At 58.3% G+C, this 219928-nt stretch overlaps 19 protein-coding genes and 2 long non-coding RNA genes across 59 annotated transcripts; 11 read left to right on the top strand and 10 right to left on the bottom strand.

Annotated features, from left to right (window-relative positions):
- Positions 1–3565: 3565 nt before the first annotated feature.
- On the top strand, positions 3566–9200 carry CABP2 (calcium binding protein 2). Its single transcript, XM_053202655.1, has 9 exons — positions 3566–3581; positions 3694–3932; positions 4781–4852; positions 5414–5590; positions 6159–6189; positions 7687–7821; positions 8205–8314; positions 8428–8575; positions 9049–9200. Exons 1-9 carry the CDS (start codon positions 3566–3568, stop codon positions 9198–9200), a joined length of 1080 nt encoding a protein of 359 aa, XP_053058630.1.
- Positions 9201–9368: 168 nt separating this feature from the next.
- LOC113595519 (uncharacterized) lies at positions 9369–16778 on the bottom strand. Its single transcript, XR_003416052.2, has 3 exons — positions 16318–16778; positions 14456–14860; positions 9369–9995 (listed from the first exon to the last, which is right to left on the bottom strand). It is a non-coding gene; the product is annotated as an uncharacterized LOC113595519 (long non-coding RNA).
- On the top strand, positions 15602–17796 carry CDK2AP2 (cyclin dependent kinase 2 associated protein 2). Of its 2 annotated transcripts, none has more exons than XM_015067942.3 (4): positions 15602–16289; positions 16587–16687; positions 16775–16907; positions 17272–17796. In XM_015067942.3, exons 1-4 carry the CDS (start codon positions 16208–16210, stop codon positions 17337–17339), a joined length of 384 nt encoding a protein of 127 aa, XP_014923428.1. In that variant the 5' UTR covers positions 15602–16207; the 3' UTR covers positions 17340–17796. The 2 variants fall into 2 exon arrangements, with proteins under 2 accessions (XP_014923428.1, XP_026901588.1); XM_027045787.2 differs by lacking the exon at positions 15602–16289 and adding an exon at positions 16298–16420.
- Positions 17797–18461: 665 nt separating this feature from the next.
- PITPNM1 (phosphatidylinositol transfer protein membrane associated 1) lies at positions 18462–32375 on the top strand. Of its 3 annotated transcripts, none has more exons than XM_053202847.1 (24): positions 18462–18606; positions 20101–20219; positions 21926–22140; positions 22222–22343; positions 22520–22744; positions 24212–24538; positions 24615–24710; positions 24793–24900; positions 25567–25628; positions 25721–25971; positions 26285–26474; positions 26558–26665; positions 26939–27096; positions 27185–27390; positions 27856–28026; positions 28673–28837; positions 29082–29230; positions 29348–29458; positions 29917–30033; positions 30197–30345; positions 30431–30580; positions 30661–30844; positions 31159–31287; positions 31923–32375. In XM_053202847.1, the coding sequence occupies exons 2-24, from the start codon at positions 20142–20144 to the stop codon at positions 32184–32186; spliced, it is 3735 nt and encodes a 1244-aa protein (XP_053058822.1). In that variant the 5' UTR covers positions 18462–18606; positions 20101–20141; the 3' UTR covers positions 32187–32375. The 3 variants fall into 3 exon arrangements, with proteins under 3 accessions (XP_053058822.1, XP_026901585.1, XP_026901583.1); XM_027045784.2 differs by lacking the exon at positions 18462–18606 and adding an exon at positions 18939–19145 and having other exon boundaries at positions 24796–24900; XM_027045782.2 differs by lacking the exon at positions 18462–18606 and adding an exon at positions 18940–19145.
- A 657-nt stretch (positions 32376–33032) lies between these two features.
- On the bottom strand, positions 33033–39904 carry AIP (aryl hydrocarbon receptor interacting protein). 2 transcript variants are annotated; one of them, XM_027045785.2, is made up of 6 exons: positions 39666–39903; positions 35928–36107; positions 34526–34714; positions 33888–34064; positions 33652–33793; positions 33033–33348 (listed from the first exon to the last, which is right to left on the bottom strand). In XM_027045785.2, the coding sequence occupies exons 1-6, from the start codon at positions 39762–39764 to the stop codon at positions 33143–33145; spliced, it is 993 nt and encodes a 330-aa protein (XP_026901586.1). In that variant the 5' UTR covers positions 39765–39903; the 3' UTR covers positions 33033–33142. The 2 variants fall into 2 exon arrangements, with proteins under 2 accessions (XP_026901586.1, XP_026901587.1); XM_027045786.2 differs by having other exon boundaries at positions 33136–33348; positions 33660–33793; positions 39666–39904.
- A 9143-nt stretch (positions 39905–49047) lies between these two features.
- On the top strand, positions 49048–54016 carry TMEM134 (transmembrane protein 134). Of its 7 annotated transcripts, none has more exons than XM_027045081.2 (8): positions 49048–49320; positions 50210–50274; positions 50792–50854; positions 50984–51060; positions 53011–53094; positions 53260–53304; positions 53526–53579; positions 53666–54016. In XM_027045081.2, the coding sequence occupies exons 1-8, from the start codon at positions 49147–49149 to the stop codon at positions 53746–53748; spliced, it is 645 nt and encodes a 214-aa protein (XP_026900882.1). In that variant the 5' UTR covers positions 49048–49146; the 3' UTR covers positions 53749–54016. The 7 variants fall into 7 exon arrangements, 6 of the variants coding, with proteins under 6 accessions (XP_026900882.1, XP_026900885.1, XP_026900887.1 ...); XR_008290236.1 differs by lacking the exon at positions 53666–54016 and adding an exon at positions 51196–52001 and having other exon boundaries at positions 49049–49320; positions 50765–50854; positions 52614–53094; positions 53526–53546; XM_027045079.2 differs by having other exon boundaries at positions 49050–49320; positions 50765–50854.
- A 5887-nt stretch (positions 54017–59903) lies between these two features.
- On the bottom strand, positions 59904–62701 carry CABP4 (calcium binding protein 4). The gene is made up of 5 exons (XM_015067865.3): positions 62041–62701; positions 61639–61669; positions 61412–61555; positions 60483–60592; positions 59904–60125 (listed from the first exon to the last, which is right to left on the bottom strand). Exons 1-5 carry the CDS (start codon positions 62401–62403, stop codon positions 59904–59906), a joined length of 870 nt encoding a protein of 289 aa, XP_014923351.3. The 5' UTR covers positions 62404–62701.
- A 2237-nt stretch (positions 62702–64938) lies between these two features.
- GPR152 (G protein-coupled receptor 152) lies at positions 64939–67489 on the top strand. The gene has a single exon (XM_027045394.2). The coding sequence runs from the start codon at positions 64994–64996 to the stop codon at positions 66599–66601; it is 1608 nt and encodes a 535-aa protein (XP_026901195.1). The 5' UTR covers positions 64939–64993; the 3' UTR covers positions 66602–67489.
- Positions 67490–70658: 3169 nt separating this feature from the next.
- On the top strand, positions 70659–75889 carry CORO1B (coronin 1B). Its single transcript, XM_027045404.2, has 11 exons — positions 70659–70711; positions 71517–71719; positions 71977–72099; positions 72205–72334; positions 72516–72697; positions 72786–72905; positions 73574–73675; positions 73758–73903; positions 74148–74205; positions 74953–75231; positions 75413–75889. The coding sequence occupies exons 2-11, from the start codon at positions 71519–71521 to the stop codon at positions 75536–75538; spliced, it is 1467 nt and encodes a 488-aa protein (XP_026901205.1). The 5' UTR covers positions 70659–70711; positions 71517–71518; the 3' UTR covers positions 75539–75889.
- Positions 75890–76231: 342 nt separating this feature from the next.
- On the top strand, positions 76232–78523 carry PTPRCAP (protein tyrosine phosphatase receptor type C associated protein). Its single transcript, XM_027045406.2, has 2 exons — positions 76232–76373; positions 77661–78523. Exons 1-2 carry the CDS (start codon positions 76371–76373, stop codon positions 78282–78284), a joined length of 627 nt encoding a protein of 208 aa, XP_026901207.1. The 5' UTR covers positions 76232–76370; the 3' UTR covers positions 78285–78523.
- A 109-nt stretch (positions 78524–78632) lies between these two features.
- RPS6KB2 (ribosomal protein S6 kinase B2) lies at positions 78633–84432 on the bottom strand. Its single transcript, XM_027045397.2, has 15 exons — positions 84286–84432; positions 83919–83959; positions 83699–83819; positions 83348–83416; positions 82681–82828; positions 81545–81602; positions 81342–81442; positions 81127–81217; positions 80951–81041; positions 80720–80827; positions 79945–80007; positions 79730–79807; positions 79533–79640; positions 79314–79426; positions 78633–79053 (listed from the first exon to the last, which is right to left on the bottom strand). Exons 1-15 carry the CDS (start codon positions 84355–84357, stop codon positions 78870–78872), a joined length of 1446 nt encoding a protein of 481 aa, XP_026901198.1. The 5' UTR covers positions 84358–84432; the 3' UTR covers positions 78633–78869.
- Positions 84433–85603: 1171 nt separating this feature from the next.
- Positions 85604–94695, bottom strand: CARNS1 (carnosine synthase 1). 5 transcript variants are annotated; one of them, XM_027045392.2, is made up of 11 exons: positions 94614–94695; positions 94516–94564; positions 94139–94165; positions 92579–92852; positions 91734–91823; positions 90996–91483; positions 90589–90763; positions 90414–90499; positions 89483–89714; positions 89107–89387; positions 85604–87778 (listed from the first exon to the last, which is right to left on the bottom strand). In XM_027045392.2, the coding sequence occupies exons 3-11, from the start codon at positions 94139–94141 to the stop codon at positions 86552–86554; spliced, it is 2856 nt and encodes a 951-aa protein (XP_026901193.1). In that variant the 5' UTR covers positions 94142–94165; positions 94516–94564; positions 94614–94695; the 3' UTR covers positions 85604–86551. The 5 variants fall into 5 exon arrangements, with proteins under 5 accessions (XP_026901193.1, XP_053058824.1, XP_053058825.1 ...); XM_053202849.1 differs by lacking the exon at positions 94516–94564 and having other exon boundaries at positions 94565–94664; XM_053202850.1 differs by lacking the exon at positions 94516–94564 and having other exon boundaries at positions 94614–94663.
- An 896-nt stretch (positions 94696–95591) lies between these two features.
- On the bottom strand, positions 95592–108734 carry TBC1D10C (TBC1 domain family member 10C). 7 transcript variants are annotated; one of them, XR_008290238.1, is made up of 11 exons: positions 104967–105271; positions 104122–104221; positions 103816–103923; positions 103621–103727; positions 103306–103420; positions 102620–102685; positions 102308–102497; positions 100403–100557; positions 99738–100101; positions 99244–99342; positions 95592–95619 (listed from the first exon to the last, which is right to left on the bottom strand). XR_008290238.1 is itself a non-coding variant. In XM_053202852.1 (10 exons), exons 1-9 carry the CDS (start codon positions 105209–105211, stop codon positions 99754–99756), a joined length of 1434 nt encoding a protein of 477 aa, XP_053058827.1. In that variant the 5' UTR covers positions 105212–105271; the 3' UTR covers positions 96325–99342; positions 99738–99753. The 7 variants fall into 7 exon arrangements, 6 of the variants coding, with proteins under 6 accessions (XP_053058827.1, XP_053058828.1, XP_053058829.1 ...); XM_053202852.1 differs by lacking the exon at positions 95592–95619 and having other exon boundaries at positions 96325–99342; XM_053202853.1 differs by lacking the exons at positions 95592–95619; positions 99244–99342 and adding an exon at positions 108476–108734 and having other exon boundaries at positions 99754–100101; positions 104967–105145.
- PPP1CA (protein phosphatase 1 catalytic subunit alpha) lies at positions 106432–109702 on the top strand. Its single transcript, XM_027045405.2, has 7 exons — positions 106432–106592; positions 107136–107267; positions 107420–107650; positions 108229–108333; positions 108728–108951; positions 109035–109169; positions 109244–109702. Exons 1-7 carry the CDS (start codon positions 106538–106540, stop codon positions 109352–109354), a joined length of 993 nt encoding a protein of 330 aa, XP_026901206.1. The 5' UTR covers positions 106432–106537; the 3' UTR covers positions 109355–109702.
- On the bottom strand, positions 109476–115385 carry RAD9A (RAD9 checkpoint clamp component A). Of its 5 annotated transcripts, none has more exons than XM_053202856.1 (12): positions 115172–115385; positions 115014–115084; positions 114480–114608; positions 113934–114048; positions 113754–113821; positions 112575–112630; positions 112057–112166; positions 111842–111951; positions 111698–111762; positions 111485–111625; positions 110515–110719; positions 109476–110429 (listed from the first exon to the last, which is right to left on the bottom strand). In XM_053202856.1, exons 1-12 carry the CDS (start codon positions 115203–115205, stop codon positions 110334–110336), a joined length of 1200 nt encoding a protein of 399 aa, XP_053058831.1. In that variant the 5' UTR covers positions 115206–115385; the 3' UTR covers positions 109476–110333. The 5 variants fall into 5 exon arrangements, with proteins under 5 accessions (XP_053058831.1, XP_053058832.1, XP_026901204.1 ...); XM_053202857.1 differs by having other exon boundaries at positions 111485–111607; positions 115172–115383; XM_027045403.2 differs by lacking the exon at positions 112575–112630 and having other exon boundaries at positions 111485–111607; positions 113754–113853; positions 115172–115381.
- An 11149-nt stretch (positions 115386–126534) lies between these two features.
- On the top strand, positions 126535–136455 carry CLCF1 (cardiotrophin like cytokine factor 1). 4 transcript variants are annotated; one of them, XM_027045179.2, is made up of 3 exons: positions 126535–127182; positions 133013–133179; positions 135035–136455. In XM_027045179.2, the coding sequence occupies exons 1-3, from the start codon at positions 127002–127004 to the stop codon at positions 135527–135529; spliced, it is 843 nt and encodes a 280-aa protein (XP_026900980.1). In that variant the 5' UTR covers positions 126535–127001; the 3' UTR covers positions 135530–136455. The 4 variants fall into 4 exon arrangements, with proteins under 4 accessions (XP_026900980.1, XP_026900981.1, XP_026900982.1 ...); XM_027045180.2 differs by lacking the exon at positions 126535–127182 and adding an exon at positions 127294–127880; XM_027045181.2 differs by lacking the exon at positions 126535–127182 and adding an exon at positions 129295–129977.
- Positions 136456–143779: 7324 nt separating this feature from the next.
- POLD4 (DNA polymerase delta 4, accessory subunit) lies at positions 143780–145593 on the top strand. Its single transcript, XM_015067950.3, has 4 exons — positions 143780–144091; positions 144343–144432; positions 144612–144723; positions 145091–145593. Exons 1-4 carry the CDS (start codon positions 143995–143997, stop codon positions 145113–145115), a joined length of 324 nt encoding a protein of 107 aa, XP_014923436.1. The 5' UTR covers positions 143780–143994; the 3' UTR covers positions 145116–145593.
- An 18757-nt stretch (positions 145594–164350) lies between these two features.
- On the top strand, positions 164351–173448 carry LOC113595449 (uncharacterized). 7 transcript variants are annotated; one of them, XR_008290243.1, is made up of 7 exons: positions 164351–164498; positions 165670–165837; positions 166325–168939; positions 169026–172129; positions 172261–172402; positions 172755–172969; positions 173159–173448. It is a non-coding gene; the product is annotated as an uncharacterized LOC113595449 (long non-coding RNA). The 7 variants fall into 7 exon arrangements; XR_008290242.1 differs by having other exon boundaries at positions 166325–168806; positions 168940–172129; XR_008290240.1 differs by having other exon boundaries at positions 164352–164498; positions 166325–166483; positions 168624–172129; positions 173159–173445.
- SSH3 (slingshot protein phosphatase 3) lies at positions 167493–175967 on the bottom strand. Of its 3 annotated transcripts, none has more exons than XM_053202861.1 (14): positions 175572–175952; positions 175010–175047; positions 174196–174427; positions 172893–173011; positions 172741–172812; positions 172323–172388; positions 172019–172207; positions 171842–171935; positions 171325–171453; positions 171201–171247; positions 170317–170463; positions 169912–170112; positions 169548–169821; positions 167493–168482 (listed from the first exon to the last, which is right to left on the bottom strand). In XM_053202861.1, exons 1-14 carry the CDS (start codon positions 175635–175637, stop codon positions 168210–168212), a joined length of 1947 nt encoding a protein of 648 aa, XP_053058836.1. In that variant the 5' UTR covers positions 175638–175952; the 3' UTR covers positions 167493–168209. The 3 variants fall into 3 exon arrangements, with proteins under 3 accessions (XP_053058836.1, XP_053058835.1, XP_053058834.1); XM_053202860.1 differs by having other exon boundaries at positions 175010–175050; positions 175572–175945; XM_053202859.1 differs by having other exon boundaries at positions 169912–170463; positions 175572–175967.
- An 863-nt stretch (positions 175968–176830) lies between these two features.
- Positions 176831–187116, bottom strand: ANKRD13D (ankyrin repeat domain 13D). 3 transcript variants are annotated; one of them, XM_027045316.2, is made up of 15 exons: positions 186835–187114; positions 186276–186411; positions 186037–186161; positions 185240–185285; positions 185013–185156; positions 184571–184760; positions 180274–180340; positions 179794–179875; positions 179515–179576; positions 179281–179411; positions 178171–178328; positions 177960–178082; positions 177715–177878; positions 177544–177635; positions 176831–177207 (listed from the first exon to the last, which is right to left on the bottom strand). In XM_027045316.2, exons 1-15 carry the CDS (start codon positions 186922–186924, stop codon positions 176994–176996), a joined length of 1824 nt encoding a protein of 607 aa, XP_026901117.1. In that variant the 5' UTR covers positions 186925–187114; the 3' UTR covers positions 176831–176993. The 3 variants fall into 3 exon arrangements, with proteins under 3 accessions (XP_026901117.1, XP_053058837.1, XP_053058838.1); XM_053202862.1 differs by lacking the exon at positions 177960–178082 and having other exon boundaries at positions 186835–187116; XM_053202863.1 differs by lacking the exon at positions 186276–186411.
- Positions 187117–189860: 2744 nt separating this feature from the next.
- GRK2 (G protein-coupled receptor kinase 2) lies at positions 189861–209266 on the bottom strand. Of its 2 annotated transcripts, none has more exons than XM_027045311.2 (21): positions 208914–209266; positions 198601–198677; positions 196760–196833; positions 196546–196647; positions 196349–196423; positions 196162–196223; positions 195380–195431; positions 195014–195105; positions 194536–194635; positions 194363–194441; positions 194143–194273; positions 193761–193855; positions 193579–193686; positions 193313–193379; positions 192931–193031; positions 192322–192388; positions 192147–192242; positions 191776–191938; positions 191483–191619; positions 191258–191371; positions 189861–191152 (listed from the first exon to the last, which is right to left on the bottom strand). In XM_027045311.2, exons 1-21 carry the CDS (start codon positions 209024–209026, stop codon positions 190988–190990), a joined length of 2070 nt encoding a protein of 689 aa, XP_026901112.1. In that variant the 5' UTR covers positions 209027–209266; the 3' UTR covers positions 189861–190987. The 2 variants fall into 2 exon arrangements, with proteins under 2 accessions (XP_026901112.1, XP_026901114.1); XM_027045313.2 differs by lacking the exon at positions 208914–209266 and adding an exon at positions 206899–206930.
- Positions 209267–219928: the final 10662 nt, after the last annotated feature.

Below are 219928 nucleotides of genomic sequence, written 5' to 3' on the forward strand. Positions count from 1 at the left end.
TCTCTCTTTCTCGAAAATAAACATTAAAAACAATAAAATAGGGGTGCCTGGGTGGCTCAGGCAGTTAAGCATCCGACTTTGGCTCAGGTCATGATCTCGCGGTCTGTGAGTTCGAGCCCCGCGTTGGGCTCTGTGCTGACAGCTCAGAGCCTGGAGCCTGCTTCAGATTCTGCGTCTCCCCCTCTCTCTGCCCCTCCCCCGTTCATGCTCTGTCTCTGTCTCAAAAATAAGTAAATGTTAACAAAATTTCAAATAAAATAAAATAAAGTGCACATTCTGTGGCTCCAGTATACGCAATGTTGTGCGACCATGATATAATTCCAGACCATTTACATCACCCCAGAAAGAAACCCTTTAGTGTATATCAGTACGTCATTCCTTTCCATGCCGAGTAGTATTCCATTACCTGGATATACACGCTTTGTCTACCCATTTCTACACGGAGGGACGTTTGGGTTGTTTCACTTTTTGGCTTTTATGAAGCATGCTGCCGTGAACATTTATGAGAAAATTTTTGGTGTGAACGTATGCTTTCACTTCCCTGGGGCACGCCCCTAGGAGTGGGCTTGGCAGGTCACATGGTAGCTCATTTTGAGTAACCTCCAAACTCTTTTCCAAAGCAGCTGCACCATTTTATAAGCCCCACAGCAGCATATGCAAAGGCCCCAACTTCTCCACGTCTTCACCAACACTGTTGCTGTCTGTCTTTTCCACTCTTGCTATTCTGGTGAGTGTGAAATGGTACCTCAGCACGGCTGTGGGGGCCAAGCCTGGGTCGACTTGGGGGGAACAGGTGGAGAAGGAGCCATCATCTTCGCCCTCTAAAGAATCACAGCTCAGAATAGAGACAGACACGACACTTCATTCACACACTGATTAGTACGGGTCAGGCCGTGAGTGGGCTAGACATCACGACAAACACCAGGACAGGTAAGATATGGTCTCCACGCTAATGGACTCTCTTTAAGAAGAATCTAAGGACTTCAGCAGCAGCCCACACACCCATCCATCTCTCTGTCTGTCCATCTATCTACCCATCTACCCAATCATCCACCATCCGACAACCAAACATTTGACCAGCAGTCCATCAAAACATCCACCTCTCTATATATCCACCCATCCATCCAACTACCCATATACCCGACCAGTCATCCTCTACCTGTCTATCCATCCATCTATCCATTCACCTAACCATCTATTGGTACAATCATCTATCCATCCACCTATCAACTGTTTAACCACTAGCCTGTTTACCCACCCTTCCATTCAATCAGCTACCTGTCCACCCATCCATCCATCCATCCATCCGTCAACCACTGATCCACCTGGCCATCCTAGACACTGGAGCTGGAGCTCCAGCTTGGCTAAGCTGGGCTGGGCAAGTCAAGGGCATCAAGATGAACACCCTAGCATGCTTGCTGCCCATTGAACACAAGTAAGGAAGGATTTCCAAGCCACGCTTTCTCCACCGGGACACAAAGTCTTTGCTTTGTGATTGAAAACACGTTTAGCCTCTAGACCCTGACCAGTTGGCACCCCTACTACATTGGCTCAAACTTCGGGGCACACATTTCTAACCACTTCCCGCCTTAGATGGTCATGTGAGCACAGGGTCACTCATCATACATGATACCCACCATTTTTTGAGCCCTTCCTAAGTGCCAGGAAACTGGTAGGCCCTTTATTTAATTTTCACAAAGGCACCACGAGGCCCAGGTCAACCCCCATTTTCCAGATAAGGAAACCGAGGTTCAGAGAGGTGAAATACCTTGCCAAGGGTCACACAGTGAGTGCATGGGGAAATCCAGGCCTACAGGCCTTTTCTAAGACCTTGCAGAAGACGCTAGAATTCCTGTATCTGAAGGATGTTCGCAAGATGCCGCCTGGGATGTAGTACTCCCCTGGCCTCCAGGAGGGGAGGCCCCAAGTACAGAGGGCTGGAGGCGGCTGGAGGCTGAACCTTCAAGTGGTCAGCTCGGACCCTCACAAGGAGCCCTTCCCATCCTTGACGACCTGGCTGGTGTCCACTCACCTCTGAACGCTGACCACTCCCCAGGTCCTCAGCTCCGCTCAGGGCTGCGTGGGGGCCGTCTCCTCTGCCTGCTGGCCACCCCTCCCTTCAGGCGGTCACTCCCATCGTCTCTCTGGTCTTGGCTCACACGCCACTTCCTCAGCCCCCCAGTCACAGCAAGGTCCCCATTCTCCTCCCTCTTGACAGCCTCTTCTCCTCCATAGTCATTCTGGGTCTGCTGAATGTGTATCTCCCACCAGCTGGAAGGTTCCAGGAGGCAGGGACTGGTCCCCATCACCCAGGAAGGCATATAGCAGGTGTTCCACAAACACTTGTTGAAGATGCCACCCGTCTGGAATTTTCTCCAGCCTCTTGCCATCATACCTCCTCCAGGGGCACTGACCGCTGCCTCCCCTCTGAGGACCTCCGCCTGGGGGTATGAGCCCTGCCTCCCCGCCTGAGGGCCTCCGCCTAACATACTCCGTTGGATTCCAGCACCCGAAACCCTCAACATTCACAGTTGATCCCCGCCAGGGTCCCAGCACTCACCCAGGGCTGAGCATGGGTTAAACATAGGTGGGCAATGCCTAAAAGGGAGGCCCCGTCCTCCCTTCTCCTCCATGAAGCCTCCCTGATGCCTGGGCCAGTGCTCCCGAGTACTTAGACTGTCTGGGGCCCTTTCCTGAGTCAGAGGTGCCTGAGAGCAGGGCCTTCGGGACAGACATGGTCTGTCTGTGTAGCCCCAGCAGCTGGCCGGAGGCTCGGTCCCAGCCTCAGATGTGTGCAAAAGGAATGCACGAATGGGTGGCCATTCGTGTGGCTGAGGGAGGCCAGAGCCACCGGCTCAGGTGGCAGGTGTCTGGAGGGATCCGTTTCCCTCAGACAAAGGCTGGTGCGGGGGGCAGGTGAATAAATCATGAGGGGCCTGGAGCGGGGCCGGGGCAGGACAACTGACCTCATTCCGGGTGGTGAAGCGCACACAGCTGGGCAGTCAGAGGGCTGGGGACGGAACAGGGGGGCACAAGAGGCCAGTGGGGGCTGCCTGGCCCAGCCCCACATTTCTCCCTGACAAACGAGAGGCCGGAGGTCAGCAGAAGGTAGGTGAGAGGTGCTGGCAGGAGGCGGGGAAGCTCAGAGCTGCTCTGGGGCTCTGGGTAGGGAGAAGGGGGGACGTCTGGGGCCAGGATGGTGGGGGGAGGGGTGCTGTCTTTCCAGAATCCAGGAGTCATCCTGGGGGGGGGGGGGCGGTGCAGGCAGGGAAAATAGGAAGAGCAAAGATGGACAGACAGACAGACAGATGGACCAACGGAGCAGAGGGAGGGAGTGACAGAGATGGGTATGAGAGGTCAGAGAGACCCCCAGAGACAGCAGGGCAAATGTCAGCAGAGTGCAGGGGGGCTGGCAAGGGGCCGTGGGTGAGACAGACCCAGAGAGATGGGCAGAGAGGGGCAGCGAGCAAGACCCAAATGGCGGGGGGGGGCGGGGGGGAGACCATAAGCCAGGAAGGCCAGGTGACCAGGTGACCAGGGCTCTGCAAGGTAGCCCGTGGCCAGCATGGGGCTGGAGACCGGTGGGTTGGGGGAGGCTAGGACTTGGGTGAGCAGCACGGGGAGAGCCCTACCAGTCTGTGGAGAGAGGGACAGGGGAAAGTACCCGGGAGCCTGTGGGGACCGCACCCACAGCTGCCCACTCAGCCACCCTCCCGCAGGAACGGGGCGACCAGAGTGGGAAGAGGAGGCGCCCAGCCCTGGTCTCCATGGCCCTTCCCCAGGGCCAGGCAGATGGCAGTCTCCCCGCGGGGGACCCCAGCCCCTCTGAGGGCACCCCAGGGCCCAGCCGGGCCCCTGCCAGCCCAGCAGCCAACGGGCGGCGGGCACTGCTCAAGGAACTGGAGGCCCGGGTGCAGGCAGCCTACGGGCAGGTAAAGGGGACAGGGGTGTGGGGCACCAGAGGGAGCCACGGGGATCCCCCGCCGCAACCGGGACCCTGTAGGACAGACCCAGGGGAGAGCTCAGGGAGGAGCCCCGGGACGTGCAGGTGGGAGGCAGGCTCAGTCAGCTGCCCAGGACGGAGGCTGGCGTCTCTCCCCACCTCTGCCCTCACCGAAGCCCGCGTCCAGCCCACAGCACCCAGAGCTGTCTCCCTTCCGCTCTTCACCTGAGTACAGGGTCGGGGGGCTGGTCCAGGCAGAGGTGCCGAGGGCGGGCAGGCTGGCCAGGGGCTCTAAGGTGAGAGCAAGGGCCCTGGCCCGGAGGGTCAGGAGCTTTCTGGACCGGGCCAAGACGGCCTCCTCTCAGGACAGACGGTAGGGGCAGGGCCTGCCGAGTTCATACCACCATTCTGAGGGGAGAGGTGCCCCAGCCCGCCCTGGCACCCTGGGCACCTGGTTTCCTCCTCCCGTGTCCGGGCCCTGCTTCTGAAGACATTAAGTCTCTCCTAACTGGGGGAGATTAGGGGTAGGGGTTGGGGGAGAAAGTGCTGGAGAGGAGGTACCCAGAAGACCCTCAGAGTGAGCGCAGGGAGGCTGTGCCTTCCAGGGGGCCTTGGCTCCTGAGTGGCCCCCCTCACCAGCAGGGATGCTCAGAGATAATCCTGGATTAGGACCCAAGCCCCCGGGCCCAGGGCTCCCCGCCTGCCCACCCGCTCCCAATCTTCCCTGCGAAACCCTAGGAAAATCCCCTGCAATGCTCCCAGGCTCTCACTGGGGACAGCTGGGGGCAGACAGGAGCCCACAGCATCCGCTGAGGCTCAGCCCTGGGCCGCCCCCAGGACTCCAGGCCTGGCATGGTTCGGGAGCCCATGGGAAACTGTGCCAAACGGCCTCGACATCGGGGGCCTAAGGTAGGACGGCTAAGGGGGAGAAGCCAAGGCTATGAGGCTGGGCTGGAGCCTGGAAGGGTCAGGTGGGGTGGGCAGACTCCTGTGTGAGGGCCGGGCTGGGGTTAGAGGTAGAGCAGGGCAGGCGGGTGGAGGGGGTGGTTCCCACCACCCTAGACCAATCAAGATTTCCCCGGGGGAAGGCCCCAGACTCCGGCCCCTTGCGGTCCTGGCTCCCATGGACCCCCGGGCCTTCCTGCCAAGCTCATTAGGCCCCCCGGGTGCCCATCCAGCTGCCCTGTGCCGGCCGCTCTTCCTGCTCTCTGCCAGTCAGAGACAGGAGGTACAGAGCTGGAGCTGAAGGTCCCATTCTGCCACCGGCTTTCTGAGCAACCTTGGTCCAGTCCCTTGCCTTTTCGGGGGCCTCGGTTTGCCCAGTTGAACGGTAAGGGGGTGGACCCTTCCGGCCTAGAGTATTGATGGGTGAAGGCCCCCACTCTCCTGTGCCCGGTTCCAAAGATGGGAGAGGCTGGTGAATGAGGGTGGAGGGGCCGCCGCCCCAGCTCATAGCTGGCTCTGCCGCAGGAGCGCTGGCAGTGGCCCAGCTCCCCCCCAGGGCGCTCCCACCACAGCCCCGGCCCCGGCCCCGGCCCCGAGGAGCAGGGGGACCCTGGGCCGGGCATCCAGGGTTACTCGGTGCTCAGCAGCCTGGTGGGGCCCGCCTGCATCTTCCTGCGGCCCAGCATCGCAGCCACCCAGCTCGTATGTATGGCAAGCCCCTGCCTTTGCCTCCTCTCTGCCTCTCCTTGAGTGGGGTCTTTGGAGCAAAGGCACACAGATCCAGGGGGTGGGACAGAGAAGAGTGGAGAAAACATCAAGGGGATCAAACAGCGGGGAGACCCAAGGAGACCCACCAGGAAAGAGAGAGGAGAGGGAACAGAGAACCTAAGAGACAGCCACCCAGGGGGTGGGCAGGGAGGTGGCAGGGCCTCCAAGAGAGAGAACAAGAGAGACACACGGAGGTCCCCAGGGCCACGTCTGAGGCTCTGCCCGACCTCAGATCCACCTCTGGCAAATGGAGCTCTGTGACCTCTGCAAGGGGAGGGGCAGGATGTGGGCAGAGTTCTGGGCAGGGGGCAGGGAAGGGGCGGCCCAAGATGCCCAGGCCAGCGGTGTAGCCACCAGCTCTGAGCAGTGTCAGATGACCCAGGCCCTGCCCGTGCATGTTGGGGGTGCTGACTGGGGAGCCCCAAAGAACAAGAGGAAGGGGTGCAGGTGTCAGGGTGGTCCAGGGGATTCTTAACTTCTCTGTGCGCCACCCCCCCTCCAGGACCGGGAGCTGCGGCCAGAGGAGATCGAAGGTAAAGCGTTTTGGAAAAGACTAGTCTCCAGAGGGGTGGACAAAGGGTGGAGCGCACAGGGTGGGGACACTGGGTGGGGCCTCGGTGGTCTCCACCAGGAAGGAACTAGGGGCAAGAGAAGGGCTGCAGGAGATCACAGAGAGATGGGGACGAGACCAAACGGGGAGGGGTTGACAGAGCCCCCAGCTGTCAGCCCCCAGGTCTCATTCGCCAGGTGGGTCTCACTTCCCTTTTATGTTTGTTCATTGAGCAAACGCCTCCTGGGTGCCTACTGCGTGCTGGCCCTGTGCTGGGCACAGGGAGTGTGGCAAACTAGACAGATACAGCCCATGTCCTCGGGGGGGGGGGGTGGGGGCAGATGTCAATGAGTCAACAAGTACAAACGATGCTAAGCGCTGGCAAAGAAATGAACAGATGGGCTGGAGGGGACTGAATTTAGACAGAAGACTTTCTTGGGCAGGTGACCCGAAGACCAGAAGAGGGAAGAGTGTTCCAGAATGTGAGCTCCATGAGCTCCATGAGGTTAGGGATTGTTTCCTTCCTTCCTCCTTCCTTCCTTCCTTCCTTCCTTCCTTCCTTCCTTCCTCCCTCCCTCCCTCCCTCCCTCCCTCCTTCCTTCCTTCCTCCTTCCTTCCTTCCTTCCTTCCTTCCTTCCTTCCTTCCTCCCTCCCTCCCTCCCTCCCTCCCTCCTTCCTTCCTTCCTCCTTCCTTCCTTCCTTCCTTCCTCCCTCCCTCCCTCCCTCCCTCCCTCCCTCCTTCCTTCCTTCCTCCTTCCTTCCTTCCTTCCTTCCTCTTTCCTTCCTTCCTCCTTCCTTCCTTCCTTCCTTCCTTCCTTCCTTCCTTCCTTCCTCCTTACTTCCTTCCTTCTTCCTTCCTTCCTTCCTTCCTTCCTTCCTTCCTTCCTTCCTTCCTTCCTCCTTCCTTCCTCCTTCCTTCCTTCCTTCCTTCCTTCCTTCCTTCCTTCCTTCCTTCCTCCTTCCTTCCTTCCTTCCTCCTTCCTTCCTTCTTCCTTCCTTCCTTCCTTCCTTCCTTCCTCCTTCCTTCCTTCCTTCCTTCCTTCCTTCCTTCTTCCTTCCTTCCTTCCTTCCTTCCTTCCTTCCTTCCTTCCTTCCTTCCTTCCTTCTTCCTTCCTTCCTTCTTCCTTCCTTCCTTCTTCCTTCCTTCCTTCCTTCTTCCTTCCTTCCTTCCTTCTTCCTTCCTTCCTTCCTCCTTCCTTCTTCCTTCCTTCCTTCCTTCCTTCCTTCCTTCCCTCCTGCCTGCCTGCCTGCCTTATCCCCACTACCTAGAGCAGAGCTTGGCACATAGTAGATGCTCCTTAAATATTTGTTGAAAGAACGAATTAAAGAACTAGCACATGCAAAGGCCCTGAGACAGCAAAGAGAAACTGATGTTTACAAGGAGGAAATGATTCGACCAAAGGACGAAGGAAGGGTGTGCTGGTCCAGGCTGGGGTGCGGGGGGACGAGTGGGAAGGACTGACCCCACCCTGCCCGGCAGAGCTGCAGATCGCCTTCCAGGAGTTTGACCGAGACCGTGACGGCTACATCGGCTACCGGGAGCTGGGCGCCTGCATGCGGACCCTGGGCTACATGCCCACTGAGATGGAACTCATCGAGATTTCACAGCAAATCAGTATGTGCCTCAGACCTGCCCCAAGCCCAGTTCTCCGGGGGCCATGGCCATGGCTTGAGCAGCTGGGCGGCCCAGGGAAGAGAGATGCCTCCACAGGTTGGCCCCCAGAGCCGGGGACCCTGGTCATTCTCAAGGCGCTTGCTCTGCCTCTGAAGAATCTCCCCATCGCCCTACAAGTTGGGGGGGGGGGCAAGGACCGTTATCCCCACTTTTTAGATGAGAAAACTGAGCAGATGATCCAGCCTATGGGGCCCCGCGAGAGGGAAGGACCCATTTAGTGGGGCAGGGGAGAGGGACACGGGCCAGGAGAGGAGGGCAGGGGAGGGCCGGGGCCGGGCAGGGGTCTCTGGTTGCCTGGGGTCCCTGACGGGTACGGCCCCCAGGTGGCGGGAAGGTGGACTTTGAGGACTTCGTTGAGCTGATGGGCCCCAAGCTGCTGGCGGAGACGGCAGACATGATCGGCGTCAGGGAGCTTCGAGATGCCTTTCGGGAGGTGCGGCCCCTGGGGCTGGAGGGAGGGCAGGGGCTTCGGGTCTGCCGTGACGGAGGGCTGAGTGAATGCGCGGTTTGGCCGGGGACTCAACGCCTCGACCCACGCCGCCACAGTTCGACACCAACGGGGATGGCCGCATCAGCTTGGGTGAGCTGCGGGCAGCCCTCAAGGCCCTGCTGGGGGAGCGCCTCAGCCAGCGGGAGGTGGACGAGGTCCTCCACGACATTGACCTCAACGGGGACGGCCTGGTGGACTTTGAAGGTACCGCCCACTGCCCTCCACGCTTAGCGCCAGCATAACCCCCGGAGGTTTTTAAGAGTTCAAGGGAATGACCAAAGGGGCATCGGCGCCGTGCGCTAGGCACTCTGTGCCCTCTCCCCGGAAGCAGGACAAGACAGTCAGCTCTTAGGGAGGCGGGAGTGCTTGGCCAAAGATGCGGATGTGGCCGAGATGGGAAGCCAGGCGGGTTGACCAGAACCTCGTTCTTCCTCTAGGCCGCGTTGCCCCAGGGGGAAAACCAGGGTTAAATAATGACAGGAAGCCAAGGAAAATCAGTATGTAGAAATTCTCCCAGAGTTGTTCCTGAGCTTCCTAGCAGCCAAAGCAAAGAGGAAAACAGGTTCAGTTACGAGGTTTGGGGGGTCTTGTCGTTGCTGCTGTTTCTCTGTTTCGTTTCGTTTTGTTGTGTCCATAAAGCAAAGCCCCTCTTCTTCGCCTGGGGGCCCATTCCCCAGATCCAGAAGACTCCCTTGTGGGCTCTGCCCTGGACCACACCTCCTCCCACCTCAAGGCCAATATATTGGTCTCACCCCTACTGGGGTCCAGACTGCAGACCCGCAACCTTTGCTTTGTCCTGGTAGAGTTTGTGCGAATGATGTCTCGCTGAGTCTGCACCGAAGCTGGAGGCAGGAGATAGGACTTGGGACCACAGCCACTGCCTGCCAGCGTGTGCCCGGAAAGCCTCTGCTCCCAGCTGACCCTCCCCCACCCCCCCAACCGCCTCCCTACCCTGCCTGTGGGCAACACCCTGTCCCGCCCTCACCCTCACCCCCGCTTCCCCACCAAGCCCCACTGCCCGTCCCTGTCTCTCTGAGAGTAAAGTGTCTTGGAGCCTGAGGGGATGGCTTCTGCTTCTCATTTGTTTAACCTGCAGGACCCAGTGTTTGGGCCCCTAAAAGTTATAAGATCCCTCGACCATGAACTCCAGGTGGGCAGGGGCCCTTTCTGGATTCTGGGCCCCTCCCAGAGCCAGTATCAGGAAACGTCCCTAGATGAGTAAATGCCACCTGCTTCTCCCAGAGCTGGGATGTGCACTGGCCCCTCATCCCGCAAAAGGGCTCCCGTCAGGGCCGGGGTTACAACAGAGGGTAGCACAAGGGAGTGAGGGCTTTTCCCAGGCCAACCTCACGTACTCTGGGAGGGAGAAAGAGCTGGAAGGTCAGCTGGGAGGAGTGAGTGACAGACGGGCCCCTTCGGATACACATCAGCTTTGGGGTTCCCGCCTCAAACGCCCGAGCACGGCAGGCGCCAGGTCGGCGTCCGCTCAGAGGCTCTCCTGCCCAAGCCCGCTTCCTCGCCCTCTCTCTCTTGCATTCCTGACTTCACCTCAGCGTCTGCTTCCGGGGGACCCAAACGACACGTCCCCTCGCTCCAGCGCTGCCGTGGTCCTTAGAGCCCCATTCTGCAAACGGAGGAAACCAAGACGCTGAGTCTAAGCAACCTTGCTAGCGGTCACACAGCCCCACCGCCGTCTCTCCCGGCCCAGTCCATGCAGCACGTGCTGCCAGATTATTCTTTCTAAAGTGTTACTTGCGTTTTGCCACACTTCTGTTCAGGAACTGGCCATGACACCCCTTCCCCCGCCCCCGCCCCCATCGCCCCCAGATTAATCCAGCCGCTTCTTCAGGCACCAGAAGGCTCTGGGAGGATGAGGGCTGGCATAGAATCACACACAGTTAGGACGAAGCCGAGGTGGGACTTACAGCCAGGCCCCGGGACTTTAAAATCACAGCCCCAACAAGCCGGTGCCTCGAGTCACCGTGGAGCCGGGCCTTGGCCTCCACTAACTGCAGCAAAGGTTTGCCTCGCAGAGCACTGCCTGACCCACGGCTGTTCCTACCTGCCGGGAGGGAGCCTTGACCCTTTGGTCGAGAAGGGGAGGGAGCTTACAGCGCCCCCACCTGGTCGTCACCATCGCTGCTGCCGACAAGATGGCTTTGGGACGGAGAGGGCAGGGGGCCACCTGCGCCCTGCCCAGCCCAGAGCCTGGACACCGAGGTGCCGGGGCTGGCCGCAGCGGTCTCAGCACCACTCGCCCGGCAGAGCCCAGTTAATCCCTAATTCTCAATTAGGGGATCTCTCCTGCCAGTCTGGCAGGCCTGGGGATGAGAAGGAGCCGCCCCAGCCCCAGAGCTTCCCTCCCCCCCCTCCCTGCCACCACCCTCCACCTGCTGTCACAAATGGCATCGTCCGTCCCCTCTGCAGGGGCTGGGGGTGGTGACGGACGTGGCCCACGGGCTCCCGGCCTGGCAGGCTCTGTGGTTGGGGCGGGGGGAGGGGGAGGGGATGGCGATGGGATGGTGATAATTGGCCGCCGTGTATCTGCTGGCCCCCCAAAGTGCCCACAGCTCCTCCAAATCTCCTATATGCCTTCCTACCCCCAAAAAACTGCTGGCCCAGAAAGTCCCAACAGAGTAACCACTGGAGCAGGGCCCAGGGCCGGGAAGAAACAGTGAGCGGACAGAGACTGTCCTGAGCCAAGAGCCCCTTCTCCACTTAGTGGGGGCACCTGCCCCCCAACCCCGTGGGCTGTGGCCAGCTGGAGCAGGTCGGAGCTACAAGATCTTCTGGGTTTCCAAAAGAAACTGTAAAGTCAGACTTACATTGAGTCCATTTTATTGATTTTTTTCTTTTTTAAGAGAGTGAGTGGGAGAAAGGGGCAAAGGGAGAGGGAGAGAGAATCCCAAGCAGGCTTCACACTCAGCATGGAACCAGACTCAGGGCTCCATCCCACGACCTGGGGATCAGGACCTGAGCCGAAATCAAGAGTCAGACACTCAGCCGACTGAGCCACCCAGGCACCCCAATTAAGTCCACTTTAAATAGTTTGACTGCTGACTATAGAATTCAATGAGGTGTATAAACCTTGCATGTACAGCTCAATGAATTTTTATATGTGTGTGCACTCAGGGAACCATCACCCACATCAAGATATTACATCCACTTATTTAGAACAGTTCTAGGCTTACAGAAGTATCTTGAAGATACCACAGGGAGTTCCTGTATACAATCCACCACAGCCAGCTTGGGCAAGGTTCTCCAGAGAACAGAACCAATAGAAGACGTGTGTGTGTGTGTGTGTGTGTGTGTGTGTGTGTGTGTGTGTGTGTAGCTATTTATTGTAAGGAATTGGCTCAGGTGATTATAGGTGCTGAGCAGTCCCAAGGTTGACAGTCAGCAAGGTGGAGAGCCAGGGGAACTTGTGTTTCAGTTCCAGTCTGAGCCTCAAGGACTGAGGACCAGCAAAGTTTCGAAGACAGATGTCCTGCCTCGACCCTCAAGCAGACCAAGTTCCCTCTTACTCAGCCTTGGTGCTCCATTTGGGTCTTCAACTGATCGGATAAGGCCCACCCACCCATCATGGGAAGGGCCATCTGCTTTACTCAGTCCTCCAATTCAGTGGATGTTAAGTGCATCCAGAAACACCCTCACAGTCACACCAAAAGTCACATTTAGCCAAACATCTGGCTATTGGTGACCCAGGCGCGTTGGCACTTAAAATTAACCATCATGCTCTATTAATATCTTATGTTAGAATGGTCCATTTGCTGCCATTAATAAACACTGACACGTAATTATTAACTAAAGTCCATATTCTATGCAGATTTCATAATTTTCCCCGACTATCCTTTTGCTGTCCAGAATGCCACCCTGGGCACCACATAACATTAGGCATCATGCCTCCTCAAACTCCTCTTGGTTGTGATAGTTTCTCAGGCTTCCCTTGTGTTGTTTCATTTTTCTGATCTTGACAGTTTTAAGGAACACTGGTCAGGTATCTTATAGAAAGTCCCTAAGTTGGGATTTGTCTGATGTTCCCCTCATGATTAGTCCGGGGTTATGGGTTTGTAGGAGGAAGACCACAGAGGTAAAGTGCCCTTCTCATCCCATTATATCAAGGGTACATAGCATCAACATGACTTCACTGTTGATGTTGACCTTGATCACCTGGCTTGAGGTAGTGTTTGTCAGGTTTCTATACTACAAAATTACTTTTTCTTTCTCCCATTACGTACTACACTCTCTGGAAGAAAGTTACTCTGCATAGCCCACACTTAAGGGGTGAGGGGTTACAGTCCACCTCATTAAGGACAGCGTCTCTACATAAATTACTTGGAATTCTTCTATATAGATTTGCCTCTTCTCTCCCTTTATGTATTCAACCATTAGACATAGATGTAGAGATAGATGAGACAGAGATAGAAATAGAGATAGAAATGCATGTCAGTAAGGGCTCATAGATATTTATTTTATACAAGTTATAATCCAATACTTTTAAAAGTTTTGTTGTTCATATTCCTCCAGTTTGGGCCATTGGGAGCCCTTTCAGTTAGCTCCCGTGTCCCTTTGAAATACCCCCATCATGGTGGCATTGAGGGTTTGGGGATTTGGGGGTGTGGTGGGTTTGGGTTTGTTTGTTCGTTCGTTCATTCGTTTTTCAGCATTTTCTTACTTTCTAGCAGTATAAGATGCTCCAGGATCATCTTGTCTGTTTTCTGCCCCAGGCTTAGAATTAGCCATTTTCTCCAGGGAACGCTGGTTCACTTTATTGGAGAATGCTATTAGAAACCAAGATCTGGGGGGCGCCTGGATGGCTCAGTCAGTTAAGCATCCAACTTTAGCTCAGGTCATGATCTAGTGGTTTATGAGTTTGACCCCTGCATCAGGCTCTGTGCTGACAGCTCAGCCTGGAGCCTGCCTCGGATTCTGTGTCTCCCTCTCTCTCTGCCCCTCCACCCCCTCTCTGCTTAAAAATAAATAAACATTAAAAAAAAACTTAAAAAAAAAAAAAGAAACCAAGATCTGGGTGCCATATTGCTTCTAGGCTCTCTCAGTTGATAGAGAAGATATGCATGTACACTAATCTGTGTATATACAATTTTTAAATATTTCTGTATGTAATCTACTGTATCTATATTGAGCTAAACACGAGTTCATATTAATGTCTCCAATTTCCGACCCATTATCACATGGATCACGCTAGCCTCCTCCCCTTGCTTACAAGTAACTTCTCGTCCAAAAAATAAGAAATCATCCATGTTCATTTACTTACTTTTCAATTCCCGTGTATGTGCACAGTGGTTTTAAAATTGTCAACCCACACCCCCACAGGAAACCACTTCAACTAGAGACAGTGCTCGTTCATTGTCACAGATCCACTCATTTCCAGATTAGCACCTTAGTCCTCCGTCCCTTCCGTGAGGCCATCTCGTACATTTGTAAAACAGCTAGACTCTTTTGTCACATTCTTCATTCCATCCTGGGATCCCCTGACCTCCTAAATGATTTTTTAAATTTTGCATAAAGCTTACTCTTTACGACAGATGCTTAATATCTTGTATCCACCATTACGGTATCATATAGAATAGTTTCAATGCCTTAAAAAAAAACCCAAAAATCCCCAGGGTGACTGGGTGGCTCAGTTAGTTGAGCATCCCACTGTTGATCTCAGCTCTGGTCTTGATCCCAGGGCCATGAGTTCAAGCCCAGCATGGGGCTCCAAACTGGGTTTGAAGGCTACTTAAAAAAAAAAAAGTCCAGGGTGCCTGGGTGGCTCAGTGGGCTGGGCGTCCGACTTCGGCCCAGGTCATGATCTCACGGTTCGTGGGTTCGAGCCCTGCATCAGGCTCTGTGCTGACAGCTCAGAGCCTGGAGCCTGCTCTGAATTCTGTGTCTTCCTCTCTCTCTGCCCCTCCCCCGCTTGTGTTCTGTCTCTCAAAAATAAACACTAAAAAATAAATTTTTAATGTGAAAGAACATTACAAAAAAATACATAAACTTTTAAACAATTATTTAAAACATCCCTTGTTCAGCTACTTAATTCTACCCCTCATCACCCCTGGCAACCAGTCATTTGTTTACCTTATGTAGAAGTTTCCTTTTTTCCAGAACGCCCTACAATTGGAATCATACAGTACATGGTTTTTTCAGACTGGCTTCTTTCACTTAGCAATATGCCGCTCCGTGTCTTTTCATGGTGAGATAGATGATTTCCTTTTATTGCTGAATAATAGTTCATTATATGGATACATCACAGTTAATTTGCTCATTTGCCAATTGAATGCCACTTCCTCTGGGAAGACTTCTGTGATGTCACCAAGCAGGCTCCTTCCTCCAAATTCCAATGCATCCTGTACCAGACTTCCCATTGTCGTACTATACTGTGTGCCTTCGCTTCCCTGTCCGTCTCTCCTTGAGACTAAGAGCTCCTTGAGGGCAGAAGCCATGGCCAGTTCATTTCCATATCATCAGTGTCCAGCACAAGGCCTGGGATGAAGGATAGAGTCAGAAAAATGTCTGTTGAATGAATGAATGAATGAATGAATGAATGAACGAACGAATGTCCTGCAGATGAGGAAAATCTACCGACCCGGGACATGAGGGGTACGCGAGGCCAGAAAAGTTTTGAGGAAGAGTAGCGTGGGAGAAAGGGTTAGTGTTTGGAGGAGAGTCTAAGATATAGGGTTATGAGGAATGAGATTTCAGGGGAGGGGTCTGGATAGAGAAATGGATGGAAAAGAGGAGAATGAATATTCATTTGTCCACACGACAGCCCTATAAGATAGTTATTATTAGCGTCCGCCTCTTAAAAGACGGGGAAACCCAAGCCTGCCGAGGTGAGTAACTTGCCCAGGAGGAAATCGCCTGTGGGGGCAGTGTGAGATTCGAACCATCAGCTTATTTAACTCCAGTCGATGCTCTCCTCACCAGTTTGGGACAGGGCCCGACCTGCAGTGAGTAGTCAACGGAGGTGAGCTGTCCCTGCTATTGTCAGTATGAGGCACCGGCTTGGGGTCTGGGGGGCCAGGTTGAGGGGTCTCTGAGGTTGCCCTCGGACCTGAGACCCAGCCTGGACCTGAGCACTAGGCAAATGAGAAGCACAGGCGCGGTGGTAGCGTTGGTGAGGGACCCGTTGCCATAGGAACAAACGGAGGCTTTAGGAGGAGGGCGCATGCGCGGACCGGGGAAAGGGTGTTGAACCGGTGAAAGGTGACGTAAAAGCGCACGGGGTGAGACGCAGGGCTCCGAACGTCAAAGCCCTGCGTCCTCCGGCACCCAGAGCGGTAGAAAGGCGCGTTCGGTGGTGGCGGCTGCAGCAGCAATAACAGCCCCAGCCGGACCGAGACCAGGCGGAGCGCAGCCGACGTGCAAAACAGCGCGAGTGAAGCGTTAGGGCGGCGCCCGCACACGGGAAGACCCCTCCGCGTGAACCGCGGCGGACCGGACCGGGGTCCCGGCTTCCGAGGCCCCGCCTCTCGGGCCTTGGGACTAATCGGATTGAGAGCGCGCCGGCCTGGACCGCGAACTCGCCAATTGCGTAGGGCGTCAGCCACCGCCCAATCCGGAGCAGACAGGTGCGAGCCCCGAAAGGCGGAGGCCAATCAGCAGCGGTTGCGGCCTGTTGGGGCCGGTCTCGGCCAATGAGGAGGCTCGAGTGACATCTTCGCGCACCAATAGGGAGTGAGAGAGCGTTCGTGCCCGCCTACCCTTCCGGCCTGAGCTCTATTTACCAGGGGCGTGCGGCCGGTTTACCAATCAGAGCGCGGCTGAGCGGCCAAGCAGCCAACCCCGGAGGAGCGGCCGGCCGGCGTCCGCCGCACCCAAGAGTTGGGGATGTCCTACAAACCCATCGCCCCCGCCCCCAGCAGTACCCCCGGCTCCAGCACCCCTGGGCCCGGCACCCCGGTCCCTACAGGTGAGGATCCAGCTCTACCCCTGCTCACCTGCCCGGGTGGTGGAGAAGACGGCCTGAGTTCTGCAACACTGGGCCTGCCGCCTACCCTCGCTGAGCCTCAGTTTGCTGGCCTGTGAAGTGGGCGTGGTCACGTAAGGGCTAGTTGGTGGAGTGCAGGGGGAGGGGTTTGTCCCTGAAGTTGAGCTCCTGAAGTGAAGCATCCGTTTGGAGGGAATCGGGCGAATCCGGTCGGGGGCTTGGAAAGCTGGGAGGAGGCGTCCTGGCCCCGCGCTGACCTCTTACTCGCGCATGTTGCAGCCGGAAGTGTCCCATCGCCATCGGGCTCGGTGCCGGGAGCCGCTGCCCCTTTCAGACCCCTGTTTAACGACTTCGGACCGCCCTCCATGGGTTATGTGCAGGTGAGTGGGGCTGAGGGACTGCCTCTGGATGGGGACTGGAGGTCCCCTCGGGGCCTGAGTTCATTGCCCTGTCCTCTTTTGACACAGGCAATGAAGCCACCGGGCGCCCAGGGCTCCCAGAGCACCTACACGGACCTGCTGTCGGTCATAGAGGAGATGGGCAAAGAGATCCGGCCAACCTATGCTGGTAGCAAGAGCGCCATGGAGCGTCTGAAGAGAGGTAAGTGAGGCCTTCACCCGCCCTGGTCAAGAGACTAACACCGGACAGTCCTTCATGAGGAAGGGAAGGACATCTGAAGGCCACCTGAGCCAAGCCTAGACAAGGGCCAGGATCACCATCCAGAGAGGTGTTTTGAATTGAATTGAAATTGAGTCCGTTTTCGGGGAAGGACCAGAGCATTTGTATTTCAACAAGGCAGATTTGAGGGTTAGCCACGTCTCTAATCGTACTAGTCCCCTCGTTAGATTATAGTCCTTGTCCTTTTTACTGAAAGGAAAGGGGGTAGAGAGGGAGGGGTCTTCCTCTGGGGGGGGGGGGGGACTGTGGAGAGTCGCTCTACGTCACTTGCGCATCCCCACCTCAGGCATCATCCATGCCCGGGCCCTAGTCAGAGAGTGCCTGGCAGAGACAGAGCGGAACGCCCGCACGTAACAGGACGCAACTCCGCCTCCGAATCTGGACCTTTCCCGGCCACTGCAGAGCACCTGCTTCTCCCTGGCCTTCACCCCGAGTTGCACTTCCCAGCCTGGGCTTCCTGTCCTGTGTCCCGTGGTGGGTGCCCTCCAGGAACCAGGGGGCGGCTCTCACTCCAGTCGACAGCACTAACTGGGACTCTTTCAAGAGTTAGCAGCGAGGTCACTGTGAGTCCCACCCATGACCTGCCAACAGTGTTGATCCAACTGGAGCGTTCTCCTTTCTGTGGCCCCCACCACTCAGCACTTACCCAGGACTTTTCACCACTTTTCCCAGACTCCTCCCCTAGCAGGGCCTCCGAAGGCCTGTCACCTCCCTGCCTCATCTCCTGGGCCATAGCGACTCTTTTTTCAGTGTCTTTTGCTAAATATGCCCTTTTTGTATAAATAAAAGATAATTTGGAGTTGTTCTCTCATCTCTTAGTCTTTCTGAGTCTGGTACTTCTGCCAAGCCAGGCAGAAATTGGGAAAGAGGAGACTTACAGAGGGGAAAGGGCCGGTGCAGTGGTGGGAGAGAGAGGGCAGCTGAGCCCAGCCTGGCCTTGCCCTTGCTGTCGGTTGATATGGGTTGGGACCTTGCCCTTCTCCTGCCCTCAGCCTTGCCAGTTGTGGAAAGGGTTGAACTTTAGTACCTGGGAGCCCTGCCCTCCTACACATGGTGCCACCAGGGGGCAGCGCAGGGCCTTGGCAGCCTCCGCAGCTGGAGGGCACTGTCGGCAGCCTGGGCCTAGAGGCTTCTTTCTCTGGATTGGCAGTGATGTCTGGCAGGGTGGAAATGTCAGTTCATGTGAGCCAGGCGGTCGCCTGCCCTCATGCCCTAACATCTTAAACTCCGAGTCAGCCATGAGAGGCTCTGAACACATCCTGACTCCTCAGGGGAGAGGGGACACCGCTGCTTCCCTCCCCCCAGCACCTGGGAAGGAGAGCCAAGGGGAGAGGACTGCCTTCCGAAATGGGGGAGACCCAGCCCGGTGCTGCCATCCACTGTCCCAGCACCTTCTAGCCTGCTGGGTGTGGCCCCGTGAGCCCAGCCCTCAGGTGTCTCAGCCTTTGCCCAGGGTCTGGTTGGCCAGACTTGTGGACCCGGAAGGTATCAGTGGGGAAAGCCACGGGGCCCCATTCAGGGGCTAGACCATGGCTTCGGAGTGACTGCAGTCCTATGCCTGAGTGTATAGCTGAATGACCCTAGAGGCCCGGGGCGCTGGAACGCCACCCCCTAGGGACAGGCAAGTCTTAGACCAGCCTCTCCTCAGACTTTGGAGGCCGCGCGGCATCTCCCCTGCCCTGGGTCCCGGGCTCGAGGGCTGGGAAGAATGGGGATGGGTCCAGCCATGTTTCCAAGGCACACAGGAGGGCTGGGCCAGGGTGGAGATAGGAAGTGTTTAGGGGATCCCAGAGAACACGGAGTAAAAGCGCCAGCGTTTGGGGAACTGCCTCTTCCCCTGCCGCCTTGGGGGAAGGAAGCAGGGGCCGCCCTCCTCCACCGCGGGCGGGGCCGCCGGGACCCCGCTGAAGTGGGGAGGGGCAGCAGGGCCCAGGAAAGGGGCGGGGCGGCCGCCGTGACGCGGCGGGCGGCGGGGAGGGCCAGCAGGGGCGCCGGCGGGCGGACCCGGAGGAAGGTCGGGGCCATGGGCCCGCGCTGCGCCTTCAGAGGGTCCGGCCACCGCTGGAACCCGAGGCTGGGGCTGGGGGTGCTCCGGGCTCCGACCCGCGGCCCGTCCGCCCCCGCCCGCACGGGGTGAGGGGCGCCCGCTCTAGACTAGAGGTGAGCCGGGACGTCGGCGGGCGGGCGGGCCAAGAGCGCGGCAGGGGACGGGGACGCCGGGGAGCAGAGGGAAGTGGGGACAATGGGGCCTCTCGCCCGCTCGCTGGGTGCGAGGTGGGGAGGTGGGAGGGGTGCCTGCAGCGGAACCGGGGCGCGGGCGGGCGGAGCGGGTCTCCCAGGGTCGGGGCCCGTGGGATACCCAGCGGAGCGACTCTTGCCTCAGCTCGAAGAGGGGTCAACCCCGGGAAGGATGATGGGGTGGCTGCACAGACGTGTGCCGGGGGTCCAGGAAGGATGCTGAGGCGGGGAAGTCGAGGACTGGGCTGCCGGGCAGAGTGGGGAAGGCAGATCTGGGGGCCGGAGGGGTTAGTTATCTGGTCCTGGAAGGTAGGTTCGGGGGGGTGGGCCGCGGGGGGGTGGGAGGACACTGACAGACGTTACAAGGAGGGGCGCACGGGGCTGCTCTGCGGAGACACCCCGGGGGACAAGGTTCTAAGTGGATGTCTGGGAGTGGGGGGCAAGCGACCCCACCGACTAGGGGAAAGGGATGCAGGGGGCGGGCCCCGAGGGGCCGGTTGTGGAAGGCGGGCCGGGAAGGAGGGCACCGGGGCTCCCGGGGGTGGGTCCCCGAGGGATGCGGTGTCAGGGGGCTTAGGACACTGGCGCGGCCGGCCCGCTAGCCCGGCGGCCCGCGCCCGCCGCTCCGGGGGGCCCGCGTCAGCGCGCGGTTGCCATGGCGACGGGCGGGCGGTGAGGGGGGGGGGACGGGGGCCGCGCGGAAAAGAGGTCAGCGCTCAGCCTCGCTGCGGCTGGCGGCGGCGCCGGGCTCGCCTCTGCCTCCCCCGTGGCGGGCCCAGGCATGGGGTCCCGCGGCCGGAGCCCTCCGGCCCGCGCGCAGGGCTCGGGGCCGCGCGCCGCCGCCCCGCACTGACTGCCGCGCCGTGCCCTGCGCCAGGCGGAGCGGAGGCCGCGCGCGGCCGGCCGAGCACCTTCAGGATGCTCATCAAGGAGTACCACATTCTGCTTCCCATGAGCCTGGATGAGTACCAGGTGGCCCAGCTCTACATGATCCAGGTGAGGGCGGGAGGCAGCAGGAGCCTGGGGGGGGGGGGGCACACTTCGTGATGGGGTAACGGCAGGAGCGCGCAGGCCGCACCTGGGACGAGGGGCCGGGCCGCCTTAACCCCACCCCCCCCACCCCCCAGCCCGGCTCTGGGGCCTGGAAGGACTCAGAGCCTAGGGGAGGACAGAAAAGTCCCCCTTCCAGTGCGGGGAGGGGGGCGGCGGTGGGAAAAGGGACAGAAGGGCCTGGTGGTGCCTCCCCATCCCCCAAGTGCCCGGCCCGGCTGGCTGGTTGCCGCTCAGCCCACTTCTGATCTCCTTTAATCCTCCTTAGAATGTAACCCCTTTCGGGAGGGAAAGGAGCACCTGAGGAGGCAAGAGTGAGAGGCAGGGAGCGAGGAGGGGTGCTGGGTGGTAGAGAAGACTGGAAGCGGGTCCCCAGGGGGTCCTGACAACCCCAGGGGGTCAGGGAAACGGGGTGAGGACCAGACCCCAAAACTGTGACAGAGAGGGGCAGGCAGGGATCCAAGAGGTAGGGGTCTGGACTTGGGCTGTGAGAAGCATGGGGCCGGGCAGGCTTTCAGGGGGAGAAGAGGGTGGGTGCAAGGCCTCAGGGAGGCCCCAGAAATGAGGGTCAGGGTCTGAGGAGACAAGAGGGCCAGGATCCGGCCTCAGGGGGTTGAGTGGGCCAGGTTCAGGCTCCAGAGCTGTAAAAGGGCCGTATCTGAGTGCTCTCAAGCTATAAGGGGTGTGGCAGGGGCCCATATTGGGGTCTCGGGGAGGGAGGGGACTGGGGTCAGGTTCTCGGAGGATCTCCCTGATTCTTCCAGCCCACCCTCCCTGGCCTCCTTGCTGCCCCCAGAGCACATGCCACACACTCCCACCCCAGGAGCCTGCACTGGCATCCCCTTTGCCTTGAATAGCTCCCCCCACCCCACATCTGCACTCCACCGTCTACCCTCCCCCACTTAAGTCATGTTCAGATTGTGGTCATGTTATCTTCTCAGGCTTTCCCTGATCATCCTGCCCTAATTGCCAATATGCCAATATGCCATAATCTCAACCCAATATCCCTTACCTTAGTCTACACTTTCTTCTTCCCATAAGACTTCCCACTTCTTTTTTTTTTAAATATTTTTATTTATTTTTGAGGGAGAGAGAGAGAGAGATAGAGCGCAAGTGGGGGAGGGGCAGAGAGAGAGGGAGACACAGAATCCCAAGCAGGCTCCAGGCTCCGAGCTGTCAGCACTGAGCCCGACGCGGGGCTCAAACTCACAAACCGCAAGATCATGACCTGAGCCCTATTCAGACGCCCAACCGACTGAGCCGCCCAGGCGCCCCAACACTTCCCACTTCTAATATACCCTGTCACTTGGCTTCTGTTATGTCCCCCCCCCCCTCCACTAGAACTTAAGTCCCGCAGGGCAGGCAGGGATCTTTGTTTTATTCATCAACAGGTCCCAATTAATATAATCCCAATATGCCTGGAACAGAGCAGACAATAAATACACGAGTGAGTGCTGGGCTGCGAGCCCTGTGGAGGACGACAGCAGCTGTGGGCCTGATCCCAGGGAGCTGCAGGGGGCCAGGGTCAAGTTGCAGGGAGGTGGGAAGGCTGGGACTAGGGCTCCAGCACTGTGCAGGGGGCCAGGCTCAGCTGGGGACCCCAGGAGCTCAGCTGAGGCTGAGCTGCCCATTCTGTTCTGCCCCGGGTGCAGAAAAAGAGTCGGGAGGAGTCGAGCGGTGAGGGCAGTGGTGTGGAGATCCTGGCCAACCGGCCCTACACGGACGGGCCCGGCGGCAGTGGGCAATACACTCACAAGGTGTACCACGTGGGCTCCCACATCCCAGGCTGGTTCCGGGCGCTGCTGCCCAAGGCCGCCCTGCAGGTGGAAGAGGAATCCTGGAATGCGTATCCCTACACCCGAACTCGGTGAGTGGGTGGGGCAGGCCTGGGGCTATAACAACAGCCCCGGTGGGCACAGTAGTGACCCCACCCCTGCCCTCCACCCAGGTACACCTGCCCCTTTGTGGAGAAATTCTCCATTGAAATAGAGACTTACTACCTGCCTGACGGGGGGCAGCAGCCAAATGTCTTCAACCTGAGTGGAGCAGAGAGGAGACAGCGCATCCTGGGTGAGGCCTGGGGCCAGTGAGGGGACCCTAGAGCCCCTCTCAGGCCACCTGCCACCTCAGTGGGCAGCCTCTGACAAGTCCCAGTCTCTGTCCTGGCCTCGGCTTCCTGGCTGCAGGGAGGAGGTGGCAGGGACGCAGGGGGTCCGTGTGGCTCAGTGCCGCTGGAACCCCCTCAGATACCATCGACATCGTGCGGGACGCCGTGGCCCCAGGAGAATACAAAGCAGAAGAGGACCCCCGGCTGTACCGCTCGGCCAAGACTGGCCGGGGACCGTTGGCCGATGACTGGGCTCGCACAGCGGCCCAGACCGGGCCCCTCATGTGTGCCTATAAGCTGTGCAAGGTCGAGTTCCGCTACTGGGGCATGCAGGCCAAGATCGAGCAGTTCATCCACGATGTCGGTGAGCACCCAGCCACAGGAGGCTCCCTTTACCCAGCATGCACCAGGCCCCCGTGTTTGAGCCAGGGATGCTCCCCGTCTACTGGGGACACAGAAGCATAAAGCCATCGTTTCCACTTGATATGGTGGCACTGAGGCAGAGGGGAACAGCACAGCCTGGCTGGGGGCCGGGGGAGCCTAGCCTTGAGGTGGAGGTAAGAGTCAGGAGGGCAAGAAGCTGGGGACCTGAGCTCTGAGGTCCACGCAGGCTCTGACGTTCAGAGATGCTGCTTCTCATCCATGAGGCTTCCCGGATTCTCCAACGTTCTGCGGGCCCGGGGAGACTTAGAAACTCTCGGAAGGGTCAGCAGCCCTAACCAGCAACACACGAAGAAGTACAGGCTGTGACTCTGACTCATCCTCTTGGGGTCCCTCCCGCTCCCAGCTCCCCTTCTCACCCTCCTAAAGCTAACCCCACAGCCCCTGCAGCTCAGCCCTGCCCCATCCCCCAGGTCTGAGGGTGGGCCGCCTGCAGGTACAAGAACCCCGGATGGGGGCCTCTGGGGGCCTGGGCTCCACGGGACCTCTATTGAGCTACTTTGCGTCTCTGCATCTTTGTTTTCCCTTCTGTGAATGAGCAGGAGGCCCGGCCAGGTATCAAGAGCTAACATCGACTGAGCATTCACAACATGCAAGTTCCTTTGCCGATCACTTCTCATGCAAGATTTCCTCTAACGCCCTGACACCCCTCCAGAGTGGGAGCTACGATTCCCATTTTACAAATGAGGGAACGGAACTCAGAGAATAATCCAGGCTCCTTGTCTTGCATTTGTAAAAATACCAAAAAGCACAAATAAGAAAATGAAATCACCCACAGATACCCGCTAGTAAGATTCCGATATATATTTCCTTCCAGGAGTTTATAATTATAATCCAACCCTTATTAATTTCTCTCGTAGATATTGAAGCTTCTAACTTTATTCCTCCGCTTAAGATGAAAACATCCCAGAATGGGTATCATCTTTCACTACAAACTTCATTAAGTGCCAACGCTTCCATTAACTATTCACACCTTCATTAACTATCAACAATTTCATTAACTGTTAATGCCTTAATTGTTGACTTCTCGGAAGAAGTCAGCAGGAAGCCAGCTGAAAGACAGCGAGAAGTGGCCTTGGTCCCAGCTGCCCAGAGTGTTGGGGTTGGGTTTGTGCTCTGAGTTGGGGTGTCCAGAGGCACGAAAGAGGCAGGGACAGAGGGAGGGAGCCAGGGCAGGAAGGCAAATGCTCCAGTTTCTATTCCCATCTCCTGGGTGGCACCAGCCTCGCCCTACTCCGTGGCTCTGGGTGGGTGGTGTGCCCAGGGGAGCCATCACCCACTGTAGAGGGCTGGGAATGTTGCTGCCCGGGGCGGGGGGGGGGGGGGCAGTGGCAGGGAAACTCGGGCTCGGGGCGCGGGGGGCCATGTTCTGACGCCCGGGCACCTCCAGGTCTGCGTCGAGTGATGCTACGGGCCCACCGCCAGGCCTGGTGCTGGCAGGATGAATGGACAGAGCTGAGCATGGCTGACATCCGGGCGTTGGAGGAAGAGACTGCCCGCATGTTGGCACAGCGCATGGCCAAGTGCAACACGGGCGGTGAGGGGCCCGAAGCCCAGGCCCCTGGGAAGCCTAGTGCTGAGGCCCGGGCTGCGGCCAGCCATGCTGGCACCCCCGACCGGCCCGAGGCACCCTCCGGCCCCGATGCCTCGCCCGATGCCAGTTTTGGGAAGCAGTGGTCCTCATCTTCCCGCTCGTCCTACTCATCCCAGCATGGAGGTGAGGCTGGGGCACGGGGAAGCGAGGGAGCCGCCCTCGGGCCGGACCCCAGGCTGAGACTGAGGTGGCCCTGCAGGGGGCGTGTCTCCCCAGAGCCTGTCCGAATGGCGCATGCAGAACATCGCCCGAGACTCTGAGAACAGCTCCGAGGAGGAGTTCTTTGATGCCCACGGTCAGCACCAGAGCCCTGCTGGGGGCAGGGGTGTCCCTGAGCGGCTCCTACTGCCCCATGACACGGCGCCCTGTCCTTTTAGAAGGCTTCTCGGACAGTGACGAGGTCTTCCCCAAGGAGATGACCAAGTGGAACTCCAGTGACTTCATTGATGCCTTTGCCTCCCCCGTGGAGGCTGAGGGGCCCCCAGGTAAAGACTGCCGGCCACCAGCGCCCTGCATGCAGGGGGCACTCGGCACCGCCCAGCCCTCAGCTTAATGGGGCCCTAAGTTGAGCGCCAATCCAGAGAGAGTGTGCATTGAACACGCAGGTGAACGATGGGCGGGTGAGCAAGGATAGATGGGGGCTTAGAATGGACTCCAAGTTCAGACATAGCACAAAACGTGGAGGAATTAACGTGGAGGCCAGGAAGGCGACACGGGCGAGGTAAGATGTGAGCCGGACTTTGAGGGATTGCACCAGCTCCGTCCCACAGAACTTGCAGCCGTGACGGACATCCGCCAGCCACATGTGGTCTTCCGGCACTTGAACTGTGGCTCGTGAGACTGAGGAGCTGCGATTTGTGTTGTACTTTAATTCCTTCCCATTTAAACAGGCCCCTGTGGCCAGTGGCCACCATATTGGACAGGGCAGGATTAGAAGTTTTCCAGGCAAACGGGCATGTGGGGAGGAGGCGTCCCTCTCAGCAACGGGACGAACACGTGCAAAGGCCCGGCCGCGTGAGATGCCCCGTGAGAGTCTGGTGAGAGAGGTCAGAGGAAGAGGCAGACAGCGAAGTGAGGGTACCCGAAGTGCCGGATGAGGGGACCCCCGCAGGCCCCTCAGTCTCCTTCACTGGCTACCCCCCGTCCTATAGACTCTGGAAGCGAGGCCACCAAAGACATCGGGGATGGGGCCCGAGCGCCCAGGGACTCAGAGGTGAGTACGGCCGGCTTCCCCACGTCTGCAGTTCTGCCCCACACCAGGCAGGCTACTGCTCTGACACCCGGGCACCCCATTGTGCCCCACAGGGCCCAGACGGAGCCGGGGAGCTGGGCGCCGAGGCGTGCGCCGTGCACGCCCTCTTCCTCATCCTGCACAGCGGCAACATCCTGGACTCAGGCCCTGGAGACGCCAACTCCAAGCAGGCGGACGTGCAGACCCTGAGCCTGGCCTTTGAGGCCGTCACCCGAGTCCACTTCCCCGAGGCCCTGGGCCACGTGGCGCTGCGTCTGGTGCCCTGCCCGCCCATCTGCGCGGCCGCCTATGCCCTTGTCTCCAAGTACTGGTCAGGGGCGGAAGGGCGGGGGACACACAGGGTCTCCAAGGTGCAGATAGCCACCGGGGGCTCCCGGGACCAAAGAGGCCCACGAGGGAAGGGGCGGGGGAGGGGCGAGGCGGGGAGGCCAGCCACCCACCCGGCTGCACTTCAGTTTCTAGTCAGTGGCTCCATCCCAAAGGCCCCCTCGGTGCCGATGCTCCCCACAGAGGCGCCGCAGAGCTGGGACTTGCCAGCAGGCCGAGGGGACTCGGAGGGGGCGGTGGAGGGGCCGGAGGCCCTCCCACCCACCCACCCGCCGCCCCTCCTCCTCCAGCCTGAGCCCCTACAGCCACGACGGTGACAGCCTGTCCCGCTCCCAGGACCACATTCCACTGGCTGCCCTGCCACTGCTGGCCACCTCATCCTCCCGATACCAGGGCGCTGTGGCCACCGTCATCGCCCGCACCAACCAGGCCTATGCTGCCTTCCTGCGCTCGTCGGAGGGTGCCGGCTTCTGCGGGCAGGTCAGGGGTCGGGGACGTTCCAGGGAAGCTTGCCGCTGGAGCCCTGCGTCCGTCCTCCTGATGGCGCCGCTCTCCCCAATCAGGTGGTGCTGATTGGAGACGGCGTGGGCGGAATCCTGGGCTTTGACGCACTTTGCCACAGTGCCAGCGCGGGCACCGGGAGCCGGGGCAGCAGCCGCCGAGGGAGCATGGTCAGTGTGGCCGGACCCTGCCAACTCAGGAGGGGGCTGTTTCTCCAGCTCTAGGTCTCTAGGTCCCCCCCACCACCACCACCACCGTCTCCCCGCAGTAGGACTTCTCTTCGGGCAGCTTCCCTGCTGCTTCGCTCTGTCCCCTCTTGGGCTCTGCCCCAGTTCCTTCCTTGAGTCCCTGCCCAACCTCCCAGCCTCTCTCCTCGCTTCCAAATAAGTAGAAATCGAATCGTCTCCAACCCTAAGGATATTTTTGTCCCCTGTTCTGTCTAGAACAATGAGCTGCTCTCCCCGGAGGTCGGCCCAGTGCGGGACCCCCTGGCAGATGGGGTGGATGGGCTGGGACGGGCCAGCCCAGAACCCTCAGCCCTGCCTGCCCAGCGTACCCCCAGCGACATGGCCAGTCCTGAGCCCGAGGGTGCTCAGAACAGGTGACACTCCTGCCCCATCATCCGTGCCCTGGGCTTGTGCTGGGCCATGGAGGCAGCAGCACTGAGCACCCCTCCCCTCCCCCCACAGCCTGCAGGCGGCCCCCTCCGCCACCTCCTCCGGGGAGCCCAGGCGGGCAAGCACAGCCTCCTGCCCCCCTGCTGCCACTTCTGAGGCTCCTGATGGCCCCACCAGCGCCGCCCGCCTTGACTTCAAGGTCTCCGGCTTCTTCCTCTTTGGCTCCCCGCTGGGCCTGGTGCTGGCTTTGCGCAAAACCGTGATGCCCGCCTTGGAGGGTGAGCCCTGAGGGTGGGGGTGGCAGCCACGCCTTTTCCTTCATCTGTCCCTCTGCCGTCTCCTTCGTCCCCCACGAGATGCTGGTGTTGTTGCCATACCTCACTGAACAAATCAAACGGCCTGGCTAGAGAAGGGGAACCCGAGACCCAGAAACTTGCCAAGGCCAAGTTTCCCAAAGCGCACCAGGAGGAACTCAGGCCCACACACGCTGCTCTGCATGAGCCGGGGTCTGACTGGCAGGAGGAAAGGCTTCATCCTGCACCCCGTCGGCAGATGAAGGGTCTGCTCTCTTCTTAGCTGAGTCACCTGTCTCACATTAACAGGACTCTGGTGACCTCTTGGGGAGTACAGGTTGGGAAGGGCCGGTTCAGGGTCACCCAGCATGCCAGGTGCTGCTTCCCACACCCCCTACCTTCCAGCATGCCCAGCTGAATCTCCTCCTTCCTTTATCTTCTGGGTACCAGTGGCCCAGATGCGGCCCGCCTGTGAGCAGATCTATAACCTCTTCCACGCGGCCGACCCCTGCGCCTCCCGCCTCGAGCCCTTGCTGGCCCCCAAGTTCCAAGCTATCGCCCCACTAGCCGTGCCCCGCTACCAGAAGTTCCCCCTGGGAGACGGCTCATCCCTGCTGCTGGGTATGCCCCCAACCAAGATAAAGGGGAGAAGGAGGAGGGCACTAACAGGGAGGGATGGGGATGGGCGCCCCTCCCCCAGGAAGATGTGAGGTGGTTCCCATATCATTGGTAGCCTCTCATGTCGCCACTTCCAGGACCAAGGAGCCCTACCCTGGCCCTTTGTGAGGTCTGGATTCCCCAAGACCCTCTGACATTCTCTGCCAAGGAGTGGGGGGCAGCGGTGATGTCTGGGTTAAAGAGAGGAGCCAGGGTGGCACCGGGGTGCCAGTGTCTCAGAATCGCCGCAATGTGGAGGGGCTGCTGTATCTGTGTGTAGGGGTGTATCCATATACACTTGTGTTCATGGATTGGTATGGGGCATGTACACGTGGGTGTGCCAGTGGGTACCCGTTTGGCCCCATGAGACAAATGGGACTGCACTGGGGTGGTGGTGACAGGCATTCTGGAAGGAACACAGTTGGCTGTCGGGCCCTTTTCACTTCCACCCAAATGTAGGGCACTTCAGCCTCAGCCAAGACCTGACCAGGGAGGGCTGGCAGGGAAGGTGGTGGATGTGTGAGGGCCAAGCTGTCCTGGAACCCTCAGATGGGAAGCCGGGAGGGCGGCCCGGCTCAGACCACGGCTCAGGCTGCCCCACCTTCCCCAGCTGACACTCTGCAGACCCACTCAGGCCTCTTTCTGGAAGAGCTGGAGATGTTGGTGCCCTCCACACCCACCTCTGCCAGCGGTGCCTTCTGGAAGGGCAGTGAGTTAGGCACTGATCCACCGGCCCAGCCAGCTGCCCCCAGCACCACCAGTGAAGTGGTTAAGAGTAAGTCAGCCAGCCCCCCAGCCTGGGGAGGGGACCCTTATTCTACCTCCCAAAGCCCAGCTGAAACACCCTTGCCCCCCCCCCCCAGCATTTGCTCTGGGATGAGGGGGCCCCGGTACCCAACCCTGGGCTTGGCAAAGAGCAGGCTCGGCAGAAAAGAGGGAGGAAAGAGTACCCAGGGGCCAGACACGTGGGCACGAGGTGGGGGGCCACCCCTGACTCCCTGCCCAACGTGGCCGTGCAGTCCTGGAGCGCTGGTGGGGGACGAAGCGGATTGACTACTCGCTGTACTGCCCCGAGGCGCTCACCGCCTTCCCCACCGTCACGCTGCCCCACCTCTTCCACGCCAGCTACTGGGAGTCGGCTGATGTGGTGGCCTTCATCCTGCGCCAGGTGGGCTCGGGGATCGGGCATACAGGGTGGGAGATGAGCACTGGACAAGGATGGGGAGCCGCCGGCCAGAGGAGGGGCAGACCCAGGTCCCCGGGTCACGTGGCCTCGCGTGCACAGGTGATCGAGAAGGAGCAGCCACAGCTGACGGAGTGCGAGGAGCCGTCCATCTACAGCCCGGCCTTCCCCAGAGAGAAGTGGCAGCGCAAACGCACGCAAGTCAAGATCCGGGTACGTGCCCGCCCCCTCGGGTCCTCGGGAGATTCTGGGGAGAGAGGCCCAGCCCTCTCTCCGCAGCATCCCCGCCCCTCACCACCTTCCCGCGACCTGACCTCCCCGGGTGCCGTCCAGCCCGCTGTAGTCCTGGCCCCGCCCCCTCGAGTCTCGGTCCCGCCCCTGGGAACCAGGAACCTCCTCCCCTTCCACCGCTAATTGGGGCCTCGGATCCCAGCTCTCCCCACCCAGCCTCATCCTCTGCATCCCGTCCTGTCACGGCTCCGCTCCCTGGGAGCCGAAGTCCTCACACAGGCACTCGGGACCTCAGGTGGGGGTCGGGAAAGCGCCCACCACCCGGGCCTCGCTCCTCCTGCAGAGGCCCCGCCCCCACCTGGGCTAGGGTCCCCCTCAGCAGCCGCTCCTACATCCACGTCGTCTCCCGGCCGCGGTCTCACGCCGTCTCCTCTCGCCAGAATGTCACTTCCAACCACCGGGCAAGCGACACGGTGGTGTGCGAGGGCCGCCCCCAGGTGCTGAACGGGCGCTTCATGTACGGGCCCTTGGACGTAGTCACGCTCACCGGAGAGAAGGTCAGGACGCGGCGGTCTTGGCCCCGGGTAGACCCGCCCCCATCGAGCCGACCTCGCACCCGCAGGGAACTCTCGGTCCCGTCTACCCCCGACGACAGCCCGCCCAGACCCTCCTCCGCTCAGGCTCCGCCCCACGGGCCCCCTCGCCCGCTCTCCCCACCAGGTGGACGTCTACATCATGACGCAGCCGCTGTCAGGCAAGTGGATCCACTTCGGCACTGAGGTCACCAACAGCTCCGGCCGCCTCACCTTCTCGGTGCCCCTGGAGCGCGCGCTGGGCATCGGCGTCTACCCGGTGCGCATGGTGGTCAGGTGAGCGCCAGGCGGGCGGGGCTTCGGCGGGGCGGGGGCTCCGCCGGCCTCGACCCACGCCGCTCACGCCGTCCGTGGGCTGCAGGGGCGACCACACGTACGCCGAGTGCTGCCTGACCGTGGTGGCCCGTGGCACGGAGGCCGTGGTCTTCAGCATTGACGGCTCCTTCACCGCCAGCGTCTCCATCATGGGCAGCGACCCCAAGGTGCGCGCCGGCGCAGTGGACGTGGTCAGGTAGGAGCGGCGCCACCCGGCTGGTCGCGGTGACCGACCCCACCCTCGGAGATGGAACCGACCGCCGTCCCACCCCACAGGCACTGGCAGGACGCCGGCTACCTGATCGTGTACGTAACGGGCCGGCCCGATATGCAGAAGCACCGCGTGGTGGCCTGGCTGTCGCAGCACAACTTTCCTCACGGCGTCGTCTCCTTCTGCGATGGCCTCACCCACGACCCGCTGCGCCAGAAGGCGATGTTTCTGCAGAGCCTGGTGCAGGAGGTGCGCCTGGGGAGGGCCCGCCCCCGCCCTCGTCCCCGCCTGGGGCTGTAGGACTTGTGCAGGCCCATCTGGTCCCACCCCCACGGGCCCGGGACCCTAACTGGCAAGAGGGGCCCCTTGGGCCCGGCCCCCTAGTGGTCCGAGAGGCCCCTAGTCCTCTGGACTAACTCCGGCTAGTGTCCTGGTGACCTAGGACCCCCGTGGCCCCGCCTCCGTCCCGCTAGACCCTCCCCGAAGCAATCAGACCCTGGATGCCCAGCCGAGCGCCCCAGTCTTGCGGCCCTAGGGTGGCTGACTGGCTTCTCCTGCCACAGGTAGAACTGAACATCGTGGCCGGCTATGGGTCCCCCAAAGATGTGGCCGTATACGCGGCCCTGGGCCTGCCCCCGAGCCAGACCTACATCGTGGGCCGTGCGGTGCGGAAGCTGCAGGCTCAGTGCCAGGTGAGAGCCAAGTGCAGGCTGGGATTGGGGGCTGGCCCGGGAGCCAGAGCCTGGGTGTGAGGCCACGAAGACCACCTCTGTGAAGAAGCACCTGATGGGGGCGGCTCCAAAAAGGCCAGCTGGCCTCAGGGGACTGGGCTCCTCCTAGGACAGGAGTCATGAACAGCTCGAAGCTGCTGGGCAGGGATAGGTAACAGGCGGAAGTGTGCTCAAGACCTTGAATGTTCGTATCCACCCCCGCATGGCCCTGGCCATGGACCTTGAGCTTCCTGAGCCTCAATTTCCTGTCTGTAGAACGGAAGTGATGAAATGGCACCAACTCCCACAGCTTTCACCAACGCTACTTAATGCCTACGGGGGTGGGAACAGAGTAGGTGCTTACTGTCAGCCGCTGTTACTTCCCGCCAAGATCCCAGGAAACTGAAGCCCAGAGAGGGGCAGAGATAGGAGGAAAGCCAGGGTGCTCTGGCTCCCGGTCTGAGGTTCCTATCTGCTGAGAGAAGACACAGGGTCAGGCTGTGCCAGGTCCGTAATGCTGCCAGCACTGCCCACGAGCCTGGGGGACGGGGACAGGTGAGGCTGCGTGTGGGCCTGAGACCAGCAGTGCCCTCAGCCCTACCCGTCTCTGCCCACAGTTCCTGTCAGACGGCTACGTGGCCCACCTGGGCCAACTGGAGGCAGGCTCCCACCCTCACGCCCCCACGGGGCCCTCCAGAGCCGCCCTGGCCAAGAGCAGCTATGCTGGGGCCACCCCCGTGGACTTCCTCCGCAAGCAGAGCCAGCTGCTTCGCTCCAGGGGGCCCAGTCAGGTGGAGCGGGAGAGCCCGGGGACACCGCCCACCACCCTGGCCCGAGGCAAGCCCCGAAGCATCAGCCTCAAGTTGGACAGCGAAGAGTGAGGCCCGGACCGCGGTGGCCCGGAGTTATTTATTCATGCACTCGAGGGGCCCGAATGGCACACGGTGGGGGGGGGCTGGGGGCCCAGACCTCTGGCCCCCCAACCCCACACCCTACATCTTTGTCTGCCCCTCGGTGTTACCTCCCTTTCACGGGGGAGGCACCCAGCCTCGGTGGGGGGCGGGGGGAGGGGGGGGAAGGAGGATGCGGCCCAGAGGCTTTTCCAGTGTGTGTGAATCCATGAAAATAAACCACCTGCATCCCACCTGACTGCCCACCTGTCTGGTACCACAGGGCAACCGAGCCCAGTTTCCAGTTTGATGGGGACACTGAAGGGCAGAGAGGCGGGGATGTGACTAGGGTCACACAGGTTAGAGCCGAGGCCAGGATGGGGGCCTGGGCCTTGGAGGTCTCATGGAGGGCTGTGTCCTCCCTACCTGAGGCCTCCTCCTGAATAGTCCTCCCACCTCATCCAGCCCTCCAGACCTGGGCCGGCCTTTCAGTTCGCGGGGGCCCAGACTCTGCTTCCGACTGAATCCTCTGCCTCCCGAAGCGGGGGCCGTGAGGCCACGGGACCAGAGGCTGAAGGGGAGAGCTGCACTGGGGGACCGTCTCACTCGGAGCCCCCTGGCTGTGCCTTTGTCTCCCCCTGAAGACTGAAGGCTCCCAGGAACCTCAGCTGGCACGTGGCCAGCAAAACACACTTCCTTTGTGACAGAGACCATCCTCCTTATCTCTGTTGGGGACACTGAGGCCCAGAGAGGGAGGACCCCGATCCTTTGCCTCCCAAGACCACCCGAGTACCAGGAAATTCTCTCTCGCAATGGAATCAGCCCGGCAGGACCAGGGAGAGATAAATACGGCCTTTATATACAGAGAAGCATGACGGAGCAGGGGCAGGGGCGCTGGCGGCAGCAGCAGGGGGCAACGCAGGGCAGGCAGGGCCGGCAGAGCCCCATCAGTGGGAGAAGATGCCCCGGAAGCGAGCCTTGTCCTCTTCGTCCTTCTGCCGGATGCGTGCCTCCAGGGCCCGAAGCTCACGGCTCACGATGGGCGCCAGGGCGGGGTCCAGCTCCAGCACCTTGGCAAAGTCAGCCTGGGCCTCCTGGGCATTCCACACGGCCGCGTGCGCCTTGCCCCGCTTGAAGTAGGCCTTGACGTTGTCTGCAGGGGTAGCAGCGGGCAGCAGGCATGCGAAGGCATGAGTCGGGGGGGGGGGGGGGGCCAGCCAGCCGTCCGGCCTGCCTTCTGGCACCACGGGCCCCTCGTGGGGCAGAGCCCTCCCGACCTGAGGATGCCAACCACACCTCTAACCCCATGACACATTCATAGGTCACTGGCACAGCAGGGCCAGTGGAGGCCTGGGTGGAGGACATCTGTGCGGGCTCGCGCAGGGGCTCGGCGGCTGGGAGGGGTGGGGGGGGGCGGTCAGAGACCCAGTTGTGCAGCCCGGTGCCCCGCGCTCACCGTCATACTTGTTGAGGATGGAGGAGCAGTGGTCCAGCACCTCGTAGTACTCCTGGGCCACCAGCTTGCACTGACAGTAGTTGAGCAACAGCGGCGTGATCTGCTGATCCAGCTGGATCCAGTCAGGGGACCCAGGCTGCTCCTGGGGGCAGGGGGGCAGGGAGAGGGCAGGAGACGCTGAGAGCTGGGTCCCTTGGCGCCACCTCGCCCCCTCCACCACAGCCTCTGGGCGGCACCTTCATCTGCAGGTTCTTGAGGCAGGCGATGGCGTCGTAGTACTTGACGGCGGCCTCCCTCACGTGGCCCTCACGGTACAGCCGGTTGCCCTCCTGGTGGATGACCGGCACCGCCTTCGCCTTCTCCTCATCCGTCATCGCCCAGGGGTCCTGCTGGTACGTGCCAGGGCTCTCCACCTGCCAGAGCGCCGGCCAAGTCAGGGGGCGGCCCCAGGGGCACCCCCGCTTCTCCGGCCGCAGACCTGACCTCTGGGCCGGCCGGGCCTCTGGACGCTAAATACCAGAAGCAGAGCCCCTTGCTCATCCGGTGACCATTCAACAAACAAACGCTCTAGGAGCACCTCCTACCTGGCGAGCACTACGAGGTTCCAGGGATAGAACAGTGAACAAGACGGGGACAGTCCCCACCCTCACAGAGACGGGTGGAAGCAGAGGGGCCCCAGGAGGGACACCCACGGGGACTGCCGGGGACCCCGCCAGCTGTTCTCGTACCAACACCCCTGTCCTGTCCCGACACCCGCCCCCAACAGTGCATCCACTGAGCCCAGCAGCCCCAGGCAGGCCGGGAGGGCCAGGTCCCGAGGTGAGGCCAGGCAGGGCCGGTTTGGTGAGGCACCTGGGGCTTGGCGGCCCCTCACCTTAAGCATCTCAATGTCGAAGATGAGAGGCTGGGGGTTCTGCTGCAGGGCGTCCAGATCGGCATGGCCCAGGGAGCTGTGTTCGTGCATCTGGGCGATCCCGCAGCAGTGCCGCTGGCCCTCCAGGGGGTCCTTGCCAGCCGCGATGTTGCGTAAACTCTTGGCCACCAGCGGATACAGGACCACGTGCTGCAAAACGGCGAGCGGGCACCAGGGGTTCTGTCAGCAGGGGCTGCCTGGTCACCGGGCCCAAGAGGCCCAGCCCCTGGCCCCACCGCCACCTTCGAAAGGACACTGAAGCCCAAGGAGGGGCAGCAACCAGTCCGGTTGAAACGCAGGAGGGCCTTTCCCTCAGGAGTCCTCGGGCCTCCCGGCCTTCTATTCTGGCCAGGTCCCCAGCTCTTGCCACACTCTCTGGCCACCAAGCCAAGCCAAGCACCTACTGCTCCTACCCCAACACACACACACACTCTCCCTCTCCCTGTGAACCCGGCTCCCTGCCCTTACAAGTTCAGCGGGATTCATGCCTCTTCCCCCGTCTTCCTAGGGGTGTGGCCCACAAGCTGGACTTGTCACCACTACCAGGGTCCCCTACGTTCTGTTCTCAGTGTCTCTTCCTTCTCTCCCGCCCCACCCCCACCCGCCTCGGGGCCTATCTCAGGGCTGGGCCCACGGTAGCGACTCAAAGCCCTCGGCAGAGACCTCTAGGCATAGAGGACCTGGCCTTTGACTTTCACTGGGAACAGCTGTTGAGATGATGGGACCCAGACTCCCCAGTTCAACCAGCTCCATTCACAGTCCCTACTGTCCGCAGCGGGGGCAGACTGCTACAGTAACATCCAGCCGGCAGACATGTCCTAAGTCTCGGTGCTGAGCATTTTGAGCTGCGGGTAAACACATCCAATCCCTGCTTTGCTGTAGCTCAGACCCAGGTAGAGGACCAGATCCTGGTCATGCAGGGCATAAGGGGTTAGAGGATCCAGGGGAGGGTGTTGAGCCAACCACCGGCAGTCACGGAGGGCTTCCTGGGGGTAGTGAACCCAGGAATTCACTTTGAAGGATGAGGGAGAATCTTGGCTGAGAAGGGGATGGAAAGGAAAGGCAGGGAGGTGAGTGGGAGGGGAAAGCTGACAGGGGTCAGACCCTACAGCTTATATATGTCTAGCCTGGCAATGATTAGGGGCCAGAGAGGACCGAAGAAGGAGTCGTATGGGTCATGTGCAATCCCCTGGCTGCAGTCTGTCTATGAAGAGGAGAAGGCGGAAGAGGCCAGGACCCTAACGTCCTGTTGGTATGGCGCCCTAGAGGGAGTTGGAGGAGGCCCAACCAGGGCAGAGGCCCTGGGATGGGGAATAGGGGATGACTGCACAGACACGACAGGCAGGTGCGGGACATCGGGTACCTTGACATCGCAGCAGAACTGGGCGATCTCCCCTTCACGCATGGTGCACACGATGGTCTCCCACACAGGCAGCTTGAACTTCTTGCCAATGATGAGCTCCATGGGCTTGCCACGCACCCGGCTGTCATCCAGCACAGTGCCCTCCTTGTCGCTGTGCAGAGTCCGGTAGTGGAACGTGGCCTGCGGGCCACACGTGGGATAAGGTGAGGGCACACACTCCCGCCAAGCCCCCAAGGACAAGCCCGGCTCTCAGCCTGCAGACAGCACCAAGGGACAGGGCTCGCCCGAGGGTCACCACCTGACCTTTACCCCACCACCCAGGGGAAGAAACTAAGTCACAGAGAGGGAAGTAAGGAGCCCAAGTCACATGGTTGGGTGGTGGGGGGGACGGGCTGGGATGGGATCTCAAGCACTCTGGCTCCAAATATTGTTTCCACAAATATTTACTGAGCACCTACTTCGTGCCTGAGCTCTGTGCTAGACACAGTAGTAGGTAAAGCAGACAAAAGACCCTGTGCCCATGGAGTTCACGTGGAACTTCTAAAGGAAGGAGATGAGCCTCAGACAAAACAGTGGAGCTAAGGGTTATGGATCAGAAAATAAAATGCAGCAGAATAAGACAGGGCGAATCTATACACAGGACGGCGGGGGGGGCTCTCTGAGGAGGCAACCTAAGCCGAGATCCGAACAGAGTACAGAAGAAAGCACACCAGACAGGTGCTGGGGTACAAAGGGGTGTGAACTTTCTAGGCCAAAAGAGCAGCAGTGGGATTGTGTGGTGTGTTCAAGAAGCATCAAGGCAGGGGCGTCTGGGTGGCTCAGTCGGTTAAGCTTCGACTTCAGTTCAGGTCATGATCTCGCGGCCTGTGTCGGGTTCTGCGCTGACGGCTCCGAGCCTGGAGCCTGCTTCGGATTCTGTGTCTCCCTCTCTCTCTCTTTCAAAAATAAACATTTAAAAAAAGAAGCAGCATCAAGACAAGTGTGGCAGAAGCAGAGTGAACGAGGGGAGGGGTGCACTGTGGGGTCACCGGGGTCTGCAGGGATGAATCCCGCAGCGCCTGGAGGCTGTGGTGAGGACGTTGTGTCTTTACTCTGGGCGGCTCCAAGCAGAGGAGGACAGGATCTAACTTGGGTTCCAGGGCTGCCCAGATAAGAAAAGGAGGCAGAGAGGCGAGGGCTGGTGCAGGAAGGGGAGTTAGGAGACTACCACAGTAGGCCTGGGGGGACAACGGCGGCCTGGACCAAGGTGGTAATGGGAGAGGTGGTGAGAAGCAGTCAGATCCCGGCTGCATTCTGAAGACTTGTGGAACCGAAGAGAACTAAAGGGGCCGCAGAGACTGGGGGGTGTTTTGCCTGAGCAACCAGAAGGTCGGGGGGCCCTTAACTGAGACGGGGAAGGCCTGGGCACAGTGGGTGAAGTCTGAGCTGCTGACCAGACATCCAAGCAGAGATGGTCATTTGGGAGCAGGTTTAAGGAAGAGGTGCAGCCAGAAATACACATGTGGGGGACGCCTGGGTGGCTCAGTCGGTCAAGCATCCTACTGGATTTTGGCTCAGGTTTGTGAGATCGAGCCCTGAGTTGGGCTCCAGGCTCCGGGCTCATGGTGCAGAGCCTGCTTGGGATTCTCTCTCTTCCTCTCTCTCTCTCTGCCCGCCCCCCCCCCCAACACACACACAAGCATGTGCACATGTGTGTGCTCTCTCAAAATAAATAAATTAAAAAGATAGCTTCACATTGAAAGAAAGAAAGAAAGAAAGAAGGAAGGAAGAAAAGAAGGAAAGATAAAGAAAGAAAGAAAGAAAGAAAGAAAGAAAGAAAGAAAGAAAGAAAGAAAAGAAAAGAAAAGAAAAGAAAAGAAAAGAAAAGAAAAGAAAAGAAAAGAAAAGAAAAGAAAAGAAAAGAAATACACATGCGGGAGTAGTCCAGGCAAGGAGAATTTCTTATTTTTACTTTTTTTAATGTTTATTTAGTTTTGAGAGAGCAAGAGAGACAGAGTGCAAATGGGGGAGGAGCAAGAGAGAGAGGGAGACACAGAATCCGAAGCAGGCTCCAGGCTCCAACTGTCAGCACAGAGTCCGATGTGGGGCTCGAACCCATGAACTGTGAGATCATGACCTGAGCCAAAGTTGGATGCTCAATGGACTGAGCCACCCAGGCGCCCCTACTATTATGTTTTAAATGTTTATTTATTTCTGAGACAGACCACGTGCACAAGAGGGGAAGGGGCAGAGAGAGGCAGGGGACAGAAGATCCAAAGCGGGCTCTGCGGCTGACAGCAGAGACCCCAATGTGGGGCTTGAACTCAGAGCCACAAGATCATGACCTGAGCCGAAGTCAGACGCTTAACCAACTGAGCCACCCAGATGCTTGAGAGTTTTCTAGAGATGAGCCTGGGGGAAATCATCTGGGGGTGAGTGCAGAGGGAAGAAATCTGAAGACTGAACCCTTGGCAGGACATAGGTAGAGAAGCCCACGTCAACAACAGTACCTATCCCACATTGTGGGAATGGGAGGAAATAAACTTGTGTAGCATTTAGCACAGTGCACTAGGAGCATTCAATCTAACCTGGGGATTGTTATTTAATATTACCTGTCCCTGTTTTTTGATGCCATTGTTCACTATCTCACTATCTTTACAATGTGTCTCCTCCGGGTGTGTATTCCATCCAGAATCTCCCTTGCCAGGACCTTCTTCAAGGCCATCAACCCCCCAGCCCATGGGAGCATGCATCCACACCCACACCTCTTCTCTCCGCTCAGAAGCGATCCCTCTCAATATAACTGATCACCAGAACCATGCAGCTCCCCTCTGCTTTCAGGGCACTCACACCGAGCCAGGCTAGGATCTTTACCTGCCCAACCTTGGCATAGTTCTACCCCAGGAGCGTGTGTTCATTCACAGCTGCTCTGACTTGTGGTGTCCTCAGTCTAGGCCAGGATCTTTGATCATTCTCTCCCTGTGCATGTTCTGTGTGGCTGCTCTGCTGGGCCCAGGGGCTGCCCCTGGGAAGCTCCTTACTCTACAGACAAGTGGCAACTGGGAAAGGCACTCCAGGAGGAGGGACCTGCATGAGCAGAAGCACGGAAGCCTGGAGGCATAGGTTGTCTGGGGGAGGGGATCAAAGAGGACTGGATGTACCAAGGAGGAGGGTGGTAGGTTCTTTACCTTCCGAGCCCTAGTCCCAGCCCTTGTCCGTCCTGAGCAACATCACTTAGAACTGCCGAAAGGCTCTCGTCTGGCAGACCTGACCTCTGGGCATATTCAATGGGTTTGCGTGCCCTGGGGCCTCACTTTTCCCATCTAAACAATGGGAGCTGGTTTAACTGTTTTCAGTAGGCCCTCCTACCTATAAAAGAACTTCAACCTTGCAACCCGGAGGCCCCGGGCTCCCTTCCCCAGTCCTGGGGCACCTCCAAAGTCCCAGGTTTCCTGCTCCGGGTCTCCTCCAGCTCCGGGTCGGCTTAGACACGGAGGCCAAACCCCTGCAACGTTCTTACGATGACTGACGGCCTCCCCGACCAATGCAGCCACACGGCCAAGCCACGGGGCGAGGCAGACGTATCCAAATTCACCCCGTACTGAAATTCAGACCAACCAGCGTCGAGCTCGGCATGTGAGCAGTAGGGTCACCGGCCACTACTATCTGGGCATGCGCAACCTCTCGCCTAAGGCCTCCTCCCGCCTCGCATGCGCACCGCGCCGCAGAAGGGTTGAGGGGAGGGGGCTAGGCACGAACCTTGGTTCCATCCTGAAAGTCAGGGAGTTCTCCTCGGCCTTCCTGTATCACACGCTTCTGGATCCCGTCCTCCCGGAGTCTTGCGATGAGATCCGCCATCCTTCTTCCCCGCTGCTCTCTTTCGGTAACTTCCGGACCCGTTCGGCAGCTTCCGGACCTGCTTCGGCAACTTCTAGAGCTTCGGCAACTTCCGAGATGGCGCCATTTTGGCTGAGGGCGGACGCCAAAAAGAGACTAAACGTAGAAGCGGACGGTGATTGGTTCTCTGCGCGGCGGCCGAGCGCGCGCGTCACCCAGGGGCGGGGCCTGAAACCCTCTGGGGGAGGGACCGGGTCTGTCAGGGAGGCGGGGCCAGGGTCAGCGGGGCGGGGCGGGGCGGGGCGGGGCGGGGCGTCCCTGGCAGTTGCGTCTTTGTGTGGCTTTGGACCGGCCCTCGCGAGTGGTTGTGTGCCTGGCCCCCCGCCAGCCCGTTTAAAGTTGTAGTAGTTGAACAACATTACAGGGCTCGGAGAATGGGAGGACCCCATCCATAACGCCACTCCCTAAAACTACTATTATTGTGTATTCTTTTCAGGCCTTTTCTTTTTGCATCTCTAGCACAATGGTGACTTTTGCGTCCTGGATTATTCTCTTTAAAAATAGATAAGTGAAAAATAAAAAATAAAACGAGGAGTAAGAGGGAGGGAGGGAGGGCTTCAGTATTCCTGGGAGTACAATAAACTCCCAAGAGACTGTGAGCGCCCCTTGTGGGCTCGGGAGTAGTGTGTCGTCCACTGAATCCACAGTGACAAGCACACAGTAGGTGCGCATTAAATATTAGGAAATACATAACTGAGGGAAGTGAGGTACTTTGTGGGCTAAAACGAGGTTTCCCTCGGCCTCTGGAAACTAGCCGTGAACAATAGCGGTAGGAGTCTTCTCCCAATGTCAAGGTAACCCAGTAAGGGGACTGTCTTGAGGCCTGAGCCGGGCCTTCATCGTATCCTCCTAACTGGGAAGGATTATTGTCCCTCCCTTCTGACCCAGGTGCTAAAGGCTTCAGATATTTACTGTGATTCATTTCCCACAACAAGTCCCCCTAGAGAGTTGGGACCTCAAAGGGGAAAAGGAAATGTGCTTTGTTTGCTTGGTTTTTGCGTTTTACCAACACAGGAAGTTTTATAGGAGAGTTCTGCCAAATTTTGAAGCAACAAGTAGTCTGTATTGTATACACATTGTTACAGAAAATAGAAAAAGTGGAAAAGCTGACCAATATATTTTATGAGGTGAGTTTAACCTTGATTGTTCCTGAACCAGGTAAGTATACCACAAGACAAGGAAAGTATTTTTACTGATAAGCGTAGATGTGGAAAAGACTAATTGAGATATTAGGCTAATTGAATCCACTAGTGTATATCAAAAGGCATCAATATGCTAAGTGAAAGTCATTCTCAAAAAGACAAGTTAGGGGGCGGGGGGGGGGGGCGGGGGCGTCTGCGTGGCTCAGTCGGTTAAGCCTTCGGATTCCTGGTTTCCACTCAGGTCATGATCTCATGGCTCCTGAGTTCAAGCGCCACATCAGGCTCTGTGCTGACAGTGTGGAGCCTGCTTGGGATTCTCGCTCTCTCTCTTTCTGCCCCTTGCCTGCTCCCTCTCTCTCTCAAAATAAATAAACAAACTTAAAAAAAATACAACTACAATATAATTCCATTTATATAAGGTACCTAGAGTAGTGGAATTCATACAAAGTTGAACAGTGGTTGACTGGGGGGAAGGGAAAATGGAGAATTGTTTTATGAATATAGAACTTGTTTCACATTATGCAAAAGTCCTAGAGATTGGTCGTATAACAGTGTGAATATACTTAACACTACTTAACTGTGCATGTAAGAATGTTTCAGGTAGGAGCGCCTGTATGGCTCAGTCTGTTAAGCTCTGGACTCTTGATTTCAGCTCAGTTCGTGATCTCACAAGCCCTGTGATCCAGCCCCAAGTCAGGCTCATCGCTGGGCCTGGAGCCTACTTAAGATTCTTAAGATTCTCATTCTCCCTCTCCCTCCCTGCTCCTCTCCCGCTTGTGCGCGCACTCTGTCTCTAAAACAAAACAAAACAAAAGTTTAAAATAGCAAATTTTATGTTACGGGTATTTCCTCACAATTAAAAATTAATTTTTTTCAGAAAAAAAATTAAAAGCATCAAGATCAAGTGCAGCTCATTCCAGTGACAAAGGAATGGTTTAACATTAGGAGTATCTATCATTGCAATTCATCACATCAGTGACCTGAAGGAGAAAACTCATATGGCTATCTCAAAATATTCAGGAAAGGCATTTGATGAAGTTCTGTGACTATTTATGATAAAAACTTACAGTTAGGGAAAAAGAGGAGCTTTCTCAGAATGATAAAAAGCCATATGTGATTACGTACGATGGAATAAGTATTCACACTTCTTTTTTTGTTTGTTTCAAATTTTTATTTAAATTCTAGTTAACTTACAGTGTAATACTGGTTTCAGGAGTAGAATTTAGGGATTCACACCCAGTGTCCATCATAACAAGTGCCTTCTTTAATAATAAACCAAGAAAAAGAAATTGTGAGAGTAATTCTATCTACATAGAAAATCCAACAGGATCTATGGGCAGACGTTTTTTTACAAATTAGAGAATTCTTCAGTGTTGCAGGGATATAAAATAAAGCTACCAAAAGTTAACAACACTCTTCAAACCAACAATAACTCACTAAAACATGAACATAAGATGCCACTCACGAGAGCAATAAAAGTCAGAAAGCATTTCGGAAATAAAAACACAGCCTTGAACTTTGCGGAGTGAAAAAATTTAAGGACATAAAAGAAGACACGAATAACTGAAGTGACATACTTTTTTAATGATTAGAAGAGCTTAACATTTGAAGCTGTGATTTCTCCTGATATCAATCTAGAAATTTAATTGAAAGCTCAGTGAAAATTAAGATGGTTTCTGAAGAACTTGGAAAACACTTTTACAATATTTCTCCAGAAGAATAAAGGTTCATAAAAAGTTAGGTCAAGTTTGCAAAAGATGACCAAAGGTGGGAGGGCGCGGGGCTTGCCCTGTCCTATTAATCCACACCGTATGGGGCGCCTGGGTGGCTCGGTCAGTTAAGCGTCCCACTCTTGATTTCAGCTCGGGTCACGATCTCGCAGTCATGAGATCGAGCTCCGCATCAGGTTCCGGGCTGAGCATGGGGCCTGCTCGAAATTCTGTATCTCTCCCTCTGCCCCTCTCCCCCACTCATGCTCTCTCTCTCTCTCTCTCTGAAACAAACAAAACCACTGTAAACCATAACAATCAATAGCATGTGATACCGACTGAGAATTAGTCAAGCAGATGAAAGGAAACAAAGGAGAGCTTAAAATACGTATGTATGCTAACAACTGCATACTTGTATGATCAAAGTGGGACCACAGTTCCAAGGGAGAAAGAACTGATTGGTCGGCGATGCTGGGAAAACTGGCTCACTCTACGTTGAAACACATCTGGATCCCTTCTTGCACCACATCCAGAGACAGAATCTGTGGCCTTAAGGATCTTAATATAAATTGTGATACCTACCATTGATCGAGTGCTCATTTGTGCCGTGCCCGTTACTGTGCAGGAAGTCATTTAATGCTAAATGAATGCTATGAAAGAAATACTATTATTACCTCCATCTGACAAATGAGGAAACGAAGGCACAGAGAATTTATGTAACTTGCTCACGGCTGGATGAGGGTGAGGTGAAGGATGTGAGCCGGGCAAAGTCAATTTGTATCTTTATTTAAATTGTTGATATTTTGTTCATCGTGTGTTTTTGCCTTAAATCTGACTTTGAAAAACAATGCATTGAAGTATTATTGACCTTGCTTAGCGGATCTTTTGGTATCCACTTAATTTTTTTACACTAGTCCTGGCCCTCCAAATCCCAACACTGGTAAGAAGCCCAGTATTCCAGTGGTCTGGCTCCAGATTCCGTGAACGATCTTATTGTGACACTTAGTAAAACTATCGGGCCAGGGGCGCCTGGGTGGCTCAGCCGGTTAAGCCTCGATTCTTGATTTTTCCTCAGGTCATGGTCTCGCAGTTCATGAGTTCCGCATGAGTTCATGAGTTCATGAGTCAGCCCCGCATGGAGCTCTGCACTGATAGAGCTGAGCCTTCTTGGGATTCTCTCTCTCTCTCTCTCTCTCTCTCTCTCTCTCTCTTCTCTCTGCTCCTCCCTTCCTCCCTCTCCGTCAAAATAAATAAACTTAAAAAAAAAAACAAAACTATCAGGCCACTAGAATACGACACTGGAGAATATCTTTATAATCTTGGGAGGGGGAAACACTTCAAACAAAACTCAAAGAACACAAACCTGATGGACTTGAATATATAAAACGGAGGATTGTTTCTCTTTCTTTTAATGAAGGTTTGTGTAAAGTAGAAGCAGAAGAAAATGAATATATTGTCCGATTTCTTTTTCAAAAATGAACTGAATATTAAAAAAAATTTTTTTTAATGTTTATTTTTTGAGAGAGAGAGAGAGAGAGCGTGTGCAAGCAGAGGAGGGGCAGAGAGAGGGGGAGACACAGAATCCAAAGCAGGCTCCGGGATCTGAGCTGTCAGCACAGAGCCTGATGCGGGGCTCGAACTCACGGACCGCGAGATCATGACCTGAGCCGAAGTCAGCCGCTTAACCTCCCTCCCCCCTTCCTTCCTTCCTTCTTTTACAAATTCACAAAGCTTTGGAAGGAAACGCAGTAAATTTTTGTTTGCAAATGGCTTGATCTACCTCTTTTCCTGGTGCCTTTGAAGTGGACATTGAACTCTTGTGAGACAATCCTGGGTCCTCTAGGTCCTGGTCCACAAAACCAACCAGGCAGCGGTCAGCAGCTACCTTTACTTGGACCCAGACACCCGACTCCGACGATACTGCCAGCAATCAGACCTATATGGCTTGTGAGCAAAACAGACGAAAAGAGGGAACCAAACAGGACCAGTTATCATTTTCCACGTATGTCCACAGGTTTTTGTGTTTTGAGTTGGCCTGGAGTACGAGTTTAGAGAAAGCTAAGGAATATACCAAGTGCTACCATGAAGAGATCCTGGATCCACAATGGAAGGGGCGTGCCAGCTGCCCCTCTGCTTCAACCTAGAACAAGCCCGGAAAGATGATGAAACTATCGAGAAGGGTGAAGTTATCCCTCAGGAAGCAGACTTCCGGATCAGGTTTGAGACACCGGGAGTAAAGGGACTTCTGGCAGGTGGTCCATAAAAACATATTAGACTAAGGCATGGAAAGAATAAACAAGCACTGTTTTTTTAAAAAGCTCTTCCAGGGGCACCTAGGTGGCTCAGTTGGGCAAGCGTCCGACTTCAGCTCAGGTCATGATCTCGTAATTCGTGGGTTCAAGCCCCGTGTTGGGCTCTGTGCTGACAGCTCAGAGCCTAGAGTCTGCTTTGGATTCTGTCTGTCTGTCTCTGTCTCTCTCTCTGCCCCTCCCCCACTCGTGCTCTGTCTCTGTCTCTCTCTCTCTCTCAAAAAATAAATGGACATTAAATAAAAGCTCTTCTGGGGCGCCTCGGTGGCTCAGTCTGTTGAGCGTCCAACTTTGGCTCAGGTCATGATCTCGTGGTTTGTGAGTTCAAGCCTCGCATCGGGCTCACTGCTATCAGCACAGAGCCTTCTTCAGATCCTCTGTCCCCCTTTCTCTGTCCCTCTCCTTCTTGTGCTCTCTCTCTCTCTCTCTCAAAAATAAACATTAAAAACAAACCAAAAAAAAAGCTCTTCTGGGATGACCTGTTTAAGACAGAAACAAAACACCTCCCAGTTTAACCCGTTTCTGACCGAAAAGTCAAACCAGGGCTGACCCTTGAGAAAAAGTAAGTTCAAACCTCTCACAGGGGCATCTGTCTGGCTCAGTCAGTACAACATGTGACCCCTTGATCTTGGGGTTGTGAGTTCCAGCCTCGTGTTGGGTGTACAAATTACTTAAAAATAAAATCTTTAAAAGGAATTAATGAATTAGTTAAAAAAAATACACAAAACCTCTTGCACCCGTGGGTGGGGGGCAAGAAAACATGATGTCGTTTTTAACGAATGTTAAAGAGGAATAATTTGGGGGCACCTGGGTGGCTCACTCAGTTGAGCATCTGACTCTCGGTTTCAACTCAGGTCATGATCCCACGCTTCGTGAGTTCGAGTCCCACATCGGACTCTAAGCTGACAGCAGGGAGCCTGCTAAGACTTCTCTCTCCCTTTCTCTCTGCCCCTCCCCTGCTTGTGCTGCCTCTGTCTCTCTCAAAATAAGTCAATAAACTTTAAAAAAAAAAAAAAAAGCAGCATACTTTCAAGGCTGAAAGTGTCCTGAAAACTCTTGTTCTTTATTTTGCTGATTAGTGATATGCTGTAGAAAATCATGAGTCATGGGTTTAGTCCCATGTATATCATGGGTCAAACGACTCGTGAACACGCCAAGCAAGGCCACGTTCTCGCAAGTTTACACAGTTTCTGGTCTGGTCCTGCCCTCAATGGAAGCTGGGAACACAGTGAGATATTTAGCACCACTTTCCTATAACCTAGTCCGCATCTCGTGGACCCAATCCATCCTTGGGGGATTTGCCTGTTTGTGCCAGTGTCCGTAGGAGGCAAGGGTTTGCTGTGGTCGCTGCCAGAGTCTTCCCCCTGCGTGTTGCTGCCGGGCCGTTTCCAATGCGACTGGAGACACGGGTTCTGAGCAGCCGTCCTCACTCTGGGTCCGCCAGGAACCTGTCCGTGGGCATCTCTACCCTGGGCCAGTGGTATTTCTCTCTCTCTTTTTTCTTTCTTTCACTTTTCTTTCTTTTCTTCTCATACTTGTAGGAGGGGCTCTGCAACGCAAAAAGCAGAAGTAGAAGGATGAGAAAGCGGGAGACATAGAAGGGTTAGCTGTTCGTGGAAAGTCTTAGGACCTTGTCCTTTGACACCACTGGCTTTAGAGAAGTCCTCAAATAGAAATGTGGAGAGAACTGGAATTCAAGTGGAGGGTGGCAGGGGTGTGGATCCCCAGGCAGCCTCGTTTGAAAAAGGCATAGGTTGCGATGGGCGGGGGTACGGGGCAGCCAAAACAGCCAAGGCAAGCTTGTTTTGCAAGCTGGCAACGCAGTTAGGGCTGAAACCATGCTGGGGAGGCCTGCAGCAGAGGGTCTTTGAACTCAGTATTCCATTTCAGCAGGTTTCTCACCTGAGTCCGGGGGAGGGTTCTTGGGGCGTCCCCTGCAGGTCTTTGAGCGGGAGTGCTGGGGTGTGGGAGAGGAAGTAGCAGGCCCATCCCAGAGCCACTCCAGGGCAGTGCTGGCATCCAGAGCCCCCATCATCCATCGGTGGGGGGGTCCGGCGGGAGCCAAGGCGGCGCTCACGGAGAACGCCCCCGTGGGACGTGGGCCCAAGCCTGCACTCCACCCCAGGACTCTGAGCATTGTTAACGAAGGGAAACTCGGACAAAGTAAGGAGACAAAGAGAAGAGATATGTGCAACACCAAGGCACTGATACTTAGCTGTGTGTAGACATGCAAATCAGTAGAAAGAAGGCTAGAAACCCAATAGAAAAGATAGACAAAGGCTCCCCAAAGAGACAATTCACAGAAGAGGGAACCACCATGCCTGCCAAGTGCGTGGAGAGCTATTCAAATTCCCTAGTCATCAAGAGAACCCAGATGGAAGTTAGGAACCACTTCAGATTCGTCAGATTAGCAAGCATCAGAAAACTGGAAAGGCAAGTGCTAACGGAAAACCAGAACCCTCGCGGTAAGTGTGGAAGTTCCAACAGCCACCCAGGAGAGCATCGTCGGTGCTTTGGGAAGCCGAGGGTGCGTGTACCCTGTGGCCTGGAAGTCCTACTTCGAGGAGAATTCTCCCACAGTCCATAAGGAGACAGTTGAAGACAGGTGTTCGCAGCAGTGACGTATGTGACAGGGGCACTGAGGCCAAGCTAAGGGGTGCATCACTGAAGGGTGTGGGGGATACTAAGAGTACTGGATGCTCAGCGTGGCATATTACATGCAACTAGCAGAAGTAACAAATGAGATGCATGTGGAAAACATTAGAGTTGAGTGTAAAACCGTAAACAGGATGAGTCTTATACACGACAGCATGTTTGTAAATTTCAAGCATCCATATAGGAGCCAAGCCATGTATAGAAGAGAACCAGACAGGATTCAAGGAAGCTGCCTGAGCACACCGAGAGGGGCCTTGTTTACAGTGGTGACGCATCACAAACCGAGGAGGAGGAAAGAGTCAACTCTGCCTATGAGGCCATACAATGAAGTGTGGTGGGTGGGGGACGAGCATCCCTGGAACCAGGGGAGCTTGGGTTCCAACCCCAGTTCTACCACCTGTAAGCACTGGGGATTTGGGCAAAGCATTCATTCATTTCATCCACAAATATTTAACGAGCAGCGACTCAGGGCCAAACACTGTTCTGGGCACCGTGGACACGCTGGTGAATAAAACAGTGTAACATAAGTTACCCTCGGATAAGGGCCGTGTAATGTGATACTGACTTTAGATTGCATCATCACGGATGGCATCTCTGACACCTGACTTTCCAGCAGGGATGCAGATGATGAAAGGACCCAGTTGTGAAAGAGCAAGGTTAAGTGCTTTCCAGGCACAGGGAACAGCATGTGCAAAGGCCCCGAGGTGACAATGAGTTTGGCCTGTGTGGCTGGGTAGGTGAAAGAGGGGCAGAGGGGGCTTGAGGAGATTGAAGATGTAGGCGGGGAACAGATCATTCACAGCTTTGTAGGTCTTCGTCAAAAAGAGCTCAGATATTATTCTAAACACAATGGAAAACCAAGAGACAGTTTCATACAGAGGAGTGACTTAGCAGCATACTTTAAAAACAAAACAAAACAAAACATTTTTTTCCTTAAGAGTAATACACAGAGAAAAAGATGAGATACATTTTAAAAGATCACTTTGGCTGCTGAGTGGAGACTGGATCGGAGGAGTGAAAGCCACATAAGCTTTCTGAGCCTCAGAGTCCACACCTGCTATGGTGAGAATACCCAACCGGTGCAGAGCCGCGGTGAGTCAAGGTGGGAACACAGTCTGGTCCTAGGAGTCTCCTTGGCACTCGAGGCGCAGGCTGGGACGCGCAACGCTCCATCTCGGGCCTGGGGTGCCCCTCCAAGCCCAAGACACAGACCTACGAATTGCAAGCCAGCGAGCGCTGCACCCGCTGTGGCTCGCGTAGGCGGCCGCTGGGAGGCGCCGGAAACTCTGCGCCGTCCCCAAAGGAGGGCCCGCCCACTGGCCCGCTCGGCGCTCGGCAGCTCCGGCCTGCCGAGGGCGAGCAGGGGCGGGGCCGTTACGTGGGGGCGGGGCCTCGGCCGGGGCGCCGGACAGTCGCAGTCTTAAACCTACAGCACGGGGCGGGGCCTGCGTGCGGGGGCGGGGCCGCGGCGCTCGGGGCTGGCGGGCTCGGATGGCGGCGGCGCAAGGCTCCTGAGCGGGCCGGGGCCATGAGCGCCGCCCGGCCCCAGTTCAGCATCGATGACGCCTTCGAGCTGTCCCTGGAGGACGCGGGCCCAGGGCCCGAATTCAGCGGGGTTGCCCGCTTCGGGCCGCTGCACTTCGAGCGCCGAGCCCGGTTCGAGGTGGCCGACGAGGAAAAGCAGTCCCGGCTGCGCTACCAGGTGAACGGCCCGGCCCACCTCAACCCCAGCCCGGGTCCGGGGGGTACCCCAGGCCGAGGCCGGACCCTGGAGAACCCCAACTCAAGGGAAAATCTGTCTAGACGCCCCTGCCTACGTAGCCACTGATTCAAGGCCCTGCCCAGACCCTCCCAATTCTGATTTTGGTCCCCAGCCACCGAACCCGGGAGTTCTTCCCCTAGTCCCAGCTGGAAATCCCACCCGGTGTCCCCACTTATCCTGAGTCGGGACCCAGCGCCCTCTTTCCCCGCTGGGCTAGAGAGCTCTTCTTGTCCCTGAACCAGATCTTGCCCAAACTCCGGAGCAGACCCTCGAGCCTTCCACTCTCCCGCTTCTGTTCTGGAAGTCCCCACCCCATCCTGCCCCCGCCCCCACTCCCCTACCCCAGAGCTGGAGGCCCTCACTCACCTGATGAGTCCTTACCCATGCCTTGACTCCCACTAAACTGGGAATCTCCAATCTCCCTGAGGGACTTCCGCCAAGATCCTTTTATTCGAGCCCTGTATCAGATTCCTGCGCCCCAAACCTGAAAACCAGGACTTTTGCCCTGGGGCACTCCAAATCCGGAGCCTCCATACTGGGCCCCTGAAATACCATTCTGAAAGCTCCACCCTGACTCCCAAGCTTGGGGGCGCTCCTGGCCCTGGGACCATGCTGGGAGCCCTCAACCAGCACCCCCCCCCCCCACCTCCTACCTGGGTTTCAGTTTCTGTGAATCATCAAACCCGTTTTGCGGGGAGGGTGGAGGGCCAGGTGAGCAGCTGTCAAGCGGCCAGGCAAACAGCTGTGTGGGCTTGCTCTCCTCTCCCTGAGAAGGGAGGAGGAAGGGCCTGGGCCCAGTAACCCCTCTGAGCCCTGTGTTCTGGAATAGAACCTGGAGAATGATGAGGATGCAGCCCAAGCCTCTCCGGAGCCGGATGGGGGAGTCAGCATCAGGTCAGGGCCAGGTGGGGACCCGGCCTACGCCTCTAACCCTGCTCCCGGCTCCTTTCCCCAAGGTCCCTGGACAGTTTCCCACCTCACACTACTCAGCTCTGTCACATCTTGTCCTACAAGGATTCCTAGCCTGATCCCCACGCCCCTCATGGGCTCCCCTGTCCTGCAGGGTCACCCTACCCCAGTGCCAGCCTCACCCCCCCACACACCCCCACCAGGCTCTTTCTCCTGCAGAAAACCCCTAGCCTGGTCTAGCCCCTACCTTCCCCCAGGTCATCCGTCCTGCAGAAATCCCTAGCTCGAATCTGCAGGTTTTTTCCATCCTCGGTCCTGCAGAGACCCCAGCCCTTGAATCCTCCTCACTTTGTCCCCTCTCAGTGCCCCCTATCCCGCAGGGACACCCATCCTAATCCCTGTACCAACCCCCACCACATCATTATGACCCCTTCATCACTTGCCCTGCCTCTCACTGGGCCCACCTGGCCAGCAGGGATTCCAGCCGAACGTCCATCCGCAGCTCCCAGTGGTCCTTCAGCACCATCAGCAACAGCACCCAACGATCTTACCATGCCTGCTGCAGGTGAGAGCCTGCCCTGCTTAAGCCACCTGCAGTCTGTGACCCAGAACAGGCAGCCCTGGCTTTCCCCCTCGGTCCTCTGGGTGGGGCTCTTGTCACTTCTCACACTCATCCTGCTGTCCTGCCCCCCAGCTGGACGCAACACCCTTTGATCCAGAAGAACCGCCGGGTAGTGCTGGCCTCCTTCCTACTCCTGCTGCTGGGGCTGGGTGAGTGCCCCTGTGGGTCCCCTGCCTACCCCCGTGAGGGCGCCGTCCTCCCTTCGTGCAGGGTCTGGGTCCTCCTTGGCCCGCGGAGCCTCCCTACATCCAGCTGACTGCCATCACCCCACCCCCATTTTACAGGTGAGGAAACTGAGGCCTTAAGAGGAGCAGGCCCGGTCTCCTGGACACACAGCCAGGAAATCACACATAGTGGAAAAGGGAACCTGGTCCCATGCTCCAAACTTTTTTTTAACTTAGCCATTTAATCCCTCATGGAGCAAAAGAGCCAACAGCCACCATTTATTCTGTGGCTACTTCAAGCCAGCCGCAGGGTAGGCTTATTTCCGGCCTTACGGAGGTCACACAGAAAGTGAGAGGTGGGACCGTGACCCAGAACCAGTACGGAGACAAGTGCTCAGGGATCTGCCCATCCCTGTCGACAGGGATGCGGAGCACCCTGCCGGCCCGACCCACGGAGCACCTGTCGCGTCCCCATCCCTGGAGTCTGAGAGCTGAGGAGGACCCCTCCCTGGCCCTCACCGGGTACACCTATTGCCCAGATGGGGAAAGCGAAGACCAGAGCAGACAGATCTCCCAGCCAGATGTTTTCTGACTCATTCTGCGGGGCTGAGGAATCAGGATCCCCAGCAGGGACCTAGGGTCGGGATCAAGAGGGGCTCGTGAGGACAGCCCAGCTGTGGCAGCTGCTCTCCATCTTCCAGCACGGTCAGAGTCCCCTAGCCAGAAAGCTGAGCAGCGTCCTCGCCTCGGCTCTGAGTGTCTACGTGTCGGGGGAGGGAGCCACCAACTTCTCCAGTCCCCACTGCAAGCTGGGCACTGGTCATACGGGCCACCTGCCTTATCCCATTTCATTCTCTCTCCCAGTACCCACAAGGGCAAGCATTATTACCATCCCAGTCCAGAAATAAGGACAGAGGCTCAGCCAGGTAAAGGGACTTGCTCAGACCTCAGCTGTGAGGTAGATGAGCTGGGATTTAAACCCACATCAGTGACATTACCAGGCCTATAAAGGGCCTTTGTAGGACTTAGAAGACACCTCCTCTGAGTGGGCAGGGCCCCCAGCCCTAAGCCAGGGTGGCAGGTAGTGTTTCAGCCCCCACCATTCCTTTTTTCAGGTGCTCTATACGGGGCACCAGTCACCTAACAGTCCATGGTGGCCCCTCGAGACTTCATGCCATATCGCTCCCTTGCTGGAAAGCCCAGCTCCCCCACCGCCCCCAATCCCATCCTCTAAGCGGGGACCCAGGACTCTGTAGGTCTGAAAAGTTGATCCAGCCATGACTTCCCCAAACCCACTGTTCTCAGCCAAAGTTCACATCCCTCGTTGGGGTCTACAGGCCCTGCCAGACTCCTCAAGCCCGGGCTCTTGCCTCTCCAGTCTTCCACTCTGGAAGCTCCTGGAAGGCCCCAAGTTCCTTCCAGACTCTAGGCCTTTGCCATGCTGCTCCCTCCGCCCGGAGCATTCCAGTTCTTTTCTGCCTGCACCAAGCCCATAGCAAAGCCTCCAGAGTCCAAGCGCCTCCTCCTTCCACATGCAGCTCTCTGCGTCTCAGTTTCATCTTCTGTGAAATGGGGATGATAATACCTGTTTCATTCAGTCACGGTGACAATAAAGCAGGCAGGTAACAAGCTTAGCCCAGTGCCTGGCAGCACCTGGTAAGTAACAACTAAATGTTAGCTGCTATAGCTGTCACCACCCCTGCTCAGCGTCATTGCTACCGCCTCCAGGAAGCCCCTCCCGATCCCCCAGGCTCCCCCTGCCGCCTGCTCTGGCCTGCCACACCCCCTATCACTGGATCGTAGCTTGGAGTTTCTTGTTGGTTTTACCACTAGGGAAGGGCCATGAGGGCAGGGACCTCATTCGCTTTTCCCTGTGGGATTCCCAGTACCAGGCACACAGCAGGTGTTCCATAAATGTTTGTCGATTGACTAAAGGCCACACCACGGAGCAGAGGAAAATCTCACTTCAGACATTTCCCAGGCCCTGCCAGGTGCCCTGCTCTGAAAACACAGAGCTTGGTGAGCTTCCCAGGAAGGGTCCTCTGGCTAGGGAACCTTCAGTTCAGATTGGGGACACTCCTGGGGCCTAAGCCTTGCTGGGGGTGGTGGGTGGAGTTCCCCGCCCTGCCGCCAGCCCCTGCCCCCGCCTCCCCCCCTCACCCTCGCGGATCCATCTGTGCGCAGTGCTGATCCTGATCGCCGTGGGACTGGAGGTGGCCCCCTCGCCAGGTGAGCGCCCCCTCCTACCTCCGCAGGCAGCGGGGTTCCCCACAAGAGAAAAACTCCTCCAGGACCCGCGAGCCCCCAACCCCCTCGGAAGTTTGCTTCCACCCTCACAGCAGGAAAGGACCCCTTTCACCGCAGCGAGACTTGACCAGACAGTGACCCGCCCCCCCCCCTCGGTCCCGCCCCGGTGCCTCCCAGCCTCGACTCGGCCCCTCCTCCTGCAGGTGTCTCCAGCGCCATCTTCTTCGTGCCCGGCTTCCTGCTGTTGGTCCCGGGAGGTGCGGAAGGGCTCCGGGCAGGGGCGGGGCGGGGCTGGGGGCGGGCCGGGGGCGGGTCTCGGCGCTGACCGGCCCCGCCCCCGCAGTCTACCACGTGATCTTCATCTACTGCGCCGTCAAGGGCCACCGGGGCTTCCAGTTCTTCTACTTGCCCTATTTCGAGAAGTGAGCCGCGGGCGGACCGCGGGGATCCAGCCTCGCCTGCGAGCGGCCCCAGGGGGCGCTCCTCGGCCCCGCCCCGCTCTGGTTTCCTCATCTCAAGGGAAGGACTGCAGGACCCTCGAGCCCCCAGCCCCCTCGAAGTTTGCTCAGGAAGTTTGCCCACTACCCAGGCCCGGGAAACTCGTCCCTTGCCTGTTCTGTGCCTTAACTTATTCTCGAGCCTTGGGGCTGCTGCGTTGTTGTTTTGTGCTAATAAAAGAATGTACTTCACTCCAGGAGAGACCTTGATCTCCCTTTCCCGCCAACCCTGCCCAGCCCGTCGGCCTGGCCACAGCCCCTCCCGCAAAACCTGAGGGAAGCGCTGGCTGTAGGCAGCTGAAGGCTCCAGGACCACCCGTCTCCCCCCGTTGTACCCGCGATGGTCCTGATGCTCTAAGACTTGCTCCTCCGTTTTAGGTGCGGAGCTGGGCCAGGGACTCTATCCTGCAAGCCTGGAGCAGCCTCCCGTCACCACCCAGACCTTAGCAGAGCTGGCCCTGCCCATTTCTCTACCTGGAGGCGCAGCAGCCTTGGTGCCTGCCCAGGGGGCCCTGGCCAAGGGCACTGGGATGACGCAGGCCTGGGGCCTGGAGGCTGGTATCCCGGTTGCAACGTGGCTCTGGGGCCCTGGGCTGCCACAGCTCTGAATGTGGGCCACGACAAGGCAGCAGCCCAGCCCTCTCCGCCCATTGCCCTCCTTCCGGGCTCAAGGGTTGGGAGAAGCAGGGGTGAAGACAATGAGAGGCAGGGCGCGTGTGACAGAACCTCTGTGATCGAGGACTCTCCACAGAACAGTGGAAACAAACCAACTCAGAATTTTGGGAAACCAAGGCATCTCAGAATCTCACGAGCCAGGAAACAATCTTTGAGAACCCTGAAATCTGAGATCATAATAGCTACCATTTATCAAACTCTTAGAAGGCAGCAGGTCCTGTGTTGAGCACTTCGCACAGGTTATTTCTGATAATCACCACCTCGGTCCCATTTTACAGATGAGGAAACCAAGATCCAGAGGGACGGATTCGCCCAAAGGCAGGGTTGGGAACATAACCCAAGGCTTCCAAGACACCTGGGGGTGGGAGGGAGAGGTGAGGCCACCCAGCCTGTGTGGTCCCCAGCCGACCACCCCAGGGAGGGAGGGCTGACTGAGGAGATCCTGTTCACACACTTAGAGGTTTATACTCTGTCTTCTGAGTGAAACACGAATGGCGATGAGAAGAGACATGGGCTGTGCCGCAGCAGTCAGGAGAACGTCTTTGGGTTTCTGTGACTTTGCTGAAAGAGTTAACACCCAGACTCCTGTTCCCACTCCTGTTCTCCTGGCCCACCCGGACTTCCCAACCTCAGCCCCCAATCTGGGCACTTTTGGGGGCACCAGTCGGATACAGGAATTTCTAAATCAGTGGTTCTCAAAGTAGCTGTACTAAAGGATCAGTGTTCCTTTCTAATCCATCATGGACCAATACTGTGGTGAGATCAAATAACAATTGGAAAAGTGAGAGAACAATGACGTTCAGAACATAAGCCCACAATTTGTGTTCCCAGATTAACCAGACCTAAAATTACATTTCAGTGAATATAATCAGAACAAACAGGAAAGAAGGAAAGTTATGAAAACTATTCATTGTGAGCAAATAGGTAATTAATACAGAGTTGCTACTGTGCTCATAACTTTTTATCATTTCACAATCTTTTTTTAAGTTTTTTTTTTTTTTTTATTTTTGAGAGAGAGAGAACGAGTGCAAGCAGGGGAGGGGCAGAGAAGGCAGCGGGGGACAGGGGATCCAAAGAGGGCTCTGTGCTGACAGCAGCGAGCCCGATGCGTGGCTCAAACTCATGAACCATGAGATCATGGCCTAAGCCAAAGTTGGATGCTCAACCAACTGAACCACCCAGGTGCCTCTGTCATTCCACAATCTTAACACCAAGTTATTCCAGAAGTAGTGAGTCTCCATATAAGACTACGGCAAGTATAAGCAAGCCATAGCCCACAGGCCCAATACAGTCCCCAAGATAAAAATGGCGTTTATATTTTAGTAACAGTTGGGGGAAAAGTCAAAGAACAGTAAGATTTCGTGAGACAAAGAAGTTTACAAAATTCAAATTGCAGTGTCAATAAACCAAGTTTAATCAGTTAATTACCAAATTTCCACCCCAGCCATCCCTGTTTGTATGCAGACTGGGGCTGCTTGGCAATTTTAACTACAACCGCAGAGCTGAGCAGTTGTGACAGAAACCGTAGGGTCCTCAAAGCCTAAAATCTTTACACTATCTGGCTTTTTACAGAAAAAGTTTGCCAACCCTTAGTCCGTATGAACGTGTCGACAGAACACTGAATCACAACATTTAAGGTTTTCACGAGGGGTGCCTGGGTGGCTCAGTTGGCTGACCCTCCTGCTTTGGCTCAGGTCATGATCTCACAGCTCGTGAGTTCGAGCCCCGCGTCGGGCTCTGTGCTCGCAGCTCAGAGCCTGGAGCCTGCTTCGGATTCTGTGTCTCCCTCTCTCTCCGCCCCATCCCCACTCATGCTCTGTCTCTCTCTGTCTTAAAATTTTTTTAAAAAGAATTTAAAGTGCTTGATTTTTGCTGGTTAATTTTTGAAATCCAAACTGGGTTGACAGTAACACTATCCTCAGGGGATCATGAATAGCTAAACTCTAAATGCAACTTCTTCTTCAGTTGAAAAATACATCGATAGTTGTGTCCAGACGAGGAACGTTGGACTTCTTTAGTGAATTGTGACTCATTTTATCCCTAATGCTTTTTGCCTCCTAGCCCATTTCTGTCTGCTATGCCTGTACTTTTATGAGTTTTCTTTGGTTCATTTTCTCCTAGTAAATCTGTGTTGCAAGCCATCACTTTCAGCCTTTTGATTCTCATTATGCTGCTCGAATGTGCCTTAGATCCTACACTCCGCTGTGGGGAAGAGGCTGCTCTCTGCCCCCCAGTAGAAGAACCTTTGGTTTTTAGCTGGGCACGTGGCCACCCCAAATAAAGACTGCATTTCCCAGCATCCTTTGCAGCCCCCTGTACCAGGTGAGGAGCCCTCCCTAATAGAGTATAAGTGGTTCACGCTCTTTGTCCCTCTTTGTTCCTTGTTCCTGCCTCCATCGTGTCACCTGGAAAACATAGAAACTTGGGCATAGCCCGGCACCAGGTGCAAGGAGCTTGGGTTCCTGAAGACCATACGGCTGGATTTCACCTAAGAAATAAACTTCTCTCCAGTTTTAAGGCATTGCTATTTGGTGTCTCCGTCAGTCACAGGGAACCCAATCGAACATTGAAACTTTCTTCTGGGACTGAGACTCTCTTTTAACCAAAAAGCTTAATCTGCTTAGAATTGTTGTAATTTTGATACGTTTAGGGATTACTCCTATCTTCTGTTTTACTTTGTTTTAATGTTTTCATCAGGTTTTTCTTTACTTCCTCCCCCCCCCGCCCACTGTCTAGTCTTCTGGTTTAATCAAGAATTATTCACTTTCCCTCTTTTCTTCCTCTACGGATTGGACCATTGAAGGGAACATTCTATCTCTATTTCTGTTATATTAATGGCTTCAAAATAAAAGATGAAGATTTGCACTGTTTTGAAGTTTATTGCGGGGGAGGGGCAGAAAGAGGGGGACAGAGGGTCCGAAGCAGGCTCCGCGCCGATAGCGGAGAGCCCGATGTGGGGCCCCACCTCAGGAACCGTGAGATCACGACCTGAGCCAAAGTCAGGCGCTTGACCGACTGAGCCACCCAGGCGCCCTGTATTAATGGCTATTCTTAAATGGTCAACAAAGTCTGAAGCTGACCAATGCATCTAGTCTCCTCTAGGAAAGATGAGAAAAAGATTTTAGCATATCTAAAGTATTCCCTCCCATCTTCTGTTTTATTTTGTCTATTATTTTAGTCCGTCCTTATTTTGGAAATCCCCCAACTTAACTTTTTTTATCGTTACTGCCTCTTTAGCTCCACAAATATGTTTACTGATCTCTTTCCTGACCATACTTTAGTACATACTCGCCTTTCTTCTGGTCTGAATTTCCTTCTTACTGAAGGAAATTCCCTTCAATGAGAGCACATGGGTAGGAAACTCTTACCAGCCTCTGTTTCCTGAAAAAAGTTGATATTTCACCTTCCTTCTTGAATAACGACTGAGTGAGGTAAAGTCTTCTTGGCTGGCAATCGTTTTCCTCTGCATGCTGAACAATTTATTCCACTGTCTTCTGGCATTTATTGTAACCAATGAAAAGTCTTTGTAGAGGGGCTCCTAGGTGGCTCGGTCGGTTACCGACTTCAGCTCAGGTCATGACCTCACCGTTCATGAGTTCAAACCCCGCATCTGGCTCTGTGCTCACAGCTCGGATCCTGGAGCCTGCTTCGGATTCTGTGTCTCCCTCTTTCTCTCTGCCTCTTCCTCATTCGCATTCTCTCTCTCCCTCTCTCTCTCTCTCTCTCTCTCTCTCTCTCAGAAATAAATAATAAAACATTTTTAAAAGAAGAAGAAGCCTTCGTAGGGCCTAATTTCTGCTCCTCGGTAAGTAATCTGACTTTTGTCTCCAGTTGAATTGTGTATAAGGTTTTCTTCTGTGTTCTGAGTTCTGCTGGAATGCATCTAGATATATATTTGTTTCTGTTCATCCTTCTGAGGCTCCACTGTGTTCCTTCCATCTGGGCATTTGTCTTTGTGGAAGTCTTTATGGAAGGGTTTCAGCCGTCACGTCTTTGAGGGTTGCCTCGTGTCCATTCTTTGTATTTTCTCCTGAGACTCCTGATGATTTTTAACTACTCTTTAATATTTGCCACCTGTTTATCCCTCAGGGCTACCTTATAGGTGATTCCTCAGATGTAGCTTCCCGTTCACCAATCTTCTCTCAAATGGTGTCTAATCTGCTGTTTAACCAACCCATTGTTTTTTTTTTTTTTTATTCCAATGGCTATCTCCTTTATTTTCAGAAATTCTTTTATTCTTATTAATCTTCCTATTCTGTTTCATACCATTCTGTTACTACCTATTGGCCTCTCTCCCTTCTTTTATATCATTTCTGTTTGCATTGACTTTGTGGCCTCTTTCGGATTTTTCTGTTACTTACACTTGGGGGTGCTGATTTTCCTGTTTGTTGCATCTGCCTCGTCTCCCTCACGGGGACTTGTTTTCCCATGTGATCTGTAATTCTTTGTCATGAGTTCATCTTCAGAAGTGACAGGGCTGTTGTTTGTTAAGTCCCATGTGCTCTGGGTTGAAGAGTGCTCTTCCGGTAGCTTCTCCCTATTTCTTCAGCTTCCCATACCGTGGAGATAGACCACACTCCTGCCTAATGTGCCAGCCTGAGTCCCAGGTTCCTTAGGGTAGCTTTGTCCACTCAAGGCCCTAGACGTCCGTACCCTTGCTACTTCCTCACGCTGGTAGATAGATGGAGGTATCTTTTGGTCCCCTTTTCAAGAACAGGGTAGCCCTCTGAGACCCGGGAAGGTGCTCAGGCTCCTGTCCTGTTCCCCAGCCTCTTACAGGTCTTCTGTCATCCATGGGTGTCAGAGCCCAGGCTTCCGAACCTCTCTCCACGTCTGAAGCCCCCATGCTGTCCCCTCTCTCCCGCCACCCGGCTCTGAGTTCTTGCTTTGTCTTTAGTACTGGGGTCATCCCTGGCTTTCTTTCAAGTTCAGTTTTTGTCTTTTTAACATTTTTACACGGGGAGTGGGAGGCATCCAGCCACGCTCTCAATTCACCATGTTTCCAGAATCCCGCCAACTCCACGCCCCGCCCCTGTCTTTGATACTGCGGTGCCGGGGAGCTTGCTACCCACCGAGGGTGTGGAGAGATCCAAATCTTGCTCACCCTGGAGAATGATGGACGGCGGAGTGCAGGTTCCCTCCAGGCAGCTCAGGTGGGAGGAAGGTGAGAATGAAGGGGGGTGGGTGACATCGAGCAGGCTCTCCAGCCAGGTGTTGTCAAGGACCGAAGAAGCCTGAGGGCTGCTGGGTGGTCTTCCATTCTGAGGCCTCAGGGGGAGGGCGTACGGCATGAACCCTGCTGGCCTGGGGCCAGCGGGGTAACGCATTCTCCCTTCTAGAACTTCAGTGGGTGAAAAGCATCATCACAAACTCTGGAGGAGAGAAGGGCAGGGCTTGGGCCAGTCCTGGTCAGGGATCCCAGGACGCGCTGGGATCATCCTGGGAGCTGGAGGGGTGGGGGGTCGTCTGGGAAGGAGACTCACCGTCAAAGTCTACGGTGCCATCCCCGTTGAGGTCCACTTCTCGGAGCATCTCGTCCAGCTCAGGACCCACCAGCGGCTCCCCCAGCAGAGCAGGTGCTGCCTGCCGCAGCTCTGCCACTGTAATTCGTCCATCTCTGTCCCTGTCAAACTAGGATCCCAGCAGGGCTCAGTCCCTCCCACCCAAAGCTGGCTCTGCCCAGACCCGTTTCCTCCTTGCCACATCCTGTGCCTGGATGTCCCCACCTTCGCCCACCGAAACCCTCCTCCTCCTCCCAGGCTGAGACAATAGGCCCCTCCTCCAGGAAGTCTCCTTGGGTGGATCCTCCAGCTGAGAACGAGATGGCCCCTCTCCAATCCTCCCTGGCCCAGTCCCACCATCTGCAGGGCTCTGGGCCTCCAGAGGCTGGGCCCCCCCCCCCCCCACCGTCTCTCTGGCCCAGATGGGAGGCCAGTAGGTCTGCCGCCCAGCTGCCCACCCAGCGCCCGACTCGACCACGCTCCACACCTCTCGGAAGGCGATGCGCAGCTCCCGCACCCCCAACATGTGTGCTGTCTCCTCCCTCAGCTTTGGGCCCATCAATTCCACAAACTCCTCGAAGTCCACACGGCCACCCACTGCGGAGGCAGAGTGTCACAATGGAGAAGGCTGGGGCCCCGAGAAAGGACTTCACAGGCGCCCACCTCTCCCCAGCTCTACATCCAGGAAGGAGCACCCAGCATCCATGCCCTCGGGGACGGGGGTAGGAGGTCAGAGCCCCGTTCTCCACAGAGATGACAGGGCCAGGTGCCTGAGTGCTCTCAGTGAAGCACCTGTGTCAAAGGGGAAAGAGGCCAAGGTTTGGAACCAGGCAGCCCTAAAGTTAAACCCTGGCTGTGCTGTCGATGGGGCATGGGTGACCTTGGGTGCCGACGGCCTTGGGCGACTTACTAAACCTCCTTCCTCATCCCGGGGCAAGGGTGAGAGAACCCACTCTTAGGTGCTTCCAGGGGTGTGCAGTTGGTGGCTCTGACATGCTGGGACCCCGTGGGCAGCCATAAATGCCTCTTAAGGAGTATGCCCACGTAGTCCCGCCGTTCTAAGACGCCATCGATTACGAAAAGCACCAGTGGTCAAATAACAGCTTTGGGGAAAAGAAAAGCATTGCGCTAAATGTTCACATCAAGTGTAAGCCACATCCCATTTTGCAAACCACAGAGCACATGCAGGTGTCCTGGAATGAAGGGAATCTGATATTTGACAATTTAGCTAATGATAATCACACAAGCGCACGCCCATCCGACATTTAATCGCCTGGAGCGGCCAGGGTTCTGTCACAGTCGGTCTCACTGAACCTCAGGAGGCTCTTTTCAGGAGCCTCAGGAGGGTCAGAGAGACAGAGAGCCAGATGGCTGCCGCCTCGCCCCGCCCCGGGCCGGTGGGGGTCAGCCACTGACTTCGCATCTTGACGTGCTGGGAGACCTCGATGAGTTCCATCTCAGTGGGCATGTAGCCCAGCGTCCGCATGCAGGTGCCCAGCTCCCGGTAGCCGATGTAGCCGTCACGGTCAGTGTCAAACTCTTCAAAGGCGGCCTGAAGCTCTGCAGGGGAGGGAGGTCAGGCCCGGGCAGCCCGGCTCAGGGACACCTCCCACCCACCACTGCCGCCAGCAAGGGCCACTCACCATCCAGCTCCTCGGGGCCCAGCTCGCGGTCCTGCAGAGGCACAGTCCAGCATGTCCCTGGGGGCCATCCTGCCTCCTCCAGCCCTAGCCCACGATGGCCTGGGTAGGGCCAGTCTCACAAGGGCAGGAGAAGGCAGCTGAAGTCCCACGACCCCCAGAGAAAAGATGACCTCCCCCCCACTTCCGGCTCCTGGGGCCCAGAGCTCTCCCAGAATCCGGGGTTTGAAGACTAGCCCAAACCGGCCAGGCCCAAGACCAACCCTTCCCCAAACCCTGCCTCTACAGCTCAGGCTCCCGGGTCTGGAGCAGAGGCGCTAAGAGGCCTGAGTACTAGGGGCAGGGTGGGCGGAGTCCAAGGGCACAAGTGTGTCCCCCTCCTCCCCAGCCCGGGCCCCACCTGACCTTCCCGAAGATGCGGTTGAGCAGGGGCCCGTATGTCTTCTGGGCAGCATCGGGCTGGGTGCCAGAGCGGTGTCGGTGAGACTGGCGACGACCGGCTGGCCTGGGGGCTGCAGGGCCTGTCCCCTCCTGCCCTTCTCCCTTCCCAGAGAGGCTCTTGCTGCTCCCTGGGGCCTCGGGGCCAGGGATGGGGGTCTGCTCCGCGGAGCCACCAGCACCCTTCCGGGACCCTCGGAGTCCCCTGTCCTTCTTGCTCCACCTCCTGGTCAAGGGCAGGCCCTCAGCTCCGCTCCCGGAAGCCACAGCCTCCACAGGAGGCTTCTGGGGGTCTGGGCCACGCTGCCCCTTCGCCTGTTCTGTGGCCATGTGGAGAGGGGCGACAGAACTCTGAGATGCAGCACCAGGGAGCACCTTTGGTTCTCAGGGACCATAAAGCTGCTTACGCACCCCTACCCTGAGAGCTGATTGCCTGGGATCCAGCCTTGAGGGGGATTAGGGTAAGTGAGGCAGGCAGCTCCGGGCCCTAATCCCGGCCCTCTGCCTGAGGGCACAGACAGATGGGTCAAGAGAACTGCCCTCAGCGACAAGGGTGCCGGGACACGGTGAGCTTCGGACTCCGGCTCCTAAGTGGCCTCAGGAGCTGGGACACCCAACCATTTCACCTCCCCGATCTATAAAATGGGGGCAATATTGCTGGAGTCAAGGACGCAGCCGGGTTGTGTGACACGAGCAGGACTCAGCTAAGCAAGGACGAGGGAAGTCATCTCAGGAGAAAGAGCATGGGAAAGGATATTAGAGTTGCCCCTCACGGGGACGTCGTGGCTGCGGCAGAGGGTCTGCGAAATTGAGGAAGCAAGGCCAGATCACAGAGACTGAGGGACATGGGGGTGATTTCAGAGGAGGTGGCCTCCGGGGGGACCCAGAGCCTGCCCTGAGGCAGAGGGGCCCAGGGCGAGGAGGTTTTAACCACGTGGCTCTGTCAGGGATGGGGTGGCCTGGCTGGTCACTCGGCCCTGCTGAGCCGGGGTTAGGGTTTCCCAGGGAGCAGCCCCATGCCCATGAATGTTTGATGTCTCCTCAGCTTGGGTTTCACGTCGGCCGCCTTAGCGCCGCCAGGCGCCAGGTCCCAGGCCCCGGCGTGGGGCCCGGCAGATGGCTGGACCACTGGGCAGGCAGGCACGCCCCTGCTCCTTCCGGCCAGCGGCCTGCACCTCACAGGTAAGCCAGGCCTCACCTGCTGGGGCTCGGGGGAGCCCAGGGCTCTGATCCAGTAGAGGCTGGAGCTTGCAGAGTGGGGTCTGCCTGAGCACTAGGGGAGAGGAAGCCACGGGGCTGAAGGCCAAGGGGCTGGAGCCATGGGCCACGGGCAGGATCCAGCCTTTCTGGGGCACCTACTTCCTCCCCTGGCTCAGCGCTGCCGTGAGGACGTTCTCCGTGTTCCAAGGGAAACCTCCTGGGCCAGTGAGGGAAGGCGGGCGGAGTGGGGGGGGGGGGGGAGGGGTAGCAGGTCCCTATCATCACACTGCTGAGCCCCCTTCTCCTTCTGATGGTGGCCTCAGGGGCCACCTTCTGCCTGAGCTGTGAGAATGAGGACGGGGCCATAGGTGGGGGTCGAGGATGATGAAGGGGCTCCAGCTGCTTCCAGGACGGCCCTTCTGGCCCCAGGCTGCCGGGCCCTGAGTTGCAGACCTCACCCTGAGTTCATGAGCTGCACTTGCTGTGGGGAAGGGCCTCCTCTGGCCCAGGCTCCTGCCCACCCTTGGCCTCCTACAGGCCCACGGGACTCTGAGCCTCCCCTTCTTGGAATCTTAAACACTTGAACTCCAGGATACCAGAAGGAAAGGGGCTCGCGATGATCCGATGATCCGATGATCCAACCGAGTGGTTTTCAAATTGTCTTCCCTAGAGCATCCCCGGGGCTCCACTGTAATATTTTATTTGAAGATTCACCAGCTTTAAAAATATGTTTGAGGGGCACGTGGGTGGCTCAGTCAGTTAAGTGCCTGAATTCAGTTCAAGTCATGATCTCGCGGTTTGTGAGTTCAAGCCCCGCGTCGGGCTGTCTGCTATGAGCAGAGAGCCTGCTTTGGATCCTCTGCCCCTCCCCTGCTCGCTCTCTCTCTCTCTCTCTCTCTCTCCCTCTCTCTCTCTCAAAAATAAACATTTTTTTTTAAGAGAAAAAACTGGGGCACCTGAGTAGCTCAGTCGGTTAAGCGTCCAACTTCAGCTTGGGTCACGATCTCGTAGCTTATGAGTTCGAGTCCCACGTCGGGCTCTGTGCGGACAGCTCAGAGCCTGGAGTCTGCTTCGGATTCTGTGTCTCCCTCTCTCTCTCTGCCCCTCCTCCACTCACACTCTGTTTCTCTGTGTGTGTGTGTCTCTCAAAAATAAATGAACGTTAAAAAAAAATTTAAGGGGCACCTGGGTGGTTCACTTGGTTAAGTGACCGACTTCGGCTCAGGTCATGATCTCGCGGTTCATGAGTTCTAGCCCCGTGACAGCTCAGAGCTTGGAGCCTGCTTTAGATTCTGTGTCTCCTTCTCTCTCTGTCCCTCCCCCACTCATGCTCTGTCTCTCTCTCCCTCTCTCAAAAATAAATAAACATTAAAAAAATTGTTTTTAAAGGATGTGGATATGACATCTTTATAGAAAAGCATTTAAAAAATTAAAACTAAATAAGGAAAAAAGAAAAAATGTAAAATATATATGTATATACATGTATATATCTGTTTAAAAGCCTCGGTCCAGTCTACTTGGGCACACTGGGATTCCGCGTGGCAGAAGGCTTAGGTCTGAGTCTCAGTCCTGGCGCCTCTCGTCCTGTCTCTGACCTTGGGCAAGTCACTTATCCTCTGAACCTTCCTCTCCTCACCTGTAAAATGGAGTGTCTGAGGACTACGGGAGGTAATCTGTGTAAAGTCCCTGGCAGAGGCTAACTGCCCCGAAGGTGAGGACGATGGCTCAGAGAGGGACAGTGACTTGCCTGGAGGTACACAGCACCCTCTCTCATACTCAGTCCCTCATGATTTCATTGGTTCATCAGGCACCCGCTCCGTGGCCAACAGCACACTGGGGACCTCGGATGGACACTGCTATGGAAGCCAACCTGGGTGCCGCTGGCCACGGGCCCCGCACGGAGCCGGACGATGAAGACGACTACCCCCAGGGTGGCTGGGACACGGTCTTCCTGGTGGCCCTTCTGCTTCTGGGGCTGCCAGCCAATGGGCTCATGGCATGGCTGGCCGGCTCACAGGCCCGGCAGGGAGCGGGCACGCGGCTCGCCCTGCTGCTGCTCAGCCTGGCCCTCTCTGATTTTCTGTTCCTGGCGGCAGCGGCCTTCCAGATCCTGGAGATCCAGCACGGAGGCCACTGGCCGCTGGGGACGGCCGCCTGCCGCTTCTACTACTTCCTGTGGGGTGTGTCCTACTCCTCCGGCCTCTTCCTGCTGGCGGCCCTCAGCGTGGACCGCTGCCTGCTGGCCCTGTGCCCGCACTGGTACCCTGGGCGCCGCCCGGCCCGCCTGCCCCTCTGGGTCTGCGCCGGGGTCTGGGTGCTGGCCACGCTCTTCAGCGTGCCCTGGCTGGTCTTCCCCAAGGCCGCCGTCTGGTGGTACGACCTGGTCATCTGCCTGGACTTCTGGGACGGCGAGGAGCTGCCGCTGAGGATGCTCGAGATCCTGGGGGGGTTCCTGCCTTTCCTCCTGCTTCTCGTCTGCCACGTGCTCACGCAGGCTGCTGCCTCCCGGACCTGCTGCCGCCGCCGGCCAAGGCCCACGGCCTGCCGGGGCTTCGCCCGTGTGGCCAAGGCCATTCTGTCAGCCTACGTGGTCTTGCGGCTGCCCTACCACCTGGCGCAGCTGCTGTACCTGGCCTTCCTGTGGGACGTCTACCCCGGCTACCTGCTCTGGGAAGCGCTGGTCTACTCCGACTACCTGACCCTGCTCAACAGCTGCCTCAGTCCCTTCCTCTGCCTCCTGGCCAGCGCCGACCTCCGGGCCCTGCTGCGCGCCGTCCTCTCCTCCTTCGCGGCAGCTCTCTGTGAAGAACGGCCTGGAAGCTTCACGCCAGCGGAGCCACAGACCCAAGTGGACTCTGGGAGTCAGACTCTTCCCGGGCCAGTGGCTGGGGCCCAGCCCCAGGTGAACCCCGTAGCACAGCCACGGTCGGACGCTGTGTCCCAGCCTCGGGGGAACCCCGCGGCACAGCCACGGTCGGATTCAGTGGCCCAGCCACAGGCAGAGCCCACAGCACAGCCACGGTCGGATTCAGTGGCCCAGCCACAGGCGGATTTTGTGATGCAGCCTCAGCTGAACGCCTCAGTTCGGCCACAGGTGAACCTTGAGTCCCAGCCCCATTTGGACTTTGTGGCCCAGCCACAAGTGAGCCCCGAGACCCCCGGACCTGCCTCCGGCCCAGCTCTCAGCCCCTGTGATGAAGCGTCTTCTGCCCCATCCGCGGATCCCACCCCGGAAGCCCCTGAGAACCCAGCGGTGCCTGCTGACTCTGAGGGAGAAAGTCCCAGCAGCGTCCCCCCAGAGGAAGCCCCTGGAGCAGGCCCCACCTGAGGGTCTGGGAAAGCTCGGGCCCATCAAGGCAGTGGAAGAGCCAGAGCCAGTCAGAGACGAGGGGAGCCATGGAGGAAGTCATCAAAGAAACCCCCCTCAAGTCCCTTGGGGCTGGCAGGAGAACTTGGGGGAAGTGAAAATGAAGCACCAAAAGTCCCAGGCAGTTTGTCGTGATCGTCTCGGCCCTACCCAGGCCCCCCTCAGTTTCTCCATGCTTGCCCCCCCCCCCCCAGTAGCCCAACAGTCACAGCCGACAGGGTGCTGCTGGGCTCTGTCCTCCAGCACCCCTGGACCGCACTGCCCACCTCCCCCCCAAGCCTCAGTCCTGCGGGAGAAAGACAGCAGGGGTGACTTCCCTGAGCTTGTGCCGATCTCCCCGGAATCCTTCCTCCACCCTCTCCTCCCTGTCTCACCCTCTAACTCGGGCGTGAGGAGGATGAAGGAAGAAATCTCTGCAGAAAAGGAGGCATTTAAGAGCCAGAAGGAACCTGGGGTCCTGGGAGCCCACGCAGGCTGGCCGAGCCCTGTCCACCAGCCCCCTGCCCCCCACAGGCAGCGAGCCTGGCGCAGGACCTCCCTCAGCAAGGCAGCGGGAGCGGAGGCGATGAGAGCCACCGAGCCTGGATTCAAATCGGGCTCCGGTGACGGCAGGAGCCTGGCACACAGCAGGGGCTCAGTGAACGAATGTTCTCCATTCGCCGGCATCCAGGGAAGTCCCTGCAGGGGCTGGAGATGGAGGAGAGGAGGCGCCACCTTGGCCTGGGCATCTGGGGTCTTGTGAGCTTTGGGGCAGATCGGCTGTGCCCATGACAGTTCTGGGCCACGGATGCCCAGGGGGCCTGAGAGAGCGTCTGCTCCACTGAAGGGTTCAACTAGTGTCCACCTGTCCCCCCCCCCGCCGTGTTCCAAAATCGTGAGCCTCTTCCCCTTTATCCCCCTCCCCCAGTCGTTTCCCAGTAGCTCAGTGTTGTGACCTGTAGCAGCTGAGAGCCGCCCCAAGGCAGACACTTAGGTGCTATGCTTCCAGGGTGCTTCCATCTTAAAAAGGCAGCAGGCTGTGCGGGCGGCCCGGAGAGGTGCGGGCAGATCTGGGTTCTGGCTGCTGCTTCGCCTCGATTTCCTCCTCTGTACAACGGGGTGGTCATGTTCCCCTTGCAAGGGCTGCTGCTATCATGAACTGAGCCCAGGGATGCCGAATGGTGGCGGGGGCTGTGTTTGTGGCGGGGGCAACGCCAAGGGCACAATGAGGGCGTGTCCTGGTGGTGGAACTGTGGACACCGAGGCCGAACTACGGACGCCGTTCAGCAATTTCTGCACAGGCACACATTTGTTGAATTCGGTACTTCAGCAAATGTTTATCGAGCACTTGCTAGGTGACTCTCCAGCCAGCCTTCCATTCTGGAGACACATGGGTGGGGTTAGGGGCATGGCCGCTGGTGTCCCTCGGCGGTCTTTTGAATCCCAGCTCCACCGCTCACCAGCTGTGTGATCTTCAGGAAGGCTCTTGGCTTCTTTGGGACTCAGTTTCCGCATCTGTAAAATGGGGGTGATAACCATGGTTCCCGGGCCAGGCCTGGGAGCAGGACTGACCCACGGGCCAGAGCCCACGTGGGAGCATCCTGCCCGCTAGGCTTTGTCTGCTCCACCGTACTGCCTCCCCCTCTGCAAGAAATGCTTTCACCCTGGCCCACCCCATTGGGTGCACCCTCCCTGGAGGCAGGGACTGGTCTTGCAGTGTCCCTCCCCTTTCTCCCAGACGGCGGTCCCAAAGCAGATCAGGCACTCAAACCCCAGCGCCAGCCACCTGCCATCAACTCTGGTCCCCACTCCAAACCCAGCATTTCGGAGAGTGGGGCAGCCCCATCTCCAAGGTCCCTGAGGGGGAATCTCACCCATAATGGGTAATCTCGACCCAGGAGAGAGGGCAGTGCCATGAAGGGCTTTGTGGGATAAAGAGGAGTTCTCCTGGTGACCCACAGAGTTTTGTTTTGGAGGAAACATGCACACCCGAGGCCACAGAGGTTGAAAGGAGGGCTCATCCCTGACATTCTTCAGTCCATCTACCTCACCCCTAACACACCCCATGGGGCTGGACTCCTGTTGCCTTCTGGGAGACTCACGCCTTCTCCAGGTGAGAGGTACCCCTCGTGGAGAGACTCATTCTGAGAGCTGTGAATACGAACACCGTCGATCCTACATTCAGGACTGCTGTTCATTCTTTCACTCAACGTACACGAATTGAATGCATGCTGAGCGCTAGGTCTCATTCTAGGTGCTTCGACATGGTGGGGAACAAGACCAAAGACCGGGTACTACCCTCCACTTGCTGACATTCTAGCGGGGCGAGGCAGACAAAAAGCAAATACACAATGGTTACACAAGACGACGTCAGATCGTGATTCAGAAGGATATGGGGGGAACAAGTCAGGGCCAGAGAGTGAGTGACCAGTGAGGGGTTGGTTGGGGAGGGCCCTTTGAGAAGGCAACATTTGGGCAGAGCCCTGGAGGAAGTGAGGGTTGGAGCCTTTTCACAATCTGAGGGAAGCGTTTCCAGATGGAGTGAACAGGATGTACCCAGGCCCCGCAGTGGGAAGGAAGGTGGTTTGTTTCGGGGACAAGAGGATCAGTGTCACTGGGCCACATGCAGGGACAGGGCAGAGGAAGGTAACAAACGGGGGAGGGGTATGCAATGACGGCGCATGTTATTTCAAGTGTGACAAGGAGGAGGGAAGGGAGGGCTTAGGGTAGGGGGTGTCTTATCTGGGCTTTAGACAGACCTCTGGCTGTTGCCTGGAGGGCGCAACGGAGAGAGAGGCTAATGTGACACTCCCTCTTCCAAAGCACCCTCATTCCTGTCCTTTTTTGGAAGGGTCTGCCTGCCCCACGGTTTATGGAACAAAGGGAAAAGCAAGGACTTTGGAGCCAAACAGATGGGAACTAAATCTCGGCGGGGTGACCTGGGGCAGGCACCCCTCTCTCTGAGTTGTTTCCTCATCAGGGGAGGAAAGCAGTGAGTAGGGTACGAGCCCCAGCCTGTGTCAGACACACAGTGGGGCCTCCTGCAGCCCCAGATAAGCCCCCTTCTAGCTTTGCTCTTCCCTCCTCTTCCCACCTACCTCCCCTTTTTCTGGGAAAAAAGAAAAAGGTGACCAAGGGGTGATGATCAGGGTCTCAAGGAAGGACTGAGGGAGGCGGCCGGTGCCCTGGGGACACCAGCCCCAGGCAGAGGGGGCAGATCTGCCTGTCCGACCTACAGAGACACCTAAGTCCCCCCAGGGTGGGACACGGACAGAGCTAGGGTAGATTTAGGGAGGCCAGTCTGGGCCCCGTCACAGGAGCTAGCTAGGAGGGAGACATCTGCAGACAGACCACTAGGCCTCCGTGGGAGATGGTCGGGAAGAGAAAGGAAGGTGTGAGCGATCTGGCAGAGGGCATGTCCCCATTTCTATTTTTAATAAGGAGGCCCGGCAGACCCCGGGGGTGCTCAGGAGAAAGAAGGGGTTGGCTGGGGCCTTCCGCTCACCCCTTAAAACACCGCACCGCTGGTGCATTTACACTGTTCATCAAGAGCGTGTACTTTTGTAACCCTTAAAAAGAGGCACGTGAACATACGGGCTGTCAGACTAGATACTGTATTTTTGGAGTGGGTGGGGGGGGTGGGCTGGGGGACCCGGAAGAATGCACCGGGATGGGGATGGGGACTGGGACGGCGGGCTGCACCCAATGCCCGTACTCCCGAGGGCTCCGCCAGAGGAGAGGATGGCGAAGGGTCAGCGGTCTGCGGGCGGGAAGCGCCTCGCACCTGCAGCCCCTCTGGCCCCACCCCTGCTCCTTTGCCCTAGAGGGGCCCGGGTGCCTGAGGGGCAGGGCTCGCCCAGGCCCCGCCCCTGCGCCCCCGTGGCCCCCGTGCTCCTGGCCTCCTGGGGCGGCTCGCAGTCTCCCGCCCCGCCCCTCCGCGCGTGACCTCGACCCCGCCCCCGCGAGCCCCCGCCCCGCCCCCCCGCCCCCTGCCCCCGGCTCCTCTGTCACTTCCTGATTCCCGCTTCCTGCTTCCCAGAGGCCGGGATCCGGAGCCGCCCGAGGCCGGTGCCGCAGTCCCCGGCGTCCCCGGTGAGCGCGGCGGGCCGGGACTGGGGTCGCGGGCGGGGGACCCGGCTGGGCTGCCGGGGCGGGGCCGCAGGAGGCTGGGGTGGGGGTCGCGAGTCCGAGGAGCCCTTCCCCTCCGCGGCGCCCCACCCTCTGTCCCCACTCCCTGTGGCCACCCAGCCTGTCCCCTCTTGGTTCACCTTGGACCCCGCTCCGAAGGCGCCCTGGGATGCTCTCCGGCCGGGAGCGGCGTCCTGACCACCCCCCTCCCCCCCCCCCCCCGCCCAGTCCTGCCAGGCCCCCTGGGCCGGCCTGGGGCTCCCGGCAGCTCCCTGCACATTCCTGCAGGCACTGCACATTCCCTGGGGCTCGGAACTGGGGCCGAGTGCGGCTCCACAGAGGAGTCCTTTCCTGCCTCTTGTGGCTGTCCAGCCCATCAGCCAACTTCCAAATCCTGGGCAGGAAGGAGCCTGCTTGCAACTGACTAGGACCCTCCGAGGAGCTTGCCCTGCTTTGGCACCTCCCACTTCCCCCACACATACCAGAGTCAGGGAGGGGCCTGGGTAGGGTCTCCGCAAAGCCCCTCCCACTCAGCAGTGTGGGTCTTGGGTCAGTGCATTTACCCCCCTCCCCAGATGTCACCTTAGAGGGGTGGCAGCCAGGGTCTGTCCCTGTGACCCCATTCTGTAACTGGAGTAACTGAAAGCCAAGAGGGTTACAATGACCAGGCCCCTGGTTGCATCCTCCCCACCTCCCTTCATGCAGCCCCTGGGAGGGATGGGGGTTGTTGGGGTGGGTGAGGGCTGATCCAGGCCTCTCCGCCCTGCAGACATGTCCTTCCGCAAAGTGGTCCGGCAGAGCAAATTCCGGCATGTGTTCGGACAGCCGGTCAAGAATGACCAGTGCTACGAAGATATTCGAGTGTCCCGTGTCACCTGGGACAGCACCTTCTGCGCAGTCAACCCCAAGTTCCTGGCGGTGATCGTGGAGGCCAGCGGTGGGGGTGCCTTCCTGGTGCTTCCCCTAAGCAAGGTGGGCCCCATCAGGGCTGGGGGAAGGACTGGAGACTCGGCCACACCTGCCAGGCCTATCTGCTCACTTCACATTCCGTATCTCGCCCATCCCCACACTGTTGGACAGGTGTCATAATCTACATTTATTGCCCAGGTGGTATTAGCACAGATGGAGAAAGTTTTTTATTGCCACCGAGGCAGAGTCAGGGCCAGAGGCAGAGGCAGAGGCAACAAACATTTCCTGCTCACCCTTGACTGCCCCTCTCATGCCCGCAGACGGGCCGCATCGACAAGGCCTACCCGACGGTGTGTGGACACACGGGACCCGTCCTGGACATCGACTGGTGTCCCCACAATGACGAAGTCATCGCCAGCGGCTCAGAGGACTGTACAGTCATGGTGAGCCACGGGGCTGTGGTTGGGCCCGGGTCACAGGTGTGGTTCGAGGCTGCGGGCAGCGGGGCCGAGCAGAGGCCTCCACTGGCATCCCCACCCCTCCCACAGGTGTGGCAGATCCCGGAGAACGGGCTGGCCTCCCCACTGACGGAGCCGGTAGTGGTGCTGGAGGGGCACACCAAGCGAGTGGGCATTGTCACCTGGCACCCGACCGCCCGCAACGTGCTACTCAGTGCAGGTCTGCGCCGCCCACCCCCCCCCCCCCCGCCCCTCTCTACGCACGGTTCCGGAGCCCCAAACCCTCGCCCGGGCCCATGTGACAGGTGGTAAAGCTTGACCGCAGAGGTCAAGAGGCCGGGTCTGGTCCCAGGAGGGTGGTCCAAGCCAGCCTGGTGGGCTGATGGCCCCCTGCCCGGCAGGCTGTGACAACGTGGTGCTCATCTGGAACGTGGGCACGGCGGAGGAACTGTACCGCCTGGACGGCCTGCACCCCGACCTCATCTACAACGTCAGCTGGAACCACAACGGCAGCCTCTTCTGCTCTGCGTGCAAGGACAAGAGCGTGCGCATCATCGACCCCCGCCGGGGCACCCTGGTGGCGGTACGTGGCCCTGGAGGGCTAGGATGGTACTGGACAGGCCCAGGGGCTCTGTCGGGGTGCTGTACTGACCACTGTGTCCCCCGGACAGGAGAGGGAGAGGGCTCACGAGGGGGCCCGTCCCATGCGGGCCATCTTCCTGGCGGATGGCAAGGTGTTCACCACGGGCTTCAGCCGCATGAGCGAGCGGCAGCTGGCACTGTGGGACCCGGTGAGTGGCCGTGGCCAGCCTGAGGGGACAGGCTTGATCGAGACTTGGGCCCCACCCTGGGCAAGGAGGGCAGGAGTCACCCCGGAGAGAGGCCTGTGGTTCCCAGGTTCTCAGCCTAGCACCTGAGGCTCCCGGGACCTGGAACCCTGCCAACCTCTTCTGTCCTTGCCCCTTGCTCTCCAGCCTCCCCGACTGCCTCCAGCTTCCTCCAAGTCTCAGGCCACATTATTCTTGCCAACCGAAAGGCCATTCCCTCCTTTGCTTGCCTGTTCCCATCTGGCTGCCCTTCAGGACTCCGTGCAGAGGCCCCCTCCTCCAGGAGGCCTCCCAGCCCTTCCCCTGAAGTGCTCTGTCCCACAGCCCCGTGCTTCTGTATGTAACCTCCACAAGTCCCTCTGGGACAGAGCTGGTGCTGCCTGGTGCCCCCAGCTGCCACGTGGTAGGGACTTTCTCAGCACTGGCTCAGTGGCCCGCAGTAGGCTAGGAAAGTGAGATCCTGGGAGTGGAGGGGATCCAGGAGGGTGGGAGCGAACCCGTCTGGTGTGGTGGGGGCAGTGCCAGCTGGCATGTGAGGCTGCTTGGGGCCAGTCCTGATGGGGGGCTGGGATGGTGAGGAGAGGCGGGGGAAAGACTCTGGCCTGACTGCCCCCCACCCCATGTGCCAGGAGAACCTCGAGGAGCCCATGGCCCTGCAGGAGCTGGACTCCAGCAATGGGGCCCTGCTGCCCTTCTATGACCCGGACACCAGCGTGGTCTACGTGTGCGGCAAGGTGGGGCTGGGCAGGCCTGAGGGGGGGCAGGGAAGAAGGCTGCCTGCCTGAGCGCTGACCCCTGCCCCCTCCCCCGCCACAGGGTGACTCCAGCATCCGGTACTTTGAGATCACAGATGAGCCCCCCTACATCCACTTCCTGAACACGTTTACCAGCAAAGAGCCCCAGAGGGGCATGGGCAGCATGCCTAAGAGGGGCTTGGAGGTCAGCAAGTGTGAGATCGCCCGGTAAGAAGGGCCTCCCAGGTGGCTGGCTCCAGCGGCAGAGGCCAGGCCATGGCGGCCGTCCAGGGTGAAAGGTCAGATCTTCGGAGGCTGCTCAGAGCAGGAACCAGCCCACAGCAGGGCCAGGGTCAGAGGTCAGAGTGTGGAGGGGCTGGGGCGAGGCCTGGGAGTGGAGAGTGCAGGGAGCCAAGGGAGCCAGTGAGGGGGAGGCTCCACCCATGGCTCCTCCCTCCCCCACCTTTCCCAGGTTCTACAAACTGCACGAACGCAAGTGTGAGCCCATTGTCATGACCGTGCCAAGAAAGGTGAGGCCACCCGGTCCCCCGCCCACCCACTCGGGCAGGCGTGAGGTCTGTGAATGGGACACGGTTGAGTATGGATGTGGTCAGTGGGCTGGTCATAACCAGCCGGATGTTGGGCTTTGCCAGACAAGACAGGCAGGGCTGGGACAGGTTGAGCTGAGGCCCTGCTCCGGAAGAGCCACAGGAGATGGACAGGAGCCGGGCAGCCGTGGAGGGCTCCCTGTAGTAGGCGACACAGGGCCGACAGCATGGCTAGGGTGGGCATAAGCCAGGCAGGGGGAACAGAGGTGAGAATGGAGAGCGGACGGGAGTCTGGCTGTAGGGGAGACTCCCATGAGGAGGGCATCAGTCCCGTGTGGCCTAGCCTCAGATGTCCAGCCAAGAGCCTTGGACGAGCTTCGTCCTCCACTGAGTGAGCCGTTGTGCAAGCCGGGCACGTCCCAGGGAGCAGAGCTGTGAGGGAGGCTGACTTACACGGCTCCCAGGATCCCGTGAAACCACGTAGCTGGCCCCTGCTTAGGAGTGTTGGGAAGGCTTCTGAGGGGGTTGTTGGCGTGTCCCAAAGGGAAGTGAAATGACAGGTTTGTGCTTGAGAGAGGCCGCTGGAGGCCAGGCCATCGGAGGATGGGTTGGCAGGGTACAGGCCTGGAGGCCAAGGCAGTGATGAGAGGGTGGCTGCCCAGGGTCCCGATGAGAGGACCCTGACACTGGGCCCCTGACTGATCCCGACCTCCCCCACCCCCTGCCCAGTCGGACCTCTTCCAGGACGATCTGTACCCTGACACGGCTGGCCCTGAGGCGGCCCTGGAGGCAGAGGAGTGGGTGAGCGGGCAGGATGCCAACCCCATTCTCATCTCCCTGCGGGAGGCCTACGTGCCCAGCAAACAGCGGGACCTGAAGGTCAGCCGGCGCAACGTGTTATCCGATAGCCGGCCTGCCGTGGCCCCCAGCTCGGCCCGCCTAGGAGCCTCCACATCCGCTGTCGCCACTCACACTACCGCCCCCAGCGGCAGCCTCGCCGGAGCCGGGGTACGTGCCTCACAGTCGGGGCGGTGTTGGGAAGCCCCAGGTGTCACCCTGGTCTGCTGTGTGCGCCCGAGCCATTCGCCGCCTGTCTGCCGGGCTCAGGCCCCTGCCTGGTAGATCTGGGGAGGGCTGCAGCTCCACAACACCTGACCGCCTATCCCCCCCACCCCTACTGTCCCTGCAGGAGGCTGGGAAGCTGGAGGAGGTGATGCAGGAGCTCCGGGCACTGAGGGCGCTGGTCAAGGAGCAGGGGGAGCGCATTGGCCGCCTGGAAGAACAGCTTGGCCGAGTAGAGAACGGGGACGCTTAGGACCATAGGCCCAGGGGGTGCCACTCCCCCTCACCTCCTCCTCCACTCCCTTCTCACCCAGCCTCTGTTGGCAAGTCCCGCCGCCAGCTGGCTGCCTCCTGCGCCTGCCCAGGGCCTCTCGGGCAGGTTCGGGGGCAGTCCACACCCTGTCCCATCCTGTGGGCCCAGGCTAGAGCCACCACCTGGCTCTTGTCATTGTTACCGTGGAGGGTTTTTGTACCAAGGCAAGCTTATACTCTGAGGGACCATCTCCCCCCCCCCCACCCCCCCCAGTTCCCTGCTCCTTCCGCAGAGTAAGCGGGAGGCACAGGCTCTATATTTTCATTCCAAATAAAATTCTCTTTCTAAAAGCCAGGTTTGCCATTCTGCAAAGGGTGGGGCTGGGAAAGGAAGTCTGGAAGGCTGGGGACAAATGAGGCCCACGGGGATCCCAGATCTGAGGGAGGTCTGGGGGCCATGAGCATCCCCCACAGCCAGCGCTTCCCTGAATTCTGCCGAGTAGAGAAACTGAGGTCGCAGACCTGTGGACACCCGGGACGGCGTCCTGCTTTGAGCTGGTGCCATTCCTCCTTTTGGAGGCCTGGTCATAGGCCCCAGAGCCCAAGCGTCACCCGGCGAGAGACCTAGGAGGCTCTGGTGTGGGTCAGGGTGGTCCCGAGAGGCCCAAGGCCCCCCACCAGGGGATATGGCAGGGAGTGTTGGGTGGGGTATTGTGGGCAGGAAGCGGAAGCGTCGAGTAACCCCCAGCTGCAGCTGAGCGCGCCAGAGCTCACTTCCACTCAGCACAGTCAGAGCTGGCGGTGGGCGCCTGAGCACTGAGGCCGGCGGACTGATGGTGAGCCCAGGAGCCCACTGGGCCCTGCAGTGGGGGCGACAGGTCGGGGCTGGAATGTCTGGGCCCTGGGAGCTAAGGGAGGATTTCTCCCCCATGCCCCATTGGGGCCCACGGGCAGAAGCAGCCAGTCAAGGGCAGAGGCGGGAGACCCCGGGCGAGCGTGGGGCAGAAGCTGGGCCTTCCTCTCACCTTACCGCCAAGCTGGGCCTCCCTGGGATTCAGAGTGTGCCCCTAGCACCCCACTCCGGGCCTAGACCCCCTTCAAGAACCTTTGCTAGACCCTCTCTCTCACCTGCTCTGCTTGGGACCTGGGACCTGGGACCTGGGACCTGGGCAGAGCCTGCCTGCATCCCTGGAGCCCAGGCAGAGAGAGGGCCTGGGGCGCGCGAAGAGGAGGCTTGCTTGAAACCTCGGCACCCCTCCCCCCTCTGCCACCTCCCCCCTCTGCCTTTTTCCAACCGCAGGCTTCCTCTGTTAGCAGCACCAGCCTCCCCCAGCCCCTGGCCCTGCGAACCTAAGGCCCCCAGGGGACGGGGAGTTGAGCGGAAGTGGTGCAGCTGGGGCAGTCCCACGTGTGGGAGGGAAGAGGGGCTTCAGGGGCCCCCATCCTGAGGCCTGGCCGGGTGGAGGGTAAACAGTTGTCCTGGAGGTGGTCCCTCCGTCCCAGGCCTCAGGAAGAGCCAGCCCCGACAACCAGCCTCACAGGCCACCTCTCTCCAACACCCCACCCCCACCCCACGGGCAATGTGGACACTTTCAACCAGTATTAACTGAGCACCTGCTATGCGTGCTGGGAATTCAGTGCTGGAGCCGTAAGGATCCCTGTCTCCCTGCTGCTTACGCCGCTGGGGCAGAGACGGGGTAAACGGCAAGCACCTGCCGGCTGCGTGAGGAGCACAAGGGAGAGGAAAACAGAGCCAGGCTCGGCCAGGCGCGGGGGGAAGCGGCAGGGCAGTACTCCGGGTCAGATCGGGCCTCACGGAGATGGTCTGAGCCAAGGCGAGCCGGCAGCCGTGTGGCTCTCGGGGATGGGGCATCTGGGCGGAGCGACCAGGCAGCACACGGTCCCCTGGCAGGCGCAGGCTCGTACAGCGCAGGTGGGGTGGCGAGGGCAGGGCATCAGAGGCTCCGTGGCCAGATCTCAAAGGACCGGGGCCCTGCTAAGGACTTGGGTTTTTTTGCTTGACTGTCCCCATTTTGCCCAAGAGGCAATTGAGGACCCAGGCACCAACTCCCCCCCACTCCCCGCCCAGCCCCGGTGACGAGCCCCCGCCTGTCTCCCCGCAGGACCTGCCCTGTGCCCTAGGGCTTGGGACACTGCTGGCCCTGCCGGGGGTCCTGTGCTCGGGCAGCGGCGCCTTGGACGGCGAGGGCCCCAGCTCTGGCACGGTCGTGCTGCTGCTGCTCCTGCTGCTGCTCCTGCTGGCCACTGGCCTGGCGCTGGCCTGGCGCCGCCTCAGCCGCGACTCGGGGGGCTACTACCACCCGGCCCGCCTGGGCGCCGCCCTGTGGGGCCGCACGCGCCGCCTGCTCTGGGCCAGCCCGCCAGGCCGCTGGCTCCGGGCCCGGGTTGAGCTGGGGTCACCCGATGAGGACCCAGAGCAGCAGCAGGACGAGCAGGACGAGGAAGACGACTACCACCTGGTTGGAGGCCTGGGGGAGACACAGTCCCGGGGCGAGGACCAGCCATGCGGAGAGGGGCCCGGCCCACGGCAGGCGGCAGAGCCCGCTGAGGAAGCACGTGACAGTAACGCCGACGGGGGCCTGGGCCTCAGCTCCCAGGGGCCGGCGGGCTCAGGGGGCAGCGCTGAGGCCCTGCTGAGTGACCTTCACGCCTTTGCTGGCAGCGCGGCCTGGGATGACAGCGCTGAAGCGCCCGAGGGCCAGGGCCTCCACGTCACCGCACTGTAGGAGCCCGCATGGTGTCACATCCCCGTCGCCGTGCCTCTGCTTCCCAAAGCCGCCACGGCCGCTTGGACACAGCCTGCCCTGGACCCACTGTCGCCCACATCCCCAGATGGAGAGTCTCAGACTATCACTCCCCCACCCATTCGGTCCCCAGAGCCGTGCATCCCTGTCCCCATCGGGAAGGCCACCCATCCCTATGGGCACTGGGCAGCCACCTTAAATAAAAGCCCTCCAGCCCTGTGGCTCTGTGGTCCTATAGCGACCCTTTCCATCTCTTAGCAGGGGCTCCTCCCGGCGCCACCCCACCCACTCCTGCCCCCAGAAATCCAAGGTCAAGAGCCAGGTCAGTGCCATGATTCAGTATTTTAATTCGCTAAGGGCACAGCTCAACTGCAGGAGGCCAGCTGGGCGGCAAGGCCACTCCACTGACAGCCACAGCCTGTGGCCCTCTGTGGGCACGGTCCAGGGGCACAGCCACCCCCAACAGAGACACACTCTCACACACACTCACTCCTGTACTCTTGGACACACCTCCAGGCCTCTGGAACTGGCCCAGGGTCCCGCTTGCCCTCACAGCCATCCGTCCTCCTAGCGCCCAGGGCGCCCACGGCCCCTCTTAGACTTCTTGGTCCCTGAGGGGGGTCGGATGGGGAGGGGGGCAGAGCTCGAGGGTGGCGGTGGTGGTGGCAGGAGAGGAGGTAGAGGGGACTCCGTGGGCTCCAATGGGCCAGGGCTGGGCCGGAATCCCTCAAAGGGTGAGAATTTCAGGGGGCTGCAGGGAAAACCAAGGCTGAGTCAGCACCTACTGGCACTGGGGTCAGAGGGCCAACTTCCCCACCTGCCTGGGCACACAGACTATGAGGTCAGGTGCCCAGCCAGGCAGCCTGTGCCACGAGGGGTCCCCAGTGGTAGATGACAAAGCAGAGGCTAGCACTGAGATTCAGCCTAGGCAGCCCTGGGGTGGACGGGGCAGAGCCAAAGCTAGAACTGGCCTCCTGCTCCAGCTACACACTCCCTTCTGCCCTGTGGTACCTGACCGGGGTCCGGGGGCTGCTGTTCAGGCGCCTGGGGGAGCGTAGCTTGGGCTGGAAGGAGAAGCCCTCCTTGCTGCTGTCCAGGACGGAGGGTGCCACGTACGTGAAGCCCTGGGAAGGAGGTGCAAGGCAGGGCTGGGCAACGCTCAGCATCCTCCACTCCTTAGCCACAATCCTTCCCGTGTCCCCATAACCCTCGGGCCACAAAGGACCTCACCAGGAAGGCCTGGTTGGCACTCTCACTGAGGGCCGTATCATCTGGACTGTCCACTGGCGTCTGCCGTGTGAAGTGGATGTCAAACTGGCTCACGTCCTCCTCTGACTGCTGTGAGCGACCCGAATGGGGAGAAGGGGTCAGGGAGCGTCCAAGATGGGCCCTCCACCTGCCCCCAGTCCGGTGGGACCTCCACTCACCAGACAGGGCCTGAAAGGGGGGTCTACGCGGCGAGCCAGGAGGTCATCCCAATTAATGTGTCGGAAGAAGGGGTGTCTCTGTGGGTAGAGTGCCCCCAAACACCACCATTTCACCCTCTTCGGCTCCCTCAGTAACTCCCTCTGCCCTAAGGCCCTGCCTGCCCCCTGTCCTTTGGGGGCTCAGCCCCGCCCTCTCCTGATGGTCCCAGACCCACCTGCACATCAGCAGCGTCTCCTGGGCCACCACCCATCCGTTGGCTGGGATTCCGCTTCAGAAACTGCGGGGCGAGGGCAGAGGGTGAGGGTCTGGGGGATAGACACTGACTGTGTGTTCCCCTGTGTTCCTGGGGGCTGGCTGGGGCGGGGAAGGGTGGAGGAGGGAGAAGGCCTCTGGAGTTGGGTCTCCACCTACGGGCCACCCTAGGACTTCCAAACTTGGTCCAATGGGCCCTCTGCCATGAAGCCTTCGTAAAGGCACCTGGTCACCGGGATCACTCCAGGGCACTCCAGCAGGGATCCAGTCTCCAAACCCACCCTTCCCACTTTTATCCCTAATGATTGCCTTCGTGATGGGAGAGCAGCTAGCTCATCATGAACGTTTTCTTTGGCTGATGAGAACTTGGACTACAAATGTGTACAGGGTCAGCAGCTGGTCTACAACAGAGCTAAGGCACAAGCTCGGTGTCTTGGAACCCAAAGCAGGTGCCGCTTCATCCCAAAGGCATACTGCACAAGTGGGGATGTCGCACAGCCCAGAGGACCCCATACGGGGCCTAGAAGACATGGGGGCTGGACCAGGGGCAGGAGGGAGCCCACCCCCCCCCTTTTTTTTTTTAAGTTTATTCATTTATTCTGAGAGAGAGAAAGAGAATCCCAAGCAGGCTCTGCACTGGGGCTCGAACTCATGAACCGTAAGATCATGACCTGAGCTGAAATCAAGAGTCTGGACGCTTAACTGACTGAGCGCCCCCAGGCGTCCCCGGAGCCCACCTTTTTGACGAGGTCCCGGGCATCCGGGGTGAGGTAGGGGGGCAGTGTCAGCTTCCCTTTGATGATCTTGTCCATGGTTTTCTTCCGGTTCTCCGCAGTGAAGGGTGGCTGGAGAAAGCAGACGGTGAGAGGAGACTTGCGGGCTTCACCCCAGGCCCTGCCCCTGGCCGGGATGGGGACCCCCTCCCACCCCTCTCCCCCCTCCCCTCCTCCCAAGGAGGCTGGACTTGCCGATCCAGTGAGCATGTCGTACATCAGGGCCCCCAGGCTCCACCAGTCCACCGCCCGGTTGTGGCCACTGCGCACCAGAATCTCAGGGGCCCTGAGGGGACGGGTGAAACCATCAGCCCGGCCAGGCCTTTCCTGGCATTTCTCCCCACCCCTGGTCCCAGCCAGCTACCACCTACATGTACTCAATGGTGCCACAGAAGGTGTGGGTGACGGCGCCCTCATGGATCGACTCCTTGCAGAGTCCAAAGTCTGTCAGTTTGATGTGGCCTGGGGAAGGTGTTGGAGAGGGTGGTCAGGGCCCTGGCTCACTGCACGGTGCTCCTCGGCCCTCCCGGCAGATTCTGACCCGCCTCGCAGCTGCGGGGGGCAGGGTGCACGCGCGCATGCGCACCCTGGCTGCTGAGCATGATGTTCTCAGGTTTGAGGTCCCGGTAGATGATGCCTTGGGAGTGCAGATGGCCCAGGGCCAGCGTGATCTCTGCCAGGTAGAAACTGCAGAGACAGGACAGGGTGAAGGCAAGGGTAGGGGTGGGGCTTGCTCTGGGGAGAGGGGATCCCTGGAGCCCCTCAGGAGGGGCAAGAAGTAATACCTACCAGGCCGTGTCTTCCAGGAAGATGCCCTCTCGCTCCAGATGCGTGAAGAGCTCACCGCCTGCGACACAAACACGTCAGCAGCTGTGTGCTGGGAGCAAGTGCCTTCGCGCTCTGAATCTTGGTTTCTTCTTGGGGAGAGTGGGACTCATAATTCCGGCCCTACCTGCCTCACAGAGCTGCCGTGGGGATTCAATTCAATTCAGCAAACATCTACCGACGCCTACTCGGTGTCTGGCCCTGTGCTGGGTGAAGCTGGGGACACAGAGATGAAGAGACCCAGCCATTGCCCTCAGGACGCTCAGTCTAATGGGGAGACAGACATGCACACAGGTGCTCTAACATGCCAGACTGAGGCAACAGCTCCAAGAGCTTAACCCAAAAAATCTCACAGAGGCGGCAAAATTACTCCCAATGTGAGGGGACACAGCCCACGGTAGCAATGAGAATTAAGGGGGCGCTGAGACAGACACAGATGCTGGAGCTCACAGGGCCCATCTGGTGCAGATGGGACAGGGGGAGGGGTCAGGCCCCACCGCTTCGTGGCCAGCAGGGGGCACCAGGCCAAGGAGGCCAGGCTTATCTGAGCAGTTACAAGGAGCCATGACTGTGAGTGTTGGGGACAATTCCATGCCGACACGACGAGCACCCTGGGAGTTCGTGGAGGAGACATTAGGAAGAGGGTGAGCTGAAGGCCTCAGGCCCGGTTTGGAAACAACTGTGACTCGTGCCCTCCCCTCAAGAGAGTGGAGATGATGGAGGACACTGCCAAGAATGAACCAGCTGGATCTGGGACCTGATGGGACACAGGGCACCCAGGAGAGAGGAGCAGGACATGAAGGGGTGGTGGATGTGCACAAAACAAGCCCCTGGGTTTCTGTACGAACTCCCACTGTTCCCGTCCACCCCCAATACAGGTGAGGGACACAAGAGGTGCTGGACAGACGTTTGCTGAATGAATGAATGGATGGATGGATGGATGGACGGATGGATGAAGGGATGGATGGACAGACGGATGGATGAGTGTGGGGGCCCCCTAGCCATTCTACACACCACATCTCTCCGGGCTTCCCCAGAGTTCCCAGTGCTTCCTGGCTGGTTCCCTGGCCCTGGTTCCCCCGCTGGGCCCGCGCTCATACCACTGAGGCACTCGAGGATGAGGTAGAGTTTGCCACCAGTCTGGAAGGCATAGGCCAGTTCCACAATGAAGGGGTGCTTCACTGACTCTAGAATGTTCCGTTCAGCCCGCGTGTGTGCTGTGTCCTTGGCGTTGCGCACAATTTTGGCCTGAAGAGGCGGGGATCACAGTCAGAAGGTAGGTGCCTCGGGCTCCTTTAGTCCCTCCAGCCATTATCCTTCCTCCACCCTGTCTCACTCCATTGTATTTTTTCACAATCCCGCTAACGACGGTCATCCTTCTCAAGGACTGATTTATCCTCTAGAGGTATATCTCCACTTTGGCACGGATGGCATTTGGGGCAGGTAATTCTTTGTTGTGGGCGCCGTCTTGTACATCGGAGGATGTTTAACAGCATCCCGGGCCTCTACCTACTGGATGCCAGGAGCACCCTCTCCAGCTGTGACTCAAAAATGTGGAAATTGCCACATGTCCCCTGGGAGGCAAAACAGCCCATAGGCGAGAACTACTATACAATAATATAACCGCAATGGACAATAAACCAGCAAATGCCCAAGACTGGCACCGTTTCCACCATCACGTTCACTAGTGTCTTCCCAAAGCCTGGAAGAGTGCATGGGGAATGGCAGCCACCGAGTAAGGATTTGCTGGCTGAACAAATGACTCACCTTCCTCAGGACTTTCATGGCATATATTTTTCCCAAATTGGTGCCCTGCACCTTTCGCACTTGGAACACCTGTAGGGCAGGGGAGACAGGATTAACCTCCCTCTCCATAGCCTACCTTCACAAAGCTCCACCCTAAAGCTCCGGCCTTGAGAGCGAGAGGCCTAGGCCCACCCAAGGGTGGGGCAGGAAAGAGGTCAGGGCAGACTCTGAGAGGATTTGCCTTTCCCTCCTTTATGTTTTTACCCCAGAGATCTACAGAGGCTCTAGTGATCTACAAGTCTAATTTGTCTTGAGACCCTCTGCTGCTGCAAGACTGAGGCAGGGAGACCAGCAGGGGAGAAGGGCCAGTACCTTGCCATAGCCCCCCTTGCCCAGGACACGCAGCAGCTCAAAGCAGTGGGGCCCGATGCGCTCGGGGCCCAAGTTCACACTGGTCTCCGTTAACTCCACCTCCTCGCAGTGTCCCACAGGCCTATTGACGCAAGAGGTTAATGGGGGCAAGGCTCCAGTTCGCCCCAGCCCATTCCCTCCCTGCACACCGCACCCCCCCCCCAACACAACCCGCACTCACTCCAGGCCAGCCGCCCTCAACTCGCCATGGGGCCACACGTCCTGTGAGAAACCGAGGGGTAAGAGCCAAGGAAGGTACCAGGAGCCCTCCCCCTCAAGCTGGACTACTTGGCCCGGGAGAGGAGGGGGTCAGGAATGGGAGCTAGGGGGCGACGGGCCAGCACTGGGGAGGAGAGGCCGAGGGCAGAAAAGGGAGAACCAGGGGAAGGGCTGGGGACCTGGAAGACAGGTCGGGGTGGGTGAGGATGGGTCAGAACTTAATGGGGACCGGGATCTGAGACACCGGCTGGGGGGAAGCCAGCGCCATTCCACCGTCTAGGGGATGGGATCGGCTCCGGGATCGAGCCGCGCCCAGGAGGACCACTCACCGAGGGGCTGAACTCTGGCTCGCCCTCGCTGCCTTCCTCCGTCTCCAGGTCCAGGTCAAACACGGCCGCCATAGCGGCGCCGGCCCGGCGGGCCCCTCGGCCCTGGCTCGGCCGCGCTCGGACTGACAGTCCGGGGGGCGGAGGGTAGTCTGTACATCATCACTCCGCGACCGAGGCCGCGGCGGCGCGCGCCGATGACGTAGGGAGCTTCCCCCTCCCTCCCCCAGGACCGCTTAGTCAAGGAGGGGAGAAAAGATGGCGCCCAGCGCAAGGCCTCTCGGGAACCGGCTTAACTCTCTTGGGCGGGACTTTCTCAGTCTTGCCAGCACTGTTCTCCCGGGGCGGCACCGGACAAGGGCTACCTGGAAGGCGCTCATCTTGGTTCTGGGGAGAGTTTGAGTGTGCCTGGGACAGAGGCACAGGCAGGTATGGCTGTAAACTTAACTCCCAGCCCCGTTCAAGCCGTGCGCTGGCTGCGTGGCTGGGTGGCTGGGTGCTGGCTGGGTGGCGAAAGGCAGGTCGCGTCTCTCTGTTCGGTCCTGAAAGAGAGGTAGCTGCATCTCAGTCCCCTTAACGTGCCACCTGACTCGAGGACCCTGCAAGTCAAAGCATATACTGCGTGACGACGGCTCCACGCCCAGGTCAGGCTGGGCTTTTTTGCCAGCTTCTTCCCAGAAAGGATTTGGGTCCCATTGATCCACCCGTAAATACGGGCTTGTGTTGAAGTTTGCTCCCATGCCAATTTAAGTACATTTCTTAATTTTGCTACTGGTACAGAATAGGTGCTTAATAAAACTTGGTTAAAAGAATGAATGAATGAATGAATGAATGAATGAATGAATACACCAAACCGGGTCTGTGACTTTCGATTTGGGCATGGATTCTTGTTGGGGTTCTGGGCGGGGGGATGGGGGGGTGGGACGTGAATCTGGGCCACACCAGGTCCTGGATTGCTGGAGGTCTGATTGCTGGAGGCTGTCCGGATGTGCATTCCAGGTGGATGGGGAGGTGAAATGTGAACTCAGATGGACAGAACTCAGGAGTCTCCAGGCTGGAGGAGGTTTTATCTGGTTGGATGTGGCCCTCTGTTGAAATCCCACCCTCCACAGACTCTCAGGTTTGGGTCCCGTTGTGGGTGACCATGGCAGGGCCCCGCTCATGGTCAACCCAGAGGCCCAGCCGGTGTGGTGTTTTATCCTTCGCTCCAGATGCTATAGGTATCCCGTAGCCACCTCTCCCTCCTCCCTTCCCCACCTCCCATCTAGCTGAACCTGAGAGGTGTTGTCCAAGTCACAAGAACCAGATACCAGATACTTCATTAGTCTAGAAGCCTTTATTTGGAGAGGGATGCTTGTGGAGCTGGCCACAGCTCCTGTGCTGTACAGAGGCAGAGTTATTAAAACAGCCTCCCCTGAATTAGGAAGGGAGTGTAGACTCTCCTCTGCCAATGCTAGTTATGCCAGAGGCCAAAGCACCAAAGCTTGGTGGAGAAGGTGCATGCTGCATGGGAGAAGGCGTTCGCTCGTCTTACGGCCACATACGAGTGAGGGCGGGGAGGTGAGTGGGGTTTAGAAGCTGAGTGGGCACATGAGGCTTAGTAGAAGTGGAAACCTGAATTTTGTATCTCGTCCCTTGATCCTCTATCTACTGTGGTATGACCTTGAGGCAATGGTTGTTCCTCCCTGGGCCTGTTTCCTCATCTGTAGAATGGGGCAGTAGTGTCTGCCTGGAGAGGAGATGGTTACTGCTGACCCCAGGCCACCTGTTTCTACCGCTCAGGCCAAATGAGGCAGGCCGGGCACTGCCGAAAGTTGTCAGCAGGCTCTAGAGAGATCCTGGAATTTGCTAAGTGAGGGGTGAGAGGAAGAGGACAGGGTTTAGTCTCAGGTTTTCATAGGATTTGTCCAAGGCCAGGGGCCAGCCAGCGTCTGTCTTCCTGTAGGCTGCAGGAAGACAGGCAGACCTGGAGGGATGACAAGGATGGGCTAAGTTTGGGCCTCTCTCATCTCCCTGGGGCAGGTGTGCGTGCGTGTGTGTGTGTGTGTGCAGCTGCTGTTGCTTCTCCACGGCTAGAGTCTTGGGACAGGATTGGGGCCTTTGGGCTGAACTAACAGCAAAAGGGGCCAGCGGCCCCCCCAAGATACTTTCTTTTGTGGCCCTCAAGCCAGGATGCCTTAATGTCAAATGGCCCTGCCACTCTGGAACAGACCTGAGGCCTCCGAGTGAGCCAGACCAGAATTGGGGCAGGGCTATAGGAAGAGAGGCACTATTTGAAGTGGGACAGGAAGTGGGCAACAGGGTAGTGGGGCCCATCGATGCCCAGACCCTGGCAGAGGCCCAGCAGGCGGAGACGAGCCTCAGCCAGGCTGGGCCCAGCACAAGCCACACTGCAGTAGGGCTCCTCGTATTCACCAGGCACCAGGACCTCCTCCAGCAAATTGAAGCGCAGCAGGCCTTGGTCATGAAGAGCCTGCAGGGTCTCACGGCTGGCGGTGGAACTCAGAGTCTGAAGGTGCTGGGAAGCCAGGCACATGACGCCCACCAGGTGGCCACGGGCACGTGGGTGGCTGGGCAAGGCAGGCCGCAGGCCACAGGCCACCATAGCTGCAGCCAGCAGCAGGTCCACACCATAGAGCTCCAGGATCCAGTCTCTCAGGTAGAAGCCACCCATCCGAGGGTTGATCTCGATGAGTTTCGGCCCGGCCCTGGTGAGCTTGAGCTCCACGTTGAAGACCCCATCCAGCAGCCCGCAGCCCAGGCAACAGCGGAAGGCTGCCTGCACCAGCTGTGCCTCCTGCTCCGGTGCCAGCCCAGTGGGCATGCAGGCCGCCGTCTCAGTGAAGCCAGGCAGCCTCGTGGGGCCATTGTCGGAGACGAAGGCGGCCAACAGTCGCCCACCATAGACCACCAGATCCACATCGTGCTCGGTGCCCTCAATGAACTCCATCAGCAGCATGGCATTCCCCCAGCCCAGCCCGATGCCGGGGTGGTCAGCCTCACCCTGCAGGTCGCGGGTGATCCGGGAAAAGTGTTCGTGGCACTGCGGTGCGTCCTCCACCAGCCGCACACCCACTGCGCCTGCCCCAAACTCCAGCTTCATGACACCCGGCAGGGGCACCTGGTGGACGGCCCTCTCCACATCGGCCTCACTCTCCAGCGGGCAGCAGGGCACGGCATGGAGGGAGGGCGCGGGCCAGGGTGGGCCATGGCAGCGCAACAGGTGCAGCTGGGTGCAGCTCTTCTGCTTGGCCAGGCGCATGGCAGCCGGGGGGCTGCAGGGCAGACCCAGCTCCTGGCAGAGCAAGGCCGTGAGTACTAGGCAGTCGTCCCAGTAGGAGAAGCAGCCATCGAGCTGCAGGCCACGTGCCCGCACCAGTTCCGCCAGCAGCCGCGCATTCTCTTCGTCCCTCCGGTGCTCTGTCACATCAAAGTGGATGAAAGTCTGCACCAGTTGGGATGCAAAGTGGTTGGGATCCGACTCCACTAGGTGCAGCTGCAGAAACCACCAGAGGGCAACACACCCAGGTCAGCCTCTGCCGGACGCTGGGGAGATAGGATGGGGCCACGAACGTGGTTCTGGCCCTCAGAGGCGACGGAATCACTGGTTCTAAGTGCTCAAAAAACCATCTGTTGATGACTGACTAAACGGAAGGTGCAGAGATAACACACTTAACCCAGCCTGAAGGGGAAGGAAGGCATCTCAAAGGAGGCAATACTTCGGTCGGGAGCTGAGTAAGAATCAGCCAGAGGAAAGATGGCAGGAGGGAAAGGGTGTGATCTGAGTGGGCAGGGGCTGGAGCAAAGAGAGAGAGAGAGAGAGAGGGCTGCTGGGCTCATTCTCACTCTGACCAGAGCTTGTAGGGGAACCACCAGGGTTAGGGTTTGGGACAGGTGGTCTGGTGGCTTTGGGCATCATGTTCTTGGCCATTATTCACCCAAAGAGTTCTGACCTTCAGGGGGTGCCCACAAAGGAATCCAGTGGGGCCCTGTGCCCCAAATCTCACTGCCCGCTGGGGGAACACAGACACAAAGCAGCGGGTAACCAGGGCAGAGACAGCTCCTGGAAGAGAGGGGAGGGTGGCTGTCTGCACAATAACACTAGGCGGCGGGAGAAGTGGACATTCCAAGTGGAGAACACCATGTGCAAGGCAGGGAGTGAAAAGACGTGGGAATGGCTGGGGGGAGAATTTCCTAGGGCCCGTTGTACTGCGGAAGAGGGAAGAGGAGGCCACTGTGGTAGATTAGGGCCACAAAGAACCTAGACATTTGGCCTCTGTTTTATCTGTTCAGTGCAGATAAGAATGTCTGCGCCGCCTGCATGGCCCCGGATTCTGTGATGTGAGGCCACTGCTCTGAATCTGATTCGCGATGTGTAAGCTGCTCCCCAGCACTCTCCTCACGCCCTCGGGAATCCAACCTCGAAGGATCTGCCCTTCCTGCAGCATAGGGCCGGGCTCCTCAGCCTGGCATTCGGGGTCCGGGTTCTGATACTAACACTGAATGACCCCCTCCCCCCACCCCCTCCAGCCCTTCAACGCTGGTTTCTTTTTGCCCCGAAGGGCTCTATGCCCTCCCGGGGGACCTCTTACACCCGGCTGGAGCAGAACGTGGCCAGAGGCCAAAAAGTTTAGGCTTCTAATCTTGGGCGGGGCGGTGGGCCCCACCCCTACTCCTGGGCTCTAAAGCCCCCAGCGGACACGCCCGGCTCAGGCTCCGCCCCTAGCGGTGCTGGCCCCGCCCCCAGAGCTCACACCGTCCCCGCGCCCAGGGCACCGCCTCCACCTCCACGGAGGCCCGGGGGTCAGGCCCGGCCCCGCCCACCTTGAGCCCGTAGTCGCGCGCCGCCTCCCACACGAACTTCTTGCTGACGCCGCCCGCGCCGATCAGCAGCAGCTGCTTGCCCTCCATGAGGCAGTGCGCCGAGCGTCGCAGCATGGTCTCCACGAGCGGCGCGGCCGCGGCCTCCCGGGCCGCCGGCTGCGAGCGCTGCGCGGCCCACAGCCCCTCGAGCGCACCGCACGCCTCCAGACACAGGCCGCAGTTCAGCTCCAGGGCTACGGGGGTCAGCGCGCGGTCTGCCACAGTCAGCGCGAAGTCTACGCCTGGGCCGGGGCGGGAGGATGCGCGGGCTCAGCGCCGCCTGCCCTCCGGCCTCGACCCTCGACCCCCGCCCCCGGCCCGGGCCGCCCGCGCTCACCGAGGAAGTCAGTGCGGGCCCGGCGCCCGCCGCGCTGCTCAGCGCTCAGGCCGGCCTCCAGGGCCAGCACGGCGGCCAGCGCGGCCTCGGCCGCTGCCTTGACGCGCCGCCGCACGACCGCCACCTGCGTCGCTTCACCCAGGCCGCACCGGGCCAGTGCCACCTCCAGCGTCTGTGGCAAGGAGCTCCGGTGCCGCAGAGGCCGGTCCTCACGGCCCACACTGCACACCACCTGGGCAGGGTGTGGCTGAGGGTGTCGTCCGAGAGCAGCCCTCCCAGGACTGACACTGCCCCCCCACCCCCGCCCCTGCACTCCTACCCCGGTGCCCGGAGATCCAGGCCAGACCTCTCACTGCGCATTCAAGTAGCCCAGTCCTCCTTTGTGACTTACGCCGCACAAGTCACTTTCCCCTGCCACTGCCCATCTGGTCCTTTACACCCTGAGGGGCGTCTACCCAGGCTTCCGGGCCCAGCTAGGGTCTCTGTTCCCTGAAGGCTCCAAGCCTACTTGCTGCTGCGGGCCCGGGGGCCCGTGCCACCCCGCTTGGCTCAGAGCTATGCTCCCCAGAGGGTCCTCAAGCTGCCCTAAGTTCCCCAGCTTGGAGGCCCCCTCCTAAAGGGCCCTGGACACTGGAGGTTCAGGGACCCTCCGTCAGCCCCTTCTGTGGGCAAGAGCTCCTTGGGAATAGGATTCAGCCCTGGGCCCTGGTGCCTAGTATGGAGTATCCGAGCTCCTGATGGAGGAAGGGTGCAGGAAGGGGAGGGAAAAAGCTTCAGACCCAGGAGTCCTCCAGGACACCATCAAGGTTCCCCCCAAAGATTTTGTCCTCTCTCTACCCAGGGGCCCTCAGCAGCTCATTGGAGCTGGGCTGGGTTGGGCTGGCCTGGGCTGTGGCAGCAGGGTCAGGACCTGAACCTGGGCCACACTCACCTTGCTCAGCAAGGGCCTGTCACCCTGTGTCCGACATACCACAGCACAGATCCGCACAGCCAGCTCAGGGCCAGGTGGGGGACTGCCTGGGGAAAGACATGAAGCCTGAGCCCAGCACAGAGCAACCAGGAGGCTGAGCCGGCACCCACTCCTGGCTGGCCCAGGTGGCTCTCACCTGGGAAGGGCAGCTGGGCAGGTGGGCACACAGCCTCCACCAGGACACTCTCCTCCTCCTCCAGTTTCTCCAGCAATGCCAGCACCATGTCGACCACTGTGCCCAGCTCCTTTTGCGAGTACAGACGCAGTGCCTGCCGCCCCCGCCAGCGCCAGCCACTGAGCTTCACGGCCACCTGCAACAGGGAGGGGAGGGGGGCCTCCTTACCACCCCACGTACGTATGGGGTGGGATGCTCACACGTAGGATCCAATGTGTAAACTGAAGTAAGAAGGCAAGGGGTCGCCACAGAGATAGGCCAGCAGCAGGACCCCAAGTTGGGGACAACTTCCCAGCAGGACTTGGTAACCATCCGTGGGTCCCATCCTGCTGGCATCTGCACAGACCTCGGAGGCAGGAACCTGTTACCTGCAGGGCATCACCCAAGGCCTCGGAGTGCAGAAAGGCCTCTACTTCCTCCTTCACCAGTGTCTCCTGGCCCTCTTTGCCACTCAGCTCCACCAGCCGTAGTCCTGGGCTGGCATCCCCTACCCGCAGCAGTGCTGGTGGCTTGTAGGTGAAAGCCAGGGTAGCTGGCACAGCCACGCCACCCTGCTGAGCCAGCAATCTCCTGGTCAGCAGCCTGTCTTCCAGCAGCCGGGCCAGCTCAGCTGAGGCTCCTGTGGGGCAGGTCAGGTCACGGGCAAGTTCAGCTGCCTCTCGACCCCGGCCAGGTCCCAGCCCCAGGCCCGCCAGGAAGTAGGTGGCTCGGCGTGGGGGGACAAAGTCATCCAGGAATGTCAAGCCCCCCGGGTAGAAGCTCACGGCCTTGGAGACCAGCAGGGCCGACTCGCCCGGCTGCCCAGGTGCTGGCACCTTCGTCAGCCAAGCAGGGGACAGGCAAAGGAGCATGTTTCCTGCGGACAGAAGGAGGACGGCTGCTGGCCAGGGAAGGCTTAATGCCCCCAAGCCCTCCACCTCCAGCCCAGGGACCCTGGGTAGTAGGGGGCAGCTGCTCCCAGAACCCACCCCCACTCAGAGCATGGCAGCTGGCCCAGTGGAATGCAGGCAGTTGCCAGGGTCAGTGGGTATTTTGGGATGTGGCCGGGCCAGGGCAGGGCTGCCCTTTCTACAGGAGGGGGTGGGGGAACTTGGGCACACACTCACCCGGGCTCTGGACCCCTCCTTCCAGCAGCACGGACAGAAAGGTGCTGGGGGATCCCAGAATGCATAAGGTCACCTCCGCACCAGGGCAGCCTCGGGAGGGGAAAGAATGTGGCCAAGCTCAACAGGGGCTCCCCCCGATATCTTTCTGCCTACCCTCCCCTGTTCCATAGCCCTGCCCTCTTCTTAGGCCCCCAAGTCCTTCCCAGAGTGGGATGAGAAGAGTAGAGAGGACAGAGAAGAGACTGGAGAGAGAAGGGGCGCTGCCTGCCCATCCCACCCCATGAGGGTGGCTCCCTTCTCTCTGCAGCTGGCCTGGAAGATACTGGAGGCTGGGTGACCGGAGACCTGGGTTCTAGCCTGAGCTCTGACACTGACTTTCTCTGTGACCCAGGGCCCCCATGTCTCAGTTTCCCAGTGTGTGATCCCCAGGAGAGCCCAGTCTGTGATTTTCATGTCTTCGACCTGTGAACCCCTCTGTCCACAAAACCTTTGTGGCCATCTAGTATATTAAACAGATAAAGCAGGGGAGGAGTCTTGAGTCCCAACTGTTAGCAGCTCCCAAGGCACTTCTATAGAAGGTTTCGCTCCACAGAACATGGATTACAAATCCCATGGCTGGGTCTTCTGGGATACGAGGGAAGTCTGGATCTCTGCTTTACTGGTGCCAGATGCCCTTTGAAACAATACTTGCCTGCCCAAAGTTTACTGGCCTTGCTTCCCTGGCTTCAGATCCAGACAGAGCCTGGGGGAAGGGGCTGACCTTGACAGGGATGGGAAGCAGGCCGGGCTGAGGGTGCCTCCCTCCCCCTCCCAGGGATACACCCCTCCACGGAGCCCTCGGATACCTGTGCGGGGCACCTGGCTGCGGTCCTGGGTCTCCGGCAGGCCAGCTTGCTGAAGACAGCTCTGGAGGAGGCTATAGTGGTAGACGGTCCACGCCCGGGCCTCCGCTTCCTCGAGGGAGCCCTTGCAGTCCAGGCCCACGTCATGGCGCCAGGAGCCAGAGAAGCAGCCTGGGGGTGGCAGGCCAGCGCCTCCTCCCCATGGGCCCTCCTCTTCCTCCAGGTCCTTGGAGGCCAGCGGGCAGTCCCACGCGGGACCCAGTGGATCCAGAGAGAGCTGAGAGGGGCAGAAGTGGTGGGTCTTGGGCAGAGTGGGCAAAGGACACATTAAGTCACCCAAGGGTACAAGCCCGCCACGCTCCTGACCGTGGGTGATGTTTGGGGCAGACACTGTCCTAGGAACCAGGAGAGGATGGAGTCGGATTAGGGGATGAAGGCCTGTCCCCAGGAGCAGGCAGGTGGGAGTGCTTTGTAAACCGTAGGTGCAGTGCCCCGGGGAGGGAGGGGTGGGTAGAAAGCAACGTGCTGCTGGCTGGACCACCGCCCCCCATCCCACGCCAAGGTCTGCCCTAGCTTGGTTCACAGGACCAGAGGTTTTGGTCTGTTTGTTCATCAAGGCAGTCCTGGTGCATAAAACAGTGGCACACCATAGCTCCTCGACAAATGTTGACTGAAGAAGAAATGAACAAACGAGCCGAGCGATCACTCTCGAGCTGCTCATTTCTCTCTGCTTGTCCGTAACCTGCCATCACAGAGTTCTGCTGAGGCCTAAATACGTAGATAGATCTGGTCCACTGCCATCAAAGTAGGTCTTGAGGACCTACTGTGTGCCCAACCCTGTGCTAGGCATTGGCAGGGGGAAAAGCCGGTGCCCTTTTTACAGATGTTCTGAGTCATGGAAATGCTTTCTTTGGGTGAAATTTTACACCCCTGCCCCTCTCTGAGTCTGGCTGACTCCCACAGGAGGCTGCTCAGAGGCTCAGTGTGAACACAGTGGGGGACACAGGCGGGCCTGTCCTCCGGGGGACAGGCTGGGCTACCTTGTGAGGTTCCTTTGGGCTCTGTGGGGGCCTGGCATCTGCCCTGTCCCACCCCAGGATGCCAGTGAGGCTTGGACTACAGTCATGGGGAGACCGCGTGCTGTGGCCCCGGAGGGCAGGTCTGGGCCCGAGACCTGGGCTTGAATCAGAGCTAACCAGTGCCAAATTCGGAGCCTCGTGCCTTCTCTTGGAAGGTGTGCTCCCTGAGAGCCCAGACTGTGTGTTCCCTGATACATCCCCACCCCCAGAATGGTGTGCACAGATGTACGTGCACAATAAATGTTGCAGGATGAATGGGTGCGTGCCAAAGGGGACCAACAGTGCCCATCCCCGGGGCTGATGGGGGAGCGCCTGGCACACAGAGCTGGGAGGCAGCAGGGGTGTGTGCAGCTGGTCGCAGGCCCCAGTTGTCTGCAAGGGGGTGCCCCCAGGGTTAGGCTGTTGGATGCCAAACTCTGCCCTCTGAGCCCTCCCTCTGGCCAGGGGCTTGGGCCTTTGGGGGGAACGACCGGAGGATACTCACCATCTTACAGGTGGGGTGGCTGGCAGACTAATGGCAGAGACAAGGGGAGAGAGACCAAGGCGGGAGTCAGGGCGGCGGGGTCTGTACCCCACTGCCCAACCCCTAAGACGGGAAGAGAGGTGGCCGCCACGGTGCCTCCCCCTCACCCCCGTCCCTGACAACAGGTGTCCAAGGCTGCCCCACCTCCACCCCAAGGAGGCGGTGAGATTTCGGCCTCCGGGACCCCACGGATCCTGCACCCCTGAGCTCACACATCGCGGGCTGAGCCAGGGGGCGCTGGGCCCTTCCAGCGGGCGGCGCGCTGGGTCCCCGAGGCCCCTGCCCCCGCAGCCCCGCTCCCTGGCTCTCCCCGGGGGCGCGGGCAGGAGCCGGGGTACCTGGAGGGCTCCCTGGCTCTCCCCGGGGCGTGGGCAGGAGCCGGGGTACCTGGAGGGCTCCCTGACTCTCCCCGGGGCGCGGGCAGGAGCCGGGGTACCTGGAGGGCGGCGGCGGCGGCGGCGGCGGGGCTTGGCGGGCGGCGCGGCGGCGGTGGCAGCACGGGCGGGAGCGGGTGGCGCCGCTTTATATAGCAGTCCCCGGGAGGGAGTGCCCAGTGCGGGGCGGGGGCGGCGCGGGGCCCCAGCCAGCACCCCACCCCCCCACCGCCCCGCCGGCCCGCCACCCAGCCCGAGACCTGGGCTCCAGGGTGGAGCCGGGGAGAGACGGACAAAGTGGAACAGCCGGCCAGGTGCCAACGGACGGGGATGGTCAGAAGAGAGGGTCACAGACACGAGGCTGTGGGGAAGAGAAGGCACAACCGGGACAGGGGCAGAGAGAGCCCGAGAGAGGGACAGAGGGAGAGAAAGTCCGGGAATGAAGGAGGGATGGAAGAAAGGGGGAGGGAAGCGCGGAGGGAGAGGGAGAAGCCGAGAGGGCAGAGACCGGTGGCCGGGCTGCCCTTGGCCTTTGGGGGTGGGGTGGCCAGGAGAGCAGTCGGGGCACACAGTCTGGAGTCCTGCCCTTGGATAGAGTCCTGGGCTCCCTAGCGCATCCAGCCCACAGCAATGTGTCTTAGCCAGAGCACTCTGGCCTAGGGCAGACTGTCTCAGAAGCCCCTGTTAGGCAGGGGTCCCCGTACATCTGTGGGGTTCCTGCCTCACCTCTCCTGGTCCCCGCCAGAGTAGGCACCAATCAGTAAGAAGACCCCACGAGTGGGGCGGTCCCAGTTTCCTGGGGTACCCTCTGCCCTGCAGGGGGCCAAGAGGGAAGGGGGTGCCCAAGCTGTGGGGTTCCCAGTGGATCTGAGCACGGGAAGGGGGGGATGTATAGGATCTGCTTCGCCCAAGTCTGCTGGACGCCAGCGGTCACACCCGGCCTCCTCAAGACAAACAACATGATGCCCGGCCGCACTCACCCAAGCACCCACAGAAGAACACCTCAAGAACATCTCGAGAAGTCCGTTCTCTTGCTGCGCGGGTAGCCCGAGCTCCACTGTGATCCCACTGGTGGGTGCAGGGGTGGGGCACGGATGTCACCAAGGAGCACGAGCCTTGGCAGTTAACAAGAGTTAAAAACTGAAACTCAACCGAGTAAATTTTAAATATTCTATTGGCTTTATCCAACGATGCATAAATTGGCAACATCCCATCTAGCAGATAGAAAGGAGCTCTGAGAGGCTGTGCAGAGCGGAAGACTTATGGGCAGAGGGGAGCAAGGGCAAAGAAGTTGCACTGGGCAAAAAAAAGTGGGTTCTTGTAAGATCACTTTCCTTTAGGGAACGGCAGAAGTCTATCAAGCACATTGCCCAACTAGTGCTGACGGGTGATTCCCGATCCTGGTTTAAGAATCCATTTCTGAGGGGCGTCCAGGGGGGCTCAGTCGGTTAAGTGTCCGACTTGGGCTCAGGTTATGATCTCGCAGTCCTCGAGGTGGAGCCCCGCACGCATCAGGCTCTCGGCTTTCGGTTGTCAGCGTGGAGCCTGCTTTCGGATCCTCTGTGCCGCCCCCCTCCACCTCTCCCCTGCTTGTGCACATGTTGTCTCTCTCAGAAATAAATACACATTAAAAAAAATTCATTTCTGGGAGAGCTGAGACTGGGTTTGGCAAAGTGGGACTAAGCATAAGCATCTCCATTTTGAGCCTCTGGGGGTTTTTTGTTTTGTTTTTGTCTTTAATTTTTAATGTTTATTTATTTATTTTTTAGAGAGAGACAGAGTGTGAGCAGGGGAGGGGCAGAGACAGAGGGAGACACAGAACCTGAAGCAGGCTCCGGGCTCTGAGCTGTCAGCACAGGGCCCCACGCGGGGCTCGAACTCACAGACCGCGAGATCACGACCTGAGCTGAAGTCGACTGAGCCACCCAGGCGCCCCGAGCCTCCTGTTTTTAACACAAGCCATGCAGCCTCTGCAGACTCAGGTTTTTCATCCTCGAGTGGGGATTATGGTGCAAATGTTAGCCCAGGCTTGGCAGGGCAGGGGGCACCTAGCAGAAGGTAAGCGCTCCCCTGTAGCGTGTCTTGACTTTGTGCTGTGCGGAGGGCTTTGCGTGCTGTATCTCCCTTCACCCTGTGAGGGGGCAGTTACGAGAGTCTCTGCCACTTACAGATGAGGCAAGCGAGGCTCAGAGGGTAAGAGGGCATTTCCTGTGTGAGGACTGCGGGGAGCCCAAGTTTGGCTTCCGGACGGTGTGGGGATGGGGGGACCCCCTGGGTGGGTGGCGGCCCAAGATGGGGGCCATGGCGGGGATCCAACTGCCTTCCACTAGTAAGTTTGTTTGTTTATTTCAAATGTTCGGTTATTTTGAGAGACAGCAGGTAAGTGGGGGAGCAGTCGGGGTGGGGGGACAGAAGATCTGAAGCAGGCTCCTCTCTGACAGCAGCGAGCCCGACGTGGGGGCTCGAACTCACAAATCATGAGATCGTGACCCGAGCTGAAGTCGGCCGCTCAACAGACTGAGCCACCCAGGCGCCCCCGTTTATTTGTTTATTTTTAAGTAATCTCTCCACCCAATGTGGAACTCAAACTCATGACCCCGAGATCAAGAGTCACATGCTCTTCCGACTAAGCCAGCCAGGCGCCCCTGCCCTTCCACTTTTTTGCTTGGCCCCTACTCCTGTCCCTTGGGCCGTCCCAGGCCAATGGACATCACTGGGCGCCATCCCAGCTTCAGTCCCTGCGGGCTGAGTGCTGTCAGAAGTATGGCTTGCCTTCCCTGAGCCCCTTTCCGAGCAGGTTTGTCGGGAGCCGGGGCTGCCAGGTTTACTGAGTGTGGTTGTGCAGGTTGCTCACTGCACAAAGGTACCCAGCTCAGTGGTGACCTTCCCTCTGCCACGTGGAGCTGCAGGTGCCTGGAGGAGACAGATCTTTTCCCAAGTAGCGTGCAGGTGTCCTAGCGGCTAGCATAGTCTTGTGAGGATGTCGTGCGCAGGTAAGGGTTTACACGAGGAGGGAGCTAGTTCTCTTCTGGTTGGACGCCCCCCACACCCCGCCTGGCTCGGGTTCCCCACGTAGATGGTTGATAATGGCACCTGCCATGCTTCCCCGAGTAGAAAACACAGTGACTCAGCCCTAGCTGGAGGAGTCCTGCCGGAGACCATTTGCCCCTAGGGTCTCTAGCCAGTGGGACCCACTGTCACCATGGCCTCCCTCCCAGCCTCACGACAGATTCCCCGGGGCCCAGGGCCGAGATTGCTGCTTTCCTGCTTCCCCACTCTCCCAGCAGAGGAGCTGAGCCCATGGAGGGTAGGGAGTTTATGAGCAGACTCTAGGAGCAGATCCCCCCACTCTATCTGCTACAAAGACTGCATTCTATGCCTTAAGCCTAAGGTGCCTAGAACTCACTGAGCCCTGTACCCTAGTGGCTCTGCCCCTCACTGTGATCTTGGGCTGGGCACTCAGCTTCGCCAGCCTCCACTTGCCCCCTTTTGTAATAAGGCTATCAGTGCTACCTGCGGGGGGGGGGGGGGAGGGGGGCTCTGAGAAAGTATTCTGGGAATTGCAGATGACTAGGTTATTGTTAAGCTACAGACAGGTACTTTAGTGGGGTGGGGAGGAGGAAGGGAAGGCCCTGGAAGCTCTCTTTAACTCACAGGGGCCCAGCCGCTGCCCCACATTCCAAGGGGCTGGGGCAGGGCTAGGGAGTGGGTGGGAGCAGGAGAGAAAACATCCCCAGGAGGACAGAGCTGGGTGGGTGCCCAGCTATAGGGGGGACAGGTTCATGGCTGCCGGTACGGAGGCAGGGATAAACCTTGGGTCTGCCATGGGCAGCGAGGTCTTGGCCAAGTTCCCTCCCTTTCTGAGCCTCGGTTTCCCCCAGGAAACTCCGCAGATCTGGATCCGGACCTCTGTGTTCTCTCTTCCGGGCCATAGGCTCCTTGGGTGCAGGATGGTTGGCCCCAGAGCCAGGGCCTGGCCAGGCACATAAGAAGCGCTATATGAACATATGTAAGAGCAGGTGCGTGCCTACAGCCGGTGGCCCTGTCACCAGAACATTCCAAATCAGGGGTCTGACCAGTGGCCAGGCTGGTGTTCCAGCACAGCCATTGGGAGGAACAGATTGAATACTCCACCATCTAAGTAAGAGTCCAGATGCTTTGTCCCAGTACTCCAGAGTCCCACCATGCCCTGCCACCCTCCACCCTCCACTCTCCACCCTCCACCCTGCAGGGGCGGGCCTCCGGGGAGGCAGGGCACCCGGGAATGGGCACTGTAGGGACACAGCCTGCATCGGAACCGGCCCTGTTGTCCTGGCGATGGCTCGTGTCCCAGGCACCCCAGGCACCCACAGGGGCAATTATCGAATGTGGGAGGGAGTTTCCATGGCAGCAGTCCCAAGAGGGTGCAGTCAAGGCTTTGGAAGGGGGCAAGGGGCCTTTGTCCTGGCACAGTAGGCTTTTGTTCTTGCGCAGCTGTCTCCGAGGACCAGACCAGGACCATGGGTGGGGGGCGGGCTTGGGTTAGAGTACCCCCATCCTTGGGGGTCCTGAACCAGCCTGGTGGGGGGGAGGGGAGGAATAGGGGACAGAGCCCCCTCCTGGGCCCAGCATCCACTGGGGGAACCCTCCTTCCACAGGTGCCAGAGCCTTACCTGCCCCGCCCCCCACCAGAGGCCCGGCAAGGCGGCTTACCATTGGCTCCTGTTGCTGGCAACCACCTTTCATCAGCCAATGGGCAGCCGCAGTGTATCCTGTTCCAACCAAACCGGGGCTGGACTAGGAGAGGCCGGGCTGTGAGGGAGTGAGGGTGGGAGTGGAGGGGCAGCTGGTCTCCAATTGGGGGTGGAGAGCACTCAGTCCAACTCCAGGCAGGTTTCTGCCCAGACTTTATTCTAGGCCTCCCCAGGAGCCCCGCGGGGGCCCCTCGCCCAGCCAGCTGCCCTTAACCCCACAGTCCTTCAGCTTCCATTCTTGCAAGGGCCCAGCACCGGGACAGCTCCGCGGGAGAATGGCAGGTCTGGGCCCCTGAAACCACACCATGTGACCTTCCTTCACCCTTGTGTCCGACACGGTCTGCGGGAAGGGAGCTGATTCGCCAAATCCCGGCGGTAAAGTGCGGTGCCATTTGTGGGGCAGGCATCAGGCAACCGGGCACTTGGGGTTAGGGGACGCCGAGTCCATGGTACCTCAGCAGTGAGACCTTCAGAATCGGGTATCCAGGAAGGAGGTGGAGCTTCGATGAGACCTGGAGGGGCCCTCAACAGGAGGGCCCCGGGACCGAGTCAGGAGCCCGTGGAAAGTCTTGCCTCGGGTCTGGGGCTTGCGCCGTGGTGGCCTGGGCTCCTCCGGGGGCTGCACCACTATTCGGGGCACCTCGGGTCTGGCGCCTCCCCGCGCTCCTGCCAGCTGCTGGGCCTCGAAGATGGCCTGGGCCCCAGGCAGGCGGGCCTGCGGCCTTGGGGGTGGCCCGGACGTTGACTGAGGCAGCTGGGCCAGCTGGGCCCTGATCTCCCGCTGAAGGTCATGCTCAGACAGGGCCACGCTGTGCACCTGTGAGGGGCGGTTGGCGCTGAGTGTGCCCGGACTGGGGGAGGGCAGGAAACCGTCAGGTCCCCACAGGGCGGGCAGGACCCAGCCCCAGGAAGCGGCTGAGGGCTGAGGGACTGACAGCCAGACTCGCTAAGGGAACCATAGAAAGCCGCTTGAAGCCTGGGGTTTTCACATTCTCTGCTGCTCAGAGGACAGGAACTGAGCTCCGGGGTCTCACTCTGACTTCCTGCCGTGAGGCTCAGTTTCCCCAGTTGAGCAGCAGGAGCTGGGCCATTGTGGAAGGCAGGCAGGGGGCACCCACCTGAGACATGAAGACCTCCTCCTGCAGCTGGGTGGGGGGGATGGCTCGTAGGGCACCGAGCGTCTCCAGGAGGCCCGGGCAGGCCAGGCGCTGTTCTGTGGTGCCCAACGCCAGGCGCACCAGCGTCAGCCCCACACGGAACAGCACCTTCACACCTGCAGGCCAGGGGCTCACTCAATGCAGGGCCAGCCCTGCCCCTCCTCAGTCCTGCACCTGAACCTGCTCTTGGCCACACTCCTTCCACCCTCCTGCAGCTCTGCGGCCTTGACTCAGACCAGGAGCAATGAACGACGGTGGGGCTGCAACTGGGGGCACTGATGAGTAAGTCTCTGCAGCCGCAGACACGTGGGAGCAAAGCAGCCCGCCAGGAGCCGGGGGCTGCCCCCGCTTCACCCAAGCCTGTTCTCTGGGCCTCAGCAACTCGTCCTTACAAGGAAGGGCCAAGTGGGTGCCAGTTAAGACCAGTGACCTTCTTGCTCTGGAGAGATTCCAGCCAGAGCTCTTCACCCCTGAGCCAAGAGCACAGTGCACACGGGCACACGCACATGCCTGCACGCTCTCAGGCACACTCCGGTGTGACCTCGGGCTGTTCCCGGGGCCTCAGAATCCCTTCCGGGCAGCCTCGGGGACCAATGAGGCCCGGTGACAGCTCTGACTCATAAAGAGATGAGAGCCACCAGTCATGTCACCATCACGATGAAAGGAGCCCCTCACAGTGCCCGTCCTGTCCTTAGCGGAGAGGGCGGCAGAGGGCTCAGCCAACTGATCCAGCCCTGCCCTGCCGGGCCTCGGAGGTCCGAGGCTGGAGAGGCGGTGATGCGTACATGACAACTTGAACACCTGCGGCCAGAACTCCAAGGGGGCCTGGAGCCGATGGGGCACACAGCAGGTGCTCAATAAATGTACCGATTGACGTCTACCAGCTTTTAGTTGCGACTGCCAGACAACCCGCACAGAACAGGACGCAGGTGGGTTGCCCATGGGGGTCCCGAGGCAGAGCCCCCACGTCCTGAAACGTCCGGCTCAGCTGGGCCCCGACTCCACTCACTCTCGGCCCGACCTCTCTGGCTTCATCTTTCTCCACGCCCGTGCCCGCCAAGTCATCTGTAGCCGCGACCCTGTGGACAGTGTCTCTCCCGGCCTCGCGGCCTCCACACGGGCCCTGCCAGTTTATGCCTCCCCCCATGCAGAGGCCAAAAGCATCTTGAAAACAGCACTCTCCTCCCACTGCGCCCCTAACACTCTGTCACATCCCTTGTTTTATTTTCTTCGTGGCACTTAGGACAACCTATAAATACCTGCTCTCTTTTTTTTTAAGCTCTATGCTCACCGTGGGGCTTGAACTCACGTCCCCAAGATCAAGAGTCGCATGCTCTACGACGGAGCCAGCCAGGCACCTCTATAAATATCTTGTTATATGGTTACTGCTGTCTCCCCCGCCCCCCACCGGAATGTAGGTGTCCTTCATGCTGGTGATCCCAGTGTCTATAGCAGTGCCTGGCACCCAGTGCCTGTGGGCTCCGGGGATGAGCGCTGTTACGCTCCTACTGGCCGCGTCCCTGCCGCTGGCCGTGCCTACCGAGCCCAGTCCCTGAACAGCGCCACTGCTGCGATCGATCTCCCCACCTCTGCCCCCAGCCCGCCTCCAGGCAGAGCCTGCCCTCCCTAAGGGGGTCTCACCACAGGCGCAAAGCTGGGGATGACACTGGTGACGTGCAGGCAGGGGCTGTGCTGCTCCCCCAGCGCCAACCCGACGCCATCACCCTGAACACACTCTGGCACCCCCACCCAGGCCGGGATTGGCAGCGGCAGGTGGGGCCAGGCACGGCTGGTGCGCTCGTCCGTCCCCGTGCGCACCCCAGGCTCCCGGCCCTGGCCACGCCCCGCCTCCAGCTGCCTACTCACCCTCGCTGAGGAAGGCATCCCAGACGCGCAGCACCGTGGGGAAGGGCAGGGAGCGGGCGAAGAGGCACAGGAACCACTCGGGCAGGTACAGCAGAGGCCCGACGCCCACCTGCTGCAGGTGCTTGTGCACGCGCGGGAGCAGCCGCCGGAGCAGGGCCGCGAACACTTCAGCGTCCAGCTGCACAGCCTCCTGCAGCCACGTCCGTCCGTCCGTCAGCACGACTCGCAAACCCCGGGCTGCCCCTCTCAGTCCCTAGGCTCCTGCCTGCCCAGCCCCTCCCCTGTGCCCTCCGACCCCCTCCAGCCTCTCACCATGTGGGGCCCGTAGTAGCCAGGGAGGTAGACCTCACAAATCTGCACCAGGCACCAGAAGGCCTCCTGCGGGAGGGGCACAGGCCGTGAATGCCCGCACCGAGGGGACCACAGAGGGAAGCACAGGGCAGGCAAAAAGAGCACGGGGGAGGGCCTGGGCATCATCTGGGGGTGGCTCTGGAGCCTGGAGCCTAAACGCAGCCTAAACTCAGGCTCTGACCGAAAGACTCCTCACTGCCCAGGTAGAGGCCGATGATGGGTTTAGGAAGGTGGAAGTCACAGGGCTCACAGTATTGATTTTCAGAGTCACAGAGTTGGGGCTCACTGGTCAAGGGTTGGGAGGGTCCCAGAGTTCAAGTCCTGGGTTCTTGGGGGGTCATAAGGGTCAGAAGTCATGGTCACGGGGCTCAAAATCAGGAGTTGTGAAGTCAAGGTGATGACATCCAGGTTCTCAGATCACCGGGACAGGGCTCAGGGGCCAAAGGTCCCAGGTTTCTGGAGTCAAGATCGTTAGCCTTGAAGGTCACGGAGGTTGGTGGTCATGAGGCCCCAGGTCACTAGGACAGGATCTGGGAGTCAAGGATCCCAGGTCCCTGAGTCCAGAGTTCCTGGGGTTGGGGGTCACGGATCACTGGGGTTGGGGTGTCAGGGTCTCGAATCCCTGATGTAGGGTCTAGGGCACTCACCTCTGGGGGCAGGTGCATGAGCAGCACAGCAGCCACAGGGCCCTGGGCCTGACAGTAGCCCTGTTCGGGCCGATGCAGCGTGTAGGCCTTGAGTACCTGCAGGAGCCCCTGCTGCCTGTACCAGAAGACCCCATTAGGGGTCAGTCCTCCAGGCACCCCTTCCCCACCCACTGGCGGCCCCTTCCCAGGCCCCAGCCCCCCTGGGCCTCACTGGGTCCCCTGAGATGGAAGGATATAAAGCTGAGGTGGGGGCCTGGGCCGAAGTGCCCTGGGGATCGTGGGGCCGGAGGTCTCTGGGGGTCCCTGGCCTCCTACCCATGACCCTGAGGTGACACAAACATCTCGTGCAGAGGGAACTGGCGGTGCAGGTCCCTGCTGATGGTCTCCATCCAATGTGGGTCTCCAGGGGCCTTGGCCAGTTCCTGTGGGTGGACAGGAAGGTGGGGGTGAGGGCTCGGAGTGGCGAGGGGCTCTGAGAAGGGCAGGCAGGACCCCTGCCAACTCTATTACCTTATAGGTGTCGGGGCTGTTCTTTTGACACACTTGGGCCCCGCACAACAGAGGCCAGCACCGGGCCCGCAGAGCCGAGGGGATGCCTTTCCGGCACTGCATCTTTACCTGTGGGTGAGGCCAAGGAGTCCCGTTAGAACAGCGAGGCCAGCCTCTCCTGCTTCTGTTGGCAGGTCCCAAGCCCCAGCCTGTCGTGGGGCAAGGGTCACCTTGGGCGGTAGGGGAAAAAGGCAGGAGGTCCCGGGATCCGGAGGGGTAAATTTTGCCAGGGCACGGGCAGAGGCAATGGGACCATCGTCCCCTCACCTTCTTGTATCGCCGAGACATGGTTTTCTCCCAGTGTGAGGTCATCTCTACCCACTTCATCTCTCGCTGGCGGATAAGGTCTGCAGGAGGGTGACCGGGCCTGAGGGCACACGACACAGGTGTCGAGGTGTGGGCCAGCTGTTACCTAGAGCCCACATCTGCCACCCTTCATGCTACCCAGGTAAACTCAGCTCCTGGCCCTGGAGATCTCTGGGGAGCCCTGGGGCGGGAGGGGGGTGACCTGTCACCCAGGAGTTGCCAATCGTTGTCATGGGGACAGGAAAGGATGTGGCTCTGATGTGGGCAGAAGCAGGAGAGGCTGAAGGGGGTGTGTAGGTGTGTGCTGGGGGAGGGGCTGGTTGGCCGTCCCCCAGGGTAGGAACACAGACAACTCCTAAGAGAAGCTAAGTGGACAGAGCCCCGGACTAGAAGCCAGGAGTCCTGAGTTTGAATGTAGTTCTATTTGGTCTCCGCGGTGACCTCGGGCAAGTTCCTATCTGCACTTGTTTTCCTGTGTATTGGGAAAGGGAGAGGGTGAGGGAAGAGGTGTGGGTTCTTTGGTTAGGTTCTGGGATTATTGGGGCAGAGATTAAAAGGGGAAGGATGTTTGGCCTTAAGGATAGGTGCAAAGCATTGGAGGTTCAGGGTAAAAGAGACAGATCAGAGACAGTCTTGTCTCAGCCCTGCTGGCTTTAGGATTCTACCTGGAGTGTGAGAAGGGGTGACACTGGCTGAGCCCCCAGACCCTCCAGGACCCTCGCGGTTGAGCCTCACTCTAAAATTCATCCCTCAGCCCCCATCCTCAGCCCCAGCACCCCGCTGCCCCCCATCTCTCCCCCACTTACCCTGGCTCTGCTGAGCTGCCCCCAATGAAGCCATAGCGGTCAGCCTGGCGATATGGGCCGGGCCCACTCAGCTCGGAGTCAGATCCCAAAGAGCTGGAGTCATCCTGTAGCTCTGAAGTTTGCACCAGGTCCTCCCCTAGGGCCTGGGCCATGGTGCCCCAGACCCCTGCTACAACAGGCTGCAAGATGTGGGGAGAGCCAGGGTGAGAGGCAACTCCTGAGCAGCCTGGGGCCTGGGCTCCCATCCAGCCGGTCCCCAGCCTGAGGACCTGACTGTGGGGTTCAGAGGGAAGAGGCTTCGGGGTATCTCACCAAGCTCCTTCTGTCCCCACTTTTATTGGGGGAGGGGAGGGGAGGGTGGGCCCTGAAGTGGCAGAAAAGCCAGACCTCTGCATAGAGGCCCAGCCCCAGGCCCAGCCCCTGCCCCTGCCCCCCCCCAGCCCAGCTTACCTCCCTGCTGCACCTCACCTCCTCCTCTCACTTCCTCCTCAGTAGCAGACAGCAACCCGCTGGGGGGCCCCTCCCACACTACCCTCCCGAGTGTGGGGGGGGGGGGTCACCCCTTCCTCCCCGAGGCTCTTCCGGTCTGCCCCAGTGCTGTGGGCTCCTCCCACCCTTCCCGTGGGCTCTCCGTGGGCCCCAGTGGGCTGGATGGCGGCAGGCTTAGGTTTCCGCCATGGGTGTGACGGGTCAGGGCCCAGCAGAGGTACAGAGGCCAGGCCACCTCCAGTTTTGAGGTTACCGGCACGTAAAGCAGTTCAGGATTCCAGTGAGAACTATGGTTTATTATAGTTTTGCTCTTTACAAAGTAATGCTTTGGACACGCACATAATGCAGCGTTATTATGCACTCAAGAAGCAATGACGGAACTTATAAAAAAAATATTAACTTAGCGCGCACCACAGTGTGGACCAAAACGCGGTGGGTGTCTGAGTCTGGCCAGCTGCCTGGGGGCCACAAAGACTCAGGAGGTAAAGGTCCTCCATGAATGTGAAGCTGGGGTTTTGGCCCAGCCCCTTGCTATCTCTGAGCCTCAGTTTCTTTTTCTGCACCTTGAGGACTTAATCCGTAGTGTATGGGGAGACAGTTATTAACGTACTCACACCACACTCCCGCCCAGGGTGGGTGGGAAAGACTGGTCAGTCTTTGATAGAGAAAAACAACTTCCACGGTATTTCCGGTCCCATACCCTCGGAACTGGACTCGGTCATTCGTCAGGGGAGGGACCAGACTCGACCCCGCCCCACCAAGCCCCACCCCACTGGCCGGGCTCCGTCCTGGACACACACACCCAAACCCAGCGCAAGCCCCGCCCCGCCCCGCCCCGCCCCGCCCCGCCCCGCCACCTATGCCCCGCCTCCGGACCGCCGCGGCCGCTGCTCCCGGCGTCCGGCGGGGGCGCTAGAGCGCGGGGGCAGCGCGCGCGGGGCGGGGCGGCAGGCCGAGGAGGCGGGGCGGCAGGCCGGGGCGGGCTGGGGCGGGCGGAAGGAGCGCCAGGCCGGAAGGAGGCAGCGGGAGGGCGGGCGGCAGGAGTGGGCCCGGAGCTGCTGGGCCGGAGCGGCGGCGCCGCCATGTCCGACAGCGAGAAGCTCAACCTGGACTCTATCATCGGGCGCCTGCTGGAAGGTTGGCCGGGGCGGGGGAGGTCGGCGCCCGCCGCTCCCGGGCCCCCTGCCTGGCCCGGAAGTGGTGCGCGGGCGGGCCTGCCCCTCCCAGGGCCAGCTTAGACTGGGCGGGGACGGGCCGCGAGGTCCCGCCGCTGCGGCTGCCCCCCAGTCGCAGCGCGCCTGGGGGGGCTCCAGGGACCCCCTGGCTCGAGGGGACAGCCCCCTCTCCTGGGCCCGGGGCGCACGGGTCGACCTGCGCTCTCGGGGCGAGGGAGAAACCTAAGAAACCTAGCTCCACCCCTCCCAGGGGTCCTGCGCCGTAGGGTAGGGTGGGGTGTTGGATGGCAGGCCCCTGGGCACAGCAGACCCCTCTCCTGGAGGGGTCCCGACCTGGGAGGCCCGAGGCGGAGGTCCTGGGAGGCTCAACAGCGACAGCTGCCCCTGGGGCAAGGAGGGGCCCAGAAGGCCCTTGAGCCCCCAGATGTGCCCATAGGGCCACTTGCGTCGTCCACCTTCCTCCTGCCTGAGGGACCAGAGTCTTGATGCCCCATTCCGTCCCCAGTGCAGGGCTCGCGGCCTGGAAAGAATGTACAGCTAACAGAAAACGAGATCCGTGGTCTGTGCCTCAAATCACGGGAGATTTTCCTGAGCCAGCCCATTCTTCTGGAGCTGGAGGCACCCCTCAAGATCTGCGGTGAGCCCCCTGCCCAGGCCCCTTTTGCTTTCTGAAAGTGGAATCTTCCTCCCCTCCAAGTCCTTGGATTGCTCCTCCCTGGAGCCCAGACTTGGTCCTGGGTTCAAGTGTAACCCCTGCACCTAGTGCTGAACAGGTTCTCTGGGTCACAGGTGACATCCATGGCCAGTACTACGACCTTTTGCGGCTATTTGAGTACGGCGGCTTCCCTCCAGAGAGCAACTACCTCTTCCTGGGGGACTACGTGGACCGGGGCAAGCAGTCTTTGGAGACCATCTGCCTGCTGCTGGCCTATAAGATCAAGTACCCAGAGAACTTCTTCCTGCTCCGTGGGAACCACGAGTGTGCCAGCATCAACCGCATCTATGGCTTCTATGATGAGTGTGAGTAGGCAGAGTATCTGGGGTTGCCCAAGTCTGTGAGGGACTCCGCTACTCAGTGGGACCCTCACATTTGGCCTGGCAGTAGAGGTATTAGTGTCTGACAGGTGCCTGCAGAGTATGAGCTCTATGAAGGGTGCACGTCGGTTCATGGCTCTCCACCCTGCCCTCCTGGCACGGGGCCTGGCACTCAGGAGGGGTCTGGTGAATGGCTGTTGACTGAGGACCATATATATTCTCATGTGGGGCCCTGCCTGATGACACTCCCCTCCAGTACATCCATTAAGCACTTAGGATGCCTATTTGGACTGGGTTCTGTCTACCAGAAGCGGAGATAAACCAGACCTAGTCTTGGCCTGGCCCTGCTCACCGGGTGGGGGTGGGTTGTTCCATATTGGAACTCAGGTTCCTGTGGACTCCGCTGCTTTAGAATTCTTCCAGGACGGCTGGTAGCCAGTGGAGTTGGGGAAGGGGGCTTCTCTTGCCTTCCATTCTTCCCCCAGCTGTGTCTGAGTGGCCCACAAGTGTGCCGGGGGGGGGGGGGTGCAGCTGGGCCTCACGAGGCATCTCCCTCCTGGCAGGCAAGAGGCGCTACAACATTAAACTGTGGAAAACCTTCACCGACTGCTTCAACTGCCTGCCCATTGCTGCCATTGTGGACGAGAAAATCTTCTGCTGCCATGGAGGTGAGGGTGTCTCTGAGGCACGTGTGGAAGGAATGTCTGGGAAGGAAGAGCCCCAGGCCACATCCCAGGGGTCTTGGTTTGCATGTCACATCTTCCAGAAAGCCCCCCCGCCCCCCCCGCCCCGGCGTTAGGTCGCACTCACCCCCATTTTGGCCTTGGCATCGTGAATGTACTTTGTCTCCTTTGTTCAGAGAGCTCTTTGGTCCTTGAGGGCAGGAACCTGAAGAGGCAGAAGGCGAGGACTTCTGCCCGCCTGGCCTCCTGGGACTCTGGGAGAGAGCCAGGTGGTGGTGGGTGAGGGGAGACTGACCGGCAAAGGCTTTCTGGAGCAGGAGGGCTTCGAGGCTGGTTTGAGAAAAGTGACCTGTGTCCCCCTTCCCCCCACGCGCCCCAGGCCTGTCCCCGGACCTGCAGTCCATGGAGCAGATTCGGCGTATCATGCGGCCAACAGACGTGCCTGACCAGGGCTTGCTATGTGACCTGCTGTGGTCTGACCCTGACAAGGACGTGCAGGGCTGGGGCGAGAATGACCGTGGTGTCTCCTTTACCTTTGGGGCTGAGGTAGTGGCCAAGTTCCTACACAAACACGACTTGGACCTCATCTGCCGGGCACACCAGGTGGGCTGGCCGCCCTGGGCTGGGGGGGAGCCGGGGCCTGGTAGCTAGCACCTACTGAGCTAACTGCCCCCATCCTCCTCCAGGTGGTGGAAGACGGCTATGAGTTCTTTGCCAAGCGGCAGCTGGTGACACTCTTCTCAGCTCCCAACTACTGTGGCGAGTTTGACAACGCAGGCGCCATGATGAGTGTGGATGAGACGCTCATGTGCTCCTTCCAGGTGGGGATGGGGAAGGAAGGGGCCTGTGACCCCACGGCTTAGCCCGTGAGCCTGACCAGCTTTGTCTCTTTTAGATCCTCAAGCCCGCTGACAAGAACAAGGGGAAATACGGGCAGTTCAGCGGCCTGAACCCTGGAGGCCGGCCCATCACCCCACCCCGTAACTCCGCCAAAGCCAAGAAATAGCCTCCACGTGCCCGCACTCTGCCCCAGATGGTGGATTGTACAGAAATTATGTGGCCGTTGGGGGGTTCGTGCTGGCTCCCCCCAGGCCCACCTGTCACGGGGAGCACGGAGCCTTGGTATATTTTTCTTTTTCTTTTTTTTTAATGAATCGATAGCAGCGTCCAGTCCCCCAGGGCTCCTTCCGCCTGCACCGGCGGTGGTGACAAGCAGGACCCTGGGGCTGAGGCTGCAGCTCAGGGCAAAGCAGGGCCAGATGTGGGTTTCCAGCCTCGCTTGGCCTCAGGGCCAACAGACAGATCCTGGGGCGACCCATCTGGTCTCTTGAATAAAGGTCAAAGCTGGATTCTCGCCACGGCCTCTGTCTCCCTTGTCCCAAATACTGAGCCTGGCAGCCCTTCTGCCCAGAGCCGCTTGGGAGGACAGGCTTGCCGGGCATGGGGCGCCAGCCAAGGCAACCCCAGCCACAGGCTCGGGTCCACGGGGGCTTAGAATTCCAAACCAGGGCCAGACAGCATAGAGAAAGCAAGAAAAATAGTCTGCCGGCTAAAGGGATCCCAGGGGCGTGCCCAGGGTTTAAGGAAGGGACACGTCATGGTTGGCAAAGCTGGGAGAGCAGCAGGGGCCAAGAGCCCCTTTGTGACTTCTGTCTTAGGGAAGGCAGGTGTCCACCCTGGCTGCGTAGTTAGGAGTCTGGCCTGAAGGCCTACGGGGAGGAACAGGTGAGGGACCTCCCATCAGGTGGCAGCTCAGTGCCAAGCCTGGGAACAGACATGATTGGTTGGGAGTTGGTGAGGGAAGACAGGACCCAGGCTAGTCAGAGACAGCTGGGAGGGGTCTGAGGTGGGGACAAGACCAACCAGCTCCACTCCAGCACAGCCTGCCTTTACCACCCACCAGGGCAGAGATCAGCTCTCTGGGGGAAGGGGGAGGCCGTGGCTTCGTCTAGTCCAGGGCCTCTGGACACGGGCTTGTTCTCAGTTCAGCCTTCACCCTCACTATCTTCAGCCAGCACAGGGCTGGGGCCGGGAGGGGAGTGTGCAGGGGCGAGGATGGAGCCAAAGAACAGCGAGCGGAACTGGAAGGGAGCAGAGGAAGCGGGGTGAGTTCTGGAGGCTGCTCCCTCCTTGCCTCCCACCCCTGCCTCCATCTCCAGCTCCTACCTTCTTGGGGGGGGGAGTCCCAGGCTCTATACTGGGCTCAGTGTCGTTGTCCTCTGAGTAGGGGCCAGGGCTAGCAGGGGGCTGGTGGCCAGGTGAAAAGGACACAGAGGGTACTGCCCGGGAGCCCTCGATGTCTGCAGTAGTTTCCATGGCGATCATGTAAGAGTCAATGTCGTCATTGGCAAAGTCATCCAGGTGGGGTGTGCTGTAGGCAGGAACACGGTGTCAGGAACAGGGAGAAAAGAGGGTACAGAGGCAGGGCCCCTCCTTAGAGGACTCAGAGGGGGCTGTAAAAGCCTTGTGACCAGTGATGATCCCTTGGCTTTACTACTTTCTCATTCACTTGGAGGAGAAAAGACGTAGTGGTTAAGTGGAGGCTTCCTGCAGGGAGTGGACCTGGAATCCATTTGATCAGAGTTCAGATCAGGGCCTGAGGGAGGCATCCTGGGAGCGAGTTTAGCTCAGTTTGGGTAGGGGAGCATCAAATCCTCTGAGCTAGACCACCTGGGGCCAAAGCCTCCACCTTCCCGGGAGACAGAGCTGGAGAGCACTGGGGCCCAGGGACGTGCTGGGCGGGGGGCCAGACTAAACTTCCTCTGTTTCAGCTACACTGGGCCCATCCTCCCCATCCCACCTGCCCTTCCAGCCACCTGTTTTCCCCAGCCCCAGGCAGCTCCCTGCCTCCCAGCAGCCTGTTCCCTCCCTGGCCTGGGAAGAGGCTCAGAGGGGAGGACTCAGCCAGAGAAGGAAGCCAGCCCGACCTTGGGGACACTTCCCTGGGTGGGAGGGATCTCTGAGCACAGCTGATCAGGAAGGCTGAGCCTGCGGGGCTGGAAGGGGCTGTGAGTACTGTAGGGGCTGGGGCCTGACAGGAAGTGTGTGTGCTGGGGGTGGCACACGGACTGCAGGCTCAGGCCAGGGTACAGAGATGGCAGTGGGGAGGCGTGGGCAGGCGGGTGGGCATCCTCACCTGTGAGCCTGGAGCGGAGGCGCCAGCCTGTGTAGCTCTGGAGAGCGCAGGTCCGACTCGGACATCGTGGCCAGGACGAAGTGTCCGTCCAGCAGGGAGTCCTTGATGGCAAAGATGGCTGGCCTAGGCAGATGACAGGTCCTGGGCCAGGTCAGGGCTTTTCAGCTCCCGGCAGCCCAGAGCCTCCCCTCCCACACCCTGCCTGGGAATTACCTGCCTGGCACATCGAAGTGAATGCTAAGAGACAAGTTTGCGGACTCTGCGAAAGTCAGGAGTCCCTGGGAGTGGAGAGGCAGAGCAGTGAGCCTGGGCGGGGCCGGGAGGGCAGGGTGGGGAGCGTGTTGGGGGGAAACTCACCCGGAATTCCTTGAGGCAGAAAGTGATGGCCACCCCTTCCTGGGCCTGCAGCTGCTGGAAGTCCTCCTCCCCGATGCTCATCTCCGTCACCATGGCTTTGACAGTCCTGTCTGGAGGCAGGAGCAGGAGGAACCCAGGCCTCTGGGCCCTGTCCCCTCTTACCCCAGCTGCCCCCCCTCCCCCGAGTCATCCCAGGCTGCGTCTGGCTCCCTCACCTGCCTCCTCTTCCTGGTAGCTGCGCAGGATGACCCTGCGGCCAGAGCCGATGCCCAGCGTCACTTCTGCCAATGTGGGGGGGAAGGGCTGAACAGCCTCCCCCAGGACCCTGTGAGGAGGGCACAGCATCACACCAAGGCTTAGCCCTGCCCAGGGCCTTCGCTCTTGGTGAGCTGAGGCAGAGCCGTGGTGCGGGTTATTAGCGCACAGACACCTACCATGTGCCAGACCTAGCACGCCCTGGGAGGGAGGACAGGGTGAGGAGGACCTGGTTCCTACCCCATCCAAAGCTCTCGGGCTGTTGGAGAAAAGTCCACCGCAAGGGATGGGGCAGACCAGAGCAGAATCCAGAGGAGGTAACAGGAAGGGTGGGCTGTTGCATGGGCCGAACCAGGCAGGCAGTACCTGCCCACCGAGGGGTGGGAAACCACAGCGGCGCCATCTATAAACTCGGCCTTCAGAAAAAGGCCTTAAATCTTCATCTTTTTAGAATACACGTTAACAAGTATTCACGTACGAGACAACGTCTGGAATTGGCCTCAAGACAACTGAGACAGGAGTGGGCATCTGCTTCTACATATATTTGAAATTGTCCGTGAAAAAAGGAAAAACAATTGCTCATTAGAAGAAAAAAATAGCACCCAAATCCAGACTAGAGGTGATACCCTTCCCTGTTCCTTTACCCAAAGGAGTCCTGAGCGCACTATCCCAACAGAACTCAGAAAAATAGACTGTAGGGACTCAAAGGGAACTTCAGATACCACACCTTATGGCTACCAAAATGAACATGACCTTGGGCTACTCAAATACAAGCAGCATCCAGCAGAGGGTGGGAGGGGAGCTACCCCTCTCCACACTAGTGTTCTCCACTGGAGCCCCCATCTGCCAGGTCCTGCACTGCCCCTGGGTGTTCAGATCTTCCCAGAACAGAGCCCCACCCCCATGGCTGCGTATTCAGGCAGCCGTTCTGGACCATGACCTCCCGGTCCAGCCTCCTTCCTTGGGCTGCGGACTCCTCAAATCTACAGTCCAGGCGGATAGGAAAAGAGGCTGCTCTCGAAAGAACACAGTCCCAGAAGGATGACCCCACCAGAGAAGGGTTTTGAGCTCCTGAGCCACAAAGCTTAAAGATGGACGTTCAAGGCTGTTCAGGCCAGAGAGAGGATTTACGTGCAAACCAAAGACATGCTTGGTTGGTTGCCTGCTTGCTTTTTTTCTTTCTTTCTTTTTAAATATTTTTTAAAGTTTATTTTGAGAGAGAGAGAGAAAGGGCAAGTGAGGGAGGGACAGAGAGAGAGGGAGAAAATCCCAAGCAGGCGCCACACCCAGCACAGAGCCCAACACGAGGCTTGATCCCATGACCCTGGGATCGTGACCTGAGCCAACATCAAGAGTCGGATGCTCTGAGCCACCCAGGTGCTTCAAAGACCTGCCTTCTAAAAGAGGAGTCAGAATGGGTCTGAATGGCCAGAAAGCCAAGCTGGACCTTTGGGGTGGAGAACACAGGCTCCTGAAGATACTGAGGACCCTGGGGCACCGCCCTCCTCCATTCCAGCCTCTGCCTAAGAGCCAGACCAGACCCCGACAGCAAATGTAGAAGAGAAAACGAAGAAGGCATCTCCTTAAATTGACTCTTGAAGCTCCAAAGAAGAAAAAAAGACCCACGGCTCAGCTTGTAGCCAGCTGACAGACTCACCGCGCGGGGGCACGGAGCACATGGGAGCACAAGGCTGGGTCGAAGACGGCCTGCAGGGACTCGCACTCCTGGAAGGACAGGTTGTGAGTCTTCCTCACCCCTGGATGGGCAGACAGGGTCTCAGTGGGTCTTGCTAACCTCCACCCCAGGGACCCCGTGGCCAGCCGGCTGCCCACTCACCGTATCTGCAGTGCAGCTGGACCACCAGGCGGCTGTTCCTGCCATTCAGCGAGATGCAACATCTCTCTACGGTCTTCTCCACCATCGCCAGCGAGCGGAAGACGGCCAGGAACGACTGAGCGGGGCAAATCCAGCGGCTCAGTGCTGTGCCTCCACCGACCAGCTTCCACATCCCGTGGAGGACCTGGCCATCCCAGGCTCAGCACTGTCACCGCAGGAAAGGAGCTCCACAACGTGCAGAACGTTTACGCCTTCCTGGGCCTTTGTTCATGCTGTTACACCTGTCTGGGATGCCTTGAAAGACCTACTTACCTACCTTTCAAGGCCCAACTCGAATATCACCACTCTCTCCAAACCCAGGCAGGATCAACCACCCTCTCCGTATCTCCCGTTATGCTCTGTGGTCTTTACTGTGCCCCTCACTGCATTTGACACTGGCTCGCTCCTGCAGTACCTCTCCCTCCCCAGTCAGTATCTACTGAATGTCCCAGAGCAGACACATTCCAGGGCAGCGGCACAGGGCCGCTGATGAGGGAAGGGCCTCACCTTCATCAAGATCTTACAGCGCAGGGCTTCCTGACCAGGGGTGGCTGCCTGGTACTGCTGGAAGAAGAGTGGGGCAAAGAGGAAGCAGGCATAGGCAGAGCGAGAGGAGTTCACCGTCCGGAGAGAGAGCTGGGCCAGGAAGAGCAGGGAAAGGGATGCGGTCAGGGGGCAGAGACGGCCCTGCCCTCTGGCTGGCTTTTGTCGCACACTTGCCCTACTGTCCTCCGCCGGCACCTGTGGAAATCCTCCCTCTCGGTCCCGTCAGCGGATGCCTTCTCCCGGAAGCCTTCCCTGAGTCCCTGGCGGCACTGCTCCCACAGCAAGGGGTCTACATACTCTGCCTTTTCCCCTAGTCACCCCCCACCCGCCACCGGGCACTTCAGGGACCAGGGAAGATGACAGGGCCCAAACTGACGCCACAACAACGGGGTGGGGGGAGGGGGGAACAAACTCAGCAGACAAATCTGCCCAAGGGCATCTGGCCTGATGGGAGGCGAAACCGGCTCCCTGCTGTAATCCCACCCACCCCCTCACCCCGTCTTCCAGGGGCTCCAGGTAGAGTTCATCCCCGATACGGGACAGGGAATGGACGGCCTTGCCTAGCACTGCGGGGAGGGAGAAAAGAAACGGGGGTTAGGCTGGCATCTCCCGCGGTTCCACGTGCCCCCGCCCACCGGTCGCCCCCAACTCACCCTTCACGTTGCCGCCCGTGACCAGACACTTCATGCTGCGCCCAGGACCGGGGCCGGGCCTGGCCCGAGACCGAGCTGAGACTGGCGGCCGGCCCGCAACGGATCCCTACCCAACCCCGGGGAGGCGGCTGGTCCCCGGGTCTCGCCCGCCGCCGCGGGGCCCCCGGGGGTTCCCTTCCCGCGCACCGCCCCCCGGAAGCCCCGCCCCGCATTCTCATTGGCCCACACGCCGGCGCCTCCGTCACGTGAGAAAAACGCTCGCCGGCTCCGCCGTCACGTGACGGAGTCCTCGGTCGGGAGGCGGGCCGCGCGGGGACTGGAGCCGGGAGCGCCGGCCCCTGCGTTTTCGCGCCCCTGGGCAGCGGGCCGGCAGGCTAGGCTGGGCCTCGGCGGCTACGCACCCGCGTCCGCCATGGAGCGAGCACCGGGCTCGGAGCCCTGAGATGTACGGGCTCGCCCGCCTGGCTCGCTTAGTACAGATCTTCCTGGGTGTCGTCTGGATACCTGGTCGAAGCTGGACCTTCCGCACGGACACAAGCCGCAACCACCAGTTCTAAAGAGACTAAATTTGCTTCAGGATCTCAGGGTGGGAGGTTGGGAGGTGGCTGTGCATTCTGGCTTGGAGGATCCGTCATTGATCTTGAAAAACAGATTATCGGGGCTGAAAGGGGTAGAAGGGTGTACCTAGCAGGGGCAAGCGGGAGTAAAAGGTCATTGGTGCGTGGGCTTTGCCCCTGGTCGGGGGGCGGGGGGAAATGCTCCGTGAGCCTAGCAGAGGGGTGGGGGCTGCCAAATGATGAGGGACACCAGTGGGGAGCGCTGGAAACATCTTCCGAGCGTAGAGTCACATTTGTGTGACCATTTTTTAAAAGACCCCCCCAAAGGGGCGCTTGGGTGTCTCCGTCGGTTAAGCGTCTGACTTGATTTTGGCTAGGGTCATGATCTCACGGTTTGTGAGATTGAGCCTTTCCTCTGGCTCTGCGCTGACAGGGCAGAGCCTGCTTGAGATTCTCTGATCTCTCTCTCTCTCTCTCTCTCTCTCTCTCTCCCCCCACCCCCCACCTTCTCTCTCTCTAAAAAAAAAAAAGACTCCCAAGAGCGTGCAGCCAGGGAAGTTTCCCCCCTTGCCCTGGGCCCCAGGTTGCAAGGCTGCACAGTGGAAGGAAAGTCTTGGAGGGACTTTCTGAGCTCTAGCCCGCACAGCACCAGGGTTCCTAGTGCTCTGAAGGGACTTGGGCATCGCTGAGTTCCTTAGGGTCGGGGGTTGGCCTTGTCCCTCTGGTATTGTCTGCAGTGAAGAATCTATTTGTCTACCTGCCCCTTGCCCTCCAGCTCCTGGCCTGCAGTTCTGGATCCCCCTTTGTCTCTCCCTCTCCTGCCCTAGGTGCAGTTTCTCACCAGTCTTCCCTAGAGCACTGGTGGAGGTTTTTTTTTTTTTTTTAAGTTTATTTATTTATTTTGAGAGAGAGAGAGAGACAAGAGGAGGGGCAGAGTGAGAGAAGGAGAGAGGGAATCCCAAGCAGGCTCTGCTCTGTCAGCGCAGAGCCGCTTGTGAGGCTGGAGGTCAAGAAATGTGAGATCATGGGCTGAGCCTAGATCCAGTTGGATGCTTAACCGACTGAGCCACCCGGGCACCCGTGGGGGAGGTTAGTCTTGCCTTCCAAGGGGATCAGTGCAAATGGCACCACCTTTACCCAGGCATTTAAGTCAGTACTCCGGGAGTCCTCCAGTCTCCATCATCCCACGTTACAGTCCTTCAGCAAGCCCTGACTGTTCCACCTTCCAAACAGGTGGCACCCACGTCCATGGCCATGGCCATCATCCTGGTGGCTTCGGCCACCATTCTCTCTCACCTGGATGCCTGTGGGAGCTCTCTGAGTGCTCCCCTGCCTCCAGCCTGTCTTCTCCAGTCTACCCTCCATACAGCACCAAAGTGACCTTCCTAAAATGTCCCCCTTCTCACATACTGGCTCCTGTTCCTGGGGCTCAGCTGCACTTGCTCGACCTCAGATAGGCCTTCTCTGTGCTCCCTCCCCGCCTTGAATTTGAAATAATGCAACATTATTTCATATACGTCTACTTAAGGTGCGGTGATGAAACTTCCAGCTTCTTCCCACAGTCCCATCCTTCCCTGGACAGTAGCTGCCCTTCCCCCCACCCCACCCCCACATTCTGTCAAATAAAACCCACAAAAGAACCTAGCATTAGCTATCCTCTCCCTTCCTTTCCTCCTCTCTCCATATCCCTCACTCTCTTTTTACCCCAATGTAACTCAGCTTAGCCTTCACACACTCTCCACCGTGGCCCCACACCTGTCGCCTGGGCAGCCCAACTGGGACAGGAGCAGATGTCAAAGCTCCTGGAAGGCGAGGAGGGGGCACAATAATCACACAGTTGTGCCTCTGCCCGGACACCTCTGATGCTGTAGGGCCCTGTGGCCTTGAGGTCTTTGGTGCAAGGCCTGGGGGAGGGAGAGAGAGACGTAAACTCTCAGGATGTTTAATGAATCTTCAGACATACACCCACACACATAAAGCCTTTAGGATTTTTTTTAAGTAATCTCTATGCCCAGCGTGGGGCTTGAACTCACAACCTCGAGATCAAGTGTTGCATGCTCTCCTGACTGAGCCAGTCAGGCACCCCTCTTTAGGATTCTTAATGAGTCTTTTCATTCACACTCACACACACACACACCCTGCCAGAGGTCAGTTATCACCTGACCCGTCTGAAGGGCTCAGACCAGAAAGGAGCCTGGAGCTGGGAATCAGGGGTCCTGGGTCTCTAGTTTGTGCTTCACCACTGACTCGCTGTGTGACTTGAAGGCCCCTCTCTGTCTCTGCGGCTGTGTCTTCATCTGTATGACGTGGCTGGCGGTGTGAGATGCTCACTGAGGTTCCTTCCAACCTTGACGTGTTGTGATCCTGAAGGGGCCCTCGGCTTTCCTGGGCCCGTCATCTGGCCACAGTTCTGGGAGGAGTTGTAATTGGCTGTCCTGCTCCCCCTAGGCTGCGGGACTGGAAGGATGTTCTCCTGTCTGAAACCAGGCAGCCTCTCTGGGCTTGCAGTTGGCATAGGCACCGATGCCTGTCAGGTCCGGACGGAGCAGGAGGCACAGTGTGGGCGGGGGTGGGGGGTGGGGGGAGGGCCTTGCAACCGTGAGGCGCACCGTGTGTTGGGAGGGGAATAGGAACCCAAAGGCAGTTTGGGGTCTGTGCCGGAAAAGACCCGGGACAGCCCCAGCCCTGCTCACAGTCTCCAGCAAGTCAAGGCCTTTTTTTGGCCCTCGGCTTCCTCCCTGATAAAATGAGAGGGTTGCACGAGATGCTCTCTCAGGATCCTTTCAACCCCCAAATTCCTAATCTTCACCCCACAGGTACCAAAGTATGTAAGATATGGATGCAGGAAGGTGGTTACCATTTCAAAAGGTTAAAATAATTATCTGCTGGGGCGTCTGAGTGGCTCAGTGGGTTAAGCGTCCAATTTCGGCTCAGGTCATAATCTCACGGTTCGTGGGTTCGAGCGCCGCGTCGGGCTCTGGGCTGACGGCTCGGAGCCTGGGGCCTGCTTCGGATTCTGTGTCTCCCTGTCTCTCTGTCCCTCCCCTGCTCGCACTTTGTCTCTCTCTCGCTCTCTCTCTCTCTCTCAAAAATAAATAAACATTAAAAATTTTTTTTTAAATAATTATTTGTTGATGGGGTTCCTGTGTGGCTCAGTTGAACTCCTGACTCTTGATTTTGGCTCAGGTCATGATCCCAGGGTCGTGAGACTGAGCCCTGAATTGGGCTCTACACTGAGTATGGTGCCTGCTTGGGATTCTCTCTCTCCCTCCCTCTCTCTCTGCCCCTGCCCCTTTCACACTCTCTCCCCAAATAAATAAACCGAAACAAACAAACAAACAAAAGCATGTACTGAACGACAAGGGTATAGCATTCGGAGAGGTTGCAGGACAGGCTGTCTGTCGCGGGGGACTGATGGCATTCTAGGCCCTGGTCTGCCCAGATCTGGCTCCACTGCTCCCGGGCTGGACACATCGCTTCTTTTCTCTGAGCCTCAGTTGTCTCACCTGGAAATCGGGGGGAAGGGGCAATACCAGTCCTTCCCTCAAAGGGCTGTGTGAGGGTTCACTCGGTCCGCGTCCGTGAAAGCTCTCGGTACGCACCGTGGGCGTTGCCGCTGTTACTGTCGTGGCTCACCATCCCCGTCTCTGGAGTGTCCCCTCAACCTCTTGTAGGGTCAGGACCAGAAACAAAATAAACCAGCGTGGACGGAGTCCCGGTGAATCCCACTAGGAACCTGGGAGGAGAGCCTCCCCCACCCCGGAGAAACAATACACAGAAAGGCCTGGAGGCCCGGGACTGGTCAGGGGGCTCCGGCGGAGGAGGCAGAGGTCAGCCCCGCAAAGAGGTGCGGTGCTGGGAGCCTGTGGCTGCCGCCACGGGGCCGCCCCGCAGTCCTGGGCCCTCGGGGCCCTCGGCGTCGTGGGGAGAATGAGTCCTCGCCGGCCTGGCAGGCTGCCACAGGCCGGCACGAGGTGCTGGCTGTCCTCGCTCTGCCGGTCGCCCCGCGCGCAGGCCGGAGACCCGGGCTCCTCAGGCTGCAGGCTAGAGGTGGAAGGCAGATGGGATGGAAACTTTAAACCCGCAGCAGGGATGCGGAGGGGAAGCTCCGGCTTGTTCACCAGAACCTGGCATGCTGGAGTTACAGGGCCCCCTCGGAGCGCGAGTGAGGTAAGTTTAGGACAAATCAAAGGCAGCGTGCTTCACCCAGCAGGGGAGGACCCCGATGGAACTCATTACTCCAAAATGTGGTCTCGGCTGGAAATATAAATAGCTGCACAAAAGGTTTAGATAAATCCATGGATGACAGTTCCATTCATGGGTTGGAAGGGGAAGGAGGCTGTTGGCCTGCTGGCCTGCGGGGAAGGCATCGGGGAGGCCACCTGGCCTCCCTCAGACCACCCCTGGGGGCCCCTGTCGGAGACCAGCTTCTTCGGGCCGCAGAGACCCAGGAGGGGGCGGTGCTCCCGAGGGCGGCAGCCGGGCCTGAGTCCCCGGGCCCTCTTCGCCGCCTCCCCGTGCTCCCCATCCACTGCCTGGGGAGACCTGGACACCACCAGCTCTGTGCCAAGCGTCCTGGCCAGGCTGTCCCTTAAGGGACCAGTAGAGGGAGACAGACACCGCGTACAGCCCCGGCTTCCAGAACAGAGACCAGGCTGCTCTGCCCTGGGCGAGCGCCTGTGGGTGCCAGCTGGGTGCCCAACGCTGTGCTACGCACCCAGGGAGAAGGGGGCCGAGAAGCCGTCCTCCCTGGCCGAGATGGGGTCACCAGAGGGCAGGGGGAGCACGGGGAGACTTCAGGCAACCGGGGTCGGGCAGCGGGGAGGCCACTAAGAGCAGGGCCCCGGCGACTCTGGAGCCATCTGGCCCTCCGTCCCAGCAGCCCCGGAGCCCCTGGTGGGCAGGGTGTGGGTCTCTCTATGTCCACGCTGTTCCTCGGGGCACATATAGGGGGTGCTTCCCGAATGTTTGTTGGGGGGCTGCGCCCCACCGGCCTGAGTGCCAGCTCCTCCCCAGCCCCAGGCACGGCTTCCAGGCCAGGTGTGGCCTTCCCCTCTTTGCCACCCAGACCCTCCTCGGCCCCTTTCCAAGCCCTGCCTGCCCTCTCCTTCCTCTGCACCACAGCCCTTTGTGCGCCTTGAGTTCTGGAGCCCTCTGTCATTTCACGCATTTCGCAGCGGCTGGCGAGTGCTCAGGGTGCTCTGGTGGGAAGGACGGGACCTCTGAGAGGTGCCTGTGGGGGCCGGGGAGGGGTGAACTCCTCACAGACCCAACCACCACTCGAGTGTTGCAGACAGATGGCCTGGAAGCCCGGACGGAGTTGCGCCCAGTACAGCCCGGACCCCTTGACTCCACTCAGAGCCCCCTGTGCCCTGAGTGTCCACCCTTCCCCCTCTGTCTCTCCCTCCATACACGCAGCCCCCCCCCCCCCGGGGTTGCGAAGTCAAATGCTCCGAACTGGTCGTCGTGGGAGGAGGGTTGAACGACGGCCCAACTCTCCAGTCTCGTATCTGTGTCCTGTGGTCTACGCCCAGCGTCACACGGTCAGATCACGTTGGGGTTGTGGGGACAGGCTGCAGGAGGAAAGCAGGGTCTAAAGAACAGAAAAGGTGCAGACATGTGGGCATGGGGACTGGAAAGGGGGAGGTGGCGTCATTAGCCGAGACAGGAGGATAGGGCACGACGGGGCAGATAACAATAATATACAACGTTATCAAGTGCTGAGTGCCAGAAATTTGACTTGTATTAGCTCAATTGTCCTTACTCCGAGGAAGGTACCATTATCATCATTCCTGTTCCGTGCAGGAGAAAAGCGAGGTGTAGAAGCGCCAAGTGACTTGCCCAAGGTCACACAGCTAGCGACGCCCTTACTCCTTGTCACTGTCCCGACAGTGCTGGGATGGCGGTCACTCGGGGTGGGACTCCAAGCCATCTCAGGGAGATGCTGTCTGTCCTCTGACCCCTGGGGCCCCTGAGGAACCCAGACAGTCTGGAGAAAGCCGGAGAAGTCTGAAGGAGGGAGGCCGGTAGGGAGGGAGGGGACAGAGCGGGAGGAGCCGGCAGTGACTCAGCAGGGCAGGATAAGGATCTTCCAGCCCAGGGAGAGGTAACCCCACTCCTCTGCCAGGGGAGACGGAGTCACGGAGCCCGAGGCATGGGTTGGCCAGGGCAATGGAACATCCTGGGAGGATGGCGGGGAAAGCTCCTGGCAGGCAAGGGAGGAGTTGAGCATCTGGGGCTACCCCTTTTGCCCCTGCCTTCCGGTACCCACTCATCACCCAGACACCCTTGCAGATGGGGAGACGAAGCCGAGGTCGGGCAGGGGAGAGGCAGGCAGCAGGGCCCGGTTCCCCTCGGCTTCACGGGGAAGCAGGGGGCAGGTGGGCGCGCTGTCCTCTGGGAGGCTGAGCCCGTCCAGGTGTGGGTGCAGGACGCAGGGCAGGGTAGGGCCGTGGCTGAGGTAGCAGGAGGTCCGCAGCACCCTGGGGTTTCCGCTGACATCACCGCCAGCTCAGGGTGAGGCAGGGCCCTCTGGGCTCGTGCCCACTGGAGGGAAAGGGAAAGTGCACAGCCCTGCTGGTGGCCCCCAGGCCTGCAGCCAGTGGCGCGTGCACGAGGTGATGGACAGGAGGCCTCCCGTCGGGGCTGTGGATCCCGGGGAGCCCCCGGCAGCCCAGGCAGAGCCTCTGAGCCTACCTGGCCCTCACTTTGCAGGCGGAGTAGTAGGGCCCTCGGAAGCCCAGGGAGGCCCTCTCCCTGGCTGTGGGCGGGGGGGACCTAACACGCAGTTCGGTCCTCATTCCGTGATTCAAACCCACTCGCCTGCTCCTGGAATCTACAGTTCTAGCTGAGGGGACTGGAGCGCTGTTCAGGGGGCCGACGCTCGCCAGCCCAGGAGGGTCCAGGTCAGGTGCCTGCCCCCACGTGCCACACAGTCCATGTCAGCAGTGGGCAGAGAGCAGGAGGGCCCAGGTCCCCCGCTCCAGGCACAGGGAGATTCTCTTTCTGTCCAAAGGGACATCTTAGTGTCCCATAGCGGCAGGCTGGCCCCAGCTTAGATAACCTCATAGCCAGGGGGCGCTGGCTAGTCCTGGTGCCTCTGGAGCCCGCTCTCGGCACCCAGCCCCTTCCCCTCTCGGCGTGCCCCATGTTGGCATCTGAGTGGTGTGATTCAAAGGGCAGACAGTGCTGGGTTCCAGTCCTGGTTCCGCCACTTGTGTGACCTGAGACAAGTGACTTCATCTTTCCAAGCCTCAGGGACCTCACATACAAAACGGGTAAATCACAGCTCCTGTTTTCTGGGGTTACAGCAAGAGTCAAATGGTCTCGTCCACGAAAAACCTTAGCACAGGACCCAACACGTGGTGAGAGCTCAGTATGTTTAAACTATTGTCATCAGTTAAGCCTTAGAGTCCTAAAAGGAGTGAAAGTGTCACCAAGAAATGCCAGGCATTGCAGCAGGCACTGGCAGGCCCCTGCCTCTCCTGCAAGCCCCCACCCCTCATCCCCATGGCCCCGTGGGGCTCCTGTCTGTGTACTCAGGACATGTTCGGTCAACACGTGAATGAATTAGTGAGTGTCCTCACTTACCTCTGTGGGCTTCGCCAACACTCTCATTCCTGCCGACCCATCAGGAGGAGACTGGATCAGAGGCTTCCCTAGTTCAGGAATCCACGACATCCTTGGGGCCCAGGACCCCTTCAGTGCCAATTTTCTGCAGCTGTGTGGGACATGGGATTTTGGGGGTGTCTGGAATGCCTTTCCTGGGGGTACCAGCTATGGGAGTAGGAAGGGAAGGTGAGAGGGAGAGGTCTAGCCCGTCCCTGAGCCCAAACTGACTCACCCCACCCCCTTGGAGGGCAGCCGAAGCATCGCCTGGTGCCAGACCTGCCCCCCTCCCGGCCACATCCCTTGGGGTCTGGACTGCCACTCCCTGTGGATAAGGCCTGGAAGGCCAGAGAGGCAGCAAAGCAGTGTCCTCCTCCTGAGCTCCCCGATCTCCCACCATCCTGTTTGGGAGGAGGGCACAAGGGGTCATACCCCATTCCACGAGAGGCGATGGCTTTTCCCAAGGCCATGCCGCTGGCCAATTGGAAGCCCCTCGTCCTGACTCCCAGCTTGACTCTCCGCAGAACAGGGAGCCCCGTGGGCCAGGGCCAGTGCTCCCTCGGTGCATCTTCCTGTGGCTCCAGCTATATTTCCCACCCTGAAGCTCCACCTCCTCCCAGAGCTCTCCTGCCCTTTCCATCCTCTGATCTCTCAGTTTAAGAGTGCCCCTTGTCACCAGACCATGAAATTCTCAAAGGCAGGGGTGGGTTTTCCTTCCCTCTTCTGTCTTCCTAGCGCCTAGCACCCAGCAGGGTTTCGGAAACTTCTTGCACACCATGTACCAAGACAGATGGCTCTGGGGCTCAGGGGGCAGGAGTCTCCTGTAACCTCTGCCCTGCCCTCACCAGCAATCCCAGAACAAGAATCCCAGTCTGAGAGCCACAGGGGAGTGGGAAGTTGACATCCCCAACTGGAAATCAGAGGGCAGCCCCCTGGCCCCCACGCCACAGAAATCCTGGAGGGGGAGCTATCACGCGCTGCCTCTCCTTTCTTCCTTCTCTCCCCCAATTCCCACAGCCCACCCTATTTAGCATTTGGCAGCAGAAAGGCAAGGTCTTTATTCCAGCCCCCACCCCAACCCACCTGGCAGCTCCTAGCCTCCTGCCTTTGCCCAGACATGGCAGAGGGGCACTGGCAGCTTGGAGATGGAGCTGATTTTCCCCTTGGCAGTGGGGAAGATGGGGGTGGGGGGGGCTTGGCCACCCCCTGGTTGAGGGGAGAGGGCAGGGATGCAAGTCTAGACAAGAGGCAGAGGGAGAAGGCGACTTCTCCAGCGTGCAGTGTCACCGTAACAAGCTGGGTGGGTGTGGGGGTGGCTGTGTGTAAAGTCAGTTGTCCCTGCTCCCCCTTGGCCTGGGTCCCCATTTCAGGGCCACAGGCCCTCAGCTACTGCAAAGCAATGTTTTCTGGCCTCCCGAGGCGAGTATTTGCTGGGCGCGCGGTGGGATGGGGGGGGTGCCCCCCTTCCACTGCAGTCTGTTCCTCTTCCTCCCTGGGCTCCTGCCTCCTCCCTCCTTCCTACTCCCACCCAGTTACTTTTCTGCCCTTCCCTTCTCTCAGCCCCCCACCTCCCTCCTTCAGCTCCCCTCTCCCTCTTTTCCCTTTCTCTCCCGGCCCCCTCCTCCTCTCCCGAGTGGGGGCTGCTTTCTCCCTGACTCAGCAAGGTGCTTTATAAGGTGCTGAGGGGGCTCAGCCAAATCCAAACCACATTGTCTGTGCAGACACTCTCCACAAGGAGCAGGCTACAAACGAGGGGAGGACGAATTGCACGCCCCACTTCCCCACCGTTCGTGGCTCCCTCCTTCTGAAAGGGAGGCTGCTTGAGGACCTCATGGCTGGCCTCAGTGCCAGTCACCCACTGGACATCTGCCTTCTTGACCTTGGCGTGGGCATCAAAAGATCTCAGGGCTCACCCGCCAAGAATGTCATTGAAACTGCAGAGTTCTGGCTGAGGTGGGGGGGAGGGTGGGGGGAAGAGGGAGGCCCTGAGCACTTTTCAGAAGGACACCCCCCCAAGACAGGTTTCCTTAAAGCTGCTACTGATGCCACGGAAAGCCCCCTGCCCCCAACCCCCAGCCAGCTCCCCTTTCCCAGCTCTTTTTCTCCTTGTTTAGAAAGAAAGGAGGAAAAAAAAAAAAAAAAACACAACCCAACAACAAAGTCTGTCCCACTCCCGTGAGGTAATTGAAAACAAACTTCTTCCCCACCCCCCCGCCCCCCCCCACCTCAGTCCACACAGTGCAGAAAAGGGAAGAGCTGCCCTGGGAACCTAGCGCTGGTCCTGACCATGCCGCCTGCTCTGACCCGCAGGCTGGAGGGGCTGTGGCAGGGCTGGCGGGGCACCCTCCTTTCTTCAGGGACATGGACACGGGGCAGGAGTCGTGGACTGAAGAATCTGATGCCGTTGGGGGGCGCGGGGAGGAATCACCTTCCAGGGTTGGCCCACCACCACCTCTCCCACTTTGAAAAAACAAATAAAGGACAGAAGCAACTTATTACCAAATGGTTTAATTGGTGGTCTGGATCTAGAGTACTCAAGCCTTGGGGACCAAATGACTGTCCCCCAAGAAGTCACCGAAAGGAGATGTCTGGAAGCCCCAGACGGGGAGAGCTGTTTCCTCTGCACTGTCCCTGGCAGCTCTCTGTCGGGGGGAGGGGGGCGGGGGGGAGGAAGGGGGCAGGAAGGAGACCCTCCTGAGGGGGTCTAGGCTTAAGGGTCCCCCAGGTATCCCACAAAGCAAGTCCCAACCCAGGCCTGGGGAAGGAAGGAGGGAGAGCACTCCACAACGCCAACAACCCCAAACCCCGAAGGCGAGAGACAGCCAAAAGTCTTTATGGGGAAGCGTTTCACAAATGGGGACTCTGGGTCTGTCCATCGCCTTGAATGGGAGCATTCCCGCTGAGTCACCCATGCAGCCTCTGGTGTTGAAACTGGTCCGGTGCCTCGTGCTGATTAATGAACTACAATTCCCCCACCCCTGTGCGCTCTCCCGGCCGCTGGGAAGAACGAAGAACCTAGTGAACCTGAGAGAAAAACCCTCGGCCAAGGGCCCTCTACTCTCCTCGGAGCTGGGCAGTGGGCCTGGAGTGCCCTCTCCCTCCCCCGCCCCAGGGGGCATTGTGAGGCCGTTAGTCACCTGCCCCAACCCCAGCGCCTCACTCAGCCCCAGCTTTTGGAAATGGGACTGGCGGCGGGACAATAGGCCAGGGGGGCGGTCAGCCCAGACAAAGGGCAGCAGGAAAAACACCATCACTTGCTACGAGGCCAGCTCGCTGGCATTTGGGAGAATGTGTCATTGCATTTACTCAGGGGGAGGGGGAGGAGAGGGAAGGTTAGAGATGAGGAGTCCGAGGTAGGGTGAGAGCAGGGACCCCGCACCCCGGGTCGACGCCGTCGGAGAAGAAAAGGAGAGGGCGGCCCGCTCCCCCCAGCTCGGAGAGTCTGCCGGCGGACTGATGCCCTCCCCGCCCCCTCCCCCAGGAGGCCCAGGGTGGTACCGCCGCAGCCTCGCCTCACCTCACCCCCCCTCGGTGTTGTGGGAGGGAGAGGAGCCCCAGAAGCCCTCCCTTCCCTCCTCCCCCCTCCTCCCCCCACCCCGGGGAGGGCCGCTACAATTTGTGGTTACAGCTTTACACGTCAGAAAAAAAAAAAAAAAGTTTGCAGAATGTCCCACACCGAAAAAAAAAAAAATCCGAAACCGAGCGAAAAAAACCTGCGAGTGGGCCTGGCGGATGGGATTATTAAAGCTTCGCCGGAGCCGCGGCTCGCCCTCCCACTCCGCCAGCCTCCGGGAGAGGAGCCGCGCCCGGCCGGCCCGGCCCCCAGCCCCATGGACCTCCGAGCAGGTAGGAGCCTGGCGTCCGTGGCCCCGGCCCCCGCCCCCGCCCGGGAGCCGCGAGATCCGGTTCCCGTGCTTCCCCCCGGGAGCCCCGAGCCGGGGCCGGGCGGGGGAGCCGGCAGCTACCCCCGCCAGCAGGGCTCGGGCCGGGGGTGGGGGGGGGTGGGGGGGGGGGAGGCACGGCCGGGCGCCCTCGAGAGGGGCCGGGCGGGGACGCGGCATTCCTGAAGTCCGCTCGCCGGGGCCAGGAGGTGGCCGGGAGCGCGGCGGGAGCCCGCGCGACCCGCTGACCCCGGGAGCCGGCAACCTGGAGCCCCAGCGAGGCGGGGTGCCGGGAATCCCGGCGGAAAGAGCCCCGCGCGAAAGTCGGGGAGAGGGAGTCCCAGGCGGGGAGCGGGGCTGCGGGAGGGAGACGCGGCGCGCGGGGAGGAGGGGGCCGGGGAGGAAGAGGGGAGAAGGGCGGGGAGCCCGAGCCCGGGCCGGCGGGAGGCGAGGGGAGGCCGACACCTCGGGCCCGCCGCGCTCCCTCCCCGGCCCGCCGGGGAGGGGAGGGCGGGAAGGAGGGCGGGCGAGAGGAGAGAGGAGGGCGGAGGGCAGAGCCGAGCCTGGTTGGGCCGGGCCGGGCTGCGGGACTCGCGGCTTCCTCGCTGCGCGCTGCGCGGCCGGAGCCCACCATGCTGCCCGCGGCCGGGGAGCCGGCGGCAGGTAGGGCCCGGGCGGCGGGGCGGGCGGCGGCGGCGGCAGCGAGCCCCCCCCACCCCCCCCCCCACCCCGGCCCGGCCCGCCGTGGCCTGGGAGTGATTAGTGCGGGGGGACGGGCGCAGCCCGGCCGGACCGGGCAGGAGAAAGCCCGTCACCGGCCGGGGAGCGGCGGCGGCGGCCGCTCGGCCCCGGCGGCCCGCGGGAGGGCGGACGGGCAGGGCGGGGAGTTGACGCGCGGGAAAGGGCAGCGGCCCGGCCGAGCCCGGAGCCCGGCGCCCCGGACCCCGCCCCCGCCCCCGCCGCCGGGAAGGGAGCGACCGGGCGGGAGCGGGCCGGGGGCGGGGCCGGGGGCGCCGAGGCCACACAGGGGGAAGGCGCCGCCGCCGCCGCCGCGGGGAGGGGGCCGGGAGCGAGAGGTCACCGCCGAGGGGGAGGGCCAGCGAGCGGCCGCCGCCGCCGAGTTCTCGGGCCGAGCCCCTCGAGGGGAACCCCGGGTTCCCCCGCCTCGCCAGAGCCCCATCTCTTTCCACCTTCCTTCCCAGTTACTCCACACTGCGCTCCAGAAAGCCCTCCCCACAGACCCCCAGTCCCAGAGGACCCCGTCCCAGTTTCGTCCGGTGCCCGGCCCTCCCCGCTGGGGTAGGAGGGAGCTGCCGGGACGGGAGGGGAAGCTGGAAGTCCCCAGCCTTGGAGAAAGGTTGTGGGTGAGGACGCCGGACCCCACACCTCTGTCAGGCACTCTCTGATCCTGACCTTGACCAGCTGACATCTCCCGGCTTTCACAACCCCCACAGACCCCCTTTCCGGCTTGGAGCACACACTGCCCTTCCCTGGGGACACAGGGATACATTCCTCTGACAGACCGGACACCCCACCCCCCCACCCCGCAGTTTAGCTCTGGCACCCTCACTGCCCTGAGCCCCGCACTCAACCAGAGGAGGAAACAGGCAGATGGCAGCAACTGTCACCTAGCAGCACCACCCCCCCCCCCCCCCCCGCCCCATCTCTCTCTCTTCCAGACTGGTCTAATGGCTCCCTCTCCCCTCCACGGAGCCCTGCACTCCTGCCCCGTTCACACACTTGTGCACACCACCCAGCCACACCAGCTACTTTATTGGTGACACTTCACATTCCTCCCCACAATCCCACCTGCCTATTCACACCCTGGCTCCTGCCCGCTCCCTCCCAGCCCCTCCCGCGCCTCTGAATAACAACACCCTTTCAACCCACACGCTGGCCGGGACCCTTTCCTTCACTGGGTCCCCCGGCCCGGCTCTCCGCCGGCTGCCTCGCCTAGCTCCCCTGGCTTCATCCTGCGCCCCTTGGGAACAACTGGGGTCCTCTTGGAGCCCAGTCCAGAACCCCCTCACTCGGCGACAGCCCAGCTCCTCTGTCGGTACTGACTTCACAAGGCAGGGCAGCTGGCCCACTGGCCTGCTTCTTTCCCTGGGCCTCAGTTTCTTCTTCTGTCATTTGGGCTGGAAGAGAAGGGCAGGGAGGGGGCTGCTGAAGATAACAGCAGAGGTGGAACCCCACGCGCTTGGGCTGAGAGGGACCTTAGCGGGCACAGCACAGCCCTCTCCGGCGAGCCCAGTCATGGGTTGTGGCAAAGCTAGGTCTCCGGACTTCTGGGCCTATGTGGACTCACTCACTAAGCCACTTCTCAGTGGCCTGGGGCACAGGGAACCAAAGAGAGGACGAAGGGGAGAGAGGACGGAGGGAAGGGCAGCCAGCCAGAGGACAAGGAAAGATGGGCTATTTCCGTGGGCCTTTCCCTGAGGAGGCAGGTCAGGAGGAGCCCCTGGGGGTCATTGCCGACAGTCTCAGTGCCTGGATCTCACACTACGGCGGACACACCACCCCCTAAACCACTTCCTTCCCCCAATTCCCCTCAACACGTCCCTCCAAGGTCGCCAGGAAGCTGGCCCTGGTCTGGCCTGAGGGCATCCCAGGTGCAGAGTCTCCTGGACAATTGTCTGACTCACCCTGGCCACCCTGCACGTGTGCCCTGCCGAGCCCCCGACCCTTGCCGGAGGAGTTCAGCCTGGAGGACACAGTCCAGGGATCGAGGGGCAGCTGGCTAAGGACACGTGGACCCTGGTATGCCTGCCCGTGCAGCCGTGTCAGGGTGGCCGTGCGCTTGCGTGGGCTGAGTGTGTGTGTGTGTGTGTGTGTGTGTGTGTGTGTGTGTTCATGAGGGGGGCCTAGGTTCCCAGGGCCCAGGGATCTGGATGGAATTAGGGGCCGCTGGGGCGGGGGGCCAAGATGGGGGGGCGGGGGGCTCCAGCAGGAAACGTGAGCTGTGAGCTGCACTCATTAGCTCCTCACGTGCTCAGCCGGATTTATAAACACAAGGGAAGCCGGGATGTAAACAACAGTGGGCAGCAGCCAGAGGCAGAGCTGGGGCGGGGGGCTGGGCTAGGGGCCAGGACTGGGGGAGGGGGCCCGGTCCACCTGCACACCAGGAGCCTGGAGAGAAGGATGGGAGAGGGCTCCACGATGCCCACCTAATGCTCCCTCCTAGGGACGCAGGTGAGCCCAAGCCTCACTGAGTTCCGGGGCTCACAACTAAGCCACAGGTGTTCTCTGCCCCAGATGGCCGTCACTTTGCCGCCTGAGATATGGGGACACCTTGCCCAGAGTGGAAGCCAGAGCCTAGAGCCTAGAGCCCTGTCTCCTTTCTCCTTCCTAGCCTCTTCTCCCTCTAGATACCTGAGACCCCTTCCTTCTTACTGGTTCTCTCCACGGGCCGGTCAGTCCGATCTTTCTGCAACTTCCCCTGCCCCCCCCCTCCCCGCCTGCAGTGACACAGTTACCTCAGAACTGAAATATTCCTGGAAACACCGGCCTCGTCTGGTTAATTTCATGAGCCGTTTTTCTGCCCAGATGACTTAGTTCTTGTTTATCCAAAGGCTTCTCCCCCCTGCTGTCCCTGTGTAGGGAGCCAGTTCTCCCCAGGGATGTGCCACAGGGCCCAGAAGAGGAGGGGAAAACAAGGCCCAGAGCTGGGTTCCTGACCTGGTGCCCCCCCCGCCCCCCCTGCCCCCCCCCCCCCGCCCCACCACCACAGCAGAGGCAAAACTCAGTCCCAGAACTATGGACCGAAAGGCTGACCAAAGGAAGGTCGGGGAAAGAGGTGAGCCCAGCTCCCAATGTGGGCTTCAGCTGGGACCCTCAGCATGCTGCTAACTGTGAGTGGGGCCAGACTCAGTCCCGAAAGCTACCTCAAGCCTGGAAGGGCTGCCGCTCGCCTCAGCAGGCCTCCACCTCCAAAACACCCCATATTGTACCCTTAGGATCTTGGAGGTGACTCTGCCAGATATCCAGGCTGAGGGTAGCCCCAGGCTTCGTGCAGAGAAGGGCCTGGAGTTGTCTTGGAATATGAGGAAGAGTAAATAGAAAGGAACACAGAGTCAGCAGGAAAAGGCCAAACGAGGAAAGAAGCACCAGGAGGGAAGCCGCGGGCTGCAGATGCGGACAAGGACAGGGGAGCAGTCATGTGCCTGACACCGCGCTCTGTCCTAACGCACGCACGCACCCATGCACTCAGACCAGGTCCCTCGTCCCTAAGTGCAGGGTCTCTGAGACTGGTGTTCCCCCCACCCGACCCACTCCCCTGCTCTATCAGTAAAGTTGCCAGCCACCACGCATCTTAGTGAGTCTAGACTGATGGCCTGGGCCGCTGCGGAAGTCCCCACCTGACCCCTACACTCTGTGAGAGGCATTCTGTACAGTTTGAGTCTTAAGCCCTCTCCAAAACCTTGACCCAGCATTATGACTAACTCCAAACTCCCCCTAACTCAGTACAGTCAAACTGTCAAACCCATATCCAACTCATTTCTAACTATCACAGCAACATATGTCATGATAAAAATTTGAAAGTCGAAAATAGAAAGTAGAAGAAACGACTCATGAGCTCAACACCTACCCAAGCTTAAAACCCAGACCAGCCCTACTCTTAGTGACATGCCATGCATTACCCCATCTGACATCTAAATCAACACATTAATAAACCTTAGCCCCGGCCAACCCTGTGCCTGTCCAAACCTCACCACATCCCCCAGCTAGACTCAAACCTCAACCACACTCAGTCAGCCAAATCCCAATAAACTAACCTGAAACTTTAAAAGTAACCCAGTCCTTAAACCTAACCTAGCCCCATACCAATTATAGCTTTGCCCTATCCTAACCCTAATTGCCTTTACCCAGTCCCGGTGCCCACTGACTCCTGGCCTAGTGCTCTTTACCTTGGCCCACACCTAAAAGCTGGGAAAATCATGTTTCCCAACTGCCTACGGGTATCTTCACATTATCAACCCCTGGCCTCTGGTATCCCAGGATGTCCAAACTCTCCAGCACCATCAGCTGACAAGCCAAACCCATCAGATACATCATATTCCCCCTCTTTCTCTCTTTCACATCCCCCACCCCGACCCTCTTTACTGTAGGTTCATCAGAAGACCTCACTCAGGTCAAACTTTTCCCCATCCAACCTCCTAGGTAAGAATGGGGCAAACCTCCACCCCACAGCTCCACACCCAGGAATCCTGTTCAAGAATGTACCCACCACTGACTGCATGAGCCAGCCCTCTGTCCTTCAGCCTGACCCCCTTCAAGCCTACCCCTTGCCTCCTGTGGCTCTCGTGTGGACTCATCTCGGGGCGGCCTCTCTTGTGCCCTTCCCGGGGCTGACTGCTGGCAGCTGGCAGAGAGACATGTGCTGTTTCCCACCCCTTGGCTCCCTAAACTGCAGAGGGTCTGGATTCAGAGTCCCTAGGCCTGGCCCCGTCCCTCCACGTACACACACATACGCATTGGCATACGTATACTGGCTCTTTCTTAGCTGACACACAAATATGCTTTCCGATATATACTGGTAGATACACACACAGAGGCCAAGTTCTCGTCCTCAAACACATACATGCCTCCATACACACACACACACACACACACACACACACACCCAGGCCAGGAACGCTCCCCTCCTCCATCCCCCCTGCCTCCCATCTGGCGGCCCACCCTCACCAACCCTGCGCCCGGCCCAAGGTGGGGACAGACACCTGAGGGGCTGCCAGCTGGGCATCCTCCACTGGGCCTGGGCCCGCCCTCATGTTTCTCGCCCCTCCTGCCCGCAGGGGACTCGTGGGGGATGCTAGCTTGCCTGTGTGCTGTGCTCTGGCACCTCCCTGCAGTGCCAGCCCTCAACCGCACGGGGGACCCAGGGCCTGGCCCCTCCATCCAGAAAACCTACGACCTCACCCGCTACCTGGAACACCAACTCCGCAGCTTGGCTGGGACCTACGTGAGTATCCAGGGCAGCTGAAAGGTCTGGGAATTGGCAAAGAACGAGGAGAGAAGATGGTGGAAGAGAGACAGAATGGTGGAGGGGTCCCGGTGAGCAGTGGTCACCAGGGGGCCCTTTGGTTCCAAACGGTCCCCATGTCTGGCCTATCTCCTACCCTTCCCTCTGAGGTGCCCCCCTCCTTCCCATCCCTGGCCCCAGGACTAGGCATGTGGGCAGGCCTCGCACCCGCCTTGGCCCACTGCCCCACTGGCTGCCGGCCCAGCCGCCCGCCTCCCCCTGGGGGCCGGGGAAGTCTCTTCTGTTTACACCGTGTTGTGGTGTCTCTTGCACGGGCGGGGCTGGGTGGGGATGGAGGGGCCCCACCTCCCATGCCTGTGTTCCAGCTCGCCTCTGCCCCAGACCTGGGGCCCTGCTGCTCTGGACCCATGGGCCTCCCTTCTGTCTGCCTCTCCCATCCTAGCTGGGCCTCCTAGGGGGGACTTGGGGGAAGGGGGCTGCGGGGAAGATAGGCCAGTAGTGGCAGGAGGTTCAGGGTGTGGATGGAAGTTGTGCCATAAGGATTTGGGGGCAGTCCAGAGGTGTTCAGAGAGCCCAGGAGAGAAGGAAAGAGGGTCAGAGTTGCCGAGGACCATGGGGAACCGGCCCCCTCTTCCCGTGTTCCTCTTCCACATCCCAGACCCTACTCTGGAGCCAGGGAAAGAGAAGGGAGGAGGGTGGCGGGGGAGCTGGCTCCAGCCCCAGGATACACCGAGGAAATTAGTTTGTCTCTGTGCTTGTCAGCGTGTGAACCTCCCCCTGGGCCCTTGCCTATCCCAGGCCTCGCCCCTCTCTTCTCCCTTTCTCTCCAGCTGAAACGTCCCCCTCAGCCCTTTCCCTGGGCCCCAGGCCTCTCCCTTGAGGGTTGGCAAAGCTCTGTCCTCTTCCCTAGACTGCCTCCTATACCCTTCCTCCTGCCCAGCTCTTGAGACTGCCTCAGTTTCTTCCTTCTGCAGCCCTGCTCCTAGGAGCTCTTCCTTGGGGGGACTTGCTGCTTCGTGAGTACCATCTGCCCCCTGGCCTTCTGCTGGTGGGACCAAGCGTGTTGGGAGGCAAATGGAGCTCTGATTCCCACGGGCCCCTCTGCCTTCCCACCCGCTTTTCCCTTCCCTGGCCAAAAACCTTTGCCTGACTCTGCTACCCCCTCTAGCTCCCGACCCTTTTTCTCTCCTGGCCTTCCCTGCCAAATTTCTCGAAGGAGTGGTCTACACCCTCTGCCTCCGCTTCCTCTCCACCCACTCACTCCTTAACCCCCTGCAATCTGGCCTCCAGGCCACTGAAACGGCTCTCTCCAAGGTCGGCAGGCACCTCCTTTTCGCCAAACCCAACAGAATTTTCTAAGGCCCGTTCCCCTTGCTCTCTGTTTTGCAGCCACACTGTCGAGTACTCCTGCCTTCTCGAACTCCTCTTCTTGGCTCTGCACTCTTCTGGTCCACCTTCCACCTCTGCGGCCTGGCCACCTGGGTCCTTCCGGCTCCTCTTCCTCTCTGCTCTGCCCCGTGGTGGGCACGCTCCCAAGGCTTGCACACACGGCCAATCAGCACGTCCTCCCCGAGTATCTCCTGCGTGTTTTTCTCTTCCTACAGCTCTCATCAACCCCCACTGCCTCAACCGCCACCTCCATGCAGATGACATCCCTGGAGAAACTTAGGGGAGGCCCTCACACAGAGAGGCCTAGCAAGGAGATGGGGCCAGTGTCAGGGGACACAGGAAATAGGAGCTTTGGGAGCAGGTTATCTCCCGGTGGCCCTCCTCCTCCTCCTCCTCCTCCTCCTCCTCCTCCTCCTCCTCCTCCATCGCCCTCTCCTTTTCACAGCTGAACTACCTGGGCCCCCCTTTCAACGAGCCTGACTTCAACCCACCTCGGCTGGGGGCAGAGACTCTGCCCAGGGCCACTGTCAACTTGGATGTGTGGCGGAGCCTCAATGACAAACTTCGGCTGACCCAGAACTATGAGGCCTATAGCCACCTTCTCTGCTACTTGCGTGGCCTCGACCGCCAGGCTGCCACGGCCGAGCTGCGCCGCAGCCTGGCCCACTTCTGCACCAGCCTTCAGGGCCTGCTGGGCAGCATCGCGGGCGTCATGGCAGCTCTGGGCTACCCGCTGCCCCAGCCTCTGCCCGGAACCGAGCCCACCCGGGCCCCCGGCCCTGCCCACAGCGACTTCCTCCAGAAGATGGACGACTTCTGGCTGCTGAAGGAGCTGCAGACCTGGCTGTGGCGCTCGGCCAAGGATTTCAACCGGCTCAAGAAGAAGACGCAGCCCCCGCCAGCGGCGGTCACCCTGCACCTGGAAGCCCATGGCTTCTGATCTCTGACCTTTACCGCCTCCTCTCTCCTCTCCTCCCTCAAATCCTGCTCCCACTCTGGGAGGGAGAAACCCGTATGCCAACATCTGTTGAGCCAGGAGACAGAAGCCATGGGCCTCTGGCCCTCTCCGGACTTGGAAGAGGGCATGATCGACAGGGCCTGTCCCCTCCCCGCTTTCCAAAGCCCTGCAGGTCTCGTCCACAGGGAGGAGCGCTCCCGGGGGCAGTGGTTCAAGTTGGTGCGAAGGCTCTCACAGCTTCCTGCTTCCTGCCCGGCACTTGCCGGCGCCCACACGGCCCCTCACGCGGCACTTCCAGGAAGCATGCCCGTAGGCAGGGAGGGGGGCCACCGCAGCATGTGCCATTCTGGGGCGGGGGGAGCCCTTTGGCTGCCCCGCTCTCCTTGGATGGGCGTTGTTCCCCTATCCCCAAATAGCTCAGTACATCCAATTCAGGAAACACACACGGTGGCAAGTCCAAACGGGAAGAAACGGGATTTAAAAGCGGAAGAGGTGGGATCTGCATTGGAGGTCATACTAAAAGCATAGGGGCAGGGACAGAGCGGACCCACGGCTCACCAAGGCAGTCGGTGGCACAGGACGGCAGCCAAAAGGACCTTGCCTTGCATCTTCTTGCCGGCATCATGGTGCCTCCTCTCCACCCCCTTTCCAGGGTATCTGTGGGTTGCCCGGGCTGGGGAGGGCAACCATAGCCACAGCCACAGGGTTTCCTGAAAGTTTACATTGCAGTAGCATTTCGGGGTGCGGGGGGCAGCTCCCCCAGGCCCTGCCCCCCAGCCTCACCCACTCATGACTCTAAGTTTGTTGTATTAATATTTATTTATTTGGAGATGTTATTTATTAGATGATATTTATTGCAGAATTTCTATTCTTGTATTAACGAATAAAATGCTTGCCCCAGGACTTCATCTCTTTGCTTGGCCTGGTGCTTCCCCTCCTGGGCCCCCGCGTGCCTGGTGGCTTGGAGCCTGGCAGTCCAGGGCAGAGCTCGGAGAGGCAAAGAGCTTGGGGAAGAGGCTCTGCCCTGTCCACAGAGCGCGGTGCCCACAGCACACTCTGTTCCTCCACCCACGTTGCGTCCCTTTAGTCCTTCCAACATCTTCTTGTCTGGCCGCGTGTCTTCCCCCTCCCGGCCTTTGCTCAGCCCGCCTCCCCTCTCTGGATTACTTTAAAGGTCTCATAGGTCTCTCCCCCTGCGAAGCTGTCCACCTGCGCCTCTGGTCAGCCACGCGCGGTCAGCCCTCAGCTTCACCGGGACCCCCACCTGTGGTGGCCCCCGGGGGCCCCCGGCAGTGACCCTTCCCTTCTCAATACCCTTCATCTCCTAGGGAGCGTGACTGACTGTGGCCATGTCACAAGTCTCAGGCGTGACTCTACTCCCTTCTTGTAGACTCTTTTCAGTGTAAGACAGCAGGTTGGGGGGGCGGGTGGGTAAGAGAAAAACTCATACTGGTCTGCAAAGCGAACGGGATAGATGTGACTCAGGGATGACCTCAGCTCCAAGCCCAGCCTCACGGCCTCCTAGCTGAGTGACCTTGGACAAATTACTTAAAGCTCTCTATTCTCTGATTTCCCCATCTGTGAAATGGGGATAATTAAATACCCTTCTAAGACTGTTTGAAGGATGAGAGAGACAATAAAGGTAAGGTGCCCGGCCGCAGCCCGCAGCCGCAGCCCGCAGCCGCAGCCGCAGCGAATAGTGATCTGATCTCCAGTTATTTGTGACAGACTGGCCTGCACTGACACTCTCGTGAAGAGCCACTGGGTCAGCTAGGGGGCTAACTGCTCCCAGGTAACACAGAGGTATTTCACCAGGGCCTCCGCGAGACAGTGCCCTAAGCACAGAGAGTAACAAATGATGGTGACGTCAATCAGTTGACGAATCTTGCAAAGGTCTGCCCATCGCTGCGCCGACTGGAGTAGGAAACCCAGCAGAAGTCTGAGACCTGACTTGGCTCCTGCCCTTATGGAGCCTGCGATCTCTCTGGGAAGAGAAGACCAGCTGACCTGAAACTACTGACAGGTGCGTGAGCGTAGGTGCATGGGCTATTGGACTTGCTTGTGGGCGAGCCAGGTCCTGCTGAATGTCCCAGAGTCACCTGGCCCAAGTTGGAGGGAACATGCCCCGCCAAGGGGTCCGGGCCCTTCAGGCGGACATATCTGCCCAAACCCTGTCTAGATATCCTGCAGGCCTGCTTTCTGCCTAACGAGAGGGAGGAGAGGGCATCCGGGCTGTCTCCACATCGCAGCAAAACCTAGCAGCCTGTAATGTGCAAGGCAGCAAACAAGGGGGCTATGCAGAATACAGGAGAAGGAAGATATATCCCATACCACTGTACTGTGTGTTTCTTAGGGGCAGACTCTGAGTTTTCCCCACCTCTCTATCCCAGTTCAGGCTCAAGCCCACGGAAGGTGTTCAGTTAGTGTGTCGAACAAAACACTTGAGAGAAGGGACTGGGACTCCCCCCGCCCTCCCTTGCTCCAAATGCTAGAATCCAAGGCAGAATTGGATCAACTGTGGAAAGACACAGGCAAAATACTTGGAAGTCAGGGAAGGAGTGATCGCGTCCCTTCAGCGAGGGTGCTGGTCTGTAAGTCCTCTCAGGGAGGCAGGGGTGTCTGCAGCCACCACTGTCCTTCCAGTGCCCAACACACAGTAGGTGCTTCTGCACAGACTCTCAGGGTCGGGCATGGACAAGGGCAGGGCAAGGGTCAGTTCAGTGTGTCTGTCTCCCTTGTAAGCAGATAGCATCTCGAGGGCACGTTCCACAATTTATTCATCTTTGCATCCCTCTAACATTTTAGCACAATGCCCTGCACCGAACTAAAGTACTTGATAATTTAATATAAGCCGATTTAAAGAGTGTCAAGACAATAGTGTATGAGAAGCCAAGAGAAGAGAGTTTTAGGGAGGCAGCTGATCAACAGTGTCAGATGCCCCAGAAGCGCTAAGAGAAGAATTTGGGGGAAACCCACTGGGAAATTGGGAGATCACAGGTGACCTTTGCGGGAGCATTTGGGAGGTAGACTCCAACTGTGAGATTAAAGGAGGGGGTGAGAAAGAAGGAAAAGGGGTGAATGTATTCTCTCCAGGCATTTGGTGGCAGGATCAAGGAAGGTTTTTTGTGTGGTTGGTTGGTCTGCTGTTGTTTTTAAACAGAAGAGATGTAAACGTGAAATGGCTGCGGGAGGGGTGGGAGCTGGAGAAGAATGGAGAGGGACAAGCAGAGGAAGGGAATCAAAAGGGCTGCTGGCCAGCCACACGGAGCCAGGTGACACCAGCACACACATCTCTGTCGTGGATTGTGACACCCCCTAGCAAGCCAGGGATGGCAGGAGGAGAGGACAGGGTGAAAAGAGGGCACTTCCCAAGGCCGAGGACTGACAGGGCAGGAATGGCAGAGACTCGAGGGTCGAGAGACTCCAGAGAGCTCGAAACGGTGCTTCTGAGTGGCCGGGAGCTGCAGCACACGCGGGGTCTCAGAGCCGGGCCTGCAGCAGATGGAAACAGAGGAGGAGAGCAACCGGGGAAGGGCGGGCAAGCACACAAGTTCGCCCGGCTGAGGACACAGAGGGGGCGTCATAAAGAGTAAGGTGGGGGAGGCGGCCACAGGGGACAGCTGAGCCGGAAAGGGCATCTCAGAGTCTGAATTCTTGAACTCTCCCCCAGATAGCCCCCTACTGATGGTGACTGGTGGTGTCGGGGTAGGAGCCCGTCCTTTGGGTTTTGGAGCTTCGGACCGTGAGCAGGTGGCTCTGGGTAAATGACAAGTCATCAGGCTCTTCTATGAGTCCGTTGTTGGTTCTCCACCCACCACTGCTCCGGGACCGGTGGTGAGTCTGTGTCGGTTACTCAGGTTCCACCTCTTAAGTGTGGCCTTAGCGTCAGGGGCCCAGGTACGCAGAGGTCAGCTTAAAAACCTGGAATGCCTGGGGCCTGCGGTGCCATGGGAAGGAGGACATTATCTCTGGAAGTCTTTCTGTCCCAGGAAGGCTAGGGAGAGTACATCCTCTCCATCCAGACAGCACAGAGCGGATTAGGAAGCTCGGCATCCTCTTGGGTATCTGGAAACGCACCCGTGTGTGCGAGGATGGGCACGAGTTGGCGAACGGTCCCTCGGGAGAGGCAACTTCGGGGGCAGGGGTGGGAGTGGGTGTGGAAGAGGTGGAGGGTGGCCAAAGGCCGGTGACGCCTTGCCAGCTTCCTGCCTTTGCAAAGACTGACCCAACATCCAGGACTCAGGGCCCTCGCAGTATGTGAAGAGACTCATTCAAGTGCTCGTCTTACAGACACGCGCACACATTCGCCCACTCGCCACAGCCACCCCAAATGGGGAAGGGCCAAGGGAGGCCCTTGTTCCCCTTAACCTAGAGGGTAAGGGCCAGTGATCCGGGCCCCTGACTGAGTGCTCTGATGGGTGGTTCCCTCTCAGCTCCCCCTTCTTCTCTGGAGCCACAACTGTCCCTGCCTTTGTCCCTTCAGTTCTTGAGCTCCCTGACTCAGCCTGGTTCCCCAGTTCCCAGCAGTAGACAAAGCCCTTGTCAGTGGGGTGGGGGTGGGGACAATGAGGAAGTAGCTGCGAGCTTTAGAACCAGAGTTCCAGCCCTTCCTCTCAACCTTCAGGGTCTTCCAGCCTCCCTAGTGCAGAGGTCACCCCTAGGCCCCTCCCCAACTTGCCCTGACCTCTAAGGCCTGGCCAACCCGGTGGAAACAAACTAGGACCTTCCTCCCAGCTAGACAAAGTCTGACACCTGGTGGCCAAGGTGAGAAATGGCCAGAAGGATCCCTTTTCAACTGTTCCCAGAATTTCTCCAGGGCCAGCTGGCCAAAGTGACAGGGGCAGTAATGGGAGAAGGCTCCGAGGGGATGGTTGGGACATAGCAGAAAAGCCAGCCAGTGGCAGAAAAACCCAGATGGAGGGGGACCTTTGCCTTCCATCAGGCTCCTGCCCCTCAAAGCCCACAAGGCCAGAGAACCTGGAGCCGGGAGAGGTGGGGTGTCTGGGATGGACTAGGAGGAGTTGCCTGAAAGAATTCTGGTCCACAGGGTGGGGAATGGAGCCCATGGTGTGTGGGCATGTGGGTGGGGGGCCAGGGATACGAGTCTGGCTGCCCAGAATCTCTAGCTCCAGGTGGGTGGCAGGGCCTGAGGGCCTGAGGAAGGGGATGCTGGGGAGAGGGAAGGAGAGCAGGCTACACCCACAGTCTGCTGGGCCCCAGGCAGCTGCTTCTCTGTACCTGCCCCAACCTTCCTGGCTCTAGCTGACTCTCTCCACGACGAGCCCCACTGTGAGCTAGGGGAGGGAGAAGGGGCTCCTAGGGCACCTGTGCAGTGCTGAGGCCCCCCCACCCTGCCACATTGTCTGAGCTAAGCCAGGCCTAATCCCCTTCCCCTCGGAGCAGTAGACAATGGGCCTCAGCCTTCAGGAAGGTGCTGGGCTCCTGTTCCGGTCTTCGCTCTCCTTTTCCCTTGGGTTCCCCCAAGACTTTGGTCTTGGCCTCAAGCAAGGCCCTTGAGTGTTCCCAGGCTGAGATGCATCGGCCACTCCTGCCAGTCCCATAACCATCCTCTGGGGGTCAGAGCTGACCCGGAAACAGGCTCCTGGGTCTCAGGAAACTCCCTGAAGGAGGGAGAACTCAGCTCCTAACTCAGACCTCTGGCCTGGCCCTCCAGCCTGAAGCCCAAATTGTGATAGGCCCCACGACAGCAGTTTGGGGGATAGGCTGGGAGGCTGCTTGAGTAGGGACAGGGGTTCCAGGAAGAAAGGAGATGGGGGCAGACAGGAAGGGAAGGAAGAAGGACAAGACCTGTTGGGTGGGTAGGCCGAGTTACAGAAGGATGCCAGTTGGACAGGGATGGCTCCAAAGCTCCTGGGTGGCAGCTCCTTTGAGCCTTGGAGCTTGGTCCCACTACTGCATGACTAGCACAGGAGGGCGATGCTGTCTGCGGAGAGTTCCCTTGACTCCAGGCCAGAAAAACAGTCCTAGGGTGCCTGCACTTGAGCCGACTGCCTTGATGGGGGAAAGCTACAGGCCAGGCTGGGTGAGAGAGGCTAGCAGGGCCTGGGCCAGGCAGAGCCGGGGGCGGCTGGCGGGGACGGCCCAGACAGTGCCCACAGAGCAGGCCAGGGTGCCAGAGGAGAGGGAAATGGGCTCCGGCGGCAGTAGGAGCCACTGTGGCCTCCCAGCGGCACACCTCATTTCACGCTCCCTGGGCGGTGGCAGGGCCCCACGGCTATCAGCTTTCAGGGGTGGGAAGGACTAGGAATGAGGAGGGGTCTGCCCCGCCCATGGCTTCCTACTCCCTCGGGGCTCTGTGGACTCAGGAGTGAGGTGCCACACACCTCTGGGACGCCCCCGGAGGAGTGGTCAGTCCCACCGAGCCCGGGGCACAATCCCTCCGTGGCGTGCTCAGTGCCTGACTGGACTCCGCACCTCAGCCCTTCCCGGGCCTGGTGGAGAGGGCCTCCCTGCTCCCCTCCCCAGTGCAGCAGGGCCCCTGTCTCCCTCAGTGTGGGCCCCACTTAGTCCACGAGGCAGATGGGGGATTAGGCCAGGCCCAGCCCAGAAAATAAAGCAGGGAAGGGCCCTCCAGCTCTGTGCAGTGCATTCGCGAGCTCTGACTCCCACTCGGCCCTCCTCAAGGAAGTGGATGGGGAGAGCCAGGCAGGAGGAGGCCCCTGAAGACATGTCCTGTCCCTGCTCCTCCCCTTTGGCGGTCCACTCTGCAGACCATTTTCCTCTCTTGTGCCCACCTCACTCCTAACGCAGCGCACCCGCACCCCAGAGCAGTGGAAGAGGGGGCAGGCAGAAGCCTCTGAGCAGGCCCGGCTCTCCTGGAAGGAGGAACTAGATGGATCTCTAGAGGGCAGTTAGAGCTGGGCTGGTCCCTGTGCCGATTCCCAGACTCTCACTGACCAGCGCCGTTGCCTGCTGCCAGGAAGTTGGTGAGGGGGAGGAGGGTGTAGGGGTGACTCAGCGATGACAGGAGCCCAAGGGACAAAGGTCATGGGCGGAGAATTGAGAGACACTGTTTACAGCAGCCTGCCTCCTCCAGGAGGTCTTCCAGTGCTAAGCCAGCCCTGTGGTCCAACTCATCTCTGACCCACCCTCTCCCCTATCCTTGTTAGGAACTTTATCCCCGCACTGACAACTTGTGCGTCCTGTTTGCCTCCGCTATTAGCCTCTGAGCTCCTGGGAGGGGAGGGGCGGGGGAGGGCACGACCTGTGGTTTAACTGGGGCCCCACAATGCTGTGACTATCAGCACTTCCTACTTTCAAGAACCGTTTTATGGGGTGCCTGGCTGGCTCAGTCAGTGGGGCATGTGACTCTTGATCGCAGAATCATGAGTTCAAGCCCCATGCTGGGGGTAGATATTACTTAAAAAAATAAAATCTTAAAAAAAAAAAGAATCATTTTACATCTATTTTAGTTGAGCGAATATGTGGGGAAATGCTGAGAGCAGTACTTGGCATACTGTAAGCGCCATATAAGTGTTTGGTTTAGTGTGGGTATTTTCTGCTCATACTGTCATATTAGTGAGATGGCAGGTTTTACTGATGAAAAACTAGGGATACCAATACACTCTGGCCTCCTGCTCAGTGTGGAATCTTCCTGACTGGTAGGGTGGGCATGGGGCAGGCTGCAGGACTCCGGGAGAGTTGACAAGGCCAATGCTTGCCTGGACTAAGAGTGGGCAGGGTCTTTGGGCACAGACTGTGAGAAAGGAGCTTTGGAACCCATGGGCTTTTCCGGCCAGGTCTCCTGGGGCCAGTGGGGGTGGGATGGGAGCAGGGAGGGGGCTGGATTAGCCCAAACTCTCATCGGACCTCCAGACCTGCCCCCACCGAGCTCTGCGGGACAAGGGGTGGGAGCGGAGGCTCCAGCTGGACTCTGGGGAGTTACCAACCGGCCACGGGGATTAGTGAGGCTGAAAAGAACATTTGCCTAGGAAGGGCAAACGGGAAGTGAGAGGCTAAGGATAACGCTCTATTAAGTCCCCCGAGACCCACTGCAGACCAATGGGGCGGAGGGGGGGCAGGAGGAGGTGGTGCCGTCTGGGGCATCTTGACAGGTCTCCCACCCCAGCCTCGCCCCTTCTCCCCCAGAACACAGCTGCAGCAGCGGCCCCGCCCCCTCTGCCTGCGCCGCCTGCCATTGGCTGAAGCCGGGCCCCGCCCCGCAGAGGTGGCCAGCCATTGGCTTAGGTCTTTAATGTTTGCGTGCTTGTGGGGGTGGGGGACAGGCGTCATTCCCTGGAACCAGCGGACTTCCTCTCGGCTAGTCTGGGTCACCGTGTCTGCCTGTCGCTGGCCCCAGGCTCGCTCTCTGGCCTCAGCCCTCTCTCACTCTCTCTCTCTCTTAGCAGCTGTCTCTCTCGTGCCCGCTGGCCTGTCTCCTTCCTCGCAGTCGCCTCCTTCTTTGCCTGCCTGCCTGGGTGGCCGCCATGGGCCGGAAGCGGCTCATCACTGACTCCTACCCTGTAGTGAAGAGGAGGGAGGGCCCCGCTGGGCACAGCAAGGGGGAGCTGGCGCCAGAGCTAGGTCTCTAAAGATTGGGGGACGGGAGCAGTGGACACCACCGAGGGGCATGAGAGGACGTGGGTGGACGCGGGCAATGGCAGGGGAAGTGAAGTATGTCCTCTACTTCCTAGTCCAGGCCTGGCAACTGCCGGCGGAGGCCAAGGGGTGGCGAGGGCCGGGGAGCAGTGGGACAGCTGTGAAGCGAGCAGCAGGGGGCTGGCCTTGCAGGGCATAGGCCCCGGGCAGGCCTGAGAAGCAGCATGTCATTGCAGGGGAAGAGCCCCAGCCTCTGAGCGTGGATGAAGCAGAGCTGGAGCTGCTGAGGCAGTTTGATCTGGCCTGGCAATATGGGCCCTGCACAGGTGAGAACCCCCTCAGGCCCCAGGAGCACATCCTGGAGACAGTCCTGTCATCCACACGTCCCTGAAGCAAGCCAAGCCCCTGCCTGGGTCTACTGAGACTGGGGGGTGTGGAGGTCCCAACACACCCCTCCACACACATTCTCTAGCCTGGACTCAGTGTCTTCTTCCCACCCTGGCAGGGATCACACGGCTGCAGCGCTGGCATCGGGCCGAGCAGATGGGCTTGGAGCCCCCCGCCGAAGTGCGCCAGGTGCTGCAGACCCACCCTGGAGATCCCCGCTTCCAGTACAGGTCAGAGACAGGCCAGGGAGGGCTTTCAGGGGGGCCAGGGTTTTCGTCAGGCACCAGCAGCCTGCTGGCCCCAGGTGGGGGCTGCCCTGACCTGAGGAAGAAATGGGTGAAGGCTCTTGGGCTTTGCTGAACGGGCGAGAAGGCTCTACAGGGTGCCTGGCTCAGGAAGGCAGAAGATGGCTTTAACACTTCTTAGCTCTGAGCTAATGGTGGGGGAAGAGTGCACCCAGGGCCCAAGGGACTCTCTATTTAGTACAGAGGGGTTGGCCAAGGACTATAGGCCATGGCCAAGAATTGGGGCTGGTGAAATCAGATCAAGGACTTAACTGACTCGCTCTGATTTTTCCCTCCCCCTCCCCTTGCACAGCCTCTGGCATGTCTATCCCCTTTGAGGCACCACCCAAGGCCTCCTGCCTGCGATCCCAGGACCTCAGGACACAAGCGGGAGCCAGTTTGCTGCCCCCTTGGCTCAGTTCTGCCATGAGAGTGTTTGGCTGTGAAGAGTGTGAAGAGGAAAGAGGCTGAATCTGGAGGTCTCTGAGGCTCAGCCTTTCATCTAACCAGCAGGCTCCTGGAGCCCCCTCTGGGAGCCAGCACAGCTGAAGTTTGCACTTCCTACATGGAGAGTGGTCTCTGAGGACCAGGACCTGACCATGACCCTTCAGATGCCTGCTACACACCTCCCTGACCTAAATGCTGTGCTCTGGGGAATAGCGTGGCAAAGGGGCACAGCCTTGGACAAAGCCAGACTCAGGCAGGTGTCTAAGAGGCAAAGACACACTCCCCACACTTAAGGCTGGGAATCCGAGGACAGAACTGGCAAGGGGTTCATTAATGCTTATCAATAAAGTACAGAATCTGGAAGCTTGACCTCCAGTGCCTCAATGTGGCCCTGTTTGGGCTGGCAGCAATCAGCAGGTTGATAGGTGGGAAAGAGCCGGCACCATGCTTTCCCTCTGTTGTCCCATCCTAGATCTGAGATGGAAGAAAGACGCCTTAATAGATGGTGGGACAAGTCCTCATTAGAGCTGAGCAACCTCTGGCGCCCCCTGGTGGTGTACAGGGAAACTACTCCTTAGTCGCCTTCAAAGAGTCGCCTGACTCTTTCTACCTGACCTGCCATCCAGCCTGTCCAGTGTAGCCCACCTCACAAAAATGGGTCCTTTGTCAGAGGGGACTCCATAAGCCCACACATCATAAAGCCCAGACCTACGCATTCTTAGCAAGCACCTCTGCTTCCCCACACTGGGGCCACCTGGATCGGAAGCATATTTGGGGAAGTCCAGCCTGCAGGTCCTGCTTGGAAATGGGCATCATCTGATGGGCTTTGATGGGGAACTGGGTGGAGCAGAAACAACGCTTAGGGGACCTTGGGATGGCATGGAGTCAGTACTCCTCATACTTGTTTACCTTCACTCCATCCTGAGCGGACAGAGACCGCACGACTATAACTCCTTGGGGACAGGCCTACAGAGCAGCCAAGTGGCCCCCTCAGCCCTCACTGTACTGGGCGCTGCCCATGCCTCAAGCTCTTTAAATGAACAATCTCTAAAGTTCCTAAAGGGCCATCAGGGTACGTTTTACGGAGAAGGAGCCCGAAGCCCAGAAGGGCTCTGCCGAGTTGCTCAGCAGTGCCAGCAGGTCCGTTGTGGCACAGAGATGAGAGGCCACGTGCATCAGGCTCTTCCCATCCGTACCCATCCATACCCGTGCCCCTGCCCATTTGCTGAGCATCCTCCGCACGCCGGGCTCTAGAGGTCCTCTTGGGTGTTGTCGGTGGTGAGAGATGAAGGAAGGCCCACAGGCAAATATTATGTCACGTGGTGGTCGGTGGCAGGTCACATCAGGGTTAGAGGTCAAAGAATGCCAGGGGTGCTTAGAGAGGTTGATCAGGGAAGTTCCCTGACAGGGCGGCATTTGAGCAGACCGGAGCGAAGTACAGGAATGAGCCTTGCACCTCTGTGGTACTTGGGACCGAAGGAGCAGCAAGCACAGTCCCCAAGGCAGGAGAGTTCGCAGCCTGGTCCTGGAACAGCATGGAGGCCGGCGCGGCCAGGGCAGAGGGAGCGAGGGCAGTGCCAGGGGAGTGTAAGGGGAAATGAGGCCAGAGAGGTGGCAGGCCGGTCCCACAGGGCCTCTCAGGCCTAGATAAGGAATCTGGATTTTATTCTGAGTGAGACAGGAAGACAGTGGTGGGTTTTGAAGCAATAAATGACACAATCAAGCTTATGTGTTGAAAACATTACTCTGGCGGTTGGTGGAGAACAGATTGTGGAGTTGGGGGAAAAAGAGGCAGCAAAGCTGCTCAGGCTTTTGGGGTCGGCCTCGAGAGAGGTGACGGTGATTTGGACCAGGGTGGGGAGATCAGCCGGCTGTGGGCTTGAGAGAGGGAGGAGCGAAGGGGAACTCCAAAGGCCTCGGCCTGAGAGTCTGGAAAGCCAGAGTTCCCATGACTGAGATGGGGAAGGCTGTGTGAGGGGTGGGGGTGGGGGGTGCTGGGGAACCAAGAGTCCGTGCCTGAAGTGGGTGACACCCCAGCGGGGCTGGGGAGTAGGCGGTGGTACGCCAGCCTGGAATTCTGGGGAGCCCTGGATCGGAGAGGTAAATGAGGACGTTTCTTAGGTGGCATTTAAAGCCCTGAGCGTGGATAAAGTTACCTCAGTGACTGCAGAAAGAGACAAGAAGTGGTCCAAGGACAGGCCTGGGACTTCTATGCTTAGAGGCGAAGAAGGAGACTGTGGACGGCAGGGCCGGAGGAAAATCAGGAGTTGCAGGCCCGGGGGGCCTGGACAGAAGGCATTTCAGGGTCTCAGGTGCTTTGGAGAGGCTGGTACAATGAAGCCTGAGGGCCGAATGCTGGACTTGGCCACGCAGAGGTCACCAGAGACAAGAAGTTTCCGTGACTGCCAGGTAAGAGTGTGCTGCAGTGGGCTCAGAGCGAGTGGCAGAAGTGGAAAGGGGAGCGTGCCAACTCTTTCAGGGAGTTTTACTGGAAAGGGAGCAGAGGAATACAGCGGTGACCAGAGGGACATGGGATCAAAGGAGGGGTTTTGATGTGTCGTTTTGTCTTTTGCTTTAGAGAGAGTGACACCACAGCATGATCACCCAGTGAAGACAGTGAGCAAACAGGGAGGGTACTGATGCCGCAGGAGACAGAGACAGCAGTCATATGAGGCCTTTGTGAAAGTGACAAGGGCCAGGACTAGTACCCAGGGAGAGGCTGGCCTCAGGTAGGAGCATCCAGCGTGACAGGAAGGGAGGCCAAGGATGTGGGTGTAGATGCAGGTGGGAAGGTATAGTTATCAGTGGGAACATTCAAGAATCCAATGTTTGCGGAGAGCCTCACGTAGCTCGGAGGGGTCTGATGTTTACTAAGTGCCCTGCGTGCCATCTGCTGAGCTGAAAGCTGCACATTCCTTATCTAGTTGACTGGAGTGACTCAAAACACTCTCATTAGGTGAGTATTAGCCACAGTTGACAGAGAAGGAGGCTGGAAAGAAAAGCAACTTTCTCCATCAGTAAACCCCGGGGCCGGACTCACACCTGGGGCTGCCTTCCGCAGTGCGTTACCCAACACCTGCACCCTGCTGGGCCTGCGCCCTGGGTGCTGAGGGCGCTGTTGGAGAGATGAGATCTACCCATGTGGAAAGTTAAGAAAACAATATACAGGCTACTTTGGGGCAATTGGGAGTGGTATAGATACTGAGTCTTCAGGAAGGAGAGAGCCCTGCACTTAAAAGGACCCTCATTGTGGGGACCCTGAGCACAGAGACAGCCACCTCCTGCTACGTTGGCTATCCCTGCCTTACTTTAGCACCTCACCCCTTCCGCTGCAGAATGAATGAAGACCCCCTACCGCAGCTGGGGGGTGGCCTGAGACACCTCCACTCTGAATATTGTTTTTAAAAAATGTTTGTTTATTTATTTTTGAGAGAGACAGAGAGAGAGACAGAATCCGAAGCAGGCTCCAGGCTCTGAGCTGTCAGCGCACAGCCCGACGCGGGGCTGGAACTCACGAGCTGTGAGATCATGACCCGAGCCAAAATCGGACGCTTAACTGACTGAGTCACCCAGGCGCCCCTGAATATCCTTACTAGTTGCATCTTTTTTCTTCAAAATCTTCTGCCAGTCTTGCATCCTACTCCATGATATTACTGAGGTGGCTGCTGTAGCATTAAAAATGGGTGAACTCACTTGTCAAGTAAAACGACCCCTCCAGGAAGATGTACCGAGAGTGGCCTGCGGCTGGCTCGACACGCCCAGCACCACCCAACCAGGCGGAGCAGCCCTGCAGGAAGTGGCAAAGAAACGTTTATCAGAAGCAAAATGGGAGGTCAGGGGCCCATGAAGGGTGACTAAGAGGAGATGGGCAGAGAAGAGCATTCTAGATTGAGGGACTGGGCTGAGAGCAAAGGTAACAAGGAAAGGCGGACGTGTGCGCCCAGGGGAGGGCATGCAGATTGCAGCACTTGCTGAATGAGAATCGGTGCACTAAACAGCTAGCATTTCAGTGCCTACTCCATATCCAGACGGTTCTAAGTGCTGTTTATCCTCTCAGATGCTAAAATCTTTATAAAGAGACTTTGAGGAAGAGATTCAGGCACAGTGAGGTTAAGTACTTGCCCAAGGGTCACACAGCACGTAAGTGTCGGGAACGGAATCTGATGCCTGCACTCACGTCATGTGGGATAAAGCCAGCAAGGAGGGCTGGGGCCAAACATAGGGCCTGGAGCCTGAAGTGAAGGAATCTGCACTTATCCACAGTGAAGACAGCGCCTGAAAGTTGTTGAGCAAGAGAGACATAGGATAAAAATAATCATTCCGGAGAATCTGTCTGGCCAGGTAGGGAGAAAGACTTGCAGGGAAGAAAGTGCAGGCAGGGAGACCACAGCAGAAGCTATTGAATATTCAGGACATGGGTGCTGAGATGCTGGGTTAGCAGTCAGAATGCAAAGGACAGGGAGCAACGAGAGGTGTTGCAAAGGCAGGTGGCAAGGCCTGCGTTTGGGAAGGGAGGAGTGGGGAGGAGGCGTCGAAGATGACTCAGGATTTGAGCACGGGTGCGTGAGAGAAGGCTGATGCCATGGGCAGGAGACTGGAATCTGGGAGGAGGAGCAAGCTCGATTTCATGCCTGTTCAGTTTAAGACGATGACAGGACTCCCAAAAGGAAACATCCAGTAGGCGGCGGCAACTTAGAGGTCAAGTCCAGTGGCGAGGTCAGGGAGAGGTGGCCCAGGGCAGGGGGGACCGCCTGCACAGAAGCGACAGTTGAGCCCATGCGCATGGAGGGGTTCTCGGGGGGTGAAGAGAGACAGGGAGGTGGCGCGACGACAAGACCAAAGATGGCGCTCGGGAAATCCTCTCTAGAAGGTGGAAGACCAGCAAAGGAGAAGGGAGAGTGGCCGAGTGGCAGGAGAGCCAAGGCAGAGCAGTGTCCGGGAGGTTCCCGAGAACTCCGCAAACGGCTGGTGTCATGCTGCCAGACGTCAAGGGAGAGATCATGAGGAGGAGATGGAAAGAGGAGGACGGCCCACCCTCTGCCCTCACATTTCCTACGTCCCTCTGTCCCCATTCTGCCGTCCCCAGCTGCCACAGTGACTACCAGTGCCACACCCACCGACGAAGGCCACACCGATTCATTCTCTAGTGACTCAGGTGTGGCGGCATTTTTCCACCCTCAGACTCAGACAAACGCACCGGTAACGTCAGGCTTAAGGAGCTAGTTTGCCAAGAAACTCAAGTAAATCAGGGAAAGGAACATGTCTCCGAAAGGGTCTAGAGGTGGAATGAGGCCACAGCAGTGGCAGCTTGACGTGGTTTGGGGTCAGCTCCACCTCCAGGACTTACGGGATCCTCAACATGACGGCTTGTGTTCTCCATAGTTCGTTCAGCCGAGTGCTACACTAGAAAACAACTTCATGCCGGTCATGGCAGATGCGGACGCTTGGAGCTCCGGTGCCTCAGCTCCGAGGGCTTCCTGGTGGGAGAGGGGGGCCTGGAGCTAATGCGAATAGGGCCACAGGACAGGAGTGCACGCGGACTTCCCGAAGACGGCCCCGTAGCTAAGTATTTCAGAACGAGCAGGGAGGACGGAAGGTGGACAGGGTCCCGGGTCCTTCCTGAGCTCTGCTGTGGTCCTTAGTCTCTTGAAGGAAAAGGCATTTCCCAGAAACCTCCTTTGGGGCAGATGCCTCCACCTCGCGGAGAGGTTCTGCTGGCTTCCAGACCTGCAAGTCCCGCCCTTGACCACATGCCGTTTCTCGGGGCAGCCTTCCCCAAGAAGAGTTAGGGATTTCTGTGTTTATATTTTATGAGGGCGCGTCTCATTGCTACAATACGTCTCACTGCCTCCGCTAGAGACTGCCTCATCCTGGTGCTGTGTGTCTAGCCCAGGGTTGGCTACGTAGTAGGCACTCATGCCTCCTGTTTGGGCTGTTGGTCCTGTCCAGCCTGTGAGGATTGTTTATGTGCCGGACGAATGAAGTCTGGTCCCTGTCTAAGTCGCTTCTCCTGGGGGTTGTGTGGCCTTGATGGCAGGAGCCGTCTTTTTCTAGAGCCTGCTCAGCACGGAGGGCGTCAAAGCTGTCAAACTTCAGAAGCTGTCAAAGCGGGCTCTGTTTCACTTCCCGTTTCGAAGCCTGTGCCTCCACTGGGCCTGCCCACAGAGCTCTCATCCGAGGTCCGCTTAGGTGCAGGGCAGAGAGGATCATCCCATACAGAGTGCAAAGGGCCATCTGGCTACATGCGCCCCCCCCGCCACCCACATGCTCTCAGGGGGATGGCAGCCCAGGATCCTCCCCCACAGTCCTACCCTGCTGGGATGTAAACTGGTACAGCTCCAAGGACGCCACATGGGCACTATTTGTCAAAATTACAAATGCACATATCCCTTTTGGTCCACATCTAGAAATTTATCCTACCGACACACTTGTATGTCTAAAAGAACATACATAAGGTTATTTCTTATCTTACCATTTGTAATAGCAAAGACTATAAACAGCCTAAATGTCTATCACTAAGGTACTGGTAAAGTAAGTTACAGTATACAAAGGACACTGCACTGTGAAAAAGTTCAAGCAAGCTCTGCATGTTTTGGTGTAGAATAGAATGAAATCTAAAATATATGTGAAGAGGGGCGCCTGGGTGGCTCAGTCGGTTAAGCGTCTGACTTCAGCTCAGGCCACGATCTCGCGGTCCGTGAGTTCGAGCCCCGCGTCGGGTTCTGGGCTGACGGCTCAGAGCCTGGAGCCTGCTTCCGATTCTGTGTCTCCCTCTCTCTCTGCTCCTCCCCCATTCATGCTCTGTCTCTCTCTGTCTCAAAAATAAGTAAACTTAATAAAAAAAAGCTGCTGAGGATTCAAATCAATTAAAAAAAAATATATACGTGAAGAAAGTGAAGTGGGGAAAAAAAGGATTTATAGAACAGGCTACTATTTGGGTAAAGATGTGTGTATTCAATTGTATTGTGCATAAATATCTCTGAAAGGACACCTAGGAAACTGATGCCATTAGTTACCTTTGAGAGGAAGGTAATTTGGTGGGTTGGAAATAGGGAATGAAGGGAAATCTTCATTGACAGTACTTTTGAATTGTGAACTATGCGGCTGTATTACCTATTTAATCAATCAATAAGAAAAAAATCTCGGGGCGCCTGGGTGGCTCAGTTGGTTGAGCACCCAATTCTTGATCTTGGCTCAGATCTGATAGTTTGTGAGTTCGAGCCCTGCATTGGGCTCTGCACTGATAGTGCGGAGACTGCTTGGGATTCTGTCTCTCCCTCTCTCTGCCCCTTTCCCACTTGTACTCTTTCTCTCAAATAAATACACTTAAAAAAAAAAAAAAGAAGGAAAAAAAGTCTTACCATGTTCATGCCGACATATTTAACAAATAGTATAAATACTAGAGGGGCACCTGGGTGGCTCAGTCAGTTAAGCATCCAACTTCAGCTCAGGTCATGATCTCACGGTTCCAATCGTGGATTTGAGCCACGCATCGGGCTCTGTGCTGACAGCTCAGAGCCTGGAGCCTGATTTGGATTCTGTGTCTCCCTCCCTCTCTCCCCCTCCCCCTCCTCAATGATAAACAAACATTAAACAAAAATACTAGAGACAATTCTACTAGGGTAAAGGGGGCACTGTGTCATGCATTGCAATGGCTCTGTGGATATCTCTGGACTCGTAAAGCTGTACTCTTACTACGTTCCACGGGGAGAGAAGGGTCTTCTACCTGTTCTGGGGGGGAGGGGGAGTGTTGGCGGGGGGGGGGGGGGAGACCCGTCTCCTCTTCTTTTTCACTAGCTCCCAGCCAGGCGTCTGGCACTGCCCACACTGGGACATGAGTCAACTGTCATGGTGACCGGTTTCACAACAGTCCCAACATGATGAGTCCGGTAGAGGTCCGACCAGTTTTTTCCTTTACTCATTTAACAAGTACAGGGCAGGGGCACCTGTTAGTGTGAGCAGTATGTGAAGTCCGCACCTTGGGTTCCGAGCCTTAAAGAGTTTCTAGTCTACCCTTAAATATATGACAAGATGCCCACTTTTTTTTTTTTTTGAGAGAGAGAGAGAGAAAGAGCTAGCAGGGGAGAGGCAGATAAAGAGGGAGACAGAGAATCCCAAGCAGGCTCCACACTGTAAGCGCAGAGCCGGATGTGGGGCTCGAACCCACGAACTGCGAAATCATGACCTGAGCCAAAGTCAGACGCTTAATCTACTACTGAGCCACCCAGGCATCCCAAGATTCCCACCTTTAAATAAGATTGGCAAAAACTAAAAAACTTGGACAGTATATCTCAGTTGGCAAGCTGAGGGGAAACTTGTAAGAGCATAAAATTGGCCCAGGCTCCCAGAGAGAGAATTTGGTAGTGCTAATAAGACAGAATGGCATTTACCCTCTGACCCAGAAATGCTATTTCTAGGAATTTCTCCCGAAGATTCACTTCCACAGACCTATAGCAACGTATGCACAAGCTTATTCGCTGTGGCATTATTTGTAATGGCAGAATGTTGGAAAGCACCTAAGTTCCATGGAAGCTGATTAAATAAACCCATCAGTGCAATACTGTGTAGCTATTAAAAAAAAAAAAAGATTTTCATTAGCTGATACAGAGTGATTTCCATGATAGATTGCCAAATATGTAGTATGCTACCTTTGTGTAAGAAAGAAGGGAAAATAAGAAAATAAGATATATATCTGAAAAAAGAAACACAGGAGGAGTAAACCAGAAATGAATGGTAACATAATGTACAGAAAAAATAACACAAGAATTCAAATAAATGTTCAATACAGTTCATGGACTTCCTAAGGACTACAAAACAAACAAACAAACAAACAAACACTTGAGCTTTACTTAATTGGTTTGTTGTTGATAATATCAGCATAGGAATTCTAAAACTGTTGTTGTTTTTGTATGAAAGATACAAAAAAATGAATAAATATATAGATGTTGGAAATCAGAGATTACACTGTGAAAAAAGGGAGATAAAATATGGAATGAAGGAAGGTGAGGAAAAATCCAGAAATGTCAGATCTGAATTGCAGATAACAGTATGCAGAATTTTGTTGTTGTTGTTGCTGTTAAGTAAGCTCTACACCCAATGTGGGGCTTAAAATCATGACTCCGAGATCAAGAATTGTGACCTCTACCTCCTGAGCCAGCCAGGCGCCCCTAGAATTCATAAATTTTTTTCACTTTATTGAAATATAATTTATCTACAGATGTTAAGCATATAGTTTTGGTAAATGTATACACTGGGGTAACCATCAACCCAATTGAGATCTAGACTATTCGATCAGCCTGAAAGTTTCCTTACTCTCCTTTGCTCTCTTTCACCCTTTTGTTCTTGATAATTGGTAATTTGCATTTTCCCTCTTTTTTTTCTTAATCCATCTTGCTAGCGGTTTATCAATTTCACTGATTTTTTTCAAAGAACCAACTTTTGGTTCTGCTAACTTTCTCTGTTCTTTATGTATTTCTATTTCACTAATTCCTGCTCTCATTACTCATTTTTTGGGATTTAACTTGTTCTTTTTTTTTTTTTTTTTTTGGCTTATTTTATTTTGCTCTTTGTTTCGACTTTTTGACTATAGGACTGATGCATCTATAAACATTTGTGTACTGGTTTTTGTGTAAATATATGTTTTCAGTTCTCTTGGGTATATATTTAGGAGTAGAATTGCTGGGTCATATGGTAAAAATATTTAACTTTTTGGAAAACCTGCCAAACTTCTTCCAGCTTCTTAGGGTAGAACCATAGAATACTGATTTTAAAGCTTTCTTTTTTTCCGATTTAAAGTTCTCAATTTCCCTCTAAAGCACTTCTCTCAGCTGCACTACACAAATTCTGATACGCTGTGCTTTTGTTTTGTTCAGTTTGAGATATTTTGTCTTCATTCTGTTTTCTTCCTTGACTCATTAGTCATATATATATATATATATACATATATATATATATATATATATACATATATATATATGTATATATATATTTTGTTTTGTTTTAAGATTTTATTTTTAAGTAATCTCTACACAAGGTGGGGCCTGAACTCATGACCCAGAGAACAAGAGTTGCAGGTCCCACCAACTGAGCCAACCAGGCACCCCTAGAAATATATTCTTTAATTTTTAAACATTTGGGGTTTTCCAGATATATTATTATTTCTTTCTGATTTAAGAGAGCATATTCTGTGAGATTTTAATCTTTCGCAGTTTGTCTCGTGCCGAGGATACGATCTATTTCAGGGAGCGCTCTATGTGTGCTTCCAAACACCGCGGTTCTGCAATATTACGGGATAGAGTTCCCGCAGATACATACAATGTCGGCTCTGTCAAGTTGGTCGTCCTGCTCAGACTTTCTATATCCTATTGCTTTTTTTGTCCAGTTAGTCACTTATCAATTACCAACGAAGAGTTTTCCAATCTCTGTGATTATGCATTTGCCTTTTTTTCCCCTTAGTTCTGTCAGTTTTTACTTCAGTTTTTTTGTAGCTCTGCTATTAGGTGCATATACATTTAGGGTTATAGCTTCCTGTTCAGTGGGTCCTTTTCGGATTACGAAATGCCTCTCTTTATCTCTAATTCTCCTTGTCTGGACGTTAACCTGGCCTGATACGAATGTAGCTGTACCAGCTTCTTGTGCTTTCTAAGTGCCTAGCATATCTGTTTTCATCCTTTTACTTTCAGTGTCTGTAGAAAAATTCTCTCTCTTTTACATATTATATAGTGGGGTCTTGACAAGCTCTGTGTTGTAACTGGAATATTTACATTTACTGGAATTATTCATACAGTTGGCTTTAGGTCTATGTTTAGTCTGTGTTAGTCTGGGTTTCGTCTGCTGCGGCCACCATAACAAAGTACCCCAGATTGGGTGGCTTCAACAACAGAGATTTCTTTTCTCACAGTTTTGGAAGCTAGAAGTCTGAGATCAAGGTGTTGACACAACTGGTTCCTTCTGAGGGCTGTGAGAGAAGGATCTATTCCAGGCCTCTCTCCTTGTCTTGTCGACGGCTGACTTCTCCCTGCGTCTTCACGTTCTTTTCCTTCTGTATGTGTCTGTATCCAAATCTCTTCTTGTAAGGACACCAGTCATATTGGATTAGGGTCCAGCCGAATGACCTCATTTTAACTTCGTATCTCTGCAGGGGCTCTAACTCCAAATACAGTCGCATTCTGAGGTGCTGGAAGTGAGGATTTCATCATATGAATTTGGAGAAACAGAGCAAGGTCTGTCACCTTACTACTTTTTTTCTATGTGTCCTTTAATCCCTCAGTTCATCTTTTCCTGCCTTCTTCTGAGGAACTGAATATAATTAATACATTTACATATTATAATTCAATAGTCAGGATTTAAAGATCATTAATATTATATTTTACTTCCTTTCTTTGCTTTTTAGCTAGATCTCTTTTTATTATTTTTTAATGGTTGCCTTAGAAATTATAGTATGTAGGGGCGCCTGGGTGGCTCAGTAGGTTGAGCATCCAACTTCGGCTCAGGTCATGATCTCACAGTTTGTGAGTTTGAGCCCTGCGTCGGGCTCTGTGCTGACAGCTCAGAGCCTGGAGCCTGCTTTGGATTCTGTGTCTCCTTCTCTCTCTGTCCCTCCCCAGCTTGTGCTCGCTCACTCGCTCTCTCTCTCAAACATAAACATTAAAAAAAAAAGAAATTATAGTACACATCACCAGTTGATCACAATCTAATTGAACTTCACATTTCACAGATATTAGAGCCTTACAACAATATGTTTATTTGCTCTCCCATTATTTCTACTATTATATTTTCTTCCTCCATATGTCATAAACTGTATCTTATGATAATATTACTTTTGCTGTAAATAGATACTTGTCTTTTGTGGAAACTGAGAAAACAAAAAAGTAACGCTTTTAAATTTACCCAACTTTTACCATTTCTGTGGTGCTTCATTCCTTCCTACGGATCCAAGTTCCCAAATTTCCTTTCAGACTGAAGAACGCCCTTTAGCATTTCTCGGAGCACAGGCCCGCCGGCAGCAAAGTCTCTTCTCTGTCGCTCTTTTTCTTTTTAAGTTTTATGTATGTGTGTATGTATGTACATGTTTATTTATTTACTTATTTTGAGAGAGGGAGAGAGTGGGGAAGGGGCAGAAAGAGAGGGAGAGAGAATCCCAAGCAGGCTCCACGCCGCCAGCACAGAGCCCAGTGCAGGTTTTGAACTCACAAACCACGAGATCACGACCTGAGCCCAAATCAGGAGTCGGCTGCTTAACTGACTGAGCCACCCAGGAGCCCCATCCTCTATCATTTCTCATAAAATGTCTTTACCTGTCTCTCCTACTGCAAGATATTTTCATTGGCTACAGAATTCTAGATTGTCTTCTTTGTCAGCACTTCAGAGCGTGAGCTCACTGTCTCTGTCCTCCACTCTTCCACATCACTGTTCCCCGATATGGAACCTACCTGCTTTCAAAATGTTTTCTTTACCTCTGGTTTTCAGCACTTGGACTATGACATGCTTACTCCAGGTGTGATTTTCCTTTGCTCATCCTGTTTGTGGCTTGCCCAGCTTCTTGAATCTGTAAGTGAATGTTTCTCACCAAATTTCACATTTTTTTTTCTTACCATTATGTCTTCAAATACATATATTTTTCTGTCCCATCCTTTCTCTCCTCTCTTTCTGGAACTCCAGACACATACGTTAGGCTGCTTGAGATGGTCCTATAGATCGCTTGGGCATTGTTAATTTCTATTCAGTCCTTTTGTTTCTGATTTTCAGATGAGATCATTTCTCCAGACTTGTCCTTAAACTCACAGCCTATTCTTCTTCCAAGCCTTCTTCAATCTTTTGGTAAGCCACTCCAATGGATTTTTCAATCTATTTGGTTCTTTACAGTTGTATTTTTTTAATGTTTATTTATTTTGAGAGAGAGAGAGAGAGAGAGAATCAGAGAGAGAAGGAGACATCTCTGAAGAAGCAGGCTCTAAGCTGTCATGTCAGCACAGAGCCTGACGTGGGGCTTGAACTCAAGGACTGCGAGATCATGACCTGAGCCAAACTTGGACGCTTAACCCACTGAGCCACGCAGGTGCCCCAATTCTTTACAGTTTTAATTACTCTGTTAAGACTCCCAATTAAGACCACTATATTTTCCTTCAAGTCCTTAGTCATATTCATAGTAACTACTTTGCAGTCCTTGTACACTAATTTCAACATTGGTATCATCTCATGATTATGTTTCCGCTGACTTTTTTCTTTTTTTTTCTTTAAGTTTATTTATTCATTTTGAGAAGGACAGTGCAGAGAGAAAGAGAGAGAGAAAGAGAGAGAGAGAGAGAGAGAGAGAGAGGAAGAGAGAGAGAATCCCAAGCAAATTCCACACGGTCAGTGCAGATCTCAACGTGTGGCTTGATCTCATGAATCATTAGATCATGACCAGCGCTGAAATCAAGAGCTGGATGCTTAACTGACTGAGCCGCCCAGGTGCCTCAGAATAATAGATTATACAAAACACATCATAAATGTAGAAGGAATGATAGAATTTTAAAAAAACACAATGAAATAATAATGTAGGCCAAGATCATTCCTTGATACTAAAACCAATGATTGACAGATTGTTGGGGACAGGATATTCACGCAACTTCAACTTACCACACAGCTCATGACTACAAAGGGAAAGGGTTCCTGGACAATGGAAAGATCAAGCAGATGACATCTTAACCAGCAACCAAATTCAACATCAGCAATAATGAGATCGGGCAACATTAAATGGTTGAAGTAATGAAACAGAGAGAACTTTCTGCTCATACAGTATTCTTGCAGAAAGGTTTAATCTGAATCTAACTGCAAGGAAACATTCAAGCAAATTCAAATTGGAGGATATTCTATAAGACAACTGGGCTGGGTTCTGCAAAAATGGCAGTGTCATGAAAGACAAATAGGAAGGAACACTATTCTAGATCAAAGAAGAATCAAGAGACATGACAACTAAACGCAGTCTGTGATCCCTGATTGGATCTTGAAACTTTTTTTTTTTTTAAAGCTGTAATGGAAAATTTAGGGCTATTTGGGGAAATATAATTATGGTAGGCAATCTAGATAATCATACTGCATCATCGTGAAGTTTCTTGGCCGCTGTGAAAACAGTTTGGCGACTCCTCAGGAAGTTGAACACAGGCTTTACCATATGATCCAGCAACCCTACTTCTAGGTACGCGCTAAAGAATCAAAGCAGGGACTCAAACAGATGTTTGTACAGCCGTGTTCACGGCATCATCCAGAGTGGCCAGAAGATGGGAATAACCCCTATATCCATCAGCAGGTGAAAGCCTAAGCAAAATGCCGTCTATCCATGCAGCAGGATGTTATTCGGCCTTAAAAAGGAATGACATTCTGACCCATGCTAGAAAAATAGATGAATCTTGAAGATGTTAGGCTAAGGGACATAAGCCACACATAAAATGACTATTGAATGATTCCACTTGCATGAGGTGGATGAGCAAATGTATGGAGATAGAAAGTAGAACAGAGATTGCCAGGGCGGATGGGATGTTTAATGAAAAAGTTCTGGAAATGGCTAGTGAGGAGGGTTGCACGACATAATGAATGTAGTTAATGCCACAGGCCGTGGAGGAGGCCCACCAAGTGAAGAAACGAGCTGCACAGCCGTGTGTACTGCTGGGATAGACAGGCAGCTGCTGTTCTGGACACTTCCGCCCAGTTCCAAGCCTTCCCGGGCCACATAACTTATGGGGGGAGTACGTATAATGAGCTCTGTCTCCCCGGCCTTTAGGGGCACCCTCCTTCACCCAATCTGTCGCTCTCCCCCACGATTATGTCTGACTTGAGCGAGGCCAACATATGGCCCTTGCTTTTATCCGGGTCTTCTTCCACCCGCCCCTTTCTGCCACCCCTCCCTCTCCATCTTCACCCCCGAGGCTCGCCGAGCTTCTGCGGGTCGCGCCAGTGGGGTGGAGTGTGGCATCTGTACCCAGGCCGGGGAAGCTCACCGGGCAAACTTCGCCAACTCGCCTCCCTACCCAGTGGGAGGACAGCTTTGTATTCTCAGTTTTCCAACCCAGACCCAGACTCCCCTCTGGTGTGCCAGCGGTCCAGGCAGCTGCAGAGGAGGAGAAGGGGCACTGGCTCCCCGATGCGACACGCCGCCACGGGAACAAGTCAGAGTCTAGCGCGGGCACGGGAGTGAGACTCTGGCCAAATGTGTCTGAGAACAGCTGGGCCAGGCTGGAAAACTGAGGCAAAGGGGTAGGAAATTCTGACTGAAATGAGAAGGAAGGGGCGTACGGCTCGGCTTTCAGGTCAGCCTACGACCACGGCCCTGCCGGTAGGCAGATGGCACCCCTTCGGTGACAGCCGAGGGAGTGGAGAGATCACCAGTCTCCATGCCACCGTCTGGCTCTTTGGTCTATAACCCCAAAACTCAGATCTCTCAGGTGGAAAAGTCAAGGTCATGACGTAAGACTTTCTGGCCGTTGTGAATTGTAAAGGACTGGCACGCCCCTGAAGCAGGCTGACGTAGGCCTCCGGGGCAGGCACTCGGCTGTGGTGACCTCCTCTCAAACGCCAGGCCTGGAGTTGCCAAAGCTTCGCGTGGCGCTTGGCTACTTGGGAATCCCGATGCCCAGTGGGCACTTACCCGCAGCCAGTGGCGTGGGAGCAAACTGGAAGAGCAGGACTCCAGAGTGGACGTGCAGGCTGCCAGGGAGATGAAAGGACAGCCGGTTCTGGGTCCCTCCAGGAGTCCGGCGCCATCCCCCATCTAGGGACAAAACAGTCAATCAGTCGTGCCCCATCCCTTCTTTGGTTGAACCCACTTAACCCTCCCCCAGTGTCTTCAATCCCAGGATGATTTCACGCTTTGTGAGCAACAAAAGGACCCCAGAGGGGAGCCTAAACAGGACCTGGGAGGGTCTGCCCTGTCCTCAAGCCACTCTCCTCTCAATATTCTCTGCTTTGTCCTCCTCAGGCGACACCTCTGTCCCAAGTGCTGAGGTGGTTCTCCCTTTCCCGGGTCTTTGGACAGCTGTTCTAGGTGGTCCCCTTCAGGGCTAGAAGGGCACGGCCCTGAAGTCAGCCTGATGATGGCGCCACCGAGGCCAACTTCCTTCCTCTGCGGGGGCTACAGGCCTTGGCAATCTGTTGGCACGGGGGACACAGTTTCCGCTCCCAGGTGGGTCACAGACGGGAGAGACATTCTCTGGGGAGGAGTGGGCCGCAGACAGAAGAGAGCCAAGAACAGCCACAAATGCCACGAGACCAAAGTATCCATCACTGGCCCTCAAGACTGCTTCATAATCCTGCGCTGTAGTTTCCTCCCCTTGTGGTAGTTCAGCTCACTTCCGGGGAAGGAGGCTCACGAACCCTCCTACCCGTCCACCAGACCCTATTCACTTGACTCCTAGTCACTGTACTAGACATGCCAATGATATGGCCCCCCAAACGCCTGCCGATCACATTCTTCCCTTGCCGGGGTGTCTGTAAGACAGCGTGTAAGCTTAACACAAGGGTCTCAGGATAATAGCTTGTCTCGCCAAGACTCAGAGCCCCTGTTCCTCCACTAATATTTCCTACACGTGTGTGCTGTGCTGGGAGCAAAACACTGATCAAAATCCAGTCCCTGCTCTCTAAGAGTTCACATCTAGATGGGGCTCCAGACATTTCTCCCCCATTCTCGGGGCTACTGGGGGTGGGGAGTGCCCACAGTATCTTTTCCCCACTCCCTGGCACATCCACATTGTCTACATCCCTCAAGGCCCCGCTGAAGTGCTGTCTGCTCCTTGCTGCTCTCATGACACAGCCACTTAGCAGTGGTGTCTCCGGCCTCTGAATGTTCACAGTACACACCTGTATCTCTCTCATGATGTGTCACGTTGCTCTTGTATTACGTGTTTGGTATGCATAGTCGATCTTCTCTACAGACTCTGTTTTCTTGAGGGCAAAGATCATCTCACACATCTCTGGATCCTTCAGACCACGCCACACAATGCCAGGTACATAATACGTGGTCAAAAACTATTCGTACAATGTGGCTTCCTCATACAGATACTCTTTGGATGAATGGAAACTTGTTTGTGAAGCCACTGGGAGTTCCCAGATTTAATAAATAATACATTTTATCACTAGCTTAAAATTCCTTGTTGGGATTTTCCCAATGAATACAAAGTTAGAACTCAATGCAAGTAGCATACGATTCTTACGTATTCCTTGCAATTGTGTGTGTATCCATCTGGTCTTAGGTAAATGTTATATAAATATTATAATTCAATATTCTGCGGTTTCTGCATCATAGCATGTAAGTGCTCACATCTTGGTTTTTTTTTGGTAATGTTTATTTATTTTTGAGGGAGACAGAGCATGTGCAGGGTAGAGGCAGAGAGAGAAGCAGACCCAGAATCCGAAGCAGGCTCCAGGCTCCGAGGTGTCAGCACAGAGCCCTTCGTGGGGCTCGAACCCATGAACCACTGCCAGCTCATGATCTGAGCCGAAGTCAGATGCTTAGCTGACTGAGCCACCCAGGCACCCTGGTGCTCACATCTTCTATGAATTATAAGGAAGAAAAAGTATTTTCAACACTGCATGGTGTTGGGCTTTGCACGCTCCCTCCCTACCAAGTGGTAATGATAGAACTCAGACTATTCCTGAAGGAAGGAGATACACAGGTTGAGAGCATCCAGCCTTGGGTAAGAAGACTCAGGCTTCCCCATTGGAATCAGCCTATGAAACCATCCTGCCTAGGAGAATGGATTTACCCATCAAGAAAAATGACTCCAAAAATTAGGTAAAGGTCTCACGGTAGCTAAGGAATCTTCTTCTTCTTCTTCTTCTTCTTCTTTTTTAATGTTTATTTATTCTTGACAGAGAGAGAGAGAGAGAGAGAGACAGAGAGAGAGAGACAGAGCATGAGCGGGGGATGGGCAGAGAGAGAGGGAGACGCAGAATCTGAAGCAGGCTCCAGGCTCTGAGCTGTCAGCACAGAGCCCGACGGGGGGAGGGGGGCTCAAACTCACAGACCGAGAGGTCATGACCTGAGCCGAAGTCGGACGCTCAACCGACTGAGCCACCCAGGCGCCCCGGAATGTTCTTTAAAGTATCGGAAATGATGGCTGGGACTTGGGACAACGCTTACTAGGTGCAGGCCTAGGGCTAAAAACTTACGTGCATTATCTCATTTAACCTTCAAACACTTGAGGTGACAGTATGATTACCCCTGGTTTTGCAACTGATGAAACCGAGGTTCAAGAGATGTGATAAATTTGTCCAAAACCACACACCCAAGTTTCTCTGACTCCAGATCCTGAGCTGAGATTGTCGCTCAAAACCATCCAGCTCCCCGTGTCTGGCACGCGGGGCGCACTGTGGGGGTAATGATCCCATATTCTCTAGAAGAGACCATAAAGATCATCTGCTTCAACCTCGTCACTTTGCAATAGAGGAAAACGGGCTCAGAGAGATAAAGGGACTTGTCCCCCCCCCCCCCCGCCCCCCGTGGCACGGAGCCAGAGGCTGCTCTGCAACGGGATCGCAAGGTGCCCTAGAATTCCAGCCCAAGCCCCACTTGACGGAGGAGGAACTGAAGCCACGTTTGGTGAGCCCCGGGTCCCGGACCCATGAGAGGCAGAGCCGGACTCAACCCCGGGGGCGCTCCCTGCCTTGCCCGGCCGGCGCCCCTCCACGCTCACCTGCGGCGCCACCCATCTCGCGGGCGGCCGCGCCCGACCCGCGCCCCGGCAGTACCTGTCTGCGGCGCGCAGGCTTTCGGCCGGGGACAGGGCGCTGGCGCGGAGCGAGGCGGGCTGCGCGGGTCAGAGCCGGACGGACGCTGGCCTCGCCAACCCGGGCCTCCCCGGGCCCCTCCGCCTCAAACTCCGAGGCCCAGGAAGCGCGCGGACCGCCGGACGCCGAGAATTTGGCAGCGCTGGTCCCGGGAGGCAGAACCGCCTGGCCTCCTCCCCTCGAGCCCCCTATTCTGCCCCCTCGGCTGTCCGCAGACCCAGCCTAGCGCGAGGGCACCTGAGGGGGAACAACAGCCACGCGCCGCGCAGAAGTCAAGCACCTGGGACCCTAGAGGGCGAGGTTCCCATGGAAACGAGAGAGGCTCTTCGCGCCTGCGCGGACGCGCTAGGCACGGTGGGAATCGTAGTTCCGGGCTGCCACCCGGCGGCCAAAGGCACGGACGCGAGATGGCGCCCGAGCATCGCGGTGGGTTCCGCGCCTCCGGGGTCGTTTCCCCCACTGCCCCCAGGCCGAGCGCTGCCGGCGTAGGAGAGGCCGCGGAGGCCTGAAAGGTAGTTACTCCTGGCAGCCGAGGCTCTGAGGTGTCTAGGGTGTAGGGGGAAGAGGCCGGGACGCGCTCTCTTCGCCGCGTTCAGTTGTGCCGTTTGAAATGTAGTCCTGACGAGGGGCCTCCCTGGCCCCGGCCGACCGGGGCCGGGTGGAGGGAGAACTCTGGGAAGGGGGTTGCTGGGAGGCACCTGCTGTCCGAGGGAGGCGAGCTTCGGACAAGGGTTCGCGTCTGGGCTGGGCGACCGGCCCGGCTCCCGAGAGGCTCCCGCTGCGGGTGGGAGTCGACGTGGGATTTGCGAGCGACGGCCTTGAGCAGAACTGGTGAAAAAGCAGTGCGAGTTGGACGCCGCCCTGTCCCTCCGAGTTCGGCCTCTGGGCTGAGATCTAGAAACTTAGGATCGATTTCAGGCCCTATCACTCAGTTACTTCTCTGGGCCTCAGTTTCCTGTTTCCAAAACGTGGTAATTATAATGCGTGTTTTTTCTTCTCTGGGAGTGTTGTTAAGATTCGCTGGAGATGACGTTGTTGTGGTGTAGGCTGGACAGTCCTTTAAGGACACGCACAGACATTCCTGTTTGCTGTACATTGGTGCAACTTCGTGGAGGGAAATTAGGCAATGCCTTCCAGATTAAATGCATATACCCTTTGCTTCAGCAATTCTAGAAATATGTCCTACAGTAGGCGCCTGGGTGGCTCAGTCGGTTAAGCATCCCCACAGTCCTAGAGTTCAAGCCCCACGTCGGGCTCTGTACTGACAGCTCAGAGTCTGGAGCCTGCTTCAGATTCTGTGTCTCCCTCTCTCTGCCCCTCCCCCGCTCATACTCTGTCTCTCTGTGTCTCAAAAATAAATAAAAACATTAAAAAAAAAAAAAGAAATATGTCCTACAGGTTTAGTGGCCCTGTGTGCACCAGAAAGTATATGCAAGAGTACTTAAGCATTACGTGGAATGAAAAAAATATATATCCATAAGCAACCTGAATGTTCTTTAGTAGATGAGCACTTAAATAAATGGAGTCCACAGAATAGAATGTGTATGATTGTTTTAGGAATTAGGCAGAGCTTTCTGAACTGATGTGCCACTCTTTGTGCTATGAAAAAAATGTCAAAGTGTCAATGTTAATATGCTGTAATTTATGTTTTTTTTTTTTACGTTTATTTGTTTATTTTGGAAGAGACAGAGCACAAGTGGGGGAGGAGCAGAGACAGAGAGGGAGACAGAGAGAATCCCAAGCAGACTCCGCACCACTTCCAGTGCAGAACCCGATGCGGGGCTCAGACTCATGAAACCCGGAGACCTGAGCGGAAACCACCAGTCACGCTTAACCAACTGAGCCACCCAGGTGCCCCTATAATTTATGTTTTTAAAACAATACATAAATATATTTGATGACATAAGCATGGAACGTCTTTGGAGGGACTCAGAAGAAGCTGAAACAATGCTGCCTGTGAAGGATTGGAAAATAAGATCTAAAGGACACATACTTTTCATTGTATATCTTTTTTTTTTTAACTTTTTTTGCCCCTTTAGCAATTTGTGTGAGGTGTGTGTGTGTGTGTGTGTGTGTGTGTGAAATCATTTGCATTCTTTTAAAGTAATCTCTACACCCAATGTGGGGCTCGAACTCACGACCCTGAGATCAAGATTATCAGTTGCTCTACCAACTGAGAGCCAGCCAGTTGTTCCTGTCCATAGATTCTGGTCAGCCCCTAGCTCTGAGTTCGTGATAGGACTCTCCATTCCCAGCCGCAGAGGCTGTAGGAAGGCAGGGCCTGGCCTTGGCTTCCTTCCTGACATTGTCACCCTACCTGCCCCTAACCCTGGCTTAGGACTGCTGAAAGGGCAGCCTGGGTGAGACGCATGGTTGGCTGGAGGATGACAGGCAGCCCCACTGTTTGCTCAGAAGGGTGGACCAGCGAGGTGGATCAAGAATCAGGCGAGCCTCTCTGGACCCCACCTGGGACCCTAGGCATGTCACCTACACACAGGTACACATGGTTCTTCTAGAGAGCATGTTGGGGGTGAATTCTGTCAATGTGTAGGTGACATGTATCATTAACATATCAAAGTGGGAAGGGGGCACTTAGGGATTTCCTAGTCTAATCCCTTTGTTTTACAGAAAGAAACAGAGACTTGAAGTGAGGTGAGTTATAAGTGGCAAAGCCAGGGCTAGATCCCAAGTTTCTTGTCCCTTGATACTCTAGGAGTAGAATAGTGCTGGGGTCCCACTGGGGTCTAGGTGAGAAATGCCCTTAAAATGGGGCATGAGTTCTCAAGTGGTGCCAGCTCCTACCTCTGAGTCTGCTTTGAAGGAAGGAGTTGCATATCCACCCCCCGCCCCCAACCGAAGTAGTGTGTTTATGGGGCAGAGGATATGATCTTGGGAAGAGAAGACAGAAGTGACAAAAATGGAGTAACTTACTCTGTTTGAACAGTAAAGAGCAAAAGGAACCTGGATGCAGAAGGGGAGGGCCCATCGAGGGTCCTTCTTCCTTGACAGGGAGGGACTGGCTTGGAAGATCAGGCTGTCTTGCACTGTAGCAAGAGGAAGATTCTTGGGGCCCACAGTGTGCTCGAGAACAATCATCAAGTGTCCAAACAGAGCCTTAGCTTCCAGAACAGGCTTGGTCCTGTCCAGATAGGCGTCGGCAGCTCCCACTTCCTCATGGGTAACTCGCTTCAGCTGTCCCAACAGAGCCAAGCACCTGCTGCCCGGCGTAGACTTGTCCCCCACCCCAACCTGCCTGACGGGCGCAGGGGCAGCTAACATTTACCCAGGCCCTGCCCTAGGTAGTGAGGGAGATAACACTGGTCTCCCCTCTTCTCTCCCCCATTCCTCTTCCGGCCCCACCCCACCACTACCCTCCCACCCCGCCAGTCCTCCAAAACGGGGCCTGCCTAAAGACACCTGGTGGTTGCTATGAGGAGGCCGGAAGGGCTAAGAGAGGCCAAACTCCGTGTGTAACCAGAGAAGAATCAGACTTAGAGGCACACAGCTTTATCATAAAAGTGAAAATAATATGAAAATGTTTTTTTTTTTTTTTTTCATTTCTAAGTACAAAGCCAGATACTATTAAGACTGTGAAAAACTGGCCAGAGGCCGTAAAGGACAAGAAGAAGACTTTCTTTGGCCTGGTGCCCTGTGACCCAGTGCACTGCTGTCTGGGAGTGGCGTGGGGCGGGGTACAACAGCAGAAGACAGGCTGGTTGTGGCGTGCGGGAGGAAGGCCCCATCGGCGGGACCGCTCTCTGCTCCTCAGAGCCTCCAGAACTGGGAACTGAGGTTACTCTTGGCCTTTAAGGGCCACTGGTTCTCTGGCCTAGCGGACCCCAGGAATGAAGAGGGGCAGGGGTGAGGCACATGGGAGTGGGTGAGGGAGGAAGCATGAGCCTTTCTTCACTGGGTTTATTCCCTGGCTGCAAGTGAGTGTTTCAGGCAGCAGCTGGGAATGAGGCAAGGTGCTCTGGCCCCCAAAGGCACTTTCAGTCTCTGTCACATCCCCGTTATAGAGAAGATCTTGAGCCCTTGGAAAGGTGGACATGTCTGAGACTTAAGGCCATAGGAGCTGAGGCTGTAGTGATGGAATCTCGGGGCCACTGGGGAGGAGCTAAAAGGAACGTGGACAAGCTGACAGGAATGAAGGGCGCTCGTCCCAGGAGCCATGTTCAGGCGCCTCTATTTGTGTCTAGGGGGCCATGAGCATGTGTGAGGGCTCAGGCCTCGCCCTCCTCCCCACTGCCATCCACACTGGCCTGCCTCACCACCTTCCGGAGCCTGGGTGTGGAGGAACGGCCGGCCTCTGCCTGCTCCTGCAAGGCCCGGGTCCGGCTGGCCACCAGGGCGGCGCTGTTGAGGGCAACCACAGACTGGTGGGACTTCAGGGCAGGCCAAGGCCCCTTGGGACCCGGCTCGCCTCCCTTGGCCTTTGAGAGCTGAGGGAAGGGCACCGGAGGGTCTTCTTCTGAAGAGTCGTTTGAAGAAAACACCTAGAAGGGTCAGAGTGCAAGAAGAATCACTGAGAAGTCTTTCCAGGGCAGAGTTATTGAGCACAAAGCCTGGGAAGGGGTAGGTGTGGAATGTTAAGTGAATGTAGAAAATCTGAGCTACTCATGGTCGTATTTCCATAGGAGGGAAGATAGCAGCCCCGCCCCACTGCCCTGCTCCTTGGCCCCCACCGGTCTTCCTTCTGGCCCCAGAAGCCCTCCTGAGCTCCCCTGCACCTGCCATATCCTTGAGGCCCCCTCCTCCTCCTCTTGCCCCCCTGCCTTTGTGCAGTCAGTCCTGAGAGCTGCAGGTGAAACACCTTCCGGGTACCGAGTGAAGACACTACCTTTAGGAACACCCACGCTCGCTCACCCATCAACCATCCATACCCAGTGCCACCTCCTCCAGGAAGCCTCTCCCAAATGTTCCCGCCCTCTGTAAGGAGCTCTCTCTCCTCAGGTCAGCCATCTTGGCCTCCAGTCCCGTGGTGGGTCTGGCTTCCTAAGGCAAAGGCTAGTCTCTGGTCTTCTGCTTGTGCCCTGCAGCACTTAGCACAGAGGATGCTCAACTGCCCAGCCCGTATTTGGTCACGTGAGTGCCATGACCCCTCTGTACCCCATCCTCTGGTGGGTTCCCCTCAGATTTGGGAGGGGCCGCAGAGCATCTTCTCCACCTCGTCTGGGGTTGGCAGTTGGGTGTCCAGCTCTTGGCCTGGGGAGGATGCTCGTGCCATGGCTGGGCAGCCCTGCCCCTCAGGAAGCAAGTCCTTTCATCGGGCTGAGAGTTGTCTGCAGCCTTCACCCCGGGGCTGGCTCGGCTGAGAAGCCCACGCAGGTGCCTCCGGCCCCATGGCTGCTCTGCAGCTCCCACGGAGGGCAGTGCTCACCGACCGCCTGCGAGGTCTCCTTGGCTGCTTTGAGGGGACAGAAGTGAGCTGCCCAGGGAATGGTCCCCATGGGAAGTTGGGCCCCGGTCCTGGTCTCTCTCCTTCCTCCTGCCATCTGCCCCTCCTACTTCTGTCCCCTGATGTGCCTCAGTCTGGGCTCCTTCCCTAGCTCCAGCCTCACCTCTGGCAGATCACTGGCCCCTGAAATGCTTTCCAGCTCCGAGGAAGGCTCCAGGAGGCTGATGGACCTCATGACCCCTCGGAGGTTGATACGGGGCCGTGGCCCAGGCTCCTCTTTCAGGGCTGACCGGCTCTCCTCCAAACCCATAGCCTTCGCCTCCCCACTGCCCCCTGGTTCCGGCGGAAGAGGCGGGAATGGTGTAGACATCTCCGGGGCGAGGGGCTCCTCTGGGGAAGCCCCACCCACTTTCTGCTCCCAGATGTGGCTCTGCCGGCTGGAAAGAGGTGGGCCTCAGTCAGCCTTGAGTGACCCAGCAGCCACGCCCAGCGCCCACACCCACCTGCTCCCGGGCCCCGGCTCGTACCTGGCGGTCAAGATGCCCTGGTAGGTCTGCAGCTGGCGCAGAAAGCCGGGGTTGGGGCGGGCGATGGGCCGGAGCTCCTGCACGTGGCGCAGAGCCTGCTCCAGACTCCAGCCATACTGCTTCATGGCATAAGCTATCACCGTGGCAGCTGAGCGGCTGACGCCCATCTTGCAGTGGACTAGCACCCGAGTGCCCTGTGCTCTGTGGAGGCAGAACACGGTCAGCACCCCCCCCTTCCCCGCCCCATCGCTGTGAGGGGCCCTGCGGTGTGGGAGAAGGACAGGGAGTGCTCCGCCCAGAGCCCAGAGCAGAGGAGGGAGTCGAGACCCTGAGGGCCGGGAGAGGTCCTGAGCCGGAGGGAAGAGGCAAGGGGACCGCTTGAAGCTGGGGCAGGCGGAGCCCCACCTCGCGGCCTCCACGAAGCCGTGTGTCTCCTTCCAGTGGGGTAGCAGCTGGGCTGACTCCTCATCCCAGAGGCGCACGTTGTGGTAGATGAAGCGATCGGGGTAGAAGTTGTCAATCTCGCGGGCCACGTTCAAGATGTGGCTGACCCTGTAGCAGAGGGTATGCGGCCCGGCTGACGTTGCCAGGGGCACCAGGCCCATTGGCCAGCAGACCCGGCCGACCCTGCTGGTTCTGTTTAGTCCTTGGTTCTGAGAGTCGGGTGGGGACGGTGCAGTTGTGAGGGGAGGAGAAGATGGCCGTGACCCTGAGCGAATCGTGCCGCCCCACCGGGGTTTGAGTTTCCCCCTCTGGTCCAGGTAGCTGCTGGGCTGACTGAAGCACTAAGCCTACTAGTCTCAGAAGCCAGTGGGAGGACAGCTTTGATCTAAGCTGAGACCGGGTGGATCTGCAGCAGCTGGGTGACGGTGACGGGGGCCACAGTAGGTTTCCTGAGAGCCCGTGGGGGACAAATGGCAGGAACCAAGGAGGGCAGGCAGCCAGCCCCCCTGCCTGTCTCTGTGAGACGTGGTCAGGTGGAGAGGGGCTTTTCCGCTTGGGAAAGGCCCTCGGGGCGCCCACCCCACTGCCGCCCCTCTTCTCTGTGTCACTGCGGCCTTCCATATGGGGCTTGCTTTACAGAGTGGGGAGGAAGCGGCCCAGGGGAGCTGCCAGCAGGCCCCCAAGACCTTGCCGGGGGGGGGGGGGGAAGGGGGTCGGAGGCAGAGCTAGCAGCTGCTCGGCGGGGGGGGGGGGATCTGGGGGTTTCTGGCCAGGTTGCCCCTTGGGGTGAGGCCAGGGGAAGGGGAAGACACAGGGTAGGTGGTCCTGAGGGCCCAGAGCCCTACCTGTTCCTCTGGAGCTCCTCCAGGTTTGCCGCATTCCACTCTGAGCCCTGAGGAGGGACAGAAGCTTCACCCTCCGTCTCCCCCACCTGCGGCGCCCTCAAGCCGCCCTCACCCTGCTGCTCACCAGGTAGAGGTGGGGGAAGATGCGGGAGGCTCGGTCTTGCTGGGCCATGAGCAGCAGCATCTGGTTATCAATGAAGTCGCGGTACTGTTGGAGAGGACGGCCCAGGCGCAACTCCAGGGCCTGGCGGATCTGCAGGCGGAGCCAAAGGGGGGGAGAGGCTGGGGTTGGGGGTGCCTTGCAAGAGTCCTGATGCTCCGCCCTTCCCTCCGGGGCCTCAGAGGACAGCACCTGTCCATCTAGACAGAGGAGCTGAAGCCAGGCGTGGGGGACTGGCTCAGGACTGGGGGAAAGCTCTGCCCCCGTGGGAGGATTCCCCACCCCTACCCCCACCCCCACCCCCACCCCCGGCCCGGGGCCCAGCTCTCTCCTGGCCCCTGCTCCTCCCCAGCACCAGCCCAGCTTTTATTATTTTTTTTGAGTAAGCTCTACACAAGACGTGGGGGCTTGAACTCATGACCCCGATGTCAAGAGTTGCATGCAGCACCGACTGAGCCAGACACGGAACCCCCCGGCCCACCTCTTTGGAAGTGACGCTCTCCAGGTCGCTGGTGTCCAGCACCTCCCACAGCTCAGCCCGGATCGCCTGCTCCATCCGCTCCTGCTCTGAGGGCCTGGGAGCCGAGCCCGTCAGTCCAAGAACCCCTTCCCGGCTCCCCCATGGCACCCTCTCCTCTCCTCCCCTGCCTGCACTGACCGGCCAGGCTCGGCGCTGGGAGGCCGCAGGGATTCCAGGTCGGCCATGGCCATCCACTCGTTGAGGCAGCTCTGGTCAGAGCTCAGTCTGTCCTGGTAGTATCCAGCCCAGGTAAGGGCACTACCCCCTGGCACAAGACCGCTGCCAAGAGCCGCCTCACATGCCTGGTGCAACACCTGGAGTGTGGCCCTAGGACAGAGGAGGGGCTGGGTCACACTCTCCTCCCTGCCGCCCCTCCCCAGACCCTCCAACCGGCTCTGAGAAGAGGAGGCCGGCCGGAGACCGGGGCCGCCCTAACCCTTACCACATGGTCTGGATGGAGATGGGCTTGAAGATTCGGCTCTGCCCACCGGACGTCACACTGAAGCCCCTGAGGGAGACCAGGTGCGGGTAGAATCCAACTCCAGGCTCTGGGACAGAGCTCCTGAGAGGCCAACCCACTTGCCACCTCGTGAGGCTGGCCCTCAGAATACGTACATACACAGCATTTGGGCTTCAAAATGAGCCCCATTTGCCACACCTGGGGTGGCCGAGGCCCAGAGAAGTTAGGTGACTTGCCTAGAGTCACACAGCAAATCCGAGATGGAGCTGAGTCGGCCCAGGCCCCAGATACCCAGCCTGCGTTTCTTCCACTGCTCCCCACTGCCCAGTCACCCTATCCGGTCCATCACCCTGCCGACCGCCCTCTCCCCTCTCTCCTCCCTCCAGTCGCCATCTCTTACCCGTCTCCATCTAGGTACACCTGGGTGTCACTCCAGAGAGGCAAGACCAGGCCCAGGGTGCAGCTCGGGGAGCTGGCAGGGGACAGAAGAAAAGCCATTGTTCCCCAGCATCTCACTTCCTTGCCCCCCTCCCTTCCTCTCCCTGCTCGCACCTGCTGTCGGGGAAATCCACTCCCAAGAGGACTGTCTCATCCTGGCTCTGATGTTCTCTTGTGGAAACTACCAGCAGGTAGCGGAGCCGAGGGGGCCGTGCCGCCTCCAGCTGGGCTGCCTGGAGAAGATGGGGAGGGGGAAGCCCAGGGTCACAGCGGCCCAAGAAGACCCTGCATCCCCCGCCCCCCGCCCCCCACCTGACATACACGTGGGCCTAGAAGAGACCTGCTGCCTGCCTGCTCTGTGCCCATCCTCTTCTTCCCAGGTTCCACATTGGTAGTTATAACCCAGTGGCTGCCAACTTTGGGATTCCATGGTCCAACAGAATGTTTAAGAAGACTTTTCGTGGGGCACCTGGGTGGCTCAGTCGGTTAAGCGTCCGACTTCGGCTCAGGTCATGATCTCACGGTCCGTGAGTTCGAGCCCCGCGTCAGGCTCTGGGCTGACAGCTCCGAGCCTGGAGCCTGTTTCAGATTCTGTGTCTCCCTCTCTCTGGCCCTCCCCCATTCATGCTCTGTCTCTCTCTGTCTCAAAAATAAATAAAACATTAAAAAAAATTTTTTTAATAAAAAAAAAAAAGATTTTTCGCAAAGGGGGTATGTATGGAAAAAAGGGGAGAATGGGCCTAGCACCCATTGCCCATTTTCAATTTCTGCCCAGGAAAGAGGTTTAAAAAAAACCCAAAAACCTTTTCTACTTGCCATTACCATCATTTGATTCAAGAAAAGTTTCTCATCAAAGAAATACTAAAGACACAATCTCATAACAAAGGACAGTGCTTCCGTGGAATAAATTCAGCTTTCGGAAAGACTGCCTCCATTTTGTTTTTCCCATCTTGCTGCAGACAGTGGGATGCCCCACAGGCATCTGGGAACTGGTCCACCGGCTCCCACCTGTGCCCCACCCCGCCTGGCGCCCCTCCAGCTCAGCAGGCCCTCCGGAGCAGCCGGCCAGGCCTGAGGTGTACACACAACTCATGGGGTCAGGAAGGTCCTGTGCTGGTTGCACAGAACCCCACCTCCGTGTAATTCCCAGCTCTTGGACCCGATCGGGCCTTACAGGCTCATGCAGGGCAGACCCCCATCATTTCCCGCTCCTCCAGAGACCTGAAGATGTGATCGTGCCCTGTTTAAGCAACTAGCTGAACCGGGAGGCTCATCAGGGTTTGGGGGATCCGTATTACTTGCCCTCATACCACTGCTCCCCAGCAGACACACACGCTGGCTCCCTTCTACCCTCGCCTCCCCCCCCCCCCCAAGAGCTGGCTCTCTCCCCTTCTCTGAGGGCTCGGCGGCCCCTCACCAGGCGGATGTCGTCCTGTGGCCTCAGCAGCTCCACCATGAGGTGCAGGTGCTGACTCTGCTGCTGCTTCTGGGGACTCTGGGGCCCCTGCCCATCGTCTGTCTGGTCGCTGTGGGGCTGTTCTTCCCCCAGGGGTCCCTCCACTGCCTCAGGGCCAGCGTCAGCTGCTTCTCCATTGTCCTCTCCGTCCTGCAGTCCCAGGACAGCCCCACGGAGCACTGCAAAGCTCTGCCTGGCAGGGCAGCAGGGAAACCACTTTACGTCCGTCATCCCCCTCAGGGCAGACATGCATCAGATTCACCCACCAGGCTTGTTAGAACAAGTGTTGGGCCCCGTCCCGGGGGAGTCAACAGGTCTGGGGTGGAGGCCTGAGAATGTGCATTTCTAAGGAGTTCCCAAGTGCTGAGGCCACCACATTTGGGGAACTACTGTCTTGGAGGCTGCCAAGCCCCCGAGCCACTTGTTTAAGGGGGGGGGGGGGCAAGGGTTGCTCCCTTTCCCTTCCCCCCTGCCTATCTCAGGAGATGCTGTAAACTTGGTGGGGACCCAGGAGCCCTTGGGCTCTGCTGTCCCATCCCTGCCCTTTGGTTTGTGACTACTGGCCCGAGCCAGGGTCCAGAATAGTGGTGGAGGAGCCCCGACTGACCGGGAGGAAGATAAAAGCAAAGGCAGCCCGGTCAGCACTGCAAGCCCACTGTGCCCACCAGCAACATTGCCCCACATATGCAGTAGTTGGTTCGGGCCGAGTCCTCCAGTAGGGCAGGGGCCAGGCCTGGCAGCTGGAGGTAGTTGTCTGTCCGGGAGAGGTGCTCACCTTCGCTGGAGCCGGCTTCTCCGCTTGGATGCCTGGTCCTGCTGAGAAAGCAGCCCCCGGGGCAGAGTGAGGTGGGGGGTGGCAAGGACTCTCCTCTCTGCTATCAAGGCTTGTGGGGGGTGGGGGGTGGGGGTGGGATCGCCCCACCCCCCAACTGGAGACTGGAACCAGGAAAGATGTCAGATCCCTTCCCACCCCAGTCCACTCCCCACCTGGAGGCACGGGGGGGGGGGGGGGGGGGGGCCTGGGCAAAGGTCCAGGTAGGGCAGCTGGGGTGAGTGGGTGGGGGTGCTGGAGGTGTCCAAGGGGTTGGCCCAGATCTGGGCCTGGAAGAGGGTAGGGCCTCCGCAGGCTGGGCTGGTGTTCGGGGCTCCGGATCTTGCCTTGGTCTAAGTTCTTGGGAGCCTCCAGACCCCCTCCCAGTCCCCTCCAGCGAGACACTTAGGGTCCCCCTTCCCACACCCCCAGCCTCAAGGGGAGGCTGGCAGTGGGCAGGACGCGCTCCCCGGGGCCCAGCTGGCAGCCAACTGCGTGGGCCGGAGCACGGCAAAGCCAGACTTACCGTGGGCCCTACAGGCGTGGAGTGGCCGCTGGCCGGAGGGGAGCGGCTCACTGTGACCAGGGCCATGGGGCCAGGCCCGGCACACCTGGGCCCGTCCGGGTACGGTGCCCTACCACGGCCCCACGGACAGTCCCTGCCCCGCAGGACCAGGAAGGAGAGACCGGAGCCACCAGGGCCTGGCACCTCCTCGGGGGCGGCCCTTAAAGGGCCAGACGCGCGTCCAGCCCGCGTCCAACCCGGTCTGCGGAGCCAGCACCGAGCAGCCGCCGCCCCTCCCTTTGCGTCTCCTCGGTTCGGCCGCCTCGCCCCCGCCCCCCCAGCACTTTGGAGGCGGGCCCGGGGCGGGGCGCAGGTGCGGAGCGCGGCGACTGGGAGGGAAGTGGCCAGAGGTCCGGCAACTTGCAGTCTTCGTTCCGGGGTTCCGGGGTTGGGTCCCTCCTTCTTGGAGGCGCCCCTGCCCCTGCCCTCCTGGCTCCGCCCACCTAGGTCACCTGAGTTCTGCTTTGGGCTTCAACCGTTCAGTTACCCAGATTGGCACCTAGGGAGGCAGGACTGGGGACACAGGTCTCGGAGAGGATCAGACATAGTAGGTCTTAAGTTGGAGGGCACCCCCAAATTATTTCTTCTTGCTGACTGGCCCTCATGCTTCCACTCTCTGCACAATCATTGGGAGACATGCAGAGCTTCGGGGGAAACCAGGCAGAACTTAGAATTAACCCATCGCAGGATCACAGGCCATCCTCAGGGCCACCTTGGAGGTGAGCAGGGCAGAGTTGAGCAGGCTCACACTGCAGCCTGGGAAGGGACTTGTCCAAAGTCACTCAGATAGAACATGCTCGGATAGAACAGGCAGGAACCCAGGCCTGGGGTGCAGGGGGCTCCTCCCAGTTGGTTGGGAATAGTCTGGAGGCCCAGCCTTTCCCCTCCTTGACAGGAGCAGGGGTGAGTTCTGGGAAAGCCCGAGTAAGTGGCAGGAGGAACCTGGGTCCCCAATAGGTGGAACAAGACTACAGGGAGCGGACGTTTGTGAGGCACATACTCTGTAAGGGACTTGACGTATGTTGGTTTGTTGGTTCACTTCACCCTCCCAACAGCCCCGGGGGCTGGGAGGTGGTCTCATTTTACAGCTGGGGAAACAGGCTCAGAGAAGCTAAGGGAGCCACAGCCAGGATTCAAACCCAGGTCTGAGGCCATTGCCCACAGTGTCTCCCCTCGATGTCGCCTCCCCCACTTTGTCATCCCATTGAGCAGAACAAGCCTGCTGCTGAAAGTCTCTTTATTTCCACCTTGGTCTCCAATGCAAGCCCATACCCAGGGCTCCGGGCCGGCAGCTTAGCAGCAGAGAGTTTATAAATAAATAAGTTACAAAAGCAGGTGGGGGAGCAGACCAGACAACCCTCCCAGGGACTGGGTACTCGGTGCTCAGTGCTCCGTGAGCGAGAGCTGCAGGATCCTCTGTAAGTCTTCCTCCTCCTGCTGCCCCCGCCGTTCCCGCTCCTCCTGCTCCCTCGAAGACAACTCCAGGGCCAGGCGAAGCTGCTCCTCAAAGCTTGGGGGGGCCGGGGCCGGGGGTGTCCTGTGAGGGGACGCTGGGCCATTGGGCTCTGTGGACATCCGCAGGCTCTCTTGGAGGGCCCTTCCAGGCAAGGCGTGAGAGGGGAGAACAGACCAGTGAGCGCTAAGGCTGGGGAAGAAGGCCAAGTGTTGGGACATAGCTATGGAGGACAAGGTGGCTGGGACCTGGGAGACCGGAGAGAAGAGACAAGGCAGGGGACCCTGTGTCTCCCATCCTCATGCTGCCTTTGATGGCAGGCCATGTTGCTTCTGGAGAGTGGCCTCGGAGAGGGCATGGGGTCCTGGGACCAGCACCTCCCCGCTACCCACCGCCACCAGCCAAGGACCCCCTGGCCGGCAGGCTCCTTGGGGCAGGGCAGGCCGAGATACTGTCCCAGTAGGTGTTAGCGGGCCTCACCGCTCCAGCTGAAGCTGCTCCTCATAGGCAGCGGCTTGGGGAGGAGGGTGGGCACCGGGCCGGGTGTTGGTCAGGGCCTCCCAGACAGTCACCTGCAGCAGACGGAGCCCAGAGCTGTCACCTCTGGCGCCCCTGCCCACCCCCAGGGTCTGGCCACTGCTCGTGTCCCACCTGCTCCGCCTCCGCGCCCGCCTCAAGCAGGCTCTGCCTGATGGCGAACTGGAGCAGGGCGTCATCCTCGTCACGAAGGGGCTCGCTGCGCTCCGTGCCCAGCACGCTGTACCCCTCGGGCACCTCAAACACGGCGGGGTCCACCTCACACGGGAAAGGGCTCCCTGTGCAGAAGGGCAGCACTCAGCCCCGGGGCTCAGAGACCAGCGAGCAGCACTGCCGGCCCCCCTCGCCCGCGGCGGTACCTGAAGCTGTGACGGCAGAGCCAGAGCTGGGGGCCGGCACCCACACCGAGCTCAGGGGCTCGTCACAGCCACACAGGTTGCTGAAGGTGATGCGGGCGTTGAGCACGTGGAAAAGGGGGATCTCTGCGAGGAGACAGCCGAGCCTGAGCCAGAGGCCGGCACCACCCCGGGAGCTGCCCCAGACCCCCGGCTGCCCCAGACCGCCCCTCACCAATCTTGACCGGGAAGCCGGGAGGCAGGCGCAGGGTGATGAAGTCACGCAGCTTGGCAAAGTGAGCGTTGCTGATAGCCATCAGGTCAATGATGGGCGTCACCTGGTCACCCAGGGACAGTGGGTGCTCCTCGCTCAGCCACAGTGTTGCCTTGAACCTGCACAGGACGTGAGTCAAGGAACTCCTGGTGGCCCCTCTGCTAAGACCCACCCACTCTGGACACCTGCCTTGACTCACACCCTCTGCCGGGCCTGAGGTGCCCTCTCGTCTGCTCAGCTGCCCCCACCTGCCTGCCCCAGGAGCTTCTGTCCTTTGGCCCTACCGCCCGAGCTGCACCCAGATCCTGGGCCCAGGCTGGGGCCTATGGCAGCTTGAGCCAGCTCAACTCATCTGGATGGAGAGGGCAGGGCCGGGCTGCTGGCTTCAATCATGGCCTTGTCCACAGCCGGGTCCTCCTCCCCAGCCCACAGCTGGCCAGCACCTCACACTTTGCCACACTTCTGGGTCCAGCAAAGCCCAGAGGTCAGGACGACCAGGGTTCGAATCCACCACTCGGTGGCTAAGTCTGCCTGTGGTTCACAGGGCAGTGCTGGGCTCACCGCAAGTTCTACGTCATGGCTCATGAGATCCTCTTAGCACCCTTGTGGGCAGGTGGCTAAGTGTGACTGGTATTTTACTGAGGAAGAGAACAGACTCTCGGAGGAGAAGACATTTCCTGGGGCCACAAAGCCAGGAGACAGTAGAGCTGTGAGCCCTTCCCCTCGGCCACAAGCTGGCCTCCAGGAGGTGCTCATTCAGTTGAACAGAAAACCATAAATGGGTGGTGCTGCTCATTCACTCATTCATTCATTCATTCACTCACTAACTCACCCACTCATTCACCAAAGAAGAGTAACCAATCCTCTGGTCCAAGCCCTCTGCCAACAACCATGGTTAAGACAGACCTGGCTCCTACCCCCAAGGAGGAGAGTCTAGAAGGAAGCTGGCTGAGTGAGTGGGTCCCCCACTCTGGTGGGCCCCATGTGTGACAGGAGTCTACAAGGGGCTCGGGGTACCAGGCGGCATCCGTGTCCCTGAGGGAAGTCCCCAAGCCAGCCCCACGACCTCACCTCTGCACTTTGCTGGACATCTCAATGGGGCGGCCGATGTTCCTCGACTCCAGGCTGAAGTTGGGGTCGAAGTATTCACTGGGGGAAATGGCTGTGGGGTTGGTGGGGCTGGCGGCCTGCTGCACAGGAGCCTGGGAGGGCCCCAGGACTGGGCTTAGTGCTCGGGAGGGTGGCTGCCTGGCCCTGCGTCACGGCCCCCTGCCCTTGGCCCCCAGCCCCCTGGGCCCGGCTCACCCCGCTGTGAGAGGAGTGCTGCTGGGCCATCCCGAGGAAGGACTGGAATGGAGTCTTCCCTCCTGAGAAGGGGTGGGAGCCCGTGAGGAGACTTTGGGCCACTGCCCCCCGACTGCCCCCCCCACCGTCCACCCTGGGAGCCTCTGTCGGGTGGGAGACTGAGCACACGGGAACGGGGAGGCCTCCCAGCTCGTGGCGGACTCTGCGGCCCTGATCCCGGAGCAGGGTGACCCCGGCATATGGTGTGACTGGACCACAGGCAGGCGCACCTGGGTTTACCTTTGCTCCTCGACTTGTCCTGATCAGAGAGGTGCTCCGTGCGAGTGCGTGTCACCAGCTCCACGTTGGTGGCACTGTATACCTGGGGAGCAGGGGGGACACAGGCAGAGCTGAGGGCTCAGAGCCTGTCCCCCACACTCAGCCTCACCAGTACAGAACCCAAGCCCTCCTCTCTGCAGGGACAGACAGGACCTCGCCCCCCACAGTGGAGGAGGTGGCAGGGTCTGAACCATGGGGACTCAGTAACGAGGGGAAAACGCTCATTTCATCTCGGTAACCTGGGTCGGGGCTGGTGCCGGGGTGATCCCTATGTGCTCGGCAGGGCCTGGGCACTCGGGCCCCACTGAGTTCCCATCACCGCACAGGGCCTCCAGAGCCTGTGGGCTACTCTGTCTCTCTTCCACATGGGTGGACATGGAGAAGGGGTGGGGTTCCTGGGCCTTGTCTCCTACCCCAGCCCCCACCACTAGCCTCTCCTGCCTTGGCCTCGTAGCCGCTAACGGTTTCCATCTTCTCAGACCGCCAGCCCCAGATACCACATTTGTTCCTGAAACAGACCAAACAGGAGCTCATGAGGACCCGTGCCCCTCAACCTTAGCCAAAGCCTTCCCTTCCAAAGACCCCTTCCAATTAGCCTTCCCACTGTGAAACACGCAAGGGCCTTGATGAGGATGCCTGGACGGCTGGCGACCATCAAACAAGGACAGGGGACTAAAAAGTACTGAGGGATTATCATTGATTTTGTCAGATGTGATGACGGTGTTGGGGCTGGTTTTAAAAAACATCCTCTGGGGGCGCCTGGGTGGCTGAGTCGGTTAAGCGTCCGACTTCGGCTCAGGTCATGATCTCGCAGTTCGTGAGTTCAAGTCCCGCGTCAGGCTCTGTGCTGATGGCTCAGAGCCTGGAGCCTGTTTCAGATTCTGTGTCTCCCTCTCTCTCTGACCCTCCCCCGTTCATGCTCTGTCTCTCTCTGTCTCAAAAATAAATAAATGTTAAAAAAAAAAAATTAAAAAAAAAAAACACATCCTCTGTTAGAGTCGTATGCAGAAGCATTTACTGTTAAAATGATAGGACAGCTGGGATGTGCTTTAAAATAATCCAGGGTAGGGGCGCCTGGGTGGCTCAGTCGGTTGAGCGTCCGACTTCAGCTCAGGTTATGATCTCACGGTTTGTGGGTTTGAGCCCCGCGTTGGGCCCTGTGCTGACAGCTCAGAGCCTGGAGCCTGTTTCAGATTCTGTGTCTCCCTCTCTCTCTGCGCCCCCCCACCCCCACACTCGCACTCTGTCTCCCTCTGTCTCAAAAATAAATAAACATTAATTTAAAAATAAATAAATAAATAAATAAATAAAACAAAATAATCCCAGGTGGCTCAGTCGGTTAAGTGTCCAACTTCAGCTCAGGTCATGATCTCACGGTTCACAGGTTCAAGCCCCACATCGGGCTCTGAACTGACATCTCAGAACCTGGAGCCTGCTTCAGATTCTTGTCTCTCTGTCTCTCTCTCTCTCTCAAAAATAAATAAATAAACATTAAAATAAAATAAAACAAAGCAAAACAAAACAAAATAATCTGGGGTAAAAAGGAAAAAAAGCAAGAATAGATTCAACAAGATAGGCAGAATGTTGGTAAGTGTTGAAGTGGGGTGATGGGAACTTTCTAACTATTCTCTCTCCTCTCATACGTACATGTTTGAAATTTGCCATAATACAAAATGAAAAATAAAAGTATGACAACAATAACTGCAACACATCAACAGACATCCATTTCAATAATGGACAGGACAAGCAGACAAAAGATCAACAAGGAAACAGAAGACTTGAACAACCCTATAAGCCAGACTTCACAGACTTCCCTCGAACACTCCACCCAACCACAACAGAACACATTTTCTTCTCAGGTGCACGTGGAACATTTTTCAAGATGCATTATATGCGAGGCCATAAAAGAAGCTTCAATAAAACTGAAAGGAGAAAAATCCTATAAAGTATGTTCCCCAACCACTAGGGGATGAAATAAGAAATCAATAACAGAGTAAAGATTTGGGAAACTCACAAATGTGTGGAAAGTAAACAGCACACTCCTAAAAAACCCAAAGGATTGATGAACAGATCAAAAGAGAAATCAGAAAATGCTCTGAAATAAATGGAAAGAAAGATACGATACATCAAAACTTAAGGGAGGCAGCTGAAGCAGTGGTTAGAGGGAAATTTACAGCTGTAAATGACAAGAAAAAAGCAAAGACCTAAGTAAGTGGGAAATGATCACATGTCCTTGGTAGGGGGCACCCAACATTGTTAAGATGGCAGTACTCTGCCAGCTGAGTTACAGATTCAGCGCAAACCCTATCAGAATCCCACCTGGTTTCTTTGTAGAAACTGACAGACTGAATCCGGAATTCAGGTGAAATTGCAAGGGACCCAGAACACCCAAAATAATCATGAGAAAGAAGAACAAAGTCAAAAGACACACACTTCCCAATTTCAAAACTTACTACGAGGCAGCGCTTAATTAAGACAGTGTGGCACCAGCACAAGGACCGACAGAAATCAACAGAATGGAAAGAAGAGTCAATTGATTTTCCACAAGCGTGCCAAGACCATTCAATGGGGAAAGAACCGTCTCTTGAACACACGGTGCCGGGACAAGTGGATCATCACCTCTAAAAGAATGAAGTCGGACCCTTACCTCCCACAAATATGAATTCAAAATGGGTCAGAAGTAAGAACTAAAAAGTATATGCGGCGCCTGGGTGGCTCAGTCGGTGAAGCGTCTGACTTCGGCTCAGGTCATGATCTCACGGTCCGTGAGTTTGAGCCCCCCGTCGGGCTCTGGGCTGACAGCTCGGAGCCTGGAGCCTGCTTCGGATTCTGTGACTCCCTCTCTCTCTGACCCTCCCCGTTCATGCTCTGTCTCTCTCTGTCTCAAAAATAAATAAATGTTAAAAAAAAAAAAAAGTATAAAACTTTCAGAAGAAAACACAGGGGAACATCTTTGTGACTTTGGATTTGACAAAGTCAAATATTGGTAGATGTGTGATGGTAGGAGCACAGGTGACAAAAGAAACAACAGATGCATCGGATCTCGTGAAAATTAAAAACCTGCGCTTCAAAGGACACCATCAAGACGTGTGAAAAGTCAGCCCATAAGATGGGAGGAAACATTTGTAAATCATGTACCTGATGAGGGATGTACATCTGGAGTATGTAAAGAACTCTTGCAACTCAATGATAAAAAGATAACCCAATTGTTGGGCACCTAAGTGGCTCAACTGGTTAAGCATCTGACTCTTGATATCAACTCAGGTCATGATCTCACATTTGTGAGTTTGAGCCCTGCGTTGGGCTCTGCGCTGACAGCGCAGAGCCTGCTTGGGATTCTCTCTCCCTCCCTCCTTCCCTCCGTCTCTACCCCTCCCCTGCTCGTGCTCTCTCTCTCTCTCCTCGCTCTCAAAATATACATATATATATGTATTTTTTTTTTTAGAAAGATAACCCAATTGTTTAAATGCGCAAAGGATCTGAACAGACACTTCTCCAAAGAAGATATACAGATGGCTAATAAGCACGTGAAAAGGTGCTCGGTATCACTAATCGTTAAGGAAATGCAAATCAAAGCCACAATACCACTTCTCACACCCACCACCACGGTGGTTATAATCCAAAAATAAATGAACGAACATCAAGTGTTGGTGAGGACGTGAAGAAACCAGAACCCTCATACACGGTGTGTGTGTGTGTGTGTGTGTGTGTGTGTGTGTGTAAAATGCTGCAGCCCCCTCGGTAAAGGGTCTGGCAGTTCTACAAACAGTTAAACATCCAGTTACCATGTGACGCAGCAATTCCACTCCGAGGTATACACCGGAGAGAAATAAAAGCTTATGTCCACACAAAAACTCGTGTACTGATGTTTCCAGGAGCATTATTCATAACAGGCAAAAGATGGAAGCAATCCTACTGTCTGTCAGTAGATGAACCCATAAACGAAATGTGGCATAGCCATACGAAGGACAGCCGTAGAAGGAATGAAGTGGTCACACGCTACAACCTGGATGAACTTGGAAAACACTCTGCTCGGTGAACGAAGTCACAAAAGACGCCCTAGTGCAGGATTCCATGCATCTGAAAGTCCAGGATAAGGAAATCTGTAGGGACAGTCAATCACTGGCTGCCTAGCGCTGAGGAGGTCGGGGGCTCCAGGCACTGGAGTTGGTAGCTAGAGAATTTCTTTCTGGGGTGAGAACAATGTTCTAAAATCAACTGTGGGGACAGTTGCCTCTCTGTGAACACACTAAAAACCGCTGCACTGTATGGTGTATAAAACTATATTCCAATTAAGCTGTTTGCCTGTCTGTTTTGTAAGGTAGTCCTGAAGTCTGTTCCTGGAACTGGGACATACGTCGTCCGCGAGAACAGCCGGGCCGGTAGGGTCAGATTCCTCAGCTACTACCCACAAAGGACTCTGGCCCAGAAACAGCCATCCTACTGAGAAACCAACACTGGGGCACACAGCGCCCTGAGCCACAGCCTAAACCCTTGTTGTTATGGGAAAACACGTGAGGCCAGAAGTGAAGGCGCTGGGGACCCCTGACCCAGCCTCCTCTGCCCACGGACAGCCATGCAGGGCCCCGAAGGTTGCCACAGGGGGTCTGAGCGAGCCGCTGGGCCCGCAGCGACCCCGCCCCCATGTGAGCAGCCTCTGTGGGTGGCCCAGCCTCCCAGAGGCCCGAGCCGGGAGCCTCAAGGGCACCACCTACAGTGTGGCCAGGCTCCAACTGACCTCTCGAAGGCCACATTTCGAGTGTCCAGGTGGGTGGAGACGATAGGAGAGGTGAGACGGCTGGCCACGTGCTCTTCACTGGGCCGCATGGCGGCCAGCAGCGCTTCCGGCTCGTGCAGGGCGAGCCCCAGCATCTCGGTGTGCACCACCTGCCGGTCGTGGTCCACTTCCATCACCAAGGCTCCCGCCTCTGCCAGCCGGAACGGGTGTGTGAGGGGGACACGTCAGTGCTGGGCCGCGGACAGTGGGGAAAGGGCCGCCACGGTGCCCTCAGCCACCTGCTGCTAAGTGGGTGAGGCCCCAGCCCCCGGGTCCCCTCCGCCCTCAACCTCTGTTTCTACACCTGGGAAGCAGAGAAGAAGGGCACTGTCCTCACGAGCCACGGGAGAACCTGGGCCGCTCTGGCCTGCCGCGTGCCCGCGGTGAGTCCCCCACAGCTCACCCTGGCCCTTGAAGATAAAGCTCCGCCGGCCGCGCTGCCAGGTCATGTGCTCAAAGCCCAGGAGACTGGTGTCCACCCGCAGGCTCTCGCCCCGCTTCCACACTCGGTACACGTCACTCGGGCACATCTTGGACACGAGGGGCACTGCAGGGGGTGTGGAGGTCACCAGGGTTCTTTCCCAAATCGCCCCTCCCCGGCCCCCGGGAAGCCAAGAGGTCCTCACTCACCCCAGCTGGTGAACTCCCACTTCATTTCCACGTAGAAATCGGGAGCCTGAGATAGACCAGAGCACCTGTCAGGGTGTGCCTGGTGCCGGGGACCAGCGGGCCTGGGGGGCTCCTTGTCTATAGCCCCCTCTGGGAGCCCAGCCCCTCAGGAAGTCTTAAAGTGCTGCTATGTCCCAGATATGCCCCCACCACAACCAAACCCCACCCAGCAAAGGGTGGCCTAAGTGGGGCCCTAAAAAGGTCTTGGAATAATCAGATGGTAAGTATCTGGGACCTGGAGGTCAGTCTCCACCTGGCCACTAGCCTGCTGAGGGGCCCTGGGGGAACTCCTGCTCCCCCTGGGTCCCAGAGTCCTCATCACTGATCTGGGCCTGCCCCTGGGGTGGGGGCCACGAGGTAGGGTGCCCTCCCAGCCAGGCTTCTTCATGCTTGAGGAGGGCGGACAGGTACTCCGGGGTACCAGGCCACACCCGCTGGTCAGATGAAACTCTCCCTCCAGAAAATATGCATTCACCAGGAGGCCCACATCTAAAGCTCTGCAGAGACTTCTGGTATGAGGGACCCGGGATGTCGTTGGCCACGGCTTTCCTCCCACAGGGCCATGTGGGCCTGGACTCCTGTCTTTCCTACACAACCCCGGGCTGCAGTCCAGAGAGAGGGATGTCGTCTACAGCGTTGGGAAAACAGGCTGCACGGACCGAGTAGGTGACCCGAGGGACCCCCGTGTAGTCCGTCATGGCCCCTTGACGTGGCACCCTACCCCTCCCTACCGGCCACACCTGTGCACCCTGCTGTACCTGGCGGAGCTTGCTGAGCAATTCTGGAATGCCAGCCAGCCTCTGTGTGGCCCTCTGGTAGTCCCGGTACTGGAGCACCAGCTGCACCATCTCCGGGTCCCCAGTGCTGACCGCCTCCTGCAGGACTAGGGGCACCGGGCTGCTGGGGGGGAGCTCACCAACGGCCCCAGGCCTGACCACTCGCTGCCGCACCAACCCCACTGCCAGCCTCGGGGGAGCCCCTCTGCCCTCTGTAGTACCTGCCCAGCCCTGGCAGCTCTCTTTGCCCACATTGGCATTGTGTCGAAGGAGCACTCTCACGGACTCCAGGTTCCCCAGGGACACAGCCAGCTCCAGGGGAGTGCGCCCCCGGGGGTCCTCCTGTTCAATGTCGTGCTGGGAGAGATGGGACACTCAGCACAGGGCAAGTAAGGAGAAGCAAGAAGGCCACTAGGCTGAACCTGGTCGGGAGTCATTGTGGGAAATAAAGATAGCAGACAGACCATGGAAATGGCAGAGGATGGCCTGCGTGTCCTAATAGGAAGGGGGAGGGGGCAGGTGGGAAGAGCCTGGGGGCCAGAACCAGGCTGCTGGCTCTCGGCCTGGCTCAGGGGTGGTGTGGCGCGAATTCGGGGGCTGGATGCAATGTGAAGCGGGGTGACGGGCTGGGCAAGGCCCAGCGCTGGAAGCGGAGGCCAGTGGCTCAAGCGAGAGGGGCAGGTGACCCGGGCTTCGGATCAGGCCTGGCGGCCTCCAGGACGGAGACCTGGCTTTGGGTGGGCGGCCCGGAGGACGGCCCGGGTAGCCGGTGGGCCTCACCTGGCGGCTGTGGAGCGCGGCCTCCAGTTCGCGGTGCCGGTTCGCCCAGACGAGCCGGTGCAGCGGGAAGGTGGGGCCCGGGCCGGCCATGCTGGGCTTCAGCACCGCATCCCGGGAGGGAGGGCGGGCGCGGCGGGGGCGGCCCAGCCCCGCCTCGGCTTCGGGCCTGGCGCGGCCCCCTCGCCTCCAGTCCGCGCCGCGCGGAGCTGCGCCCACCGCAGCCCCCGCGCCCCGCGGCTGTAGCGGCAGCGGCGGCTACGGCGCTGGCGGCGTGGAGGGCGGGCCGCGCGGGCGGGGCTCGCTGGGGCGGGGCGGGACGTCGGGCCGCGCGACCCCTTGCCTCCCGCAGCCATGGCGACCGCAGCCGGGCCCGCGCGCGCGCGCGCGGGGGGCCGGCGGGGGGGGGGGCGCTGCCCAGTCGCCTTGGCAGCCGCGCGCGCCGGGGAAGGAGCCGGGGCCCGCGTCTGCGGGACCCTGGCCTCAGCCGGGCCTGGGTCTGCGAGGGGCGGGCTGGCGGGCTGGGCCTGACTACGGCTCCGCCCTCAGCCTGCAGGGGGCGCCCCAGGTCCAGCTCAGACCCGGGTTGCGGGTCCGGAAAAGGAAGGAGGGAGTCCGGGGGCGGGGCGGTTCAGTCAGGGGCGGAGCTTGGGCCCCCGGGACGTGCGCACGCATGTGCGCGTGCGTGCTCAGCGGGCAGTGGTCCTCCTGTCCTTGGGTTATCCGCGTTTCTCCCGCTGCCGTCCGCCCGTTCCCGGGTTTTCCTACCCGCCGCGGGTACCGACTATGCCTGTAAGGGCGGGTGAGCTGGGGGAGCCTGGCTCCCTTTGCCGTCGCCTCCGAGATGTCCCTAACTGCTGGCCAGCTTAGCGTAAAGCACCTTCCCCAGGGACCTAGGCCAGTGTTTAGTGGTCGCCACACCATGGGCTGGGCCCAGCCATGCGGGGAGACGCCCCGCGGGGGCACCGCAGTCAGGGATGAGAGAGTACTGGGGAGTGGGGGCAGTGGGCCTGGCTGGAGTCAGGCCTCTCCTGGTGGACTGCCCACCGTAAATGGCTGCCTTCGCCCACCGCACAGATCCCTTTTGCAGAGGCTGCACTTTGCTGCCAGTGTCAGGAAAGGAAGGAGAGTTTCGAAATCAGGGCCGGTCCCTCAACCCACACCGGAACTAGGGTGCAGGCCTCAGCTAGCTGCCTGAACTCTGGCACTGTTACCCTAGACTTAGCCTGGGGTCTGGTGTTGGTGGGTGATGAGGCAGCCGCCAGGCTTGGCCAAGGCTGATCCTCTGGTCTCAGTCTCCCGGTTTGTAAAATGACTGACTGCGTATTTTAACCTAGAAGTTTGAGCTGAATCTCTGGGCTGGGAGGGTCAGGTTGCCATCTTCACCCTGCCCTCTCATTGGGGCCAGGTGGCTCCTGTGCTATCTGGGATCACTTTGCCACCCCACCCTGTGGTATTGTCGGGTCGCTGTGATGTCCTTGGTTCTCTAGCAGTTCAAAGGCGTCTGAAGGTCTGGAACTCTACATCAGGCCCTGCTGGCCACCCCGCTGCAGCCCTCTCTCACCTCCACCTTTTTTGAAAGGGGCTCCTCCCTTTCCCAACCTTTTCAACCCAAATCTAACAACACTTCTCAGGCCCAGCCTCTCCTGATTTCTGCAGTCTTGAACACAGCTCCCCACCAGCCTGTGAATCCTAATTCCATTGTCTTCTCAACCCTGTTCCAGGACCCCTTGTCCCTCTCAACCCCCAAGTCAGGCTTCTTTCCCCCCTGCCTGAAAGCCTGTTTCTAATCACCCTGATGCCACCCCGAGGACTGCATTTCATCAGTCATCATGGGACTCTCATGGGACATCTCTGTGCCTGGTGTCCCATGCTATCCCATTAGCATTACTAAAACCAGATCTGGTCACATTCACCCTCTTTCCCCAGGCTGCACTCACTGCCTGTTGTAAGGCTGAGCATGCCCCAGACCTCCCTGTGTGCCCTTTCAGACTCCTACCTCTCTCTTGTCCCCAGGTGCAGCCCATTCCTGGTGGGCAATGTTCTTCCCATCTGGCCTCCCTGCCTCCTATCCTTTGCCTCCCTCCATGCATCATGTGCTGGGAAATCAGTGACTTGTTCTACAGCCGGCCCTCATCATGCAGCTTGTCCAGAGCCTTCAAGGGACTTCCCAGAGCCTAGCCAAGTTCAGACCCCACATCCATTTCCAACTTCATCACTGAGTGCACGCTGGGCTCTGGGCCAGGATTAGCCTAGCGTTCAGGGCCTCCCGGGCTGGCTCCTTCCCACAGTGCTCCTACCAACCTGAGGCACTCCTGACTGCCTGGCCGTTTCCTCCATCAGGAACATCCTCCCCAACGCCCCACCCCAGTGCTGCAGGCCTGGCTCAAAGGCCTTTCCCCCCCAAGTCTCAGCCTCTACCCCCAGCAGCCTTCCTTCTCCACCTGCCGTGCTGTGCTCTGGCTGTGGGCCCCTCAGCCCTGCCCAGCAGAGTCCAGCACGGAAGGGGCGGCAACCAGCATCACCACATGGGCCTGTAGGGCAAGTATGTGGGGAAAATGAGGTTGAGCAGAGCCTCCGGGTAGAGACCAAGTGCTGGGGGATCCCTCAGGCGCTAGGAACCCCTACTGGGGGGCTGCCCAGCAGGGCAAGAGGGCAGGCCAAAGCCAGAGCGGTCCAAGGGCCCAGAGGCTACTGCATGACCCCAAGGGCAGAGGTGCCTGACTGCCCGAAGGGTGTCCTCAGCACAATGCCTGGCGAGCTGAGGTGCTTGGCCGATCAGTCCAAATGTGACACCAAGCCCCTCTTCCTGCTTCCCCTTGTGTGGGAGGATGAGCCGGTGGGGCGGGAGAGGAGGCGTGGAGCCCCCCGCCCTACCCTGGGGAGGGATTGGGCCAAGGCACGCTGGCCCTGATGCCCGCTGTGGCAGCAGAGGGGACCTGGCACCACCAATACCCTCTCTCCTCAGGCCCTAGCCCAGCGGTGGCTGAAAATGGTCACTGGGCACAAAAGAATCGGACACGGTCAAGTCAGGCACCATTTTTTATAAAAACGCATAGTCTCATTTTCCACTCTTTAAAATCACATTCAAAAATCGGCAAAGGAGCGCCCCCGGGAGTAGATGGGAAGGGAGGGTGCACCAACCCAGCCCCAGGGGGAGGGGGCGCGACACCACACACGGCAGCGCGACTGGCACAAGGGGGCATGCGGCGGGCGGGGTGGCACCCTGTGGGCAGTGGCACTGACGGGACGTGGGGCTATGGGGCTGGACAGCCCGGGGGGGGGGGGGCACACTGACCAGCCCAGGGTGGCGAGGGCTGGCCCCGCCTGGCCCCTCTCACTGTGCTGCCCGGCCCATCAAGGCTGGTCACCTATGGTCCCAGGCAGATGAGGCCTCGCCCAGCCCAGGGGGGGGCGGGGGACCTCAGGGCCAGGCTAGGCCAGTGTGACACAACCCACAGCTGCCTTTCTGTGGTCCCTGAGCCCGGATGCTCGGCGGGGGAGGGAGGGGGGACCGCAGGGAGGGCAGCCGCACCTGCTGCCAATGCCAGAGCCCCTCAGTGTCCAGGGACTGTGGGAATGGAGGCGGCCAGTGATACAGGGGCTCTTCCTGGGCAGGGGCACAAGAGCTCGAGTCACTGTGGCCGGGCCCTGGGGTCAGGGAGATAATGGGCCCCTCCTCCACCGACTGGCTGGAGGACAGGACAGTGCAGGACTGTGCCCCTGTCACAGGAGGGGCTTCGGTGGGAAAATTCAAGTAGTACCCCTGTGCTGCGGCCTCCCCTGGGGTGGGGGACGCTGGGCCACCCCGCTGTGCTGTGGGCACAGAGCCTGAGGGGACACAACGCGGTGCGGCATCGTCCCTGGAGAAGGGCCAGGAGGGCTGCAGGGGCTGCTGCTCCCCCCGCCCCCTGCTCCCACCCACAGGAAGACACTGGGAGGGGAGACCCCTGGAGGGTCGGGGCTGAGGGCGGCCGGACAGTGGCTGGGTCGGTGGCAGCAGGAGCCAAGGCAAGCGGGCCCCCCCTGGGGGCTGGGCCAGGCTGGGGCCACAGGAAATCACAATAATTACAAAATAAAACCTTTTCCGCTTTGCAGGAAAACAAATAATAAAAATTCGACAAAATAAATTAGAGGTTTATAAAAGGCGGGCGGGTCAGAGGCCGTTGGCACTGCCGCGCTGGACCAGCGGCACCTTGCTCAGCTCCACCACGGGCGAGCGCGGCTTGTTCTTCATCTTGGGCACGCGCTGCACCAGCTGCTGGGCCTCGCGGTACGCGTCACGAAGCTCCTTCTTCCACTGCACCAGCTCAGGGTCGCTCTGCGGGCACCCGGGGCCGTCAGACGGGGAGGAGGGGGGGGCCTGGGTGCCCGAGGCTCCCTTCCCAGCCCGCCCCACCCGCCGCCGGCCCCTGGCCCCACTCACGTCGCACTGCAGCACAAACTGTTTGCCGCCGCGGATCTTGAGAAGGAGGCACTTCCGCTCCTTGATCTGCGTCTCCTCCACAGACTGGATCTCCTCCATGGTCAGCAGGCTCTGCTGCAGGGCGGGCGGGAGGGGCGGGAAGGGGCGGTGAGGACGCGGCGCGGGCTGGCGGCCCCGGGCACTCACCCCGCCTCCGGCACCCGCGGGCACCAGCCCGCTCCTTACCGGGGCCTCGCCCTCGCCCCGCCACTCCAGCCGGTTGGGAAACAAGTAGAAGTACCGCCTCTGCCACTGCGTCAGGAAGGGGTTGCCCATCTTGGACATGTAGCCATGCATGATGCAGTCCTTGCCCAGGGCATAGTCTGCCGCGAGAGAGTGAGAGGCGCGCTCAGCCAGGCCCGCCCGGGGCCGGATCCTTGCTTCGGCCTCCCAGTGACCTCGGTGGCTTTCCGAAACCTGAGCCGATTTCTCATCTCCAAACTGCCCAGTGGGTGCCCACGGCAGCTACGAACCCTCACCTTCCTCGTGGCCCAGCTGCTTGTTTTTGGTTTTCTTGCGGGCCTCCAGCCGGTCAGTCTCGGCATTGATGGTGTCGAAGACCGTCTCGGCCACCTCCTGCTGCCACCGCTCCGAGATGGTGAGGGGGAAGTTGCGGTAGAGTTCCTGGTCACTGTCCAGCAACTTCAGCGAGTAGACAGGGCAGGGACATCCATCCATCAGCCACAGGCCTGCCCAGCTCCAGGGCTCCCAGGCAGGAGGGGGTCTGGTCTCACACGGCCCCCCACCCTCCCAGGCACGTTTGGGGAGGAGGAGCCTGAGGCCCAGCGGCTGACAGAGCCCTGCAGGCCAGGATCAGGGCTCATGTGAGAGGCCAGGGCAGGCCCGGTACCTTGATTCCTTTTGTGTCCTCCTCGTCAAAGGAGCCAATGTCGAAGGCGTCAGCAGCGTTCACCTCCCCTCGAGGGGGGATCAGCGGGGGAGGGTACTGCAGCAGAGCACAGGCTGGGCATCAGCACCAGGCAGGGGCTACAGGGCGCCCGCCTGGCCCTGCCCCAGGCTGGTACCTTCTGCAAGAAGACCATCTGCCAGTCCAAGGAGCGGAAGAAGGGGCTCTCCTTTACCTCCTGGGCCCTGTGGGGAGATGTGGGTCATCAGGCGGGGGCGAAGCCTGGGTGCCGGAGCAGGTGGCCCAGGCTAACTCCTGCTGCCGCCGTTCTCTGGCTCTGCCACCCCGGGAAGGTTCCTTAAACCTCAGCCTGTTTCCTCATCTCTAAAATGGGGAGAACGGTCCCCACATCATAGGGCCGTTGGGAGTTTTCACATTTGTAAGTCTTGCGACATCGTGCCCACCAACTTAGTAAATGCTTAATAAACACAAAAAGCTGTTGCCACCATCATTATCATCGCCACATTTGTTACAGGGGCCCTTCTGGAAGCCGGTCCCCCAGCAGCTCCGGCAGCTGTGCGCCAGGCAGCCCCGTCCCCTGAGAACACTGGATGGGGCTGGCCATCTCCCAACCCGTGAACCCCTCAAAAGAGGCTGGCACCAGGAGGGGGCTCCAGTGACGGGACACAGCCCTCATCCTCAGGCTAGCCTAGCAGCATGCCCAAATACCCAGGGCCTGGCAGGGAGGGAGGGCCTGGGACAGTTGGCCCTGGTCCCGGGCACTCACCCTCGACCCAGGCAGCCCAGTCTCCGGTTGACATCCCTCTGCAGCAGCCCCTCCAGCAAGGAACGGAGCTCGGGGGAGAAGGAGTCGGGCAGCTCCACAGCCTGCGGGGAGGAGTGGACACTGGCAGGGTCCGAGGATGGGACCTGGCCCCCGGCACAGGGAAAGACAGGGCCCAGCTTCCTCATTTGCCCCCAGCGGGCACATTTGTTCTGACAACACAGGGATGGGAAGCCTCTGGGGCAGGAGGCCAGAGTAAGGATGAGTGGCCCAAGTTTGTTGTTATTTGGTGAGAACCAAGAATCCCTGACCCTGACACGCACAGGAGACCCCATCCCCACGGTGACCGCCCCCCATGGACTCCACCCAGCCTCCCTACACTCACCATTGTCAATGTCATGCGGTCAATCTCGTGCTTATCTTTGGTCTTGTGCTGCCGAAAGGGGCTGTGCCTGGGCAAGAAGCACAAGGTCAGAGGACAGGAATGGGGAAACCGAGGCAGGGAGCGACAACGATCCTCATCCAAAGCCAGGGATGGTGCCGCCCTAACACCCAGGCAGCTGTAGCCCCCCTCCCCTAGACACCTACCTGGACTAGGGATGAGCTCTTCCCTGTCCCATCCCACCCGCCGGCCAGGGAGGGCCCACTCACCCCCGCAGCAACTTGAAAAGCATGCAGCCCAGGGAGAACCAGTCAGCGCTGCTATCGTAGGCCACGCCCTTCTGCAGGACCTCAGGGGCCATGTACCCGTGGGTGCCCCTGTGGGAGCAAGGAGGCCATGAGAGGGTCTGGCGGAGGGTGCGGGAAGGGAGAGCGGGGGGCCGGGCACTCACACGCTGGCGTGGGGCTTCTTCTTGGAGAAGTCGCAGGCCAGGCCGAGGTCTGAGATGCGCACGTGACCGTGCTCGTCCAGAAGGATGTTGGCTGGCTGTGGGGGAAGCCCAGTGAGCAGCCTCAAGGGTGACTCAGGACAGGGCCTGGCCAGGCAAGATGCCAGCTAGGTCACTGTCCTCACCCTGGAGTGTTGTGGGTGTCCAGGGACAAGGCCCCGGGTGGGGTCTTCCCCTCCTTTCCCCAGTTACAACCGGAGTCCAGAAAATGGCTGGGTAGGGGGGCCGGTGAAGAAGGGAGCAGCCAGCCGACTCTGTCCCAGACGCCACTGCTCTGGGCCAGGCGGGCCAGTGGCGTGGAGGGGAGGGGGGGTTAGAGCCTCACCTTCAGGTCCCGATAGACAACGAAGCGGTTGTGCATGTGCTCCAGGCCCAGGATGATCTCGGCCGCGTAGAAGCGCATGTCGGCCTCGGAGAAAACCCCGTGCTGGGACAGGTGGTAGTGCAGGTCCCCGCCTGAGGGAGGCAGCCCCGCAGGGTGGCGCTCAGCTGCCCGTCCCAGCCCCCAGCCCCGCGGCCCACCGGGGGCCAGGCCACGCACTCACCGTTCATGAGATCAAGGATGAAGCTGAGCTTGTCCGGCGTGTGGAATGCGTACGACATGCACACGATGAACGGGCAGTCCTGGGAGGGCATGGGAGGCCAGGTCAGCAGAGGCCGCGCACGGTTCCGGGACCTGAGGCTGCTGCAGTGACCTGCCCGGGCCCTCCTGGCTCACCCCAGTGCTGACGAGGGACAGCATGATGCGCTCGTTCAGGGCCAGGGTCTCCCCCTGCTTCATCTTGATGCGCTTCTTATCCAGACACTTCATGGCATACCTGGTGGGGGGGGGGGGGTGGGCGCTGGCTGGTCAGTCAGTCCACATGCACCTTCAGCGCAGAGCCCAGGGCTGTGTCTGGGGGGGGGTCCGTGGGGGGCGGGGGGGGGGCAAGTCCTCAGGGCTCTTGCGGTGAGAACTGGACACCGAGACGAGGCAAGACAGAAGGCAGGAGAGAGTACTGGTGAGGCAGGGCCTCTGGGGGCCTGTGGGGGGCGGCAGCACCAACACAGAAAGGGGGGAGACAGTAGCCTCTGCAGAGACCTGCCCACGTAGGACCTGGGGGCCCCGATCCCCTCACGGCTTTTCCATGCACACCCCCAGGGGGCCCTCCCCTCCCTCAGGCATCCCACTTGACACTGGCTGAGCTGGCGCTCACATCTTGCCCGTGTCGGCCTTCCGGCACCCATAGACCTCGCCGAAGCCCCCTCGTCCGATGATGCGGTGCACGCTGAAGTCGTTCATGGTCAGCTGTGGGGCGGCAACAAGCAGGGTCAGAGCACCCAGGGCAGAGACACCCAGGCAGCGGGGGGGCCAGTCCCAGGCCCGGGACCACCCTCGCCACGCACTTACCTGCCCTGAGCCACCCTCACTGGGATCCTGGCACCGAGCCCACAGCCACCGCCCTGGGGGCTGAAGGGCAGGCTCCCCTGACCCGCCCAGCCCTGGCCGAGCTTCGGTGCCCAGCTCCCTGGGAAGGGTGGAAGGGAGGGAGCAGTCTTCCATGCCCACCCGGCCCACTCACATGGATGTTGAGCTCCACATTCTTCCACTGGCAAAATCGTGTGAATTTATCGCTGTAAGAGAAGAACCAGGGCTCAGATGAACTTCAGAAAGTGGGCAAAATGATGCTGGGTACGAGCCTACCCCACACCACTGCCATTGTCTGGGGTCCCGAACCTCAGATGTCCTCTCCTGGACTCCCAGGAGTAGCGCTGGCCCAAGTGGGTTTCAGATAAGCTTAGAAAAGAGGACCTCCGGTCTGACCTGGACCTCCTCCCACTGTATCCCTGACAATGCTCATCTCATCCCTGCTTGTACACCTCTAGTGACGCAGCACTCACCCCTGTGAAACTCCCCCTCCGTTGCCTGGCAGCTGGGACCCTAAGAAAGCTGTTGCTCACATTAAGCTGAAATCTGCCTGCAACTCCCACCCACCAGGCCAGCTCTGGCCACGGGGGCCACAGAAGAAGACGGTGTGTCCTTTTGCGCCACCCTGATGCTTCTCAGCATAGATGGGCCCAGCAAGGTGCTCAACAGTCCATGAGAAGGAATGACACTTAGGTGGTCCTTCACACCCCGGAGAATCCCCTGGGGCTCGGAGATGCCTGGCACTAAGAAGGACAGGGTGGGACTGTGGAGGAGGTGGCAGCTAGGAGCCTGTCCCACTTCTCAGGAGGCCCTGCATGGGGCCGTTGGCGGGGCCCAGGCACCCGCCTGCCTGGATTCTCTCCTCCACACCATCCACACCCCTTCTCAGAGCTGCCTCTTCCTCCCCTGCCCCTCCCGCATATGCTCTGCTCTCACCTCTCGATGAATTTCTGGAACACATCCCCTCGGAGGTTCTGACAAATCTCTTCAATGTATGGCTAAGGGGAGAAGCTGGAGGTTGGTGACTGAGCCAGACTGGGAGCCGGCCAGGCTCCGTGACCTCAACGGTCCCAGGGTGCGCCTGGCTGGGCAGGGAGGCAGCGGGGATAAGCCCAGCACGCACCTGGAAGAGATCCGGAGGAACCTGCTTCTTCACCAGGTGGCCCTGGACGTGCTCAGTGGCACTTTTCGAGAAGGGCTGCAGAAGACAGAGGTGGCTGTGAATCCTCTGCAGGGCCCCTGCATCCCTGCCCACACCCCAGGCCGCTCTGGGCCGGCGCTGGGGTCTAGACCTAGGGACGGGCTGGCCGCGGCACTCACGTGTGAGCAGGCCAGCAGCTCCTTCATGATGTAGGTGTCGAAGACCTCCCGGCTGCGAGCCAAGCGCTCCTCCTCTGTCTCCAGCTTCTCGTATTTCTTGATCTAGAGGACAAGATCCCCACAGGTGACACAGAGGCACCAATAGCAGGCATCTTAGAGACTGAATGAAAGCAGCCCAACCTTCTCCCCTCTCTGCAGGCAGCGGGGGCCTCACCTCCTCATAGAACTCCACCAACGGCTTGGCCTCCTCTAGGTGTTTCAGGCAGAAGTCTCGGAAGAGCAGGTACCCTGAAAGCAAGTGTGTTGGGTCACACGGGGCCACGCCCCTCTCTGGCCTTCCCATCAGGGCGGGCGGCGTGGGCTTGGGGCTCCCTGGGCAGAACTGGCCAAGGAGGCAGCAGAGGTGGTCTCTGCCCCAGGCAGGGACAGGACGAGGCGGCCCCAAAAGCTGTCACCAGCTGAAGATTCTCAGTTTCAGGTTGAGGGGTGCCCGTCTCCCAGAACCCCAGATGTCAGCTGGAATGTGATGGGTGCTCCAGGCGCTCTGGCGAAGCAGAGGCTGACTCCGGCTCCCCGCCCTCTCCCTGCCATCTAGGGCCTGCACCGCACCCCACTGGGCGGGCTGTGTGGGGGCAGATCCACCTGGGTCAGGCCAGAGCATGGCGGGCAGGAGGAGGGCAGCCTCCCAAGGGGCCCACGTCCCTGTCCCTGGATGCCCCATATCGTGCCCCCGCCGTATCTGGCCGATTCTCACAGCAGCCCTGAGGAACAGTTGCAGAAACACACCAGCGGAGGCCTGTCAGGTGGGCCGAGTAGAAGGTTCGGCTCTACTACCCGCTGGTAGGCGCTGGGAAAGACAGGCCAGGGGGTGGGGCCTCGAAGGGCACGAGGCCACTAGGGAAAGTAAGAGGCGGGACAAGCTATGGGAAGGGCTCCCAGGCCTCACCCCTCCCAGGGAATGGGGGCCCGAGGCCCGGCCCCAGAGCAGCCCTGGAGAGCAAGGGGGAAGTAAGGGCAGTCCCCATTCCCTCCAGCCTGACATGGGTGACCAGCCTCGCACTAGATAGCTTCCATGCCTCTTTGGGGGCACTGCCTGGACACCTCCGACAGAGCACACAGCCGTCACTTCTGGTAAAGGCGGCCTGGCCTTTGAGTCACTCGTGACCTGGGTTTCCCAGTGGGCAAGGAAGGGGCTTTCACTGAGGCCAACTCATCTGGCCCTCCAACAGTCCTGGGCAGCAAGGCTTCTGAGTCCTAATTCCTAGGTGAGGACACCAACAGGCTCAGAGAGGTAAAGCCACGTGCCCAAGGTCACACGGCACAGGCAGGGGGCCGACCCAAACTGTGCTTTTTGACGCACTGGCTCCCCAACACTGACTTCCAATGCCTGGTCCTGCCAGGCCAGGCCAGGCCACTCCCACTTCAGAGCTGAGATCCTGCTCTCCTCTCGGGAAGGCCGAACCAGAGCTGTGTGTGCCTGAAGCCTGCTTCCCGGAAACCACCCCAACCCAACCTTGCCCCGTGGGCCAGTGCTGCAGCAGCGGCACTGTAAAACAAGGGCACTGGAGGAGGAGGCTCGAGGGGCCACTGAAGCAGGTTGCTCTCAAAGAGGGCCCATGGGGGTGGGGGCGGGAGACCACAGCTCGGCAGGCGCCACAGGAAGGGCCCCGCCCCTTCCTGTCAGCTCTACCAACGGCCCGCAGCAGCTGTGCCTGCGCCAAGGGGAAGCTGCAACTCTCAAAAACAAAAACCCAAAGGAGGAACTTCCCCGGCCGCCCTGGAAGACTGCTGGGCCCCCACCCCCTTCACGGGGCTCCCAGGGCTGACCGCCAGGGGCTGGGAGGCACAGTGGGTCACCATCCCGGGGGACGCGGGGTGCTGGTCACAACCCTGCCCCATCAGATGGGAGGCCAGACCTCCAGGGAGGGAACAGAGGCCAGCCGGCTGGGGTGGGGGCAGGAGAGCGGCCTCAGGGTCCTCCTGCCCCCTCGCCTCAGGCCCGGGGCAGCTGGACGGTGGCGGGAAGTCCTTGGGGCTGGCAGACCTCGTACTCACCCAGCTTCTGGGAGAAGATCTTCTCAAAGGTCACCTCGCCCCGGTCTTCCAGGTACTTCTGCATGACGCTTCGGATGCTGAAAGACAGCGGGGGTGGGGGGGTGCCCTCAGTGAGCTGGAGCCCCCGGGGCTCCTGCCAGGCCTGCTGGCCTTGCCTCTTCCCCCCCGGGATCCAGAATGTCACTGTTCCCTCCAAGAAGGCAAACTACCAGCCTGGGCCTGCCCACCTGGGCTCTGTCCCCAAAAGCTAGGGAGGCCAGCAGGTGGCTGCTCAGAAGTCTGGTCCCAGTACTGCCTCATGCTGGCTTCGGGAACCTGGCCAAACCTCAAAAGCCGGGCCTCACCATCAGCAGATGATGGGTAACCAAAATGGGGCCTATCCTTACCACGGAATACTGCTCGGCCGTAAGGTGGGACAAAGCACTGATATACAGAAATGCTACGACATGGATGAACGCTAGCACACAGCGAAACGAAAAAAGAGAGTCACAAAAGGCCCCCAGGTCTATGATGCCACTTACGTCGCATGTCCAGAACAGGCAAATCTACAGAGACAGAGAGCAGATTAGTGGGTGCCAGGGGCTGGGACACAGAAGAGGAGTGACTGCCAACAGGTAGGGGGTTTCTTCTTGGGGGTGATGGAAATGTTCTGGAATTAGGGTGAGAGCTGCCCAATTAGGTAGGGTGAGAGTTGTACTAAAACCCACTGGGCCGCACTCTTTAAAATGGTGAATTTTATGTTATGTGAATTATATCTCAGGTTTTTTTACACAGTAATAACAAGACGAAACAAAAACCAAGCCCCGGCTCCTGTGTTCCTAACATCTGAATTAAAAACATGCCCCTCTGTCCCTGGGTTGCTTGGGAGGGCAGCAAGGGAAAGGCTGGCCGTTGTGACCATGGAAAGCCCAACCCAACGGTCCCCACCCGGAAAGCTCACCTTCAACGCCAAGGGCTGTCTGGGCAGGCGACACGGGGCTATCCTTTGTGCCCGAGACAGACCTTGCCGTCCCCTCCTCCCCGCTCCTGGGTCACCTGTACACCAGCCCTGCCGGCCTGCCTGTCACGCCTCCACTGGCTCAGGCTCCCGAGGAACACTCTTAGCTGCCTGTACCGGGGACCAAGCTGCGCAGTCACACCTGAGCCCAGGCAATGCTCACAAGGCCCTTAGGATATGTGGGGCCACCAGCAGGCCACCGACAGAAGACGTCGCAGCTGGTGAGGACCAGAATCAGAAAGTCTGGGCTCTGTGGCCCTGCATCCCTCTTGGAGCCCAGCGTGGGTCACCAGGGCCTGCTGCACGTTTTCTGCCGGAAGGTACCACGTACCCCTGACCTCCAGGCAGGCCCTCCCAGGGCGCAAGTTCTGCATGCGTGGCTCTAAGACATGACACAGTGACATGTGTCTGACACATGACACGTGACACAGTGACAAAGTCTGACAGGACCCACTCAGGAAGGGAAGAGTGTTCTGGGCCATCACGAGAGGCTGTGTGGAGCAGGAACTTCACTGGGTTCCTCAGTGCAAACAGGATGTCAACAGGTGGCAAAGCCCAGGGCAGGTGGGTGGATGTGGGGACAAGCAGGGGAAGACCCGGCCAAGGTGAGCAAGAGGCTATCCCAGGCAGGAGGGAGCTCGGCTAGGGACGCTTGGGAAGCTCAGTCCAGGGAAGGCAGAGTCTGCTGGAGGCCCCACAGGAGGAAGCCCGGGTAGTGAGACACTAGAGGGACGGCCAGTAAGAAGGGAAAGAAACAGGGCTGGGTGCGAGCAGGCTCGGGCCATCGGGCAGGCAGAGGAGTTGACCAGGCCAGCGGGATGGCAGCCCAGGCCTGCAATGGTCTGGCCCACGAGAGAGATGTCTGAGGTGAGAACGTTCCAGGCAGGGCCAGTGTGGCCCACGGACGCTGCCCAGCCGCTGGGCCTATGCTCGGAGGCGGGGGGACTCCTGCCCTTTTCTGCTCAGCACTCTCCTTCTGAGACGGTCTGAGCGGAAGCCCAGGCTCCACTCCCCCCAGGCTTCCGCTCGAGTTTGAGCCACACAAGGAAAGGCCACGCAAGATAACAGGAGAATTTAGAGCTATCTAAATGACTCCCTCCTCTGCTTCCCCACCCTAGAAGGCTGGAAGATGCCGTGACCTCCTCCAACAGCAAGAAGGGTGCTGATGACCAGGACAGCCCTCCCGTGTCCCTATCCTGCGACTCCAACCAACGAGAGCGGAGCTCCCAGCTGAGGGCCAGTGGCTTGGTGGCCCCACGCCAAAGTGGTGGCCACTTCAGAGCTGGTTCCCTCAGGAAAGCAAGGATGCTCTCTGCAGTGGACAGGGGCTCTGAGGCCAGGATGTGGTCCTCACCCAGGCCGGCACCGTCTCCCCTCCTGACTGTCACATGCCAGCTCACTTCCACCAGCCACCATCAAGAACACATCTCCCCAGCCCCAGGGGACCCACAGAGACTCACAGGCACTCGGGAGGCGAGGCCTGATTCCAAGGCCTGCTCTGTGCTCACACACGGCAGAAACTAGAGACACCTGCCCTGGGGCCTGCAGCCCAGAGACCAGAGCCCCTCATTTCCTGTGAGGGAGAGCTTAGGACCTCCTTTTTGGAGGACAGGAGGGCAGGCCAGGGGCGTGCTGGGGTGCAGCATAGCAGCCAGGGCCCAGTGCAAGGCAGCGAAGGGCCGGCAGGGTCTTGAGACCAGGCAGCCAGGAGTTAGGGGCTCAGAACCTGGGGCTCTGTAAGGGCCAAGTGCCTGGATTTCACCTGTAAGGTGGAACAGGAAGGCTGGATCCTCACCACCCCTTGGCTCAGCTCTTGGCACGCCATGTCTGCACCCAAATCCTGTGTTTGGGGACATTTTGGTCTATGGAAGGGGATGGACAAGGTAATAAAGTGGGGGGCGGGGGAATCACAAAATGTCAATCCCCCACGGAGGTGAGTGGTCAGATGGAGGTCAGGTGCAGTCAGGCGGGATGATGTCCAGATGCTTCAGATCCAGATGGGAAGCCCCCCTGAGCCCCAAACTGGCTTCCTGGGAATCAGCGTGGCTGACACCAGCTTAGGGAAGGCAGCGTGATGGGAACACCCCCCGCTTCCCATCACAGGACCCGGTGACCCCCGGAACGGCTGGGAACCGGACCCTCCAGGGAAATGCCCTCTCCCCGAGGACCCGTGGACGAGGGAGCCAGCCTGCAGCCCAGCCTTCTCCCTTCCCGGCGGCTCTGCTGTGGGGTGAGCCCAGGAGAGAGCAGAAAGTGGGGCACCGGTGGCCAGACCCCGCCTCCCCTCTGGAGCTGCATGGGACGCCTCTCTTCCCAGCCCACAGCACTTCCCTTTCTTCCTTAAAAAGAAAAAAAAAAAGTTTTCTAAATAAAATAAACAACCGCCCCCCCCCATCCAAACACAAGATTGGACTGAGCAAAGCCTTGAATGGAAGGCCCCCAAAGCGACAGTGTTAGGGTTTCCTGTCTGTTCTCATGGGGCTGGTGGCCAAGGGAGCCGGTAGTTTAGAAAAACGTGTTATGGGGCACATTCCCGCCGGGTGGCAAATACAGGCTGGCACGGGCAGCAGCGGTGGCCTCCTGGGCTGGGTCACCTTCATCTGCAACACCCGCTCCCTGATACTGGCAGAGGCTAGGGTGGCGACGAGCCCAGAGCAGCATTTCTGCCCCCACCCAGGCCAACAAGTCCGATACACAGGAGCACGTGGCTCCCTGATCAACTCTGGGTTGTCAGGAGAGCCAGACGCCTGCATCCTCCCCGCCAGAAGGACCCTCAGGCGCTCAGTCTCTCTGGGGAAGGGCCCCTGGCTGCCTTGGCTCTTGCGGTCAGGGGGACACCCACGCCTGAGTTCCAAACGGCTCTCCCCAAGTCCCCTCCGTGGAGGAGGCCAGGCCAAGTCACAGACTTTAACCGTCCAGTTGGCCCACTTGTGAAATGAGGACGTCAACAAATTTCTGACCTGTCAGCACCGCGCTGGCCAGTTGAAAAGCCTGAGGGGGCGCCTGGGTGGCTCAGTCGGTGAAGCAACAGACTCTTGGTTTGGTTTCAGGTCATGATCTCACGGTTCGTGAGATCGAGGCCTGAGTCCAGCTCTGCACTGTCAGTGCAGAGCCTGCTTGCGATTCTCTCTTCTCTCTCTCTCTGCCCCTCCCCACCTCATGCGTGTGAGCGTGTGTGTGTGTGTGTGCACACACGCTCTCTCTCTCAAAATAAATAAACTTTTAAAAATTTCTAAAAAAAATAAAATGAATACATAAAATAAAAAAATAGAGAGCCTGAGAGGACACAGCAGAATTGTCCTGAGACGCTAGCCTTGCTGTGAGAGCTCCCCTCCTGGAGGCAGCCCTCCCGCTGGGATCCCCCAGACTGCACCTCTTCTAGAACATGATCATAAGCTATTTGGTCGCGTTTGGGTCTTTGCCCCACACCCTCCCACATCCTCAGAGGGTGCCGCCTGCTGCCAGGCCTCCTGACTGGCGAGCTCTGACCAGGGCTGGGGCCAGGTGAGTGGCTCACAGACCAGCCTCACACACTCATGCTCGTCAGCCTGAGGACCCAGGGCTGGGGGGTGGGGGGCGGGGACAGAACCTGATACCAGCCCCTGACGAAGCAGCAAGGGCCCTGTGGCAGGAGGGCCTGCCCGGTCTGGCAGGGAGCTGCCGGGCCCTGCTGCCTACGGCCAGGGCTGTTCGCTTTGGCCCCAGCTGCTCCCAGGAGCAGGCCAAGCCTGACACTGAGGGGGAGAGCGCATCCTCCCCCGCAGCCCGGAGTGTGGGTAGGGGTGACAGGACGGCAGGCAGGCAGGCAGGAAGGGGGTGAGGGCTGTGGGGGAGAACTTCCGGTGCCTTCTGGAACCACATGGTTCAGAAGAAAGGCAAGGTCCCTTGCTCTGTGGCACAGAGGCTGATCCTGGCCCTCACAGACGACTCCCACACAGGGTCACAGACGGCAGCTTGTGTGGACTAGCAAGGGCTGGGGGCAAACACGCTTGTTTTGTTTTGATGGTGAGGAAATCTAGGCTAGAAGCTGAGTGGCCTGCCCAGCATCCCACATGGAGACAGCAGCCAGAAAATGTCCAACTCTCCCCGAGAAAAGGCGACTCGCCAGGCAGGGGCCTTCCCCTGCAACCTCTGCAGAGGACCCCGGACTTGTACCCCGGCTGCCTCCCCCTCCGTCCACTGCCAGTGCTGTGGGCAGCGGGTAGCATCTCTCCTGGGAGCCCGGCGGGCTACGGGCAGCTTCAGCTGGCACCTGGCAGGCCGGGGTGTCACCGGGATGCCAGAGTTGCGAAAGCCCAGGACGGTGCAGGATGGCACGGGGGCGACAGGGCCCGGTGGGTCTGGCACGGCCACGCCTTGAATAGCCACGCTCTGGGAGAGGACAGTGAACGAGCCAGCGGAGCAGAGGCCGTGGCTGTGGCAGCGGCTCCTCCGTGGCATTTCCAGGAAACCTGGCACTGAGGTGGCAGCAGGAGGAGGAAGTCCCCTGGGGCTTCTTATTAATATTTCTCAATGACTTGCCCTGGGGCTCAGTGTCCTCAGCTCGAGAACAGGGCCTCATACCAAGTGGGAAAGACCAACCCTGAAAGGCCAAGCCCAGGGAAGAGAAAGAGACACGCACTAGGTGGCACACACACAAGCACCCCCCCCCCCCCACGCAAACGCCCAAGCCACCCAGGCTCCCAACAGTCAGTGCGGTGGCCACGACGTGGCTCCTTGCGGGATGTGCGGGGGGGGGGGGGGGGGTGCTCTCTGGCGGCCTTGTCACATGTCACGGCTTCTATGCTAACATGACCTGAGTACCACACCCTGCAATTTACTGCCATTATGTTAAAACGCACCAAGAACAAAGTTCCGGGGCCCCGTGGCCCGTGGTTCCCAGGAAGGGGCTGTCCACCCCGACCTGGGTGGCCTCCAGAGACAGAGAATGCCCCGCTCAGAGACAGAGCTGCTAACGCTTTTACACCAGAAGACTCGCTTCTGAAACCCTGCTCCTCTGCCAACACAGATGCTACTCTTCGAGGCAGCAGAGATGCACAGAAGGAATGTTATTTAGAAAAAAGCTGCAGCCAAACACGTCATTTTCAGTATCTCTTACTTGAAACAGATCAGTGATAACTTGAGCACAACTCTCTGTCTTATGTGACCAACAGAGCACAGTGGCCCCTTGGGGCCACAGGAGGAAGGGGCAGGTGTGAGGGAGGCTGTGCGATCCTCAAAGACTCTCACGTGCTCCTGGCGTTGGCTGTTTGCTCCGAGGCAGGAGCAGAATATCCTGGAAGCACCAGCCGTGCGCACGCAGCCCCCGGGTGCCCGGGGCGGGGAGGAAGCGCCGCTGCAGAGTGCCTACACCTGACGTCACCGGGAATTTACTACTAGGGATTGATCGTGCATTAATAGGGCACGTTATTCCTGGTTTGACAGAGCCCAGATTCCCCTGCACAGATTCCAACCCATAATGCTCATGCTCCCTTCAAATCCACTTACTGAGGGAACAGCGGGAGGGCGGGCAAGCAACTTAATGGCAAAAATGTGAAACCCCATGGCCTGGAGAGGAGCGCAGATGGGAACAGACGTCCCAGAGACCCACTCCTGAGCAAAGGAGGGGCTTCAAAGGCCCAGAGGGAATGACTGCTGAAAAGATCACCTTGTTTGGCGGGGTGTGGGAGTGAGGAGGAGAGCTACCGCTGGGGTAGAAAGTTCTGGGTGAGGGACAAAGGCTGGAAATAAACAGCGTTTTGCTGGTGATGGAGAAGTGGAGGAGGAAGGGAGGAAACCTTCCCCTGCACCCCTTCCCCGCCCCCCCCCCATACAAATCGTGGGCAGGAAGTCTTGGAGGCAAAGAGTTAACAGGAACGAAGAAGCAGAGGAAGAGTGGCCTGGTCTGGGAGACAGGGAAGCCAGAAAAGGGCAGGAAGGAGGAAATCCATGGTGGGGGAGGGACCAGGAAAGAGCTGAGAAAATGGGAGGCTGCAAGAGGCACCCGGCTCCGACAATCTGCTGCTGGGGCTGCCACTGTCACCAGGGAGGGCAGGGGCATCTCCTGGGACCGCCTGAGCGAGGCTCCTGAGCCAGGAGCCCAGAGATTAATTACACCCGGCCCCCGTGGTCATATTAAGCAAATGACAGTAATTACAGGACCGCTGCTGGTGGAGGGACAGCAGCTCCATCGGGGAGAAGCACAGACCACAGGCCCGAGGGCTGAAGGAGCACTGCGAGGTCATCCCTGGGGGGCAGGCCCCGGCTTTACTGAAGGGGAAACGGAGACAGGTGCAGTCAGGAAAAGGGACATGCTGGGGTCGCAGCAGGATCACAAGCCGGGTCTCCTGTCTCTCAGCTACACAACACTGCCTCCTTCCATGAGGAGGTGGAGAAATGGGTCTGTTCCCTCAGATTCTATAGGGTGACAGAAGGGGAGGACCCTGTGCCAACTCAAAGTGGCACTGTGCCTGCCCAACAGCTCCTGTTCCTAGCCCTGACAAGTCAGAGCTGATGCCAGCCCCAGCTCCCGGCCAAGCCACAACCTGGGCACCAGCTGCAGGCAGGCTGCCAAGGCGGACCACCCCAAGGTGGGAACGTCTCCAAATGGCATCTCGTCATGGACGAACCACGGCCATTCTTCCTGACCCTGACCCTGACCCTGTGGGTGAGGGGAAGACGTGACCCCAGGCAGGAGCTGCCTCCTCCGCGTACTAGCTTTGTCAGAACGGCTCCATTCTGTCCCAGATGACGGGGCAGGGGCCGGGCCTTGTGCCCTGCCGCTTCCAGGCCAACCCCCAGACCACGGCGACCCAGACGAGGGGTGCCAGAGAGGAGAGCAGCAGGGGTACAGCGTTGTGTGGAGGAAATGAAGCACAGCAGGGGGTCCGGAGACCTGAGTTCAAATTCCAGCTCGCCTCTGGGACTAAGTCTCCTCCCCTTCCTGGGCCTCAGTTGCTTCAAATACTAAACGGGAGAATACCACCTTCGGGGCCCTGCTTTCCCACAGTTGTGGAAAGAATCAGCTGGAGTAAAAGCTAGCTTGCAAACTGGGAAGCGCGAGGCAAATGTAAGACACAGTCATCGTGACCTTCCAGGGCAGGAGGCATCCGACCCACCAGGTGTGCGAAGCATAAAAGCAAAGGCTGGCATGTCCTCCATTAGGAGAGGCCTGGCCTCAGGTCACCGACGGGCACTGCGAGAGCCTCTATCCATCTCACAGCAGTGGTGCATCTGTCCAACGCTGTGCTGCTGGATGGCGACCCCCTATGAGAAGCCATGACACCTGGGTCTTGGTCTCCTGCTGTTCCCCTAAAACTCACAGCCTGGTTCCAGACATCACCCGGTCCTGATATTTCTTGAGCAACTGCTACACGTGAGGCATGGCCGTGCCAACTTCACAGGTTGGTTTTCGGATCAACTGAGATGACAGATGTCATAATAAATAATAAATTGTTATAATTTCCACCATCGTTCCTATCAGCATCGTCACTACCACAGATGGTAAAGGGGACAGGAAAAGAGGAACATCTCGTTTCTCAGGGTTCTAACACCTGCAGGGCCAACCCAAGGCGGGGCCCCATCGGGAGCAATGCATTCTGGGGAGAGATTACCCAAACACAGAGAGTTCCAGAAAAGGTTCTGCCTGACACTTTGCAGAGCCCCAACCTGCAGGAGGGTCTCGAGGCCGCAGCCACCAAGGAGAGCCGTTGTGAGCCCCAGAGGCTGACTCCCCCCCGTTTCCTCCCTCGTGGCTTTGTCATTTCTGAACTCATTTTTGTTCTAACTGTCGCTGCTCCCTGGACAGCCCCCAGCTGACAGTCAGCCTGGTTCCTGTTTTGAGAAATCTGATTGCAAATGTCTTAGAAAAAAACGGGCCCTAACGGCCTTTTCAAAATGCAGACCAATTTTCCTCTCCCAGGCCTGGTGTTCAGTCAATCCGAAACCCAGTGAACAGGGCACAGAGAAGGGTGCTGGAGATGTAGCCAAGGCACTCCCCACAGCTTTGCGCTCTGCTTCAAAGGCTTAGGACGCCATGGGGTCACGACCCTTATTTCACGCTACCCACATTTCACAGATGAGAAAACCGAGGCCCAGAAGCGGAGGGGAAGGGACTTGCCCAAAGTCACATGACAGCTAGGACAGGCCCAGGTTCCCAGGCCAGCCAGGCTTCCAGCATGCCAGCTCTCAGGCATGAGCAATCATGGTGGGCACACAGCTGTCGCAGATGCAGAACAGCCAGGCCCCGGCTCAGGCCTGAGTAGTAGACGTGACGTGGACGTGGAAGCCAGAAGCCCTGATCTGGTGGCGAGGCGCCAGCCCGGACTACCTGTGACACAGGGCGAGCCGCTCACCTCCGGGGCTTCTGCTTCCCCACCCGTTCGGTGGAGACAAAACTGCACCTGTCCTACCTGCTGACAGGTTGCAGTGCGGCTCACACAATGGGAAAATACTCTAGAAGCCATAAAATGCTGGCCAAACCTCAGCAACAGTCCATATCCTGAAGAGAACGTGCCTACATCCTGAACAGTTTCAACTTTGATACCGGGTGCAGTCACATCAATAGTCTCACGGAGAGGTGGCAGCCGTGGTCCAGCTGCTGCAGAGGTGCCGGGATATCCTCTGGCAAACAGCAGCCACGGGACACCACACGCAGGGCCGCCAGAGGAGGCATCGGAGGGGAGAGGGGCAGTGGGTGTCTCCCCCGCTGGGCTGGGGCACGCGCGCCACACCCTGCTCCCCCCCCCCCACCACCGCGGCCCCCAAAGCACTCTTAAACCCTACCCCAAGCCAGTGACCCTCCAGATGGGTGGGGGAAGACCAGGAAGACTTGCTGCCTCCCGCAAAACCTCACGCAAGTGTCGACCAGAGAGAGGGGGCTAGGAGTGGGGGTGCTGCAACCCCAAGGCGGGGTGCCGGGAGTCGGGAAAGCTAAGGGATGGGGGATGTAGTCAGGCCAGGTGGCCGGTGGCAGGTAGAGGAGGGGACCCCACGGGGACCAGGGGCTGCCGGGAGGAGCATGAAGGGCAGCACGGGGCCCCTGTGGGAGAAGGCAGGAGCGCGGGGCCGCCGGGGGTGAGGGCAGGCGGCGTGTACGAAGAGAAGGGAGGCAGTGGGGCAGGGGGCACTGCGCGGCCCGGGGAGCCGGCGGGGCCGGGAAGCCCCGGGTTCAGGTGCACTGGGCCTGGGGCCGAGGGGTCGGGTCGGGGTGGCCGAGCCCCGAGCGGTGGCCGGGGCACGGGGCACTGGGGGGAGGGGGGGTCAGGGGCCAGCGGCGGGGTGGTCTGGGGCCGCGGGCTCCGGGTTCGGGGAGCGGGCCGGCCGGCGGCCGCCTCACCTGGGTTCGGGCAGCAGGATCTTCTTGCTGGCGCGCGCAGCCGGCGTGGCCTTGCTCTTCTCCATGGCCATCAGGTAGCTCACATCGGCCAGCACCGCCTCCAGGTCCGCCATCTTGGCGGCGGCGGCGGCCTCTCCCGCCGCTCGGCTCGGCTCCGCTCCGCTCGGCGCGCTCGGCCCCGGCCCGGCCGCTCCGTCGGCCTCGGGCGCCGCCGCCCGCCTGGCCCCGCTCGGCGCCCGCGGCTCCACTCGCCGCGGCTCACAGGCGGCGCCGCCCCATGGCGCCGGCTCGGGCCCGGCCCCGGCTCGCTCCGCTCCCGCCGGGACTGCAGTCGGGCCGCCGCCGCCGCCGCCGCCGCCGCCACCACCGCCGCCGCCGCCCGCGCCCCGGAGCCGCCGCCGCCTCCGGCCCCGCCTGCCGCGCACAGCGCCAGCGAGCCCGCGAGGGGCCGGGCGGGCGGGCGGGCGGGCGGCGGCGCCCCCTGGAGGCCGCGCGGGCTGGCCCGAGCCTGACCCCCCTTGGCCGCGCGGACCCCTTCCCAGACCCGACCCTGACCCCGCCCCGGGCCTGGGCCGTGGCCCTTGACCCCAGACCTGGAACTCGCCGCGGGATCCGGGACCGAAGAAGACCCCGGACCCACACCTTGACCACAGCTCGGATCCTAACTCGGACCTCAGAATCCACAACAGACCGTGGCCCTCACGCCAGACTGGCACTTCAGAACATGATCTCGAGGACTTGGACCTCAGACGCTGGACGTAACCGCTGACTTCTGGATCTTGGTGGAAGTGTCTGACCTGATATTAGTCCTGGACGACATTCCTGAGCCCGGCCTCCAAATAGGACCCCAGGACTGGACCTCGGACCACTGCCTTAGACCACTGCATTAGACTCTGTGACCCGAGATCACAGCCCTGTGGCTCTCTCCACACCCAGACCTTGACACTGACCCCAGACCCCCCACAGGACCCCAGATATAGTTTTAGGACCATGATCTCAAACACTGGTCCCATCCTGGTTACTAACTCCAACCTTGATTCGAACCCCAGACCCAGACCCAATATCAAGAACTCTGAACATGGGAGTGCCTGGGTGGCTCAGTGGGTTAAGCGTCCTACTCTTGATTTCGGCTCAGGTCATGATCTTACGGTTGTGAGACTGAGTCCCACATGGGGCTCTGAGCTGGGTGTGGAGCCTGCTTAAGATTCTCTCTCTCCCTTTCCCTCTGTTCTCTCTCTCTCTCTCTTTCAAAACAAACAGACAAACAAAACAAAGTAACAACAACAACTCACTCTCAACATGGACCCAGGACCAGGACATCCAATGCAACCAGGGACCCAATCTAGACCTAGAACACTTAACAGGTCACCATGAACTTGGGACTTGACAACTGCAGTCAGGCTCCAGGTCTACGCCAGCTCCAGTCCCCACCCCTTCTGTTCTAGACCCAACTCTTGACCAAGGATTTCCACTGAGGATAAAGGACCCTGCACCAACCTCCACCCTTCCTGGACCAGCTTGTGCTTTGCCTGCACCCCATCCCATCTATGGAATCTAATGGAATCATCATGATTCTACAACGTGGGATCAAACCTCTCTCAGCCTAGGAGGACACAGGAGTCTCAGTGGTTCCTGGTAAGGGAAATTCACTGTACGGAGAACACTCAGGGTGGGGAAGGAAGGTCCATGTGTCTCAAAGCAGCGCCCTCTACCTCTATAGAGCCTCTCTCTGTTTTCCAAGGTGACAAGATCCCTTCCTAGTCCCCGGGCACATGGGACTCAAGCCTGCCTCATGCCAGTTTATGAACCTCAGGACAGTAACCAGAACCCTCTGGCAAAGCAGAGCCCCCTCAGCCCCTCTCTGTGCATTTCTCAAGCTACCGTCTGAGATCAGCACCAGAGCACATCAGGAATAGCAAGGTCCCTTCTCAGTGGGCAACACTACCATCCACCCAGATCCCCAAGTCAGAACTCCAGGTATCATCCTCAACAACTCCCTCGTCCCCTGGCCGAATCTCTCGCCACACTCTCTTGTCTGGCCTGAGAATCATCATCATCATCTTCTTCTTCTTCTTCTTTTTTAAATTTTTTAAAATTTATTTATTTTTGAGAGAGAGACAGAGCATGAGTGGGGGAGGAGCAGAGAGAGAGGGAGACACAGAATCCAAAGCAGGCTCCAGGCTCTGAGCTGTCGGCACAGAGCCCGACGCGGGGCTTGAACTCAAGAACCGTGAGATCATGACCTGAGCCGAAGTCGGACGCTTAACCGACTGAGCCACCCAGGTGCCCCTGGCCTGAGAATCTTCTTAAACTTGTCCCCTTCTCAGGATCCCCATGGCTGCTACCCTGATGCAGGCCCTGACCAGAGACACCTCTCCCAAATCTAGACCTGATGGAGTTACTAGGGACTTTGGGATCTGCTGAGAGTGGCGGATGGGGGTTGGGTGCTCTAGGCAACCCCCCCGCCCACCTCTACTCAAAGCAGATCAGGTGAGCAAGTTCCTTAAGTCAAGGAACGGGGATGACTGGACCCTGCTCCCCTCTCCTGCCTGTACTGCCACCATTCTCTGCACCTGCCCACCCACCCGTTCTCACCTCTGGCCATTGTTCTTTCCCATGTCCAGAAGCGCTCTGTGGGCCTTCTTCCCTGGCTGACTCCTGCGCATCCTTTTAAGAAAAGACCCAGCTCCTCCAGCCTTCCTGACCCCAAACTGTGTACATCTCCAATTGTGTTCTTAGCACCTATTTCCTTGATTTGAAAACATCAATTGCAAAATGTATCAAGTTTGAAGGGGGTGGGAGGGTGAAGCTTTATTAAATGTTTGTATCAGGGGGCGCCTGGGTGGCGCAGTCAGTTAAGCGTCCGACTTCAGCCAGGTCACGATCTCGCGGTCCGTGAGTTCGAGCCCCGCGTCGGGCTCTGGGCTGATGGCTCCGAGCCTGGAGCCTGTTTCCGATTCTGTGTCTCCCTCTCTCTCTGCCCGTCCCCCGTTCATGCTCTGTCTCTCTCTGTCCCAAAATAAATAAAAAACGTTGAAAAAAAAATTTTTTTTTAAATGTTTGTATCAGTTGGAAAAGGCATCCTGATGTTGGATATGCTGACGGAAAAAAGAAAAAACGAAAAAACAACGTACATACAGTCTCCAAGTGTAACTGATGCTCCTAGTTCATCTTTTGCCCCAGGGCCCACCACAGGACCTGACACAGAAGGGCATAGTCTGTTCGATCAATGAATGAGGGACTGAATGAATGAGCTCCTCAGCCCAACGTGGCATATAGAGTTTGGGGGCAGAACAGGGCCAGAGGCACACAAGGATGCCTCACAGGAGGCCTCTGGCCTCCCCTCCTACCCCACCCGACTCTTCAACTCTCCAGGACTGACTACAGCCACACACTGGCCTGGGTTTTCTGGAACAGTCCCTATTTTAGTTTAGTTTAGTTTAGGTTTACTTTAGTGTTTATTTTTTGAGGGGGGGAGGGGCAGAGTGGGGGGGGGGCAGAGGATCTGAAGTGGATTCTGTGCTGACAGCAGCGAGCCTGATGTGGGGCTCGGCTCATGAACTGTGAGATCATGACCTGAGCCAAAATCAAGAGTTGGATGCTCAACTGACTGAGCCACCCGGGTGCCCCCAGCCCCGATTTTAAAAATTCTTCCTGAGGGGGCAGCTACATGGCTCAGTTGCAGCCCCCCTTTTTTAATGTTTATTTTTGAGAGAGAGAGAGCAGTGGGGGAGGCACAGAGAGAGGAGGACAGAGGATCCAAAGTGGGCTCCATGCTGACAGAAGAGAGCTGGATGCGGGGCTTGAACTCACAAATCGTGAGATCACAACCGGAGCTGAAGTCAGATGCTTAACCGACTGAGCCACACAGGCACCCTGCCACTCTTAATCTCCGGGTTGTATGTTCAAGCCCCGTGGTGGATGTAGAAGTTACTTTTAAAAATACATACATACATCAGTTCTTTCTGATGAACTTGTCAGACTAGAATCCCTGTGGGTTCTGAAAGGCCAGCCACCTGCTCCAGGAGGTGGCCCTACCTTCTCCTCCCCGGCTGAAAACCCTCCGCTACCCCTGCTCAGGCCCAACCCACATCCCCAGCAGGCCTGAAGCCGGGGTCCTTTGAGAGAAAGCCAGCCTCCAGGGCAGTCCTCGCTAAATCCTGGAACCCCAGAAAGCAGCTTCTGGAGCCCTGGGTGGGAAGAGGTTGAGGTGCGTCCTGGCCCTGGGGAGGCAGGTTTGGGGGGTGATGCTGCCCTCTAGTGGTTGAGGGAAGGTTGATTGTAAATTTGTTCTTTTCGTCCTTTTTTAAATTTTTTTTTAATATTTATTTATTTATTTTGAGAGAGAGAGAGAGAGAGACAGACAGACAGACAGACAGAGGGACAGAGAGAGAATCCCAAGCAGGCTCCGTGCTGTCAGTGCAGAGACCGATGTGGTACTCAATCTCATGACTTGAGCTGAAAATCAAGAGTCAGATGCTTGACTGACTGAGCCACCCAGGCACCCCAGTCATTCTTTCTCTTAAGCCTTTGCCCGGGGCCCAGACCATGGCAACCTGCAGCTGGGATGCTGGGGGTGAAGGAGAAGCGGAACCCCATCTCTGCCCAGCTGGCAGACCCACAGGCGACACTGTCACATGGCATCTCTCCCAGATGACTAATGGGTATTGCAAACTTAAAGCATCCCACACGGAGCTCCTGCTCCCCACCCCACCCCCACCACCCAGCCCATCCAACCTGCTCCCCTCCCACCTACCCATCCCAATTGTGGTTCCTCCTTCTTCCAAACACTTGGGAGTCATCCTTGATTCCTCTCTTCCCTTGCCTGCCCCCGCCCCCATGTATCCTCAGGCTGTCATGCGGCCTGTCCTGTTGACTACCTGGCGTGTCTGTCTCCGAAGTATACCCTGAGTCCTTCCACTTCGCCCCGCTAAGTCTCATCCAAGTCCCACCACCTCCTGCCTGGTGCTGACACCTGCACCGGCCTCCTCACTGGGCTTCCTGCCCCTCTTCTAGGCCTAAATCCAACCCCACCTCCTGTGACTGCTTCTGTACTAAGAATAGACACCCCCACCCTCCAGGGCCTGTAAGACCTACACCGTCTTGCCCCAGCCTGTCTCTCTCACTCTATTCCATTTCCCTTCCCCTTGCCTCTTGGTCTCTGGTCAGTCTGGTCTTCCCTCTGTCGCTTCACCACACTAAGTTCATTTCCACCTCTGGGGTTTTGACTTCAGAATTCCCCTTGCCTGAAGCGCCCTTTCGCTCCTTTCTGACAAAGAAGGCTCCTGCTCACCCCTGTATCTTGTGGTTGAGAGGTTCTCAGAGGGCTCTCCCTGGGTGGTTCGTTGTGGTCACTGTTCATTCCTCACACCTAGCATGGTGTGTGGCACAAAGTTAGAGTCACAAGGAGAGACAGGATTCAGTGGTGGCCCAGTCCAGTAGAGAAGACCTCTAAATGTATACCTCCAACTAAGCTGGCGAGAGCTACAATGTAAGGAGGTGGGGTGCTCAGAAGAAGACAGTCAGGGGAAGGGTTGGAAGAGCGTCAGGGAGGGCAGGGGAGAGATGGGGAAAGTCACGAACTTGTGTACATGTGAGCATGAGTGAGGTTGGGGTGAGGACCGACATGTGCCAAGACCCAGGAGTGCAAGTTCCTTCTTGCTGGGGCCTCCGAGACTTTGAAGATCCGGGAGGATAAACTCGGGGCCTCCCTGACCTCACCAGGAGTGTCGGGATTGACCAGGAGAAACTCCTGCCTAACAGGGACAGCTACCTCTCTGATGTCCAGAGCTTAGACAGTGCCAGGCTCTGGCTGGGATGCCAGGAGTTCGCTTCATTCACTCACTCAGCCAACAATATTTGTTGAGCTCCTGCTACATACTAGGCACTGGTACTTGACCTTGAGGATCCAAGGTAGGGAGAGACAAACAATGACCTTACAGGCAAATTACACAGAATAATAACCACTGACATTTACTGGGTTCTCACTGTGTGCAGGGCACTGTCGATAGAGCCCAGATGATCTCATTTAGCGGGTGACAAATTATTATAAAAGCCAGAAGGCTTCTTAGGTAAAGTCAGGGAAACTTCTGAGGAAGGGCGTTTTTGCTGGAGCCACAAGGATGGAAGGAAAACAGCTTCGTTCGGGGCAGGGAAAAGAGCTTTTCAGTTATGTGGAACAGGAAGTACGAAGACCCTGAGGAAGGAAAGGGCTCTCTTACATGGGAGGCTCCACATCTCCAGGACGCAGGTCCTATGCTTCCTCCCGCACCGTCTAAGGCCCTTCGTGGCCCCTTGGCCCCTAGGCACCGGCTCACAATCCGGGGCCGGGCTTCCAGACAGCCGGCTCCGCGCGACCCGCTTTCCAGAGCAGCGCCTCTCCGTGGAACCCTCGGGAAGGTCATACAGTCTCGCACTGCCCCTGCCCAGCCTCCTTTTCCGCCTCAGAGCCTTAGCCAGGATTTGGCCTCGGCCAGTGGCCCCGCCCCGCCCCACCCCGCCCCACCCCGCCCCGGCCTGTGGCCCCTCCCCACCCCGCCCCGGCCTGTGGCCCCTCCCCACCCCGCCCCGGCCTGTGGCCCCGCCCCGCCCCGGCCTGTGGCCCCGCCCCGGCCTGTGGCCCCGCCCCGCCCCGGCCTCGGCGGCGCCGCGCACCCGTCCTTCTCTAGCGCGCGTGCGCGCCGGCGTCCCTTGCGCCTCCTGGCGCTGAAGCACGCCGATCGCGGCGAGCGCGTTTGTCCCTGGACGCGTCTGTCCCTGGACGCGTCTGGCCCGCGTGTAAGTGTACGAAGCGCGGCCACGCTGGCCCTCGTCATCTCCACGCTGTGGCCAGCGGTACTTGCAGTGTCCGGGAAAGGGAGGATGTGTGTGGAAAAGACTTGGGGTCGAATGCTAGTGTCACCTCGTAGTGCCCTGGCTGGGTGCCCCAGGCCAGTTACTTAACGTCTCTGGGCTTTGCCCTCCCAGCCTGACCTCACGGGATTGCTTTGAGGATTAACGGAGATGCAGTGCGTGCAGTGGTGCGCTCGGGGAAATGGCTTGCTGAGTGGTCATTGTCACATGTGGAGTATTTGGACCTCACTTGGATCTCCCACTAGGCATCCTCTGTGGCCTCTTTTCTCTCATTTCTTTTCTTCCCTTTCCCTTTCTCTCCCTCTTTCTCTGCCTTTCCTTTTCTGGATCATTTGGGGTGTTTTCCCTCTGTGTCTCTTTCTGCTTCTGTTCCTTCTGTTTTGCCATCTCAGCACTCTCATGACACTCTGGGGGGACGGCAGCTGGACCTTCGTGTCCGCCGTAACTCTCTGGAATGGGTATTTGCCAGAGGCAGAAACTGGGTCACAGCACTAGGCTGAGAGCAAACTCAGGTGCCTGCTCTCACTTTCCTGCCCACTAGGGTGTCAGCTCTGAGCTTTTCCTTCCAGGCCTGGGTACCTGGAAAGGTGGAGGTAGGACGGGTCTCCCCAGCCAGCAACTGCCAGGCCTACTCTGTTGCCTCGCAAATGGCACTTAGCACAGAACTGGCCTGGGAGGGAGGAGGAGAGCTAGGATTGTTCCTCCTCCGCCGCCCCCTGACTAGCTATATACATGTACCTATAGTGCAAATGAAATGCGGGGCCCCTTGTTTAAAAATTATTAAGATTTCAAGATAGAAAGAAAGAAAGGAAGGAAGAAAGAAGGAAGGAAGGAAAAAGGGAGGGAGAAAGAGAAAGAAAGAAAGAAAGGGAGAAAGAAAGAAAAAGGGAGAGAGAAAGAGAAAGAAGAAAGTAAGGAAAGGAAGGAGGAAAGAAAAAGGGGCACTCAGTCAGTTAAGCGTCCAACTTCGGCTCAGGTCGTGATCTCACGGGTCATGGGTTGGAGCCCCATGTCGGGCTCTGTGCTGACAGCCTAGAGCCTGAAGTCTGCTTCGGATTCTGTGTCTCCCTCTCTCTCTGCTCCTCCCCTGTTCATGCTCTCTCTCTCTCTCTCTCTCAAAAATAAACGAAAGAAAACAAAAGATTTCAAGGTTTTAAAAAAAAGGGACGCCTGGGTGGCTCAGTCTGTTAAGTGTCCAACTTCAGCTTGGGTCATGATCTCATGGTTTGTGAGTTCGAGCCCTGCGCTGTGAGCGAGGAGCCTGCTTCAGATCCTCTCTCTCTCTCTGTCTCTCAAAAATAAACATTTTAAAAAGAATTCAAGATGGCAATGGCAGAACATTAAACTGAGGAACCGAGTGTGGGGGTCCTGAGTACAGGGCCCTGTAACAGTGTAGGTCACTTACCCATACACCCACCTTTCATTACGCTCAGTAAATGCCCTTATCCCACCATTCCTGGTACAGATGAGGGTGTGTTGAGCTACTTAAGGCTAACCTCCGCCCCCCCCACCCAAGGAGTTCGAGGAGCCACGGGAGAGGGGTGGATGCTCAGAGGGGCACGGGAGAGCTGCAGCAAAGGCAGTAGTCCCTGGCCCAGTGTTCACATACATCCCAGCTCTGCTGCTGACCCCAGGGCCCTCACGTCACCTCTCCGAGTTTTGGCTTTGTCATGTATAGAATGAGGACACCTGTCCCCTGGGCTGGGGTGTGAGAATGAAATGGCATCATGTGTACACAGAGAGGCTAGGGAACTAGGTGGATAGGACTGACTCAGGGGCTAGTCTTAAGGTTGGTTTTATTAGCCAAGACACTTCAGCTAAGTTGTTCAATATCTATAACCCAGTTGCTCACCTTTAAAATGAGGATAGGGGTGCCTGGGTACCCGGCTCAGTTGTTTGAGCGTCCGACTCTTGATTTCAGCTCAGCTCATGACCTCACGGTTCCTGAGACTGAGCCCCACGTGGGGCTCTGCGCTGACACTGCCGAGCCTGCTTGGGATTCTCTCTCTCTGCCCCCCCCCCACCCCCCCCCCCCCCCGCCGCCCGCCTCGAGTGTGCGCACGTGCACACACGCATGCCCTCTCTTCTCTCAAATAAATTAAAAACAAATAAAATGACGATAATAATGGTATGCTTGCTGTGAGGATTATAGGAGTAACTACATGTAAGTGCTTAGAACAGTGGCCAACACATAGTAAGGCCCACTAGGTGCCAGCTGTTTTCACTACACTCTTGTGGTCTGCCAAAGACACAGGATGTCCAGGTTAATCCTTTTTGATTGGAGGGGAAATGGGAAGGGCTTCTGGAGGAAGAGATGTTTGAAGGAAGATGTTCATAGTTGCAGTGAGGGTAGCACATCTTTTTTTTTTTTTTTTCTTAACGTTTATTCTTTTGGGACAGAGAACGAGCGAGCAGGAGAGGGGCAGAGAGAGAGGGAGACAGAATCCTCAGCAGGTTCCATGCTGTCAGCACAGACCCTGATGTGGGGCTCCACCCCAGGAACCACGAGATCGTGACCTGAGGGAAAACCAAGAGTTGGAAGCTTAACTGACTGAGCCATCCAGGCGCCCAGAGGGTAGAACGTTTTAAACACAAGTTGTCGTTCAAGGTCTCTTAGAAGCACCTACCGTGTGCCAACCATGGTGCTTCCCATTTTACAGATGCCAGTAGCAGGATGAGTTTACTGAGTTTAGATATGACCCTGGAGGATTACATAAGTTTTTTGTGTGCATCTGAGGAAGATTAATTCATAGATGAATGCAGGCTATATTGGATAGAGCCTCCCCCCCAAGAGGCTAGTAGCATTAGCACGTGAAAGAAGGGTAAAGATGTATGAGGTAATGGAAAAAGTGAAGTTTGAGAACATGGCAACAGATGGACTGCACTGGGGAGGGATGGGCCTCTGGGGATCCGAGCTGTTGGGAACGTCACCTATTAGGTGCCAAGCTCTGCACCAGCCACCGTGGACGATGTGAGCAACACAGAGTCCTCTCTGTCCTCGTGGAGCTTCCCGGCTAGCTGGGGAGATGACCTCTGCATCCCCAAAGCTAGTAGGGTACTGTGGGAGCACATGACCCAGTCTTGAACAGGAGGGACGGTGTCTTCCCAGAGGAAGTAGTAGATAAACTGAGGCAGGTGCACCAGCAGAGGGAACAGCAAAGGCCCAAGGAGGGTGGGACTGAATAGTTAGGTATGGGTGGAGAGGAGAAGGAAGGGCAAATGTTGAGTGAGGAAACTGAGGCCTTTATCCTGAGAAACACACTAAATGGGTTTTAATCAAAGTAGTCAAATTGGTCTTTTAAGGAAAATGTTCTGGCTGCAACATGGAGGACAGGGGTTGGAGTGGAGGCTGGGAGGCTCATGCTGTGGTTAAGGTTCCAGACAATGGTGGCTTTGAGTAGGGTGGCAGAGATGAGATAAGCGAGAGGCAGATGGGTTTCTGAGATGGCTAGGACGCAAAACTGACACCGTTCCTCCCCCTGCTCTGGCAACATCCAAACATGGCCACATCCATATCCGTCCTCAGGAAACCAACATGAAATCAGCTCCTTGTCCAAGACCCTGTCCTTTTCTAGAATGTGCAGAATTGTAGATGGTCATTAACTGTCAGCTTGGGAATAGGATGGGCAGGGACTCCCCACTCCCTTGAAGATAGTGGTGGGAGGAAGGACTTCCCAGATGGGGGTTCAGCTCTCCTGAGATGCCACAATCGGGGCGAGGAGGCAGTCGGCTGGCAGCACCTGGCACGCTGGCTAAAGGCTGCGAGCTCGTACTCAACAAGCCAAGTGATGAGAAGGAGCAGGATGCAGTGGCACAAATGCTGACTGGAGCCTGTCTGGCCCAGACCTTGCTCGGTGACCTTGAGCAGGCAGTGTCGAAGGGCCTGTTCTGCAGCTTTAGTGGATGGAGGTTGGCCTCGAATCTCCAGAGATGGCAAGATTAGAAATCCCCAGGCCTTCTCAGGACAGCACCATGGGAGAGGCACGGGGACTGCAGGGGATCATTTTCACATCCATCAAAAAGTTCACCTTGATGAAGTAAAGTATCATGGTGTTTCTAGAAGCAAGTAATGCTTTCTGCCATAAAAGAAAAAAAAAAAAAAAAAAAAAAAAGGCAAGTACTACAGGCGCATAGCAGTTCCGCTGCTTCTGCTCAGAGGAATG

Source organism: Acinonyx jubatus, chromosome D1 (genome assembly GCF_027475565.1).
Source record: "Acinonyx jubatus isolate Ajub_Pintada_27869175 chromosome D1, VMU_Ajub_asm_v1.0, whole genome shotgun sequence".
Classification (NCBI taxonomy): Eukaryota; Metazoa; Chordata; class Mammalia; order Carnivora; family Felidae; genus Acinonyx; species Acinonyx jubatus.

Bases quoted from the DNA above. Each gene is read 5' to 3' on its own strand.
- CLCF1 (XM_027045177.2), top strand. From the start codon at position 132,799: ATGCCTCCATACACACACACACACACACACACACACACACACCCAGGC. The intron at 133,180-135,034 runs GTGAGTATCCAG...TCCTTTTCACAG, and splicing joins GCAGCTTGGCTGGGACCTAC to CTGAACTACCTGGGCCCCCC.
- CABP4 (XM_015067865.3), bottom strand. From the start codon at position 62,403: ATGGCCACAGAACAGGCGAAGGGGCAGCGTGGCCCAGACCCCCAGAAG. The intron at 61,556-61,638 runs GTGAGTGGCCCT...CCTCCCCTGCAG, and splicing joins GGGCCCCGAGGAGCTGGATG to AGCTTCAGGCCGCCTTTGAA. The intron at 60,593-61,411 runs GTCAGTGGCTGA...CTGCCTCCGCAG, and splicing joins CCAGCACGTCAAGATGCGAA to TGGGTGGCCGTGTGGACTTC.
- GRK2 (XM_027045311.2), bottom strand. From the start codon at position 209,026: ATGGCGGACCTGGAGGCGGTGCTGGCCGATGTGAGCTACCTGATGGCC. The intron at 196,224-196,348 runs GTGCGTGCTGGG...TTCTCCCCTTAG, and splicing joins TTCCTCCGGATCTCTTCCAG to CCATACATTGAAGAGATTTG. The intron at 194,636-195,013 runs GTGAGCGCCAGC...CCCCCCCACCAG, and splicing joins AAGGCCGACACGGGCAAGAT to GTATGCCATGAAGTGTCTGG.
- CARNS1 (XM_053202848.1), bottom strand. From the start codon at position 93,296: ATGAGCAGCTCGAGAGTGATCGCTCGGCTCGTTTGTTCATTTCTTCTT. The intron at 91,484-91,733 runs GTGAGTGTGTGC...TTCTGTCCGCAG, and splicing joins AGGAGGGGTCCAGAGCCCGG to GAAACATGCTCCTTTGCCTG. The intron at 90,764-90,995 runs GTAACAGGTTCC...TCCCTGTTGCAG, and splicing joins CCTTGGGTGATGCCCTGCAG to GTGGCCGTGAAGCTCAGTGG.
- AIP (XM_027045785.2), bottom strand. From the start codon at position 39,764: ATGGCGGATCTCATCGCAAGACTCCGGGAGGACGGGATCCAGAAGCGT. The intron at 36,108-39,665 runs GTTCGTGCCTAG...TGTGGCCCGCAG, and splicing joins ACTTTCAGGATGGAACCAAG to GCCACGTTCCACTACCGGAC. The intron at 33,349-33,651 runs GTGAGCGCGGGG...CTACCCCTGCAG, and splicing joins CATCCTCAACAAGTATGACG to ACAACGTCAAGGCCTACTTC.
- CDK2AP2 (XM_015067942.3), top strand. From the start codon at position 16,208: ATGTCCTACAAACCCATCGCCCCCGCCCCCAGCAGTACCCCCGGCTCC. The intron at 16,290-16,586 runs GTGAGGATCCAG...CGCATGTTGCAG, and splicing joins CGGCACCCCGGTCCCTACAG to CCGGAAGTGTCCCATCGCCA. The intron at 16,688-16,774 runs GTGAGTGGGGCT...CTTTTGACACAG, and splicing joins CCTCCATGGGTTATGTGCAG to GCAATGAAGCCACCGGGCGC.
- TMEM134 (XM_027045079.2), top strand. From the start codon at position 49,147: ATGAGCGCCGCCCGGCCCCAGTTCAGCATCGATGACGCCTTCGAGCTG. The intron at 49,321-50,209 runs GTGAACGGCCCG...GTTCTGGAATAG, and splicing joins AGTCCCGGCTGCGCTACCAG to AACCTGGAGAATGATGAGGA. The intron at 51,061-53,010 runs GTGAGTGCCCCT...GATTGACTAAAG, and splicing joins ACTCCTGCTGCTGGGGCTGG to GCCACACCACGGAGCAGAGG.
- ANKRD13D (XM_027045316.2), bottom strand. From the start codon at position 186,924: ATGGCCGGCCCGGGCCCCACCTTCCCGCTGCACCGGCTCGTCTGGGCG. The intron at 185,157-185,239 runs GTGAGTGAGGAC...CACCCCCTGCAG, and splicing joins GTGGGAGTTCACCAGCTGGG to TGCCCCTCGTGTCCAAGATG. The intron at 184,761-185,012 runs GTGAGCTGTGGG...TCCGGCTGGCAG, and splicing joins CTTTATCTTCAAGGGCCAGG to AGGCGGGAGCCTTGGTGATG.
- CABP2 (XM_053202655.1), top strand. The intron at 7,822-8,204 runs GTATGTGCCTCA...TACGGCCCCCAG, and splicing joins CGAGATTTCACAGCAAATCA to GTGGCGGGAAGGTGGACTTT. The intron at 8,315-8,427 runs GTGCGGCCCCTG...ACGCCGCCACAG, and splicing joins TTCGAGATGCCTTTCGGGAG to TTCGACACCAACGGGGATGG.
- TBC1D10C (XM_053202852.1), bottom strand. From the start codon at position 105,211: ATGGGAGCCCAGGCCCCAGGCTGCTCAGGAGTTGCCTCTCACCCTGGC. The intron at 104,222-104,966 runs GTAAGTGGGGGA...GTGTGCCCTCAG, and splicing joins GGCAGCTCAGCAGAGCCAGG to GCCCGGTCACCCTCCTGCAG. The intron at 102,498-102,619 runs GTGAGAGGCTGG...ACGTGGCTGCAG, and splicing joins GCTACTACGGGCCCCACATG to GAGGCTGTGCAGCTGGACGC.
- SSH3 (XM_053202859.1), bottom strand. From the start codon at position 175,637: ATGGCCCTGGTCACAGTGAGCCGCTCCCCTCCGGCCAGCGGCCACTCC. The intron at 171,454-171,841 runs GTGGGCCGGGGG...CTCCGCCTGCAG, and splicing joins AGAGCGTCACTTCCAAAGAG to ATCCGCCAGGCCCTGGAGTT. The intron at 168,483-169,547 runs GTGAGGCTGGAG...TGACCCTTCTAG, and splicing joins GGGCCAGTGATCTGCCAGAG to GTGTTTTCTTCAAACGACTC.
- RAD9A (XM_053202856.1), bottom strand. From the start codon at position 115,205: ATGAAGTGTCTGGTCACGGGCGGCAACGTGAAGG. The intron at 111,952-112,056 runs GTGAGGGAGCCA...TCCTGCCTCCAG, and splicing joins CTACCAGGAAGAGGAGGCAG to ACAGGACTGTCAAAGCCATG. The intron at 110,430-110,514 runs GTAGGAGCTGGA...GCTCCCTTCCAG, and splicing joins GGACTCCCCCCCCCAAGAAG to TTCCGCTCGCTGTTCTTTGG.
- GPR152 (XM_027045394.2), top strand. From the start codon at position 64,994: ATGGCTCAGAGAGGGACAGTGACTTGCCTGGAGGTACACAGCACCCTC.
- PITPNM1 (XM_053202847.1), top strand. From the start codon at position 20,142: ATGCTCATCAAGGAGTACCACATTCTGCTTCCCATGAGCCTGGATGAG. The intron at 26,666-26,938 runs GTCAGTGTGGCC...TGTTCTGTCTAG, and splicing joins GCAGCCGCCGAGGGAGCATG to AACAATGAGCTGCTCTCCCC. The intron at 29,459-29,916 runs GTACGTGCCCGC...TCCTCTCGCCAG, and splicing joins GCACGCAAGTCAAGATCCGG to AATGTCACTTCCAACCACCG.
- CORO1B (XM_027045404.2), top strand. From the start codon at position 71,519: ATGTCCTTCCGCAAAGTGGTCCGGCAGAGCAAATTCCGGCATGTGTTC. The intron at 71,720-71,976 runs GTGGGCCCCATC...TCATGCCCGCAG, and splicing joins TGGTGCTTCCCCTAAGCAAG to ACGGGCCGCATCGACAAGGC. The intron at 75,232-75,412 runs GTACGTGCCTCA...CTGTCCCTGCAG, and splicing joins GCAGCCTCGCCGGAGCCGGG to GAGGCTGGGAAGCTGGAGGA.
- RPS6KB2 (XM_027045397.2), bottom strand. From the start codon at position 84,357: ATGGCGGCCGTGTTTGACCTGGACCTGGAGACGGAGGAAGGCAGCGAG. The intron at 82,829-83,347 runs GTGAGTCATTTG...CCGCCTCTTCAG, and splicing joins CCATGAAAGTCCTGAGGAAG to GCCAAAATTGTGCGCAACGC. The intron at 79,641-79,729 runs GTGAGTGGAGGT...GGTCGCTCACAG, and splicing joins CCCCTTTCAGGCCCTGTCTG to CAGTCAGAGGAGGACGTGAG.
- PPP1CA (XM_027045405.2), top strand. From the start codon at position 106,538: ATGTCCGACAGCGAGAAGCTCAACCTGGACTCTATCATCGGGCGCCTG. The intron at 107,651-108,228 runs GTGAGTAGGCAG...CCCTCCTGGCAG, and splicing joins CTATGGCTTCTATGATGAGT to GCAAGAGGCGCTACAACATT. The intron at 108,334-108,727 runs GTGAGGGTGTCT...CACGCGCCCCAG, and splicing joins AATCTTCTGCTGCCATGGAG to GCCTGTCCCCGGACCTGCAG.
- POLD4 (XM_015067950.3), top strand. From the start codon at position 143,995: ATGGGCCGGAAGCGGCTCATCACTGACTCCTACCCTGTAGTGAAGAGG. The intron at 144,092-144,342 runs GTCTCTAAAGAT...ATGTCATTGCAG, and splicing joins GGAGCTGGCGCCAGAGCTAG to GGGAAGAGCCCCAGCCTCTG. The intron at 144,433-144,611 runs GTGAGAACCCCC...CCACCCTGGCAG, and splicing joins GCAATATGGGCCCTGCACAG to GGATCACACGGCTGCAGCGC.